Here is a 262,242-nt window from a genome sequence, read left to right as displayed (position 1 = left end):
GGCTCTAGAAGAGATTTTTTGGTTTAAAAATGAGAAGACCCCCATTCTGATGACTCTTCTTGAAGGTGAGAGGAACTGGTGAAAAATACATATACTAAACCATATGGATAATTTGGATAATTCCAGTCATTTTATTGGATAGTTAGGATAAGTATTAAATGTAGTACTATCATTCCAGATAACAGAATTCCACTGCTCATCCCCTGGCCTTAGGCATGGTAGGTTCATGATTATTGGCTCCAGAGAACCATTTTCTATTGACAATATTTCTTTACAAAGACTAGACAAGCTGTATATGTGTATTTGCACATATGTGTCAGCAATTGTGCAACTTCATAAAGAAACTAAATACATTCAAACACCAAAAGAGATTTTCACAAACATTTGAAAACATATATTGTAATTTGTTGGTCTTTTAAATGCTAATGCTAACTAGCCTGGTTGTAGTTTTTAGTCTGTAGATCAGTGGCTAGGCTGGCAGTCAGGATTGGTTGAACACCACAAGGAGTCCCATCAGTTGTTATGCTTTTGTCGGTTGTTGTGTATTTGTACAAAAATAATAATAATAAATTCAGTGAAATCGAAAAGGCTACAATAGAAGATACAATGCTACTGAAACATAGCAGATATTATATTACCTCCTGCACAAGTGCAATCCCAAATGTTAAACCTTTGTAGTCACCCAAGATTTAGCTTTAATTTCACTGATCCACTGGTCTTTCCACAACATACAGGGCATCCTGCAAATGCTGTGGAAGTTAAAGAACTCACTTAAGAAGGATTAAAAGCTAGTTTAAGTCCAGAATGTCTTTTAAACTGACAAACTTTGCAAAACTTTGATTAATGCCTGTCTAATCTATTAATAATTGTATTTTGGCTCATGAAACTGACATAAAGTCAGATTAAGGCTTATCTAGGAAAAAAGACTATATTTAACTTCCCAATGAATTTGACACACCACAGATCAATTTATTAATAGTGTTAGTTGAAAAGTTATATATTAACCTTTCTAATATTCACACCTTTGGATGATAAACAGCTTCTCAGGAAGAGCTCCAGTTAAAAATGTCTGTGGATAATGTGAGCAATCTCATATCCTGATGTTCCAACAGATTTATCATGATCTAGAGATTTCTAGGAAAAATACTTCCTGTTAAATGGTCCCAGAAAATAGGACAATGAGCATGTGGTGGAAAAGGACCTGCACTCTACATGTAGGTACAGGTTTGAAAGTAGTATTGCAAGTAATACAAGGTTTGAGTTTGCTGCAATTTTTGTTCTGAAAAGAGTTTCGAGGGGGGCTTGGGCGGGGGTTGTGTGTATGTGAACGGGTTCCTCAACAGTTCCCTCATTGTTTTAAATGCCTTTCCACACCTGCTTAGGGGGGAGAAAACATCTCGCTTGAGACAGAAACCAGAGCGCAATGTTTCACAGGCCTTCCTTTATGGCCACTTTTGAGACAAACTGCACAAACTGATATTTTGAGCACAGCTCACATGGTTCCAATCACAAATGGCTGAAGACATTAAAATAAAAAAAATGCCGCACACCAATATTTACTCCTCAAATAAGGGAGGTATTTGGACACCAAATGTGAAGAATAGGAAGTCCTGATAACAACCTCCTGCAACTACCAGCCTCTGACGTTCAGAGTTCTGTGGGTACCATCCAAACGGTCAGCTAATTACCACAATCATGGCATTCAATTAGAAGCTGCAGGCTAGTGGCACGGACACATGCTGAGATGTGAACTTGCTAACGGGGTCTTAAAGGACCGTTCCAAAGGGTAACTACCTGCAGCACTGAAAGTGGCTCTAATGTTTTCCAGAAAGGGCTGTTTACAGGATGTGGTCGGGCATCTCACAAACAGGCGTTTGTTTGCCTTTTATATTAATTGAGTATTGAGCATGTGACACATCAGGCAGCAAATTTTATACTGGTGTTTTATTGGACTTCAAATTGGTGCCAGTGTGTGCTCAATAGACAGTTATTTGTAGTGCTTAGCATGTCGTTATGAATAATTTGTGTCCCTGGGACTTTAATACAAGTGCTAAGCTAGCTAAGCTAGAGGTCTGAGTGTTTTCATGATCCAGAAATAGGTGCTACAAACTACAATAATAATCACAGCCTCAAAGTGTGAGACCACAGGCAACGTGTAAATGATAAAAAGATGAAGGTGTAAATTGCATCTTTGAAATGACAAACAAGCAGTTGTGCTAATATTCACAAGTACCAGGTTGAATTGGCAATTTCAAATAATAAAGCCTTAAACCTTCACTTTGATTGTAGTACATTGAAATACGAAGCGTTATCTTCAATTATTCACATTTGCTTTTTACTGTTTTGGGGGTTAATTTCATTCCACTGGGTTGTTTTGTTTTCCGGGATTCCTTGGCTGTTGTCCTCACTCCCAAAAAGACAAGAATAGAAAGCAACCAAATCTCATTTCCTGATCGGATAGTGAGAGTAATCTGCGTTTCATTTGAAGTCAGATGTCGTAATTTCCACATTCCAAACAGAACATTTCAACTGGAACGCCCTCACAAGTCGGATTTCCTACTCTAAAAGTCAAGAGAGGCTCACAAACCCTATTTTTCTATTTGTGTGTCATAATATCATTAATAAGTTGAACACGCAGTACTGTCCAATATCTATTTTATTGTGTTTGGATGCGCATAATATGGCGTAATGTGTTCCTATAAACTGGTATCACTAGCAATGCTAACATGGGACAATGCTAACAATAATAAATTGGGACATGAGAGGTTTAAAAAATGGCAGTAAAGGACTGTCAAATCAGTTGTGGTAACTAGAATATCCACAGTCGTAAGCCAACTGATTTTTGGAAATTTAAACACAGAATAAGACATTTAGCTTCAAACTATTAAATACAAAACTGATCCTTGATTTGATCCTGCTCAAGTTCTGGTTTTGTGTTTTTTAATATAACTTAAAGATGTTTAAGCTACTCCACCCACATGCATAGAATATTTGACAACACATTTGGCAACATATTTAAAATATTTAATAAAAAATATTTAATCATAAAATAAATATAAAACAAAGTATTCAACATCACTTATTACACTTGGTATTAGGTAAGTACTTATTCACAAACTCGCATTTGTTCAGATGTAATATATTAGCTGTAGTTACAGGGCTAAGAAAGTAAAATAAGCTTAGCTAACTTAGCCTTAGCTTTTATCTTCCAGTTAACCAAAAGACTGACTGCATTTCTTCGCAAAGTTCACTCACATGTAACTTGAGTAGCACTGCTGAGCTACATTATATTATTAAAATAGCAGTACTTTATGGCTGGAAAAGCACTGCTCAGTTAAAGTCATTATAAAAGTGGCACTGACAAGCAAAATGTAGCTATTGTATGTTTCTAGCTACTTTGTCTGCTGGTATATTACAAAGGTTATGTGTTAATACATAATTTTAAATTGTAGCTGTAGTTGCTACAATTTAATTATTTCTTTTTAAATTTAAATACATTTAGGCTCTATATTTGTAATCAATGATAAAATGCTTAATTTTGTTTAGTTTCGTTACAAGCACTGTACTGTAATGCTCAAACTGCAGTTTAATATATTTGTTTATTTGACAAGGATAATGCTTATTAATCAACAGACAACTTACAGAAAATTAGCCAACAAAGCTCTCCCTGGTCTCTGGTCAATTTAGAATTAAAAATTTCATAAGTTTTTCATAAATTACATATATTTCATAAAGATAATACAAACACACACATCACAAAGCACATCACAGACAATCCAACACAGCCAGAAATAATTCACTGCATTTTACATGATGACAACTTACAGCAACATGTTAGTGGTGGCCTTCTGTCATGGTAATGACAAATGTCTTTTCACTAATATCTGTTTAGTAACTTGAAGAGGAATTCCTATCTTTTAATAGAAGTAATTTACTTAACTCAGTTGTTAAAATGTAAACTAAGTCATTCAGAGTGGTAAAGGTGCAGTAGAGAAGCTGTGTAGAGTCAGGATTGTTCACAGTGGTGGTGATAGAAACCAGATGTCTGAGGAGTTTAATGTCTCGAAAAGCAGCACCTAACAGAAGGTCATTACAGGAAGAGGTTTGTTGACGGATGCTTTAGACGCTGGTTATTTTATGATAGTTTTGAGATAAGCTTTTGACCTGAAAGTTTTTTCCCCTCCAAAATCAGTTCAAGACGGAGAGGAAGAGACAGGAAGTTAAAATAAATAATACAGGACAAAACCTTTAATGTCCATTTATCACCACTGTTTACATGAATAAAGCATTGAATACACATTTATTTTGGATAGCAAGCAAGCTAAATGGCTATATTTATTTACGCTGACTGCTAATTGGGTTTAATAAACTTTCTGAGCTAGCTGCCACATACATGGTATCCACTCAATGTCCTTATTTTTTCTTGTATTTTATATTTTATATTATGAATGTCTAGTTTCCCTCAAACTAAGGTTGGATTGTAATATTGTAAAGAAGCTAGTTAGCTAAATGGCTATATTTAATGTGTGGATATTGGTGGTTGTTTTTACTGCCACAGCAAAGAAATTCAGGTCACTTTTTTTTAAACCAATGCAAATAACGCTGTGTACATTATACTAATTATGCAGCAATTTTAGAAATTCCCCTTCAGCTACTTGTCAATTACAGGCTATGCTAGTTATCTGACTAGCTGAACAACAACAAAGCCTCTTTTGACCTTCCACTGAACCCTAGTGATAAACTTTTGGCATAACAGGCTTCTTTTCACTGAGCATGGAAGACATGGAAGATTTTTCCTCACCTATAATAAATAATCATTAATAATAATTTATGCTTCGTCTAATGTCACACACACCGTTTACACCATGTAAATCTGAGTTTGTGTCTGAATTGTATGAGTTATGAACAGACCAATAGAAATTACATTGATCCCACTAAAAAAGGAAGAAGTTTTTTGCCTTCTCCTGTAATTTTTTTGTGTGTGACAGTGGAAATGATGATTATTAATTTAATTTCATATTAAATTGATATGTTTAATCTGTATGTTTATACTTTCTGATAGTACTCAGTAATTACTAGTGAATAGAAAAAAGTTTCAGACATCCTCAGGCGTTAAGGAGGTTTGTGGTAAAATTGTGTTTTACTGCCACCTGCTGGTTCAGATTTGTGTTGCACAGACTTGCAGAACTGAATACACACGGGCTCAAACAAATGTAGCTACCAAGTCATTTTAGAATTTTAGTTAAAAATGTCATATTATAAAATATTATAATATCACAAAATATTATAGTTTTGGCCATACGTAAAATATATAAAAGACTGATGGTATCATTGTCCAGTGAGGGGTCGACAGCATTTAAGAGATATGCCAGTTATTTTTGTACGGCCAAATTAAGTTCCTTCCAGAAATTTTGTCATTTTTCACATGACCAAAAAACATATAAAACTGTGTCAATTTCAGCCAAACTTTTAAAACACATGAATGAAGTATTAGGAAATATCCCGTAAAAGCAAACTGGGGTAAGAAACATCCTATGGAGAAGTACTTTACACTTCTGCAATCTTTAAGCAATCAATGTTTTCTTTTAAATTCATTTAAGACGGCAAATGTCCTTTCCTACATGCAAATCAAAAATGTTTAATATTTAAATTTTAGTAGCACATCATGACTAAGTAAATTATTTGACTGTCAACTATGTTGCATACATTGTTGCTCAATGTAAATCTTCTTTATAATGTGCATGAATGTAGTCAGTGCTTTAATGTGAAAGAGTCTTAGTGAATTAAACTGCAAAAAAATGGAAGATCTTTTCTTACTTTAGACAGGAAAGTGAAAAAACAATCTATTTCTGAGGAATGCCTGTTGATGATGTGTCTATTGGAAAGTTTAATTTTTTCATTAAGTCATTTTTTTCTATCGAAGTCTGTGTGTGTGAAGAGAATGCTAATATAAACCAAGTGAGAGTCAATGCAGAGAATATGAGGAGCATGTCGAATTTTAAACACACACACACACACACACTTCGCAGGCAGCTGCCGGCGTCCATTGAGATTGAGTCCACTCTCTAGCACAAGTCAATACAGCTATTGCAGCAGATATGGATTCAGGGCAGCAAATGACATCGTGGTTGACTGGCTGATCAATCTGTATTTCATATCATCTTCTACAGCAGATTTCTGTTCTATACATAATTTATTTTTGCCAGAGTAAACAGGGGAAGATTGATGTGCAGGTCAGCAGTGAAGCGAGTGGTCCTAGAGGACAGCTCATCTTTCCTTCAGATGCTATAGAGCAGTTAGCTCAAGCTGTACTCATGTAGAACTAGCTTAATGCAGGCTATAGATTCAACCCTCATCACCCTACCTGATCCCATTAATTACTGTCTAAAATAATAAGAAGTCCTTGGTTGGCTGAATAAGATGTGTTACATTTGTAGTGTCCAGATTTCCAATGGCCAGAGCATCCAGACTGCATTTACATTGGGGGAACTTGCAGACTTAAGAGAACACAACTGGCAATAAAACTCACTGAATGTTTAGTATTAAATGAAAGCTTGCTCTCTGCTCTGTTTACTTACATGGGATTGGGTGAGGTTAAATGTTGTACTGCATGCAGCCAGACACCAGAGGACAGAAGAGATGTTTTGGCTTCACTTTTCAACAGCCGGCTCTTATAAAGTGAACTATGTGGACAGCAGAGTATGTATTGAAACTGAATATTATTTACACATTATTCAAATTAATTTATGTTTCAGAAAACAAGGCACATCTTGTACTACATTACATGATATAGTCATTAACATATTGTTACATAATGTTGTTAAATAATGGATATTTAGACAATTTAGGTGCAATTTGCAAGACTACACCAGGATGCTTTATATAGTAAAAAATATTTTTAGGAATGTCTAGTACCTTTTCCATGTCTCATACACGACAACACACATACAATGGGTGTATTAAAACTAGTTTTTGACTAATGGTTACAGGATGTTCAACAGAGTACCTCTTTTCATTCAATGTTTTCTTTCTTTTAATTATTTTTTACATTTAATATTGAAGACTATATTAAAGCTATACAGGAACATCAGCAGTTTTTTCTGTAACCAAAAAGTGTTAAACAAACCAGAATTTGTTTTATACTTTAGATTCTTCTAAGTACCACATTTATCTTTGAGGACAGATCTGCACACTCTTGGTATTTTAATTTCAGTGTCTTCATGAGGTAGAGCCACCTGGAATAGTTTTCTCAGCATCTTAAAGGAATTCCTGGAGGTGCTGAACAATAGTTTCTCCTTTTTCTTTAAGCTATATTATTGAACATAAATTAATTAACAAATAATAATGCAATATAGTTACTTACATTTTTTGTTATCACACTTAGAAAAGTAAAATAAATAGATACATGGAACCAACACTATCATCAGACAAACTATACAACATCACCATTATAGAGTAAAATAAATACGAAAGAGGGTTTGGAAATTATTTATTTTCAATTTCGATAAGACAAATGCAGGTGTGGCGGCAGAACAAAGACTCAGATGTACCATTAGTCTGAATTGTTGATATTCAGCTTCACACAGTAGTTGCACTACTGAACATCTACTATATATTCTCTAATCCTCTCATTTACTGCGCTTTCACTGTGCTCACACTATGTATTTGTTGTAACAGCATATAGGTCTAAAGAGCATCACTGATTTGGGGATTTCCAAATCCAACATATTCTATCATTTCTATCCTCTAAAGTGACGAGACATACAGAACTGTGTTCAGAGGAATACTGTTAAGTGCTTTGCATCAGACACAAGCCTATCCACAGAGAAGCAAAGCAGGTCCTCACAGTGAACAAAGCTTCAGAGTATACCAACAGGCTCAACAGCATTGAACACTGCCTCGAATGCATCTATCAGTCTGTCCAGTCTGTAACACATTCTTTTGCTGCCTTTTTTGCTGCATGCAAAACAGTGGCAGTCGTCTTCGGAAACACTGGCAGTTCAAATTGTTGTCAAATAACCTGACATTCCTTAAGTGCGCTCACTGAGTTTCTCACTGGCTCATTCATTCACAGTGATGAGAAGACAATGTAGAAGTGCAAAGTAACGTTATTCTGGCTGGAGCCTCATCATTGTATTGACATAAGCAGTAAAATTCAAGCAGATTGTTTGGGTGAAGGGCTATAAGCAATATCAGAGCAGAACTATTTGTTTCAGAGCAATTCAGCCACCATTGAAAATGTTTACACACAATTTATTTTTTATCAGCACCTGAATGAGTAAGCAGGTACCATTTAAAAGTGACCTTTCCTTATCATTTGCTCTTAGCATTGAAAATTTTCAAGGCAAATTTAAAAAGCACGGTTTAGCGGTTAAGGGTGCATCTCCCCTGGCTACTACTTGTAAAGTAAAATGTAAAGGCTGACAAAGCAAACCACAGCCATTAATCCTGATCATATAAAGAGGGTCGGAGAGTGGATTATGTATTAAAACAACTGATCTAAATTCAGTTTTTTGTGCTAATGAGGCAGTATATGCTGACTTTACAAGTTCATTCTGAGATCACATTTAAAATGACTAGTGATCTAGTTTTTAGCAGACACATGTAGGACACCAAGTCGTTGTCATTTATAAGACATATTAGAATTTTACACCGGGGCTGAGAAACAAGCCAATAGTGCAGTTCACTGCTTCTATGTTAAGTTTACATTCAAATATCTAATGTCACACACAAAGACTTATTACAGACAATTAGCTTAAGGTGTGGCAAAAAACTTTATGTTTTGGCACTATTGAATAAAGGCCCTTTTAAGAAGCCATAAGCACTGCACAAATACATCGTAAGTCCTAAATCCTAATGAATCAAAGCTGCATTGATAGTAACAGTGCATACCTTAAGGCTCATCACAGTCATTAACAGAAGCATTTACTCATATATTTCTGTAGTTGTATTTATGAAGTGCTTATAAAGGGTATTGAGAAGGAATTTTCCTCTACAGATGTCTACTTGGCAGTTTACAACAGTGCAGATGGTGTAAAGAGAGTAAGGGGACAGTGATAGGGCTACCCTGTATGAGTGGGGCCATGGCACAGAGGGGCCACAGGCCAGTCCAGACTGCTTCTGGGGTCACTCAGAATCCCCGACTGCCCCATTCAAAAGGACACCCTGTGTGTAAAAGAGGCAGAGTTTGTGACTCAAGATACCGTTTTGGGTTAAACTTGTCATTGCACTAAACGTGCACCAATTTTTAGGTCATATTGAATTCAGTTTTGTGCCTGACCAAAAAGAATTGGAGTCTGCAATTTGTGTGTGTGTGTATATCCCATCCTAGAATGTTTACCTTTTGTCATAAACATATAAACTATTTCATATCTAGATCTCTTGTTTGTGTGTGGTTCATTTACCTAGCTGCATTGTATGTGTGTGTGCCCACTCTATGCCAGTGTGTAATCAAACTGGCCCTTCTCAAGGCCGTCCAGGCCATCGGCCCAGGTGGAAGTGGGCATGCTGCGGTACGGGTCCAGCAGGATGCGGAAGCAGCGCACGATCAACATGCAGAGGAAGACGAAGAGAAAGATGACGAAGGCAAAGGTGGTCTTCTGCTCTAGTGTCATGCCAGCGCCGGCCGCAGGGCCGCCCGCCTGCAGGGAGGATGTGAAGGGCTCGGCCTCCATCAGCCAGGAGAACTGCAGAGGGTAGTCCCACACCAGCCGTTCACGCATCCTCACACGCACACGCCCTGGCTCCTCCAGATGGACCTCATCTAGAGAGAGAAGAGATGAAGAGAAAGATAAAGTGTCTTACAAATCCTTATAAATGATAAAGTCTTAAAGAGGCATAGATGTTCAAGGCTTATTTTAAAGAGCAGCAAGTGAACTCCGACAAAAAAGTAATGCACCAAGAAGTTGCTAGAATGGAATAAAATTTTGTATGAATGTATAGTGTGAATGTACTACTCCAATCAGTCCTTATTTCACGACTGACTGTTGTGTGTGAGGTGGTTGGCAGAGCCCAAACAAAACCCGGATGTGTCTTTAAAGATGATACAGATCTAGTCTTGCAGTCTTGGTTTCTCATTTATGGCATTGCTGCAAACAAAGGAGACCATGACAGCAGGCAATTTGTCCAAACAATCATCCATGTTTCTCTCAGTCCAAAGATGTGCCTCTCTCATAGTCTCTCAACTGGGCAATATGTCTTTGAGTGCATAGGCATGTTTAGCAGTCCGTGATCTCTCACCAAGAGGTACACAACCCAAAAGCAGCCCCAAGAGACTTTTGTACCCTCTTGTGGCCCCTATATATCTGCCTGAGACATTATTATTTTGATTATTTTGTCAATAAGTGTATATTTGGCCAATTAAATTCCTATTCTTATTGGTTCATTAGGGTATTGTACCCATTCGAATTTTTCTATGCTGAACTGTCGCAGTTGTGACATAAACAGACCACAACTTGAAGGCATGTTTAATGCTAAGGTATACTCCTTGTGTAACAGTAGTACTGTGTGCCACACCCCACAGTCAGTTGCAGCAAACACAATGCAGAGAAGCATGTTGTCATCACTAAAAATGACAGCCATACTGACACCCCATCGGCTTAGCAGCATAAAATACACGCAGCGATACGATTCTTGCACAGCATCTAAAAATAGGATTTTTTAAGGTTCTTTACAGAGCAGTAAGCAGTGTCTGCTGTGAAAGAGCCGTGTCATTGAACACTGCTCCTGATGCTCAAGAGCACACTGGCAATCAAAGATAAACAATGCCGGATTCAAAAAGGTCAGAGATAATGAGAACAATGTGTCAGTCTGAGAGTGTTTGTGTGTGTGTGTGTGTGTGCGTGCAGGCGAACACGCAGGCCAGTGAAGTAAAACTCACATCTTCCCTACTGATTTCTTCACAGTTTTCTTTAACACAATTTCATCACCTCCTTACTCAGTGCAATATTTGTCCAGTCATTTACCATTCTCATCTACTACTTTTTATGGAAGTCATACTTTGCAGTAAGCTGTGCAATATTGATCTGGCATTGTGGTCAGTTCTTCTGCGTATATATGCACAGCAGGATCCAAAAAGATCATAGGCACAAAAGGATCAGTGTTTTTAGGGCTTTCTAATTGATGATACTGATCAAGGGCCGGGCTGGATGCCTTATTTACCCTTTGGGGCAAACTTGGTAATGCGTCATTGTGCAGGGCTGCTATGATTTGCAGCCCTGTAGGTCTTCGAAGTAGCCACATTTAAAACATATGTTGGCTGAAAATCAATACCGGTACATAGCCAATTGATCTCTCCATCTATATTGGGCCATATGGGTCTATTAAAATAGTAGCACAATATTTTAGTATTTTTGTAATAATGATATTTCTGAAAAAACATTGCTGCGTGTCACGATAGTCAATTATTTTGGAGAATATATTGTCCCAGTAATATTTGCAATAAATCATATAAACATAAAAAAACAATTAACTTTTAATAGTGTAATTTCTCCTGAAACCATTTAGTACTTGTCCTATTTGAAACACAATAGCATATGCATGCTGCACATGAAACTGTTCTTCTACACCTTTTGCCTGAGTAAATCTGGGAAAAGCCCCTGAAATGACATCAAATCTGTAAATTAGGGTTCCTGGCCTTGATCACCTTACAATAATACTTTTTGAAATGCTTTTTCCCCCAAAAGAAGCTATATGAATGGTGTCTGTTTACAGATAAAATCATATCCATTAACAAAAAGAGTTTATCAGCTTCCTAATTATTCCTTAATGTGGAGAACAAGTGTAGCAGCCATAACAAGCCTATTTCTTGGAAATTACTGAGCCAAATGCAATAAATGGTTAATTAGGTATTTATTTATTAATTATTTTTATTAGTGATGCAATATACTCTTTTGAAACTGTAATTTAACCTTCAGTTTTGAGTATGTTGGTCTCTTCTTCTTGAAAGAGGAGGCTGAGCTTGTATGACTGGAGCTCAAAGATGGCTGCAGAGTAATCAGACTTGCCTATAAGGATTTTGATGTAACTCCATTTGCTTCAGGGGCGTGAAAGAGAAAGTACAGTCCTGGAGGGCCTTAGCACTTTTGTAGCATAAATGCACCTTTTTAATTCAACTCATCAGTTTTTACCGAGCCCTCTGAGAGTTTTTTGAAGGGTGTTAAAAGCAGTCAGTACTAAACACTGCAGCGTTGTGATCCTCCAGGACCTGAAAGTGACAACTTTGATTTAGAGTTGCATAATGGTGTCTCTGCTGTATTGACTCCCTTCAAAATCAACTATACTTCACTGCATAATTAAAATACTCATGTTTAGAATAATGGTTTGTTTTTTGCACTTGCCTTTCCTACATTGGGTAGGGTGGGGTCTGCTAGGGACTGATGACTTGAGATGACAGCAGATCTGAAGGTAAACTAAGCTTTGTCATGGACAGATTCTGTCAGCTAGAGCTTTGGCAAATCCTCTGGTCCCTAGTGCTTCTGCAGAAGCTGAGATGATGCTAGCTGAGTTGGCAAGCAAAGACCTGTGAAAGGAGTGGGATGGCACAGCTGATTCACAGCTTGGGCTGAGGGATACTTTAAGCCACCATGGAATTCCACATTATACTCACACTATAATCCCAAGATTTATTGAAGGTCACTGCGATAGCTGTACAACAAAGAAAATTCAATTACTTGCAGTATATTATCCATCATCAAAGTCACCACATTTACACTTTTCCAATACATGCCAGAGGTTAAGGGAAAAAAAACAACATCATGTCACATGACTTTTGCTGAATGCTGAACTGACCTACGAGATATATATGTGGTGCTTCTTACAATAAATGTGGAATAAATGTGTTTGTCTGTACGGAAAATTCTAGCCCATGCTGCAGGTCATGATCATTACCACGCACTGTGGTGTTCACTATGAGCGGTAATAATGCCTTCTATTGTGTGTTCCTGGTACACAGATGACAGTGTTTCAAGGAATGTTAAATTCCAAGCCAATGCAACTTCGGAAATGCAATGTACTAAACATCTGACACCCACTACTAAGCCTCGCTTAAACTCTGATTATTAACTTATTCACATCTTAGACAGGTGTGGTAATTTAAGATAACACTTCACTGTCAATTTACAAACTCCTGTCCCAAGACCTTTGGTATGCCAGTGTATAATGGAGAAAACAGTACTGTTCATTGTGCATTGCTATTACAATATTACCTACTGTACAGATATCAACAGGTCAGCTCACTGTGAATACAGAATAGAGCTCTACACTAGGTTATGTTTTATACATTTAAACAAAGCCTTTCCATGCCATTGCCTGAGGAAAAAGCTGAAAACAACTTACAGCATTCTGTAATGGATTTCTACAGGCTTACTCCGCCACACAGCCCGTTCAGGTTGCCAGCTGTTAAAGGAGTACAGGGAATCACAGAGTTGGAAGCCTACTCATGCCCACCAGTAGATTAGTGCTGCTAAAACTCATCAAAGCCAGGTACAGCAGTTCTCCTCACAGCAATCAATAAATGCTGCATATTCACACTTTCAGCAAAAACTACAGGATCATCTGCAGCACTCGCAGGCAGATTTAAAACACAAAAAAAAGACAAGAGATTGAGACTGTCAGAGAGACAGACAGACTCAGAGAAATGTGCTCGTTCACAAGCTCACCAAGAGTGGCTGTAAACTCTGGGTGCCTGGCAAACGTATGAATATTAAAGAAGAAAGTTTCCGCACGAATGGCTCCCAGCGACGTTCAATGATGATGTCTGCCTCTGCCAAACATCTGCTACAAAACATTTACATATCTATAATCATACACTCCAAAATCACACCAGCCCTGAACATGCACGCTAGTGTCACTGCAAAACATGTTGATCTAACAGCTACACAAAATCACTGCTGTACTGTGTGCCATTCTGGTCCTTTGCTTTAGTGTGATACACAAAATGTTCCTTATCAAAGAACCGTATAAAGTAAAAAACAAGAAGAAAATACATTAATCATGCAAAATCCGATCTGACTGTTCATATTCATGGGACATGTGCTTGATTTTGACACAGCCCTATAAAAACATATCTGTGTCACTTTAAGGCAAACAAAATCAGAGTTGAGTCACTTTAGCCTGGCAATGTGAACACAGCTTTGGCTAAGGATTTTGTTTTTTTTTGGATCACTGTTTGCTTCATAATACAATAATGTTTTAGTAAGGTTTATAAGCTGCATTTAATGAGTTGAATTAAATTTTTAATTAAACATTATTCATTTGTTGTGTTTGTCTTCCATACAGTTTCTTTGTGTAAATCCTTAGTCATCCTTGCCCTGTACATATACTATGTAAACAAAATTATTTGGACGCCTTTCATTTATTATTCATGTATTATTTCTTCCAAAATCAAGTCTATTAAAAAATCTTTATTCTTCTTTTGTTTAAGTAACCGTCTCTACTGTACTGTGAGAACCTTCTTCTGAATTGTGAAGCACTGCTGTGACAATCTGATTGCATTAACAAGTGTGAGTTAGTGAGGTTAGGATGCTGGATTAGCACAACCCCACCTCATTACCCTCAACTAATTCCAAAATATAACTATCATTACAGAGTTACACAACTACATAGCTTAATACTGGAGGATTTATACCCCCTAGCCCACACGTGGCATTAGGCACGGTTTCATCAGTCTCATATTAATCTGCTCCAGAGAGTCCTGTTTTATTACTTTTGTACAACAGGGACTGAACAAGATGTGTTTGTGCATTTGCAAAGCTGGTGCATTTTAAAGTAAGTGAATGGATTTGGAATGGAATGAGAAGAGGTGTCCATATAATGAGACATATAACATACAGGGCTTGAATAACCACTACATCTCCTTTCAAGTCTACATTTTTTATTGTTGTTGTTTTATTGTTTTGATAACTGCAGCCGCAAACACAACTAATCAGTGGTGTAATACTGATGTCAGCTTTATCCATTAAAAACAACAACGATAAATGTCCACAACGTCCTACAGGTTCACCTCAACAGCTAGACAGGAAAGTGTGCTTTAGAGTCTCCTGACAAATTAACTTCACTCTTTCTTCCTGATGGGAGGATGGCAAGGATGCTGCTGACAATTACTTTGTCCCACTGTTAAGATAATAGATAATATACATTAATGAGAACTGACAAACTGCCAAATAAACTCTAGCAACTCATTAAAAAGGGTTTAAGTAATAATGACAACATCATTTAATTAAAATCATAAAATATATTTTATGCAAACATGTTTTTTAATGATCAAACACTGTCTTGTAATTTGTTCCATCGAAGCAGTGGGGTATTTTGACCAGGGTTTGGCTTGAATAGAATTGGTGCTTTATAATACATAATTTTTTTATTGTTATACTACATTACTTCAAAAACTGTCCTGATTGTAGCAACAGAAGAAACTCATTATATTTCAGGGCAAGGTAGAGGTCCACAGTGACCACACACACCAAACTATTTCAAGGAACTAAAAATCATTTAGGATCTTTATTTATTGATTATAGATTTCAGATTTCGTACACCCCTAGTTTAAATGTGCTCTAACCAAAGATACCCCAGATACGCCTTTCTTCTCCATATGTTGTTCTGTTAGTCCTAGTCTGCATGCCTGCTGATCTATGCTGTGGATAGCTGCCCCATGCAGATGCTACCCTTAGAAAGCAGGGCATGGGGTCAGAGCAGAGCAGATACCCGGGAAGCCTTTTTTCTAGGCACTTTTAGGTTCACCTTCAATCTTAGCATCTGCTTCAAGAAATTACATTAAATTCACATAGGACCTGCATGTTACTTGCTCTAACTATGAAGAGCTTGGGCGGAATGTGACAATATGTTACAGTATTGTTATAAATTGTGTTATCATTATAAACAATACACGTATGCTGTGGATATTGACAGTGCAGAAAGATCAGTGATCAACTGCTTTAATACAAACAGTGCTTTATTATAAACAGTGTAATTAGTGCTTTTTTACTGGATGGGATATGGGAAAGCACCAGATTATAAGAATCCGCTGCTACTTATGCATTTCTTCTGCATGTCAAAACACTGTGATAAACATGGTAAAACTGTCTTTAAATATTACAATATAATGTTTTTACTATACAAAGTTTTTTTTTTCGTCTTATATTAGTAGAAAAGGTATGTGATATGTAAAGAAAACTGGAAAAAAACTGTGAAAAACTGTGAAAGTATTCATTTGGATTTTTTTTTACTAATAGCAAAAGCTCAAGATAAATGTATTAATTAATTAAATTATGTGGTTACTAAGTAATTCATAATTCAAAAAAATATTATTAATTTAAATAAATGACGGATTATTAATTTACCAAAAGTAGTTGTTGGTTGCAATCCTAATTGCTAAGAACATTGCTCAATCAATTTGACATGATTTATTGGGGAAAATCATTTGCTTTATTACCATGTGAAAACTTTGTTTTATAAAAATATTTGATACATTAAACATTGTTCTGTATGTTGTAACATTCTGCAAGATCAATATGGCAAAACAACAATATTCTAATAACAATTAACAACTGACATTGTACGGTCATGCGCGATCAAAAACGCAAAAAAGTGTCTGCTACATGGATTCAAGCATTAAACAAGGTAATAAAGAGAGATAAAACAATCCACAACTGAGTTTCTACTGCAATGTTATATAATTCAATGAGACAAGTGTGATACACCACAAAAATAAACAAAACCAGTCTTTGTGATCCTGATCAAAATTCATGTGCCTTTTGTTTACTGCTTTTTTTCTTTTTCCAGAACGTCAGCAGTTTCCTTCCATACAGGTGGTGACAGAAATACTGTATAGATCTTTCTCAATCCTGAAACTCTTTGTGCAATATAAGTCTGTCTTTTCACATCTTTTCAGGTATAAAACATCAATGAGATTTCTCTAAAAATCACTGGCAGAGCAGAGCGTCAAAACAAAATCGGCTTAGCATTTCCAGCTCAGACTGGCATTAATATATGGTGACTTGATGTGACTCACTGTAACCGACTCAAACTGTTGTTGGGACTGGAAACCCTGCTGTTTAATGCAGACTGCAATAACATTTCACATGCACATTCACAAATTTTCTGCACTGAAAGTGTTTTTAATTTAATTAGAAAAGTGCTTTAATTTAACATTTTCAACCTAGGTATAAAATGTCAAATGAAAATGTGCAGCCCTCATTAAAGACTTGCTTTTTGAAATATTTTTAATTACAAGCCAAAATAATAAGCTGGAGGAAAACAGGAATCAATTTACTCGAATCAATATTCATTTAGTGTGTGTCGGAAACCCATGGAGAATAAGCGATAGTTAATGGATTAAAATTTCCTTCACAGAAATGGTAAGTGAATGCAGATCTTGCTGCAGTGTGTGGGTAGCTGCACATGATATAAAAGAAAGGGGGGAGAAAAATGAGTTATCTAGCAGTTTCATGCAGTGGGAGTGCAAGGACGGAGGGGCATGCCTAATTCTGATGCTTCATTATTGGATGTAATGGCAAAAAAGAACCTTATTACATGCACTCCGTCTGCCAAGAGTATGCGAATGAGCTGGAGTGAGCTTGGACATGTCAGAAATTGGCAGAGGAACATATTTACATGGGTTTCAGTTTGCTCGGCAGCAAACAGGCCTCAATTATTGTTATCAGGGGTTCCACACGCAAATACACAAATTACCTTCCTGCACTGCATCAACATCAGCCACACAAGCATCAACATCATTTCCAAACACTTTTAATTACAATTGACAGCCTACCGTGACAAATAAGAGTAAATCAATTTTCCTGCACTGCATATCATATTAGTCTTTCTGAAACTCTTGCATATCATATTAATCCATAAGAAATTCAATTTTAAGACCTTTCATTTCCCCCTTTTCGAGTATGGGAATGACACAATTCCAGATAATATCCTAATTTCAAAAGCTGTTCAGATAAGAGACGGCCATTATAACTATCAAACAATGAGCTGCCAATTTAAGCTTTCGCACTCTGATGACCGAAAGGAGCCCACGCAGTAACTCTGAAATTGGCCTGAGAAGAACCTGAACATTTTTCCACATTAAAGCTCAATAAAGAATCGGCTATTGGCCAAATGCCACAATGTCAAGACGACACTGTTTGGGGAGTGACTTAAACAGCCTTCAAGGGAAACAAATAGTCATTTGAAGTTGAAGCCCAAGGTCAAAATCAATGGTTGAAGAAAAGAAAGCATTTTCAATCTTACAGACTTCTACTTCACTGAGCTCATGATTGATCCTCTGCCATCTTATAGAGCTGGCATTTTCGATACACATTAAAGCTAAATGTAACGATTAGTTTATTTTTTTCTACTTGTCTCTACTAGGGTTGCAGCAGTATACTATTTTTAGAACACTGTCAGTGTTGAGAAAATATCCGACCAATATATTACTTCAAAGCTCTTTAGAGCTTAAAGTCTATGTATCAAATAATTGAGAAATCAGCAGATTGATTTCCCTGTCATTAATGAAAACAATCATTAGCAGGCAATAAAATGGTTTAAAAGGAAACATTTGTATACATAATTATATTCATTTGTTTTAGGTTTAAACTAACAAAATTGTATTAAACCTAAATAATACAGATTTAAAATTATTTAATGTAGTATAATAATAATAATAGTAATGATTACAATAACAATTGTGAATTTCTTTTAGATGGTTATAAAATTGTGGAAATCTCAAAGCCTTACAGCTCTATTCTACGCCAAGAATCTGCTCAATTTCCCCATCATAAATCTTTAACAGTTTATTAAACTATCCAGTTATGTACTTTTACTGGATTCACAGTAAGGGTTTAGCGCAAAATTCTCTACACACATTGAACAACTACAGTATTGTTGCACATTGTTGTAGATGTTTTAACAGTATTGATCTGACTGGTTCACACAGTTCCCACAGAAAATGTATTGTTTGCACAGACGCCTCAGAAAGAGGCACTGCCTAGCCTGTTTGTGCAGTGGCTGGGTTGCTTCTTTGGACACTGAATGAATGAGTAAGCATCTATATGGTAGATACGTGCAACAAATACTGCAAAACAACTACAGTGGTAGCGAAATATGTTCTTTCGCATGATAGGTAAGTGTGGAACCAATGAACCCTCACTCATCCAGATACTCCACATATATATGTAGTGAAGTTACATAAGTAACTCATAAGTAAGTCATAGCCCTGCTACAAAGAATCTGCTCAATACTGGCTGGTTATGCAGGTAGCATGTTTTCAGATGATCTAGGTGGGTCATAAACTGTTTAGACAGGCTAAAACATACATAGACTGTACTGGTAAGCTATCTGGTGAACTAGCTGTTTACCAATATGATGTATGTTGCAATTGATTAAGGTCATGCTTGCCCATGCCGGTTAACCAGCTGGTCATGCTAATAAACCAGCTTGGACTGGTTGTTCAAACAGCTTTATCATACCGGTCAACCAGCTTGGTTTTGCTGGTCATGCTGATCAAACACCTATTTTTGCTGGTCATGCTCGTCAACCAGCTTGGTATTGCTGGTTGAACACCTTTTTTTGCTTGGTGTATTTTGCAACTGATTTAGGTCATGCTTGCCCTTGCTGGTTGATCAGCTGGTCATGCTAGTAAACTAGCTTGGACTGGCTGTTCAAACAGCTTAATCATACTGGTCAAGCAGCTTGGTTTTGCTGGTCATGCTGGTTGAACACCGACTTTTGCTGGTCATGATGATTATACTGGTTGAACACCTATTCCTCATGGTCATGCTGGTCGGTCGAGCAATATGAAGCATGGACAGGGGAAACATGCTTGCTGGTCAAGATCTAAGCTAGTTATCCAGCTTAACCAACCCGACAAGCTTGAGCTGACCAGGCTGTTTTTTTCTTAGAAGACCTTACTGCAGGTCTTACTGCAGATAAAAAAAAAACAGTAGAAAACAGTAGAACTATTATATTCTAATGTGACAGATGCTGTAACAGGAGCATATAGCATATAACTTTAGTGAGTAAATTATGTAATGCTGTAGTAGGGAGAGCCTGCAGCAGACTTGCTGGGTGGATGGTGAACAGTAGTTGGTTAACTACAGGCTTAATGCAGTTATTAGCTAATTAAGCAACAGCGTGCAATCTGTAGTAGCTATAATAACAATAATACTTTTATTGATAGATAAATAATTGACACGGCCGTACACTGACTGCAAATAACTGCATTTAACACTTTATTTGATATATAGGACAATAGCTGGATATTATAGATAGCTAACATACACATTAAGTAGCAGGCAGCAGTGCCAATGCGGTAACGACAGCCGTGCCTCTAAAGCCCGTAGCTGCGGTTCGTGCTCGCGGCCGCTCAACAAGTGCAGTCGGAGGCAGGTGAGAAACCTGTCGTCATAACCGACTCTGGACTCGCTATAAACGCAGAACCTCCACCGAACCGACCGAACCACGACCCTGACCAAACCCAAAACCCACGGAAGGAGAGGAATAGAGAGAGTTTGAGGGTAACTACCTTTGTCTCCCCGCGGGAATGTGGGCTCCATTTCCAGAGTTAGAGTGGAAACCTGAGGGGTTCGCCCATTCCTCCCCCGCCTCCTCCTCTTCCTCCTCCTCGCTCGGCACACGGAGAGCAGCGAGCCGAGGCGGGCGGTACCGCTCAATAAAACAGAAAAAAACAATTCAAACAACCTGTGGTCCTGTTTCTTTACCAACACTTCAGCTAACGCTAGCTAACAACAGCAGTAGCGCCGCCGCCTCCTTCGCCCTCGCGGCGCCTCCAACGGTCGCCCTCAGCCCGGGCGCGCGCACTTGCGCCTCGCGCCGCCGATGTGCAGCGAGTGAGTGGAGGCGCGCGCTGCTGCTGCTCCTGCTCACTCACAGCTCAGCCTCTTTATTTTACACCCGTTTTCAGACCCACCCCCCAGTAAGTGTGGATCTCTGTACAACGATTGGCTAATAATAGGTTAAACCGAACTCTCGAGCAGTTCGTCGATTGGCTATTAGTTTCCCGCCTTCTGGGTATTTAACATTGGATAGGAGTTTTTTTTTTATTAAAAGCAGTTAGCCTAAAGCTAGGTAAGCTGAAATGGCAATAATGACTTTTTAATAATTATGTTTCTCTTTGAGACTTAAAAGGCTATCCATGGAAATATACAGCTCTAGAAAGAAATAAGAGACCACTTGATGAGTTTCTATTATACCAAATTGAAAACCTCTGGAATATAATCAAGAGGAAGATGGATGATCACAAGCCATAAAAACAAGCTGAACAAAATTTTTGCACCAGGAGTGACAAAGTTATCCAAAAGCAGTGTGTAAGACTGGTGGAGGAGAACATGCCAGGATGCATGAAAACTGTGATTAAAAACCAGGGTTATTCCACCAGATATTGATTTCTGAACTCTTAAAAGTTTATAAATATGTTTTCTTTGCATTGTTTGAGGTCTGAAAGCTCTTCGTCTATTTTGTTATTTCAACCATTTCTCATTTTCTGCAAATAAATGCTCTACATGACAATATTTTTATTTGGAATTTGGGAGAAATATTGTCCGTAGTTTATAGAATAAAAACAACAATGTTCATTTTACTCAAACATGCCTATAAATAGCAAAAGAGAAACTGATTCAGAAACTAAAGTGGTCTCTAAATTTTTTCCAGAGCTGTTTATATAGTTACAGACCAGATTACAGCGCTCTCAAATCTCAAGCAGTGGGCATAAGACACATTTTAAGCCAAAGTTAGATAAAGCTTGGTTAGCTTAAATGGCAATAATGACTTTTCAATAATTATAGTTCTCTCCGAGACTTAATAGACTATCCATGGAAATAAATGGAAATGAATATAGTTATAGACTGGATTACAGGGCTCCTGAGGATGGGTGGACACAGGACTTTTATTCTGTAATTGGAACAGCTGCATACTTGATGGTGTTACTTAAGGGGAGCAGAAAGTGTTTTTTTTTTTTTTTTTTTTCAAAAATGTAGGAGCACATTAAATTCTACCCTACACTAAATTCTTACCCAAAATTAACACAAAACTTTATTTTATCACACATCAGTACTGTTTTGAAAATGTATAACTTACTGAACTTACCTTCTCCTTCGCAGATACTGCTGTGAGGTGCATTCTAGGACATCAGACTGTAAGAATTCCACACAAGTCACCCTCCATATGAAGGAAGGAGCAAGAACACAACCAGGTATTTATAGTGAACTTGACTAACTGCGAACATCTAAATGGAACAGTACTTGCGCTGCGACTGATAACATTTCTTGACTCCACAAGAACAAGTACCGATCAAAAATACAGATTGAGAAATGGCCCTTGTTTCTCTCAGGCATGAAATCACTAGAACAATGCCCACAATTTTATCGTAGAAGCTAAAAACAGCTCATTAGGAAGACATTACAGGAATGAAGAGAAAAATCTAGAGCTAGCATTTCTCATACTGGATTCACGTCGGCTGCTCGTTTGTGCTTTACAGCACATTAAAGCTGTTGTGTGGATAATATGTCTGTGTGATCCATACCACAAATGTGCACTCACTGTTGGGGTTTCCCCTAGTAGTGTGCTCAGTATCTCCCATTGCTGGACCAGGACACGGCTGTGCCCATTAGAATACCATCAGAGGCAGGTGGTGTTGTGGTTGTGAGGGAGCAGGTGGTAGTCACCCTCGCACGCAGTCAGTGATTTTATTTCCATCTCCTGCGTGCAGTGGACTGAGGCACAGTGATGGAAAGTCAGCAGGATGTAGCTGCGAGCTAAATTGATTTTGGCGCAAACTTACTGCACTGGTAGGCAGACTACGTGCCCCGTAACAGCAGATGAATTTTGGGCCTTATGCAACAGCCCTACACAGCGTTAAAACCTTATTTGCCATCTGCTTTGCACAACTGTCTGGCAGGCACATGTGGAGGCATTGTTTTTTATTTTTTCTTTAGATAAGATAAGCCTGTTCTTTCTAGAGAAATGTAATATACTATGATAAGATATCTGCATCAATGCAGTGGCCTTACTAGGTGCCCTTGGGCCCCAGCACCCATACAAGACCAATGGACACTCCCACACATATAAAGGGCATTGAATATACCTGATATAACGTTATATGAGATGTAAAGATATTAAGTGGTGCAGCTATTGATACATGGCAAGTTATCATAGCTACTAATATGTAAAAAGAAGAGTAGGATGTGTCTTGAGTGTAGCTTTTATCAGGAGATATAATACTGGGATATAATACTCCTGCATTTGCTGTGAACTAGGTGGCTAGCCAAGCTTGTCACAAGACTTGTTGAACAATTTGTGGGAAAAACAATGCATCTTTTCTGTAATGTGAAAATGACTCTGTGCCAACGCTAATGATTTATCATGTGGGATTCACCAGCTTTTGAAAAATGAATACACACATTTATACTTCACATTAATATTTTTTCTGTTTTTTTTTGTATTGTGCAATACTGAAAACCACAGTGTTTAACCGCACCAAGAATTTTTCTCAGTCTGAACAAAACAGAATGACATTATGACAAAAATGTTGTGTATTATGTTTGATTATCTACAAAATATTGGGCTTTCTACCTCTCAGCTATAAATCAAACCAGAAAAAAGGTGTCCTTTAGCCAAATTTGTCCCAAAGTCTTGTTTAATACTGTAGAAACAGAACTTTTCCAGTGAAATGTTCCCTTGATATCATTCCTTATGAGTGTATTTTTGCATCACTGTCACCACATCTCCAAGCTTTAAAGCAAAACAGTGTCAAACTCAGACCCTCTTGCTCTCAGATGCATACGGCTTGTCTGCTTCTTGCTGAAGAAACGCTGCTATTTGTGGATAGGCTAAGTTTGCTCTAAAAGTCTGGAACATTTCCAGAGCTGTTTGGGTCTCCTGGAGAAGTTCAGCTTCTTGTTGTGTTCAGTTTGTGTTTTAGTTCAGCAACTATCATGCTAAGGGAATTCTCTGCCGATGCTTCCAATTGGATTTGCTAGTATGGTGATAGAGTTTTTTAAATATACAGCCACTGGCCTGTGAAATCTCCCTTTCATAAAGCTATGCATGAGTCAGCCAGGCGTTTCGCTCATTTATTTAAATGAATATTAGTTCAGAAGCTATAGCTTACAGCTTAGGATAAAGTCCCCTGTCAGTCAGTCAGCCAGTCAGTTAGAGATAATGGTGAAATGAGGCTTCAATCAGTCTTCATTTAACTTGACAATGATGAGCTGTCAGACTGTTTTGATTGTTTAGGGCCAGGGGGACTCATTCCAAATTAGCCTGGTCTAAAGTAGGAGTGTGCTGATCTAATGGTCAGTATAAGTATTGGCCTGATACTGGCCAAAATCATGGAATTATATATTGAAAGAAACAAAAATGTAATATGACACATTTTGTAAAACAGTGCCAACAGTGAATAGGAGCTGTAGTGTGGACTATAAAATATATATATATGTAATGTGAATATGTTTATTCAAATGTTAAGAAATTATTGGGGTTGACTTTTAGTTGCATACACTATGTACTAATTTTGGGAGACTAGCTTTCTACCACAAGCAAAAGCCACCTGAACTCCAACCCAAAGTTCTCTGACCAAATATGATCAAATATCCTATCTAATAATGACATAACGATGGCACTAGCAAATTAAAGTATAGTAACTGTTCTCAACAAGATTCAAACAAATAAAAAAACAAAAATCTTGTTTTACTCATAAACTGAACACACACTGCCTGGCCAAAAAAAGTCGTCACCTGGATTTAACTATGCAAATGATCTGGGGTTGCTGCAATTGGTCAGGTCTAGGTTCAGCAACAGTATGTGCTGAAAGAATGAGGTCAGCTGACTACCTGAATATACTAAATATAGACCAGGTTATTCCATCAATGGATTTTTTCTTCCCTGATGGCACGGGCATATTCCAAGATAACAAAGCCAGGATTCATGGGGCTGGATTTGTGAAAGAGTGATTCAGGGAGCATGAGATCATCATTTTCACACATGGATTTTTCACCACATAGTCCAGACCTTAACTCCATTGAGAATCTTTTTGTTGTTTTGTGACATTGCAGAAGTTTATGGAAACAAAGACACGGCTAATGTGTGCTGCAATCAAAGCTAAAGACGCTTTTTTTGGTGGTGACTTTTTTTGGGCCAGGCAGTGTGTGTTGACATTATTTGCTTTGTTAAGAAGTTTTATCTTACAAATCCCATCATGCAGAACAGTGTCTGGTTTGGTCGCTTGGTGAGTTTACCTTTGTAAGTGAACGCCAAAATGGTGAGATGGACACCAGCTGTGATTTTGCCTGACTGACAGACAGCGGGTAAGACAGAAATCCCATAGAAAAGCCACAATGCATTTGGCTGCTGAGTTTGTTCAACACCAGTGAAACACTCCCTCATGGGAGTCCTATGAAGCTTCAAAGGCTGTCCTGTCTTCCCTCATTCTTAGCACACCAGTGCACCTGGCTGACTCTTTGGACATGGATAGACAGCACAAGAGTCCTCTGCAGCGCCGAGCCGAACCACAAAGAATCTTCACGCAGTTCTCCTCCAGGGCATGCTATAAATCATTGATGAAGGATTACGTCATCCTCTTGAGTTGGAGAGAGGACTTTTTTGGTATGCATGGAGCCTGCAAGTCTAGCAGGTATTGATCAGAGAAAATATGATGCATTTACTAGCAGTATGATGTTTAGTTTTGGGCAGATAATTGAAATGGTGATAAATAAGTTATCGAAAAGATAAGTACATTATTTCTACATTCATTATTTAACATTTATTTAACAATGTCTTTGCTACATTCATTCTAAAATCCAAATTGTTTTTTAAATGTTTACAATAGAAAAGAAAATACAATGTAGCATGATAGACGAAATACATGAAAAATGTGCATGGTGGACTAGCTAGGTAGGAGTGTCTACTAGAGTGGACATTGAGTGCAAACAGGTCTCAAAAACTCCAGCAGCACTGCTGTGTCTGATTTCCTCATACTGGCCCAACACACTAACATACCAACTTACCACCATGTCATATGCTGAGAAAGACCCACCCTCCCAATAATTGCTTCTCTGTAGTGGTCCTTTAGGGTCCTGACCATTACAGAACAGGTTGAAATGAGGATAATACAGTATGTAGAGAAACAAATACAGGACTATAGTCTGTAATTATAGAACTATAGTGCTACTTGATGAAGAAGCTGAAACATCGATAATGGGTGTAGAAACTAGGAGATGGTCATAAGGTTTTGCTTGATTAATGTGGTGATGAAAACTGCAGCACTAACTGGGATTAGCATTGGCAGACACACCAACTTATAGAAGCAGAATAAGAGGTACAAACATTCACAACAGTGCAAGCCACTTGCACAGGCTAAGCCATAGATGATGCATTGACTGGTTTTAACCAGTTTAAGGACTGGTTCAATGACTGTCTTCCATGTCCAGTGTCTAATTCCATCAGTTAGTTTTCCCTGTTCTTAGTTTTTAACACATTTCCCAACTGGCCACCAACATCAATAGACATTCATTTCAGGTTGAATGTTGGTCATGACATCAGATGACAAAAATTCAGAATAATGTCTAATACTGTTACATACCTGCAGGATGTAGGGAAGGGAAAGTTTTTTTTCCAGTCAAAATGTCTCAGTATCAGACCTCGAAAACTCTTCCAAGCTTCTTCTCCATGTCTCTGCCGTACGTTTACACTAGGCCTTATGAAGAAGAATCTAAAGAAGCTCTCACTTCCACTCTAGATTGACAACACAAGATAAAAAGCAGCCCATCAAAGAGCTACTCCATACAATCCCCCTGCTGGACAGCTACTGTATCTTGTGTAATACATGCATATTAAAAATTAAAAATTAATTATTAAAACGCAATTATAACTCTCTGCAGCAGAGGCATCGGGCGGTACGCAGTGAATTAATAGGAGCTATACTGAGGGAAAATGATCAAGCGCTTCCTATAGTTAATATGCATAACTTGTCCGTTTTGAAGCATTTGGGACTCATTTCAGGAGTGAGGAAATGCTGGAGCACCTCTTTGCATTCCTGATCAATATTTTTTCACGCACCACACTTACTCCCAGCAGAGTGACTGAAAATGTCAAAACTCATTTTGGGTTGAAAGATCATTAATTTATGAGGAGAGCGTGGTGCTAGAATAATCTGCGGCTAGAATAAGCATGGTTTCTCAGCTAATGGGCAATAAAAAACTACTGCTCCAATGACAGAAGATGATAATTATGACCCACAATGCTGATTATGATCCATTTTTCCCACCATAAATATTTGATGCCTTCTCTCAACTGCTATAGGATGTTAGCATATTAATCACATCATCAGTTTAATACTTATTATTGGTCTCTTGATAACTTATAAGTGTTTAAATATTTCCTTTTAGCTTCAGCTTTCAGCATGAGAGTTTATTGGTGCAGTACTAAAAAGGATATCCAAGAAGACGATCATCTTTTTAGCAGTAGGCAGTTTATTTTATGAGACCATATTATATGTTAACACAGTTTTTTAAATAATAAAGGAATTTAAAAATTAATAAAGCAGTGATTCAAGCTTAAATTTACACCATCAATTTACACACTCCTTACCCAAAATTTAGGTAGTCAGCCAAGACGAAGAAGTTTGATGTCTGAATTTGTTCTTTTGAGCTTTACACCTTATTCTATTGTTTGTTTCTTCTGCTATCATTTTAGAATATCTGATCATATTAAATTAATTTTGGTTGTATCATATTTAAAGTAAACGAAGTAGCTGCTGCTGTGCACACTGATCATAAAGTAGGGCTGCGAAACAAAACACAAAAAATATAGGAGTGCTTTGCAGAGCTAGCTTGCTAACTAGCTAGCTAACTTATATCCACCGCCTTCCAGAGAAAAGGAGCTGCATCTGTGGTTAGAGGAGCTAAATTGAACTCATCAGACAAAACATCCATTCTTCTACTCTTGCCATTCTATGGAGGGAAACTTGGTTCTGAAGCTCTGGTAAAGCGGAAAATCGGGTGCTGTGTGTCTGTGGGAGAAGATGTTAGCTTTAGAGCTAATCTGTGAGTGCAGAGGCACGGGGTGTGGATAGCAGGTAAACCTTACAGCCCACCTGCTTCAAAGGCACTTCAGAACCTTCAGAGCATTTCTCTGGGTTAGGGTGTTCTGGTGTTGGTTTGTCCCCTAAAAAAGGGTAAGAGCAGTTGTACAGGCATTTGGTTGAATGGAGTGTTAAATTTAGCCTCAACACAGGTCCATGGGACTCAGTAAAATGTGGAATCCAGCAATATCATTGTGTATCAATCTTGAGAGTTATTAAGACAACATAGCTAACTAGCTTGTATAAAACAGAACCATGCATACGAATATTCATTGCCTGGCCAAAAAAAAATTGCCACCAAAAAAAAGGGTCACACACTTATTTCATTGGACCGCCTTTAGCTTTGATTGCACCACACGTTCGCTGTGGCATTGTTTCGATCAGCTTCTAGAGTATCGCAAGATTTATTTCAATTCGATGTTGCATTAATTTTTTCACCAATCTATGTGTGAAAATGATGATCTCATGCTCCCTAAACCATTCTTTCACAATTTCAGCCCCATGAATCCTGGCATTGTCATCTTGGAATATGCACATGCCATCAGGTAAGAAAAATAATCATTGATGGAATAACCTGGTCTATATTCAGTATATTCAGGTTGTCAGCTGACCTCATTCTTTCAGCACATACTGTTGCTGAACCTAGACCTGAACGACTGCAGCAAGCCCAGATCATTTGCTTAGTTGGCGATGGTGACTTCTTTTTTTAGTCTGGTAGTGTTCAGGTCAATGTCTGGCATATTGCTATCTTGGCAGCAGAGAACACAGGTGTGCCACTGTCTGATTAAAGCCCTGACATTGTACACCCCTGCTTGTTACACACACACACACACACACACACACACACACAAGGGCACACAGCAAGGTACAAATGCAACATTTACATCAACAATTAATTAACTGAGCTCATGCAGTCCAGCTTCTTTGACTTCAGTCTGCTTATTCATTAGAAGTTACCAGAAAGCTTTGACTGAACAAGAAGCTTCTAATTATCCATCACTGCATGAAGCCCCTTAATATGCAGTAAGATCAGGGAATCAGACTGAGTGTGTGAAGAATCTGTATGTACAGTCACGATCTGATTCCAAATACACATGCAGTGGGGCAGTGGGGAACAGGGACAGAGGATAGTGTGCTTTAACGGGTTTCTGGCCCAGCGGGAGATCACTGCATCAACCTATGTCACTGTATCCTCTCCCGCTGCTTATCTTATCTGCAGAGATGGGCTTTGACCTTCTGTCTCCTCAGCGATGCTGCTGCACACGAGTTCAAAGCCTTATAGACAGCCCAGAGAACAACATCCACACCATCAGCACTGAGAGAGGGAGAAAGAGAGAGAGAGAGCAAACATGCGTGAAAAGAAGGCACAGGGCTTTAACCCTTTCGCACCACACAGCATTTAACAGTAACATATGATAACTGGTATTAATTACAATTATTCTTAGTTTCCTTAACCTTAACTACTATATTATAATCTATTCATATATTCAGTAACATATATTCAACACGTATCAAGAATCTAGATTTTAGCAATTGCAAAATTCAGAAACATTAGGTATTATACTGTAGCTAGAACCAATATATCAATATATCTTCAGACTTATTAACATTAAATCTTATATTTATGATTTACCCTGCATCAAGATCCGTCATTCAACAATGACTGATATAACCACATGGATAAGGGATTACATTAGCAAACCCTTGTCTAACTCTTAAAAGCAGCAACCTTTCCTAACCTAATCATGTCCAGAAGTGACATCAATTATTCTCGTGGGCTCGAAGGTATCTCAGGTAAACCATGACAGAGTTGAAACTTGTATTGTAGTCAGGCGAGTCAATATTACTTTCATCTTTCTTGGAAGATATGGATGCGGCAAACTCTGAACCAAAGATAAAAAGAACCATCCAGACTGTTATCAGCAACAAGTCCATAAAGTATGGTCAGTCATGATATACGTTTGTATCAGTACACATTTGTATGTTCGGCATTAATGCAGAAAAAAACTTAGCTCAACATGTGCTGCTTTCAAGACAACATTTTTTCCCAAGGATGTCCATACATTTTTTAATAAGACAATGCTAAACCACATGCTGCACATATTACAAAAATATGGCTGTGGAAGAAGTGCCTAAACACATTTTAAGTGCTGTTAGGAAGACAATACATGAAATATCTTGGGTTTATATTGTCTGTAAGATGCTAAAAGTAAAAGTGAATCATTGCTGTGCAATGAAAAATCTCCAAACAACAACTTTACAGTAGATACATAAAATTGTCTTAACTTTCAGTAGAAGTCAATGTAAAAATAATTTATTTCAGGTCATATTGTATACTTTCCATTGATTCATTCATCAAGAAATTTTGCCACAGTGTGAGGGACAGTTTGTGTTTTCAAATTATCTAGTTATCAAAAATCACCAAAAATGTAGATACTTGTTTTTCATTGGACAACAATGAAATGTAAGGAACAATAATTAACATTTTACATCATGTTACAACTTTTCTTATTTGGGGTTGATTTGCTTATTTGCATTTAAGTACTGTCAGATTAGCATTAAATATTATATCTAGAACCTGTTCAGCTGGCACCAGATTCAGTAACATCACATTTTATAGCCATTCCCCTCTATACCCAGACTGAGTATTTGTTACTGTACTGTATACTGTATGCTGAAAAGGTTCATCAAGCTGTTTTTTCCTGTATTTTTAATGCCAGAAAGCATTGACTGAAATTAGATCTTTCTGTCCTCAAAAAACATGAATATAAAGATAAGTTGATGAATGGTTGATGATTTAGTAAATTAAGTTTAAGAATTTAGACAATAATTAAATTTAATCAAGTATCTGTGCCTCATCTAAAAAACAATAACACAAAGATCAATGTGGATGAAAACGAATACAGTAAACAAAAACACAAGAAATGCTTCAGGCTGTAGGAGAGAATTTATTGCATCACTCTCTTCTCAGAAGCAGCCATGCTCTCTCTCTCTCTCTCTCTCTCTCTCTCTCTCTATATATATATATATATATATATACATATACAGCATGCAGTTTCATCTGATCCACCGTTCTGATGGTTAATGGTTAATGGAAGCACACAGACTCTTACACACCCACCCACAGTGAGAGAGAGAGAGAGAGAATCTCCCCTGTACTGAAGGGTCGCCTTTACACTGCCGACAAGCTGGAGCAACATTTACTAAATGGCGGGACCTCACCCCAGGAAACGCTCTCTGGAGAGAGATTTTAAAATGCTCGCATTTAATTAGGTTTAGCCGAGCTGCAGCGTGTTGCTTTAATTACCCCCCTCAGGATGAGTCCTGTTCCACTGTGGAAATATTTACTCGACTGAATGAGCAATACATGTTGCGCATTATCAGATATTTACGCACATGCCATGTTTTCTTTATAGATCAGTGAAGGATAAAATGAACACGCTGATAGTGGATTTGAAAAAACAACAATCTGAATGAATAAGCAGGAAACATGGCCGATCTGCTCAGTGCTTTCCTATTCAGACATTAGTTTATATATTAAAGATGAATTCTTTCCAAGTAGAATACAAAATATCAAACAGTCAGAGACACCACTGCTGTACAGAATCATTCATGTCTACAAAACTGAGCCTGCTTTTTTAAGAGGCCCTCAGTCTGTCAGTCTGTCCAGTTTTGCATGCTAAAGAAGTAAATTCATTATTTTTTTTATTGTGGCACCTCAATAAAAACACAAACCACTGACTCCGTAATACAGTGACAGGCCAGTTAAATATTGCTGTTTCATTTGCATGTTTGCATGGACAATTTTAGCCAGACACCGCTGGTCAAGATCATTACCATCCTCTGAGCTGTGCACTGTGCTTGGTAATGCCTTCTATGATGTATTAACAATGTTCTTCTCCTGCTCTATCCAGCCACAGCACTCACCCAAGCTGCATTACATTTCAAAATGTTTGTGGACAGCTTGTCGAGTTCCTATAGAGAAGTACTGCTAACAGAACAGGTCTCTCTGGAGCAAATAAACATAAACCTGCTGGCACCACACTTTATTTAACAAGGAAGCAAGAAGTCAACACAGGCTAGCCAACTCACAGCATATGCACAAAGAGAGCATGGGAACAACCACTACCAATCAGGTAGGGACCTGAACCCAAGACCTCAGTGTAGAGAGGTGAACGTGCTAACTACCAAGCCGCCGTGCCACCCAGTATTGAGATGACAAATTGTGTTTGTTGAATGAGGTATATAGCTATTGACAGATGACAAATTGAGTATGTTTTAATATCTAGAACTTTGTAATCTTTGCGGTAGCGGGGCTGAGGGAGTTTTATATTCACTTTTCCAAAATATCTAGTATTCTTCTGTTGTTTGCCTGTTTTCTGAGGAGCAAAGTAAATATTTTATACTTGAAGACTTTCATTTGTTTTATTTATAGTGCAACAACCCTAGTGTAATTCCCAAAGCATTTTTAAGTGTTTTTTAACTTTTGATGCAGAACATCATGTTATTTTTTATAGCTTTTGGTATGCAACAGCCTTTAAAGTCACAGCAACAAAAACACACTATTTATACATGATTATATTAAACTGATTCTGTTTACTGCTCTCCCACTCAAATGTAAAAGAAAACGTAAAATAAGTAGGACATAGGCTCTTTAAAGATGCTGTTCCATAAAAAGAAAGTGTCGGCATGTTTCCTGACATGGTTCATAATCCATGTAATAGCCCTCTAATGTGTGAAAGAGTGGTGATCCCTCGAGGCCCATCCTGGGTCACTAGTGATGATTAGCCTGACCATTCATTCGTAATGCCGGGTCAGTAAGTCAGAAAGCACCCATTCCTCTCCGCCGCTATGTGAAGGTCAGCAGAGTCGCAGTCAGATCAGTCCAGTCTAAAAGCACTGAGCTACCAAACACTGACCTGCTATTACAATTCTCTGCCCAGTTAAAAAGCAATAAAGAGCAATATATCAGGCCATTACAGGAAAGCCAATGACCTCATTAAGATTACAATCATGGCCTATAGATTATACCCAGGCTAAGACACTGGATGTTGCATATATACAGGATATTATACGAGACGGGAGCACAGTCGTGATCATTTTTGGATCCTGCAGATGCTTTGTTTTAGTCAGTATCAGGCAAAGCGCTCCAAGCTATATGGCACTGGTCTATGTAGGCCACAGAACCTGATTCTTCCAGTCGTATAATCATCTTAGCTAATGCATATAAGACCATAATTTAATATGCTGAGCACTTTGCATATTCTGTCCCTCAGCTCTTCCTTCTGAGAATAGTTGTGCTATTAATGCCTGCTAATTCCATACCTGTAGATGCTAAAAAAGGTCTGAGCTGAACAATAATTGTTCAGACAAACTGGATTAATGGTTTATTGTGCGTTAGAATTTTCACAATGTTGATATAAATTATTTAACATTTGAATTTATTTTTGTATATATTCTGAACCTTACCAAAACCAGAGTATCTATAAAACATTGTAAAAGGTGAGCTATACCACAAAAATACTTTTTTTTTAAATCCTATAAGCTTTATTTAGAACAAGAGAGACCATCAAAAACTGCCAAAAAAGCAGTGGTTCTCCTATAACAAAATAACTCCTGGGTGGAGACCCTTATCCACCATCCAACTCAATACCAAGGGGGTGAATAATGCTCTGTCAGAGGAACCACCACAACTTAATCCCATTTACCTACAAAGACATCACACACACACACACATAATAACCCCCAAAGAAAGAATAATGGTGACTGCAGAGCATGCTGAGAGTGAAGCCGAATCAAGAGGCGGAGCCTTTTAGACAGAGTTGAATTTTAACTCTGAATTATAACACTAACTCTGTGGATTGTTTAGAACTGAACTCCCAGAAAGCTAAAACATGTTGATTCCAATACTGTGGATTTTACTGTGTAGCACATTGAGATTCAGCTGTTGCTCTCTCTTTTTCCATCTCTCTCTTTCTCTTTCCCTTGTGTTCTCTCTCTCTCTCTCTCTCTCTGCTGGAGGGAGGTGTGTTTGACAGTTTGAGACTGGTGCAGATGCCTGCAGTGGGGTCACAGCCTCAGTCTGGCAGACAGATTTGACGTGGGTTGGAATGTGTGAAGGTAGCCAGTGGCTAAATTACAGCCGCTGAGGGAGAGAACAGTGTATTGGCAGGAAAAGGTGTTCACTTCCTTCATCCCTCTGTTTGCCCGTCTGATAGGCTCGACTCACCTGACAAATAGCTTTTCTCTACAAACCTGAAGGCCTACATATCCAGAGGACAGAGAACCATATCGGGCCAGAGCTGACTGGGGATCTCGTCAATTTTGCTCTGTCTAGAAATCAATGTGAACAATATATATATATATATGTCTGCAGTGTATGAAAGAGCGAGAAGATACATGAGTTCATAAAAAATCTCAGTGTTGAGCTCCATTCAAAAAGAACATTTTAAAGAGCCCATTTATCTTACATTTTCCTTACCTCAGGTGGACATATATACCATTTGTGTGGGTCTAGGTTCCAAAAACAGTCTGCATTAAGCTCTATATACAGCTCTGGAGGAAAATAAAAGACCACTTCAGTTTCTGAATCAGAAAAATAAGAACATTCATAAAAATAAATAAAATAAAATAATAAAAATAAACATTTTATTCCGTTAATTACGGACAACATTTCTCCCAAATTCCAAATAAAAATATTGTCATTTAGAGCATTTATTTGCAGAAAATAAGAAATGTCTGAAATAACAAAAAAGATACAGAGTTTTTCTAATGCAAAAAAAACAAGTTTCAAGAGTTCAGAAATCAATATTTGGTGGAATAACCCTGGTTTTTAATCACATCTTTCATGCATGTTGGCACCTCCACCAGTCTTACACACTGCTTTTAGATAACTTTATGCCACTCCTGGTGCAAAAAATCAAGCTTGGTTTGAAGGCTTGTGATCATATATCTTCCTCTTGATTATATTCCAGAGGTTTTCAATTTGGTAAAATCAAGAAACTCATCATTTTTAAGTAGTCTCTTAATTTCCATTGAAAAGGAAATACAGAGTATGACTAGGCTTAATCCATGTCTAGTAAACTAACACTATGTTTTCCCCGTTTTTCTTTTATTACTTTAAGATAAGATTAAACCAGCTTGTTTTTTCAGTACTATATTTTTTAAAACTGACAAATGACAATGGCAGGCAAAGATGTAGGCCCCACCTTTAAAACATGAATTTTACTGTGAATAGTTAAGCATTAAGCTTCTGTAGTGCATATCTGGCTTTAGACATAGTGCCAATGTTTATCTGCTTCAGAGCTTAACACTGTGACTGTTCAAATATAACTCTCACAATGTTAATTTAACACTAAAAATGTTGATTAATCACTGGCAGGAAAATTATGGCTGTTGAAAATTTTCATCAGCCCATGAACTATTTTCAGAGTTATCTCACCAACAACTCCACAAGCAAGCAATTTCCAGTGGGCTGAGAATCATGTAGGTTTAGCAATCAGAGAGTGAGAGAGTCAGAGTGAGCAGCTTCCGAGCAGCATCTCGTGAGAAGAGAAGGATTAAAGCCGGTTTATTCCTTGCAATCAGCAGAGGCGACGTGTGCTGTTCAAACACGAAGCTCAGTACAGGAAAGCCTCAGCTGCTTCTGGATGTCTCTGTAAGCCAGACTCAAGCTGCGCCTCTGATCTGTTCTTCTGCAACATTCAGCGCTCCCGATACATCCTAATGTCAGTGTCCTTCTGGTTTCGGACTCTGAAGCTTAGACTTACGAAACTGAGCAGAAGGGAATGTGAAACTCTGCTTCGGGTGGAAATCCTCCCAGCTAGTTGGAAGTTTACAAAGCCACATAATCCATAACCTGGATAAAATTCAGACCAGCCCTCTTCTGTAGATCACTTAGGATTCTGGGAGGTTTTCCAGAAATGTTTCTTTATTTAGTTCTGCTTTACAGAAAATTGCATGGTCACTCAATGCCAAAACAAACAACGCACATTGGATTGCTGCAAAACTTGACATGCAGGTAGATATGTAAATATTTACAGGTGTGGTATGATTCGCCACAGGGTGTTAAATGAATGAATGAAGTTACACTTATATAGCGCCTTTCTAGAAACCCAAGGATGCTGTACAATTTACATACATACAATTTTACACGACAGCACTCATCCACACACCGATTAGAAACGGCAGCCAATAGCGCACAGTGTACTCTCAACAGGAAACAACCGTCCACTTGGAGGAGTGCAAATTCAAAACCAAATTTACAAAAACAAATCTAATCTAATTTAAGTATTAATATATATCACATGTGAACACCTGTGTTTTTTAACACTTTTACATATGATTTCTATTTGCAAGAATTATGAGGTCAGTTTATGCAATGTACACCCACTGCACACACTCTACTACAAATGGTATCAATCCTGTATTAAACTGCAGCAATCAGTCAGAAATCAGTCAGGAAGGGGTGCAGTGTGAACAGAATTTGCCGCATAAGTGGCGCACAGCAGTGCAGTATCCGTGGTGTCTGTTGGTGACTCAGTGCGAGGGCAGACGCAGGCTGGAGAGGCTGCAGAGCCGCTGGCTGTGAGTGGGAATGGCCCAGGCAGCTCCGCAGTCTGTTTCCATGGCAATGTTAAGCGCAGGTCCTCCATGCTGAGCCACGACTTTCTGCCAGTGATCCCCCTCAAACGTGAAATGTTAATATTTCATCCACATCTACACACTTTCACCCACAGTCTAGGATTCAATCAGTCAGAACAGACAGTTTCATTCAGAACTGTTAATACTGATATTCTCATACTGACCATGTTTTTATTGGATGCATTAATAGATCAAAACATGACATGTTTAATGATAGAAAAAAGTTAGATGTATGATTACAGGAACTCCAACTCCCATAACGCACCTCTCCGTGTCCATATACAGCCACATATATACATATATACACGCATATATACAGCCACTCAAAAATGATGAGTTTCTTTAATTTACCAAATTGAAAACCTCTGGAATATAATCAAAAGGAAGATGGATGATCACAAGCCATCAACCCAAGCTAGACTGTTGGAATTTGTGGACCAGGAGTGGCATAAAGTTATCCAAAAGCAGTGTGTAAGACTGGTGGAGGAGAACATGCCAGGTTGCAATAAAACTATGATCAAAAACAGGGTTATTTCACCAAACATTGATTTCTTATCTATTAAAACTTTGAATTAATATGAACTTGTTTTATTTGCATTATTTGAGGTCTGAAAGCTCTACATCTTTTCTGAAAGTAAATGCTCTAAATGACAATATTTTTATTTGGAATTTGCGATAAATATCTGTAGTTTATAGAATAAAACAACAATGTTCATTTTACTTAAACATGTACCTATAAATAGCAAAATCGGAGAAACTAATTCAGTAACTGAAGTGGTCTCTTATTTTTGTTTTAGAGCTGTATGTATATAGGATAAAATAGCATCAGAGAGCATGCCAAATTTCCACTGCATTTAAAATTGATGTTAAAAACATATGCTAAAAACTTCATGTTTAGATTGTTAAAGAACACAAGGTATCTTTATACTTTTAGTTGGCAGTCTTAGTAAAAAATAATGATTTTCTATGTAATTTGCTTGAACCCTTTTCCTTTTTTGGCCTTCAGGCAGCATCGCTGATCACTGAGCTGAGTGACAGAAGCTGAACGAGGTTCGTTGCTTCAGAGAAAAAGAAGTATTTTCAGTGAATCTTTTGACACATCTCTTACTTAGAGGGGTTTTGTGTCATTTAGACAGTAATATATGAGGCATTCTTATTCTCTCACTGCCACACACATGCCAGCGCCGCCCTGAAGTGATGCCTCTGAGGACTCGTTTGGTGTGCTGGTGAAGGAGCGGAGCTGTGAACGGGCTGCTAAGCCTTTAGAGATGAAGGCAAACTTAATCACCTCCACAATCCAGAAAGACAAAGCCCAGGCCTCAAACAGCCACTTGTCATCGCTGGCTTTCATACAAGCAGAAGAATAATAACTGCTTCTATTCTTAGTCTTTATTCTTTATGTGCTGCTGTGATAGCTCTGACATCTTGGTAGCAAATCTGGCTTGTTTTGATGTCCAGATGTTCAACTCTGTGCCTGCAGTATCATTCTTCAGCATTAGACTCAGAAACTCCATCATTAGCATAGAGTTATAGGAAACTGACCTTTTTGTTTCTACAGGTTTCTGGAGCAGGTGTTCTCCCGGGTGGCAGCGGCTAGCAATCTTCTCAAGCTGCTTTTTAACTATGGATTTGTGCAGATATCCAGCAGGGAGGACGTTACAGTCAATACATTTTTCTGATTTGCAGACTTAACGACATGTTGTAGTTTGCCCTTGGATCAGAAAGCCACCCAGCCTGCACTTTCACGCCCATCTTCTTCACTGCCTGATTCCTGTCTTTCTTTTTTAAAGTCTGATTTTATGTCTTCTATATTATGTGTGCTCTGTTCTTCATAAAATCCACGTTGGTTCCCATTTTAGAAGGAATACACCACTGTCTGAGTCTTTACTTTAGACTAGGGTTAGGGACAGTTTTAGTCGTCATTTATTAAGAGTTTTATAGAGCATGTATTTCTTTGCTGTCCAACTAAAAAGAAGCACCTCCATTTTTGGCGATTTTTAGTTTAGTACATAATTTAAACCAACAAACAGTTTCTACAAAGAAGAAACAATAGAAATGATCCAAAATGACACTTTCACATTGACTTACATTGAAAGTCAAGAATGTTTTATCTCTATCCTGTAAGGTTGATGTTTTGGAGATACATGTTTTTCATTGAACAGTGGCAATCTATAAACTGACATGCTCAATACTACTACCATCATATTCCATGACTTTTGCCAGGGAATGTTGAATGTCCCATTCATCTGGCATCCACTATTAAGACTCACTCCAATAACTCCAATGATTCCTATTGCCCTGCCATGAGCATGCTGAAGAGTGTTTAACTTCACTCACAAGATATCACCTCACAACTTATACAGGTATGGGCATTCCCAAGCCATTCCCTGAGGTAACATTTAATTATCAGTTTACATACTGCTGTAATATGACTTTTGGCACTGCAAATTTCAAAGAAAAAAAGAAATTTTATCTTGTAAATGAGACTGGAAATGGACCAGCATGCTCATGGTAAGATTATTTATGAATGTAAATTTAAAACTATGCAAACAAAACTGTCCATGCAAATATCTACATATAATGCATGGGGCACTGCAAAAGACATGGGATACGATACTAGTCTAATGTCCCATGACATTTGACATATCAGTGTGCACTAGTGTATGACTTGTGAAGCAGCCTTTACTCTGCCTAACCTTTTCAGTTTAAAAAAAAAAAAAGTTGTCAGGTTTCTGTTATGAGGCCTCTTTATTAATATTAATATAAAAAAAAAAACATTTAAAATACTTTATGAAGTCTGCATTACTGTTTTACTGTAAAATCTGCCATTTACTGACTGGTTTCAAACTAAAAAAAGAAAATGATTGACCTGAGTGGTCTAGCGATAATATTGCAGGTAAAATCCATCAGCAGCCAGAGTCCGAGAGAGCCCCTGTGACAGAACTGTTCCTATCACTCCCATTGTAATGCCAACTAGCACATGCATCTGTTAGCTGTTGTATTGACTCAGCAGCAGTTTAATAAAAAACAGTGGCTGACCTCACATGTGTGGAAATTCCAAATTGGGTAGAAATATTGGGTAAAATTAGAATTATTATTTTAAAAAAAGAATTGTGTGTGAAAAACATCTGAGCCATAAAACTTGGAATAAATGTCAGGCATTTTCTATAGATCTATAAAACATCCTCAAAGCAAACTTTACACATCTCTAATAATATTTCTTTACAAGGATCTTTATCTTCTTGTTCTTTTTTATCAGGAAGTGTATCCTCATTCTCTCTGAACACAATGATGTATTCCAGCCATGTTTAAACAAACAAAAAAAAAAGCACCAGCTGATCTCTGCATGACCTGCATGATCCTTCAGAACTCTTTAGGTTCTCAGTTTTATGTTGTCAGTTAAGGTTGTTCCTGAAGCTTCTGCAACTTCGAGTGTCCTTGAGCTGGTGGTTTGAAAATTAATGGTGCTGTAGCTTCTACTCACCCTGCCTTTCAGCAGCATGTACCATGTATCATCCAGCTGAACCACATCCTGAGTAAGTGAATTTAGGCCTGCATGGAGCCTCTGTAAATGGTTGTTGCTTATTGGCCTGTCCTTCAACTCTTCAACAAAACATATCAAGATAGCTTTCTCCTGGAATCCTTTTTCTGTGATATAATACTCCACATTGACATTTCTGAAAAAAAGGTCGAACAGAAAGTGGCACAGTTTCACAAAGAACAGGATCTCTTTATTTGCGTGATTTGCTGTATTTTATATAAGAGTCTAGTAAAAGAATGAAAGCTTTCAGGTTAATCATTGCGTATAGATTCAGCAGGAATAGATTCTGTGATTTAAGGGCACATAGACAAGAAAGGAGATCTATTTATTTAATTTTTAATTAAGTTCATTTTATTTCATTTTTCAGCCCCTCTTATACCTTGTCCTATCAACTGTCATGGACAGAAGGATGAGAGAACGGACGTAAATGCAGGTCATTTTTAATTAAACGAAACAAGGTAACCAAAAGCATGAACAGAAAACACAAAACTCAAGAAAAGCAAAAAACTAATAAACAAGACTAGAATAACTAAATTTCAAAGACCAGAACAAAGACTAAACAAAACCCAAAAATATAATAGTAAGAATATCACAAGGATCTAAAAAACAAATAAATCTGACACAAGAACAGACAGGTACAAAGCAAACAAAGCAAACAATAAGGAACAAGGCACACAAAAGACTTAACAAGAAACACTGAAACAAAGGGGCTTATATACACGATATGAGGGTGAGGAACACCTGGGACCGGTAACGAGGGGCCGGGGTAACAAAAGACAGGTGGGGGTGGGCTAGAGCAGAGAGGGGACAATAACATTCTAAATGGCCCTGTGCATGAGTGTAAGTATGTATGAAAGTGTGTATGACTGTCCTGAGTCAATGCAATATTGCACAATGCACTATTTGTTTCCAGTAGAGAGTATGAAATAAATGATCAAGCCCATATAATGAGGTGTCCTTTAAAATTTTTCCCCCTGCAATTCAAACAGCCTCAGTGTGTCACCTCAGAGTACCACACAGAACCATTCACCCACATACAAGACAATTTACATAGAGGAGCAATTTTGGTAGGTGGGAGGAAATTTAAGTGCCTGGACACCAGCAGATGCAGAGAATACCAAGCAGTACAAACCCTAAACTGAACATGGTTTAAGTTGACTGAGAAGATTACCTCCACCGCCTTCAGTCACATTATCTTTCCTCTTATGAAGTCAGGTAACCTGAGCTCTTGTAGTCTAGCAGTCTGCAAAACATTAAAACAGTGTTTTTGGTTTAATGGGACTGTAATTGGAAAGTTTGGCCTAAATGCAGAAAAGTAAACCTAAACCCAAAACCAGCAGCATCCTCTCTATGAAGCATGATGGTGACAGTGCAATGCTATGAGGACATTTATCATCACCAGGAAGCCGTGTACAGCAGTTAATTACAAGAGAAAAACTCTCCGGAAGATGTTTCCGTGCAATAAAGCTGGAGTGTTCTTTCAGCTTTAGCATTGCAACAAACCTGAACTACACTATAGGGAACAAAAGGCTGGATATCCTGTAGTGTCCCAGTTAGATCCCTGACCTAAATCCTACAAACATTTTGAGGTTTACCTTAAAGATCATTTTTCATTTACTGTATGTTACCCAAACTCTTGTTTAAAACACAAATCCTGACTTTCACGGTTTTAAAGGGAGAAGATGGTTCAGGTGTGATAGAGCACTTAAGCTGGGTTGTCATATTTGGAACTATTGGTATAAACTCGATTTTCTTTGCTAAATACTCAGTTCACTTGCTGTAAAAGCTTGAAGTCATGTCAGAAGTATCATATTTACTCGATAAATGCACACGAATGCCAAAACAAATTCATATATATGAGTTGGAAACTCTGACTTTGGCACATGTCAATAAAAAATGCTCATTTAATAGCAAAAGTGGCCATTTATTTTTAGATTTCAGATTTTTTTTATCCCATTTTCTTGAGCTGCATGACTGGGATTCGAACTGGCAATCTCCTGATCATAATAGCACAGCTTAGCCCACTGGACTTTGTCTTGTTTGCATTAATTGTGACTTTATTTGATCTCTATTGGAAACAGAATTTATTTTTTTCACCAAGTTGTTAGTATCGTTTCTAAGTAAAACCATTTGAACAGAAATAATGTACTTATCAGCTACAAGCCTGTAAGTATGACTCTCTAAAGTAGACTTGAAGGCATCAATAGGGCACACTAAATCTTGCTAGTGCCATCCTCTATTCATAAACCGGGGCTTTCATATCTCGCCAAATCATACAAATGACTCACTAATTTATATTTTTAGTTAAACTGCCAACCTTTTTAGTCTCAGCCCATGGCCCACAGGATCAAAAGAGAAAGAATGTCTGTGAGCTGAGGCGTAAACACATTAAAGTCTCATGGAGGAAGGCATCAGGCAGTCCATTCGGTAACACTGAATTAGTCTGGAAGAAAAGGGCTTTGAAAAGTCTCTCAGAAATAATTACTAAGTCTCTCATATGGATCTGTAGATTTAACATGTTCCTGCTCTCGCAAGAAACAATGATCTAGCAATCTAATCATTCAGCCGTGCAGGAGTCGACTCATTCTCAATCTAAAACCAATTACTGGTCCTCGGTCAGCCTGGCAGATTCTGAGCTTTAAATTTGAGATGAATTTTGAGGAAGTGTAAGGGTGGATACATGTAGTAAGTTTGAGGTATATTTGCATTGATTGACTTTTAATGTTAAATTGAGTGTTGGAGATTATTAGGTGCTACATGATAGGTGAATGAACAAATATTAAAAGGCTAACTTACTTCCGCCTCACAGCAAGACAGTCTGGGTTCGATTCCCGGCTGGGGCGACCCGGGTCTTTCTTTGTGGAGTTTGCACGTTCTCCCCGTGTCTGCTTTGGTTTCCTCCGGGTTCTCCGGTTTCCTCCCAACAGTCCAAAGACGGCACGTTCAGGCTAATTGGAACTTGACTGAAAATTGCCCCTTAGGTATAAGTGTGTGAGTAAATGTGTCTGTGTGTCTGTGTCTATCTGCCCTGCGATGGATTGGCGGCCTGTCCAGGGTGTACCCTGCCTTCCGCCCGATTCCTTCAGCCCCCCCGCGACCCTTAACGGATAAAGCGATTGACGATGAGTGAGTAATTGAGTGAGTGAATTGGGAGGCAAAATAACCTGATCAGGACATCCCTGTTCATGACCTTGTCTTTTCATGCCCCACTAAAATCCATACTGACCTAAAAGCAAAGTTTCTGCAACAACTCCTCTCATTTCTCCAGGCCATTTCTCCTTCACTCGTTAGTTCAGGTTTGAGGGAAGAAACATCCTATTACTCGACTCTTAGCTAAAGCTGAATATGTAAGCAGCTTGCGTTTTCAGCGTGTAGGTCTCCAATTACATTTAATTGGCAAAAATCCATCAGATTAAGAAACACATGGGCTGGTAGAATTCATTAGATGGGATCGACCCCTCCACCTTCTCTCTGAGTGCTGCTTGTTATCGGGGCACAGACCCTTGAGGGAGATCAACAGGAGGGACTGAATTTGTAATGGCAGACTTCACAGTTCATGACGAGGGCCATCTATCTGACATACAAAGAGTATCTCCCAGCAGAGCACTCTGGGCTAATTGTATCTCCAGAGGTCCAAACTTGTACTGTTCAGCTGCAGTGTCTCACCTCACAGACTGCAGTATTTAGAATAAGGTTTGCTGCTGAGACTGTGGTTTAAAATTCAGTCATATTGATCAGTTTTTAGGTCAAGATTTGTTAGTTTCTTTTCTTCAGCACTTCTTGCTTCTCCACACTCAATCACAACCCACAAAAAAGTTATAATTAAGCAATGATACACGACCGAAGCACAGCAGTGCCAATATTACGTTATAGCACGAACCTAGAGTGTATTATTGTGATTATACCAGTTCCATTATTGCTGTTTATTAAAAGATTTTGAGTTAAAGAGGACGAGAAAATACGATCTGTTTGGTTATAAACACCCTGAGTTAAAATAGTTCCATTGCTGCTCTGTTTGTAGCTGCACTGTAGGGCTGGTAAGCGCTGCATCGTTGCTAGGTTACCTGTATGTGGTGGAGTAATAAATACATAAAGAGCTTCGGTTACAGTCCATTACTGGCTGATAACGGCACTCATAGAAAGCCTTTCAGCCAATCACATTGCAGGGTTGGAACTGTGGTATAATAAACTGTAATTTGACTTGGTAGTTTACACAGCAGTAAAGTGTAGCCCAAATCTAATCTTTGTCATCAGTATGAATGACCAAAAAAAAAAAATTAAGGTGTAAGTGATTGCGTGTATAATATCATTGTAAACATCCTTGGGTGCCAAGAAAGACAAGAAGGTGTTATACAAGTGTTAACTGTAAGTAAGTGTTCCTATTTGGTTTATTGAAATCAGACACATATGATTCATGGCAACAGATCAGAATTAATTCTGGATTGTACCTATTACATTCATCATAAAGTGTTCATGAGGTATGTGTCTACTATTTTCTTTAATGTGGGCTGAAAATCCATATTCAGATTTAAAAAAAAAATAGCTGGGATTAAAACGTTAGAGCTCTATTTAGTGATTTGGATTTTATCATGTCAATTACAGACAATGTAGCAGACTAAGCTACTGTATTTTCTATGGTAAATGGCACAAAACATGTGGTGTGATAAAACACTTTTTGTTTATTATAATTAATACTATGCATTACTGGCTTTCATGATCCGAATTAGGATTATGCTGTATAGTGAGAACTACAAGGTCTTCTTAACTTCACAACTTCAATCTCACTCCCAAGATAACACCTAATAATTTATACAAGCCATCCTCTGAAATAACACTTCATAATCAAATTACATACTGCAATCCCATGACTTACGGCACACCAGTGTAGATGTTTGTATGTTTACGTAAACCAAACAAAAGACACAAGGCAGGTTTACCAAAAAGGTCTTTACTCTTCTGCTGGCAGAAGGCACCTTCAGGAAGTACAATTCTAAGGAGGTCCAAAGACAAAAACATCCATATCTGCTTTAAAAATGCAAACACAACATTTTAATAAAGGCAGTTGTTTTTCTTCATCTAGATGATGCTCTGAGACAATGCTACATCTTTTTCAATCTCTTCATTTACATCACACATCTTTCTTTTCATACATAACAGTGATTTTGGCATTGATAGAAAACAGTAGAGCACTACACATCTTATATCTCTACAGACACGCCGCTGTTACAGGACAATCCCCCCAGAGGTCACGCACAGATCAGCATCACTTCTGTATCACTCTGAGGTGGGGGTCAGACTGTGGGCCTACATCAGTATCATCAGAATATGGACAAGAGTCAGAAAAAAACGGATTTCAACATTAACAGAGAACCATTCAATTAGTTTTTAATTAATAAAGGTTATAACTGAGCACAGTGTTTTCACTTTTACTGTAAGGAAATTGTGTTGACCATTTTTTTGTACTGGGTAGTTTGATTCTGACAAAACTTAATTCATTTAATTTAATTTTAAATAAGATTACCACCAATTTTGTTTGTTCCAAATGCCAAGATCATTAACATTATGAATGCCAGCCAACCATTCTTTAAACCGTTTGAGTCAGTTTCACGGACAGGGACTAATCCTAGTCACAGAATACACATTCCCTTTAAGAAAAAAGTTAATTCAAAATGCTGTATCATTCAAGATTAGGCTTAGCCCTGTCTGGTAAACTGAGCACTTAATAGTAATTTTCAATGACTTTATTTACATCATTAAAAAAAATGGACCTTATCAAACCATGACTTCTCAAAGACTTCAAGAACAAGTGTCTCAGACTGCCTACATTGAGTTTTCAGCAAAGCCTGAAACCTTTGTTTGTCCAAGAAGAGTAACGTTTCAAAAGATGAACCAAAGATACTGCGGTTCAGTTTCACCCCCGAGGTGCTGAGAGAGTCAATGAACACAATAATATTAAAAACTGTGATGGAAAAAGTGCCAATATTAGCACAGAAAAACCTAAATGCTGGAATTAGATACTGGAGCTAAAAAGACAGTTTAGAGAAAAAAAAATAGATGAAAAACAGGCTGTTTTATCATTGAAATATATAGGGATGGCCATAGCTACAAATCATACTGCAACTGGCCAGCAGAGGCGCTAGACCTGTGAAGGAATCACTTTTGAGCGGTGTTGCACTGTCCATGCTTATGTACAGTCACTAAATGTAAAGACACAGTTTTTAGGCTTACAATGTGTGCAAATATTAGATTCTGCACTCTTCAAGCTAGAATAACGTAGTAACATGATGATTCTGGTGAAGTTTAGATAATGTTATGGACAACCTTAACACTTGATTCACTGAAAGCAAAAAATAAAAAAAGAAAACCCTTAATAAAATAAAAAATGCACCTCTCTTCTTTCAAAAGCACTTGCGCTGCAGCAGTATACATGTCCTTTGGTAACAGAATACCACATATTTACTCTATTTACACTGCACAATTTGTGCTTTAAAAAGGGCAAACAACAATCAAAGGTGACAGACTGAGTGACAATTCAAAAACAATACAAACATTTACAAATGTTAGAGGTCGGGAATATTTCATAGGGGTCGTCAGTCCTCTTGTCTTATCTCCCTGAGGTTTTTTTTGCCTCTGAATTGAAAATCTGTGATAAACTGGGTTCAAAAATGTTAAGACTTGATTTGGCCCAACTTTCATGCATAAATAAAAAGTAAAAGTTATTCATTTAACTAGGACTGTCACTCGCACACAAATAAGTGTGATAAACAATACTATCATTATTGTACCGATTTATGCTAGTGAAATGATTCTATAATAGCACAATAATGCACATACAACTGCTCATCATGAAGATAATTCAAACAAAGGAAATTGGAATATGAATATTTTAAAATATCCTAAAACATAAATCAAATAAAATAGCTATTTTTAGTCAACATATCAGTTCGTTAATGAATGTTAATGGGTAAGATTATGTCTCTACATTTATTATATGATAAATTAATAACAACTGTCATGACAGAGCTAAAGTTACCATATTAAATTGAACATGTGAGAAAGTTTGGGACAATGATATAAATCTGGCTCTTAATTGATGCATGAAAAATGCTGCTTTAAAGTGTTTGAAGAACCTGTCTAACAAATCACATTATTTCAAATTGACCTGAGCTCCAACATTCCCCACCGGATATTTCTGACACTTGATGTGATTAATAGTCTGTGCTAACAAAGGCGTACACAGCGGGATAGGCTATAAATAGCCGCCTGCATGACACACATCAGGGAAGGATCAAATCTGTAATCGAGGACATGAATTCACTCTTTTACTACATCTACAAAACCATCAAATTAACTCTACAACACCTTTTTTATGTATTGTTTTCCAATCTAAATCAGCCTCAATTCACAACTGCATTAAGCTCAATTGTAATAAGCGTAATTATATTGTAGTATATTTTTATACTAGTATCCTATATCTGGAATACGGATTGGGATGACTTATTTTAGAACAATATACTTCATTGTGTAATGGGCAAAGCTTGGCTCAAAGGTGTATGGTCCGTGTTCTGTTCCACTTCTGAATCTACTTATTTACTCAATATAGCCATCTAGTGGTACTTTCTTAATGCATAGGATGCCTTTCAAAGTCTAGCAAAACCTAGCAGACATTTTACACGATACTAACAGACCTGCCAACCTTAAAATTGTTTTACAAATACCCCCCCCAAATATCTTGATATCTGTAATGTTGTAGACAAAAATAATAAGCGATATTTAGCATTATTCAAAATGTTCAATGTTGTGATGATTGGCCAAATGCACTTTGTTTACACGCAGATCTCTCTGAACTGGCAGTGGATTCAAATGCGAGATCGAACGATGTGCATACTTTAAATATAGAACCTTACAAACATACTCAGAGGACAAATTGCATAAACGTTGGCAAATAGTTTGTAATAACAATCACAGATGTCATGCCAAAAAACAAACCAAAAAAAAGCTAAACCATCAGCAAATGTGAAAAGAGTAGAGCATTTCTTTTGATCAATCTATCACCATATAATTACACAAAGTAAAGTTATTTTCGCGTGACACTGCCATTATGTTAAACTATATTTATATATGTGTTTATATGAACATTGTATATAAATGCATGAAAGAAGGACCAAATCTGCTCAGACCTTTATAGCAGCACTGATCAATTTTGAACTGTGAACTTTTATGATTTGATTTGCTCTACTTCAGTCAATGAACTCCAAAACCCAGGTATATTCCCTCATGATTTAAAGCATGTGCTAGAAACGGACAGGACACATCCTCTGTACAACAGATGGGAAAAGAGTTTCTATAGGCTGCCAGGCGTGTCATTCTTACAGGCAGTGAACCTGCTTTGTGGGGAAATTTGATTTGAGGGGCGTTCAGGTAAACTCATACCGTCCTGGGGGGCAGCTGCAGTTTGTACGTTCCAGCCAGAGCTTTGGCAGCGCTGTAGATCATCTGTCTGCGGGACATGCCAGTAAAGGCCAGGTGCCAGTCTGTCCGGCTAACGTTGGGCACGTTCCTCTCCAACACCTCTCCCACGGTCACGAGCAGGCCAGACCACCGCAGGCTGTAGTCTGGAGGAGTGAGAGACTGCGCCTACAGGGTCACATTGAAAAGATGCAGAATGTCATTTTTAGATCACAAGCCCAGGACAAAGGTAATGTCAAGATCACAGCAAAACCCGGTATCTTTAAAACTACAGCTTGGCTGAAACCTTTAGGCCATATATTGTATATTTTTCCTTAATAATTTCCACTTTACAGTCTCCTACAGTCTGATATAGAGCTGGGCGATTAATCGATTTTATCGATTAATTCGAATTTACAGTTCAGGACAATGTGTTTTTATTAAAAATCGATTTTCTCTGAGTTTTAATTTTCACCACCGACGCTCCCCTGTGGGCTCCTGTACTTTAGAGTGAGCTTAGCCCCGCAACATGTCATCGCTGTAAGGCGTTTTAAACCGATTGCTTCTAAACGAAGCAGCGTGACAAATTTATCTCTACACCCTAAACAGAAGCATGTAGCGGAGTGGGAGAAGTGCTGCTCCCAATGGAATTAATTAACGCAGCAGCAGCACTAACTCAGGGTGCATTGTGTCAGTACCTAAACTATGTTGGAGAAAGCTTTCTAAAAGTTACTGGATGTTCTCACGGTTTACAAAGTTAAAGTTTTTTTTGCTTGTTTCTGGTTGCACTTTAACCACAAAGGGGACATTTAAGTAATTTCTTTATCATCTTTAATTGGATTTTTAGTAGAGGAAAAAATCAATTTAAATCGAAAATCGGATTTAAAAAAAAAAAAAAAAAAAAAAAAAAAAGATTTTTTTTTTTCGGGGGGCCATATCGCCCAGCTCTAGTCTGATGTGAATGTAGTGTGCAGCTCCATGATACATCATTTGACTGCTTACTAAGAGGATCCCAGTGCAAATCTGGATACCCCTTTTTAATCATATGAAGCATTTTTTGCATTATATAGTGTAATGAACACTACCTTTACATATGTATTTGTCATGAAGGGGGGAGTGAAGGAACAGCGCTTTCTACTCCCTCAACATTCATTGCTGAGGTGCTCCTGAACATGGCACCCAACCCTCAATTGCTCCCCATGTGCTGAGATGCTGCGTACCACTCTAGATGCACATTCACAATTAAACAAACAGGCTTCTGACTAGGGATGTCAAAATCACATTTTTTGCCGCATTTGCCTCACATTTTTAAAATCAGAGGCATTTGATTTTGGGTGTCTTACTACGTTGGCAATGCATAGAAAAATGTATTTATTAAACTAAGTGCACATAAGTGTAAACCATGTGGCGTATTAATCACAATAATTAGAACCTTGATTCATTTTTTAAATGCTTTTCCTTGTATGTTTGGGAGTCCACTAATATTGTAGTGTGATTTACACCTAGCCGACTAGATGCTTTTTGGACAGTTTGAAAGAAAATGTGTGGATGAAAGTAGTGAATGGCTCGACTGTTAGCTTGCTGTTCTCTTTCCTAGCCTACTCACAGCTCAGCTAGCGAATCAGATTGCTCTGCCTGACGGCTTGCCCACAAATATGATAAATCAATGATCTGGATCTGTTCCACCCAATTCTGATCCTTTAAAAATTACGTAATTTGCCCCGATTTCTGATCACGTGACTGGATACCAGGCATTCATTCTTGGGACTGGGATTGTGCTAGTTCGAGCTTCTGAACAGGCTGGGTTACATTCACAGGCTGAATTTTAATGTACTGCTGTGCAGTAGCTGTACGCAAATGTCAAATTCTCTCTCCCCATGCCTTTTAAATCTTTTTAAAACATGCTTCTTTTGATCAAACTTCCACAGTGCACTGACCTGCATTTGAAATGCTACAAAAATCATGTTGTTATTAATATCGGAGCTCATTTTAAAACGTGTGATCAAATTGTCATCTGTCAACACAACTTTTTAATCTTTTCAAAGTCTTACATAAATGACATTCCTCATAAAGATCACAGCAGCTGACGTCCTAAAGTAGCGACAAGCCAAACATCTTTCTTGGTGAGGATTAAAAACTAATATAAAACTAATATATATATATATATATATATATATACACACACACATATATATACACATATATATATATACACATATATATATATACACATATATATATATATATATATATATATATATATATATATATATATATATATATATATATATATATATATACAGATTTATATAAAAAAATTAAATGCAAACTGAATGCGTAAAGGTACATCCACTCTTTTTAAGAAGCTTGCTGTCAGTGTTTGCATGAAAAAACTAATAAGTTAAAAAGGTTATTTTAATTTGAGGATGCTGCTCTATCTAATCTCTTTAAATTCACTACTTCTAACGTCGAGGAAATTTGCGAGCTTGACGAGACAAATTGTCCTTTAATTGCTGAATCACTGGACAGTTTGGCAGGCAGAGTTCCAAACATGGTGCATAAAGCAAGGCTACATGGCAGTTCAAATGAAAGACTCTGAGCTACTCAGGCACAGGCTGACTGGCTGTCAGAAACACAGCTGTGGTCGACATCCCTATTCAACATGACAAGTCTGTGATATTTCTGGCCTGGCAATTTAACACTTTTATACTGGGTCAAACAGCTTTGATGTAATGTATGGTTTAATTAAAGACTTGAGACACTTGAGGCTGCAGGAGGAAAAGTCATCTTACCTGTTGTACATATTCCAGGGCCACGGGAGTAGCCTGTGTGAAAGCCTCGATGTGAATGCCATTGCCTGGGTCATCCAGAATTAGACAGCCAATATCAAACCACCTAGGAGAGAACATCACAATTATAATCAAAGCACGGGCATCAATAATAGAGCAGGGCAAACAAAGGCAGTAATACCCAAGGACAAATAAGAGAAGAATGAACAATGAATATCTGAAACAATAACTACACTCATAATAAACCCCACACTAAATGTTCAAAATAAACTAGTATTTAAAGCAACAGTCCCTATTTTTCTCTTAAATTGAAAACAGTTGCATTTCTGAGCTGGCAGGTGACAAAATGTTCTAATTAAATGGTATCAGTCTCCTGGCATGACCATCCCTGCAACATTTAATATATAATACATTCATTCTAAAACCAGAATGGTTTAATTGGTCTACATTCTGACAGTTCTTTTTCATAAATAAACAAAATGATCTAAACAATTCACACAAAAAACATAATTTTACACTGCAATAATTCATTATTTATATTAAATTAACCTGCATTAAAAGTACTCCTCAGCATGCTCAATGCAATTACACATTCTCACCAGAGGTCTCTAAATCCCCAAATCCACAAAACTTACAGAGTACAGACTGTTGTTTTAAGTGCATTAGCCTTTTCATTACACCCTTCCTTTAGGCTTGAAAGAAAAATAGCCAGACACAAACACAAACAAAAGATGATGCTGTGTTGTCTGCCAAGGCTTTAATTAAACCAGGGTCCTGGGGAAAAGCAGTACTAAATGTGTCTATTCAACATTATACAGCAGCAGTAATTGGAGTTGGAGAAACAGGAACGACCATAGTCTCTCAGGCTTTCTTCAATTCAAGAGACCCAGTCTCGATTTAATAGGCAAGTGGTCAATCTGTGTGGTGCTGTTCCAGCAAGTACTGACTTGTGCTTTGTGGAGATAACAGAGGCCAGATCGGGCCAGATCAGGGTGGTTGATCTCGGCCTTGCTTACTCCCTCTCTTTTTAACGCCATCCGCAGCCTCGGCGCTTACATTAGTATTCTCTCTACACTCTGGAACGACAGCAGCAGCACCACCACCACCACCTCAGAAAGCAGACGCTCGTGCTACAACCTTCCACAGTGTCCTCCAGCTGAACACAGAGTCATAGTCTTGGATCTGGTACAAGTTGTGTCATTTAAACTGAGATTAAAATTTAGGACGCCAAACTCTTTTTCAAGTAAAATCAAAAATATGACGCTTTTGAATTTCTAATGCCTTTGTAAGCAATACACAGGCACTGATAAATACACTTTCTGCAAGGATCAGTTTATTTGGTTGTTAAAAGTGTACACACTCTAACGACAAACAGTAGTCCAAAGATACTAGATACGATAGATGTGGAGAACAAGAGAGGAAAGAAAAATCACTAGGCTGTAATGTACACCATCTGAAAGAGAAGAGGTGAAGGACTTGAGAACGCTTCCTCCTGCTTACTTGTCTGGAAAGAGCTCAGCTATGAAGTTCTCCACGGACACCACAGGCTGTTTCTCGTGGATTATGGCAGTGCGCCGCAGACTGTCAATGCGCTCCTGGGCTCCCTGCAGTGACAGGGAAATAACCACATTTGTTGCAGGCCCCAGCTTTCCCATGAAGGTATTCCACACATAAATTAGGTTCATCTTTTCCCGAGTGACTGAATAACTTCACAACATTGACCTTATTTAGTTGAATTTGCTTTAAATAAAACAACCTGCCAGGTTTTAATAATGTATGCAATCAAATCCTCACAGCAATGCTATAAAATATAGTGACAAGCCAATCCTGGACAGTATAGACAGTTACATCATCAAAAGCAGGATTACTTTTTTTTTTTTTTTTTAACACCATTGATTTTTGAAGAAATGGCCAATAAGCAGGTGTCCTGCTACTTTTGTCAATACAGGCTTTTATAGACAAAAGCAGAAACCATTATGTGTAGTGGACCTATCATATATCACACCACACTTAACATGGCAAGGCTTTCCAATTCTGTAAGATCTAAGTAAGATATCTGAAGGAAGCACCTCACCTTCACTCCTGCTGCATAACCCACTGGCTGAGGAGCAATATTGGACTGGCCTGCCTCTCCAGTCACCATGGCCAGGCCAAACACCTCCTGGAAGGCGTCTCGTACCGCTCCAACTTTAACTTCCTTATCCGACGTCACCACAATGTCCACATCACCTCCTGATTCTGTCACACAAATATTAACACAGATTATTCAAGCATCACTTCTCTGAAAGTTCTTTAAAAAAATAAATCAAAACAACACCACAGCAGCTGTATTATGAGTATTCTAACAGTGAAGTATTCTGGAAGAAGTGTGCTCACTAATATATGGAGCCATTCCAGGGTCCAGTGTAGTGATCATGGACTCCACAGAGTGTTTGGTTCTGTCCAGAACATTCTTCACCATGGGGTTACCCGCCACACCCTGAAACAGAATTATATTAATGAGATGAAAAAACCATGCAACTGAAATTCAATGCAAAAAAAAAACAAAACAAATTCAGATATTATGTCATTCTTTTTATTTTAGATTTTCTACACAACTAAAAACGGCCCAATACCTTGATGAAGCCCCAAATTCCTCCTCCAGAAGGGTTCTCTGGAGTGATTCTGGGATCCTCATGGTCCTCTGGGAAGGTAATGGGGGACACCACCTCCAGACCACCTGACATGACTGGCTGTTGCATCATTGGGTTTGTAACCACACCTGAAAGATCAGTCACAATATACTTTACATCAGAAAGATTTGTATAGGAAGGTCTGACGGTACTTTTATTTACCTAAAAAATATTACACAATAAATAATTTAGTGTTTACAATAAACATGACACACATGTTAAAATAAAAGAAAGTAATCATCAATCTGTTAAAAGCAGATTTGACCTTGTGAGCAGCCTTAATGAAATGCTTCACAGAACTTTTGAATGTCCTTTACATGCCAGCTCTCTGTAGCTATTTATTTCAATAGTTCTCTCCCGTAGCGCACAATTAAATTGCGGGCGTTCTCAGAGAAGGGGTGGTGGCCGCCAGCTCCCTGCCCCGCTGATGAGAGTGGCTATGAGCTGACAGCTCTGCTCGGCTGAAATTGGTAGGCTTAGTTCCACTGCCCTCCACTCAGTCATTCAGATAATAGCGTCCAATTTAGCTCTCCTGACCCTGCAGTTTCCGCATCACACCACTCACCTCAGGCTATATTACAGATGACAAATATCATTCATTGCCTGTGGCTTGCTATACCCTGTTTTTACTCCACTTGTTTTAATGGAAACCCAAGTGAGAATTTATACTGCATTGTTCCATAGGACTCTGTATAAATCACTGCATCAGGATCGTTTACGCAGCTGGAAACAAAATATTTCCACAGAAACATGCCAAAAAGCATGGGAGAGTAGTATATATTTGGACTGTGATTTGTTACCTTAGAAGACAGCCTGGAAATGGCCACACCTGTTTATGCTGTGAGGTGTTAATTTTGAGTGAGGCTGATCACTGGCCAGTGTGTGCTTAAGAAAAGGTCAAATAAAATTATTAATAAGTTTGAGCGAGGCGTGATTATGGGTGCCATATGGACGGGACATATTATTTTAAGCGTTCTGTGGAATTTAAAATTTTCCTTGATCCATAATGTCACATGTGTACTAGGAATACAACACTGAAGCCATTGCTACCTGCCAGTTTCTGGCTAAAACTGTCCATGCAAACAGACAAGCAACTCTGGCAGAATCACATCCACATTCAATGCAGGAGGCCTCACAGGTATATCCCATAGGTCAGTGCTTTTTTTTTCCATGTCAGTGTATAGTGAACAAAATTAATTCAAAGTTGTAGATAACAATCATACCTGGCATGGGAGGTGCACTGGAAAAGCTAGGCATTAGTGGCGTCTGTGGCGTGCGACCAGCGTGTCCACGAGTAATATCATAGCCTGCACTCATAGCAAAGCCGGTTGTGGGTGGGCCCATAGGTGGAGCAGTAAAGGCTGGTCCTGGAGGAGGTGCAGTGGAGCTGAGAGGAGGAGCCATAGCTGGGGAGGAGAAGTGGGCCATGGGACTGCTGTACGGCACACCTCCACCCAGTGGAGGAGCAGTGGCTGGGGAAGCTGTGGACAGAGGGTTCATGGGGCTGAGAGTAAACGGAGGAGGAGCAGAGGAATGAATTGGAGGCAGGGTGGAGGTCACTGCTGCAGGGCGTACTGGAGTGGAGTAGCCTTCTGGGACAAAGCTGGAGATGCCTGTGGTGTTGGGAAGGGTCAGTGGAGCAGACAGACCTGAAAAAGGTGAAGGAAGATGTTAATGATCAGCAGGTTTATTGTTAAACTTGTCCTAAAGAAATGAAGAGACAAAAGGGGGATAGCAAATCAGTGTCTTTAAGTCAAGAATTTTGTAAAAGCTTTTAAGAGCTTGAACAATTTTAATAACGGACGGGTAACTTTTTACAACAAAAAAAAAATTAAGCTTGTTGTGTGAAATACCAATACCCTTACATGTTTTCAAATAAATTTACTGCCAAAGTAATGACTTGTGTTCAGAATCAAAAGAGTATTTGGGAGTATGCAGAGTATGCAGTAGGTAGGGCTGGACAATAATTCAATGTTGGTGATCCAATATTTCAATTAACATTATTTACAGCATGTGTCACTGACTGGCATGAATTGCAGGGCATGTTACAAGTAAAAATAAGTAAATAAATCTTTGGTTGGTGTTCTTGGACGTTTTTCTGTGGCTTTCATATTCATAAAAATATGGTACGGCCCCCTGATCACATTGCAGTTAAAGGGGTTAAACTGAATAGAGTGATGCTGCATGCTGCCGTTTTATGTCACTGTCACAACTATAGTTTATTTGCTTTGGTCCAAGCAGTTAACAAGCTGTAAAAGTTGGAGTGTTGTTTCCCCATTATTTGTTTTGTCCTAACACAGATGAAAAAATACATACATAACAAAAACAAAAAATACGGGAGCAAGAATGTAAATACAGGAAGAAGGTCCTGTCTTCTGAATTAGAGCATCTTTCTGAGCTATTTAACATGGAGTAACAGCAGAGGTTACATTTGTTCACAACTATAGTACATTTCTGAAAAATATACCAGGTTTAACTGTGTAAGGAGTGAATTAAATTGCACAATAGTTGGGTAAGATTGAGGTCAGCTCACCACAAACAAGTGGTTACCACAAACAAACCACCTCAGAGTTCAAACAAACCACACAAAGACCACCTCCTCTCAAGGGTCTTGGTGTGGTTGCTTGGGTTCAAGTCTTAGTGTGACTACTGTATTCAGATCTATTTAAACAAATGGCTCCAGTCCAATTTAACTAGGCAAAAAAGAAAGTAGGTGTATAAAAAAAAAAAAAAAACCCTAAATAATTTTCTTACTGGTTCATCAAACTCTTGCAGCAAACACCCAATGCAAGCACAAAGCATAATCCTCAATTTCCAATAGCTTCATCTATCTTAACTACACAAGACCAAACTGACCTTGCTTGAAAAAAAAAATAATAACAGTAACAACAACAATATACTACAATCACAGTAAAAAAGACAGCAGGACCCTGGTTTATCCCTGAGTGTCCACTGAAGACACAAAACCTTTACAAGCCTTATTAATAGTTAGCTCGTGGCAATAACACACATAATATGGGCATTTAGATGCCACTGTGGGTGTAAATAACTGTGCCAGAACTGTTGCATATGTCACACTAAAACATCAGCTGGGAATATTTCCCCCAAAGCCACAATTATTCTTTAGAGAAAGCACTGTTGTGAAGGTCTCCTCAAAGTTATGCAACTTATTATGGGACACATTTGCATGTACAAGCCTCAAGGCACACACTACCTGCACTATGACACGAACAGGACAGTGCTTCTGGTGAATTCCCAAGATTCACTTTCCTAAACTAAGCAAGAAAACTTTTATATATCTGAATAAAGCCAATCCACATATTTCGCTGTCCAATGAAAAAACAAGTAACTCCAAAACAGCAACTTTACAGGAGAGAGACAAAACCAGTGTATCAGTGTAAAAACTGTTTATTTAAGGTAATTTTGGAGAACTTCTATTGGTCTATTCACCAATACATTTTGACACAGTGTAAGGAACAGTTGGTTTGTTGAAATTGTGTAGTAATCTAAAATTTGACAAAAATGGATACTTGTTTTTAGATAGCAGTGATATAAACACCCATAGGTGCATTTAAAACAGATACAAATGTGATTGCTCAAACCACTTCAGGAGGTAGTCTGAGACACATTTTAACCATGTTTTAGCAGTGTAAAGGCTCCTCAGGACACTTGACACAGTACTAATTGCAGTACAACAAACAAATCAGCATATTCCACATACTAATCACATAAAGAGACCAGGTGTAAAAAAGTGTCATCATGATTTAGTGCATATGGAAGAAGTCTGACTTGTATATGATCTGAAGATGGTGATTCCACTGCACCCACAGAAGTATTAGATTCTAATGAATCACAACTTTATCCAATATTGCATGCATTCATTTTTTGCCAATGTGAATTTTTCAGAAAATGATGCACCTGCTGAATGTCACTTTCAATAAACGACTATCGAACAGACGTTTCCACTGTGGCAAAATTTTATCTTCCACACAGATGGTGCTCCATTGTAAACATTCACAGTAAACATCCCCCTAAATATCCATCACCTAACAAAAGGCACCAGCTTAGACCTTACCCACTGTGAGAGGAGGAGGACTAACAGCAGCGGCCACACTGGGGGGAGGTGGAGGAGTGGTTGGTGGGGTAGTCTCTATTCCACTCTCTTCCATCATCTTTCCTCAATCCTGGGGATTGTGAAGAAGACAAAAGCAATTCAGTCTGTGCTAATAATACTGTAGAAAGAGGCTTGGCACTGCTCCAAGCAAAGTAACAAGGTGTGTTTGCCTCCTGTCAACAGCAACAGGTTGAACTAAATTTTGCAGTTATAAGCAAACTGAAAGTTTTTATTTTGCAAAGAAAGGTTGGGTAAATTATACCAAACATTCTGTTTAATACCTAACATTGTGCATCACCGGATGGTACATTTTCCCCATTATAGAGAAGCCACAGAAGTTCACCCAACATTCAACTAAACCCACATTAAATGCAACTGAACCTAGTCCTTCAATGTAAATAGTAAATGTGGAATGTGACTCTAAACTTACGCCTACCTTAAAATTGAATCTTCCCTAAACACTAGATTAATGTTATGGCTGCTTCAACAGAGTATCATTTACTTAAGAGTTCAGTTGCATTTAACAGATCAGTGTTTGCTAACCCTGTCTCACACATCTCCCTGCACCCAACACACTTAAACACATTCAAATCAGTTAATTAACAAGTTCTTTTAGAGTGGCAGGGGGTGTACTAAAGTAGGGAACTTATAAATGAATCTAAAAAAAAAAAGTCTTTGTACATGCACATGGGTCCAGTATATTCAGGTAAATAGCCACACAAGCAGAAGCAAAAGGTTAAAAAAAATCCTTGTTAGAGTTCATGTAAAGTCTAGGCATCTACAAGGAATCCAAGCAAGTTGTTAGCTACCTAATATTGTAAGAGCTGGCTAATATAAGAAAATATATGTTACGGATGAGAAGCTGTCCTCTAGCGCAGCACTTTCCATCATTGTAGTAATTCCTCTGCTTTAACACCCCCACTTTAACTCAATAATGGGATGGAAATAAGCTGACATCCTTAAAATGTGCAGGGCCTTCAGGACCAGAGGTAATATATACTGTTCTATGTACTATGGTTGGCATAGAGCATTCCCTCAAAACTAAGGGAGCAACATATTAAGCAAGTGAAACAGACTGCTACATTAAACTAAGGGAACAGTGAAGTTTCATGGAAAAAAAATAATACAGCTATAGATAGGGCTGGGAGGTTAATTGGATTAATTTTATGTTTTGGATATCTAAGATTGTAGAACTTTACATACTGTTGCCAGAGGGGATATCAGTACACAGACATTTGTTTGTGTTAGAAACTTGTAAGGGCAGTGATCTTATTTTATATTTTTCCTTAACGGAAATACAATGCTTGTACTGTGTCTAGTATTAAAACTGCTGTAAGGTTAAAGTTGGCTGCTTACTAAAAACTATAAAAAATAAGAAATTATATACAAAATGTGTAACACTTTAAATAGTGCTGTTTGTTTAAAATAAAACACTAAAGTTATGCAATAAACAAAAATGGAATACTGTAATCGAGAAACGCTCATACATTTGAAGAATATGAAGATTCTCTCTTTTTTCTTTTTTACAATATCGCCCAGCCTTAGCTACAGATACATAAATTGTCCCCTTATTGTCATCCATTACTGAGTTTTTAAGTGAGTGTGTTAAAGCAGGGAAAGCAGCAGGTGGAAACAACTTCTTAAGCAGGTGAAACAGACTGGACTGTTAAACTGAGAGAACACATTATGTTTCAGTAGCTGCATTCTTTTTCTACCCTTACATTTTATGGGCTCTGTGGCTACTTAGCTCAAATAGCACTGAGCTCTGAACTATGAACTCTCATAGTTTGTTTCATCCCTAGCAGGAGGTCTGATTGTTCTATATTAAATAAAACACTTATTTCAGAGATATTTAGCTAATGTTTAATCAGCATGTAAGTCTGCCTTGGGTGCTGTTGCCACGTCTTCAACAGCTGAGATCAGATCAGCTCACTGGAACACAAACAGGGGAAGTCTGTGAGCTTCAGGGTCTGGGGTTTACAGATTGAGCAATCAGCCAAGAACAGGGCATGCAGATATAGATAGTTTTACTGCTGGTTTCTGCGGAATAAATGTCTAAATTATCACAGAAAAGTGTAAGTCACAACATACTTTAATGTAGCTAGTTTAACTGACACTAACTGTTAGCTAACATAGCTATCTGGGTTATGGTAACTAACCTAACCCCAGCTAATGTTAGCTAACATGAACACCACTGAGTGGAGGAGTCTGACTGCACTCAAAGTAACTTACATCACACAGGTGGGAAAGGCTCCTGGGCTGCGTCTGTTAAACAGCTCAGCGCAGAAAAATCAGACAAATGTTAATGTAGCAGTCAAACGGCTCTTAAATGGAGTTAGCCAGCTAGTTAGCCTGTTAGCTGAGAGTTCAGCTCCCCCACTGAGCTCCTGCACTCCGGGTCTTCAGCTTTCTGAGCAGATTAGCTTAACTACATTCCGCCTCATAGACACCCACAGCTAAACTACGCGGCACAGCGAGGTTTAAAAGTTCGCTAAGCGCAGCGATAAACTCTTACCTGGCGCTTTTGTCTCCTTAATCAAACCCACACAACACGAAATCACATCCACCAACTCCAGACCCCAACTCTACCGACCCTCGTCGAAAATGGCCGCGTTGAATAGACGTCACCAATTGCCACGTCTGTAGGGTAAGGTGGGCGGGGCGCCGAAGGAATGCTGCAATATGATTGGCTTGCTGACAAAAAATATATAAATATATTTAAAAAATTATCTTAAAATATAACTAGTATTGCTTTCAATTCCTAAAATAACAATAACAATAATAATCGTTACAATTTGAATTACCTCAGTAATAAGTACAATACAAAGCATTCTCTTTATAGAAAGTACATGACAACAAATGCAGTTTGTAACGTTACCATAAGTGCAAATAGTAGTATTCTCCAATAAATAAACAACAATAATTCTGGCTAATCTTACAGCAGCTGGCACGCAACCGGGCACATCCTAGAAAAGCAGCACCCACGGACTATCCAGCCAACGTTAATGCTGCCAGCACTTTATCCGGCACATTTGATGCCATCCGGCACACCACCTGGCACATCTTACAACAAACACACCATACAGCGCATCACAGTATTGTGGCGGCTCTGGGTTGTGTGTGTGGCTGCCTGCAGGCATGTTTCTGTTCTCCTGTGTACGAGGATGACAGGGGTGGGGCATCTCCCTTGGGAGGGGTTATGCAGAGAGGGTGGGCACCACTCTGGATCTGCCATCTGGGAGACACACAGCTGGGTTGGTGGCCTTTGGGCTATTTGAGCTCTGTGGGGATGGTTTTAGATCTCCTAGTCTTGTTAAAGACTGTAAGTGAGTGGCAAGCCGGTTCAATAAAGGAGCTGTTGAGCATTCAGCATGAGTCTCACGGGTCTTCCTTCCTCTTCCACGCCACAGTATATCCAAAAGCAGCTACCACACACACCAGTGCATCACACAGCACCTGGTACACCAACCAGCACATCTTTCAGCAGGCACACCTTCCGGCTGATCTTACAGGAACCGGCACACCAACCGGTACATCTTACTGCAGAAAGCACACCGAAAATGAACAGCTTATTTGAATTCACCACCAGGGATCTTTGCATTTAAGAGAGGTTTAAGGGAGGTAGAGCAAGACTTTTTACATTAACAGGCGCGCTTGCTGGTGCATTTACATGTTTATCAACATGTTACAGTACAAAGAAATGAAAAGAGCATTTATCAAGTATATTGATAAAATGCGTAAAAGTGCATGCCGTGCGTAAAAGCGCGCGCCTTGCGTAAAAGCCACTGTGCGTAAAAGCGCGTGCCGCGCGTAAAAGCCACTGTGCATAAAAGCGCGCCATGTGTAAAAGCCACTGTGCGTAAAAGCGCCCAATAGGATAAAACCGCGCGCCGTGGGTAAAAAAAAGCAATGCCCTGCATAAAAGCTCGTACCGTGCGTAAAAGTCGCTGTGCGTAAAAGCGCGTGCCGTGCGTAAAGGCGCGTGCCGTGCGTTAAAGCGCGTGCCGCGCGTAAAAGCGCGTGCCGTGCGTAAAAGCACCCAAAACGGGTTGAGCTGTATTTTAGAAGGCTAGATGGCTAAATTACTAAACTTCGATTCAGAGACACCCATAGACACGCCATAAGACTCCCAGGCTGGATAAAACTCAGTATAACGCAACAAAATAAGATAGAAACCTTTACCGAGACTTCAACTAATATTAACAGAGCTAGCCATCAACTAGCTTGCTAATCCACCAGATAACAGTGTCGGGCACGTGAGTGTACTATTACAGATCAATCGACGAGCTCTATATAACAATGTTTTATTTTTGCAAAAAAAATCCTCAACACCGATCACATCTCAAATGATCTTCATTAAATATCTGTATATACTGAAAGGGTTTTTATTCAACAAAAGAGAAAACGAGCTTTATTTTTGGCCCAAATCACCCTAGCAGTACCACTGAGACCCACTAGGGGGCCATGGCCCACCGGCTCAAAACCACTGATCTAGAAAGTGCGAAACTGAATAAAAGCATCACGAGGGTTTCAGGTCTTAGATTTTTTTTGCTGCAGAGTTTTTTTTTGTTTCGGTAAAAAAAAAAAAACACCTGAATGTGAGCATTTCGTAGCTGCTACTAGTGCATCTCAACAACAAAAAATAGAATATCATTAAAAAGTTACGTTTATTTTAGTAATTCAGTTCAAAATGTGAAACTCATATTTTATTATATAGATGTATTACACACTGGGTAATTTATTTTAAGCTTTCATTTCTTCTGTTGTTGATAATTATGGCTTACAGCCAATAAAACTCTAAAAATCTGTCTCAGACAAAAAAGTCTCAGAAAAATAGAATAAGACTAATTGGTACTTTTGGCAGTGTGGGCAGAGTGCCAAGTTCTGCTGGAAAATGAAATCTGCATTTAGATAAAAGTTGTCAGCAGAGGGAAACATGAAGTGGTGTAAGATTTTCCGGGAAAACACTGCACCGAGTTTGGAGTTTAATATAAAACAGTGGACCAACACCAGCAGATGACATGGCTCCAAACCATCACTGACTATCAGCAAATTTAGCATTTCATTTGAAAATCAAGGGACCAGTCTGGGGAAAAGTGAAGAGGCACAATAAAATGGCCGCGTTGGATTGACGTCACCAATTACCGCGCCTGTAGGGTAAGGTGGGCGGGGCGGCAAGAGAACGCTCCAATATGATTGGCTTGCTGACAAAAATATTTAAATATATAATTTTTTTTTTTAAGATGTAGTATTGCTTTTAATTCTTAAAATAACAAATAGTCTAAAATATTTAAAAACCTCAGTAACAGTACAATACATTAGCATTCTCTTAATAGGAAGTACACACAAACAAATGCAGTTTGCACTACATGTGCAAATAGTAGTTTTCTCCAATAAATATAAATTAATTAATTGGGCCAATCTTCAGCAGCTGGCACGCAACCTGGCACATCCTAAAACAGCAGCACCCACACTGGCGCTTCATAAGTAAGTCAAAATACCATCCAGCACACCCTAAAGCTGCTGAGCATATTAAAGCAGCCGCAACATCACCTGGCACATCTTATACAATCCAGCACACAACCCAGCACATCTTGCAGCAGCCAGCAACCCAACTGGCACACTATCCAGCCAACGTTTGATGCCATTCAGCACACCACCCGGCACATCTTATAACAAATACACCATAAAGCGCATCACAGTATATCCAAAAGCAGCTACCCCACACACCAGTGCATCTCACATCATCTGGTACACCAACCAGCACATCTTTCAGCAGGCACACCTTCCGGCTCATCTTACAGAAACCAGCACACCACCATTAAACTGAGGGCTCTATGCATTTAGGGGGCTTAAGAGACGTAGAGCAAGACTCTTCAAAATAACAGGCGTGCTTGCTGGTGCATTCATATGTTTATAAACATGTTACAGTACAAAAAGATGAAAAGAGCGTTTATCATGAAATATATTTTATGTTGTCTGTGTTTTGCGCGCTGTACAGACAAGTGCACAAAATGCGTAAAAGCGCGTGGCGTGCGTAAAAGCACGTGCCGCGTGTAAAAGCACACACAATGCATAAAACTCGTGTTGTGCGTAAAACGCGTAGTGTGCGTAAAATCCGCTGTGCGTAAATGGCATGCTGTGCGTAAAATCGCGTGCCGTGCGTAAAAGCCTCTGTGCGTAAAAACGCGTGCCGTGCGTAAAAGTACGTGTCGTGCGTAAAAGCTCGCGCCATGCGTATAAGGCGCTGTGCGTAAAAGCTCACGCCGTGCGTAAAAGCCGCTGTGCGTAAAAGCGCGTGCCGTGCGTAAAAGCGCATCCCGTGCGTAAAAGCTCGCGCCGTGCGTAAAAGCAGCTGTGCTTAAAAGCGCGTGCCGTGCGTAAAAGCCACTGTGCATAAAAGTGCCCAAAATGGGTAAAACCGTGCGGCATGCGTAAAAAGCGATGCTCTGCATAAAAGTGCGTGCCGCGCGTGAAAGCCCTAGAGACCGTTGACCATCTCAACGCCTGTAGAGAAATACAAACACGTGGCTATTTCTCTGGTGTCGATTTAGCTCCTGCCTTACGGACACACGTGCTGTAATGTTTATAGACTGCATTTTGTTTTCATATTCAGCTAAATTTGATCCCATAAAAAAAAGTTATAATCTAACTGCAACAGGTCATCCATAAACAGGTACTACGAAAACAAGGTAAAAAAAAATTGAATAAACTGTGTCTCAAACGCAGGAAATGCTGACTTGATGCCTTGCTTCCCACGCTGTCTCGCGGCAGTGTAGTGATGAAGGTCTTCGTATCTGAATCAGAAGGGGTTAATGTGTCCTAATGTAACCTAGCAGGGTATCGTCAGTTTAATGATAAATATGAGCGTTTAGCTGTATTTTAGAAGGCTAGCTAAATTACTAAACTTCGATTCAGACATAACACTGGACAGACTCCTGCCTCAGATCCCTCCCTGAGTAGGCAGCATTTCTTACGTTTTAGCTACACCCATAAACTCCAGAACAGGGGTTTCCAAACTTTAGAAACCCGTGGCCCTCTTGACTAATCTCCAAACGTTCCGGGATCCAAAAAATATTTGAATAGTTACAATACAGCAATGAGATCAGCGCAGTCCTTCAAACTGACTGATTAACTTGACTTACCATTATATTCTGATGTAAAAAGACTCACAGGCTGGGTAAAACTCAGTATAACACAATAAAATAAGATATAAACTTTTACTCAGACTCCCACTAAGGTTAGCAGAGCTAGCCATCAACTACCTTGCTAATCCACCAGCTAACAGTGTCGGTCATGTGACTGTACTATTCCAGACCAATCAACGACCTTCATATAACATAATGTTTTATTTTTGCAACAAAAAAAATCCACAACACCTATAACAGCTAAAATTACCTTTATTAAAACACCTGTATATACTGAAAGGGTTTTTATTCAACAATTTTTGGCCAATCACCCTAGCAGTACCACTGAGACTCACTAGGGGGGGCACAACCCACAGGTTAAAAACCACGGAAACTCATATTATATAGATGTATTACACACAGTAATTTATTTTAAGCTTTTATTTCTTTTATTGTTGATGATTATGGCTTACAGCCAATAACAACCCAAAAATCAGTGTCTCAGAAATTTAGAATAAGACTAATTGGTACTTTTGGCAGTGTGCGCAGTGTGCCAAGTCCTGCTGGAAAATAAAAATCTGCATCTTCATAAATGTTGTCAGCAGAAGGAAGCATGAAGTGCTTGGACTTAATATAACACAGTGGACCAACACCAGCAGATGTAATGACTCTCCAAACCATCACTGACCATCAGCAAATTTAGCATCTTGTTTGGAAATCAAGGGAGCAGAGTCTGGAGGAAGAGTGGAGACACACAGTCCAAACTGCTTGAGGTCTAGTGTGAAGTTTCCACATCAAGTGATGATACAGAATATGTTTATAATAAAAGAATTGCACTGAAATAATAGTTTACTCAAAACATTTTCGTAATTTTATTGTAAAGCAAAAAAAATTGAACATACAGAACATTTAAGCTACTGGAAAATAAAATACAATATAATGTGAGAAAAGTGGTAGTACGAGGCAAATCTCATTGTCAAGGGTGTTCTTTGGGGAAGAAAATGACAATTGTGCAATTTCATTTCATCGTTCTTACAAAAAAAAAAACAACAACAGTAGGGAAAATAAAGATGCTGTAGATATTTACAGAAACACTTATTATGTACCCTCCCAGTTCAGTCAACACAAATCTGCACTGGCCTTTTGGAACCGTGATTTCTTCAAGTGGTCAATACTGCTTGGAGATATGAGGAAAGAATGCATTAAAATGATCTACATGTACATGTACGCAAGTGTCATTTGTCATTTGACTTAAACAAACTGATAAGTTTCCTCTAAACAACATTTGTCGTGTTAAAGAGGTATTTACACATTTGTTATGCCATTAAAAATACAGTAACGTTAAAGTCAGGAGGTCCCATCAGGAAAGGAAGACACTCTGTAGAACAGGAGAAAGTGCTACATGCACTCCAGCACTATGGGAGAGAACGCTACCATGGGGAAGGAACTGTTCCCGTACCAAAACGTACAGTACCAGAAGCTAATCTACTGATACTACAGTAATTCCTGACTGGGACTCTTAAAATACGGAACTGTACAGTAATTCTGTGTAGCGTAAACTGTAAAATAATAATAATATTACAAACTGCAGACACAATGTTGAGTGTATTTTGCACTCAGTCCCCAAACATAATTTCCCCCATTTTTTTAAAGAAACGTACATTATATTCTATATACACAATTATACAAATGTAATATCTGGCTCAGAGGAGTAGTTTAAGACTGGAGGCTGTCCATTCTGTACCGTTCCATACAAACATATAAAAGTATTGATCTACATATCTGGAACTAAACAAAAAAACCAAGCGGGCTAATTTTGACCCTCAGCAACATTTCCAACATTTTCGTTTTAATTCCACTGCAAAAGTCCAGCTTAAGCATTATTACTCTTAATTACTGTATTTTAGATCTGTTTTTTTAAGAACCACTGTGGGTGGTTAAATTATGTTGGGTTATTTATATTACGTTGGGTTAAGATGACAGATTAAATAATGCTGAATTTTGTGCATTTAAAAATGGTCAATAAAATAAAGTTTAAAATAAGTTTACATAGAGCAAAGTGTGTAAATTATGTGTGTCTAACTATTATTATTTATCATTAGTGATGATGAGCACAAACCATGGGCTGCGTAGAACAGAACTGAAGGATGGTCGTTCTAAATAAATATATTTAACAAAAGAGCCAATATAGATAAAAAAAAACATTATTATGGCACTCTGACCTTTGGTTAAACTTAGTATAGATAAAACACTAAAAGACAACACAAATCTTAAAACAAATCCTAAAACAACAGTGATGCTGTAATGTTGTACAGACAATACAGATTCTCAACAAAGATAGTGGTAATATCAACTCACCTAAATGCAAAAAAAAAAGACAAAAATAAAAAAAATCAAAAAGCAACAAAGACATTCCAGCCTCCTGTCCAATATCTAATACTGAGTAAGTCTTAAACATTTCATCGTTACAAAAATAAATTGAGGTTTGCTCTGCATTTGCACTCTACAATATATAAAGACAGGTGATATGTCATCATCAATGAATGGAATGATTCTTTGAAGTTACTGATTAAACCTGCTACCAAATGTCACTCTAGGGGTGCAACGGTTTGTGTATTCGTACTGAAATGTCACAGTATGGACATCACAGTTGGGTGTATGCAGTTAATTGGAAATTACATGTCGCCAATGACAACAGATATTTTCTGGTTGGATGTACGTGGTGACATCAGGTGACTAAAAATCACGTCAGGACGATGTCTAACGCTAACATCAATTTGATGTGAAATGCCAACAACAGCTGATGTATATAGCTCTGGAACAAATTAAAGAGACCACGTCAGTTTCTGAATCAGTTTCTCTGATTTTGCTATTTATAGGTTGATGTTTGATTAAAATGAACATTGTTGTTTAATTTTATAAACTACAGACAACATTTCTCCCAAATTCCAAATAAAAAAATGTCATTTAGAGCATTTATTTGCAGAAAATGAGAAATGGCTGAAATAACAAAAAAGATGCAGAGCTTTCAGACCTCAAATAATGCAAATAAAACAAGTTCATATTCATAAAGTTTTAAGTTCAGAAATCAATATTTGGTGGAATAACCCTGGTTTTTAATCACCTGTTTCAGGCATCTTGGCATGTTCTCCTCCACCAGTCTTACACACTGCTTTTGCATAACTTTATGCCACTCCTGGTGCAAAAATTCAAGCAGTTCAGCTTGGTTTGACGGATTGTGATCATCCATCTTCCTCTTGATTATATTTCAGAGGTTTTCAATTTGTTAAAAAAAATATATCATCATTTTAAGTGGTCTCTTATTTTTTTCCAGAGCTGTAATTGATCCAATGTCTTTTACGCGTTATGTCAAATGCCAACATCTACTTAGCAATATATTTTTAACATACATATCTTAGTGTCAGGTAACCAAAATCCAACATTTTTGAAGGTCTCACACCAACATCATATTGCCGTATAAATGTCTCATTTCAATGTCATACTAACATACAATATAAACTTTTAGTTAGTTGTAAAGTATGGTAACCAAAAGCCATCTTCTTTAGATTGTGATTTTTTTTGTTTAATTTATGATGTCTGGTAACCACAATCAAATGTCTGTTAGACATCTCATGCCAATGTCATACTGACATATGAACATCTCACAAAATCATACAGATGTACAATATCGTTGTATGCCATGACATAGTGTTATGACAGTCAAGAGGTATAATAACCCAAACCTAAAGTCTGCTAAATGTCATAATGTTAACATCAACTGGACATGAAATTCTAGCATCATTAGATGTTGGTATATTGCTGGTTTTAAATCGAGGCTTCAGGTAATTCCAGTCCCAATCCTACTTTTTTTAAAACATCACGCTAACATCATATTGCTGTTTAATATCAACATTTAGTCATAAGATATATTAAGGTAAGATAATCAAAACGTCTACTTGATGTTATTAATCAAGTCATTGACAGGGTAAAACTGTTAAAATTGTGGTGTCAGGTAACAAAAGCTTGACGTGTTTTGATGTGTTTGAAGGATTGACATTAGGAATTAAAATGTAACATCTTTCTGACATCAAACTGATGTACAATGCCTGCTGGGCTATAAATGAAGGGTCTATGCAGTGGATGATGATTGATTGTTGTAATGTGGAACCAAATTTCACAAGTGCAAGTCCCACAGAGAAGCTGAAAAATGTAGCCATTAGCTTGAAGTAAACTTGAATCTGCACGGTATTGTGGGAATTGTAGTGGTTATACAAGTATTGCTCTGTTAACAGCTGTAAACAACTGAACTCTGGCCTTTTTTCATCTTAATCCAACTCATTAAATAAAGGTGGATCAGACATGGATGTTTGTAAACTATAACTTGCACGATTGTCCTAGTTTTATGCATTTAGTGGGTTCTGTAGCTTTTATTCAGTCTGCACCAAATCAAAGGTCCAAACTGTACCGTTACACCCCTCACCTCCATCCTTTAAATGACTCCATGTATTTCCAGTACGAATGTGGGAAAAAGGACAGCTAAGAGAACAGTATGAAAGATTCTCTTCATTTTAAAAGAAAAGAAAATGATTAAAAATACTTATTATGACAGTAAAAAAAGACCGCAATAAAACCATTAATATACTGACATGGAGATATGCAGATAACGTGTTTCAAGCCACCAGTGAGCATGAAAATCGAAGAAGGCAGGGCCGTGGCAGTGGGAATGGGGTGTTTTGTTCAAGTCTCTGAGAGCTCATTCACTTTCGAGCTCTTTGTGGGGGGATGGGGGGCTGTCTCGTGTGGGCAGCAGGTCGTAATGACAGGGGATGTGGCTGTTCTTTGGTAGGTCATACGGGTCCTGGCCAAATGGTCCATTGCAGTTGTTGTTGGCAGGTGTGTAGACAGAGCTAACAGTCGGCTCTGGAAAGCAGAGAAAAGAAAAGGAAACACAACAAGGTCATGTGGTGGAATTAGCAATTAACAAGCAGCTCTGCAGAAAGATTTAGTAGGCAGCAAAAACTTGTGTTCTGAATTAACTTTCTAATATACTTTATAATAAATGGCATTATTATTAGAATATCAAGTTTAAAAAGGTGTTCTATAGAAAAGGAGTTATTATAATCATTACAGAAATCAAGCTCTGTTTGGTGTGTATACAGTATACATATTGTAAATATATTTATCGGATATGCTATTTAACCTAAAGGCAGTTAAAGTAGGTTATTTTGGAGAGGAGGGTAGTATGGGTTTTTTGGAAAATAACAAAAAAGTTAAAAAATGATTTTCAATGCTTTCATGTTAAATACCAGTTTATCTCAATAAAAATAAATAAAATCTCCTCTAGAGAGGAGAAAACCCACTTGAAGTGAGTTAAAAAAAGAATAGATTTTTATTTGTTTATGAATGTCTGATCATTTTTATACTGTAATATGGACTTATGTCCTCAACACAGAACCACATTAAATGTACTGCAGACATCATTTTTTCACTTAACAGATGACTGTGCTGACCAGCTTCACCATTTGCCCAACCAGAGAGAACAAGACCAATTTTCCTCTCTCAGACTCTGGCTGCTAATGCGCCCTGAATCATGCTGGCAGCCCCTTAGTCCACTGGACCACTCAAAGCCCTCCAGTCTTGGAAACGTTTTAAACTGTTTTTTATAACTTATGCTAATGTGACAATGGAGTTTAAAAATAACTACATTCATGGCATTGTTTAAATCCACTTACCGACTTCATAAACGTTTTTGTTAGTGGGGCTGGAGTTGTGTATCTCTGTGTAAGGCGAGTCTCTCTGTGCTGGGGACTTCATCTCCACATATCCACACTCTGTGTTCTTGGGCACCAGGAGAGGAGGGTCTTTAATGGTGGCATAGGGATTCTCTGCGCTGTTCAGTGAGCAGGAACTTGCATGGTAGGGTATACCTTTCACCAAGTCTGAGGAAACAATGAATAAACTACAGCATCAGTATTTTTTTTTTTAGTTTTGTTAATAAAAGCAGTGTGATGAGAAATATATAAAATGATTCTAATATATCAACAAGTGCAACTGAAACAATTGTGATGCATATGTGCCTAGATCTGATCACTCATTGGCTAAATTGACTTTTTGTGAGCCAGTTTAAACAGAAGCTCCTAATGTTTTGATCACCAATTGTCTTCAAAATTAAAGAGCATTAAAATTTAACAAAGAATGATTTAACAAAAAATAAGTGTTTTATAGGTATTCACTATTGTCAAAGTGGCATCATAGTACGCTGTGCACATTGTGTCTTTTCAACAGTCTGGAATAGCACAGTAAGGGACATCTTCAGAGATGATACTTTTTTCATGTTAATTATGCATAAATAAAGCTCTGATCTTCATGGCTATGAGACCCTGCACTGAATATCATAAAGCACTGAATTTATCATTTACACTTTTACATTCTCCATATGAATATTACATCAACAACATTTTACAACCAGAACCATATACCTGCTTGGATTTTTGTATTTAAACATACCACAATAATATTCAACAGCTACATGCACAATACATGCTTTTTAATGTTCAATGGATGTAAATATTTTTCTAGATTTTTACTTTAATATTTTATTATTTATAATGTTCATTCTAGTTCTGTGTGCCTTGCTAACCCTTTGCTGCTGCAACATTGTGGGATTTTCCCAGTATGGGACAAATAAAGGATTATGTTCTATTTTATCTCTGGGTCTTTTCATGTGCACATTATAAAAGTAATTATTTATAGTAAAGTTAACAAATGTTAATGACACCTTTCAGAGTCACCACCCCTTGGCACCTGATTCATAGTTTTACTATTATTACTATTACATACAACAGGGATTGCTTATCTACCTGTCCAAGGTAAACCTAGGTCTTCCTTTTCTGGGGTGACCCTGATAAGGGCCAGTTTCATCATAATGTTTTTGATAGTCTTTGCGACTGGACTTAAGGATACTTTCAAAGTTCTTGAAAGTTTTAGGATTGACTGACCTTCATTTGTTAAAGTAGTTGCATCACCCATGCATTAGATGTTAAATGCATAATCCACTATCACAGGTAAATTGGTAATTTTCTTACCTCTGAGAGATTTTCCCATGTAGCGTCTGTCAACTCCATAAGCCCCTAATCATACAATATCACAGAGGAAAAGAGGAAAACAGAAAATCAGAATTCGCAGAAAGCACAAATTACTTCCTGCTAAAACAGTTGATGGGAAATTTGATCAATAAAATTATACAGACCCTTCAGCAATGTAAAATGAGGTGCTGATAAAAAAATTAGGGCCATACAGAATTTACTAAAGGACATGTTTTACATGTATAAAGCACCCAATGCTGGAAAGGGAAAGTACATAATTGTACAAAAAGCCTGGGTAGAAAATTTGTAATTTATATTTGATAATTTATGTTTTATTAAGAAGCACATCACAGCAGATAGCAGATGCTTGAAAAAAGCATAACTGGATAATATACATGCTTTCGTTTTATTCATGTATCTGTGCTCTGTATGAAGTGTCATGGTCACTGAATATTGGAGAAGCAATGAAGTCCATATTAAATGGCATGACTCACCTAACTCATTGAAACAGCTGCCCTGTTTCCAGTCAGCAGGCAGAGTGCCAGTGTGCTCCATCAGGGGAGGTCTCTTTCTCTGCTCCACATTCTTCAGGTTAACAAACAACTGGTTGTTCTTAGTCTATCACATGAGAAAATACAGTTAAAATCACTTAGAGGGGCAAACCAACCCACAATCCATATTTGATAGTGTAGTTTTACATCTACAGGTTCATTTGTTTAAGAAAATTCATGATTTTATATTATTTCTGTATTTCTTCTATCAATGTCTTCTGAACTACAACATCCAACATGCATCATCATGTATTACAGATCATCAGAAGGTCATGATATAGTAACTGCTTTTGCCACAGTACTGCATTAAATTCCTTTATTTTCAGTGTTCATATACATTTATACACCCTTTTATAGATTACTCATACGCAGATATGATTGCTTGTGTGCATAATTTACACATTTTTACTCAAAATGTAAACTGTTGCATTTCAAAAACAAGTGTTTTTGGTGTTATCATATATGTAACTGTAAGATCTACCTTAAATTGTTTAAAAGAAAGTGTCGAGTGCTTACCTTCCCATAGGGCAGATTATTAACATGAGGTGGGCTGGTAAACTGGGTTAGTGTGTGATAGCTGGGATTGTTGAAGTAGTTACTGTTGGGAGGAGCTTCATTTGTCTGTGGAAGTGCATCTAAAAAAAATAACAGAAACACATCAGACCTGCAGGTCACAGGACAAAGTAAGAAAGAGAATTTTACTACACATTGTCCTAATTATAACAATAATTATAGTTAGAGTCATGTAGTTAAACAAGCATCTCAGTGAAAGATTACTCTCTATGAAATTGCTTGGTATTTTAAAACTGATCAGAAACTGCTCAACCAGACAAACAGAGAATATGGACAGTAAGTCAATCCATTAGTTCCTGTGGGCAATAAAAGTGGCATGTTTGAAATTTCAAACACTTCACTTAAACATACTGACTTCTGGAGCCATATTTTTTAATCTTAGTACTGACCTGCCATGGTGTAGTCCGTGTTGACCCGCATGGCTGGGGTGTAGGTCACTGCTGGCATTGTGGGCTCTTTCCCTTTCTGCTTTTTTCTGTAAATGATAAAGAGGAGCAGGAGGAAAAGCACCAGCAGCACCAGAACAATGATGCCCGCAATGGCTCCGATCTGATAGGAATCGACTGGAACTGCTGCACTGGTCAGACTGTTGAGGTTTCCCACGATGATAACACCAGCTAAATATGGGGAAAAGAAGAGAGCAGTACATTAAATACATTAAAAGAAAAAAAAAAGAGAAACATATGTTTTATCTGTATATGCATGTTTTGGTTCTGTGTGTGCCTTTTTTATAGTAGCTATGAGAGATAATGTAGTTAGCATGGTATCCGTTTAACACTTTAAGAACAAATATGCTTCTGCATTCAGATCATAGCTGTCAGATAGTACATTAACCTACCTCTGTAACGTAGTTAAACTCAGAGACATTAGATTTGTCATAGCATCTGTTTATTTTTACATTACCACCTTTCAACAAAAAGAGCCAATCTGCTTTCTAGAGGATGGTCAGCATGTTTAAGGGGAAGGTGAGCTTAGATATGGACATCTGTGCAAGCGCAGTAGCCATACCAAGCCGGGCAAAATGCTATAAACTCTTTCAGAGATTTTTATGAGCTTTTATCAGTATTTATGTATTTCCATTCAAAGAGATGGCAGCCTGGTCTCATATGACCAGAGGTAACTGCCGACCAGTGTTGCAAGGATGGCAGTAAAGGAAAAAAACTCTATAAGGCCTATAAGGTCTTACCTTGGTCACACCGTGCACCCTTCCAGCCTGGGTTGCAGTAGCAGATCCCAGTCATGTGATCACAGGTGGAGTTATTGAGGCAATCACACATCTGCCGGCAGCCAAAGCCGTAAGTGCCAGGAGGACATTCTGAGAGCACAAACAGAGCAACAGCTTAGCTTAGCATCATTAGAGCACAGTGGCACACAATGGGCTACAAAATCAACATCATTTAGGTTAAAAAAAAAACAAAAAACATAATTTTAGCCCAAAACACTCTGGCTTTACACACTCTGATCACATGGATCACATGATTCCAGGCCCTGCTCACTCACTTTGTTCACAGTGTCGTCCCATGAAGCCTCTGCGGCAGGTACACTGCCCAGAGATGTGGTCACAGTCTGCACCATTCTGACACTGACAGGTCTGGGAACAGTCTTTACCATAGAAACCTAACGGACAGCCTGCAATGCGTACACATCCACTGATCATACGTATTGAAGAAGATACAGTTAGGTACTAACTGTTGGCATTGCACACAGGACATGTGACATATGTCATTAGAAAATTCCATTCCCATATTATTTATGCACACACATTTACACATAAACACACACAATTAAACCAAACAACTATCACAATAAACATCACACGACAAGTATATGTGTAGCAACTCAAAGTAATAACTGCTTATGATACAGTAACTGTGAAATTATGTAGTTATGATTTAATAATGCTAAAATAATAAAATATAAGTAATAAGATATTAGCTTAGGGATGCCTATTTTCAGTTTGCTCTACCCTTCTACATTTGCATGCATGTGCACATTCATTGCTGTCATGCAAAACCATACCCTGCAGTCCAGTGCTGCCTTTTCTTGTGAAAAGGAAGTATACTTATTAAGTATGTTCAAATTAGGTAATTAATAATAAAAGTGCATTTTCAATTTTAAACACTTTATGAAGATACACATTTAATATAATTTCTCTGTTTAATTAAACGTATTTTTATGCAATATCCTTTCAATTATACATTGTGTTGAGAGAAAATATATGTAGTTACATTAAATATTGCTGAAAGTGTACTTGTATACATGTGCAACAATTAGCAAAGTAGTACCTTTACAATATACTTCAAGTGTATAAAAAAGGTGTTTAAAAACAGATACTTAAAATCTGCTTAAGTTTGCAGAAAAAAAGCACTTAAAAGTACAATTTGATGCTTTCATATTGTGTTTAAATAGAGTTTAATTACAACTGAAATATACTTAAATTGCCATTAGTTATTCCAAAATAGTACATTTAGTATGTTTTTAACTACAGATTTTAATTTTAAATAGTATGTACTTTTCCATGTTAAGTATACTTTTAAAAAATACTTGATACACTTTTCTTTCACTTTTCTTTAAGGGTTCTTTTGTTTCAGTGAGAAGATACAAAAAGTAGAGTATTCAGGATTTTTTTTTTTATTTCTTTGTATAGCATATTTAATCTTAATCCTAACAAATCTTTCACAGTTATTACAGTCTAAGCAGTTATTACAGAATAAGTTGCTACACCATGCATTAAGGCATGGTCAAAAAGCTGTGAAAATAAGAGATACTCACGTTGAGTGCAGTAAAGACCCGTCCACCCCGGGGTACATTTGCACTCGCCATCATACGCACTGCAGAACGCTCCGTTATGACAGTTACACGTGTGGATGCAGTTCGGACCCCAGTAACTAGGAGGACAGGCTACAACACCAAACACACACACACACACATACATACAGTTTCACAAGTGACTTGACTCCTGGCTTTTTTAAACACTTTTTAACATGGATAGAGGTTTCAAGATACAGCCAACAGGGGGCACCAGAGGCATTCTTTGGTAATCATATCTTTTGGGGCCACTCTCAACTCCAAAGAGAGTTTGGTCATTGTATATAACTAAGTGTACACTTAGTTAACTCTGCTGACACACACAGTTCTTTAGATTGCATCATCTAAAAAAATCTTGGCTAAACACTTTTAATCCTGTATATGGACAAAGTAATTTAACATGTGATCATTCACATTTCTTCTGAAATCAAGCGAACATTTAATTAAGCAACTCTACTGTCCAGGGAAGGCTTTCTACAACATTTTGAAACATTGCTATGGGGATTTGATTGCTTTCAGTGATAAGAGTGAGCCACTGAGGTAAGGATGTTGTTTTTTATCACCACACCACCTTGTCGTCAACTACAAACTCATCCCAAATGGATTGGTGGTGCAACATCCGTCCAGAGAACACAGTTCCATTGCTCAACGCTGGGGGGATTTATACCCCCTGCATGGGGCCAATTGGTTTGTGTTTTATATATTGTTTTTTTTCTGCTCTCTTCTTAAAAGACAATAACTCTTCCTAAATAATGGCAGGAAATACAGTATAAATGACCTTCATTAACACCACAGGGGTCAAAAATGAGTGCTAAATCAATAAGGAGTATCTTAACGGATGTTGCACAACTGGTGCTGTTCGTAAATTCTGTTGAGAATGTTATGTCAGTGTACATGAACATTTTGTTTTATCGCTCTGGACTTCCATCACTGCTCCCAGACCCCCAGGCCCTCTGACCCCATTTTGGGAAGCATTGATGGGGATAAATGTGTTGTTTTTTTTTAAGAGTGAAGAGGGAAGAGTGTACGAGAGTGCTCAGCCTACTCACGCTGCGAGCAGTCGCTGCCAATCCAGCCAGGATAACATTGGCAGGAGCCGTCGATAGGATTGCATGTGCCGTTGTTGGTGCAGGTACACGTCCAGGCACAATTCTTTCCAAATTTGCCACTGGGACAGACTATAAAATAAAAAATATATATAATTTTTTTTTATTTTTTTCTTTATTATTTTATTATTAACCAAAACCACTTGAATCACCAGATTAGTATTTCTAATCATTATTTAGAGTTTGGATGAAGAGTTTCTATGCTAAAACATGTATGATCAAACTCATGTGTTCATTAGCACTGCTAGACTCCAGATGATTGGAGCATGGCATCTGTTTCTAGATAATTCTCAAAAAAAAAAAAAAAAACGATTGATCCTAGTCCAATTGGCTGGTAATATTACACAAAGTGTGATGGATGGAAAGTTCCCAACTTTCACAAGTTCATTCAGGAGTCATTCTCACCTTCATTGCAAAGAGCTCCTTTAAAGCCAGGCAGGCAGTCGCACTGGCCAGTAACATGGTGGCAGGGGCCATTGCTGTGGACACACTGTGGACATGATTGGCTGCAGCGATGACCAAAGAATCCCGGTGAGCAGACTGTAAGAGTATTTGGAGAATATGGGGACAACAGTTAGGTACAATTAATAACTAAGGTTGATGGCTTGGTGGTTGCAATGGTATCTTAGGTGGTTTACTGTGGTTCTCTAAATGGATGATTGCAATGATGTCTTAGGTTGTTGTTAAATTGTTGCAGTGGTTTTATTAGTGTATTTGTATCATTGTGACAAAAAACGTTACCAAAACTCTTGCATACCACTTATTCTTATACGAAAACAAATATGTGAAAATCTGCTGTTAGGCAGACTCCATGTATTCAATTCCCAACATTCTGGTTTTGTTGGAACAGTGTCAATATCTCAAAATGTTAGGGAACAATTACGTAGTGAATATCCAGCTGAAAGAAAATAATATTTAAACTCTATAATGAGAAAGTATTATTCTATCTGTCTGGTAATTCTTTTTTAAGTGAATATCTGCTGATTCTGTTGTGATTCAGATTGTCATGAATAAATCATAATTTGCTACATCAGCACACATTAGTACATACAATTAGACAATAAATACACGAACAATACTCACTACGTTGGCATGTGGTGCCTCTAAATCCAGGAGCACATTCGCAGGTCCCCTCATCAGGCGAGCAGGACGCTCCGTTTTTACAGTTACAAGGCAAAGAGCAGTTCGGCCCCCAGCGGCCCTCAGCACACACACTGTCACAGTGGATCCCTGTGACGGACAAAAACAAAAAAAGATACATAAGATAACAGTACAGTAAGCTCTCTCATCTCCATTGACTACAGCCCATCTAGTAGATCTATACCACATATATCAAAGGACACTGGCCAGTTTATGACAACATACAAGCGACTCTCCAAACAAGTGAGGACATAAAGATAAGACTGCTCAAGAATGAGCTGGTGGAATTTGATGGTGTCTTTGATGTCTTTGATGGTATCTCCTAAAGCGCTTTTATCCATGTTGAAGGCTCTCAAAATGAGGGGAGCTGTTTTAACTCAAGGTTATCCATCTTCTCTTCTTGTAGTTTAGCAGCCAATAAATACATTATGTTTATTGCTTTGGTTTTCCACTGGAAATATGATGCTAATTTAGCCAAAATGCATATTATGAATGTGCATCACACAGGTATATCACTCTAATTATTTTTTTCTTATAGACACTATTTTGGTTATACAGCTCTTTGTTAAGTAGCCACATTAGCATTAGCATTTTGAACAAAAGTATTGGGACACCTGTTCATTTATTGTTACGTCTTAAATCAAGGGTATTGAAAACTGATTTAGTTGTAAGTATTACTGTGAGGATTTGATTGCAGTCAGTAGCATGAGTAATAGTGAGGATGAGTCTTAGCGAAGTCAGGATGTTGAATGATAACTACCCCACCTCCTTTATCCCCAAATGGTAACTCATCCCAAAAGTATCAGATAAATCTGCACTATTGGACAGAACACAGATCCACTGCTCTACAGGATCTACACTTCTACAGGAAAAGGTAGAAGAAAAAGGTGCAACTTAACGTTTAAGCTGATTGCATCCATATAAGCAGACATTTTGTGTACATTTAATATAAGGGTTAAACTGTGTAGATTTGAATGGAGTCTGACATCATGCCTCAGAGTGTGAAGTGAAGCAGACTGGAAGAGAAAGACAATGTTCAGCCCGTGGGTTGCAGAGGCTCCCTACTGGTAAAGCTTCAGCTTCATGACCTAGCCTAATAAATCAGCTGATTAGATTGATTCATTTCTTGATTGCTTGATTATTCATTTTCTGGTGGGGTCCAGGCCTGGGAGTTGGCTTGAGAGGCTAAATCTGAAGCCAGAAGTAGCACACGCCAGCCAGCAGTACACACTGGTCTGACAGATGATTAAAACAAAGGGAAAAGGTTTACTGTATACTCTGTTGGGTTCCCAGTAAATCTTTTAAATATGTTATGGCAGGAAAACTGTTCTTTCACAGAATCTGATGTAATAAAATCTAGCAGTCTCTGGGCAGACAAGAGGGAGTATAAGGTCATAAATAAACGTAAAGGAGAGAATTTTATAGAAATCACCACATAGGAAAGGAGGAGATGATTATGTGGAAATTAAATCCTGCTGGGGGGAACTTCAAGTATCCCTCAAGTATAGTTTATTGCAGCACAGACAGTGAGTAGCAGTTTGGCTCAATCAGAGCTTATTTAAAACACGGGGACACTTCTCAGCACTGACAGCCATGCAGATCTGAACGAGCTGGGATATACAGCAAAGCAACTCAACTCAACACAAATTATCATATCTCTCTCTGCATTGTGTGTCCATGTCTCGGCCGTCCCTCCTCAGGCTGTGTGGCGATAAGCAGCATTGTGATGGAGCGCAATGCCAGGACGCGGGACAAAGGCCTCTTTGAGGGCCAGTGTGCGTTGCTAGGCAATGGAGGAATGCTGGCGATAAACTCAGGCTAAGTAGCGCTGAAGAAACGCCTGGGTATTTATAGGGGCGGCACGTCGAGGCTAAATCATCAGTATTCTCCCCTCATAGTGAACATCCCAGAGAGGAGAGGAGAACAGGGGTGATGAGAGAAGAGGAGAAGATGAGGTAAAGAGGGGAAGACCAGAAAACAGGCTCAAACTTTCCCGTTCTGAAAAACATTGAAAACTCAATGTAATTATACTTTGTTGCTTCACATTAAAGTCATGGTGCCAGAGAAAAAAAGAGAAATCTAATCCCAATCTCAATTAACATCTCAATTTTCTTACAGATATATTTTGCTAATTAGCAAATAATGGAAGTCCATTCCACAGCAGTTAACACTGTATAAACTAACTACACCACACACTTGTCTCAAACTACAACGAGCTATGAGCCATGAAAGTTTTAACAGACTTGTTTATGTAGTCTCTGACACAGTATGGCACACAGCAATCAATAAAAAAATGAACAAAAGTCAAATGCACTGCTACAAACAGTGTTGAGCATTGCTGATTGTGTTTTAATCAAAAGCTGAGGCTACAGCCCATTCCTTAATACACCAATAATTCACCAATTACACTCTCACCAGTTTATATTTCATCAGGATTAAAATGTTCGACTCCAACTAAAAAGTTCTAATTATTGCATGTTACTTTAACAAGGAAATCAATAAAACGAGAGAAAAACTAAACAGTAGTGACCCAGCGTTCACTCCACTTCAGTTTAAAATTGAGTTAAAGTTAAAATAGTGATTAAAAACGCTAAACTCAATATCAACATTAATTAATTCAGCATTTATTTACATTACTATCAGTGAGGACTGTCAGCAGAGTGTGTTAGTGAGTAATTTCACGGAAGGAAGAGCACAATGTGTGACTGAGTGGGAAACCTGACACCTTTTTTCTCCTTCAGAATGAAGCTCAGTTAGCATTAATAGCTAGGTAGTTAGCTAGCCATGCTAGCTTCAGTAAAACACTTTTTTAACATGATTTGTAGCTTATGTCTTTGAAGCAAATGCTGTACTTCCTTGGATAGAAGATAGCTAGTCGTTTTTCAGAATAAGAGCACAGTGACCACTCACCTGTCCAGCCTGCCAGGCAGCGGCAGTATCCAGTAGCAGGGTGACACCCATCAGCATGACTGCAGTCACAGCGCTCCCGACAGTCCATGCCATACGTTCCATCCTGAAGGCATCACATCATTACACAAAACAATCACTACAAACTTATTTATCACTTATATCAGTGCACAGAACTATATATGGAAACAATGTTCTCTTTCTTTTCAATGCTTATAAAAAACGTACAGAGGAATGCCTGTATTAACAAATGTAAAATATTCTACAAATGCAGTTGGTTTAAACTTGTGACTTCAGGATTTTGAGGGAACTGCCCTGATCCACAGCTAACTTTTTAGATTTTTTGTTGGGTGATTAAGAAAGAAATCCAAGATAATTCCAAGTGTTTTGCTCAGAGCATGTGATCTCTTTTGGCTAATCTCAAGACTTTCAGAACTGATGGTACACAATGCTGAACACACCATTTCAGGCAAAAGAAAACAGGCCATGCAGGTTGTTTTCACACATTTTAATGTGTACTATTGACAAATTTGATGTCAAATAAAAAAAAAGTGACTTACAATTAATAGATCACAATAGATCACTGGATCACTGAATGGATCACTTACATTTTTAATAAACATTACACACTTAAACACTCCTGTATATTTATACCATACAGTACCAGTCTAAAATATATATCATAGTTTGGATGACTATCATGTTAATCTACAATATAGAAAATGTTTAAACCACAGTCCAAACTTTTAACCTGTACCATATTTATTACATCAAATAAATGACTTAGTAATAGACAGCTAATGTTAGCTGATCAAATACTTATGTGATTTTATTAATGTCTCTCTACCAATTGTACCCCAGTTCTCTGGAAGAATTTTCACAACGCTCACCTGACAGTGGAGGTCACATCTCTCTCCTCTCCAGCCTGGAGCGCAGGTGCAGCGGCCATCCAGAGCGTTGCATGCTCCACCGTTCCCACACATGCAGGTGAGGTTACAGCCCAGTCCCCATGTACCGCTGGGGCAGTTTATAGAGCAGTGCACTCCATGCCAGCCTAAAGGGGTCAGAAGTACACAATGAAAAGCCTGGACATCCACAATATAATGGTAATGTATAGGAACTGGACGTGAGTGAAAAAGCAGCGCGTTCTTTCTAATATTCAGCTGTAATACTTTCATGATAGAATTCTTTAGAGGAAGAATCAGCTCTCACACGGTTGAATTACAAGTAAACACAGGTTTTACACTTTACTTTTTAGATCAGATATATCAAGAAAATCAGCCCAGCATGAAAAAATGAGTTCAGATGAATGTCCTTCCTTCTAAGATCCTTTGATCCCTATAAATCACTTCCATTGCATAATCCAGTCCATGTGGATACTGTACTGCCTGCCAAAAAAACATCAAAAAACTAGCATCAAACCAATCTATCATAAAATAAGATGTTTTAGTTGAACTGAATGTACTAGAACACATATTTTTGTTTCAGTCACATCATAAAACTGAAATTTGTTCTGGAGCATGTTGTCCAGAACACTCACACTGAAACAATTTAAAATGAGTTTTGATTCATGGAGCAAGATAAAATCATAAACATAGCTAAATGAAATCAGATTGAATTACCTGCTTTGCACGTACAAGACCCATCTACAGAAGAACACAGGGCTCCATTCTTACAGGTGCATGCAGAGGAGCAGTTTACTCCATATGTGCCAGCAGGACAGGGGATGGAGCAATTGGTACCCTAAAGTCACAAGCAATTAACACATTTAATTAACAACAGTTTCAGTTAACATACTCTTAGCAATCTAAAGTCTAAAGATACTGAAAACAAAAGAAATTGCACACACAAGAAAGGTAAAAAATTATAAGGAGACCAGATTGATTTAGTGAGAATTTTATAGTCAAGAAATCAGTCAGAAGTCAGTTCAGGGGAACTGTGGAGGTCATGATGAGATACAAAAGTCCAAAAAAACTTCTTATGCCGGTAAAACAAGTGTAATCAAGAGGGTGGTGCACCATTTCTGCACTGTGTACCACTACATGCACAATTATAATCTTCATAAAAGATTCATAAGAAGCAAACCTTACTTCAAAATAAGCTCTCTTGGCCACAGCAAATGTAAGTTTGGAAAAAAAAGAACAAAAATAAACATAAATGCATGAGAAGACATCTTTGCTCTTCTTGCTATCTGTGAAGCATGGCAATTGATTTATTATGCTTTGAGGTTTGAGTGTTGCTACCAGTGGAATTGGCAATATTGCATGGTGCTTCCAGTTGTGTTTACCTTGAAGCCTGGTGCACAGATACACTCTCCTGTCACACTGTGGCAGTCTGCACCGTTCTGGCACTGGCACACTTGCTGGCATTCTTCACCGAAGAATCCAGGAGCACACGTCTCGTTACAGTAAACACCTGACCAACCAGGCTGACACGAGCACTCGCCCGACACAGGGTGACAACTGAGATAAAGAGATAAAGAGAGAGAGAGAGAGAAAGAGAGAGAGAGAGATTAAGATAAAATACAAAAATACAAGTTATCCAAAAGCAGTGTGTAAGACTGGTGGAGGAGAACATGCCAAGATGCATGAAAACTGTGATTAAAAAAACAGGGTTATTCCACCAAATATTGATTTCTGACCTCTTAAAACTTTATGAATATGAACTTGTTTTATTTGCATTTTTTGAGGGTTGAAAGCTCTTCATCTTTTTTGTTATTTCAGCCATTTCTGCAAGTAAATGCTCTAAATGACAATATTTTTATTTGGAACTTGGGAGAAATGTTGTCCGTAGTTTATAGAATAAAACAACAATGTTCATTTTACTCAAACATAAACCTATAAATAGTAAAATCAGAGAAACTGATTCAGAAACTGAAGTGGGCTTCTCATTTCTTCCAGAGCTGTATATTGTCTTATCATTGTTTTAAAAGCAGAATTTGGCCTAAAATATATTTGATAAAATTATGTAAAGATTAAAAAGTACACAAAGGGCAAATATCATAAAATACACTAACCACACTGCTCTCCTTGCTGACTCAGATGTGCAAATGTGCACACAGCTTTTCTGGTACCTGTATTTACTAGAAAGTCTTCCATAAAAAGTCCAACAAAAGTAGGACAAAGGTTTTTTTCATACCCCTGTGTCCCAATACTTTTGTCTGTATAGTGTAGTTCTCCTCCAAAAAACGTATGTATTTTTTTCAGATCTGCCAGCATTTTACCAGTCTCAACACATGTAAGGCCTCTGGTAATTTCTAATGTAATAGACTTAACATTTAAATCTAAATATGACTCTTTTTAGACAGATGATTAGACTGCATAATATGTTTCTACAGCAGCCTCTTTTATTTTGACAGGCCAGTTTTGTTGTCCTGCCGCTGTTGTTCAGTTTTTGCCGTTAGGGCTGACCGTGGCCAGTACCTGTTGGTGAGGCAGCTGGCTGCACCTGAAACAGCAGCTCTATTGAGACAGAGCAGGGCAGCTGTCTGCACACACAGCACATGCAGCCAGTCAGCTGTGCCAGCCTGTCTGATCCACAGGCCAGAAACACAATGGGAAACTGTGTGTGTGGCTCTAAACACATAAACACATACGCTCACCCCCCCACCCACTGTCACCATACACCAAACGCACCCCCCCCCCCCCCCCCCAACTAACACACACTTACCCTTATTACTTACACACCATTCCAAACCTCTACTCTATACTTTCTCACTTTCACCCTCTCTCACACTCTCATTTACTCACATACAAAACACACACACACTCACAAATTTGCAGATACAGGACCGGTCAATCCTTTTTTATATGTATATATTGTTCCAAAGTCAAGGAAATGTTAAGGAAAAAAAAATTCAATGGAAGTTAATGTAAAAAAAAAATGGTCTTGGAACATGATGACAGTTTGCTGAAAATGTAAAGGAAAACCTGTCAGATTTCAATTATGTCAAAACGTAAAAATAAAATAATAAAAATTAAGATACCACAAAGAATTTGGCTAATTTAATTTTTTAAGTTTGTTAGAAGGCTGATTAAAAGCTTAGACATAAATCACTATGCATTGCTCATCTACTTTTTTATATTTGCAAATGCCTAAGCTAAAGTTCAAGCACCTTTAGTCAAATAACTTGCTTTTAATTGTTTAAATAACAAATGAACCTCAACAGAACAGTAACATCCTCTACAGAGAATGCACATCTGTGGATTATCTGAAGCATAATTCCAGCTTGTTAAATTTAGCAAAAAAAGATCCCATTAAATATAGTGTGTGCAAAGACACATTAAATATACAGTATTAATGTATACATTTGTACATTATATTTTAGTTCAGAAAATAAATATTACAAAATGTAGAAAACATACAGAATACATATAGGTTTGTTTCCTGTAGACAATTTTGAGCATTTTTTATTCTAGACTGCCTTAATACATAATCATATAGTGATTAAGCTGTAATATTACTAAATTCTAAATAACACTATTCATAGAAATGACCTGGTAGACAACATGGTGGTAAAATGGTATTAAACTACCCAAGATCCTGAGGAGAGAAAGTCTATGTCGTACCTTTTTTATTTTTATGGCCATAACATTGACCTGAACAGTGAATCTACTGTCAACTATTGTCCTTCATTACAACACATCTTACTAACATTGAGATCAAGGAAGCTGTCTAATTCAGACAGCTAGATGGTTGTTGCACAGAACAGAGAGGCTATTAACACCCTGCAAGGCCCATATCATCTGAAGATATACAGCTCTGGAAAAAATTAAGAGACCACTTTAGTTTCTAAATCTGTTTCTCTGATTTTGCTATTTATAGGTATATGTTTGAGGAAAACAAAAATTGTTGTTTTATTCTATAAACTACGGACAACATTTCTTCCAAATTCCAAATAAAAATGTTGTCATTTAGAGCATTTATTTGCAGAATATAAGAAATGGGTGAAATAACAAAAAAGATGCAGAGCTTTCAGACCTCAAATAATGCAAAGAAAACAAGTTCATATTCATAGTTTTAAGTTTTAAGAGTTCAGAAATCAATATTTGATGGAATAATCCTGGTTTGAATCCCATTTTCATGCATCTTGGCATGTTCTCCTCCACCAGTCTTACACACTGCTTTTGGATAACTTTATGCCACTCCTGGTGCAAAAATACAAGCAGTTCAGCTTGGTTTGATGGCTTGTGATCACCCATCTTTCTTTTGATTATTTTTCAGAAGTTTTTAATTTGGTAAAATCAAGGAACCTCATCATTATTAAGTCTTTTTTTCCAGAGCTGTACATTATATAGTCTATTATAAGAGTGATAAATGTCTCATTTGTGTATATTAAGAATAGAAGCAGAGATAAGACATGCCTCGTTTGAACCATCCACAGATGGACTGGTAACAGAATGTTCTGTGCACCTTCTTTACCTGCGGGTGTTTGGGCCGTGGCAGGGACACTTCTTGTCACACTTGATGCCGTATACGGCCTGTGGGCAGATGCGCGTCTCACAGCTCTCGCCCGTGTAGCCCGGTTCACACAGACACGCCCCGCTGATGTGGTAGCACTTGGCTCCATTTTCACAGCGGCAGGTTTGGCTGCAGCTCACGCCGTACTTGCCAACCGGGCACTCGTCCTGACACCTGCAGAGAAAGACACACACGCACAAATACACACACCACTTACTGTCAGTTTAAGGAGAGCTGATTGGGGGGAATGGGCTGGTGCTGCTGTAGAGCTGATGTTAACCTCATGCTGCACTTTTTTCAAAGCAAAGCAATATTAGACTTTGTACAAAATCAATATACTGCAGTATTTTACAGCACTGGGCCAATAATACGTTTCTATATAATCACAAATGTACCTCAAAGTACTGTACTTTAAACTAGGGATGCAGCAAATATTCAGCAACCAAAATTAATCAGCTGAATAACAAAAGTTTATTTATTTTTTTTTTTTAGAGTTGTCGGACAATTTGCTGTGATTAATCATTTTTTTTCCTGACAATTAAACCTATGTTCACTGGAACATTGAAATGTAAGATCAACACAATGGGATTGCATTCATATTTAAATATGTCTGTTTAATTGTATATTTTTATACATATTGTTATTTTGAAAAGTGTGTGTGTGTGCGTGTGTGAGAGAGAGAAAGAGAGTAAGAGAGTGAGTTTGTGAAAGAGTGAACTGATGTGTAAGATAGTAAGTTATGTTATTGATAGTTCGTTATGAAATTTAATCCATATTTTGCATAGATAAAATGCAATCTACCTTCTGAACTCAACGCATTTCAATCAACATCATATGTCTCTTCATTCTCTTTCTTTTCTCACCGTCTATATCTCTCTGTAATATTCTCCCCTACACACACTCTCATTCCTTTCCTCTTTTTCAGTCTTTCACATTCTCTAACCTCATTCTATCCCTTTTGCTTTTCCCTCATTCCTCCAGTCTCCAGTGTGTGTGTGCGTGTGTGTGTTTGTGTGAGAGAGAGAAAGAGAGCAACTAAATGAGTGTGTGACAGAGAGGAATGAGGTGTGAGATAGTAAGAGTTAGTTATGAGATTTAATCCATATTTCAGCATAAATAAAATGTAATCAACCTTCTGAACTCAGTAGTAATGTGCTTACATTTATCCTGTTTTCATTTCAATCAACACATAAAAAGAAACCAATTCACTAAACAAAGACAAACAAGCTGCACGGTACATGTCCAAATGTTTGTAAATGCATTTGAATGAGCTTGCCTAGTTCCTATAGAGATAAACTGAAACAGATACACATAAACCTAATGACACAAGGCCTAATGCCAGTATTGAGCTGTGGAGAAGTGTAACTGTGTTATTTGGAATGATGGCGCTCCATTCATTGCTTTTGGTATGAGTCTGGGAAGGGTAATCCTGAATGTTCTCAGTAAAGTTCTTGTTGAATGCATTTAAATCCTCACAGCTATGTTCCAGTTACTCCATGTGCTTCAAAAAAGCAGGATAAATGTTTTCTCGTTTTTAATACCCTTGTTTTCAGAAGAAACAGTAAATGAGCATGTGTCCCAATACTTTTGTTCATATATTTTATCATCAACAGGAAATGCACCATTAAGAAATATGCATTTTTAACCCACTGCCAATCACATGATCTCACCAGCGCCAGTTTGAGGGCTGGAGCTCATCACTGCTCACTTGTTGAGAGCTCTATGCTCCAGATGAGCATTCCCTCTGGAGGTAATGCAGCTTTACTGTGATAGAGAAAACTAGTTCGGCGAGGCTAGTGATAGAGGACACACTAGTTTTGATGAATGAGTGTGTCAGGGCTGAAAAATGCAGGCCGTGTCATTTGGATATGGCTATCTTCTCCATTAGCCGTGCAGATGGGATCCGGCTAAGCTGTTCCCAAAGCTATGCTCTGCGGGAAGGCCCCGCACCCCTAACACGGACACACTTGTGTGGCAACACATGGAATCTGTCCAGCACCACAGAGGTTTCCCCTGGCCTTGGGTTCCATGCTGAATCTCACATATCTCCACATCCTGTGGACATGTTCTACAGAGCTGCATTCATCAGAGAGGAGGCTGTGATTTAGACCAGTGTCTGGTAACAGCACAGCCTTTCTGTCAGGGGTTTGAGAGAGCGCAGATGTCTCTATGCAGAAAACAACCATTAAAATGGGAGATCATGTACGTTCTCAGACTTTCCATACATCCATCCATTTATCTCAGTTCTATTCAGTCCAATATTTATTGACTTGCTGCTTTAAGAGTTTAGATGGTGGGCTTGGGAACAGAAGGTTGCCAGTTTGATCCCCTGAACAGGCAGGAAATGGTTGCGGTGTGAGCAAGGGAACAACACTATCTTCTCCCTCAATATCCATGGCCGAGAAGCCCTTCAGGAAAAGGTTCGCTCTGCACAATTTTAGCCATGATTTTTAAGTAAGAAACTGTTTTGAAGGCCACCTACAAAAGATTTAGGCCAGAGAATAACAGGCGCTTTGTCAGTCGCTAGCTTACCTGCTAGCTTGGTTGCTATGTGTAATCAAAAAAAGGATTTCAAGAGCTCATTGAATGGCTGCCAATGGCTTGAAAGCCTCAGAAAAATATCTGTCTCTGTCCATAACTTTAAATATGCTTAAAAAATAATGCAAAAAAATGTGTCAAAGTAAAAATTCAGTGTTTGAAATGTTTGTATCAAATCACAGTAGCAGTTAGTTAATTGCCTATAAAACTCAATTGAACTTCTAGCTAAATTGTAGGTGGGAGAGTTACAGTATATTGTCATACATTTTAACTCAATTATAATTCAAACTTATTACAGTTTAAACTATTTCACTTAAAAAAGTTAATTCCAAAGACATTTAAAAGGTGCAACACATTTTCATAGTAAAAATGTGTTAACGTTTTTTTCTTGTGGTTTGTGGTTAAAAAGAATAGTGTTAGATATTTTAAATGTTTGATATGTCTTAAACTCTGAAAACAGTAAGGGATGCACTGTAGTATTCTGTTGGGGTATAGGTTAAAACAATATCTATACATATGTCTCTCCACTCTTTTTCTTTTCTTACATTCTTGCTCTGTCTGTAACTTTCTCCCCTACACACACTTTCTCTCGCTCTCATACTCTCACCTCCCACTCTCACTCCATTACTCTTTATAGTCTCTCACATTCTCTAATCTCATTCTATCCCATTTACTTTCCCTCATTCCTACTGTCTCTCTCTCTCCCTCCTTTTTGTCTTTCTGAGCTTATTATCTCTCCCTCCTCTCTGTTGTTTTCTCTCTATACGCTCTCTTACCACCTCTTTTTTTCTATCTGTTACTTTCCATCTCCACAAATACACACACACGCGCATCCCCGTTTGAGTCTGAGTTGATTATTCCTCAGCCCATAGGGTGTGGTGGACTGGGGCCTTCTGGATTTGGCCGGAAGCCCTGTGTGACGTCTGGCGTACCCAAAGCTCTTATTAACTCATAAAAATGCACTTGCGGCGCTATTCCTGTCGCTTCCTGGCCTGCTTAAATATATGGTTCCAGCACTCTGATACTGGTAATTATGGGCACTGGGTTGTGCTACCCAAGTCTCAGGCTCATTTCTAATGTAGTCCCCAATTTCTGCTTCCAATCAACTCAGCCTGGCACCAATAACCACTGCACCCGGAATGATATTATCTACAGTAGACAGCCTTTAAAAACACGGTTATTCAACCTTATGAAATAATAGAACCATTTAGATGGTCCTGAATTGGTGAAAAACATTGTTAATGATTCTATAGAGCACCAAAAAAATCCACTATAATTATAAGTTACACAACCCCTTTTTTGAAATTTCAGATGTCACAGACATAGGATTAGTATTGTGACATTTGACATATTCCATGGAGGTTAAAGAACTGCAATAGCCAGCCAGATATGTATCGTATTTGAGGCCACAATGAATCCACAATGAATTAAATCCAATTCAACATGTGTAACTCATTCTAATTTAAGAAGCAGGATTCTGTGGCTGATTTTACATGCGGGGTACCTCAAGGTTCCATCCTTCACCCTATTTTATTGTCTTTTTATCCTCATAAAAAAATACTTTTATTATATAGCTGTGATCATAGGTAATGTGCTGAACTGTATTTTTTATTATTTTTTGCTATAATATAAAAAGTGCTATATAAATAAAAGGTCTAAATAAATCCTGAAGGTCTACCTGAAGGTCACTACAGTGGCTATATATATCATGGCTCGGCAATAGGTGGCCCGTGGGCCCGTGAGATTGTCTAAACTATAATGAAGGATAATGAAGAAAAAATTAAATAAAAGGCTTCTCTGGCGAGCTTTTATTTACATTTTTTTACCTGTTTCTCTAAAATCGCACTTGCCGTGACTTTAGTTTCCGCCCATTTTTGAGCACTCTATCTCCTTATATAGCCGTTTTTTCCTGGCTGTGTCCCAATTCACTAGCTGGGGCAGCTGTAATGTATTGAATCGCAACCCTGAGGACACGAGTGCTGCGTTTATTTATTTATTTTTTCCTTTCTTCTTGGGTTTACCTGTTCTGCAATTGGGTTCAAAAACCCTCTGGGCTGGAGAGCTACTAGTCTGTTGCATTCCATCCCATTACACTTCATTTTACAAAACAGATTTGTTTTTTGTGGCCCGCCACATAATGGTTTGGAAAATATCTGGCCCGCGGCCAAACTCAATTGCTGACCCCTAGTATATACTATAGTATAAAAAGAAGTAATACAGTAAGACATTGGTACTGGTCTACTATTTCAAGAAACCAGCCCAACACTGTCTCAGACAGACCACTAGCTTGTCATTAACACACCAGTACTCTTCCTGCGTCTCATCTTCATCCCTAGCTCTGCTCTTCTTCTCTCTCTGTGTGCTTCCTCTCAGTCCAGCTCACTTCCTTCCTGAGCGCAGGCTTTGGCCACAGCTGTTTCTGGCACTGCGGTGTCGTCCTCTTGACCTACTACTGCTGCTGCGCTCTTTCTGAACTCCACCACATCAGCCACTGAATCAATCACACACACATAATTTAGCCACGCTATGCTTCTTTCTTTGCGCCAAGATCGTTTTAGAATATATGCAATATATTTAGAAAATGCAGCCCCAGACTAAATAAGACTTTTTGGACCAGGAGGGGGCTTTGTGGACTTGTGGAGTGTGACTGATATACTGTTAGTATTTAACAAGACTCCAAATCAGCTCACTACACAAGGCTTCTGAAGGTGTCCTGCCGTGATCAGACTTGTTGTTTCAGGATATCCCACAGTTAGCAAGCCATGCGATGGACCTTCTTTATCCAATCCAAGGGCCAGTCCTGATCATCAAGGTCAGAACAAGGCCAGACATTTGCACAGAAAATGCATGTACACAACCACAGACAGACATATGTGTGGATTCTGCTGGCTCCACACAGACCCTGTGCTGGCTGTGTTTTACAGCAGTGGAAGCCACAGTGTAAAAGTGCATCACCACAACCCAGAAGAGGAACCAGTCTCTTCTTTTCTCCTACTCTATTTAGTCTTCTTCTCTCGTCATCTCTTTTCTTATGTTCCATGTACTTCCATTTACTTTTTAAAAATATATTTGTCTCTTTTTTTCAATGTATATTAACTGCAATTCCCCATTCTTTGAATGCATTAATTTATAATTGATTTTTGGGTTTTTGTGTAGATGGAGCACCATCATTCTAGAGAACACAGTTCAACTGCTGCACAGCCAAATAATGGAGAGTTATAGTCCTCTAACCTATGCCTGATATTAGTTATGGCGCCAATAAGTTTATGTTCATCTGTTCCAGAAAGTCTATATTATTAGCAATACGTTTTTACAGAATATATACAAGCTGTATGTGTGTATTTGCATGTCTGTGTCAGCAGTGGATGCAACTTAAAGTAGATTAATGCATTTCTTAAAAGGGCTGTCCAAAAACAAAATACAGTGTATCATAAATAGCACAACATCTAACTTATAGAGCTTAATAACAGGCACAACTTTTCCCTACTTCACTGTTTATTGTATGACACTTGCTCTCTAACAGAATCCAATTCAATAAACTAAAATGACAAACAGCTGGTCAAGAGTCAACTAAACAGTCAATTGTTCTATTACTGATGGTCTTCTAAGATGAGAGATCTGTATAAAACCTATACAATTCCTATGTATTTTATTATTGGTATATTTTAGTTTCTTAATAGATTCAGCATCAATATAAATAGTCTAAAATTACAGCTTTCTGCATTTTAACAGCATAGTCACTGTTTCATGTCTAATCCAGGGTGTGAAGCTCCAAGCAGGTCATTAGAACATGACTTCACACACTAATAACACAGAGTATTGTGTTGTTCACTCTTTAACCACGCACAGCAGGAGCTGAATATGTTTGCATGATCTTACAGAGCCAATTACAATTAAGAACAGTAGACTTCACAGTTCAATTATCATGTGACCTTCATGTGGGTAAATTAACCATAGATCATCCATCGAACATACAGACCCCTAGCGAACTGTATCTGACCTAGTCTGCATGCAGCCAGCCAACTGATGCTGTCAATATGCTCAAATGATCAATTTCGTGATCAAGGCCTTGAAGCCAACAAACATTGCTTTGGACTTTGAAAAAAAGCTACAAGGGAGAACTTTCAGACCTTTTCGACCCACTAAAAACCTATATAATGTAATGTATGTGCAAGATATGCCACAGATAATGTAGTGTAAACATTACTTTACTAATGCAAAACATAATTATGGCTTGCAGGGATTTCACAGCTTAAGAATAGCAGGCCTTATGTTGTTTCTCTTTTATTAAAATGCAACATTTTGTGCTAAATCTCTCAGATTCAACAGGACACACACAAACACACACATGAAAAAACACGAGGATAACTCATATTTACCTTTCTCCAGTGTAACCTGGGCTGCAGAGACACTCTCCAGTAGATGATGAGCAGGTGCCTCCATTGTGGCACTGACAGTCCTGAGAGCAGTTCCTACCAAAGCGACCCTGAGGACAGGGCTGTCCACAAACCATGCCCTACAAACAAACACACACACACACACACACAATGTATTGACTTAAAAATATAACTAATTTAAAATATGTATAAGAGATGTATATAACATAACATTAACACAAAATTAAAACGATACGCTTTCAAAGAAGATAGAGTTTCAAAGAAGATTAAAATAATATGCCATTACAATTTTTCCGAGTAACGTCCCATATTAACTGCATAATTACCATCCAGCCTGCCGGACAGGAGCACTCTCCAGTCACATGGTGACACACTCCGCCATTCTGACAGGGACAGCGCTCCTCACACTGCTGCCCGTGCTTGCCTGGAGGGCACAGATCCTCACAACTGTAGGACACAGCAACAGAGATATAATGAGACCAAGCAAGGACATATGTCTATATGTGTCTCTAATCAATCCACTCCAAAAACACTATAAATATTGCAGAAGTAGATGATCCTTGTCTCATTGTGTCCCACCAGCCTTAAATAGCTCAGGTCATAAGTAGTCCATAAACAGTCCATATCATATGTTTTGATATGCAAAATATAAAAAATATGGATTTCCTAGGCTTTTCTAAAACAAAAGAACTTGATGTCAAATATAAACACTGCTATCGTGTGTCTTCTGTATATTCTGTTGTGTGTCTATAATGATGTAGGCAACTCACAACGCTCCAGTGTAGCCGGGGCTGCATGTGCACTCTCCTGTGATGTGATGGCAGGTTGCGTTGTTCTGGCACAGGCATTTCTGCTGGCAGCCGGTTCCGTAGGTGCCTGCCTCACAGCGCTCCTCACAGCGCCAGCCGCGGTAGCCAGTGTTGCAGATACACGCGCCCGTGATGGGGTTACACAGCGCCCCGTTCTTACACTGACACCGGTTACTGCAGTGAGGACCCCAGTGATTACTGTCACACGCTGAAAAGAGGAAAAAACACAAATGAATTCTTCATTCATTCACTCATTCATTCATTTATTAATTCATTCATAAACCATTAAAGCTGAAATCTATAAAGAGTAAACTTGTTTTTTAAATCTAAAATTAAGACAATAAACAATAAAAATATATAGAAATTAATTTTAAGAAACAGAAAAGCTGAGTAATTCATATTTCGTACGCATGATCTCCAAATAATTTATAATGCATAGTAATATTTTATAGTAGTCACTAAACCGTTCTTTGTAATTAAATAATATAAATAATTCATAGTGAATCCTGAATATTTTTAGTAATAGTGAAAAACTACATAAAACCCATATTGATGAATTTATAGTGGATTCTAAATAATACTGAAAAAAAATCATAGTAGTTACTGAATAATTCAGAATACTTACTAAATAATACACAGTAGATAACTAAATAATAACAAAATTATTTATACTATTCTTCGGACAATTCATACTGGATACTAAAAAAATCATAGTGGGTACATTGACATTGAATAAATCAGTACAGTAGATACTGTAGTATATATACTATAGTAGTTTCTAAAATATACGTTTATAGTGAATAACCAAATAATTTATGGAATTAAAAATCTAAATAAGCATAGGCTTTAGGGGGGGGCTAAACCTGACAGAAAAAAGAGTGGACACAGAATAATTGATAGTGGATCCCTGAATAAGTGAAAGTATTTATTACATAATCTATAGAGAATGCTGAATAATTTATATTAGTAACTAAACAATTTTGAAGTGAATACTGAATAGTTAATAGTTGTTACTGAGAAAATAACATTTACTAAATAAATCATAGTGGATAATTAAAACTTAAAAATAAGCCTAAGCTCTAGTGGGTTACACCCGACAGCATACAAGCTAATCAACCAATTATTTTTAACATCCATAAACATACTATTCTCAGCTTCATTACAATCTCATCTTTAAAGCACCATCTACTGAAGGAGCAATACACCACCCAAAGCCACAGCTCCACTGCGCTGATCTGATCAATCCTGATTCAGCGGTAACCTCACCCAGTGCACCAGTGACGTCTCCCCACACAGGAGAACCCCAAACACACACACACACTCCACACCACATGTTTATTCTAGTACCCCTTTCATTTCCTTGAAGGCAGTTTCTGTGACATCAGCCCAGGAACAAAATGAATTAAGCCCAACTATTCATTAGTCCTCTGAGGTTTCAGGTTTAAAGACTGTATGTTTTAGCAAACGAGTCTAAGAGAGAGTTAGTTAAAGGGGTTAAAAGGACAGTTTATGTTTATAATAAACATTTATGATGAAAGAGTGCAAAATGTCAGCTAACGTTTTGGACAGCGACATTTTGAATATACATAGTGTTCTTCATCTACATATATTTATTTTATGTCTAAATGGATTAATACATTTCAGATCATGCAAGTCTGGGGAATGAATGGGTTATGTCATGGTAATAGACAACTAAACTGGTGTCATCATTCTGTAGTCATTGTCATTCCTGTTAAAACTGTGCTCTAAGATGGATTTCTCTATGACAGAAATGAATGAGAACTGAAAAGAGTTGCTGGCAAACAAAAGTGTTTTTTTCCTATGTACAGTTTGAATTTGAATAATTTAGACTCCTCATACTAACTGTAAAATGTCATGTTTTGAGGCTTCATAGAATTCACTATGAATTCTTCACTGTATCAGAAGGTGCTGCCCAAAAACTTAAGCTGAGGCAAAAGTGGACCATGCAACATGACAGTGACCCAAAACCACAAACTTCTAGTAAATCCATATGTCTCAAAAGAAAAAGTTATTGCCAAGTCAAAGCCTGGATTGTAACCTAGCTGAGATGCAGTGGGGTAATTTTAAATATGCTGTGTATTCAAGAAACTCCTTATGTGTCACACAAATGAAAGAATTCAACGAACCAGTCTCCCTGTCAATGTCAGAGACTGGTTATAAGAGATGGTTATATGAAACTATATATAATTTCTAATTAAAGTTATTGGGCTGCTTAAAGAAGGAAAGAGTACAATGTTCTAAAATTCTCCACACAATACATGCACATTTATGTTCTTTACATTTACATTTCTTACTGTATGTTTAAAAATGATTTATTTATTTAGTTATATAAGCTCCATATCTCAATGCTGTTCAAATGAAGCTCAAATGTTCAAAAGTGTTTTAAAATAAATAAAAAAAAAACACCAACATTTTTCCCACTGATCACACCGACAACTGTCAAATTAGGTCTCTAAAAAACATTATATCATTCTATATCAACCCTCAGCAAAGTCATTTAAAATCTTTGGCAGACAGACTGTGATTGATGCATGTGGAAATGTATGCGTGCAAGTCTAATAAAGCTCATTATATAGTCCCGTCCAACCCACAACACACACACACACGCACACACACACATTAGACTGAGCAGGGCATGTTGGCATCACTGACCACACACGTTATGGTTGCCCTGATTAAAGCAGGTCCGACGATGATGAGAGGACGTGAACATTCACCACAGGCCATAAAAAATCTACCATAAATCTGACTCAAGAGGAGAACCCAGTGATTGACGTCTTCGCACGTACTAGTGCATTTAACATGTGTGGTGATGTCACAAGCCAATGAGGTTAAATGACCCCAAAAACACTGTTTCACCCCTCCCCTCCCTCTTCTCACATTTGCTGCTTTTGCTGACATGCCCTGATCCTTAGCCTCGGTTTACGAGACGAGTTAAACATGGAAGTGTTGCTGAGGGAAACTAGCAGCTGTCCTCTGCACTATTTACAGAGCAGTAAAAGTTCACTCAAAGCCTGAGAAAAAAGTGAAAAGAAAAATAAACTGACTGATCAAGTGAATTCTCAAGAAAGACAATCACTATTATGCATCAAAAGCTAAATGCAATTATATATAGATATGAACAAAACATAACTTTTCTACATTCAATATTAGGAAATGCAGTCAAAAGGCTACTTTTCTACATCAGATAATCCTCAATGCTAATCAAGAAATATTTAAGTGGCAACAGTCAACAAAATGCATTAGAAGTCCAGATTACTGGACTAATGAACTGGCTAAAAAAACGAGATTACCAGATTAGCAGCACTGTTAAAGCAAAAAAAAAAAAAAATCAAAATCAGACATGCCATATTGGTACTAATGAGTCTCAATATTGGATGGATGTGCCAGGAAGTGCTAGACTGGATATTTGAAGAAATAAAGTATTAATTAATTAGTTGACCCTGATGCTAATATGTTTTCTTGGGTTTATAGCAGAAATTTAGCTGTTTTTTACACTAGATTCATTAAGTTTTTATCAGAAAAGTAAACATCTCATTACAAAACTATCCACAATGCCAGAAAAAAGATTAACAATAAACAAATAAATGTAATCATCCAAGTAAAAAAAGACACGTGGAAGCAATCATACAATAAAATACAAAAATAGCAAACACCTTACAGACAAGGACCATGGATTCAAAAACCTCGCAACTCCAGCCAACTGGCCTCCAACCAACCCACATTCCCTCAAAACTATCTGTCCAGTCTGTTGAATGTTCTTAAAGTGCACCACTTCTGAAAAAAATTGGCCCAAGATACATTTTCATGATCAGCAAACCACAATTATAGCACAAAACACCATATTCTAACCTGTGTCCCTGTGCATCATGGGACTAAACACGCTGTAAAAACAACTAAACATAAGACTTTCTCTGAGAATGCATCACACTGTTCCATGTCCTATTAGCTGGCTTTGTGCAGAGCGTGCGCTAGTGCTTTCTGGCCGTGGTGAAAAGTCCACAGCGTTTCCGCAGGGCAACAACAGAGCGCTTCTGAAGGGCCAGCACGGACAAAAACCTTCTCTTATTCAGAGAGCTTCGTCTCTGAGACCTGACCTAGTTAAGGCAGTGGACCTAGAGGCCTCACCATGCTTTCTAACACCCCCCCACCTACCCACATACCCCCTATTGTCCCACTCAATAAGAGACTAAATGCCCCAGAGAGGAAAGGACCTCTCAGAATAAGATTCAGGATCACAGATGGGAATTAGTCTGGATCTGTACGTATTCTTAAACACAAAATGAAAATTATATATACAGTACAGCTCATAGTTTTGTCATTAATCTGCCGACTTGGCCTTTTTGCATTTGGATTTACTGATTCACTGGGATAATTTTGTAGGGCTGGCCCGAATAGCGTTTTTTGAGCTCCGGATATTCGGCACTGATTCGAAGCGAATATTCGAATATTCGTTTTTAAAAAAAGAGGTAAAAAAAATAAATAAAAAAAAGCAAATCACGGCCCCTTTAATCCACTGAAAAATGTTCAATTTGCTCTGACCGACGAGACATATTCACCCCGGATTTTTGGTGTTTTTATCCCCCATATTTTTTCTGTGTTTTTAGCTCAGATTTCTTTGTGTTTTCATCCCGGAATTTCTGCTGCCTCACACGCGGCTTATCCGCTGCATAAGCAGGCTAGGAGGCTGCTGCTGCACGGTTTCTCCGCTGCGCAAGCCAGCCCAGTAAATTGCTGTTTGCTTAAAAAAACAAACAAAAAAAAACGTTTGTTCAGGAAGTATTTTATATTCTTAAACATTGGTAATTATATTAGAGGACAGTCATTGTAAACTGTACTTGGTCTATTTCGGTTAAAGGATTGTGCAGGGCATATTACTGATTTTGTATTTTTGCACTTGGGCTATAAGCTCAATATTAAATATTTCGTTTGTTTAGAAATTATTTTATATTTTTAAACCATGTTAAATTATATTAGAGTAGAGGAAAGTCATTGTTAATGACGTTATTGTACTTGGTCTATTTCGGTTTAAGGATTGTGCAGGGCATAGCCGTATTACTGATTTTGTATTTTTGCACTTGGGCTATAAGCTCAATATTAAATATTTCGTTTGCTTAGAAATTATTTTATATTTTTAAACCATTTTAAATTATATTAGATAAGAGGAAATTCGTTCAGACATCATTTTTGTAGGCCAGGCTTTTGTAACCGATTTAGCCCCTACTGTTGCCACATTACCCCTTACGTTTTATTATATAAATCAGTTTCGAAGAGCCTGCATTTTTTTTATCATGTATAATAGAGGTCTGCGCGAGACTGATTTTTAAACCCACTCTTCCACGCTCCCGCGTTTCTGTCTCGTTACCGCTCCGCAAAAAAATTGCTTCTTTTAATCCCGCGCCCGCCCGCCACATAGTGCGGTCCCGTTCCTTACCCCAGTCCAAACACCATCGGTGTGTGCGTGTGTGTGTCGGTCCATCCTGCGCGTTGAGAGTTTTCTTTAGGTTTTTTTTTTTTTTTTACAATTATTACAGTTTTCTTAACTATTTATTAATTTGCTCCCGCATCGTCTGGATTAAACTCCCGCTCCAGCCAATAACAGTTCAGTTCTGTCCCGCGCGCAAGATATTCTGACGGGACCCGCGAGAACAGAAGTGGTTAGAGTGAGGTGGAACTCTGGAAAGGAGAAAAAAAACGAATATCCGAATACCAAAATTAAAAACCGAATACCTACTCAACGAACGAATATCCGAATACCCGAATATTCGGGTCCAGCCCTATAATTTTGATAAATTTTCATTTATATGGTTATTATTGTATTGAGTTGTCTTATTATTATTGTATTATTATTCTATGTTTTTACTTATTAATTTCTTTTTGTTAAATTAATTTTAAGCAACAATAGCAAGAAACAGGACTGTTGCCATGTTTCCCTTCTAATTCAGCAGGTCTCGCTGCTGGGGGCGCCTAAGTAAACAAAACAGTAATTCTTAAAAATATATATTTTCTTTCAAAGTCAAACAAGAGCTGAATGTTATGCTGCACAGATTTTTCTCCTAAAACTGTTTATTTGAGTGAGTAAAGTGCTTCTGTTTATTTACAGTAAGCTTAGATTGCCAGTATTTTATCGCGGTTAGCAGCAGTACTAGCCACAGTTAGCAGCAGCGCTAGCCATGGTTAGCAGTGCTTAGCGTTAGTAAATGCCGCCTGACAGCACTACACTGAGGAACCCTGAGTGTTCCGGTAAACCAGGGTGCTACAAGCTAGCGGTTCTATAGTCCGATATACTCACCTCTGAACAACAAAAAAGCTAGCACTTTGGTTAGCGTCTATTGATAATACTGCTTAATCTCGGCACTGGAGAACTAAACTGAAACTCCTGTATAATGCTGTATTCAGCAGAGTGCTTTACTGCTCCTTACAACCTGATTGGTACAATTCATACATAAGGTGCACTGATTTATAAATACAAAAAATATGGTATTTATGGTGTGTAAAAATTATCTATTATTGCTTTATTAATGTAATCCAGGGTATTAAGATAAGACAGCTCTATATAGATAGCATTAATGTATATGTCAGAACAAAAGAGCATGTAAAGGAACCAGAAACAAACAAAAACCAATTTTGTCTTTGCAGATCAACCATGTTTTGGGTTTAGAGGAAAATGTATCATTTAGATTTTTGCTGCACTGTTTTGTGCTATAAATAATGTGCAATAAATGTCCTTGTCTTGATTAATTTGCAGCATACAGATATAAAATAGCTATTATAATAAAACAGAACCGTGAAGCCAACCACAACAATCCAAATTTGGCACCATACTTCAAAACATTTCCAATTACTTTACACGGTTGAGATAGAAATCTGCAGTGTATCTGCAGAGAATTGTGAACACACGCTGTGTTTCTGCAAATGTGGTTTCACACATCTTTTACAGACTCCTTACAAACTTAACAGATCTTCAGCATCCACACTGTGGGAGATCGAGAAGACTGACACTTTTTCACAATGTGTTTGACTGTTCTGACAGTTTACCATGAAACTCAGCTAGACAACCTGATAAATTAGGCAATAAATTAATAAAATAAACAAAAGTATTCATAAAAAAGCAGGCAAACATATTCATGAAACATTAGAAAGAAAGATACAATCGGTGATAATAATAATGTATCAATTAGGTGGTTCCTTACCAAAGGCAAAAAAGGGAATTCCAAACCAAACTACTGAGCCCTAATGGGACCAATGCAAAACATATAAAATCTGTATTCAAGGTTAAAAAAAAGTATTGTTTTGAAAACTAATACTTTATATTAATTATAATTTTAATAATTTAAAGGTCAGCTCTGCATTACGCACCTAAACTTCTGGACAAAAATCAGACCATGGTTGTGTTTGTTACACTGTACACTGTTTTTTATCCAGTTAATTTTGGTTTCACAATGTAACTTAATAAACACCCTGAACAACCTATGTGGATAATGTTTCCCTACACTTTAGACTGTCAGTCTGATGACAGCATGTTTTCAATTTGGAGAGTTGACTGCTCAGGTGTTGTGTCAAATTCTGCCTCCCTGCCAGAATATTAGAATATTAGATTTATTTTATTTCTATTTATGAATAATGTTAGAAATTTTACATGAATGGAAGTAAAATGTTGGCAAACACTGTTTCTTTTTCTTCTACTATTGTTGAATAAGTTATGATAGTCTGTCCCAACTTCCTGCAATTGCTCCAAATGTCTAAACTTTACAAAACGTTTTTTTACACTAAAAACAAACCAAACCATGGTCTGAGACAGAGACCACCTGTTTAGGTTCTTTGGTCCAGACCATGGTTTGCAGCACATTTCACACCTGCTGTTTTGGTTTGGATCATGTGAAGTCATGTGAAAACACCTTAAGTCTTGATAAAAAAAAAAAAGTTTTTTCAATGGAGATTTCTTAATATCCAAAACAAGGGATAATCCATGAGCCCTTGTATGTAAACTGGTGGCTACATCTGTTGTACATAATGCCCCATACACAAGCCTCTGTTTTTACTGAGATGTTTACACTGAGAGCCAGATGTACATATGAGTGCAGGCGCACTGCAGAATGCGCCTTGATGCAGCCGCAACATGCACTCGTAATGCATCTATAATAAACATTCAGTTTACTACGGCTGCAGCTAATCACGCAAACTGTGCGCACACTCGAGAAGCACAGGGTTTGTAAAAGGTGCAGTAAAATATTATGAGGCAAAACAAAAGAAAGCAAATGAGCCCTAAGTGTTGACGATGAACTTGTAATAAATGTTGACGATGAATATGTAACAGACAAAGTCCCAACAAAACATGGGTGTAACCTAATTTGGCTAAACTAACAGAATGAACACTGTAAAACAGTGTATACTGCACTGATAACACTGATACACACATTCTACTATAATCTAAACCCCTGGTAAATTTATAAAATGTAGAAATGTTATGTATCACTGTATCATTATAGTACAGAATCTAGCCATGGTTTGGTAAACTTGAGAACAGCATATCAATCTAAATGGACAATTATTTTAAAGTGTACCAATAGTTTTCAAAGGCAGAAAGAAATCATGCAAAAATTAGCCCAAACGTTGATCAATTCAAAGGCACATAATATGTCTGCTCATTGTCAGTCTCACTCACGAGACAAAACCTCACAACTTATACAAGGGTGGGGTATCCTAAGCTGTCCCCAGAGGTAACTGTACTGTAAGTGTATTCTATACAGTATATACTATCCAGCTATCTGTACCTAATACTGTAAGAGAACAGCAGAACAGAGTTCTGTTTTAAAGAGAATATCTCCACATCATCACACTACCACCACCATGTTTAACTGTTGGCATGATTTCTCGTTTTCTGTAGCATTTCTCCAGATGTAACAAAAGCCAGGACCCCTGTCATCAGCTGTTCCACTTTCAACTCATCTGCCCACACAAAATTACTTAATTATTTAACTCTTAAAAATTTCACACAATATAAAGAACTGCTAGATTTAAATCAAGATGACATGCATGATGAAGAGAGAAGTGCATATCAATTTATTCCATTCACATGGCCCACAGACTGCACAGTGGGACGTGTGGTCTAGTCTAAAAAGCCTGAAACTGCTGCAAAAGCTTAGTGTTATGGGTCCTGAGACTCAGAAACAAAGGCAATTAGACCGAAATAGAATACGCAGCAGCTGACCAAAGAGAAACTTAACACTCAAACTATCATAATCAGGTTAAGACAATAAGGCAACAGCAAAATAAAGCTATAAGATCCCAAACTCAAAGCATAATCCATCAGTTTCAAGCTGCAGTCGTGTGCTGACCTTTCCAAATCCCAGCGAGCGGAATGACGCTTGTGGAAAAGTGTCAGTTACTGAAGGAAAAACAGTGGACGTAACTGACGCTGCCAGTTGTTGAGGCCCAGTTGGACTAAATCTCGGTACATTCCACACATTGACACTGGCAGATAGTCCCTCTTTCTCATTCTCTCATACACTCACATACTTACACACACACACAGGACTAAAGATGACCCTAATTTTAACATCAATACAGAGAATATAAAGCAGTTAAATAGAATGACAATTAGTAATTGGTCTAAACAGCATGGATGGGATTCAATGACATTTTAAAGCTGAATTATCTGAATTAGTCTTAATCTGTCATCTTGTTAGAGTCCAGCCAGATCATTTATAACAATAAACTCAATAGACTTGCATAAGAGCTTTGAAAAGAGCCAGGATTTTTAAAGGACTTTTGAGGGGAAACAACCAGTAAAACAGAACTGATGATAGATGATAAATGCTGCAATCTGAGTTGTGCTTCTTTAAAAAATCCACAAATGGTAATATTTATAGCCACTGTAGTTTCTGGTGGAGAGTCGAATACATGGTTTCAACAGTTATGATCAGTCACTGAGGGAACATAGACTCTTGCTGACTTATATATTTAGTTTCTCCTCAATTGAAATTTCTTTTGATTATGACAAAACAATTGGCAAAAAATATGCAGGGAACATATGCAGGGAAATATCCCCACAGCATAAAACTACCAACACCAAGTTTGACTGCTGGTCTGATGTTCTTATTTTGGAATTTTATCCTTTTTTCTCAACTAGATTTTCTTTATTATGACAAAAATGTGCAGGTATGTGCAAAACCTATGCAAGAAAATTATCCCTACACCACAACACTACCACCACCAGGTTTAACTGCTGTTTTTGATGTTCTTATTGTGCAATTACATATATTTTTTCTCCTCAAACTAAATTTGTTTTGATTATGCCAGAGAATTTGCAAAACAATTAAGGAAATAATTTTAAAAGGGAACTTATCCACTTAACATGACACTACCACCACCAGATTTGACTGCTCGTCTGCTATTCCTACTGTGGAATAAGGTGTTAGCATTACTCCACTTACTCCAATGTTTTTTTTCTCTCACTATTCCACTACTGGAAATCTCAGTCAGTTTCCCACAGCACATTTATGAAGGTTATCAAGTTACACCTGTTGTGTAAACATAGCCCTTTTTCATTTTTCTGAATGATCTATTTTGTGTCGCCTCAGAAATTCTATGTCTTACTACTAAAAAATGTGACAAAAAAGTGACAAAAAAAAAATTCAAGGAAAATATCTTTAAAAATGATTAATCAATTTAAGTGGCTAACTATGCCAAAGAATGTCAGGGCAAAGTGTTGTTGGGCCAGCGGAAGGTGGTTCCACTGCACCCTCTGGTTTTCTCACCCTGGTATCAAATGATCTGAGACATGCATACAGTATATAGACAACATACACAGACTAATTCTTGCCTTACAGTACAAACCCAGTTGTTGCTTCTTAGTGCATGCCCCCAAAAGTGCTTTATTCTCCACTGAGGGGAGCTTAAAATAAGCCTAATGCAGCATAAAATCACACCCAGACTGGGTGTGAAACCAATGGTCGAACAACTGTCTCATAACAAAGTGGACACTTTGAGACAGCACTTTTAGACAGATATGGAGTTTCAGCAGCCCCTTCAAGAAGGTAATAGTGTTTTTATTATAGTTTCCAGTGGACAAGCCCCAGAGCAGACAGACGCTGAAATACAAACCTCGACAACAGCTGCTGATGATTAATCTAAAGGCATTACTATAAATGAATGCAGCCATTTGCGATTGAAACTGTAGAAATGTTTTCCTAATGCTAAGGTATTGTTACGTTATTATAGCGGAAAATCAGGCTAGGAATTGGTAAACTTGAGAACAGCATGTCAATCTAAGTGGGCAATTAATTTAAAGGTGACAAACGTTCACATGTGGTTGTGTGTTTTTGTGCTGCACTGTAGAAATGGCAGTTGAGTTACAGACATAAGGAAATCTAATTACTTCACACTAACTAGCAAATCCATAACAGCCAAACAGATTTCAACATAATTGCTGTTTAATGGTCTCCACCACCTATTCATTCACCATCACTGTGTAGTCATTCCCCCATGCTTCCTTTTCTTAGGTAATCCCTCTTATGTTTTTCTATTATAAAGATCGAGTGTCTGGCTACAGCATTGTAGGTCATAAGAGCAAGTTAAACTTTCTTGTTCAGCAATAACATTTTTTTTTATCAGTCAACACGAAAACAATAATTTGTTGAACTAAAATTTTGTAGTTATCTTAATAGCCTGAACACAATCATAAGCACTGTTTGAACAAGCAAATCTAAGTTGGTTAAATAAATAAATCTTTATAGGAACGACTAACAAAGACTTAACAATGTGTTTGTTGCAATAACTAAAAAATAACTAAATCTTGTTGCTTTACAATTGAAAATTGTTAAGCCCTGAGGTCATTTCTTACATTTCCACCCCTGCTTTGTCCTTGTGTGTGTGTGTGTGTGTGTGTGTGTGTGTGTGTGTGAGAAGAAAGTGTTTTTCTCCTTCATCGTTCCTTGAACCTGATAAAATCCACTAGACACATTGTTAAACTCCTCTGACCTGAAACTGAACGGCTATACGGTATAAATCAGTCTCAGGATCTGAGCATCTTTAAAGGAAATGAATGTCATATTAGTGTGGATCTGGGGGTTCCTTCACGAGACCCCCTTCAGAGAGAGGGGATCAGAGTTTGCCCCTGAGCCACTGAGCTAAGACTGTTGCTGAGAGAACAAATGGATTCTCAGAAAGACCCGGAAACACAGCGGGGCTTTCGAGTCAATCCTAAACTACAATATACTGACAAAAGTAATGGGACACCTGCTCTTTTACTGTTTCTCCTGAAATCAAGGGTATAAAGAAGAGAGTTAGTCTGGTTTTGTAGGAGTAACTGTCTCACAGTCTATCTCAGAAATAGTAACAGGGGAATAAAAGAAACTTAATAGTCTTAATTGTCAGTTTATGACAATGTAAGAGCATTTCTGCTGGTCCATTTCTACAAATTAGAGCTGGATGAAATGGCCACCATTTAAATCACAATTTATTTCTTAATTTCAGTTAATACAATATAATTCCAATATTGATTGGAACAAACTATATAAAAGCCACAAGAAACAGCAGAGAATGCCCACAGTCAGTGACAAATTCTGTAAATAGTGTATACATGAATATCAGAAATGTGTTTAAAATCATATAACTGCTATTGAAACATTTTTTATTGAGATATATTTATATTGCATTTTTGTCCTGCCTTAATTTTAAATATGTTGAAATATTTTTGCTGTTTTTGTGAGAGCACCTGAAAATGTACATAGTGACACATATAATGCATTAAACTAAAACTGAAATAATTTGAATCAAGTCAAACTAATGCACTATTTTTTTATTTTCAGTGGTTCGTAAGGCTCATTTAGGCTTATTGAAAAATACAGTGCTTCACAATATAATATTAATAAAACACATTTCCGCTGTATCTAGCATAGAAACAGCTTACTGAATCAAGTATATTCAATATTGAAGCTGTTTTAATTGTAGACTGCCAAACATAACAGTCAGTCACGTTTAAGGCACAGCAATTGTCACACTCACCAATACAAAAAACAATAACACTGTGAACAATGTACTGCCTGAGGTGTCTTTCCAGTGGAGATTATTGATCACTGGGACTGGGTCAGTTCATGTTTATTACAGTGATTAACTGGCGTGTCCCCTCCAGACACACTGAACTGACTGGGGGGGTGGAGAAGTATGAAAACAAACACTCTAATACCAACCAATCAGGCTAGACCTTTCAAACTCTGACAATGATCAGTCTTTGGTTTCTCTTTGTCTAGGGGAATTTTTCTTGCCACTGTTGCTTTGTACTTTCTCAAAAGAGGCCTGAATTGGAATCTCTGTCCAGTTTTGTGATGACATTTCTGGTAATCTTTGACTACAGGAAGTGTTGCTCCTCCAAATCAGTGGGTGGCCTGGTTGAAGTTGTGCCTGAGAAGCCTTAAGGCCAATTCATACTTCTGCGTCGAACCTATGTCGTAGCCTACGTGACGCTGTGTACCTTACGCCGTAGAGCGCGTGCACCTTTATGGAAATTTAACTACGTGTCGCGCCATGCAGACAACCGCAGCTGTGATTGGTCTGCCAAGCCTCGCTACCCATTTCACACATTCGCGGTTTACACTGCAGAGTGACACAGAGCCAAAGATACGCAACATAGAAGTAAAAACTCTCATTGGGCTATGTTGTAGGTTTGACGCAGAAGTATAAATTGGCCTTAAAGTTTAGTTAATGCTGGATCCAAGATGGCTGCCAGAAAGAAAGGACTGTTGTCAATCATTGACAGTATATATTAACTGGACCAAGCCATCCCGCTGATTTCAACTGAGCCAGGTGAGGCCAATCGTGTCACTTCCTGATCGGCTTCTCATGGGGCGTTAACAGGGAAAGTGCGAGATTGCGCAGGCGCCAGCATGACGCGAATCGTCCGTGTGCCTTGCAAAAAAACGTACTGTTTATAGGAGCTGCACACTATTAACTCCACAGTGAGAAAAGCTCCATTCTGTCCCTTTCATTGAATGAACAGCAGATATAACCTAGAATTACTGATATCCAATATTAGTCCACGGATTTACCGAAGAATATTCATAGTTTGTCTATATAACAAGCATTTCGAAACTCTGTAATGAGAATAATACATGTGTAATATAAATTATAGTTATATCTATACATTATAATTATCATAGTCTATCTTACTTCTATTTACTACTATCCTACTATCTACAATGTATTATAACTGTTAGTAGTAGTATTATATTTGCATAATAAGAGGTTACTTTGACCCTGTTCTAATTCAGTCAGCTCTGTACTTTTATATTAAGAGGAGCAACTTCTCCAAACATTACAGCACGGTATTTTGGGTCGCGTTTTTTTACGTCATCGTTAGCATAGTTGTATAAAAACGTTATTTTCTAAAGCTATGAACAGATTATTAATTTTATGGATAAAATGACAGAAAATCTGTTCTTTGTAAAAAAGAACACTGGCCGTGTCATAATCGAAAACGGCTTGGAAATACATTTATTACTTGTTCAAAGACACCCCGAAATGAATGGAAGTGAATGGATAGCTTTGCTCAAATGGTCCTCTCATCCCTCAGCAGCACACTTCCGGGGCACGATTTGGAAGGGAAAAGCTGGGGGCCTGTTGTCAACATAGGCTGTGTTTTTAGTTTGGTTTTCAATATCTTATCTTAGGACTACTTAAATTAGTAATTTGTTTGTTTTAATGAGGTTCCTGTTTTACGGAAGGGCTTGTTAACTTTATTTTTGCCACCTGGGGTTTCAGAGACCTCACACCATGTGGGACCTGGTGGTCTGGATCCTTGTATTGATTCTTTGGGCCGAGATCTCTATTAAGCTGTTTTGTGACATTGTTGTAAAAAGAGCAAAATAAATATATTTGAATTTAACTGAATTGAATAGAACAGGTTCTCAATACCTGTGACTACACCGTGTCTTAATTACACTGCTACACAGCTAAAAGATCCTGTAAATTAAACACTGTTAACCACACCTATGACTTCTAACACCATTGTAAGATGCACACATAATCATAGGGCAATATGCTAAGCCAGTGAGCCTTTTCATGTGGGCACGTATCCCCTTACCTCTGCCTTTCTAACAAAGAATTCGAGACCTGTGCTTTCAGAGCTCGTTTAATCGCTTTGTCCAGACGGACTCGCCGAACTTGTTTAACTCCTGAGGGACAGCAGAGAGACTGCAGACATAACAATGCCCTCTTTAGAAAGACCCTGAAACACAAGACAAGCAGATGGCAGAGACCCCAGCTGATTCATCTGAGCTGCCATTAACCCTACACAGTCAACCTACACACACACACACACACACACACACCTGGCAGATGAGGGCACAGAGATCAGGCCTGGCTTCATAGGGCTTCATAAAAGTGAGCTCATAAAACTAGGTAAATAAAGGAGTTCAAATGCACAAAGAAAGACAAACAAAAGATGAATAATAACTCTACTGTCTAATGTTTACCTTACATAGCTCAACAACTTTAAGCCTTTAAACATTCAGATAATTGATGAGCAATGAAAATAATTAGTAGGAAAAGAGTAGTGTCCAAGTACTCAAGAGTAATAGAACAGTAGTACCTCTATTGGATACTGGATACTTAGCACCTCTAGGCTTAGAAACATTTAAATACAAAAGCCAGATGCTCAATAGCCAACAGCTAAATACACAAGTTATATAGTGTTTGTTATAACTGACGTTGTCACAAAAAGGTTTTAGTGGAATAAATATAATGTAACTCATTTCTAAGTAAAACTAAATGTATGCACACATTTCCGTGAATATGACATACACTTACACTGATTATACTGATACTGATTTATACTTCATATGAGGTGAGCTTTATGAATTACTTAATACAGTGTATTAAGTACATTGTGTTAGCAGTGTGTTAGCAGAGTACAATAAATAACTCAACAACTCAACTGCTATGGTTCTGCCTATCTTAAAGAACACCCTTTTTACCCAATTGTTTCCTATCTCCAGAACTCCCCCATCATTTGTAATGCTTCTGATACTAGAGACTGGTAAAGACTTTTTGAAATGCCACCAGTGCAGCCAATCATAGACAGCATGGCTATTTGCTCTTTCTCAGGCTCCAGCTGCTGATGCTGAGGTAGAATAACCCGGGTTTGAACTTTAAGCTATTAAGCCATTTAGAGCCGAAGTTCAACACTGACAATGGCAACATAAACAACTATACAGCTGTCTTTAACCAATTGTCATTTTTTTCTGTTCTGTAATAAAGACCAAAGGTGATCTGGCATCACAATGTCTCCAGGCCTTCGGAAGTTGTGACACATGACAACAAATCATCTATCTACCTATCACATTTCATGTCTTTTGTGAGGTCAAAAAGTAAATGCAGTAAGAAAAATGCTGCCTCAGCCATTGAGGAAGAGCACTGATAGTGTTTGTATCCATGTGTTGTCTATGTGGAAGAGCCAAAACCTTTGGCGTCACTCTGGTTGCCTTCCGTTGTGCGCTGGTGTTTTTGAAAGGACTGGCATAGACAGCCGGTGTGTGTGTGTGTGTCTGTGTGTGTGTTTGTTTTTTTGTGTGCTCTGGGCCAAGAGTGCGCTAAGAGACAGGACTTACCGCTGGAGCAGTCAGCTCCTCCCCAACCGGGCTCACACTGACAGGTGTTGGGGGCCACGCAGCGGCCGTGCACACATTTCTCAGCACAGTGGGCTGGAGGGGGTTGATGTGGGGGGGTCCACCGTGGGAGGAGGGTGTAGAGGAAGAGGGAGAAAAAGAAAAAACACAGGAAAGTAAGGTCAGATTTCACCCTTTCAAATGTACACAGCCACACAAGTGAAGACGAGCTTGAGGGAAAAACAAACATGAGGGGGAAAAAGCACGCTAGCCTGCTAAACAGAGTAGCGACCGCTTAAACCAGTGGCTTACAGGGTGTGGTAGCAAACAAACCCAGAATGAAAAAAGTATTTCAGGCTTTAAAAAGCTATCAAAGGACATTATCTTTGCTTTACACAATGACAGGCCCTTTGAACACATTCAAAAGCTTTGGCTTCAGCTACTGCTGTTCTACTAGCATTAGTACAAGACAGCGAGAAAGCAATTACAACTGAATGAGACGGCTAAAGGCTAACACAGTGGATAACCTACACTGGGAACAGAACCAAATCCATTAAGCCACGCAGCTTTACGACATTACAGCAGACTTTCCATGATCTGGACCCAGCTCTGCTCTTAAAGCCGACACATCATTTGCCGTGCCATGAATACAGGCCCTCTGAGGAGAAGTTGAGGCTAATTGTGAGTGACTGTTTGTAAATACGAGATGACTGGTAAATCTGATTTAGGGTTAGCCGTGAGGTTTCATTTCCCATGACAGTGTCAGGATTCCAGAATGAGAGTTCACACACAGGTCACAGTGTTAAAAGGTCTTGCTAATAACTGCAAATTATACAACCTAGCACAGAGTGTCAATTAAACCAAATACATTAAATACAGTAAAGCCCAATGCAGTTTGAAGGTGGGTGGTTCATATGAGGTTCAAATGCGAAATATATCATGAACAGTGTTAGCAAATCGCAGATTAAGGGTTGCTCATACCTATAGTTAAAGGAAAACTCCCATTAAATAAATACCTAATAAAGTCAAACTATATTATCTCAGCCATATCAAAACCCCACAACTTCACTTTTTATTTCTTTTCTTTATTTTCTTTTTCTCAGCTACATCACTTAACATAAACAGCATTGGAATTCTACATGTCTTTTTTCCCACTAATTGTCTCTCACTCCTAACATATGAGACATGTTCTTTAACAACCATATGTCTATCCATCCACCATCTAGCTACCTATCCTTTTAACCACTCAAACATCCACTCTTCAATCCAACTACCTATCCAACCATTCACCTAATCTCATATCTGCCCATCAACCCAACCATCCACCCTCCCTACATCCATTCATCTATCTATCTATCTATCTATCTATCTATCTATCTATCTATCTATCTATCTATCTATCTATCTATCTATCTATCTAATGGAAGTAAAGTAGTACAATGCTACACTTAGCAGTTTTCCAGCTTTTTAAGCTTAATAATGATCAGAAGTTTAGTTTAAATCATATGACAGACTGTAATCATAAGTTACAGATGTAGGGTCATTGATTTGACTTAGTTTTACTTTCAAAATTTAAGGAATTTGTATCTGGAACTGCAAGGAAATAAATTTGTCTTTATAAATCTGTATTTATGTACCGGTAGTTAAATCTGCGACTGTATTTTTCTGGAGCCATGAGGAAACAGAGGGCATGAGAAGGCCCCTCATGTGACTGCAGCCAACTGTACACACAACAGCTCCTTTTCAGAGCCCAAAGAAAGTCCCCTTTCAGCAACAGGGGGTCACATTTTCACATCCACTCTGATATAAAAGCTGACTCATCAGGGATAAAGACTTTAATCATCTGCTGCTCCACTGCAGACATGTTTTACTTCAATAGCCTAACTGACCCAGGCATGGCCTGTCACTAATAATCTGTTTATCAGGCATGTTAGTGTCTGACTACATTAACAAACCAGTGAAAATGAGGACTTGCACATGTTTAGCTGTGGGGAACGCTGCACTGCTGCCAACTGTGGTTTAATATCTCAATCAGATAAAGGAAGTATTGTGTTAAAATCATATCCTTCACTTATAAATATGTTTATTAAATCTTAATAATTTGATGTCTTCACATTTTGACAATTCATCATGTTCATCCCACAGTAATAATTCTCCCAAGAAGTCTCCAACAGTTAATTCACTCCTTAGTGTGAACTAAGGGCAACAAACCGGAGTTAAAGTATTGGGTTTTGGAAATCATCCATATATAATCTTTAACCTCCTCTGACTTCTCTGGCAGTCAGTGAGTTTATTCTGGAGCCTACTTATATTATTCAGTTGCACATGAGCTTGGCCAAGACCATGAGATACACCATAATCACACAGCTGTTCTAATACAATGCCACACTGCATTTGTTTTTAACGTAATAAGTATGCATTATTGATATATAGTTAGAAATGGTAATTTTTTTTATTAAAAAAAAAATGTAGAAAACTAAAATAGAGACAAAATATGCATCTAAAAACACTACAAGTAGAATATATCGTCCATATATATCCAATTAAAAACGTGTCTCCAAAAGACAACTTTACAGGAGTGATAAAACCCTTTTCACTTTAAATAAAAATCAATGTAAAAAGAGCTCGATCATGTGATGTCAGGATAAGACTTATTTTCTTGAAATGGCTGTGGATCTGGGACTGAATATATAATAATATATTAATTTGGACCTACCAAGAAACAAGCGTTGTTTGTGCTGTTAGCGCAAAAACGCAATACCAGTATCAATAAACCTAATAACATTCTAGAGTATTTAAATGACCTTAATTTAAACGGAAAGACCTTCTGAAACAGTTGGGTCAGATTCCCAGACAGGAATTGAGCCTAGTTTAGGACTAGACGTCTAATGCATTCATTAGAAGGGGCGTCCACAAACATTTGGACAAGATGTAAAAATTATATATATAATTATACATATATATTTTTTGGTTTTTAGGCAGGTGGCTTACAATTTCAGAGAACTTTTAAAGGCAACTACATTTATCATTATGTATATTAAGGGCACACAATCAACTCATTTTACTTGGATATTTAATAAAATATCTGAATAAAATGAACTGCACTTCTGTAAGCAGATGTTATCAGTTGTTATGAAAATATCTTTTAACAGCGCGCTTATGAAAATCTATAATTAAAAACTGCCTGGGGTCGCTACATCCTCATGACATACAGTTCTGCATCATACATTTTCCTGGAAATGCTGTGCTTTGAAGTATTAAACTAATTGGCTGTTGGCTGAATTGAGATGCTGATATCTTAGTTAGTAATAATAATAAAAATAACAACAATAAAAATAATAAAAGTTATATCCAGCTTAAAAACTTAATCTTGCAGTAATTTACTACTAACAATAAAGTTATTTTATTCTATTTATAACTGTTAAAAAGCTGAAGAGACAGCATTACTTACGAACACACATCTCCATGCTCTCATAGAACCCAGGGCAGCATTGAGACTTTCGGCGATACATGGTTTTCTCCCCTCTCCTGTAGGCCGTCTTGTAGCTCACCCTGAAGACAAAGAAGAGACAGTGTGAGAAATATAACCTTTATAAAAAAAGAGGCCAAGAAAGAAATTTCCTTGTCTATTTTGTCCCTATAAAGATTATTATGATATTGTGACTTAAAGAAGGAATTTTAAAAGTTTCAAAAGCATCTGGTTTTAGGTTTGTTAAAAACAAATAGGACCCTATCTTACAACCTATGCAAGTAGTGTCGCAATGCCTATTGCTATTTTCACACCTTTTGCCTGTATCGTTTAAATAGCAAGGTGCATGTGAATATGGTCACAAATTTCTGACTCATTGGTATCTTGGCAACAGGAAACATGGGTTGAAGCTAAAAAGACATCAACAGTCAGACGTTCATTGCTATCATGGCATTAAATTGTCAACACATGCGCATTCCCAATGCGGGTACACTCAGTCTGTTTAGGCACACTCGGCCACACAACAGTGCACAAACCCATAGCAGGTGTCAGTTGCCAGCTATGCAAACCTTTACATCAATAATAAACTAAATAAACAAGTGTGAACAATCAGATTAGTTTGCTGAGAAGTGTTGGACACATCCAGGTGGCTGCACCCCTCAGCAATGTGCAAAAGTCAGAGCGCACCTAACTCTTAAAGAGAATGGTAAGTGACACGCTAATTTTTTTTTTTATTGCATTTCACACCCAAAACATACCCATGATTTATTAAGTTGCACTAGGTGTACTTTTCCCGCTGTTATGATAGCAAAGACACACTGACATGCCCTAAATCAAGCTGCATGGTGCATGGTTGATGGCTCGTCTAAAGATGTATTTAAAATGATATATTTTAATGTGAATAAAACATTAACATTACATTAATACACGTTTGTCTATCAGATTACTTACTTTTATGTCTTCTAGCAACAATATACTGTATGCATGGTAACACTAAAATATTGGGTAAAATTTAACAAAACGGTTACATTAATTAACAGTACTTACGACAGAACGTCTCAAATAATTGTTAATTAAAACTAGTCAAGACATGTTTTAACTAATGTCTCAATTCATCATTATTAACAACATTTTTACGCATTAAAATTTAGTAATGATTAATATTGTGTTAATATTGTGTGTCATATAATAATTAGTTGAGACACTGCTTAACCATTTAATTGTCACGCAGCCTTGTTCTCCTTCCACACTACCGGACTCCATTTCTCAGAATTCCGCTGGTTATGACATCAATAATAACCTTTCACCTTCACCCAATCGCGTTACGCTCCGACGCTCTGATTCACCTGTATCTGAATTACTTCCGGTTCATTCTTGTCTAGCTCCTGTATTTAAGGCATCCGTTTGTAAACAAACACCGCGAGGTATTGTCGACTCATGTTGCATACTAAGCGTTTTCCTATGTTCTGTTTTTGCTTTCTTGCTACGACCCTGTTTTCGGATTATCGGTTTATGTCTTTTGTTTTGCCCTTATTGGATTTGTTGTACGGTTGGACTGTTTCTCGGTTTCGAACTCGGACTGTATTTTTGACTACGTCTTCTGGTATCGGTGAGACCGCTGTTTGCCTGGCTTTCCTGTTAGCAGTATCTGTTAGCTTGCCTGCTAATAAACCTGTTTGTACTTTTAACTCGGCTCGCGTCACTCCTCTCTACCTGGCGTCACATTAATAATGTTTATTACAGGTGTAAGTACTTTTATTTGTGACCCTTATTGTACAGTGATACCAAGTATTGTAACACTTGTAACACAGTGGTTTGGTAAAAGGCTTTTTTTCTAACAATGTGTGTAGCATAATGTGAAATGTGATATACATATAATATATGTGTTATATATATATATATATATATATATATAACAGAATAAACAGAGATCTATAACAGTGTTTTGTCCACAGTGTTGAATGGAGTCTCACCTGTGGCGTGTGCACTTGAACCACGTGAGGATATCAGTGCAGCTTGTGTAGTAGATCTGATCAAATGGGTGGGCGTACGACTCCTGCACTGTGATAGAGTAGCTGTGGAGGGAGGACACACACACACGCACACACACACAAAACACACAAAACACAAATCACACACAGTATACAGATTAGCACTTGCACTGTTTGACCTGTTTATGCACAGTTGATGTGTGGTCCCATAACCCCAGCTTAAGTGGCTAATGAGGGCAGATGCTAAAAGCTATAATAAGGAGGGGGGGGGGGGGGGTATAATAATGGTATCTGTGTATCAAAAAAGGATTACATGCCAGCTTTCACTCACTGAGTGATCATACACCATGACAGACCCCCATATGCTTACACAGAGCGTGGGTGGCCCCTGATTCAATTCAGCAATGTTATTTATACCAGGTCAAAAAACTTGACACTGCAATATTTTGTTGTTCTGTGATATACACTGACCAAGCATAACATTATGACCACTTCTATGTTTTTACACTCATTATTCATTGATGGTCAATATAGGAGCACTTTGCAAGAAATGTTGCAAGTCAAATTTGATGCTGACAAAGCCACAAATTGTGTTTTTTTATTGCATACAAAAATAAACTCTTAAACTTTAAATTTGATGCTACAGAAGAAATATTTGGACAAAAGTATTGCCAAATGTTTGTGGACACCCCTACTAATCAATGCATTCGTGTGTGGTACTTTAGGTTCCATCCATTGTCGATTACCCAGATGTGCAAATGCACACACACAGCTTGTCTAGTGCTTGTAGAGAAATACTGCCAAAAGAATAGAATCTCTGGAGCAGATGTCAGTGTGGAGAAGTGAAACTGTGTTCTTTGGAAAGATGATGCTTAATTTGTCACACATTAGTTGTCGACTGTCTTGCCTTCTTACTTTTTGGTTCTTTCTGGGGTTTTTTTTTGGTCCTTTCACAGGAACAGAAAAAAACTAAAAAGGAGAAAACAAGATAGTCAAGGGCATCATCTTTTCAGTGAACACAGTTCCACTTCTCTACAGCTTTACACTGACATCTGCTCTAGAGATTCTGCTATTCTATTGGCAATATTTGTCTACAAGTACTAGACAAGCTGTGTGTGGGCATTTGAACATCTGTGTAATCAGCACTGGGTGCAACTTGTACTTGTACTGTAGTTGAATGCATTGATTAGTAGGGGTGTCCATATTTGGACTTATATGTAGATCATATGTGTCACACATGCCACTAATGTAGTCCATGTAGAGACAGTTACTCCAGAAAACGACAGATAAATTCTTATTTAATGTATGCTTGTCTGTTTGTTTCCCTCCCATCTGCTCTTTAGCACGTGGCTCTGTTTCTTTGCTCTCTTGTCTCTGCCCTAGCCCCGCCCTGTCATTAGTTTTCACACCTGTGTCTAATTTGTTACCCAGCCCCCTGCTCCTCATATATCTCATGTTTTCCTTTATTTTCTTTGTCTTGCATTCTGCCTTTGACCCTCTGACCTCTCTGATTAAGACTTGTGTCACTGAATGCAATCACATTTTCACAGCAATGATTCAAAATCCTGCCTTAGTAAAAAAGCTTCTTCTCTGGACAGTAGAGACTGTTATTCCAACATAAGCAGGATTAACGCTTTAATGTGCTACTGTATGGTATAAGGTGCTAACGGCCAATCGTGTAAGTTTTAATACTACCCATAACACCCACAATATCCTCACAAAACACAATCAGATGTAATTTTTTAACATTACCCATATCATCACACTGTCCACCTTATCTGTGGTGCCGGATACAAGCTATCTGAAACCTTTTGGAAAGCATCCCTCAACATCTGTGCTATGTGAAAGGGGATTATATAGCAGTTGCGCTTCACCATAATTGCATGCAATCTTCCAGTTTTTCTTCTCCGAAAAGCCAAACATGGGTATTTATAACTGCCCGACAGACAAACAAATGATTAGAGGGTCCTTCAGCAAGACACTCAGTGGTGACAATTGCTCCCTTGTGATCCTAATGGAACAGTTGTGACTGCAGGCTCTTCTGGAGACATAAGTATGCATGGCCCCCACTGATGAGAATGAGCTGCGTTCGGATCTGAAGAATGTCACTTGAAAAGTTTGTGAAAGAGAATCTGTTGAATGGCTCCTTCATTCATCTGGATTGGGACGGCCAAATGTGGATGTCTTTGGTGTGGCAAGGACGGACATTTTAAAAGCGATTCTGTGCGAATGGCTATGAGGCTGAAGATGACGCATTTTACTGTTTATATATAGAGTTCATTGATTTATTGTTCCTGATAACCTTTATACTGTACATAACCCACATATAACAATCTTTATTTGCACAGTAAAAACTACAGTCGGTTTAATTCTGAGGGACAAAGAAAGGTTAAAAAAAGAAAACATAGAAACAAAAAATCCGACATGAACTTCAGGAGGTCCAATAACATAGAAGGAGAATGTGGTATAAGGCCCCCTTAAGGAGTAGCTTCATTCTTTGCATTGCCAAGGAGTGTATAATCTACACAGGACTTTTTCTCTTTGCGAGGGAATTTGAGACAAATCGACAAATCTTCACGTTGTCAATATTCCTAGCATTTGCTTATTAAGGAATTCTACAACATTCTCTGCAGGCTTGAACAGTGGTGACTAGCTGTTAGTAAGTAGGTATTAAAACATCATCCACCAAGAAATTAGCCAGGCTTGGATGTGGGGTCCATTGCAAGGCCACACTCACACGCTCTGTTCCTGCAGGGCTGTTCCATGGCCTCCCTCTTCACGGCCGCTTAGAGCGCTGCAGCTGTTCCCACACATTACTCAGTGAAAGTAAATCTAGCTGGGAAAGCAGCCTCCACCTTTGTTCTTTTCAATCTGCTTTAATGGATTCCCAAGCCATTCCTTAATTTGGATGCGGAAATCTTCTGCCTATTAAAACGGTGTGTGTCTGTTTCAGTGCAGTGTGTGAGAGCAAGGATGTTTTTTTTATTTGTTTCAGTATTACCACAACAAAGCAGAGCTAGCCTATAAGAGTTTTTTATAGGAAAACAACATGTTTCATAACTCACATTTTTATAGCTGAAAATCCGGAATAAGGTCAGATTCCATAGTTCATGTTTTTGTTGCACTTTATACAGCTTTGCATGAAGTATGTACTTTACATCCTGTTGTCATCACCTACAAAGGCTGCAGTTCCCTATAGCTGATATTAATTGGTTTCTATAGGGAGGTGAATTTTATGCTGTTATTGCTAGCAGCAAGAATCTCAAGTGAAAAACTTCTGACTTGCTCTATAGGCATCCACATGACCCACCACAGATCAGCAGCTCAACACCCAGTTTATTGCCACCTGCCTCGGTCTAGTAGCTCAGTGTTTCTCAACCAGGGTGCCGCGGCACCCTGGGGTGCCGTCTGGCTTCATCGGGGGTGCCGTCAAAATATTGCGCCTCACGTGCATATTTCCTTCCCAGAGTCAGCTCGTGTCGGGGTGTGTCCCAATTCACAGAGGCGGTGTATTACTGCGCAGCTGTGACGCAATCTGTCTTCGAATACAGCCTCTGAAGGATGCAGCCCCTAAATTGGGACACACTGTAAAGTTTTTGTCCCCCCACGCGATGCACGCGCTATTTTATTTCATATTCCGCCAGCAACACCCCTCGTTCTCACCTGAAGTACTGCGCCAGCACCCCCCACCCCACCCCCCCCCCGTCCGTAAACTGGGGTGCCTTGACATCTCGCATATATTTAAAGGGTGCCGTGATAGAAAAAAGGTTGAGAAACGCTGTAGTAGCTCACTCTCCACCACCGATTACATCAAGTTTAAGGAACTCTAACTATGAGTTTTCTAACTGCTTCCATTGCTGTTGTGGCTATTCACCTAAATATATATGACCTTGTCTAAACTTCCTGTAATTTATCCAAAAGTCAGAACCATCCAAAAAAGTGTTTTCACACGGCAAATGATCTGTTTGGCCATATTTTGGTCCATTGCTCCAGCCCATGGTATGTGGTACCTTTCACTACTGCTATTTTGGCTCAGACCAAACATAAATTCACTGAAACATTTGGTCTGACCTAAAGAGGTCAATCAAGATTCAGTTCGTTTGCAGTGCAAAAACACGTGTTTGGATGTTTTCTGAACATTTCAGGAAGTTGCATGGATTCATATTCTGGAAGGAAGGCAGAATTTAGCACAACACCTGGAAAGACAACTTGCCGAACTGACAACGAACATGTCATTGCTAGACACATGCCCCCTATCTAACCAATCAATGTCAAGGGAAATATAGGGAGCCCAGTTAGGTGACGACCAGAGAGCGTAGCAAAGTTCTTTAGTGTTCTTAAACTAAACTACAGTGTGAAACCAAACGTAGTCAGGTCATATTTAAACAATGTAACATAAACATCCAGATTTTCAGGACATAAAAAACACCCTTAGATGAGATAATAAGATACTTATTTCAGGACATGTCATGTATTATGCTTTACCTTTCCCAGTGACTGCAGACATTGGGGTCATCCAGGTTCAGTGATAATGTCACTCCCAGTAGGCAGCACAATAGTGCCAGCAGGACAGAGCCACAGTGCCATGGCAGTGAGAGCATCATTGTAGGCAACACCTTTTGGACACAGGAAACAAAGATGACAATGTAGATTTATTTCATTACACTTGTTCTTAATTTCTATTTTAATTTTCTCACACACAATGCTTCATCTATTCATTTTTTTATTTGTATTCCCAAAATGTGTTCATAATGCATTTTAAATACACGATTCATAGAAAGTACCTCCTGGTAACACGTTCTCTTACATAATACATTGATTGTGAATGAATCTTATAAGCTTGTATAATAACTCACTATAACTCAATATTATGTCTTTATAGAGACACATACTTGTACAAGTGTTTTGAATGTCAAATAAGTACCTAAGTTATTATACATACTTATGACATTATGACTTATGTCATTCTAATATATTATGTATTATATATTATGGAAAATTATACATTATGAATACAGGTTTTATAGGAAGTGCTTCAGCTGGAGTGGCCAGTTTTAGCACTAGAGTCTAACTTTACTCTCATCTAGGACACTAAAGATGCAGCGCTCAGCACTGAACTCTAGCCCCACTCTTATCTAACCCACTCCATTCACTTTGAAGTGTCACTTCAGGCAAGCAGCCATCAGCCTCCCCCCCTACAAAAACGCAGCTTCACATCAAACAGACTAGATAAAGCTTGTTATTTTCCCTACAGTACAAACTGCATTCAGCTACAGCTTCCTAACTGGGAAAAAACAGACATATATTAATTAATTTGTTACAAAATGTACTAAAGACTGTTTTGAAACATTTTGAAATCAGGACAGCTTAAAATGATAAAGTAGTTGATTACACACATACAGGTTTTTGGTGTTAACTTAGTTATCTTAGTTTGCTCAAGGCCTAACTCTATTTATATTTTACTTCTGCATCTCAGTTTGGTCAACAATATATTCTGTAGATACTGTAAATATAAAAGTTGAGGCAATTCAAAACATTAGTAAATGATCTGCAGCTCAAATATTATATGCTTAAATATACAATAATATGTTCACTCTGTGTTCTCCCCCCCTCAATTCGTTTACTGTTTATTCTTATGTGCTAAACTTGATATGTTAAAACTTCCTTATCACATGACATTTACAAGTCTAAAGGCTTTTAACTGCACACATGCTGAACAGCAGTTAGACTGTAGGGCCACTTTAGAGCTATGAAATTACACTACATAAAACACAGATTTGAGGAAATTTAACTTTTCTGGACACACAAATGTACAGCTTGCACACTTTAAAAAATGTAAATATCCATATTATTTTTTTACGTTTTTGGTAACATTAGTTCAAACTGCTTTTTATCTAATTGATGTGATTAAATATCACAATATCAGTGTTTGATTTGCATGATATAATTATCTCAGTTCATTCAAACACCCAAGATCATCTGTAATGTATCAGGATGTAACATTCAGTGACTGATTAGAGTCACTGATTTTAGACTCCAGTGTTATGAAAGCTGAAATCAAAGTAATGATTAGGAAATGCTCTAAAATGCTGCACCATAGATTGCCTAATGAGTTTCATCAAATGCACATGTTCAGACACACTATTTGCCCAAACGGACCTTCTCATCAGTCTAAACTGATGAAGAGCAAATCTAGCTTTATTTTACAAAAGAACACTCATGGAGGTCAATTTAATTGAGCACTCATAGCGGCTAATTTAAGCCAGATCAGCCAACCTTAAAAACAAAGCAGCTGTGGAATATTTGCAGATTTTTTTTTCATCTAGCATGAGAGAATAAGCCTTTCAGCGATAACTTTATACTTTAATAAATATACCCCCAACAATCAAATTCCACTCAAATTCCGCATGTCACAGTTGCTTAGTACTATTTAACGAGATTTGATTTTGCCACTATGGGGCAAAAACCTTCCATCTGTTTTTCATCCACTTTAATTGAAACTGCGTGTATTTGTTTTTATTATATGTTTTATGAGTTGTTGAACATTAAACTCTTGGAAGATCATAGTGGTACAAATATATTAAGATAATAAGGAAATAAATCCAGAAAAACAACCTTGGATGAACCTGAGCTAAAAAAACTCAGTGTTCAGTGTATTCTAAGTGTATCCTGTGTTTGAGGATACAGTACATGTTTAATATGGTATAACAACTATAAACTGACCCTACCGATGAGCTAGTGTTCTGGAAGAGAGAGGTAATAATATACAGATCTGATTTTGTTGCTTTATAATATTTGTTAATATTATTTCTGGAGTCTGGAGCAAGTAATGTACCCAAAATAGATTTGACAGAAATGCAAAAAGATGATTTACACAATTCAGTCACAGTATGACCAACTCCTTGTTATTAGATTAACTAACCATATGCAAGGACTTTTTTGTGCTATAATTGCAAACTTTTCTTTGGAGGACCAAAATTGAAATAAGTCTGTTTTACTCCTCAATAATTTGAAGTACCTGTTGTTTCTGTAGGTACTTATTAAACAAATTTAATCAATCAATTAATCAATCAATTCTGTTTCTGTGCATATGTTTTAACCTCCTTTCTGCGCTAAGAGTCTGAGTCAAGACCAAGACTTTTTAGTAGTCAAGTCTGAGTCATGTCTGAGACCAGATTAAGATTTACAAATAAAAACTTTAAAGTATCTTGCCTATTTGTCAAAGTTATGCTTAATCGATGTCTAAAACTTAATCAGAAGTCACCACATGAAGTCAACTGAATCAAATTCTATACCTTTCTATTATAAAATCGCAATTTGCCCTCAAACAGCTTGTCAATTAGGTTAGCTAGCTGGCAGCTAAGGTTAGTCAGCTCGTTGCTAGCTTTAGTTCTCTTCCGGTAACATTAGTATTTTAGCTAGTTTATCATTAAGGTTAGCTAGCTCATCTCTAAGGTTAGCTAGCTCGTCGATAGCTTTAGTTCTCTGCCCGGTAACATTAGTATTTTAGCTAGTTTTTCATTAAGGTTAGCTAGCTCATCGGTAACATTAGTGTGTCAGCTAGCTCGTCGCTAAGGTTAACTAGCTCGTCACTAGCTTAAGTATTCTCCCTGGTATCTAATATTTTAGCTAGCTTGTCTCTCAGGTCAGCTAGCTCGTCGCTAGCTTTAGTTCTCTCTCCCTAGCTAGCTTGTTGCTAAGGTTGGCTAGCAAGTTTGCCGCTAACATTAGTTAGTAGCTTGTACTTATCTCTCTTTTTTTCTAAATGTCTGGAAAAATGTGTAGTGGTTCCTGAGGTCTGCTGAATGTTTCTTCTTTTTAGAAAAAAGCTGTAATATAATTAAGCAATAGAACACGAGAGGGAGTGTGTTATCGCGAAATAACATCACGGCTGTGATTTGGTCGCAGGCACGAGCCAAAGGCGAGTAGTTATTCGCGAGTAGTTATTCGCGATAACACACGACCTCGAGTGTTCTATTGCTTTTATACAACAGTTTCTTTTTTTACTAAATATATAAAGAAAATAAATCAAAGAACTTTAAGAAATTCAGTTTGAATATGCTTTAATATGGACTGAGCCTTCCGCCAAAAAGTAGTTCCACCACAACTTAACTACATACAGTGTATGGTTCAGGCAGACAAACACCACGAAAGTTAGCTTGAAAGGAAAATTGGGAATAGTGAAGATGGTAACGTTAGGAGCGTGAAATAACGCTATTACTCTCCTCTCCTGCTCCGCGGAGTCGTCTTCAGGTGAAAACCGCGAATTTTAGCATTTCTGCTTATTTTCCTGGGTGGTGTTGGTTTTAGGTAGCTGGCTGGACTGTGGTTAGGTTAGCGTAGCTTGCTTTAGCTCAGCATTAACTTAGCTTAGCCTAGCCTGGCTGGTTAGCGTTCTGGCTGTAAGACGGTATTAACCGAGCGATTTTCGTTCCCTTTTTTCCGCGAAAGACGAGCCAGCACTGCGGGCGAGTGTGCCGCGGCTGAGCGCTAGTCTGTGCTAAGCTAACGCTGCTGCGGGTGTCCTGTGTATATACGCCGTTACTCGGCAACGCATCGGCGGAGATATACAAGTTTAGTGTGAGAAGGCCGTGATGTTATCACGAAATATCATCACGGCTAGATCACTTCTCAACCAATCAGATTGTGAGGTCGGAACTAACTGTTGTATAATAGTGAATAACAGCAAACTAAAATTGCATTACCCATCAGCAGCAACAGAGGGCGCTCTTTACTCTGAGGCCTGTGCTCATATGATATAATTAGATTGTAGGCAGAGTGAAGTACAGAGTACCTCAAGGTAGAATGAGTTAATGGTCTACACTTCAGTGAATGAACACAACAAAATACTTCATAGACTGACTCTTAATGCTGGATGAATCATTTGTCACATTGATATCGGGATATTCAACTACATTATCATAAATCAATTTTTTCACATCCACATCACCCCTATTTCCCACTGAAGTTGTAATAAATTATGATCACTTCTATAAAAATAACAAGCAAACATCTGTTAGTTGCAGATGTATCCATATTCAAAAATGTACATTTAAAGAAATCTGTTGCTTAATAAAGGAAGCAATAAATACATAAAGACAAGACCGTCACTACAGTCAGTCAGTGATCTCTCATAGGACAGTCCTATTTGCTGTGTCTTTCCCATGCCTCCTTGGTGGTGCATCAGTGTGCCATTCCCCAAAATTGTCTCTTCCATCAACAGACACCATGTAATTATGGAATTCCTAAAAATGCGATAGACAAAGCTTTGTTACATTTACAGCACACTTAACCCTCTATTCAAGATTATGCTTCTAAATATGCTTGAAGAGATTGCTCACTGAGTAGTTATACTTTACCACAGGCATAAACTGAGGCTGGCAGCACTTAAATAACTCAGTCTGGTCTTGGGCACCAGCTTGACTGAGTCACTGAACAGAAACACAGCTGTATACGTGACTAAAGCCTTTCTACACATATATGGATGTTTTTGAAAAAGCAGGGAATTTTTACCCTAGAAAACTTACTTCAGCGTACTTTGAAATGTTTCAGAATAATGATTTGATATGATAAAACTTTCTGTGTATCCAAATAAGAATTTAGTGACTCCATAGTCCTTATAGTCAGATCAACCTGTGACCATCTTCACAATGTGACCGCGCTCCTATTTCCAGTCATGCCAAGGCCGCCTTCTATTTGTTTAAATCGGGAAAGACCAAAATACTAAAAATATTCTGAACAATATACAGTGTTTGACTCAATAATGCACAAAAAAATAGATTTTCTGCTTGTTATGGCTAATGCACCTGCGCACATCTCCACAGCGAGAAGGGTTTCTCCAATAGCACAATTACCCTCCTCTACACTCTGTACAACCAGCAAGCTGATTGTCTGTTTTATTATACATTTTTCAAGAACACCCTCCAAACCCTGGTGGTGTTTACTGTTATCATACACAAACGTTTACATCTATTATATAGTCTATAATTGGTCTATATGTTTATTTTTTAGTATTTCATTAAGATAATAATAACATCAACCTTCTCCACCCATAGCCACAACTGTAAATGAGTTGTGTACAGTTATGTCTGTCTTGCTGTATCCATATACTGCATCTACAGCTTTCTGCTCCTGTGATTGACAGGACAGAGTGTGGCAGTAGACACAGAGCACACAATGGGAGCCTTGCTGCCAGCCGAGCCACATGTCGTTAACACACTGGCGATGTTTTGTCTCAGACCAATCAGAGCCCTCTTGCTGCAATGTTGAAACAAGCTCACTTCTCTCCTACTGAGCAGATTCCTCCTGTCTGTCTGACAGAGCTGAGACAAAGCACCTCCACCATCAACAGGCACATCACATCTCAGCCAGGCTATGCTAGGCTAAAAAACACACTCAGCAAGAATGGAAGTGGAGGACTGAGGAGGAGTCCAACAGTAGGGCTGATTTAAAACTTCCTTCTTTTTAATGAAAGAAAAATAGCCACTGTTAAACTCTTAAACTGCAGCTTTAATATTCTGTCGTAAATGAGACTTATTGGTCAGTAACTCAGTATCTACTCATTTCAATTAAAAAACTTTTCATTCAAAATGTTGTGCAGTTCAAGAGTAGGCTTAATCCCTGTCTGCGGCATAGTGTATAACCACTCAATACAAATCAATCCACAATCAATAAAGTAAATTACTTTAATTAAATTAATTCAATAAATGTGCAGATGCTAAGTCCACCCTGTGCATTAATCCATCATTATCCTTGATGACCTTAGCCACCCCAGACTGTACAATATAACAGGACATTAAAAATAGCTAGACATGCTAAACAGAACAGGCACGTATTTATTTTTTTGTGGGATCCTTCCACAGTGGTTAACCATTTCAAACAGTGCAGGGCAGGGCTGCTGCGTTGTATTTGCTCTGTGGCTAAGCTAAGCTGAGATGCTTTTTAAGAAAAGAAACAGAAGCCTGAGTTAACTAAGGTTATATCTATAGTACTAATCATTGAATGATTGTACAATAGTACAATTTTTTTTTTTAGAAAACCTAATGTGGAACAAATGTAAGTTATCTCATGTTAAATGTTTTAATATTTACTGACATGGCAAAAGCTAGGGGATAGCAGTATGTGCTGTACATTAATTAATTGTTACTTCAATGGATGGCTTGAGAACTCCCATACCTGTGTAAGTTGTGAGACGTTATCTTGTGCTCATGGCAAGGTGACATGAATTACCTTGCCAGAAACTGGATGCCAGATAGATTGGACATACCATTTCTTAAGTTGTGCAGACATTTAACATTCCTTGATCCACAGTGTAATAAAAACATTGGGAAGAAGTCATAGAAGGTAAAGCCAACCCCAGTGAACAGCTCAATATGTGGTGATGATCATGACCTGCAGTGTCTGGCTAGAAAAGTCCTTGCATCTAGACAGGCAACTTTGGCAGAAATCACAGCCATATTCATGTAATGAAAAAAAGTTACAAATTGTCTACATATTATTCAAAATCTGACTCACAACTCAGAAACTTACCTCACATTTTGACCTGATTATTGATAGATTCTAGATAGAGATTTGATCCCAGAAATTTAGACTTTTACCCCAAAGATTTAGTATCTGACTTCGACTTACACCCCATAGGCATGAAACCCAGACTCAAGACTCAACTCGGACTTGCCATTTGTAAATATCTATACCAAGTCATTGAAAACAAATTGCAATATTATTACAGTAATAAGTCATGGTATCTGCCAAGCATGGACAACTGCACCAGTTAAGTTTCTTCTGATCTAGGGTTTATTGTTACTACAATAGCAGTGAAGCTCAGACAGCAGGAAGTAAGTAGTAAGATTTTTACAGTGCAGCTAAATGAAGCTCTAACTAGGTCTTGAGGCAGAGTCTGCACAACCTCTTGAAAGACGACTCTTTGGGGGGAAGCACACGAGACCCGTCTCCTCTGGACAGCGCACAGGCGGTTGACGGCAGCAGCAGCACTGGCCCACTCCGGTTTCAAAAAGCTGACTGGACACAGCTGCACCCACAAAGCCCTCAACAACTGGGGGGGTCACGCAAACAAGAGTGCTGCTGTGGTGTCTGAAAGAGCTCATACACAGCGGGCGCCTGGGGGGGATTTGGGGCCGACCAAAGAACTTTGATACGTAGAGCCCAAATTCACTAAAGAAGCCTGGAGTCCATTCACGAGCGGGGGACATACTCTGTGAAGTGTGTCCAAGCTCAAGACACTGGACAGACGGAACATCCCCAAATATTTGCTCTCTAACACACGAGGCCTGAACTCCTGGTGACTATCAGTGCTGACTATTCAGAATGATCTGGATTCGAGGACCCAAAAGGTCAATTAGATGGTATCTCATGTGAAGCGAATAGCCCTATTCTTGGGTCTACTGAGCGCACAAATGATATGAACAATTATAGTGTTGTTCTGAGTTTTGTATATTAAGATCTGACTCTTTGTAAGAAGTATTTTTATTGGAAAACTTCTGGCATGGAGTAAAGAGCTAGTCACAGTTGATTATTAGAGTGAATACTGTCCATTTTCTATTTAAAACTTTTAGTGGTGAAAACAATCACAAAGTTGAGTTGCTAACAGTGTGACTTGTTTTAACATTTTGGTAAAAGTTAAAACACTTAACAATCAAGCAACACACATAGCGAAGGGAAGTGAATTGCAAACAGCTTACTCTCACCCAAAAACAACCACACTGACCCAGGACTGAGTGGCAAACTCTGAAGCAGTTTGTGTTTGTTGTGAAAATGTGATCAGACCTCGATCCAACTTAACTATCAGGTCTACTCTGTAAATTTAAGATAAGCTGTACTTTAGTCTGTTATACTCCACAGATAATGACTAAAACAATGACTTAATGCCAAATCTGCTGCAGGACCTTCTTCGTGTATTTTCGTTTCTGCTCCCACCCCACACAGGTCTGGCCAATAAAAGGACAGAATGTTTTGGTGCACTTACTTCACCCTGAATTTGTACCCAAGAGGAAAGTGCTCCAAGTTTACAAACTTATTAACTGGTTCAGACCAGAGCAAACTATAGATGTGAAAATGTCTTTAAATCTACAGTAATATGCAGAGTCCATAACGACCAACTGACATGACCTAAATAAACATTAATAAAAGCTTATTTAAACAAATATCAGTTCTCATAAAACTTGCTGAAGTAACATGATATGAGTATTGTTGGCGCAAACTATAATAAATGTTTTTTTAAGGTTTATGTAGATATCTTGTAGCCTTCAGGAAAGACGAAAATGTCTCAAATGTACTTAACATGAAATTAAACATAATATACCACATTGTTGCAGGAACTACCAAGATAATAATACAATGTCACATCTGCTATAAAAATCCAGATGCATTACAAAATTCCTCTATAAGCGGTGATTTGAGGCCCACTGTCAAATTCTCTCCAATCCAAACAATTCCACCTCCCACTACAGTATTAGTCCAGAAATCTGAAACAAGCTAAAGACAGGGAGGAAGAATGGAAATGGGAAGCAGGAACATCTAATTACCTTCTGTTCTGGCAGTGAAAGTGGAAGTCCTAGTTAACAATTCTTTAGAAAACACTTGAGTAAACACAAGTGGTAGAAGTAATCTACTACTGTTCACCTGCTGCACTCAATTTCACTCCATATGGACCATTCCCTCCATATATTCCAGTACAATCATGATTAAATATGACACAATACCATTGTTACTGATACCAGTTGAGTGATATTGACTCGATGATTGTCTGTTGAGGCTGAAAATGACCATTGTTTGTTCTTTTTAAACTATCAAGCTAAACCTTCACAAACACTCTGTAATCCCACAGGAAGAAACCCACAGCTAACATCACATCACACAGTGGGAGAGTGTGCAACTTCAGGCTTATCCATTGTATTTGTTCCAGAAAATTCTGATGACATAAGGTCAGTGTCAGAATTAGATCTGGATAAGGCCAAACCATAAAAATGTGTAAAAACACCCAAGATTTGAAACAGATACAAATCCATCACTCAAGGCATTCAGGAGGTGGTCTGATTTTTGGACTAGTTTATGCCTAGTCAATTTATGTGTCTTGAGTGTCAGGATTATGTGTGGATAAGGCCAAGCCATAAAATCTCACAAGGAGGGTGAAGACTAGCACATGCCTCCTCTGACACATGTGAAGTCAACCACCACCTCTTTTCAATGTGCTGCTGATGCAGCAGGTTTGGAGGAAAGCGCAGTGACTCGCTTGCGATACATCAGCTTACAGACGCCTTGTGCTGATCGGCATCACCCTAAGTGATATGGAGAGAGAGCGCCATCTAATCACCCAGAGAGAGCAAGAGCAATTGTGCTCTCTCAGGGCTCCGGCAGCTGATGGCAAGCTACATGAGCGGAATTCTAGTGCAGGTGCTTTAGACCGCTGGAAGCCCACTCGAAGCCCACTCACACATCTCTATTATGAACAGCGTTTTCACTGAACCAAAAGTGTTTCTTCTAAGACCCATTTGAAGCATCTTTACTTTAACAATGCTCTTCATGGCAAGATCTGAAACAGTGTTGCTGTCAAAGTCAGTTGAGTCACCATGTGCTTGACTAAAGACTCTAGGACTACATCTATGTCACATGTCAGTGGAAACCTGTCCAAACAGCTATAAGCTATGGTAGAACGACAATGTGAACAGTTCTTTTAAACATTTGTTCAGCCTGGAGATAACAGTAGCAGGTGTAACCCCAAGCTACAATCCTGCTCCCACAATCTCCCAGAATAATTAGTTTTCAAGTCACAGGCTGGTTGCTGCCCAAGCTTTTCAGAGCATGCAGGCAGTGAGGGAGGGGCACTCCACGGGCAAAGCAACTCAGGGGGCTAATTAAAAACTCAACAGAATGCTGCATTAAACTGCTCTTTCTCCAAACTGTCTCCAGCTCTCCGTTTATGGGGACAGGTGGTGCCTTGGGCATGTGTCATGAGATGGGTTTCTTACCCTCAAGTGACAGCAGACGCTGCTCTGTGTGCCTGCCCCAATCCTCTAAAACTTTGTCTGTTAATTCTGGGTTTACAAGCAACACACCACAGTACAAACAATAGCGTATCCGAAAGATGTAATTCAATTACAGAACACACAGATGATTTCTGTGCTGTGAGGTCAATCTCAGATTTTATGACCCTGAGGATATGGCTTTAACAAATGTGCCGGCCCACAATGGAGGAATCCGGGGCCCCTGGACTAGTGTAAGCTGCAGACAGCATTGAGAGGGATGCAAATGGGTCTGGAGGCAGGAAATGACCGTTGTGTCTACTAGGCTCATATACACCATGTCTCTAACCCTTAAGAGCTCTAATAGGCCTGGGAATGAAATATAGTATTACCCACTTCACTTCAAGTGGCTTTCGGCTCTAACACATGGACAGCAGCGAGAGGTCACTTCCTCAAACCACCAAAAGTTCTTGGCAAGAAGGCCCATCACAATAACTGTTTATGTGTGTACAATTTTTGTCTAAGAAATAATTGCGATAAACGATACTAATGATTGATTTCATTGTGATTTTTTGCTGATTAATTCTTAACTGTAAGTTAACATTTCCAGTTAAAACAGAGATTGTTTAACCTTAATTTCCCCATGCATGTATCCTATTGTGTGTAGTGAGAAGGACTGTGGTGGTGACAGTGACTAATAAACCGAGAACAATGACATCCAGGCCATTATTCCACCTGATTTTTGGAGCCTCTACTCCTCCAACGGTTTGTCAAAACCATTCTATCTCTGACACATCCATCCCTATCTGTAATACTGGGCTTGTGTACAGATTTTGGAGAAGTACAGTAGTATTCAGACAGTAAATGTTCAAACAAATGTTTTGTGGCCAAAATACTCTTATAGGAATGCACTGCAGGTGTCTGTATAGGCTTAACCCAAATTTTCTAACTGCTCTACAGGTCATATTTCCCAAGCTACAGCCACCAACTTTGAAAAACTCATAGAACTCATAACATAGCTTTGAATTTTATGCTTTCAGAAATGACCAGACTTGTGTTTTTGTACAATTATTATACTTTTTCCTCCAAAGGAATGCATGGAATGGCTTTTGGATCAATCATCTATTGTGCTAGATTTTGGTACGCCATTCCACCATTTAGCCAAATGTTTGTATACTTAGCACCATAACAACAACCTAGCAACACCTTACCAGCCACTTACCAACCAATAGCAATACCCAAGCGACCATTTAGCAACACCATTGCATTAGTTTAGCAACCAGCATCTGTACCATATAAACACCTCTGCAACTGCTTAGCCACACGTAAAACCAACTGACAACACCACAGCAATCACCTTATATACAATAGCAACACCTTAGCAATTGCCTGACAACATCTTATCAACCTCCTAGCAACAACATTGAAAACAATACTTATAGTAGAGAAACACCTTAGCAACTGCTTAGGAACACATTGCCACAGCATCCACCTTCTTTACCATAGGAACACCCATATTCAGGGCTGTAGCAGCAAATTCAGGGCCCTGTACACTCTCAATGTCAGTGGGCTCCTATCCATGCCAGTACACAAGGAACGTGAGCGGAAAAAATGTATGGGCCCCTTTCCCTACTTGGGCCCTGGGTGGTCAGATCCACCTTTCCCCCCACTACCATATCAGTAGCAAAACCTTAGCAACCACTTAGCAGCACCATAGCACCCACCCTTTACCACAATAACACTTGTATCACAGCAGTGCTGCAACCACACTCGCCGTTTCTGCAAGAATTACTTTGATCTGCAATGGCTTCAGAGGCCAGGGAAGTGCCGTGGTTCCTTGAGGAGATGGATGGGCATCATCAACATAAATTATCACAACAAAGTGATCTGCACTGCCTATAACCCTAACAATAAACACACTACATCATTATCGGAAAACACAATAACTATCTTGGAAGAGCTTCACTGTTGCCATATGTTCAGGTGTTCTACTTTAGGCTTATGAACACCTGCTTTAAATCCAAATCCATTTACCGCTTCCATTTTACTGCTAGTCATAAACGCAAGACGCTCTTCAGAACAGACAAAGCTCTATTAACAGGCTGACTCTGCTCCTCAGAAGGTTCTGCTATACACAGATGTGTTTCTGGAGGTGCCTGAGGTCTGTGGGAGGAATCAGGTTGTGGTTTTTGACACAAGGAACTGGGATCAAGGACAGGGAAGCCATCCTACTCACTACAAATTACTCTGGAAAAAAACATGTAGGCTGTGGAAGGGAATCATTCACATTCTCTCTGTAAATAATACTGGAGAAACATTTCCACTCAAGACTGGCAAAGCAATAAACTTCTAAAGCTGAGGAACCCAAGCTTTCATTCAGCTCAAGAATAAACCAGGCCAAAGCACTGGGTTGCTGGCAGCTTTTGTAGGTCGCTGACTTCCCGCCCTCTTCGCCGAGCTAGCCAATAAATGCAGACATGTGTGCCTGTCAGTCAGCCACATCTCCATTTGTCCGTTCCATTAGGGCACTCCCAAACAACATCTGGCTTTTTATGGAAAAAAAGACCAACAAAATTGGAAAAAGACATTTTTCAGATCTAAACTGCATGTGAATGAAAGGAAAACACTAAGAGTGGGTATCTACTACCTTTCCCAAAGGACTTCCAGCTGCTGGTAGGTCAGCTGATAGATCCATGACTGCTGTGAGGGTTTTTTATTTGTTTTTTTTTTTGTTTTTTTAAGTTTGTCTGGTACAAACTGGTTTGGCCAACAGTTGTTTCAGGTCATCTTGCTGTCTAAAATACTCATTACTGGTTGATAAACAGATACTGTAAGGCGTTCCTACGAGAGCTGTAACTAATGATAATTTTTCTAGTCAAACAATCTGTTAAATAGTCAATGATTATTTCTGCCATGCCCTTCATTTCCGTTTCCTTTGGATACGGCTCCTGTTCCAATCTTTCTCTTTCACTTCAGAATGATAGAAAAAAATGTCATTTAAATGCCTAGAGAACTGTTCTGTCTGTCACTTTTGATCACTAAGTGTGAGTTTGAACTGAACCCATAAACCTCTTTCATAAACCCCAGTATTTTGTGTAGTGCAGTTAACAATTAGATGAAATGGAAATTTGGTGTCGACTCATTTTTATAATCCAAATTATTATATGCAGATTATCCCGACTATTCCCTACTACAGCTGTGTTTTGGCAAGAACTTGCCGATATGATGTGTATCACAATAACCACTGTCTTCCACCAATCTCTTGATGCTGGGACTTAAAAAAAATCGTAATATTGCAATACTTTAATACATCAATATTTTTTTACACCCCTTTTTCCCCTATTCACCCTGTCAGACTAAGTAGGCCTCGCTTAATGTACAGTAGACTCAAATGGTGATTCCTGCTGTAATCCTCCAAACTCAGTACATTTCTAATTAGCTGAGATATACATGCTCTAAAAACCTACAGTTCACAGTTTTCACTAGAAACTGACTGAGTAGGCCTCAGTTAGTGCTTTTTGCTGTAGACCACCAAACTCAGTCACTTTTCACTTATTTTATTTCATCAAGTTTCATATAATGGGAATAGCACTTTGTGTAAAAAATGCCACAGTTTGAAAAACAAACGAAAACCATCTGCAATGGTTTGGCATATTTTTATCTTCCAAAAAACTGAGAACTAGCTCCATCATGACAAGACCTTTAATTATGACAGGGCATAATGCTGCTTTTATTGCAAGCAGCTGGAGTACAGTCTGCCACTCCCAACAAACTGCACAGCACAATGTAAATATGGTCAGGGTCCTTGTTTTTGCTAAACAATTCTTGCTACTGTCATTTTTTTACTGTTGTTTTTCAGTTAAAACATTCAGTTAATTAAGTAAAAAACATTGTTTTTAAAACACTGTAACACATTCATCTGTTTGTGATCATTGCATACGAAGTTACATTCAAAACACATATTGTATTATTTTCTATGGCTTCCTTTTGCCTGTGGTGACAACGTGATGCACTCTGCACAGATTTATGTTATGTTTCATTTGAACTCAGTTGTCATAATTTCCAAGTTCCAACTAAGACATTTCCACTGGAATGCCCTCACAAGTTGGATTTCCTACTCGGAAAGTCAGTAGAGCTTTACCAACTCTGAGTTCAGAATCCAAAATGGCTCCACTACCCTTCAACAGTAGTAAAAGAAGTAGAGTTTATACAGTTCATTACCAGGTATATACAGTAATGTCCAACTGGTACATTTGGACATGTTTTAATGCTGTTTAAAAGTGCAAAATAAACATATATTGCTTTATTATTAAGTGGTATTGCTAACAATGCTAACCAGGATCAGTGCTAACAATATTTTTTAAAATATTTTGACTAGGTTTGCCATAAAACAGCAGTGAAGGATTGTAAAAACACTTGTGGTAAACTTTAAAGTTTTACGTTACCTGTGTTGGGAAATGTTTTGAAATAATGATAAATTAGAACTGTCAACTCAGATGTTGGGAGGTTTTCAGCTCTGACATCCAATTCTAAAGTAAATAGAATGTAGCACTCCTTCCATTCCATATGATATAATATGATTTCCATTTCCATATGATTTCAAAAAGCCCTAAGATTGATTGTATATAAAGAATGATGTATGTGAATTTCCTTTTTTAAATACTGTTTTACCCATTTTTTTATCACAATTAATCCATCCAGTCAACAGTCACTGAGTCTTCTTCTATCACCTACTGTGCTCCCAACACTGGATACACAGTACATGTAAAGCCAACCTGTTACCAATGAGGCTTTACCACACGGAGGAGAGCACTGGATCGCCAGCTCTACTACATCAGCCAATAAATGCCTGTGCCTACAAATATCACAGTTGAACTGATTGGGGAGAGCACATCATCTACCTACCGAGAGAGAGCATAGCCTTCTGAGCTCTCTCAGCATCTGGCCACTGATGTCTCTTAATCCTCTGTCCATCATGTCAGCAGCCTAATCTACTGAGCAAGTTTTCTCTCTTCTGATTGGTTTCTCTACAGTATATTGTATCTTGTTCAAACAGTGGCCCGTGCATATAACTTTAGTGTAAAGGTGCTGCATAAACAGCTGCCAGCCAAACAGAACACACTATACACTATATGAACAAATGCATTGAGAGACCTACTCCAAAATCAAGTTAATTAAACAAGAGTTTACCATGATTTTGTGGAGTAACTGCCTCTAATGTCCAGTCAAGGCTTTTTTTAGAAGATTTTGAAGCGAGCATTGCTGTAAGGAATTTACTGCATTCAACAACAAGAGCATTTAGTGAAGTCAGGTGTTAGATGATCAACATACCACCTTATTTCCAACTTAACTCCTCAACTCATCCCAAACGTATTTGATAAAGTGCAATCATAGCATAGAACAGCTCTGTAACAGCATTTCAACAGTTCAAAGCCTGTAGGCGAGGTATCCTATTCTAATCTGCTTCTCAACAGCGACTAGACTAGTATGTGTGCATTTGCACATTAATGTCAGCACATAGAGCATCTCAAAGTAGATAAATGCTTTAATTAGGTGGGGTGTCCAAAATGTTTGGGCATAGAGTTTCTATTGATCTATTGATTAAACCAGTTGGTAGAAAAGTCAAGCGGTAGAGAAAATAGTAAATGAACCAAATTGATGAAAGCTATCACACACTTTGCAAGTAATCTCTTTTTAAAAACAGCAACTCGTACAACCAGTAGTCCACACATCTATCTGCTAGCTGGATTTTCTCATGATAATCCTCTGTCCAGGGCTCTAGTGAGCAAAGTAAAGTGGTGAAGCATGAAACAACACTCTACTATACATGATGAGCACAGCATGTTCATTTGGATTTGGTCAGGGATTGTACATCTCACACTCACAAGTGCACGCTGTGAGTAATCAAACAGCTCAAGCTTTCGCCCATAGCCAAAGAGTCCGCTCCTCCATTCAAAGCCAGTCACATGACTGCGAAGCCCACAGAGGGACAAAAGCTGGACACAGCGGGGGCCCTTCTCCTGCACCACCATGCCCCGAGGACACTGCCGAGATTTCCTCCATCAAAATAGCTCAGTCCTGCAGAATTGACTGGCACGGCTTAATTCAATCATGTGTTACACATTCTTCTTGTTAACTCATCACTAAAGCTCCATTCTTCATCTGCCCTCTTTTATCTGAGCCAGGACAGGTTGCTGAAGCACAGTGCATGTAAACAAGCAGCTCTACTACAGGACAATCAGAGGCACATAATTCAATAAACTAAAACTGATTCAATGATTTAGATAAATTCAGTGTTTTCTTTTCTCTGATTAAATCTCATGGTCCAGATATAGATAAGAGCAGTGATCATTTCATTAGCCTTGACCAGCAAAAAAAGCACTTTCTATCTTTGTATGTGAATGCTTATTTAGGCATTGTTATGTTTATCAAATATGCAGATTTTAAATCAAATTTTAGAGTATGTACAAAACACACCATCATATGCACAAAATCTGATTAACCAATCAGAGCAGTGGGATCTGAAGAAGCACAACACTGCTATAAACCAGTCTTTAAACAACAACAACTTAATGAACCATTGTCTGAAACAAATCCAATTAAAATTGAAACGATGAGTCGATGCAGTATTGCAAAACATACTATTTTGTGATACTTCAATGTATGTTTATGTGTTCTGACACCCCTACTGGATAACAATTGTTTGTTCTTTTTTTGTTTGTTTTTACATGATACAGAATAGTTAAATAACATTATAAACTAGTTTACATTACAGCTGAAAAGTGACTATGGGTACCTATACCTATAATATATAACTGTATTATACAAAATAAATAAATTAATTAATTAATTAATTTTTTTCCCCACATTTTTATGATAAATGGATTAACACAATCCTCTAAATTAACTTGGAATTTTTTTTTACATACTTTGACAGCCCTTTAAAAATGTAAAGTTTTTTTTTCCAAAATCAATACTTTTTACACTCCTACTGTTGTCTCTTGCAAAATGTATGTTTTTTTCATTTGACATAGAATAGCTCAAAAATAGTATGAACAAGCTCGATTTACACCAGAATAGTCACTATAATTATCTATACTGTTATAATAAATACATTTTTGGGTCACTGTCATACTGGGTCATACTATTTGTGTATTTTTGAGAATTGATACAGTGTTTTAAAACAGAATTTCATGATATTTTTTCTTTCACCCTTAGTGTGATACTGTTGACAAAGACTGTTGTCTGTTGTCAAATTTACATTTTTACAATTTTACATTAGGTGGAACAGATTAAAGGTTTTAAATAAGATTAATTTACACTTGAAAAGAGACTAAAGGTACACATCCATATTGTAAAAATAAAAAAATAAATTAAAAAAAGTTTTTTTTTTTTTTTACCTCGTTTATATATGTGGGTTGTCCTGTTTCACGATGAACCGACCAAACTAAATGCTTTAAAATAACTTTTAAACTGACTTTTATTGAAAGTTTATACGATTTTTTTCTTTTTGTTCTGTGACGTTCTTTAATAAAGTGGTAATTAAAAAGGTACTTAAAACATTTCTCTGTTTCTAACAATATCCACTGTTAAATAAACAAGCAACAAGTAAAAAAGACAGAGAGAGAGAAATAAAGAGTCCAGCCTCACCAGTTCTACTCTAAAGTCCTCGTCCTCTCCAAACTCATGGATCCGCTGTGAGAAGAAGCTGATCTGCACTTGACTGAAAAAGTTCCTCTAAGAGCAGCTTCTTCACAGCAGCTTCTCTGATCATCAAACTGCAGCAATATTCCCTCTCACTGCGGAGAACTTCAGTGAAAGTGCGGGTTTAGTGAGCTGGATCAGTGTGAATGAGTGTGTTTACAGAGTGAGGGAAACAGCTGAGGGGTCTCCCCGATAGCATCTCCTCCTCCTCCTGAGCGCTGTTTAGGACCCTCAGCCCAGAGAGAGAGAAAACACCGTGCAGCGCCGCTGAGATGATCTCACTGCTGATGCGGCCAATTAGAGGCAGAGCTGCGGCTCCTGCACACAGTACACTCAACTGGAAATAATTCAGTACAGGCTGTAGTCGTGTTTAAGGTCTAAACGAGAGAAATAAAGTGTATTCTCTATCACTTAAACATTAAACATAACTTTTTGCGCACGTGAAAGTTCGTCCTGGACGTTTACAAACGTCAAAATCACTAAATGTTTAAAAAACTGTAAATAAAGGGAAATGTCGCCCCCTAGAGTTAAGCACTGTTAACAGTATAATTCATTGAGGCACTTTGGTAAGTGTAACGTTTATCAGTTTCATTTCTAAACGTTTCAAACTAAATTCGAAAATAGAAAATTGGGTGTAAAACTTAAATATTCCATTTTTATATTTGGTATAGTGAAAAGGAATTGTGGTTTTATCCAAATTTTAATTTAGTTTTTCATTTTAGCATTTTGCTAACAGAATTACAAGAAAAAATTAAAAAGTGAATTAAAAAAAGTTAATCTTCTCTCGATTTTCTGTGATATTTTGCCATGGATCCTATTGCTTCCCACTGTCTTATTGCATGACCAGACTACATTTTCTGTAAGATATCCCAATATTGTTCATAAGTTGTTGTTATTTGACATAAACAAATCTGTTTCACTGAAAATACGTAGGGTATAATGCATTTGGTTATATTCCGAATCAACACAATTAAAAAAACAACAAAACTTGCAGCACTGGCATTCAGAGCCTTAATAACCACCGCTCTCTATTGGACGTTTCAAGAACAACATCCCTTGTTACCCAACTACAAACACTCTTCTTGTAAAAATCATCCTGTCATAGGTAAAATGTTTAAAACATATAAACTCAATTCCATTAATATATGTATAACACACAAACACACTATTTGCTGAGCATCAACAAATCATAGTAAAATATGAAAATAGATCAAAAATAGATTAATTTAGCCGTATGATCTTTGTACTTTTTCAGAAATCAAGGTCAGAGCATTGAGTGCTGTAAGGAGAATGTTATGTTCTTGTCCTGTTCTGTGTCTCTCTTGTCTGTCTCTGTGCTTTCCCTGCCCTCCTGTTTGTTTGTTTATTTACCTTCCTTAGCACATGGACCTCTCTGTTCTCCTTTTCTCCACCCATGTCATCAGTGCTCCCACCTGTGTTCATTTGTAGCTCCGCCCCCCCATTACCAATTCCCAGGTGTTTCCTGTTTCCTGATCCTTCCATGTGTATTTAAGCCCCTGTGTCAGGTTGCTGTTTCTTCGTTTCTTCAGTCTTAGGGGTTCTTTATTGTTTAAGTTTTGTTTTTAACGGTCTGTTTGGTTTTGTTGTTGATAGATAACTCGCCATTGCGTCCGCCTCCACATCTCCCTTTCTGCACATTCTGCGCAACCTGTCCGAGAAGGAGCTCCTGAGTGGCAGAGAGACTTTGCTGCTGTTCTGGAACCAATGCATATGGACTAGGAGACGAGATATCAAAGTAAAATTCTGGGAGCATCTTCTCAGACGCAGTACATGCGGGTTCTATATGACGTAAAGTCGTACACGGGCAAGAAGAGCGGTTTCCTTCCACTTGTTTTCCCCCCTTTTTCACCTTCTCAGGACACAAAGATTGGTTTGTGTACAGGGGCTGGTTTCTAAGTTCACAAAGGAAAAAGAGCTTAAACTTTTGCTTATCCTCCTGCTAGTCAAGCTGATAGCTGGAAACCGCTGACGTAGTCATATTGATATTCTGTCCATTTGAATTTGAAGTTTCGTTGTACTTTCAGGCACTGAATGGGGGAAAAAAACTTTAATAAACAAAACTTTAAGCCAATGTCTGAAACTAGGTTCTGTTTAATTTGCCTCACAATTTAGTGCCATATCGTCTATACTGAGGTATTGGTTTATAGCTTAATGATCCTTTTTATTATAAAATGTATTACATGCGCACTGTTCTACACCTATGGCAAACAATGATTTCAATTTTTGATTCTTTTAAATTTATTTTCAATAAAGCATAAGGGTCTGCTTAAATTTCATAATGTCTGAGGTGGGAAAGAACAGCTTTGCACTCTGTTTCTCTGCAACAAAGAAATACTAGAATAAAGTTGGAGAAAACAAGGTTCATTGATTACCAATTTGTTAAAACTGACAGTGTAAAGGACGACTGCCAGATGTCAAAGCTATGTCAAAAAGTAAAAATGGGTAAAATGGACAACACAATGTTTGAATTTAAGAGGTTCGTCTTTTTCTATAGTTTATGGGATTTTAGTTTGAGTACTCTCTATACAACATGATATTTTTACGCACGGCGCGCGCTTTAAAGGTGATTACACACTGCATGCGGTAGGCGCTGCGCGGTTTACGCTGACCCCCATAGGGTTCAATTGTGCGGAAAGTGGCGCGTCTCCCCGCCCATAACCACACCTCTACCACGCCGCCGCTCACCGCGGTCAAAGTTCAACGTGGTTCAACTACCACGCCGCCGCTCACCGCGGTCAAAGTTCAACGTGGTTCAACTTTGACCGAGATACCCCTCGCTGCAGAACCACAAGTCCAGGGGGTGGGGCTGGATCTGATCCAAGGGGTGGAGCCTGACCTCCTGACCACCCATATCTTCTTTTCATTGGTTTTAAGTCATCGCATTTCAATTCGTCGTTAAACTTAACACGTGTCGCTTACGTTTCCCGACCAGGACTTATTTTATCTTATCAAATAAATCCTGGAACCCAACCTTAAGACTTTTACCGTTTATAGATCAAAATGTTATTTGCTACGTAGCACATTTAAATCACACAATACAGATTTAAAAGAAGGAACATGTCTGTGATTACAAACATAATAAAATGCTGTACATTTCCTATATAAATATTAACTATTTCATTTTTTATCTTTAATAAAAAGGGCCTAAAGACAAAATAAAAAATAAATAATTAAAATAAAGGATGCCAATGAGTGTCTTATCTACCAGCTACCATGTTCATTTATTATTACAGATATTAATACACAATCAAAACGGCGAACAAACAGAAGCAATCAGATTTTCAATTAAGTAAAATCACCCAACGAAACTAATTAATAGTATTAGCAAAATGAAAATGTGTCTATTATGAACTTACTTTCACGTTCGTGATTGTTTACTTGACTCCGAAAGGCGAGTGAGTAAAACCGGATGGGGAAGAGTCCGATCTGCTTCAGACCAATGAAAACACGACGTAGGAAGAGTTGGATCAGATCCAGCCCCACCCCCTGGACTTGTGGTTCTGCAGCGAGGGGTACTTGGCTTTGACCTCGCGGCATAACGTAAACTCACGCGACCAGAGAACTGTAGTCTAACCATCTATAAACACAAGCGAGTGACTAAAATTAATTAAATAATAATTATAAGCAGTGTTGGGCACGTTACTTTGAACAAGTAGTTAGTTATAGTTACTTTTTAAAAAAAGTAACTGAGTTACTGACTTACTCCATAAAAGTATAGTTACCAGTAAAAGTAACTATTGCGTTATCAACCTCACTGTGATCTATAGTTCTATAAATTCGTTTTCAGCTTCTCCTCCGCTGTTCTGTGTGTGTGTGAGGCTCGTATCACACACAGCGGAACTTTTTGCCGGAAGGCGGGGCTGCGCTCATGCAGCGGCTCTCTCTATTTAAATGAATAGGATGCGCTGTGCTGGTGGACGGGGACAGGATGCGTCTTTCTTGCGTGTGCGCCGCACTAACACTAACATTTTATTTTAAGTCGCGGCCACAAAATATCGTTCTGCGGGCCGCGAGTTTGAGATCCCGGATTTAAAGTGCTCACTACTGTCTTTCTCTGAGGATGAGCCTGCGGACCCCTAGTTAGTAACGCCGTTACTCCCATTACTGATTATAAGTGAGAACCCTCAGCTGTACATCACTTCCCTACGCTCATAAATAACAGGAAGAACAGCAGAATCCGAGCTTTCAGCGTTCAGCAGAGCGGCATACCGCATTTAGTGTGTAAGCACCTTTATGCACGGTGTGCGTTTTTTATAACCAGCATGCGCTGTTTTGCTTCCCTCCGGGTCTTCTCTCCCACTGAAGTCTATATGACCCAGTACAGTTTTGTTCCATTTAAGCACTTTCACTAGTACAAAAAAAACCCTGGGTACAACTTTGAAAGGTATGGTCATATAAGGCACAGCCCCAGCGACAAGCGTTGTACTCAAATACAAATTAGTACTTTATTTATAGTCTTTGTGTAAATCTCTACATGTGACAGTTTTTTTGGGGAGGGGGGGGGGGTTCTTTTCTCCTGTTTGTATTAGTAAGTGCAGGAGGATTTTGTGTATTTTTAGTGTTAGTCGTTTTTATTTTACCTGTCCCTAACGTTAATACTACTTTTATCCAATCTAAAATCAATTTGGCTTGTATTTCTGTGCTCGGTACTGTTTTTGTTCTGGGTGTGAAATGAGTGGGTGTCCTCCTAGTTTATGTTACTGATCTGTTTTTATTTTATTGTAGAGTTGTGCTGTGAGGTTATGTAAATGGTATGTAGACTTAAAATTTAGACTGCAGATTGACCAATTCGTACACATTGTTAAGCTCATCACTTTCACACTTTTTTTACCTCATGTTTGTCGCTGCCTAGTTTAAAATGGGCCAAAAATCACAATTTACAATTAAAAACACACATTATGGGTCAGCAGAGTCAACAGTAATGCACAGGAGAGGATAAAAGTCTCACAATCATTTATTGAACAATTAAAAGAAATATCCATTTAAAATATAAAGAAAAACTTCAGTTCTGCAGAATTTAGTCCAAACCCTTGGTATCTGTTCAAGGAGGGAAATAAAAAACAGTCAACATAAAAGTTCTTGGTCAGCTCCACCACGGACAAACAAAAGAAGAAAGGAAAAAACACATTTACAAATTTAGTTGAAAATTAAACCTGCAAAACAGCACAAGCGCCCCAAAGTTCAATTACAAAAAAATAATATAAATCAAGCCAAATAAAACCAAACACTATTCACAAAATTTTGCACTTAACTAGCGGATAGGTGAGCGGTTTCGCCATTCCTTCTCCTCAACACGCCTCTCAAGAGCAGACAACGCCACAATAGAGTCTCTCACGTTCTCACACCCGCCTGCAGGTCCACGTGGTTTCCCAGCACTCTGCGACAGATACAGGGCATACGCTCGCAAAAGCAGAAGGCAGCTCCGCTTCCCACAGACAGAAACTTGCATCCTCACCCTTCCCCCAGTCAGTACAGCCTCACCGATCCACCTTCCCGGTCAGTGATTCAACCAGCAGCCACTTGATTCACTCGACTTCCAGTTCAGTGAGCGCGAGCCGTTCCTCGGCCAACGCCTCGCTATCACTACCCTGCCCTGTATTTGTGAGAGCCCCGAACAGCGTCGGCGTGCAGCGTCCCTCGTCCAACACTTCCGCTCTCCAGGTGGCCTCTTTCGATCCTATTAAATAGTTCCGTTCAAAGTCACAGCTGTAGCTCATTTGCAGCCAAAATAAAAGTCCCCCTTAAATAGAAGTCACCTTTATAATCAATATTCATTACTTAGTTTGTCACCTGTGATATTTGTGTCCCTTGTTTAGGTTTCTTCAGTGGACAGGTTTGGTTGGGAGCCTTTTTCGTATAGGAAAAATGTCTCTCTAGCGACACTAGGCTGGGGGCGGGTGCTACTTTTGTGTTTTTGTTAGTTTAGTTGCGGGTTAAGTAGTTTTAAGATTGCTTTTACTGTTTTTCTTTCATTTGCACCGTCCTTTGTCCACCCACAAGTATTACTTTAGTTTATCATCTTGTGTTTAAGGTATAGTATTTCCTTTATATTCATTGGATTTGGTTTATATGCATAGTTTCAATTTCTTTGCTGTTTCAGTAATAAATTTGTCTGTTTTGCATTAGTGTTTGTTATTCTGCTTCCTCCTTTATCTCGTTCTTCTGTTTTCCTCCTCGCCCCTAGATGAGCGTTTAAAAGTGGTTTTATGCAGCACATGCTCTTTTATAACAATAGTTATTATCAGACAAGCTCTAGGGGTTGGATTCGTTTTTATTACACTGGGAAATCAGCTCAAAATGTGTCAGAAAATTACAGTGCTGTAAGATTTTCACTGCACTGACTTTAGACTTGATATAACACAGTGGATCAACATAGCAGATGACAAGCAGATCTCCAAACCATCCCTGACCATCAGTAAATTGTGCATTTCATTTGGAAATCAAGGGACCAGAGTCTTGAGGCATACAATCAATACTCACGGAATGCGTTTTTACACGCGGTAAGATAATTTACGCACGGCGTGCGCTTTTACTTACGATATGCGCTTTACGCACGGGGCGGGCTTTTACGCACGGCGGGCGCTTTTAAGCACGGAACGCGCTTTTACGCACGGTATTCGCTTTTACGCACGGCGCGCGCTTTTACGCACAGAAAGCGCATTTACGCATGGTATTTGCTTGTACGCACGGAATGCGCTTTTACGCACGGTATTCGCTTTTACGCACGGAATGCGGTTTTACGCAAGGCGCGAGCTTTTACGCACGGCGCGAGCTTTTACGCACGGAATGCGCTTTTACGCATGATATTCGCTTTTACGCACGATATTCGCTTTTACGCACGGATTGCGTTTTTACGCATGGCGCGCGCTTTTACGCATGGCATTCGCTTTTACGCACGGTATTCGCTTTTACGCACGGTATTCGCTTTTACGCACGGTATTCGCTTTTACGCACGGAATGCGTTTTTACGCACGGAATGCGTTTTTACGCACGGCGCGCGCTTTTACGCACGGAATGCGCTTTTACGCACGGAATGCGCTTTTACGCACGGCATTCGCTTTTACGCACGGTATTCGCTTTTACGCACGGTATTCGCTTTTACGCACGGAATGCGTTTTTACGCACGGCGCGAGCTTTTACGCACGGTATTCGCTTTTACGCACGGTATTCGCTTTTACTCCCGAAATGCGTTTTTATAAACGCTGTTTTGCTTCTCTCCCACATTCTTTCCTCTCATTCAGGTGTCGCGACGGACCATTTTGAACCAGGCTGATTGGGTGATTAATAAATGTTCTCTGTGCTGAGACAGGAAGAGGCAGGTCTTACAGTGTAAGAGACGCCGGAGAGGCCCCGCAGTGAAGGCGCAGCAGCTCGGAGCAGAGCGCGCGGGTCAGAGCGTAAAATGTAAAATCCAGTCATTCAGATTTGGAGCGATTGTGTGTACACACAGCATGCTAAATGAACGATCTTACCATATATTTTATTTTGGTCTTCCTTTGTTGTATATCCTGTTTGAGCTATCTATCTTTCTATCTATCTCTGTATTGAAACCTGTGTGTACGTGACCTGTGTGAGGGAGGAGGAGCCAGCTGATTGATCCTGCATTATTGTATTACTATACATTACTTCTAAGGGCTGGCAGCTGTGGAGCTCAGCGCAATCGACCGTTTCTACCACAGTGCTGCCCAGATCAGACCACCTGGCCACCAATGTTATTTGTGCTGTTGTGGGTATTTTATATAGATGTATTACACACAGAATGCTCTATTTTAAACATTATTTATTTTATTGTTGATGATTATGGCTTACAGCCAATGAAAACCCAAAAATAAGTGTCTCAAAAAATAGAATATTATATAAGACCAACTGGTATTTTTGGCAGTGTGCCAAATCCTGCTGGAAAATGAAATCCGCATCTTCATAAAAGTTGGCAGCAGAGGAAGCATGAAGTGCTGAAAGATTTTCCGGGAAAAAAATACATTGACTTTTTTTTAACACAGTGGTTCAACATCAGCAGATGACATGACTCTCCAAACCATCACTGACCATCAGAAACATTTGCATTTCATTTGGAAATCAAGGGACCAGAGTCTGCAGGAAGAGTGGAGAGACATGCAGCTGCTTGATGTCTAGTGTGACGTTTCCACAATCAGTGATGGTTTGGAAAGCCATGTCATCTGCTGGTGTTGGTCTACTTATAGATGCTTTTGGTCATTGTCCATCTGTACTATGAAGCACTGTCCACTGAGAAGGCTTTGTGGAAAAATGGTTGCAATTCCTGCACCCTTCATAGGATGATTTTGTTTAACTCCTTTAATTCAACCTGAAAGTCTACACTTTAATGATGGTGGCATGCAGAGCCAAATCAGATATTTTTAAGCAGAATAAATCATGGTTTTATATTTACAGTTTAAGTTGCTGTTTCTAACACTTATTTACATTTACATTTCTAGCACTACATTTACAAAAACATCTAAAATACAACATACATTTTACTGTCAGAAAGAATGTTTATATTGTGAGCATCCATAGTGATCACAAATCAGTGTTGAGTTTGAGTGTGTGAGAAAATGTCTTGTAATCCCAGCCTTCTCTCTGCTGAAAAATACAACAAATCAAGAACATTAAGAGAAGCCCAGTATTCCTTCAGTTCTCCTCTGATTTAGGAGACTGATAAATTGTTAGGGCTCAGAGAGATACATGATCTTGGGTTTTATGTTTCAGGATGGTCTTCATCTTTTGTGGACTTCTGAGGCTTGACTACATTTCCCATAGTGCAACCTGTTTTAAGGTAAACAAAACATTATTGGATCATTTAACTTGGGAACACACATGTCTGTATAAGTTGTGAGTGAGGTTGAATACTGGCCAGCATGCTCATGACGATATGACAACAAGGCCTGATTGTGGGTGCAAGATAAATTTTTCATATTGGGCAATCATTTAACATTTCTCAATCCACAGTGTCACGTTTGTACCAGGAATATATCCTAGAAGGCATTACCACCCACAGTGGATAAAGCAGTGGGTGGTAATATCATGACAGGCGGCATTGAGATCCCACCTTTAATGAAAGAGACCCCACACACAGATCCTGTAGGTAAGTGCAGTAATTTTAGCATCCATGGGACATGGTACTAGATGTTGGTGTATAATTAGTGGAAATTGCTTGCTTGATTTTAACTCATTTTATTCAATTACTGTAGTTTGTATTGTAGTTTTTTATATTAAAAATCAACATTGAAAAAAAGTGTGCTGTACACTTATTATTATTAGTGTTACTGACTACTTACACTTGTCTTCACAGCCACCAGACCCAGACATGGCACACGGCGTCACAATGCCCCGACGTAAACTCTGGACACATGTCTGGTTGTAAGGTTTCATGTAAAGACAAAGAAATGAGAAAGAGTTGCACTGCATATGAAAGCACTGGTGAAATAAAATTCAGTAGGACAGAATATGTAACATCCTGACACACACTCACACAGGTTTTGATAGTAAGAAAAAAACAGTACCTGTATGGATGGATGGTCACTTACATCTTCCAGCTGATTGATGAAGGTTTCAAACGGTTCTTCTGGATACAGCTGCTGACCCCACTGTTCAATTTCACTCATCAGAATCTGTAGATCTTCTTCCTGGGGGGTAATAAAAAATAGGTTTTGAATGAATGAGTGAATGAATTAATTATGTTACACTTATGAAAAAGCCTTTTTATAAACCTGAGGATGCTTTAATTCACACAGTAGAATAATGCAAATTCTACTGTATGGACAAGAGTGCTGGGACACGTGTTTATTCGTGGTTTCTTCTTAAATCAAGAGTATTAAATGAGTGTTCATCCTGCTTTTGTTTGAGTGCATGTCCCTACTGCTCAGAGAAGGCTTTCTACTAGATTTTGGAGCATTGTTGTGAGAAATTGATTACAGTAACTGGCAATTAGTGTATTAGTGAAACTTATCCCAAATTTATTAAATAGAGCACAAACTTTGCATTTCTTTATTCCATCTCCTCACAGCTCAATCTGTGGACTTTGTAGACTTGAAGCCCATGTCTGGCATGTTTATCAGCTCTAGAAATTCATATTCTGGTGCCAATACTTGGGTGTCTGCAGACATGTGGCCATATAGTATAACTTTTACATTTCCTGTATAGCAATTACTTTTCTTAGTTAGTTCCTGAATCACACAGTATAATATGTATTGTCATTAATACTATACAATTAGCTCACAGGTGGTTAAGTGATTAAACACATGATGACTCCCACCAATTAGGTTCTAAGCCCTATAGCGGCACATGGAGCACGGAGAAAGTGATTGACACATAAATTGGTTCTATTTAAAAGTGGACTAGGGCCTGAATCTAATCCTCCTCATGTAAATGTTTGGGCTCAGTTTAATTTCAGTGCGCTTTCAATTCACTGGCTGTAAGTGACAGCTGTGAGGACAGAGTGGGATTAGGACAGACACTTACCCGGGCCAGCAGAGTGGACCACACACAGAGACTTAGCACTGTACAACTCACCTGGCCCTGCTGCTTACGTAACGGAGGAATTAGAGTAAAGTTAAAACTGATACAGACAGCTAGAATGTAACACACAGACCTAATCCACTGAACTCTACCTGTAATGACACCTTTACACACATACACGCATACTGGGCCAGAGGCTCCATTGCTTCTATAGCACTGCTATAACTGCTGATTAAATTGAGGTGACTTGAAGGAAAAATGTCTCAAAATGCACCAATAAAACCAATGTTGAGTGATGTATATGAGGAAGATTGGACAAAATGAGATTTATTTTTTCCAAGTGTAATACAACATGTACTGCCCAAAAGTGTTTCTTTTAATGTGAGATGTGTTTATTAATATGTATTTATATTAAGGCTGCATAATATTGGGAAATTATGATATTAACTAATATAATATTTTTCACCAGATGTCACCAAAAGTTATGCAATATATAAATACATCCACAATATAAATACTGAAATCTGTGTATGCTCTAATGGACAAAATGAAATGATATTGGCACCTAAAATTAGCCTGTTGTAGCATGATGTATTTGATATAACATGCATCAATGGCAATAGAAATGCTAAAAGAATATATTGTGCAGTTCTTTTTTATATTTACTGTCGTTAAAATGATGCATATTTAAAATAAAGCACACATTTAATTTAATAAACAATGAACAATAATTTATCAGCAAGGCACGTCTCTCCTCTAATACCCTAGCAGCACAAGCTGCATCCTGTATTATAGGCAACCCAATTGTAAACACTGGCATATGGGCTGCTTCCGGCAAACACATGGACTGCATACATTCAAGAACTTAATACTTGCAGATTAGACATTACAGCCTGGAAAGGTTTAACACACATCCATTCATAAAACAAATACATCTTAATACAATAACCCCTTAAGCTCTGGATGAACCTGGATGTATTAGGCTATTAATTCCAATGCATGTTATTCAGTAGCTCAATTAAAAAGTATTCAGAAACCTGTTTATTAATATTCTTTTCCAAAAACAGTGGTATTAAAAAGTTTATTCTGTGTTGGAGTAACTGTCTCTTCTGTCCAGATGTGGTTTTCTACTAGATTTTTGGAGCATTGTTCTGATGATCTGATTGCATAAAGCTACATCATTCCAGAGAACACAGTTCTTTCACAGTCCGTAGCTTAAAGCTGAGGGTTTATACCCCTCCATCCCTTTAATTAAATCTAACCACTTTATGTAATTAATTAATTTCTAGTGTCAATACTTCTACTCTGCAGGGACTAGACAAGCTGTGGATTTGTTTAATTCAATCATCAGATTATTTCATATTAGTTACAACCTTAAACACTGATTTACGTGTGTGTTGGATGATAACTATGAATAATATTAGACTCTCACAAGCAGAGCCTTGGAAATGATTTAAGGAAAACAGTACTGCACATTAATAGCATTTAATCTACTATCAGTAATTTTCTAATTACTACCCAAATAACTATTTTCCTTTATCATTTTCAAAGGTGGCTACAACTCTTGCACAAAATGTTGTTTGTTTTTAGAGACTGCACATAATTTCAGACTCTATGCATATATAGACTTACTTCATGTCCCTGTCCTTTGAAAGACGTGTTGTTGAGAACATTCCATAGTGCAGGTATTCCTTTTTCAGACACAAGTCTATACATGAAACAAAAAACGTTATTTGAAAACAATTCGTCGTAATCACACAAACGGCCTGTAGGGGGCAGCATTGCGCAAACAATAGTTTGCCAAATTCGTCGTTTTTAATATTTCTATAATAAAAGTCCTTAAACTTTGAATAAATCTCACATTAGACATTTAAATAATGCTAAAATAATCTAAAAACACATAACTTTTCAATAAATTGTTGATTGGTGATGAATGCATTCATTTATAATGCTCACAAACCGACTGTTTGTTTTTGTTAATTATTTAGTAAATAAATATATATATATATATTTTTTAAAGATTTTACATTATGCATTGTTTCACTGGCCTGTCCACATTCAGAGCGGTATGAGGCATGTCCATCTGCATCACCGGCTCCTCTTCCATCTGAGACAAGAGTAAGCCACCAATCTTCTGCTCTGGATGTGTGAGAGAAGTGAAAGAAAAAAATGTATAGCAAAAAACATGTTATTTTCTCTATCTATGTTTAAAGAATAATATAATGCCAGAATAAATATTTATTTTTTTCATTACAGACTGTCCTATTCAAACTACTATGTTTACTATTAGAATACTTTATGACTACATCATTAACTATTGCACAATATATCATACATAAAGTATAGCATGAATGTATAGCAAAATACATTTTTGTATATTGTGTTCAAATTGTAATATAAATTCTGAACAAAACCACAGGCAACTGTATACTTACTGAGTGCATTACTAAAAGAAATAAATATTTTTAGACTGTCCTATAAATGCTACTATAATTACTATTAGGATATTTTATGAGTACACCATAACTGTAACACTATAAGTAATACATAAAATATAGCATAAATGCATGGCAAATTTTATATGTTCTTTAACTGTGTTCAAATAGTATTATAAATGCTGAACAAAAACAAAGACGTCTATATACTGAGTGCATTCCTGAAAAAAATGCATTATAAACATAACATCATACATCATCATAAATATAAGACGGTAAAGTAGCCTATATATAAACCTACCCTGTTCCCCAGATTTGTTGGATGTCTCTGAGAGATGTGCACATGTTGGAGACAGTGGTGCAGGAAACGGCTGGTATATCTCATCGTCCAGGTTCTCATATGAAGGCGGAACAGTGATGTGATAATCATCCGGAGAGCTGCACATCTCTGCAGCCTGAAGACATCCCCCAGCAGTGCAGCCTATATGTCCAAATACAAATTTATTAACTTAAAAAAAAATGATGCAGAAAAATGAAACATCAAAATCAAGTAATCAGTCTAGCTAATAGTATTAATATGAAATATAAAAAATAATAAAACGAAGGCATATTAGTAATAATACCAGAGCAGTGGTCTGAGGATGCACACTGTGAGCGTGCTCCTCTGCTCTATCTCTGCAGGGTCTGTCGACACTGCTGCTGCTCCATGTGGCGCTCAGAACCCAAACAAACCCTCGCGAATCACGCATGTGCGTCACATCGCTGTTATTAAGCTCTGCTTGCGCTGTAGTAGCGAGCACTCTTCTCGCTCAGTCTCCTGTGTACACGACCAAAATAGACCAGCCCCTACTGCCACAGATGTTACGTAACAGTGGTCTGAATTGACAATGTCGTAATAGGCCCTAGACCCACTGAATTCACATCAAAAACACAGCAGCTGGAATAGCCTGTTCACTCTATGGCTTCTGAGCAGAAAGGATGATGTGCAGAAAAATAATGTACATACCCTGTTTTGAAAATATCACATAAATTTCATGGGCTAATACATTATTTTATCCAAACTGAATAAAAAATAATTTAGGGTCTTGTCCTATCCAGGTTATTGTACATTTGTTCATTATTATCTCTTTAACGATACACTTTATTCATCTCTATAGTTGCTTATGGCAAAGCACTATAGCAATGATGATGATGATGATGATTGTTCTGATGTCTTTATTATTAATCTACAATGTAGGAACTAAATTAAATAAAGAAATAAACAAAAACATTAAATGAAAAGGTGACTTAATTAAACGTTTGACTGGTATTGTATTTACAATTTATTTTCAATATGCTAGTTCAGTTAGTCCTACTTACGGACTATCCTCTGCATAAACGTAGTTGTATAGTGGTATTATCAACTCATAATTAAACAAATATTAAAAAAAAAAATTTAACCTGCATTTGGCAAACAGTGTGCAATTGTATATATTCTGAATATTTAGCTTATTATAAAAATAGAGATTCATGTAAGGCACTGATAAAATTATTAACTTGGCTATACTGCCCTACAAAGCAAAAAGGCAGTAACTGCATTTTTTGGCGAAAATGAGTTATTGTGTTTTTTGTAACATTCAAAGCATTATTTGTCATGTAACAAAATATCTCATCTCAAATGTGTGTCGTTTTGGAGAAAATTGGTGGGTGTTTGTACAGTAACTACAAAAACTACTAGTAAAGCAAAGCAAAAAGGCAGTAAGCGCCATTACTGTATTCTTGCCTTGTAGCGTGACAGTTACTGTCATTCTTTGTTGTATCACTTCACGTAATAATTACGCTGTTGCCATAGCGATGTTACTGTTGCCATAGAGAACACCGCGCGGGACTCTTTTGACGCTGCAATTTTACTCTGTGAAACTGCACTTTCTTGTTACGATGGCCCAATCCAGAGGGAAAAAGATGGTGGAACTGGCATTAAAAAGAAAATATCCGGAGTATGGCAAGTAACAACAGCGAATGATTATGACTGATTAGAAACGTATCACAAAAGTTCCTGTCAGCGCTATCAGCTGTTTTCTGTCCGGAGACGTTCCGTGCCCCCTCCCACTCTCCACCCCACCCCTACAAACTAGTTTATCCTCCCTAACTTTATATTATATGTTCTGTATCTAAGAAAACGTCTTACTTTACAATACACGCAAATTCACTCTAGGATCAGGTTCACGGCGAGCGCGGAGATCCGGTAAGTCGGTGTTAGTGACAGTGAGGCTCCGTGCTGGACCCGTGCTGAAGCTAGCTGGCTAACAAGCCTTCTGCGCCCGCAGCACGGTGTGCACAGCGGCACTGTCCCTCCGAGTGGCCGGGTCTCTGTGCTGTGCTCGGCTGGGCTCCTCACATATCACGGCTGAACTTTATATTTATATCTGAGTTTTCTCCCTCACCAGAAAGATCTGTGCTGGGAGGGGTTAAGAAGGGGGGGTTCTGTACACAGTTCTGTAACACTGACTGTAACCCCAATCTAACTTCTGCAACTCCAAGTCATGCACATTTTCTTCCATCCCATTTCAGACATGAAAAAAGAAAAAAATAGCCTCTTACCTTAAGTTATAATGGACCAAATCAAAATGATTACTGTATGTATTTCATCGTTTGCCCTTTAGTGTGCTCTTTCGCCCTCTTGTGACATAAAAAACAACATTTTTTAGACATATAATTTACACCTGATCACATATATCAGTCTACATATTCACAATGATTTGTGTATTACTTATATTATGTTTGGTTTCATCTAATTTAAAACGCATGTTTAAAGGATGCAAATGTATTTATTATTTATTACAGGTATTTATTTATTATTGTGTTGGCCTAATGAAAGCAATATTTTAGTCATAGGCCAAATTAATGTACAGAAGGTTCTTTTTAATAAAATGTTGTTCATTCATTATCCCCTGTTTTTTGACAGTTTTATATGTAACTATTTATTAAATTAATATCAAATAACCTCATTTACTCGTTTCTATCTATTTTAAAAAAAAAATATCCTGAGTATTCACTTCATTAATCACTTTTGTGTATTAGGTTCTGAAGGTCCGGAGTCTGAGGTGACAGGGGGTTCCGTGAAAAAGTATGTTTGTGTAGGCTATGACATTTTAAATCAACTTGAAAAACAACTTTGACGATGAACTTGTATTTCAGTGCATCCAGGTTAAAACTAGTGTATATTATGTATTGCAGATAATTCAGATGTGTTTGAGATTAATGAACATAAATTAACTAAGAATACACACTAAGTACACTCCCATAATAGGGCCATATAAAAATATGAACGCTGCTCATTTGGCCCTTGATGTCATGTCTTAGCCCTGTCTCATGTCTCTGTGTGTGTCCCACGTGACCTGTGCCCCTGTGTCTCAGTACTTTTCCATGTGTTTCTCATTTGTAGCTCCGCCCCTGCCCCAGGTGTTTCTAATTATAGTGTTTCCTGTTTCCTTATATAGCCCTGGTCTACCACTTTGTCTTTGTCGGTCTTTGCACCTTCCCCTGTTGTTTTGTCTCTCCGTGTTCTTCCGTGTTCCATAGCCCTAGTCTTTGCCCGTGTTTTCCTCAGTTAATCTCTTGTATATGTTTTCTAGTTTCTTGTTTATTTCCTCGTTTCCCAGTCCTCTGCTTAGTGTTTTGTTTCTAGTATATCCCTTGTATAATATATCCCTGCCCTGTTTAGTTTTGTTTATTTCTTGTTTGGTTTTTCTAGTCTCTTGTTTAGCTCCGTGTTCCTTAGTTCCTTGTAGATACCCCTGCTTAGTGTTTATTTTTCTAGTTTATTTCCATTGTATATATTCCCTGTTTATTTATTGTCTTTTTCTCTAGTTGGTTAAGTTTATGTTCTCTGATTTATTTTGGTTTATGGTTATTTGTGTATCTTTGTTTCGTGTTCCTCATTCAGTGTTTCTTTGTTATTTATTTATTAAATTATTTATATATCGCCCTACCTGCACTTGTGTCCGCCTCCTCGTCTCCCTGCCTGGGTCATTCGTGACACTTGATGCAGCTTGGAAATATTATATTTTTTAGATGTGATAAACACCAGAAAAAAATCTGAGTGAACTATTAACACCTTAAATGGTTTAATTACATTAGCTGTGGCAACACTGTCTTGCAGGATACAAATGGTTCCAATCAGTACAACTCAAATACAACAAAACCCTAGCTATGACAAAAAAGGTTTTTGAAGAATATTAAGTTACTGCCTTCTTACTTGGTATGGAACTTTCGAAAGTAGGAGTAATACAAAGCAAAAATACAGTAACTGTAAAAAAGGGGTAAAATAAAAAATATATTAAAATTACTGATATCTGCAAAGAATAAGGTTATATGGAGTAACAATACTGCCTCATGTCCAATAATCTACCTACAACTACTTGGGCTGGACAACAAGATAACTTTAAGGTCATTTTTCTCAGTTTGGTGCTCTGTGCAGTTACTGCCTTTTTGCTTTGTAGGGCAGTATAGGTGTGTGTTCTGAATTTGGTCAGGGGATTTTAGTTGGTTTTGGTTGATTTTAACTGATTTTAGTTGATTTTTGTTAGTTTTACTTGGTATTAGTTGAATTTATAATATATTAATTTATTTTAGATGGTTTTGGTTAGGTTTAGCTGATTCTGGCGGGTTTCATTTGGACTTTAGTTTATTTTGGCTGGTTTTAGATGATTGTAGCTGGTTTTATTTGGATTTAGGTCGTAAAAAGGCGGGTCCGCGAATGTTGGAATAATGCAGTAATATATTAATTTATACTAATTTATCGGGACATATCTTCATTTCTATTAAAGTGCTCTAATAAGTGGGCTTATTATTTGAAAACACGCTAATAAACGGCAGCAGATCTCAGAAGTAATTGATTTTAGCGCAGAAACCTGGAGGCCAGCTGACAGCTCTGTTCTCCAATAGGAATATTCTCTCAGAGAGGAAGTGGAGCTCCTCTCCTCCAATAGAAATAAGCCTGTAGATCAGCAGTCCCGCCCCCGCGGATCCGGCTGCGCTCTGTAGGTGAGTTCAGTTACAGGACTCAGAACAGCTCGTTTTCGGGCTGCTGGTGGTTCTGGTTGCTCAGTGTATCAGAACGGTGTGTAGTTTAGTCTGTAGAGGTTCGGGGAGTAGATTGTGGATATATGGTATATTTATCGTAGCTAAGACGTAATGCAGCGCTATAAATACCCCACAGCCCAGTATTGCGTATGTGGACTCCAGCCTACGCAAACGCTGCTGCTATTAATAAACTTGATCTAATTCCTCCTGGATTAACCCAGTGCGTTAGATTTTATATCCAGCGCGGAGGGAATTACGGCCGGTACTCGTAGTTTTTTGGCTAAACGTTGTCTGTTGACGTCACGCTGTATTCAGCTAGCTCTGCGGACCCACGTGGACGAGCACGCGCTCCCCCAGGTTAAGCCAGGTGCTCACCTGGTAGCGTGGACAGGATGATATAGCCACAATTTACAGAACACGTCCCTTCACACTTAATGTTTCTTTATTTTGTATTATTATAAAGGTATTTCTACCTTATATATTAATATTGAAGATATCAAAATTATGAAGGGGAAGTATAAGTCAGTATCAGTTTGGACACACCTCCTCATTCAATGTCAATTTTTTTTAATCTACATTGTAAAGTCACCCAGACAATGAAGAGAAACATAAGAAATCACGTAGGAACTTAAAAGTGTTAAACAAACTAGGCCTGGACAATAATTCGATATCGGTATTTATCGCGATAAGAAATGTTTCAATAACGGTGATATCACTTTTGTGGTATATCGATATGTATTATGTACAGAATCTGTCACGGACAGGCGTTTTTTACTGGCGTCAGCTCGCCGCAGAGCCAAACACATTCAGCCCCCATAGCTGTGCTACCTCAGTGCGTGATGACGCAATCACACAGGCACGTAGCCAGATAGGCTAGGCTAGGCTAGGTTAAAATGGCTAGGCTAGGCTAGGTTAGGTTCAGGTCCGCTCCGCTACGCATCTAAAATGTCTCGAAACGGAGCCGGGACGAGCGGATCCAAGGCTAGGGTAGACTCGGTTCGGTCAGCCGCTGTTTCGCTCGCCCATTCGCGCGTCTGCTCGCTCATCCGCGGCTCCGCTCGCTCGTCCGCTGGCCCAGCCGCGGGTCCGCTCGCTCATCCGCGCCTCCGCTCGCTCATCCGCGGGTCCGCTCGCTCATCCGCGCCTCCGCTCGCTCATCCGCGGGTCCGCTCGCCCAGCCGCGGGTCCGCTCGCTTGCCGGTGAGTGGAGCCGACAAGCAGCGTAACGTTAATACATCTAATCTGTTCCACCAAGTCAAGCATCTTCACTACATACAATATTTTCCTTATACTGACTGAAGCACTTTAATAGATTATGTTGAAACTAAGTTATTTAAAGTTTATGAATCCTTTAGGTTTGTTTATTTGCCGTTGATATCATGTTGAATACCTCTTGTATTCTGGCTGAAGCACTTTAATAGATTATGTTGTCACTAAGTTATTTATAGTTGAAAAATCCTATAGGTTTGTTTATTTGACGGGAAAATCTTGTTGCTTTTATGTATATAAAGGCTTCTTGTATTATATATCCTAGTTAAAACACTTTTGTTTTAATCTGTTAAATTTGTTTACAATGAATAAGAAGCTCTGCCTCTGTTGTCATTTAAAGTTATTTTTATTTGTAATAGTTATATAGGCTTATGTTTGACAGGGATGTCATGTTATTATTTTGCTATATGCAAATAAAATTGAGCATTGATTTATTTTGACTACTTTTATTTCTAAAGTATTAAAGTTTTTGTGAAAGGAGGTTTCAAAGACTTAAAAAACATTTTCATACAGTAGTAGGTACAGATTTCCATTAGATAGATTGATACAAAAAGTGCAAATACACAGTTAAATAATAATTTAAATTTGCAGTGCAAGCTGCAGAGATTGCAGGGATTCTTTTTCTGAGGCCTTCAAAGTATTTATCGATATCGAAATTATATCGTATCGACCGAAATTTAAGGAATATATCGTGATATAAATTTTGGCCATATCGTCCAGCACTAAAACAAACCAACATTTAGGTTTGGGCTGCTGTTAACTTGCCGTTTCCGAGGCTCTTATCTAATTCTAATGAACTTATCCTGTGCAACAGATCATAACGTTTTTGATAGTCTTTGTGACTGCTAATTTAAATTACATTACATTACATTTGGCAAATGCTTTTATCCAAATCTGCATTTAGCAATAGAGGACATAGAAGTTCAAGGCAAAAAAGCATTTTTAGACAGGGCCTAAAGGAGGCCAAAGAAAAATAGTGGGATAGAGGAGGAAGAGGGTTAGAGTAAATTGGAATAAGTGCTTTTTGTTGAGTTCTGTCTTTAGGAGTTTCTTAAAGATAGAAACTAATTTAAACCTGAATTATATTTGAGTTTGAAAAGACAAACTTGAGTGAATTGCACTCTGCAACTGTAGGGGGAGCTCAGTAGCAATTCACAGGCAATGATGCATCAGTTTTTTCAGAAAAGGGAAAAATACTAACAAAAAACAAACAAACGAACAAAACAAGCTGCACTGAGAAATAACTCCACAAACTGCTAACATATAACCTTTATTTTCTATTATGTGATTGTTAATTCTCTATGAATACATGGGAGTTAGAATTACTATATCAATTCTTCAGTTCAAGATGAGAAATGACTCATAGTTTCCCTGTATTGAAATCTAGCTAATTAGCCATACAGTGAAATATGTACATTGCAGACCTGGCTTGTCTGCACACTTAAACCGCAAAGTATGTTAGCTGCATGAAATACAATGAAATACATTGAATGTGTATCATGCATAGCCTGAGGCAATAACTCCAAATGTTTGGGTGATTAACATTAGAGTCAGCACATATTTCATGTTTATGATTTTCTGCACCTCCAGACATGCTTAAACTGCTCCCACGGCTTCTGCATCAGGCGAGGATTCATCAGTTCATCAGGAGCTGCAGCTCACTGAGGCCTCTACCTGTACTAACTCTGTTTACTAAGGTAAACTTTTGTTGATTGTTGTCTAAGGAGGTCTCATGTACTGTGTGGCACAAATGCTGAAACTTTTCAGTATTTTTCCCTCTTTTCCTGCAGGATCCATGTCCTTTATGTGATGAAGCAAAAGAGGAGCTTGAACCATATAAACACAGGGTGAGCACTCCTGTACAGCACACAAATTGTTAGATTGTTTTACCAACATAGTTTTTACTGGTTTTATCAAATTGTAATGCTTACAAAAACACTATTTATAATATTTCATCAAAAAACTCACTAACAAATTAAAAGGGAAAGGGGAACTTGAATTACTATTGTGCTTTGGCTAGGGAAAAATAATTTAAACTTTGTAGAGGGAGATTGGACTCCAAATATTGTAAAAGGGTGAATGTTTACCTTTGATGGCATAAGTCATTTTTAGACAATTTATGGGCATTACATTTTTAGCAGATTTAACTTAACTATCTTTACCTGGTGCATTTGTTATTTCCCCAGATAGAGCAATAACTATTTTAGCTATTAAAAAAAATTGTCTAATTTTGTAATTTGTTAAATATAAACCCAGTATAAGGAGCTTTGGGTTTAATGGGTAATTTACATTACATTTAACCTGTATTGCATTCAGTTAGCAAATTAACTAGATGATATATATATATATATATATATATATATATATATATATATATATATATATATATATATATATATATATATATATATATATCTCCCCAGCACTTTCATATTGTTGTCTACCTTGTTTAGTTTGTGTTACAGGAGGTCGACATCACCCTCCCTGAAAACAGTGTGTGGTACGACAGATACAAATACGACATCCCAGTGTTTCATCTGAATGGACAGTTTTTAATGATGCACCGAGTAAATATGAAGGTCTTGGAAAAACGCTTGAAAAATACAGAGAATGAAGCTGTTCAGCAATTTCTTAATGTAACATAGATCTGGAAAAATACAACTGTGTATAACTGTTTTACCAGAGGTGAGGTAGATTACCACAAATATAAACTCAAGTTAACATACACTCTGTGGACAAAGGTATTGGGACACCTGCTCATTCATTGTTTTTGTGAAATAAAGGGCATTTAAAAGAGGTGTGCTACCAACAGGTTCATGTTTATCTCTTGCAGAGAGTCATAGTCAAGTTGTTAGAGAAGCAACTTGGTCTATGTTCAGACTACTAGCCAACATCTGAATTTTGCCATACCTAGATTGTATCCAGATTCATAGACTAAAAAGCAATAAACACATGAAATCTGATTTTCTGGAATAAGTGTTTAACGTAACTGTAATGTGTTTATATGTCATCCCCGAGAGATATAGTACTCAGCTGGATAAGCTAAGCTTTTAGTATCTAGTTTAATATCTACATCTGCACAGATGTTTAAGCTCCACTAGCATTTAGTCTAATGTCTATTTACTGTATATTTGGGCAGCTGTTAATATGTGTATAACACTGTTAAAAGTGTCTGAAACTTTTTTTCTATGCATATTGAATTGGCAAAGGAAATGGTAGATACCACTTCCTTTTTACACATGTTCCAGTCTTGATCTGTGTGTGCTGATTTTTAATGACACATGCCACTAAAGAAAGACACTATACATCAAAGACATATACACAAATGTTTTCTTTCTTTCTTTCTTTTTTTCTTTTTTTCTTAATTTATTTTCTGCATTGTAGATTAATATTAAAGACATGAAAACAAATAAGATGGGTGATTTGCAACTATTGTTCTGCACCTCCAGGAACTACTTCAAGATAAAGATTGACATTGAAATGCCAAGGGTGTGCAGCTCTGTCCTCCAAGATAAATGGGTACTCAGAAAAAATCAAAAGTATAAAACATATTCTGGTTTGTTTAACACTTTCTGTTTATAGAATAATTCCACATATGTTCCTGTATAGCTTTAATGTCTTCAGTATTAAATTTAACAATGTAAAAATGTATTAAAAAAAAAAACCAAATAAAAAATCACTTCGAATTATGAGTTGGGTGTCTGGACTGCTACTTTTGACGCATACTCTACATAAATAATGCATTAAATTAAATAATTGTTGTATTGTATTAAATAATGTGTTAAATTTTTAAAACAAACTAATTAAATAAACACTACAGTTTTACATTATTATAATGTTGTGGTTAGTATTTAATGGTCATACTTAATGTGCTGGCTCTGTGTGAAATCATTATTATACTTATTATACAGTTTATTTATTATACGGCCAGCAGGCTGCGCGCTCGTCACTGTTGCTGTGCCTCGGCCTCCCATTGGTCGCCGGTTCTTTGTGGGCAGAGTGTGAAGCTGCTGATTGGCTGAGCGCATCCATCGCTGTAAATGCCCGTCTGTAGGACAGAGAGGGGCAGCAGCGGGCGCGCGGTGAACAGCTGAGTTAAAGAGCGCAGAGCCGGACAGCGCGTGCACTGCTGTACCCTGACTGACTATAACCTCCCCCGGGACTCAACTGCAGAACCGGCAGCTTCACACCAGCTCATTCATCCAGGTGCTGAGGTAAGAGACGCAGGATTTATTACGCTTTTTATTCAAACGCTGTTTTAGTTTCGTTTTTGTCCAAAAATACCTGTAAAAGGGGATTTTGGGGGATTTTTTTGTATTTGCAGGGTAAGAGAAAGTTTACCACACTGAGAGTGTCCCAATGATGAACAACAGTACATGATGTTTCCACGTGAATTAAGTGCGATTGATGATTGAACCATTTTTCGTTTTGACATTAATATATCAAAATAGCCTAAGAAGTGACTCATATCTGTTGGACTGAATATTGAATATTGGTAATGTGATTTTACAACTCTGAATTTGACCCTTCAATCAAGAAAATAATCCTTGTTTAGCTTAACTGTATCATTTCATCTTATGTCTCGATCAACCTTACACCTTTACATGTTTTTCACCTTATATATACACCTCTTTATACACCCTTAAATCACCTTGTGTATTTATAAACACACACCAGTACTAATATAGTATTGTATTGTTGCTGTATTGCACAAATCATGTCTTTCCATTTTTGTGTCAAAATTTCAAGATGAATGAACCAATAAAAATGTACGGAGCCCCTAAGGTGACATCATGTAAAAAGAAATAATAATGCTTGACTTGTTAAAGTGTGGAAATGAGATCATTAAGGTGTGGGAATGACTTATTAAAGCATAAGGAGATAATTAAGTTCTGGCCATATAAGTTATTTTTGCACAACTTAATTATCTTGTTCACACACCTTAATACATTGTGTCCACAGGTTAAGATCTATTTCCTACCCACAACTTAATAATCTTGTTCCCACATCTTAATGAACTGTGGTCAGCACTTAATTATCTTGTTCCTCTGCCTTAATGAGTTAGTTCTCGTTCCTGTGCTTTAATAAGTTGTGACCATGCATTACTATTTTTTTTACATGATAGCACCTTAGAAATGATCCAAAATGATACAAAAAAAAATATTTTTGTAAGGTTTTCATTTTGTAGATACAAAGTTTGCATGGTATAGACAAAAAAATAAACAAAATTGGCCTGAATTTTGTAAATAAACGTTACAGTGTAATATGTTAACTTGTGGTTAATTGAAACATAAGGTGGGGGCAAATGGGATAGTTAGCCATACAAGGTTTATATCCTTACCTGAAGGGAAACATAAACTATATATAACTGTAAAACCACAATATGTGTGTTTTTTTTTTTTTTTTTTTTTTTTTTTAGAAATTTATCATTTTTTGTCTATTTTTTCATCAAGAAACAAACAGTGTCCCAATCACCCTTAATTCACCCATCCTTCTCTTTTGAGTATTGGATTAATAACAAATCAGTATTTGTGCCCCCCACATTTGTTGAGATGCAAACCTGGTGTACTACATTCCTCCTGTTCTCTCAGCTGCTCCTGCATTTCCTCAGTCAGCTGAGGGACCACCGAGGCAGCCTGCTGCTGACACTCACTCTCACATTCTCCTATACACCAAACCACCAGCAGCCCACACACAAACACTACAGGCCGAGTAAAACAACTCACGGAGGGGAGGCTTCACTGCACAGTTTTGCATTTAGAGGCAGTCTCACTTTATAAGAACTGAGTTGTTCATTGTTAAGTAAAACTATGAGCATATTCTGGACTGCAGTGCATTAGACTCTCCACGTGTTCTCCTCAGTCAGTGTTTTATATAAAACACAATGTGTGAGAGATCTGAGCAGACAGGTCTACAGCAGAGCTTCCTGTTCACTGGTTACAGTGGTAAAGTAGGTGATTACTTCTCTTGCCACTTGTCATCCGCCACTTTCTTGCACAAGCCTGAGAAAAGCTTTGTGGTTCCTGCTTTTTGTTGCACAATTGCTTGTGCAGCGTTATGCCAAGGTTATCTAGGATTTGACCAGAAGCATTTTCAATATTGACAAATAAAAACACTTACCCAACTGGACATTTCATTATATAAAGTGTTCTATGCATTTAAATAAATAAATGGTAGATGTTAAGAATAAACCACTGATAATGCATTCTTTCTGCATGTATACATTTAAATGTCTTTAAATATCGTGAACATTTTCTTATATTGTCCAGGTCAGCATAAGATTACTTTGATTCTGACAGCAGAGCCTATACAATAAGAAGAACACAGAGAAAGGATATGTATCTGTTGTTCTCAGAGAAGAGAAGTCCAGTGTTAATGTGTATTCATACAGCCAAAATAATACTATAAAAAAAGTAATAAACACACCAAAATAACAGCCATGTTACTGGAATAGACTCTCAAAGGCAGCTATGACCACTGAGCAATATTCCTGTCTAAAAGAAGACAGTTGAAACGGCAATAACTGTTGCATTTCCCCCATGTGGTCTAAGAGATGTCTACTTTTGACAATAAATCTGGCTATTTAGGTCACAGCAATATCAGAATACTGTTAAACAGAGAGTGATGCAATACAGTAGACACATTTGGTGCCCTAAAAAAATCATGTTTAAAATGGAGATGTGGGTGAGAATCTTCTTATAAGTTTAAAGAATGATAAAAAAAAAATCACAGTTTTTTGGGTTGGTTTTTAGAACCATAGAACTGTTTGTTAAGAACATAAACATTAAAAAGTGTCGCATTGCCATATGTGTTTTTTTTCTAGTTATGATGAGACAGACAAAGGCTTTGTAAATTGACTAAATATTAGGACATTCAGTTAGACTATTCACAAACAATAAATAAGTTTTCAATGTAGTATTAATTAGCAGGATCATAAATTATGTGATACCTGAATATTATTGGATCAGGTCTACAATTGGATTTGTCCATCCCTAGTTGGAACGGTTACACTAAAAGCATTTTTTTTACTGTTCTTGTAAAAATGAATCATATCCCACACTTCCTCTATGATTAAAGTGTCTGAAAGTGTAAAGAGTGTCTTCTTGGAACTGTTTCTGCTTCTGTTATTGAGAATGATATTTGAAAACCTGTTGTGCAAGAAGAAATTGCATGTTTCATATATGCACTCATCCTGTACAACATCTCTTCCTTTTTTCTTTCTTTGTGTCTCTTTCTTTCTCTCTGTTTCTCTTTGGTTCTGCACATGTTTCTTTTACTTTTATGAAATGAATCAAGTTCACAAGCACATCCCAATGTCAGACTCAGACACTGCTCTACGCTTAGGCTGGATTTTCTTATTGTAGGTTGTTTTGTTCTGAGGGGGCGTTTTGAGAATGGTTAGGCCGAAGCCTCTTGGCAAACAGCTATTCATACATAATCATAGACTTGCTGTGAAATTGATGTGTTGGTAAGAGTTGTGTCAAGGCTGGTTGAGCACAGAGCCGGCCGAGGGCTGAACACAACAGCAACAAGTACAGCACGCACCACCGTACCATTCAGAGTCTGACGCAAAAGGAAAGATGTGAAACTTCCCTGTTAGGGTGATAATGGCTCAAGGATTTAAACTGTATTCATGTGTCATCACTTTCATGCACAACCTTGTATCTTCATTTTTTAACATTTTTCACTTTTTGACTTCATTTGAATATGGTCGTGAATGGACCAATGGAAATTATGCAAAATTACTTGGTTTAAATTACTTTTTCCATTGAAAGATAAAACTTTTTTTCCTTCTTATGTTGTCCTGCTCATTATGGCGATACAAGTTTTTTTGTGACAGTAGTTTTAGTAACAACATATTGACTGGACAAAGCACTGTTCAAAAAATCTAAAACAAATACACTATACTATATATACATATATATATATTTTTCAATGTAAGCATATTGTTGTGCCAAAGCCTACCCTTGTATAAGTTGTGTGGTTGTATCTTGTGACTTGAGGTCAGATATTCCATTTTTGTGGCTGTACAGGTATTTAATAATCCTCGATCCACTGTGTCACTTGTGTATCAGGAATACATCACATATGGCATGAATTACCGCCCACAGTGAACAGATAGCACAGTGAGTGGGTGGTATTGATCGTGACTGACAGCATCTGGCTAGAACTGACCGTGCAAACAGAAAAGGGCCTACACTAGTACCCTGAAACATAGTGTTTGTCCCTTCAAAATAAAAAATACATATGTTTTTAATTCTTTTAAGGTGGAAGGGTACATACACAGAACTTTCTAAAGAAAAAAAATCTATGTATAAATTTACTATTTACCATCATCAGCATTAAGTATAAAAAAACTTATGAGACACATGCAGGTCATTTTGGACAAATAAAGCAGTCAATAAAGCATCTATATGTATGTTTTAGATATATAGTGATTTCTTGTTTCTAAAAAAATCTGAATTGGCAGGATTTCTACAGTTTACTATTTTAAACTAGTTTTGAAACTGCTCAGTTTGACATTGTTTACATCTCAATTAAGTTGAATTATGCATAAATTGGGAGACATATGTGGAATTCCCCTTTAATACCTTCAAGCACAAGGCACTCACCTAACAAGTCTTAGCAGGCTTGTTCCAATTATCTTCAGGTTAGCACACTTTGAAAAAGGGTGAAAGTGCTACGTTCTACAATTGATGACCTTCTATCTAGGGATGACCCACCTGCTCTCCACCGATAAGCAAAACTTTTATTGTGAATGGAGACTCTCCCTAAAGGCTTGGTAAGATCTGCTGACCATAAAGTCTGTGCAACGCCTCTGGACAATCTAGTTATCTGCATGACAGTTAGAAAACATTGTCCAGCGATAAGCTTGTATCGACAAGGTATGGTGGACGGGCTGTAGGTCGCAGGTTGTGGTGATCTGGTTGTGGGTGGTGCACATCTTGAATGGTTGAGGCGATTAGACAGAGAAGCCCAAAGCTTGCCTCAGTCTTGGGCAATATAACCCACATGTATCATCTAGACTTTTAACAAATAAGGATTAAAATAAAGAGGCAGAGCATGCAGCTTTCCTATTGAGTTATTTTGTCTAGTCTTTGATGACCTGAAATATTTACTGCCATGTTTGCCAACTTTGTAGGTAGATAGGTTAATCCTGGGAGCATAAAATAGAGCAGCAACGCCAATTGGGTTCTCTCAGACTCTGGCTGCTGATGGCCAGCAGCATGATCCAGGATTCGAACTGGCGATGTTGCATCATAGTGGCAGCACTCTGGGTCCTATGTAGTTTTTATGTATTGGCTTGGGTGCTGCTAGGTGGTTGCTAGGGTTGCCAGGTCCGGCAAAAATATTTTGCCCAAAATATGGTGAAAGCTATCCTTTAGAACAGGGGGGGCCAGAAGGAGAAATATATAAGTAACGGGCCACAGACTGTATAATAAAACAAATAATGAAATATACCACTTTAAATAATACATTTTCCTTATTACTTTCATTTACACATCATTTTACTTGACTTACTATCTTTATCTATCTTTGACAGTGTTCTGTATACTAAGATTTTTCAAATTGATGTTTCATTACATAATTGCATAATTAATTACAGCAACTTTTAGACTCTCTAGGCCTGTTTTTCTGCGCTACAACTGCACATCCTCTCCGCTTTTATACTCTTTGGCCCGTTTTTCTGCGCTAAAACTGCACAGCCTCTCCGCTTTTAGACTCTTTGGCCTGTTTTTCTGCGCTAAAACTGTGCACCCTCTCCACTTTTAGACTCTTTGGTCCTTTCTTCTCTGCGCTAAAACTGCGCACCCTCTCCGCTTTAATACTTGTTTGCCCGTTTTTCTTACAGTTTATTTTGAGGTTATTTTAATGCATACCATTTCTAAAGAATTTTGTAAATTATGGTATTATTATTGCGTTTGTATTTTTTTATTTTTTATTTTAAGTATTCAAAACATGCACCCGGCAAATTTTTACCAAGCCTAATTTTGCAGGAAAACTCTTGCTCAGGTATCAGTTCCTGGTATACAGTAACTAGGTGGTTGCTGTGGTATTTCAGGTGGCAACTCTGGCGTTGCTAAAATCCTAGTTTGGCTATTATGGAGTCTCTAGATAGTTGCCATTTAGGTTGTTGCTGTGTTGGTTGTAGCTCAGTGGTTTCAATGCTATTCCAAGTGGCTGCAAGTGTTTATAGCATTCAAGTGGCTACTTTTAGTGTTTCTAGACAACGTAATCAGTCAATTTCGTGTTACAAGTTCTTGTTCTAGAAGGCACATGCCCTGACATGTCTTAGTGATGTTATAATATCTTAGATAGGCAAACATGATGTTTTTTTATGGCCTGACTAATCCCTGCTTATGTGCTCTTAATGGTGCGAACATATTGTCGGACAATTAATCTCTATAATCTGTAATCTCCTGCTGGTTTCACATAATGGAGCGTTAGAGCAGTGAATCGGGTCATACATCTTTTAATGATCAGACCATAATGTTAACTTCTTCTTACTTATGTTAATCTGACCCTGGAGAGAAGCTTGAGGGTTGCCTGCACTTTATCTCTGTGATGTGTTATTTTCTCACTCTAGTGGAAATGTGCGAGCGCAGTTTTGTTTATGTTCTCAGAGTCACGCATTGAAAAGCTTAATGAATGATGTTATCACAGGCAAACAACTGGGTGTGTATCGTACGTATGTCATAATATGATAGCTGTTAATGTTCTCATAGATTATCAGATTAGTGTTATTTACAGTGATTTACTATGTATATAGTGTATCTTAACAATAACAACAAAAATAATAATGGTTTACACTTATTTACACTATTCATGAGCATTAAAAGCAGAATGTGTTCAGTATAAACAGTATCATGCACCAGTTCAAGTCATTGTGGTATATACTAAGTCAGTTGTTTGACCATTGCAGTGATTTGCCAGAGTTAAAGGGATCATAGAAATCCTTTAGGGTTATTAAATAATAAGAGCATACACAAGTCATATACTGTACCATGCACCTGAAACACTGTGTCTTAAAAAAATATGTCAGGACGAAAAGAAGGCTATGAACAGTTTCTAAACCCTAAAACAGCTGTTACTCATTACATTTACAGAATAGTTCACATATACTCATATACTCAGAATAGTTCATATATACTCATATACTATGGCCAATTCTCTGACACACTTGTCTAGTTATGGTATATAAAACAAGCATCAAGATGGTGTTTTTCTGTGCCAATGTCTGCAGAAAATGCAGGAGACCTTGAACTTTTTAGCTATGTGAAAAGTGAACAGTATAAAGTTAAAAACTAAGGCTAGGCTACAAGCTAATGCTTACTTTTACCACCTCTTTTCTTCCTCATTCCCTTGTTCCCTTGAAAAATCAACAACAAACTAGACAACCTCAGCTGACTAAACTTCAGAACACATATCAGAAAGCAAAATTCTGGGTAATTTGTAGGCAGAATTTGGAGAAATAAAAAATCCAGTGAAGTGAATAGACCACTGAAGTCGAGCGTCATTCTGTAGTGCTCGTACGGCTTCCGTGTCTAAGCGGTTTTTCCCTATGAGAAAAATGAATAAGCTTTTCAAAAACCTGCCTCTGTCAAATTCTGTGGTAAATAAATCTGTCCAGACCTCTGTACGTTTTATTCTGTGTACATTTTACTCCTGAACATCAGTGGATCCTCTGAATTTCGAGATCGTTTAAGGGTCGTAATGAGAAAAATGCTAACTTTAAGCTAATGCTACAGCGCAGTGAACTGAACTCCCGGGCGCTGCTGCCGAGATTAGCAGGGGACTCTTTTCGGCGTAACACCAGCGAACTCCGGCCGTAAGTTAGGAGCTTTTTACACACAAGCTGATCAAACTAATGAACTCACTGCGCTTACTGAGGAGAGCTGAGAGTGTCACAGCGTTAAATCACTAAAACAGGTCAGTGATACTCCAGAACCAGCTGTAACACGTTTTAACATTTACCCTCTTTATTATGCAGTGAAATAAATGGGTGTTTCTGGTTGGTTGTCGCCTCGGTGAGGGCAGGTAGTTTGATTAGTTGATTAGTTAGTTGTTAGTTGATTATTTGGGTCAGGTGTTGTAATTAGTATAAACTAATGACCGCAATTAAATACTAAACCCTTCGGGGAAGCGCTGCTGAACTGAGAGCCACTTTCTCTTATTATTTGCCTTTTAAAGCTCTAACACAGGGAGTTCACTGGTGTTGTGCAGAATCAAGCCATTGAGTCATTTTCCAGCCGCTGTGCTGTGACGTCAGTTAAGCATTAGCTTAAAGTTAGCATTTTTCTGATTACTCCCCTTAAACGATTTCGAAATTCAGAGGATCCAGTGATATTTAGGAGGTAAATTTACACAGAATAAAACGTACAGGGTTCTGAGCATATTTATTTACCACAGAATGTGACAGAGGCCAGTTTTTGAAAAGCCCATTCAAATCCCGTATTGACTTGGACGGCTTAGACACGGAACCCCAAAGAAGCCCCAAATATGGGCATAAACAACATGGCGCCGACTACAAAATGACAACAGGACTTCAGTGGTCTATGGGAGCAAAGCTAAAAGCTAAAAAAAAGAAAACAAGAAAGTCTCCCTTACACTCCTAAAATTGCTTATTCAGTTTGCGTTGTAGATTTTGTTGTTTTGTGAGAAGACATTTGAGTATTATTCATGTGAGTTAATGGTGAAAACAGTAATTATCCAAAGCGCCATCCAGGGATTAAAACATTCTGAGAGGATTAGAGCAGTTTGCTGCTGTTAGAAAGAGAGACAAGCTCCAAAAACAAAAGAGAGAATCCTCCATTCTGACCTGATTAGTACTCATCACCCAGCAGGAAACAGGGCAGTGCTGTAACACTGGCACCATACACATCACCCACCAGCCACGCCCACATTCACCCATAACCCCCTCTGCTCACTGCCTCCCTTCAGGACATATTTATATCCTCATAATTGCTTTTTTTTTTTTTTTTTTTTTTTGATGAACCATACCAGAACAGCTGGCACGACTTACTGTAGCTCATATTAACAATGCCTTAGCAGCAGGCACATGACCATAAAGGGCCAATGTTTACCAAAAAGGCGGATAGATCACAGTTATTATAGGGTAGCTGTGCTGGGGTACTTGTGGGAAAGCGCTGAAGGCGTGTCTTGCCATTTTTTAAATGCTAAGCTTGTTAGGGTTGCATTTATTTGAGGCTTTGCTGTTGTCACAAGCAGGAAGTAAAGTCCTATTGGCATGATTTAAATTAACCTGTGCTTTAACATGTTTCTATGTAGAGTTGATGTAGTTTAGGGGTGAAAGAAAAAATGAAAAATGTAAGAAAAGTGTAAGAACAATTGTGTATTAAAGTATTGCAGTATTTTGTTTAGCAAGACTGTATTGATTTTCTAAAATACAGTATTGATTTTTAATTGTTACTGTACATCTAAAGATTGTGAATCATTTTGTGTTGTGTTTAAACTAACTTCATTAGATATACGTATTGTACGCAGCTGTTATATTCCACTGTTCTGATTGCATAAAATGTAGACTTTCTTCATATAAATAGAAGATTTTGTGTTTTTATACTATGATATTTTTTCTAAAATTTGATTTTAACACTAGTATATTGCCTTGCTTACACTATTGAAATCTATTGCTAAATTTTCAATTGTAACCTTTGTATTCGGTCTGTATCATGTCACCAAGTTCTTGCTAATACATGTTCCTAGTACAGTATAGTATAGTACACAACACAAATAATAAAAATAAATAGAAACTTAATAAAAAAAACTTGTCAGGTGACAAAACTTTTTGAAGAATAGACTAATGGAAATAATACAATTATTACAGTAAATCTTTTGGCATTTATTTCCATTGAAAGTTAAGAAAATTTGTACCTTTTCCAGTAAATGTGCCAATTTGCATATTTGTTTTTTTTTTTTACAGTGACTATACTCTTCTTTTCCTCTCATAATTTATAAACATGGGGGTGGATGTGCTACACTAACTTCATTGCACAGCTGCCTTTGAAACAAAGTTTAATTAACTTTTTATTGACTATTCTAATCTATTATTCAATAACATGCCAAATTCATGTCTTTTGACTTTTACCATGTCTCTTAAAGCTAAAGAATGCTGCACTGACATACACTGGTACATATATATTCATGTTTAGCTGTCTGCAATATGTATGTGATTTCCACTAGCCAGATGCTATCAGTCACGATCATTACCACACACTGCATTGTCCAGAGTCAGTCGTAATAATAATGCCTTCTACAACATATGCCAGGTATATATGTAACACTTTGGATTATGGAATGTTAAACACCTGCCCAACTTCAGAAACGGAATGTCCCCTCCATCTGGCCCACTATCAGGCCTCACTCAAACTATAGAAATTCATGTCATCTTGCCATGAGCATGCTGGTCAATGCAGTGTTCAATCTCACTCAGAAGATAATGCCTCACAAACCATCCCATGACTTTTGGCATGTCCATGTAATGGAATTGAATTAAGTATGGGCTCATAATTTTGCCAAAACACATATGCTGGTGACTTTCAAATGTGAAAACTACAGCATAAGTGGTCCATATGTTAAATAAACCATAAATAAAAGTTTTAAACTATTTTAAAAATAATTCTCAACCATACACAAAAGAATCCAGTTTAATTTAATAAGTGAAATTTGTCATCTCCTTTTGAGTTTTTTGCAAAGAATTGTAATCAGTTTGACTCACAATGAACTCAGAGATTTACACTCCTACTGCCTGGCATATCATGATTCATCACACTGCCCGCACACACACAAACACACACACACAGTGTCACTCTGCACAATGACTGAGCATGCTCTGGTGCTCTAATCCAGGCCTACAGATACTGTATAACAAGATCATACATAGATAGAGACCGGACTCTGGAAGTAGACAGACACTGCTGGGCTGTGGTCCTCTGTAGTGTGTCTGCTGTTAAACAGACAGCAGTGAGAGCAGACATTAGTGATTATTTGATGGAAGAGGGTTCTGAGAGCAGCCGGGTGAGCTGGGCCGGGGTTATTGGATGTGGTCAGTGGGGTTGTGGAAACAGTCTGTGTCAGGATGGGGGTGCTGCTATTTTTAAGCCCCTCTGGACTTTTCCCACACTGCTGAAGAGTCAGGAATGTAAAAAGCACAACTCAGACTGAAGTAACCAGGATATTACATGATGATCACTATAGATCCACAGTTATCCATTCATACATGTGATGAAAGCAGGACTGAACGATACGATATATGATATAATCATTGTTGAAGAACATCATGGTTATTGTCACACCTTAACCTGTATCTGTTTTCTTCTTCTGTTCTCTGTTTTCGTGTTTTGTTAACTCCCCCATGTGCTACTGCCCCATTGTTGTGTTAGTGTTCTGTCTCCGCCCTAGCCACTAGTGTTGTCACCTTGTGTCTTGTTTGTTACCCCGCCCCCTCGTTTACCGGTCCTAGGTGTTCCTCACCCTCTCTGTGTGTATATATAGCCCATAGTTTGAGTGTTTTGTGGTCAAATCTTTTGTATCCTTGTGTTCTGCATGTGTGTGTATTGGTTTTGTATGTTGTGTTCCTTAGAATCTCTGTGCTTCATCTATCCAGGTCTGTTTTGTGTTGTCTAGTTTTTCTATGTTTAAGAGTCATGTTTTAAAGTTTGTTGTGTCCTTAGTTTTTCTTAGTCTTAGTTTTTGTCTTAGTTAATGATATATCCTAGTCTTGTTTTTTTTTTTTTCTGTTACCAGTGTTTGTATATATAGTTATAACTGATACCTCCAGAACCAGAAATTGTTTTTGGATTATATTTTGACCTAATAGATGAGCCCTATTTGGTGATATATTATAGAACCTTTTTTAAATAATTTTTTTAAAGGGCTACTCTTTTCCTTGTGGAAAATAACCATTTACCATTTGAAAGGTGAGGCAGTTTTTGTAGTTTCCAATATAAATATGTGTGATTTTGTCCACCTCTATAAATAGAGACCGATATCATCAGATATAGACTGAGCTTAAGTCACTGCTTTGAGGAAATCCAGTCTTGCCCTGTCGCTTTTATCTTGAAAGCTTCAGCGTATAGGGGATAAAAACCAGCAATCTCAGCTCTGATTGTGCGATTACTTGCACTAATTGGTCAATTAGGAGTAGGCAGAAGGCAGTAAAGGCTTTTACAGAGGGCATTCTCTTATCAGAGCATCAAAATAGCAGTCTAAAGACAAAATAGAGCTTTATCAGTGAATGCTTTCTTCTTAACTTGCTGTTATGCATTAGTTGTGTCGTCAGTACCTGAGAATGTGAGCTGGCTATTAATGGAATGCAGTTCCTGCTGGGTTTAATACTTGTGTTCCTTTCCTCGTAAGCCAGTGTAAATAAGCAGATAAGCTGGAGGTGAGTGATATGGCAAAAATATATTGTTATAATAGTTGAAGATGCTTTCTTCTATGCGTGATACAGTATTTGGATAGTCTTTCCATTACGTGTTGAGGAATTGCAACCTTTTTTATAGTACAATTTACATAGTTTCTCCATGTTTACAGACTCAGTAATAATTGAAAAAAACTGAATAATTGCAAGTATACTTAGATGCAAATCCATAGCAGTCAGTGATTGCCTGAAGCCACCTTCAGATATTGTTTGTTTGTCTGTCTTTATGATTTTGTTTTTTAACAATCATTAACAAATCATTAGTTAGTGATGTCAGGTCTCATTTACAGAACTATGCATTGGAGATTTTGTTGGAAAAACTTTTTTATATTAGTTCTTCAGGTTTTTAGGACCATTTTGTTTAAAGGTGATATACAAGATTTTAATGCAAAACACATTTTGTAAGATCCAGTAAATGTTTCTCCACAGTTTTCTAGCTCTCTGGTCTGTTTGTGCTCTAGAAAAATCTAGTGGTTGCACTCGTGGTTCAAATTGAAAAATGCAAAATTATTTCACCCAAACAAAAATTGTGGGGTATTGGTGCTCTTGCAAAGGACTGTAGAGAAGACCGGGCCTTGGGACAGTAGAGATACTTACAAATGTTGAAAGGCATGAAAAGGGATAAAAATGTCTGTCTATTCCTGCTAAATTAGGGGGCAATATTTCACTTGTTTTTGAAGGAAGGAGCATATTTCTTTTTTTGTTGGGTTTAAACATCATCCGTTATTCTCTAGAATTGTATATAGCACCTTTAAAATTGCAGACATTATCTAGAGATTATTATTAATTAAAATCTTCTTTCGTCAGATATCAAATATCTTTCAAGTGTGTGTTAGAAAGCTGGGAGTATTAATCCTTTGCTCCTCAGATTTTATGAGCTGTGCCCTACTGCCCACAGACCAGCACTCTGTGAATAGATGAAAAGAGAAGGCTGAGTTAGAGGAGCGTCGGCAGGCCAGCTGGCCCTCTGGAGTTCACAGCTGTGATAAGCATGCGGCCCTGGCATCCCAACAGCTTTACACCCCCGACAGGGGATACACAATGGCAGGACTCCTCACACGCACACACAGTGTCACACAAATGAGTTTTTCCACCACTAATTTTGTGATTATTAGCAATTAATCACTACATACAATAGTTTATGTTTGTAAAGGTCTGCTGGGTGAATTTCAATCTCTAAACATATTGATATTACATTAAAAGCCATGTCCTACACTTTTTATATAGGTTTTTTTATACAGTCTGTAAAGTAAAACTTTAAATGTGTTGTAAAATTATACAGCAAAATTAGTGGTTATTCCCTTTTTTACAATTTGTCTCTATGATTTATAATTAAACAGTTTTATTGTATGCTATAGTGCTCCGTTCAAAACAGATGTCTACACAGAAACACAGAAACACTCCACAAAATAGCTGCATATAGTAAATATATCATTTTTATGACTTCAAAATGCAAATTAATTTCTATTGGCTGTCATTGCCAAATATACATATTACCAAATGTGAAACAACACAGCTGAGTTTCCCTCGGTTTTATTGAGTAAAATTAATGGGAAAGAAATTATTAAACCTGGTATATTGCATAATAAGCTAAAGTTCACTCAGAAATTAGGTTTCTGTTTATTTTTTTGTCTCTTAACCAAGTGGACATGATGCATTGCAAATTAAGTTGCATTGCAAGTTAAGTACTGTTAAAACTATGCACCCCGCACCAACTACCTTTCTGCTGGCTGCCTATTGGACACACTACACACACTGCACACTAATGAGTGGCAGAAACACACACACACGCACGCACACACACACAGACAATTAGCACAGTCTGGATTCTGCATTAATGGATTTGATTGGAGAGGGTCAGATCTCTCCACAGTGCTGGAGGACCTCGTTTTGCAGTGTCAGCTTTTACGTGTGTGGGCGTGAAAGTAGAGTGCTGTGTGTGCACATGTGTGTGTGTGGGTGTGTGAGATGGGGTGTGTGTGTGTGCGCGCGCGTGTGACGGAATAAGTCAAGGGCATGAGGCTTCAGCAGAACTCCCTCCCTGTTTATCGTGGCAGCCTAAGCATCTTATCTGAGGCAGACAGTCTTCCACTCCGTCACTCTTCTTCTCTTGATCTTTTCTTCCTCTCCCTCTCCCTCGCTCTTTTTTTTAGCTCTTCCTCCAGTCAGAAACAGAAACTCATTCTGTCACTCATCTCCCAGTGCATTTGCACCAAATCTCTAGCTTTACAGAAATGTGGCTGCTGTCCATGTGATTATGTCTACATGAGACTAAGTAAACACAGCTGACAGAGATGACACTGCTATCACAGTTAGCTTCTCATCACGCTGTCACTTCAGTTCTTAATGCTAACCGCTAAACTCTGCTGTTGTTTTGCGCTTTTCCTCACAGCTAAATCGTTTTTACTGATGGAATTGTCAGTAATGACAGAATTACAAGTTTATAAAAAGTACAGTGGAAAACTATGACTAGAATACTGTGTTCTGTTTTAACTTCTGAAAAGTAGCAAATAGAAAATTTTAACTGGAACGCCCCCAATAGTCGGGTTTCCTATTCAGAATGTTGGGAGAGTCTCACCGACCCCAAGTTCAGAGTCCAAGATGGCTGCACCACATATCAACATTAGTAAAATTTGGTAGTAAGATTTTTTTTATTGCAAAACAGTAGCACTGTACAGTTTGTTATGACTTTTATTATCTATCTGTATGTCATTATATCAGTCATACACCTGGTACTGTCCAACTTCTGTCTGTGGACTATGGAGTCTGTCGTGTTTCTGTGGTGTTTGAATTTGCAAAATAACATATAATTCTTAATAATTATTATTAACTGGATTAAAGCTAACTAGGGGTGGACGATATGGCTCTAAAATAATATCATAATATTTCATGGTATTTCTGTGATAACCTTACTATTGACGATATGACAAAACACTGAATTATAAAAAAAATTAAGAATACACTACTGCAAAAAAATGAAAATAAAAATTTATTTTTGCTTATGATATGATATGGCACATCCCTAACTAAGATTGTAACATAATTAAATTATCCAGAATGTCATGACACTAATACTGCACTCCATGTATCTCCATATATCCAGGACTGAGGTAAAATTAATGATACCGGACAGATATAATATGTCTCTAGTAGATATATAATGAAAAATAAGGAGTACCCACCAATCAGAGAGCTTGCATAGTTTTATTTACATAAACACCAGTGAGAAAATTTTAGTATTGGGCAGTAGAGGTGTGCCATATATTTTTTTACACAATATACTGTTTTTGAATAATTGATCTATGTTTGCATGGACTATATTATATTTTACACTATATGCTACACTATATGTGCAGTATTTTTGTTTTTGCCACATTACGTTTATATTACATTATTTATTATGTTACACTTTTGAAGAACTTTATTTTACACAAAATCAGAATTGTGTTATACTTTCATGAAATACAGTAATTTTAGTAGTAAATTCTTGAAATTATTTTTTATTACATTTTTATACGGCATATAGAAGAGTGTTATCGCAAATATAGCCTGAAATACCACAATATTATTAATATAAAGGGTCATAATATGGTTATATCACCAATCACTATTGTACAGTTTACAGTAAAGTAACAATATTGTTGTCAACAAAAAGTTAATGACAAAATTAAAGAGGTGTGGATTAATTCAAAAGTTTAGAGTTTGAAAACTCTAAATGGTTTAAATGATTGCATCCCACACACCTCTTATGGTGAGTGCATTTCCCAACACAGTCCCACAAGTTTGCAAAAATGCTAAAATATGCTGATTGTGTCACCTGAACTTTCTCACTTCTCAACCCACACCGTCAGTTGATGAGTGCTGTGGTATGTTGCATTGTCTTGTTGGCATCTCAAGTCATTTTTTTGTGGTTTTCTCAACCTCAACACATGTAAAACAGCTGATTATCACCAGTGCATGCCTTTTTTAAAACTCAGAAATCCTGTTTAACTGACAATATTAATTTGTGGGGAATTAATCAAATTAGTTGTGTTTAAGGCATTAGCATTAATCTGAAATGACGAAAGTCATGGGATAGCAGTATGTAAATTGATCACAAAGTGTTAACTCAGGGGACAGCTCGAAGCACCCACACCTGTAAGGTGTTATCTTGTGAGATCTTGCGAGGTTAATCACAGGCAAGTATGCTCATGGCAAGGCAATGTGCGTTCTTTAGGTTCTGTTATCAAGTTCCATGACTTTTGTCATCATTTGACATGTCAGTGTATTTATAAATATATATTTTTTCACATTCTAAAGTAAAACTGAAGTCGTTCAGACTATGAAGGAACATAAAGGAGAAAAAAAATTGCATTTATGTTGGATCTTAACTAGGATGCTGTTAACTGAGATGTTTCTGCAGCAGAGATAACTCTTGGTCTTCCTTTCCTGGGGCACACCTGATGAGAGCCAGTTCCATTATAACATTTTTGATGGTCTTTGTGACTGCACTTGAGGATACTTTTTAAAGGTCTTGAAATGTTTCCCATTGACTGATCTTCATTTCTTAAAGTATTTTTTTTAGTTTTTACCTTTTCACAACTTTACAACTGATGCTCTCAAACACATTAAGAGACAAGAAATTTAAGTCATTAACTCTTAACAGGTTCAGTACAGCTGTTATCTGAAAATAAATCTGACTGAGAAAATACAGCCAAGATGTGCGAAGCTGTCATCTCAACAAAGGTGCATCTTTTGAAAAATCTAAAATTCTGTAAATCCTATTCTGTTTTTTTTGTTTTTTGTTTTTGTTTACTGGTATGGTATATGACCCATTCCAAAGTCTACAGTCTAAGACTATTGATTGTGTTAGACATATGCAGGAGTTTTAAGGACTGGAGATATAAGATGTAAAGATACGATTATAACTATCATAACTATGCACAGTTTTAACACACAGGCCAGGTCTTTTAATCGTATTATTGAGACAGTGTGCCAAGTGGACCCTATCAGCTGTAGTGCAGCGTGGGCTAGAGGAAGCTGGTTTGCCTGGGCCTGACAGCTGCAGCTCATAGATAAACACCGCCTTCTATTCTCATTCATTACTCCGCGAGATCTTGTATTGAAACTAGACAGCTGGACACCTTCGCTGCGTACGAGCTGCTGTGCAACACGTTTCATTGTACAGCGGCCTGTCAGGAAGGCCCCACCTGCTGTGTGTACAGTCATGCGCTGCTGAGTGACAGCTCTTTCCTGTCCTTGTGACACTCCTGCTTCCCCCCAGCACTGGCTCTGTTATTTTTACCCACACCCAGCTGGCCTTGGATGTTGTGAAATAGGCATTGTAAATTACTGAAAGAGACCTTGTCTTGGCATGCTTGTGTTCTGTCATCACAAAGGAATTGACACTGGATGGTAGGGGTGTAAGAAAATAATGATATATTGAAGTTTCACAATATTTTGTTGTACAATACTTTATTGATTCTGAGTATTAGTTTATATGTAAAGATTAGTGTTGTGCATAAAATCTGACCACTAGATTGTGCATTGGTGGTTTGAGTGGAAATGGTTTGGTTTCTGAAGGGATGACACTCAACAGAATACTCATGCAAATTATTTCATAGAAATATTGTAATTAAATGAGCAGTATATTGACTGTAGTGAGGGACATCTGTCATTTTCAAAATTCTGTGTTTTTCCATCATTTTATCTATAATGTTCTGCATTATAGATTAATACTAAAGTCATCCCAACTTTGAAGAAAACGTTTGTCATTATTTATTTAAAAAAGGTGTTAAAAAGAAAAAGAATATGTTTTATATTTTAGATTATACAAAGTAGCACTTCTTGTGTAGATGACAGCTTTGCATATCTTGGCTGGATTTTCTCAGTCAGCTTTATGACGTAGAGTCACATGGAATTCAGGCTTTCAGCTAACAGCTGTGCTGAACTTGTCAAGAGTTCATTACTTGAATTTCTTGCCCTTTTTAATGTGTTTGAGAGCATCAGTTGTATTGTGAAGAAGGAGGTGGTATACAGTAACTGCGTAATGTTCTAATACATATTATGGCAAGAACTACTCAAGTAAGTAAAACTTCCATCAAAAATGCTATGATGAAACTGGCTCTCACCAGGACCACCCCAGAATGAAAGAGGGCGAGAGTTTCCTCTGTTGCAGAGAATACGTTTTTTTAAAGTTACCAGCCTCTGAAACCCCAAGTTAACAGCACTAAATGCTAAATAACCTAAATGCTTCATAGAGCATTTTGGTTTGTTTAACATTTTGAAGTTTACTACATGATTTCCTATGTGTTTCTTCATAGTCTGAATGACTTCCGTATTAATTTACAATGTAGAAAAAAATCTATACAAATATTGAAGGAGAATTAATATAATTTATACATAGAGTTTGATATATTTACTTTTTGTAATTTAAATATGCAACATGCAGTGTTTTGTTACAGACAAATAATGATTAATGATATTTTAACATTGTGTTTTGTACATTAAAGTGTTCATTGTATCATATTGTATATCGCCATTTCTATACAATACATAAGCCTAAACCTTTAAATATATTTTGTCTCAAACATGCACATTAACTACAAACTACAACTACATTTTTAAAATAGACTCAGTACTCAGTAGTATCAGAACTGGTATCAGTAGGCTATTAGTCTATGTATTACTTACTACTCAGTACAGAAAAAAAGAAAATCAGTGGTGCCCGCGCCACTATTATTCAGACTGAAAGCTGGCTCTGTGTTGTATCATCTGGATGCATGAAGGGGTAAACTGGTGCAAAGCACTGGGTTAGCTTTGAGCTTCTGTAGCGCACTGTAAGCTCACAACAATGCAGCTCACTGGCTGACTACTGACCTCATTCTCTCTCACTGCCATGGGAAGTTAAAGGAGACGTCTTTTGCTGTCTATGAACTAGACTGGGCACAAAAGAGACACTGTCAGTGCACTGACCACAATGGAAACATTGTGATCCCTGATTCATTTGTGGTATACTCAAGAGATTTATCTACAGGCGGATGCTGGACTTGGTGTAAATTAATGCACTTAGTCTTCCTGACTAAGTGCAATTCTTGTTTGAATTAAACTGTTGGATTTTTAAAAAATTGGGAAAAATATTTTGATGGTAATTTAGCTGTGATGTCATTGGTAGCTATATCTCCTTCCATGCATTTCTGCATGCTGTTCAGTTCTGTTCTGCCGAAGCTTCATCCAGTTCTTTTCATGTACAAACAGTATATCGACAAAAGTACGAAAGAGACACATACTCATTTATATTCTCTTCTAAAATTAAGGGTATAAAAATGAAAATCTACTAGGTTTTGTAGCACTGGTGTGACGATTTGACTGCATTCAGTGACAAAAAATGTTAGTGAGTTTGTTATTCAGTTAGTGAGTTTGATACTAGAAGACCCTTACCCCCAACTCCCCAACTCATCCCAAAAGAGAGTTCTAGAGAGTTCTAGCCACACTTGTCAATGTACATGCTGCTCAAATAGGTTCATGTTTATCTGATCCAGGTCAAAGTCCTATTCAATTGACAATACTTCTCTATAGGGACTATACAAAATATTTTTTGTGCATTTGCACATTTGCATGCAACTCTAAGAAGCTGAATGACTTCAGTAGAAAGAAGGGTGTCCACAAACATTAAAACATATAGAGCGGGCTCCAAGGGGTCCAGCGGACTAAGGCACTACCACTATGCTCACAAGATCAACGGTTAGAATCCTGTTTATGTAGCTTGCCATCGACTATCAGAGCCCTGAGAGAGCACAATTGGCTTTGCTCTCTTTGGGTGTGTAGGTGTTGCTTTCTCCCCTTATCACTCCAAAGGCTGATGTCTCTCAGCACAAGGCATCTGTAAGCTGAAGTATTGGAACCTAGTTGCGTTGCTTTTCTCCAAACACGCTGGCTAATCGGCAATGCTGCATCAACAGCAGCTCAAAAAGAGGTGGTGACTGGATTCACATGTGTCGAAGGATGCATGTGTTAGTCTTCACCCTCCTGGTGTGTTGGGGCATCACTGGTGATAGGGGGAGTCCGAATGAGTGGGTTGGGTAATTGGCCATGTAAATTGGGAGAAAATGGGATGAAAATTAGAAATAAAATTAAAGAAAAAAGATAGAGCTCATGTATACACAACAGTATATCGCAGTTTTATATTAAAAACAGCCTCACATTCATCTTAGTTAGAATGGCCCTTCTGTTTTTGCCACTTTGGCTTTGAATGCTGCTACTGCACTGTGTAACTCTTGTATAATGTTTCGTAACTCAAGTCATATTTGTGTAAAACCTTGTAATATAGCTCAGCCTGTACTTCATGGATCGCTCACTTCTGTATTCTTCTTCAGCCTGTCAATAATTGCTTTCCACAACTGTTGGGGAAGCCTACAAGCAGAAAAACATTTAATGCAAAAAAATATCACCATATTTTTTCTCATAGTAATAGATGTATATCTATTTGATCATAATACATATTACATAAATAGGCATTGAAAAATATGTTGGTTAACTTGTGGTTCAAATAGTAAAGAACATGGCTGTAGTTGTGTTGAACACAAGTTCCTTTCCAAACAGTGTAGAGAAATAAGGCACTGTTGGTTTCTCTACAATGAACTATTTAACACCAAGCCACTCTGAATGACTACAAGTCAACCAATGCATTATAGAGAACATGTAAACAATCTGTGGAATTCCTCTTAAATAACCTTGTTAACACTGTCAGGGGATAAGCAGGGTCACAAGCACATATATGCAGAACTTCGTACCACACATAGGGCTGGACAATATGATTGTAATTTATGTCACAATATATTTCTTAATTTTGCTCAATACAATTGCAATATCAATATAACGACTATAAAAGACAGAAAAACTATAAAATAAAATTTAATGTAATTGAAATTTGTATTGTGGACAGAAGAATCAGAATACCTTTAAAGATTGGGCCTTTTTTAAACATCATTTACCTTCAGTAAATAATGTCACCCTAACCTGTAAATATTACATGTGTACAACACTACAAAGTACCGATTCAAAGCTGTGCTCCTCCTGTGAGTGACCCCTATCATGTCCTGTGTCTCTCCTTTGATTCAGATGGGAAATGCCTTATAAGCACATCAGGCACCACGTCCGTCTGCTGCCATGACAACCAGCTGCAATAGCCAGTTACCTGAGGTGTTGACGGACCACGCGGACACTGCGCTTTTGAGATCTGATGGAGAGGTATCTGTTCCAATGGGGAACCTGGACTGCTGTGACCCCGCCCTCCCTGGAAAAACTATGGGTCCTGACAGCGGGCCAACAAACGAGGAGCCGCAGTACTGCAAGCAAAAGGACGTGCCGTTTTTAAACAACGTAACATTCACCAAACAGAGGTACGGAGCAAAACGTGAACATAATAGAACAAGCAAAGTTTATATATAGATGTTAACTTTACTGTATAGAAGTGTTGTACATAATGCTAAAAGAAAATGCTATTTTAGATGGCATGATATGTTTTTTTAGACTTTAGGCTATGTTCACATAGCAGGAAAAGTGTCCCAAATCTGATTTTCTCACCAAATCCAGTAATTATTTTAGGCTGTTCAGACTTACATCCAAACTTTTGTCTGAACAAAAGATGCACAAAATAGTTATGCTTCACATGAAGTTTCGGTTTCACCTTCACCAGCATCAAAGTAGCTGTCAAGGAGTTTTAGTGGCTGACAGCTGGACTTACCAATATGAATGTGTTCAAGTTTACCGTAAAGGGGCACATTATTTATTGGTTTGTTACATTGAGATCCCACCCCTAAAAAAACTTCAGCTGTCATCTATTTTTCCTATCCTGTTGTTCAGTCAAAGCCCTTATATGTAAGAGAGAGACCAAAACACTGGAAACTGAAGGTCTGATTAAAGATTTTTTTCTAGTAATAAAATCTGAAAACATTCTCATGATTTGGTTCTTTAGCATTTGGTTCAATAATACACAAAAAACATGATTTTTCAAATTGCTGTGGCTACTGCTCTTGCGCAGATCACCTCATCAAGGGGCCAGCATGTCAATCATTCTTGGCACAACCAGCAAATTGATTGGCTCTTATTGTTTAAGGATTCCAATCTAACAGAAAGTTGAATTGAAACCCTCCATCCTCAACACCACAAAGACAAATTGCTAAAGGGTCTTTCTATAGCTTTTTACTATTTTCTTAATTGTTTTGCCAGATCTTAATAGGTAGGTCTCCCCAATCAGATCTTATCATTGGTCAGAGGAGATTTTCTGCTAACAGACACACCTACTTTGTGTTTCTCAGTGAAGGCAAGGTCAAAGATGCTATATAGATTTTTTTAAGAGCAAAAGAAAGGATATTCTACAACATTTTGTATGAATGGACAGATAGATGTCCTTTCATGGTCCTTGAGGGGAATTTAGAGACAGTCTTCTGATATGAAAAGTTGTTTGTTTTAGAAGATAGAAATTCTAATGAACAACTCATTTCATCCCCAAACCAAAAGACATTATTTTATAGCTTTGTTCCAGGAACCACTTCAAGAATTAATTTGCAAAAACAGATTGCTATTTTTTAAAGTTCAAATTTTAGTATTTTACTTTCATTTATAAGAATGTAGTGTTGCATATACATATAGAGGCAGTCACACTAATGTTTTCTGGTTCATAAGAGCTAATTGTGTTCACCCATTTCTTCTTTTTTTAAAGCCTTCTTTAATTTAGTTTTTGAGTAGAATAGACAGTTTGAGTGTAGATCTGGCCCCAGGCAGTTCATACCATGACGACCGAGAGATGTGTGACCATGGAAGCCCAACAAGTGAGCTCTCAGGGACCCTCAAGCAAGCTCTAAATTTAGAGCTTTGATTAGCGTGTGTGTGACAGCTTTGAGGCTGCTCTGTGTGTCAAAGACCAGACCCGGACGCCCCACCTCCCCTGGCCTCCTCCAGGCTCCACCTCACAAAAGAGTGCTGTAGCCAGGCGACAGCTGCCACAGCTGCGCTCACGCAGAGACAGAACCAGCGGCGGCGGCTCTTTATCCACTACAGCCCGGCCACTCTTCAGCACTGAGAGTCTCGGTGCTCGGTGTCTGAGACACACCCTCCCGTCTGTCCGCAACTGCGGGCAGGGCTGAGATGTTTGTCATTCTGCAAAGTTTGCAATTATAAGATTGCTGGATGAGCTGTAAATACGGCAGCAGCCAGATTGATTTATAGGCCTCATTTATTTTAATTGGCAAAAATAATGCCATAAAGTTTAAATTGCAGTTCGTTTGTGGTGCAACAGAGCAGAAAAGGAAGCAAAGATAAGTAAAGCTACTGCGCTTCTCTAGAGAACTGACTTTCAACAGGATGTGGTCCAAAATCCTCCCTGAGGAGAAAAACCCATGCTATTTTTTTGTTCAGATGTTTTGCTAACAAGTAATTTATTTGCATATTAAACATGAAACAGTTTTTTTTTACTTGTACAATTTCCCTTCAGGTTAAATGGTAGCACTTTATTTGAAGCCCGTTTATAGAGGGATTTATTAAACATGCATAAGCGATAAATTACATGCATAAAAAGCAATGGAAACAAAACTTTAAAGGCCTCTTTAATTATACCATTAATCATTTGAATAAATTTAATCCACCCTATTAAATTGGATATGCTTCATAGCAGTATTATAAATACACAGACCTGTCAACAGTCATGGGATAGCAGTGTTTATTAATCCTTTTGTTTGGGTCAAACGGGTCAAAAAAGCTTGAAGATCTAGGAAAATTAGGTAAAAGTATTTTTTTCAGTATAAATATTCTTCTGCTTGCTTTAATTAGTGTAGTTAGCATATAATATGAGAATGATTCATCTCACATATTTGCACCCAGCCCTTTGCAAAAACAGAAACTAAAACTAAATTGCAATATTATGTTTCAATGTAAAACTATAGTGTTTATATTTTGGAAAAGTCATAAAGTAGTGAAACATTAAAAAAAGTTCAACATGTATTTTTTCATAAAAAACGAGTAAATTATGCTATTTGAACCTTTACATGTTAGAGGTAAGAAACACCATTGACCTAAATGTTGATAGAATAATTAGCCATGGAGTTAGTAATGAAACATTCACACTGCTTGTTAGGATTCTTCTGGTTTCAGACATTTTTGGATAATTAAACCAATGCACCAGGTCAAATTAACCCGGGAACACCATTGCTGTTCCTGACAAATGAACATAACATACTACACCTGTATATGTTGTGAGATATTATCTTGTGTGTGGGACTGAATATTGAATTATCAGAATATGGAATTCTTTACTACAAAACTTTTAAGGAGTGCATAAATATGCTAAATTTAAAATCTAAAAGAATGTAAAATATTTATATTTATATAAAGCAATGTGTGCAGAAGCAGTCTGCATGCCTACTATTGGCATAAAAATCTCTTTCTGAAGCTGTGTGGGCATTAAACACTCCACTCAATCCACAGTGTCATGTGTGTACTGGGAATATGTCATAGAAGGCATTTTCACCCACAGTGGACAGACAGCACAGTGGGTGATAGTGATTGTGACCGGCTGTGTCTGGCTATAATTGACTATTTCTGCAGCCCTAACCCTAACACATCCATATTCAAAGCAGCGGGCTCCACACACACATCCCACAGATCAGTGCAGCATTCTTCAGCTTCCAGAGGACATCCAGATGACGAAAGTCACGGGAAACCCATTTTTGTTTCACTATGAAATATAAAAAGAAAAGCTGTAGGATCAGCCCAGATCATGCTGTAAAATAAATGCTTTCTATGAACTTGCTATTTAACCTTAATTTACTTCCATTTTTTGCTTATAAAGAACCAGTTCCTTGTACTTGTACAGAATAGAAACTGAAGAAAATCTGATGCCATTTTATTTTAAATATTCAACTCATATAACAGTAATTTCAGATGCATCCTGGGGTATTAGCCTAAGTATACTTTATGTTGTTGATTGTTTTCAGTGTAATGTTTTGTTAAATCTGCCCATAAAAAAATATAATCTAAATCACTCAACAAATATTTTGCTATATAAATGTGTGTCCGCATTGTTGAGCATAACACTCTTCTGTTTGATTTTATATGTCTATGTTCTGTTCATATGTAATGCTAAAGGATTTATGATTCACGTATTTATCATTTCTGGGCAGAGAAGGATTATCTTGTTTTGCCCTGCAGTATCTAATGCAGAGTTGTTTTTCCATTTCAGTTTCGTCCATAGACGTTGTTTTGTTACAGAACAGCAGTCTCTGTTGTCATCTTCAAACAGCCCTGTTGTTGATGACATTTCAGATACATTTCTGAAATGCTGACTGTTTATCAAAACACTGAGCGTGACGACGACAGCTAAGAAGATTAAACGTCATATAGGGAATTGATTAATCAGAGATGAACATGCATATCGTAAATGAAAACACAAATCTGCTTTATACTGACTACATCAAAATACAAATACAAATACAGACACATTATTAATTCCATCTCTTTAAAAAATACAAGAACAAAGACATTACTCATTTTGTCAAATCTGCATTAACAGAGGTAAGAATGTATAAAATATGTAAAAAATAATTTTTAAGACCTTTGTTGAACCTTTATTTCCATAAATACACTTTAAGCTTTAAAGCTACTTAAAATTTTAATAATTAAAAAAATATATAATATAATAAAATCTACAGTATTCCCTATTACACCCAGTGTTATTTGTGTTACTTGTTGCTCTAGTGTATGAAACAACTGCTCTGCACACTTTTTCTGAGAACTGTGTAGGTGTTCAGAGCAGTTACTCACTAAAACAGCTGAACTAACATCAAATAAAGTAGGAGTTTATGAAACCAGAACTGCTCTGCATTTCTAAAAAAATCCATGGTGAAACTGCAACCTGTTTGACTAAAATGCAATGAAGAAATACGAAAGATTATCATACAGTGTAAAGTGTGGAAGCACATACCTCACTTTGTGTAAAATGCACTCAAACTGTCTAAACCTATTTCACCAAACACCTACACCCATCCTAAAGGCCTAATGGCTTATGTGGTAAATGACTTTGTATGGCACAGTTCAGACTACAAGAATTCTGGAGCTCAAAAGCTGACATATTTATTTGTATGGCGAAGTTAATTATTTAGAATTTTAACTTTAACATTGTTTTTTTTGTTATGAACTTGTAAGTTGGTGCAATTTGCTGTTAAAAATATCTACTGTATGTTTCTACTGTTTCACCTCTGACCTAAATTTTTAATAGATCTGAACATGTACGTATGCATCTGAAGTTTAAAATGTTAAGTAATTTTGAAATGTATTTTTTAACTGCAAATCACACCACTTCACACATTTAAACCACAAAAAGCATGGTTAAAAATCTAATTTAAAAATTAGGCCATTCAGTGTTTAAGGTGTATCAAAAGTTAAATGTATATTCAATTGAAACATACAAAATGCAAATTTTAATACTGTCAAATATTGAACTTTATATCAAAAATAGCCAAAATAATGTGCATAGAGAAAAACAGTTGTATCAGCCATATTAATATTATATGTTGTGAAAAACCCATAAAGCTATTACTTATTACAATATACAATATACATGAGGATTGCATTATAATTGGGGTTTAAATTTTTGCTCATGTATTGTTTTTCTAAAATCAAGGGTAAAAAATATAATAATTTATCCTTCTTTTGTTGGAATAACTGTATCTGCTGTCCAGTGGAGGCTTTATATTAGATGTTAGAGCCCATCTATAAGGATTTTATTGCATTTATTGAAAAAAATGATTTCACAAGTTGATGACAACTTAACCCATCATCATTCCACAGATTTCCACCCTTCTAGATGAGCTGTGTCTGAGCATTTGCACAGAGAGTAGCCAAATTTAAACTGTTTCAATTAGATTTTAGGAATTTTAGTTTAAATTGTCATACTATGAAACGTTTACAGCTTCTGACTCCTCTCTCTTTCCTCCAGTCCTCTCGTGGATCGACCCATGTGCAGGATCTGTCACGACGGCGGTGGGCAGGAGGAGCTGCTCTCACCGTGTGAGTGTGCGGGGACTCTGGGCACCATCCATCGCAGCTGCCTCGAGCACTGGCTCTCAGCTTCCAGCACCAGCTTCTGCGAGCTCTGCCACTACCAGTTCAGTGTGCAGCGTAAAGCACGGCCTCTGCTGGAGGTACGCTTTCCATACTCTCTACACTCTCCATACTCAGGAGGATGTGACCTTGTGTGGCTTGTGGTTAAGGGTGGTAGATTACATCTGGCTGTGAAAGTACTGTACTTTCGATAACATACTGCATAATAATTATATTGTCAGAAAGTCACAAAAAGCATGTAAATAATAAATTAGAGTATGATACATATATATTTTTTACATTTACGGCATTTAGCTGATGCTCTTATTAAGAGCGACTTACAAGGTTATTCCTATTACAGAGGTGGGCTAATTGGTGTAGCACAGCATTGTCACCCAGATGTGGAATTGAACCCCTGGAATTGTAGCCTTCCACATGGTAGCTCACTGGCAGGCTGTGGTGTTATCCACTGCTCCACACCAACAGACACACTAACAGACTAAATTAACTGGTCAGATATTCATACACCATCATGCTGTTGTCAACTGATGTTTAGAAAATGCTTTAGAATTATTTTAATAGGAATACGTTACTTTTGTATTAGCAGAGAACCAAATAAATTTCAAGAGCTGCCTAACCAGCTAGCTTAGCAGTAGAGTGTTTTTTGCCTGGATGACCAGCTTCTCAACCACCTTCATCATCAAAGACCAGCTTAAACCATCTGGAACCACCAAAATCTGGTCTTGAGCTGTATTTTCAGTAGAAATATATGGTTTATTCTAGAACATTAATACATATTTTGTCTCAGATATTTGCTAGAAAAGTATTGATATTGTAGCAGAATTTATTAGCACTCACACTGGGCGCTTAAAATAGTCTAAAGAGTTTCTATGTATTTTTTTACAATTACTAAAAAAGATACATATTTGTTTTTTAGGGGGAACATCTGTTGCTTATATTAAAGAAGCAACCTGATGTTGAGCATACTGTTTACTTTCACTAAATATTAATTATCAGCTGTTTGATAATAACAAAATATATAATGTTATGTTGTTTGCAAAAATATTCTTGCCTAATTAAAGATTTTATGAGAAAGCCAGCAAACTCCCCTTTTGAGGATCAGTGTGCAAAGTACAACAAAGATAGAGGAGTGAGAGACAGTGTTTGAATTTGTTTGTGTGTGTGTGTGTGTGTGTGTGCACGCACACAGTGACTTGAGACTGTTGTGCACAGATGGAATGTGATGGCTATGTGAGCAGAGAGAATCTGAGGACCCAAAAAAAAAACACACACTAATGAAAACCACCAACAGCAGCTCCTGAATTTTTTCAGTGAAAAAGATATGAACTATAAATAACCACTAATATTAATAAAGGGCCATGATAACATCTCTGTAGCAGCAGTGCAGAAATCCCTGATGATAAATGTCCTTGCTGAGATCTGTAAATGACTGAGCCTGGCAGGCACAAACACATTTCCTGGATAATGAGTAGCCTAAACATCCTGATTAGAATCCCGACGTTAGAGCTTTAAACACTAAGATAAAGACTTTTACCCCCTTAATTTGAGCATATAATGCGGCCATTAAGTTCCCCTTTTCCTTTATACAGGGTGGGAAGATATGTATGGTGGCAAGAACCAAAAAAGAGAGAGTTACAGTGCTAATAGCTCAGGCTAGCTAGCGTCCCCCTGCTGTGCGCATGTGTGTGTGTCAGGTTACTGGAGTGCATAATTGCAGTGCAGCAGGGTTCAGTTCAGCCCATTTATGCAGAATCCACTTACTCATCCCTGCATACGGATGCAGTGCTAATTACAGCACAGTGACAGGGGATGACCCACCACAGTGTTTAGCACAAATTTTTAGCATTGGAAATTTCAGCATTGGGATTTACACAGTGTGAATTAGAAATGATGTGTGGGTAAAGGGTTTAGTAAGGGTGAGACAATTTCAGGACAATAACGGCCTCAGCTTACTTCCTTACAAGCAAAGAGGATTCCAAAGAGATCATTTACTTTTTGAGATTTAATTTTACATACTAGGATTTAGATTTTAAAATACTTCTGAAGAAGGTAAAGTATTAATTCAAGCTTTTTACTCAAGTAAAAGTTTCAAAACAACTTAAAGTATAAAAGTAAATTAAAGAGAAGTAGATTCTATTAAGGAAAAAACACATTTTACTAAAAGCCATCATGAGTATAATATTTTAATAAAATAATAATGTTGAAAAACTTGGGATGCACTAAGCTGCCTGTTTCAGCTACATTAATGGCTATTAAAAATAAATTAAATTTAGTACAATGTACAGCTCTGGAAAACATTAAGAGAACAGTTTCTGAATCAGTGTGTCTGATTTTGCTATTTATAGATATATGTTAGGGTAAAATGAACATTGTTGTTTTATTCTATAAACTACGAACAACATTTCTCCCAAATTACAAATAAAACTATTGTCACTTAAAGCATTTATATGCAGAAAATGAGAAATGGCTAAAATGACAAAAAATATGCAGAGCTTTTAGACCTCAAATAATGCAGAAAAAACAAGTTCATATTCATAAAGTTTTAAGAGTTCAGAAATCAATATTTTCATCACAGTTCTCATGCGTCTTGGCATGTTCTCCACAATATTTTTCCTTGATTTTACCAAATTTTGCCTAGTCCAATGGTGGTTCTAGGCTTGTCAGTAAGCTGATAGGCTGGGTCAGGTGTGTTGGGAACAGGGTAAACACTAAAAGTAATGAGTGAAAGGCAGGTGGGAACTATAGGCTCAGGGTTTAAGTAAGGTGAGCCAGTCTCCAGAATGGAGCATTTCCTGATCTCAGCAGTAACCGGGTACTCCATCTACATTGCGCAGTTTGTCAACAAATGAATGTTTTGAGCTTTTCCTGGGTTTTGATACAAAGTTTGATGGCTATACAGCAAAAATGGTATGAGCATTTATTTAAACATGTATGGCTTCAAGACAACCTTGTTATAATAGTGACAAACTATGATTGTGGTTAGTACTGAACTTTTTAAAAGCTCAATGCACAATTTGTATTTACAACAGTGGGGTAAAAGTCACTCAGCAACTGTAGGGGGAGCCATGGAGCAAAAACATAAATTCTTGTCAAATGCTGAATTTTAGCCAGGCTAGGAATGTGTTCTGTAGCAGATTATAAAGGAAAAAGCCTCAGGTTCTATCAGGTTGATAACAGCCTTGTTTAGTAAGTGTTTTTAAATGGTCTAATTACAGACTCTTAATTTAAGAACCTGATTGAGTTGATTACATATTTAGAAGCTTTCAAATAAAGGAAATCAAGTGGATTAATCTGAGCTTCATTTAAACAATGCACACAATTGTACAATGTAATTATATTTATACACTTGTACACTTCATATACATCCCAGGCTTAGAGGTCTGGGGTCAGCCATGCCCTGTTGACCCTGGAGCCGTGGGGATAAGAAAAGCCATGATCAAGGGCTCAACAGTGGCAGCTTAGTAGACTTAAGTATTGAACTGACAACAGACCAGTTACTGCAACACTGTGCCGGTTAGTTGAGTTCTGCTGCTGGTGCACACATTACATTGATCCATTATCTCCTGAAAACTAATCATGAAAAACTATTATAAATATTTTTTTGTATAAAGTTATTGTTATATCTAAACTTTCTGACGTAGAGTCTCAGGGTTAATGAGTATTCAAAAGCTGTTTGTCTTAGAGTGGTGTGGGACTAGCTGGTGAAGAAAGAAATATGCTAATTTTACAATAATGTGATTCAGGCCAAGACCAGACCGGCTCCATCTTGAAGTAAGCAGTGCCCAATAACTGAATTACACCCTGCATCTGCATACATCATTTTCAAATAGTGTTGACAGCATAATGTTTCCTGCTTCCTCTCAGTGCACATCTTAAAAAACAATGATCAAAAGTTCTAACCACTTTAACCTTCTAACATTCAGTTATACCAGTATTACTTCAGACATGAAGAAATATTGACTATTATATAAGTGAAATGACTTTGGCCTGCTTTTTCTGATTTGTGGCTGTATCACCTTGGAAAAAAGGACTTTTTAGAAAAAAAGTGTTGGGGTGTAGTTAAAATGGTGGGTTTAATAAGAGCTGGAAAGACAGAATTTAAATTATTCTATATGCTCTTGATGTATTTGAGTGCTTGCCCCTGTGTGAGAAATCCATGAATACACTTTGAGCAAAGTCGATTCTAACACCCAACTTCAATCAAACTTGCAATGCTAACAGTTGCTACTGATCTACTGGCAGCTGCCACTAACAGCAGCCACCAGCTTAGTGGCTGATTTAACTTGCTGAGAAGTAATTGTCACTATCAGCTATCATTGGCTGAATAACTGATTCCCATTAATAATATAATTTTGACAGTGACCAATAGTAGTGACCTAATTCTAATGTCCAGTTACAGCTCTGGAAAAAAAATAAGATACAACTTAATGATGATGTTTTTGCTTGATTTTACCTAATTAAAAACCTCTGGAATATATTTAAGAGGAAGATGGATGATCACGAGCCATCAAACCAAGCTGAACTGCTTGAATTTTTGCACCAGGAGTGGCATAAAGTTATCCAAAAGCAGTGTGTAAGACTGGTGGAGGAGAACATGCCAAAATGCATGAAAACTGACAAAATGTTGATTTCAAATTTTTTTATTTTTTTATTTTTTTTGCATAATTTGTGGTCTGAAACCTATTTTTTGTTATTTCAGCCATTTCTTTCTTATTTCTTATTAAGTGACAATATTTTTATTTAAAATCTGGGAGAAATGTTCATAGTTTATAGACATTGTTTAATTTACTCAAACATACCTATACATTTTTTCAAAGCTGTATATCTGTATTGCTTTGGGCATGAAGAAATATTCTTTCATTTGATGATGATCATTAAAGTATAATGCCTTTCACCTGCTTTCTTCTGAGCAACTTGCATGATTATTTGTTTTAGGAAATAGTTTCTGCTAGATTTTAGATCATTGCTGTGAGAATCTGAATATATTTAGCAATAAGAACATCCAGGATATTGGAGGTTCCCCACCCTTCCTCATCTCAAAAGAATTGGGTGAAGCACCATCCACTTCCATCCATCAGAGAACACAGTTCTACTGCTCACCAGCTCAGTGTTGGGGGACTACGATGTGTGAGTGCAACTTAACGTAGCTAAATATTACAAATAAACTACATTAAAAGTGGTGTCCACAAACTTTTGGACAGTATTATATTAACCAATAATTACCCATATCTCTTTATAGAAAGTTAAGTTAAGATTCAATAACAGATTATGCTATTATTACATATTTCATATGTATGTAGGTTGAGAAATGCAAAAGTATACATTTAATTTCCGTAGCACCATCTGCAAGACCTCAGTGTTTAGCAAAAAATGCACAACCCCACATGAGACAAGACAATATACAGACTGATTAAATCACCAGTCCAGTAAATCAAACCAATATACAGATTATTGAATCAACTTTTAAAAATAATTTAAAAAGAGATCTGCTTTTTCTCTCTTCTCTTCCTCTAGTGGCTGCGTAACCCCGGGCTGCATCAAGAGAAGCGCACACTGTTCGGAGACATGGTGTGTTTCCTGCTCATCACGCCGCTAGCCACCATCTCAGGCTGGCTGTGTCTGCGGGGGGCTGTGGACCACCTTCACTTCTCCAGCAGACTGGAGGCTGTGGGCCTGATCGCTCTCACTGTAGCACTATTCACTATTTACCTCTTCTGGACCCTGGTTAGTACATCTGTCATGTCACACAGCTCACCTTGTGTTTTGTTTTACAGATTATTATTATGTTAGATTGATTGTGTTTCTGTTAAAGTGCTCAAAAACTGTGGATTTTAAAATGTAATCTAGTAAATGTTCTAGTAATTTAGTTAATTGGGCAATGCTAAAGGAGAACTCCGGTGTAAAATTGACTTTTGGTGTAGTAAAACATGATAAAATGTACTTAACTTTGATGAATAGCACATCTCTGTTCTCCCACAGCGTTCGCGAGATCCAGAAATTTTAACAGTTTGTCCAAACACCTCTCAGACTGGGTAACACGGGGCATAATTTGCCCCGTTAAATCGCTTTTTCTACCGTTATCCAGCTCAAAGTAGCTCCACACCTCCTTGCTAGAATCTAGAGAGCCCTGACATATAAAACGAGGCATTAATAACTTAAAAAGTGCACAAGAAGCTTATTAAAAACCACTGTTTACATCCTATAACGCTAGATAATGTCATAGACATATATATAAATAGATTCCGCATAGCTTAGCAGCCTGCACCTGAAGGCAGGCAATGCAGAGTCTATGTATATATATATATATATATATATATATATATATAGATATGTCTATGACATTATCAATACAAATATGGCAGCGCTTGGAGCTAAAGCTAGCATTACGGGATGTAAGCAGAGCTTTTTAATAAGGTTATTTTGACCAACGAGAGCTAGTTAATAAATCTAAGCAGGGTGTAAAAGAGAAGAGTCAACTTGGCAGGTTTAGTTGGAGTAAGGGATAAAGAATTTAGTTTTTTCTCTATGTTCTTGATTTATTTGAACACTCACTGCATTGGGACAAGGCCATGGATGCATACTAAGAAAACGCGGTTCTGATAACCAATTCCAAACAAAGCGAGCCAAGGCAACTTACTCCCTTCACATACTGTCTTTTCAGCTGCATCAAACTGATAGCCAGTTTGGTTAGTGGCAACTACCAGTCAGTTAGTGGAAGCTATTAGGGGCAGCTGCTAGTCAGCAAGTGGCAGCTGTTAGTACCTGTAATTTGGGGGAGGTGTTGACACTTCAGGAGCAGTACAACAGTGCAACAGCCCCTTACAGTGTACCAAACCAGCTCACTGTGGTGGTGTACCAATGGGTTTACTTACAAACCAGAAACATTATAACACATTGCGCCTGTAGGGTTTGGTTTTATTTAATACTAAATAACTTTTAGTAGTAGTTTTGTTAATGTTTTTTTATTTGTGCTTGTGTTCTAAGAGAGGTTTTGGTGTGGTTGGTTTGGTGCCTTACATAACTTCCGTCTCGCATTGCTGGTAGGGCATCTAAAGGCACTAGTGGCATAATAAACAAGAAAATGGACTCAGCTTCAAGAAAAAAATCTAACGTAGAATTCTGTCATATAAAGCAATAGATTGTTCCACAGAGTTCCCTTCTAAAAACTTCTCCAAAAGTTAAAGCTCTGCTCTGACTGCAGTCAGATTTTGAAGCATATGTTTCTGAAGAGCCCTTGAGAGAAGTTCCCACATGTGAAGCTGCCAGCAGCTCGCCTGTCCTGGAAATTAGATGTTGTTTACTCGCGCTTAGTGATGTGCAAATAAACAAGCTTCAGTACAGCTGTTTACTGATGTTTACTGATTGCTGGGTTGTAGCTGTCTAAGCGATGTGGTCCTTAAAATATTATGAATAGACAGAAACAGACCGCTAGACCGTTTGCTCACTTCCCTCCTTGCAGACAGTGCTGACAGCTTTTTTACATGTCCCGTTTTAGATTGTCCTGAGTGGGTGGCAGTGTGTTTAGTGTAATAGCTTTTAAATCTAGAACTGTGGCGCTCAAAGTCTCTGTGATCTCCCAAACATCAGAAGCAGCTCCAACCCTGCCAGGTCCAGCTGTTAGCAACATGACTAACTCGCTCCAAACCTGCCAAATCTGTCTTTTAGCATTGTCTGCTATTCTAGGCTTCATAACTCAGGTTAAAAGTTACCCACAGGCATAAGACACAAATGATAGCAAACAGCAAGACTTACCTTGCATAAACAGCAGTATTACATTGATCTGTCACCAGCTGTCATCAGATAATCCAGCTCAGAACAACTAAACAGCTAAAATCCACTTTTCAGAAATCATTTCTCAGTTTAAATTCCACATCAGCCAGTATGTCTGTCATCCACTCTCTGCCTGATTGTAGTTTGTGGACATAAACAGATTTTTATGTTTTAATGTTAAATGCTGTGTGAAGGTTCTGCACAATTGATTAATTAATATTTCATTGACAAACAGAAATAAAAATTCAGATGGTTTATATCAGTGTGTTTATTTGTTATGTATTTTGTTACTCAAAGTAAGAAAAATTGGGGCGCTGAGTGGTCCAGCTGTCTAAAGCGCTGCCACTATGAGCGGGAGGTCGCAGGTTCGAACCCCAGCTCATGCAGCTTTGCCATCAAGCTGCCGGTTCTCAGAGGGAGCAAAATTGGCCCTGCTCCCTCCGGGTGGGTAGATGGCGCTCTCTTCCCACATCACTCCTAGGGTGATGTCCGCAGCACAGGGCGTCTGTGAGCTGATGTATTGGAACCGAGTCACTGGGCTTTCCTCCAAGCATGCTGGCTCCTCGGCAATACTTCATCAGCAGCAGCTCGAAAAGAAGCGGTGGCTGACTTCACATGTATCGGAGGAAGCATGTATTAGTCTTCGCCCTCCTGGTGTGTTGGGGCATCACTAGTGATAGGGGGAGTCCTAATGAGTGGGTTGGGTAATTGGTCGTGTAAATTGGGGAGAAAAAGGGAAAAATTTGAAATAAAATTATTAAAAAGAAAGAAAATGTTATGTTTCGATCAAACTGGATGCCTGAAGACAGTTTATTGATTCAACTGTGGTGTAAGATATGAATCAAGTATCTACCAATGTGTAAAGTTCATGTTCCCTATTGATATTAGAACGCTTTCTCTAAGCATCTCTAACCTCTACATCTGTTTTTCTATCTGGTTTTCTGCAGGTGTCTCTCAGGTATCACTGCCGTCTGTATAACGAATGGCGTCAGACTAATCAGCGGGTCGTTCTTCTGCTGCCCAAATCACAGCGAGAATCGCCGGGTAACCCATCACTGCCAGGACTGCCACGGACCAAACGACCGTCCAAAGAAACTATAGTCTGACAGGACTTTGGACTCTAAAGGAGAGGACACAGAGGAGCATGGCCTCAACTTGAGAACTGTGGAGACTGATCTGAGTCTTAGCAGGAGATTCCAGAGTGGATTTACTGAGACACACTGATGAATTTGGTCATCTTGTTTAACTCTGAGACTAACTGAGACTACTGAAGGATGTGGATTGCTGTTTCAGAGCATTGGAGACAGAAAAAACAGCTGTTTGTTGACTGTAAAGTTGCTGTTTTCAATAGCAACTCGTTAGCATGATGCTAACATTAGTTGTGGACATAACATGCTCTTCAGTATATCTCATTCGCTGCGTTGACTTGGGAACATTGAGCAACATTAAGGATCAATGACTGTTTTTGTTAAACCTGGACATTGGCAACACATTGACAGTTCAGAGTCAGCATGGTTCATTTGTTTTCTGCTGGACTCCATGCATACCCCATGTGTACTAAAATAAGGTATAATATTTAACATATATATCCAGTTCAAACTGAATGTCTTTCCAAACTTACCTTAATTTGTGGAAGGTTCAAACTCAGTAGATGCCTTTCATATCATATGTTCATACATATATGACCATAAGTATCCAGACTACCCTTCTATTGCTGACACTGGTGTCCATTTTCACCCAAATTGGACAATAGATAATTAAGTAGTAGTAAAGATGTGTTACCCTTATAAAAAAAGCACTGTCAATAGTAAAATGGGCTGCTGATATGGCTGCACATGAGCCTAAAGCACTGGAGCTGCGTCTGTAGAGAGATTTGTATAATGAAGCACCAGCCAGTATTCTGGGATGAGTAGAACATGTCGCATTTCTGATTTAGCACTAGCATCAATCATCCAACTTCAATGCCTGGCTTGACTTATTATTCTCTTATGACTGAATACAATCAATACAAATCCCCCAGCTATAAATACGGTGGCAAAAAAGAGACAAAATGCTCATTTATTCTTCGTAATGTCAGTAGAAACATCAGAAAAGGTGTCTCACAAAACACTGGACATACACTTTGGACATTGGCCAAAAGTCATGGGATAGCAAAGTCATAGCATAGCAAAACAATGTGTCCTATGACTGTTACCATCCCATCCCATAGAAGGTAAAGAACACTGCACTGACATTCAGGATATGCATGTGGGCATATCCCATGAACAGTAAGTTTTAGCCAAATGCTGCTGCTGCACTGTGTGTGGTAATGCCTTCTAAGATTCATTCATATTCATGGTATACTGAGACAAAGGTGTCAAAAGTATTCAAATGCATTACTCAGGTAGAAGTGTAGATACTGGGGTTTAAAGGATAAAAGTATAAAGTAATGTAAGGGGGAAAAATGAAATGCCATTAATGACAAAAGCTAAGGCCATGCCATAGAGTCCTATAGTGCACTAGTACCTTCCCTCCCCTAAACACATTTTACTAAAAGTTATAAATTATATTATAAAAGCTATAATGTTATATTAAAATTCTAATGTTAAGAAAAAAAATCTGTGCAAATATATTTAAGAAGCTTAGTTGGACATTTTACTCAAGTTCTCCTGAGTCTCTCTTGAGTTCATACTAGGCTACATACGTCTGCTATGTTCAAGCTGGAGTGTGGGCGTGATGTGTTTAGGTGTGATGGATACACGCATATAAACCAATAGGGTGTCAGAATGGTATATGTTTATACTTCTCTACATCCAACCACAATCAGATTCACTTTATTTGGATAGGGTTTTTTTTTTTTGAACAATGAGAAACCAGAATTAAATGAAATAGGACAAACAAGGCTATTTTTAAAATGTAAGTTCAGATAATTGTGTGAAATGATAATAAATAGAAGTAAAAATTGGCTGTAGAATAATTACCAAAAATTCTACTTAAGTATGGTAATAAAGTATTTGATTTTCCTTACTTGACACCTCTGTACTGAGATGCCAAATTTTGTAAGACACGAAACCACGAACCATTAGCACACAATGCACTGCACTGTCCACTGTAGTTGTGTAGCAATGTGTTTTATGATGTATTCCCACTACACGTGACACTGTGGATTGAGGAACTTTAAATGTTATCTGTACAACTTTGAATTCTGAACATTCTATCCATCTAGCACCCACTTTAGATCCCCGCTTGATAATTCACGTCATCTTGCCATGAGCACACTGGATAGTGTTGAACCTTACTTACACAGTAGCACCTCACAACGTATATATGTCTGGGTGTTCCCAAGCCATGTCATGTGTGGGGTAACACTCTTCCCGATCGGTTTACATACTTTTGTCATGTCAGCTGTCCCATAACTTTTGGCATGGGTTAGATAAATAGCAGCAGGACTAAACAATAAACAGTCTTGAGGGAAAGAGTGGCTGAAAACTGAGAGACGCACAAGAAAACACAAAGCCTGGTCTGGTAAATTCCACATCATTCTCCAAGTAGACCATGAATTCTTGTTCTTCCCCCTCAACAAGGCTTGGGAGACTGTGGTGGATCGTTCCTAACTGCAGCGCGATGTGAAATATGCTTTTAATAAGGATTGCTGTGCATGGAAGTGTTAAAAGCCTTTCATGCTTTTTGTTTTGTTAACGTTTTACAGTACAAGTAATTAATTTTGAATTATTATTATTGTCGTCATATGCATTGATGGATTTTTTGTTGTGGGTGAATACGAGCGCTGCAGGCACTGAGACAAACAACCACTCCAAGCTTTTGGCCTTAAGATAATGACTCTTCTGTGGTGTGGACTGGACTCATTTCCCCCCGACTTTAAGCCATGAAGAGGAACTCAAACGTATAATCAAATAAGATGAAGATAAAATCCTTCAGATCAGATTTGTGAAGTGTTTGGTTGAAAACCACATAAAAACCATCAGCTCTCTTCTCCACACTGTGAAACATAGCCTTTTAGCATTTGCTTTTTTTATTTTGGTGAAAGAAAGGGCTTGCAGATTAGGCAGACACAACAATATTTGCTCAAAACTTGTTTTAACGTCACAGCTAATTCTCAACCAGTTGTCTCAACATGTTTACTATTAAATTGTGTTCAATGACTATGTTGTTTACTTTTTAATTTGTTAATTAAAAAGACATTTTTCAACTCTTTTTCCATGTGTTGGCTTCATGACTTTACCAGCAAAGTGTTTCAGCAACGATGACATGAACACTACAGCAATATTATGTAGCAATTTTAACTAAAATATATAGCCAATAATAAAAAGAATGACACCTCAGTCATTGCTACTGCTACTTTTAAATGCCTCAGTATCACTACTGGACTGAGAATAGTTTAACCAGAAATAACTAGTCGACAGCTTCCTGTGAAAACATACAAAGACCACTGACTAGAGAATGACAAACACAAACTGCAGCAACAGATTCAGAGCTTCTGTCTCTGACTTTGCATCTGCAAGATGAAGCAGCACAGCAGGTGTGTTTGATAGAGTGAACAGTGAGTGAATACAGTGTTTAAAAACCCCAGCAGCACTGCTGTGTCTGATCCACTCATATTAGCATCACACACACAAAGACCAGGGGGCTCATGTACTAAGACTTGTGTGGACTTCCAACTAAAATGTTCCATATGCTCAGAGCTGGAAAGTTCCGTATGCACAAAAAAATTGGGAAGTATCAAACCGTGCGTAGGCCCAATCCCACGTAATTTCTCTTAGTACATGGCAATCAATTTAAAATTAAGCGCAATTGCACGAACACATCACACCTGCCATGTCTCCTCCCTCAATTACGCAGAGTATAATGTTATAATATTATTAATAATAATAATAACAATATGCTAGAGTATAATATGTTCGTCAAGAAAGTGTCGCAATGCACGTAGCGTAGCCGCTATGTTTTAAAGGAATTATTCTAAGATGGATAATAAATGCTTCATTTAAATGCTTTAAATGAGACGAGTTGCTTACCAAGAAGCCACCCGTCACGCACTCAGCTTGTAATCTTATCCAAACCATGCTCTTGGAAATCTGAAACGGTTTATAAGCCATTCATCAGCATGGGTCAAAGAACCATAAGGGTCACGGAAAATGCGCTCTCGACCAATTCAGCCATTAGCAAGATTTTCCAACGTGTGCGTAAAGGATATCTTAATAGTTGTAATTTAAATGCATCGCCTCTAAGTGTCACCAAATGACACTCAATACATACGGAAAAAAAAACGACCATACGTACGCCCGAAATGAAAGTTCTGTGGGGAAACGCACTCTTACGTTCAAGTCACATTTAGTACATCTAACCGTGAGTGTGAAATATGGCGTACGCTAATTTATTTTTGGCCCCAGGTTCACATTACACTATTTTAAGCCTGATTGTCCACTAACTGACCGTCACTGAAACCTTGGAAACAGATTGCCATTCGTTCAACGTTGATTGGTCTTGTCACAATTTTTAAACTGCTAAAAAATGGAGAAGGGTAATGCTGCAGGCCGGAGCCCCAGTGGGCAGAGCATGTGTCAATCATTTTCGACTGCAGTCAATCAGATACTACACTTTCGTTGTCAATCAGTTTTTTAAGCCAATCATTAGACAGACTTAGCTGTCCATCATTTTTTACTGCAGCCAATCACCTTAACAGATCTGTCAAAAGAAGGCGCAAACTGCGGCGCTATCGGTTAAACATAGCGCGATTTAAACTTCTAAACAGCGGTGAAGCTGAATCTGTATGTGTTTTACAAAATACTATATTAAAAGCTTAAAAACATTTTGTAGTTAGTCCTGACTATATGCCGCTTTTAAACAGAAGTAACTTAATGAAAACGTTAGAAAAGCCCTGACTTTAGATATTTTTAAATCAAAGATTAAAATACTCGTTTTTCTGGAATGGCACTTTCGTGGAACGGCACTAAAATGTGTTTAAACTGTTAATATAGTATTTTGTAAAATACTTATACACATTCAGCTTCACCGCTGTTCAGAAGTTTAAATCGCGCTACGTTTAACCGGTAGCACCACAGTTTGTGCCTTCTCTTGACAGATTTGTTAAGGTGATTGACTGCAGTAAAAAATGGACAGCTTGGTCTGTCTGATGATTGGCTTAATAAAAAGTGATTGACAACAAAAGTGTAGTATCTGATTGGCTGCAGTCGAAAATGATTGACACATGCTCCGCCCTTTAGCCACGCCCACTGGGGGCTCCGGTCTGCAGCATTACATAGATGAAAAAAATGCGAACAAAGATCTGCACAAGTGATGCTGATGCCTCCCAAACCCTCAACAAATACCTAGTATGTTTAATATCGGAGTATTAGTGACGCTTGAAGAGTATTTCTAAGGCCTCGTGTACTAAAGCTGCGTATGTACAAAGCACTGCGTAGCTCATTTCACGCTCAGGGTCAGATGTACTAATGTGTTTGTCAGTTGCACTGGAATTGCAACTAATACGTTTTTTTTTTCATGCACCCATCATAGTAAGCCATTATCTGATAAAATCTATTACTCAGACAATTTCATTGGCTTAGTGAAATAATCCTTAATCAACGTGTATACACATAGTCTATCTTAGATAAAACATGTATAAAATCTTGCAATGATCGATCTATATGCTGGAGATGGCAGCATTTCCATTACTAGAAGATACTGCAAATGGCCAAATCATTTATTTTCTAGTCAGGTTGCAAACCACATAAAATGATCACGACAGACGAGATAGAAAATAACACAAAATTTATTAACCTTTTAAACTGTAAAGGTTACAGCAAAATAAGCATGCAAGTGACATGACAAACCACAATTCTAATAATGGTTAAAATGAAATCAAAATGTAGGTATAAGACTACTGTCAGTTAGATAAAACAGACAAAAAGGGCATAACATTTAAGCAATTCCAACCTCAGGCATTTTCTTATGAGGTAATGGTTCATATATAAATGTTGCTGCACTCAGCAGAATAAGTAAATGCAAGTGTCTAAGAAAAAAGTAGTAGATACTGTGTAGCCAATGAAAAGAGTGCTTACATATCTGCTGGTACAGTAGCTCAAGAAGAGCATGACGCTAGCTTTTATAAGTGTAATGGCTCAACATTTGTCAAAAGACCATATTTGCAGGGACTTGCTCTCAGTGTATACTGGCATGTTCAGTGACAAACTGCAACTGGTAAGAATTTTATATATATAGTGAATCCTGATAATTTAACAAAAAAAAAAAAAAATACAAATAAAAATAAAAGCTGTTTTAAAGTGTTACTCTTGAGACCAATCTTTCCTTAATAGCATACAATCAATTTTAAATCACAACAGCCTGAAAGGTTCTTCAGTTTTTACTGCCGTTTGTCTGACTGCCTTCAGAGACTCTAGACTGACACCATGTGGTGAACTGCAGACTTATGCATGAGGAAGTCCTCATCATTAAACACTGTTTACTACATGAATGCACACACCTGTCTGCCTGCTTTTCAAGTGTTCTCTGAATGGGCAATCCATTTCGACATTTTCCCATGTCTTGAGCTAGTCTACATTCCATTATATGCAACAAACCCCTCCAGCTAAAAACTAGAAAGCTAGTATAAAATTATAACTTCTATAAAGAGGCCTTTAAAATGCTATCTTTAAAAAAAATTGAGATACACAAAGGTAAGATCACAGCACCTGGAGGACTGGGTGATTTTGCAAAAGCTGCCTAAACTGTCACAGAGCTCTCTGTCTCACTAAGGAGTCCCCAACTGATCACAAAAGTTTGGTTTATACAAAAGCAAGTTGCGATGCAAAAACTTCTGCATTCACATAAAAAATAAAAATAGAAATGTACCAAAAATGGTTTACAATCATTTAAAACTAAAAATCAAATCACTCAGTTATACTAGTGATACAAAAATAGTTCTGAGGTGGTTATAGTATTGGCAGCTGAGACTGGTTGTAGTGGAAGGGTAGTGTTGCTGCGCTCACATGATTGAGCAGCCCCTCTTGGCAGCGCGTGGATCTCCCTGAGAAAAAGAATAAGGGGGGAATTAATATTGTGGCATCTGTGCACACACATACTGGGTTTAGTGCAAACTTCAATATGAAAAGTGCCATATATCAGTGCTTCTAACCTGCTGATGGAAGAGATGTTCCTCAACAACCTCCACACCCTCATCATCCTCTTCCTCCTCTTCTACGGTGGCAGTCTTGAACACTGTACTTCTTACAGCCACTTCCTGTAAAAGACAATGTGTTCTTTAGTTTCTCAACTGACATCCAAAAACATATCAGGCCTGACCCTTGCTGGACCCTGAGGGAATAACATTTGCCTTTAAAAGACGCTTTCAAATAGAAAATAAATGGTTTGACCTCAAGACATTTTAATAAACAGCATTAGGTCTTACCTCTCCATCGCCATTGGTCAGGACCACCTTCACATTTTCTCCAGTACCCCAAGAGCTCTGACTCTTCCAGATTAGGTCAGTTGGAGGGCTCGAGCTCACGCCTGCATTAGATGCCCAGATCTAAACAAAATTAAAATAATAATCAATTTTAGACTTTTTTTAAACTTTGCGCGTGTTCCTAATACTTAGCATTGTGGCTGTATTGTGTAGCAAATATTGTGTAATATCGTTGGAAAAGCACATTAGGGTAGAGATATATTTTCTGTTAACTATGCGTTTTCAGTGTTTGTTGCTCAAATTCTTTAGACCTTAATGCAATGCATGCCCAAGAAGCAGTACACATAAAACTGATAGGGGTAGTAAAGCCCTTAGTAGCTACTGAATAGAGAAGCTGTAGGATATGTTCTTTGCACTACATAGCAAAATAAATATGCTCACAGCTGGCGAGAGATCAGCACTGTTTTAACAGTCCATGTTGAAAAAATTATCGATGAACACAGCGGGGCGGCTGCCCACAGGGTACTTTATCCGGTAGTGATCAAGCATCTAAGGTGCCCTCTACTGGAAACCTCCAGTAACACGCATAGCACACGGGCAAGTATATGAACAGTTATGGTCACAACACAGTTGGTCCTCTATGAGAATGCAAGGCCAAACAAGTATATTTCTCTCCTTAGGCAAACCCATATATCTGAAATAATAAATAATTTATAATGATGTGTAAATAATTCCAAATACTACAAAGTAGTCATGTTCTGCAAATTTCTCCATTGTGGGATTAATAAAGGATTATCTTGTCTTTTATTTTAAATCAGATTTGATCAGTTAACAGAAACCTTTTTTTAAACAGTTATTTGTTTTTAGTTTTACTACAAAAGACGATTTAAGGACTTACAGTGACTTTCTGTCCAGCTTTCAGAACATATTTGGGAGTAAACTTGTAGGTAGCAGAAGAATCTCCAATAGTTCTGGTCATTTCAAACCCCACCATTGGCTGGTCCTGCAAAAAGCCACAGAGCATCACAAAGCTTTAGTATGGAACAACTTAGAACTTACAAATTACAAAACTGAAATGTAGAAATGAGACTTCGCCAGCGGTTCTCACCTGATCGGAGGTGTTGTGGAGCCGGATAAATTTCCCGTCCACGTCAAGCTCATCGATGCAGACGTTGCCAGTGGCAGAGGCAGAGTGGGCGATGCTGACGCTGCTGCTGGCCTCAGACTCCTCCACGTCCACACGCTTTCTCTTCCCACGCGTGGTTCTAACGCTGCGGCTGGACGAAGCTCGGGACACGGTTACACGGGACGAGGGGCTGGGAGACAGCTTCAGTCTAAACAGCAGCGAGACAGGGAGAGAACAAGAGAGCACAAGTAAAGAGAGAAAGAGAGAGAGAGAGAGAGAGAGAGCAGTAAATATGAGTGGGGAAGATATTAAGCTGAGGTGCATTTCTGAGTTAACAAGCTGGTGTATATGATTGCAGTGTGAAACCACTTTAAGAGAAGAAATTTAAAAAAGGATCATTTCTGCAAGGTCAAATTTGCTAACTTCGTAAAACTCGACGTGTTCAACACACATCCCCTTCATGGTGAAACAAAAAATTTCAACAGCTCTGAAATGTTTAAAATTGTTTAATTGTCGATATTCTATTCTGCAGGAATATAGCAGAGCAATTTATCGAAAGGATGAAAATTATTTTTTTCTCAAGCCAACTTGTAATCAGTCATACTAAGAACATTACACATGTTATTTAAAGTATTTAGCAGTCAATCATTTTTTTTTTTTTTTACATTCACTGGTTTCACAAACTATTCTTAAAGTGCTCTGTCTGCGACATCCTGTATGTGGCCATTATGATTAATGACATCAAATCACTTTCCATGCTTGACATTGACATAGGGCTGGGCGATTAAGAGAAATGAAGATATACTATGCGATAAAATCGTATATAAAACAGTATATATACATAAAAAGTACAAAATAGTATATATAAATAAAAAGTAGTTTAAAAAGTACCTGAATTTATTATACGTACCAAAAAACTAACTTATAGTAAGTATCCAAGTATGTGCACATATAATTTGTTTAATTGCATTCCTGGGGGTATCTGAATGACTCAATTGCACTAGATAAGATTTTATTTCCAAAAGTTTAAAACAATATAGATGGTAACCTGTGGTCATTTCTTATATCTGGTACAAAACATATTTCGAACATACCAATATTTTATGATACATAGGGAAGCACTACTTGACATGATTGGTATAAAGGTGTGCACAAATCTGACCTCTCCTCTTCTCCTTCTAGCAGTTTCCTGTAGGCATTAATCTCCATGTCCAGGGCCAGTTTGACATCCAGCAGTTGCTCGTACTCCTCCAGCTGCAGCTGCATCTTGGCTCGGATCTCAGAGATCTCACGCTCTTTATCTGCGAGCATCCTGCGGCTCAGGTCCTTCTCCTGAGCCAGAGCAGACTCCAGCTCATTGATACGGTCCTGCCAGCCTCGAGCCTACTCACGGAAAGGTGGAGAGGGAAGAGGATCAGGAGGATCGGAAGAAAAGAACGACTGAGCAAAGACTAAAAGTTTAATGAATATCTGTCAGCACCAACTACATTAACAGTAACAGTATGTACTGTTTTGGTTTTTGCCTATTTTAGTGCCTGACTGTCTCCCTTTTGCCTCCATTTGTACAGTTTATTTTTGTCCACTTTTCCAATTCTCCTGTCATTTACCTGATCCTGACACTCCCCTCCTCCTCTACTGCTGCCTCTGTTCAAAGTCTCCTCTTCCTGTCAAACACAGTAAACCCTACACTACCAAAACCACACTGGAGCAATCATTTTGACACTGTCGCTTACATAGTAGGCCTGCAAAAAAGGTATAAATAATAAAGCATCAATAAACTGTTAAACAGCTTTCTGTATACGGTTTACCACATATGGGATATGTGGCAAATCACTACATCCTGTCACACCCAGATGAAGATCAAACAAGAGGATATGAGGCCAAAATGCTGGCTTTTCTTAATGAAAATGGCAATATAGTTCTTACTAAGCACTTTGCTTGGATGGAGCACCTAAAAGTAACCATCAATGCAGGAATTACAGACTTTAATGCACAATCTTTACTGAACTGACTAAATATCTGAACTTTAAAATGGAACAAATATACAGGGAATAAGTATACAGTATTTAGAACTTACAAAATCATACCTAAATGTGTAATCATCATGCATGCAAGAGAGAAAAGGGAAATACTGTCAGTCTCTGCTGTCAAACTAAGGCCATTACTTAGAAATACAACCGGTCAAGACATGCACAGAAAACAGGAAGCTCTAATTTAGTGAGCGTAGTGAAGTGTCAGCCACAGTTACGCACTTAAGAAATTATTAGAGTTTAGAATTTTAGAAGTCGTCTTTCCAACAATATGAATTTTACTCTAGTCTCCTGCATTTTTTTTAAACATTACTACCTACAAAAAAAAACTACAAATCCAATAGCACAGAAAAAGAAACAAGCAAGAATACCTAAGAAAACACCAAGTGTATATCTAACTTCTTAGCACCAATTAGATACAATTAGTATCTAATTTCTGGCACCAACATTGTGTGAAGTGACAGCAGAAGATCAAAAACAATCAGAAGAATCAGCACAAGGGTGTGACAGCAGTGATACATACCTCCTTCTGCAGACCAGACAGCTGAGCGGTCAGGCTCTCGACCCTCAGAGAAGCTTCCTTCAGCTCCTCACGAGCCATGCTAGCAGAACTGCTGTTCATCTCGGAGGAAAGGCGCACGTTCTCCAGCTGGAACACACCACAAAGAAGAAGTCAATATGACAGCGTCTTGTGAAATAAACAAGTTTACCAAGCAGTTCAGAGAGAGGAACTGAAGAGCAGTGTCTGCTCAGAGGCTGGAAGGAAGTGCAACACAACTCTGCAGATGGTGAGAAAGCGAGAGGAGGTGGTGTTAAGATGATCAGAAATCACCAGGAAATAATCTGACGGATATAAAAACAAACAAAACACACTCATGATTTTATCCACATATAAACCTTTTGAATACAATATATACACATACTGCAAAAAGCTTATTTTTGTAAGTTAAAACGGAAACATTTAACAATGGATGAATTCTTCTATGTTGCACTTAAAAGTCAAGCTCCACTTTAGAGTTTCTGACAACCATATAAATAAAACCTGTTCACAGACACTCATTTAATTATTTATTTAAATCTACTATGCTTACCCAAACTATTAATAATTAAAAAGTTAGGTGTTCTTTAAATTACATTTTCTATTACAATAATTATCTAACATTAGATTTATATTGCTATTATATATGAACATGAGCAGTATCATCTGGTTTTAAAATGCTAAGAATATATTTTAGGGCAATCATTTCTGGGAACTATATTGTCCACTAAATAAGTAAATAAATAGTTCTTGTGGCATGCATTGTCAGTCTTCTGTTTGGTTATTAATGTGTCTGTGTTTCTTAGGATTAAAGGATTACATTAAAGGGTAAATTGTTGGATACTATTTAATGAGTTGCATTTAAACCTCTAAATCATTCTGGTTTCAATAACCAGAAACAATATGAATTTACTCATTTATATTATTTGACACAGATTAAATCAATAACTATATTTACACATATAACCTTAACTAGTTCTGGTGTTCCAACGTTGGGAAGAAAATCTAGCATACTTTATTTCATTCATTATTAGACAAGAACTTGGGAATGACATGAATCATGACACAGGGTTTATGATGTAATAAAACATGATACATTGTGATACTGTAAGCAAAGAGACCATGTGATTGAATCAAATATCAGTCAAAAAAAAATCTAAGGAAAAGAATTATTAAGAATTTGCATAAGAAATAAAACAAATCTGATATAAGCAGGAAATGAGCTTTACCTTAGCCATGTACGTCTGCTCCATCTCCTCCTTGTAAACTTTGACTTGGTCATCGTGCTGCTGTCTCATGTCAGTCAGAGCCTGGGCCAGCTTAAATTCGTACTCGACTTGACGGCCAGAGTCCACCTCCACCAGTCTAGTCTCATGTCTGCGCCGAGTGTCCTTGATCTCCTGTGAGTTGTGAGAATAGAGAGATGAGTGGTCAATATAGAGCGCAATATGTTTTATATCAAATTACAATGCAGGATCAGGGACTGAGTCGTCTGCATGGGAAGGAGCACACCCACACACATGCACACAAAAGCAGGAGTGGGAACGCTGAGTCAACACAGGCAGGGTTACAGAAAGGTGAGAAACAATGGAGCGATAGCAGACTAGCTTTATGAAAATAAGTAAACATTGTAGAGCAATAATCATGTCTAAACATGGCCTCCAAAGGCTACCAGGTGGTGTGTAACTAAGGGGGTGAATCTCAGTTTAAAAGGGCCAGTGTATCTGAATGCATTTCTTTGTTTTCATTTTCATTAAAAAAAAAAAACATGTGCATCCACCTTGCATGAGTCACCAGCTAACAGTGAAGGAGCGTAAGCTGGATTTCCTAAACTGATAGTGGCTTATGTTGCTGCCAACCAATATTTAATGCGTTGCTCAGCAACAATCATGTCTAAACCTGAAATCTGCATTACAAATAGCTGAAACTGAAATTATTGGATTACAAGGAATCTCAAGAAACCCCGCCTTAAAAACAAGGAAATATATCAAATGGAATGCAAACTTGAACACTGATTGTTAGCAATGGTCTGGGAGCCATGTGATTTGCTGGTGTTGATCCATTTTGTTATATCGTCTCCAAAGTCAGCCCAGCATCTACGAGGAAATTTTACAGCTCTGCTATAGAGCTTTATGGAAATGACATTTAATTTGCCAGCAACACTTGGTCCTCTGCCTCACTGCCAAAATGACCAAATCAGTCTTACATAATCTTTTTCTAGACTTTTAAATTTGCATTAGCTGTAAGCCATAATCAATAACATTAAAATATTATCACTGTGAGTAATGACTCTATATAATAAACAAGTGTCACTTTTTGAATTTAATTACAGGAAAAACAACTTTTAAAATGTTTAAAAATGATATAATTTTTTTTTTTTACAGCTCTACTATTACAACTAACAGCAGCATGGTAACTTCCAGGTCAGTAAGTGCACGATAACTCAAATCAGCCTGTCTGTAGCAAAGCCCATTTCAGGGGCTGTGTACAAAATATGTGAACAAGAAATGGTAAATGTTGTGATCAGCAATACACAACAGTAATTTCATGTGAGACTGAACTAGTGTCTGGCTGCTAATACTAGAGATTTAGTACCTGTAGTGGGTTTTTCCAAAAAAAAAAAAAAAAAAAACACGTGACTGACACATTATGTGGTATCTATTAACTAATTTTCCCAGTTAAGGCAATATATTAACATAAATCTATTACTGTAGATATTCAAACCAAAGCATTTAAATAAAATTATAATGTCTGGCCTTGCCTAAAGGCATTTGGCTCCTACAGCAATCATGTCTGCAGACTGTATCTGTGAACTTCATGTATGAAGTAGTTGATACAGTGTTGCATAGTTATACAAAATAGCAATGAATTAAGAATAGGGGTTGCAATATGTAATATTTTTACCATTTCAACCATCTCACAAAAAAAAACACAGATGAGGCTGCGCTTACCTCCTCAAACATGTTCTTGCGAAACTCAAGCTCCTCCACCAAGCTCTGGCATCGGTTCTCCAGGTCCACTCTCAGCAGTGTCTCATCCCCCAGCTGCTTCCTTGCTGATGCCAAACTCGCCTCAAGCTGAGGATCACAACATTAGAGTAGTTACATATTTAAAGTGTTTGATCGTTATCAAAGAATACAAATAAAAATAAAAAAGGGAAGGGAAATAAATTAAAAGTATTCATACCTCATGGATCTGGGCCTGCAGGTCAGCCAGTGATCCCTCAAGAGCTTTCCTCTCAGACAGTGCAGTGGCCAGACTTGCCTCTTTAGAGTTGAGCAGAGCTTCCACATCTTTAAGCCGGGCCTGACAACCAGCCAGGTCTGAGTCTTTCTTTGCATAGCTGCAAGGACAAACACAGGGCTCATCATCAGTCTCCATAGACATGAAGACACAAGCAGCTTTCTCTACAGGAAAGGTTTGATAAAAAGAAAAGCTGGAGCATGCTGCATGTTTCGTTTTTAAAGGCGAGTGTGTAGGCTAGAGCCGGGTCAGAGGTGACAAAAGAATGAGGCGTTAAATGCTGATGGGTCGTTAGGGGGATATGAGTAGTATATGGGTGGCGACCATTGCCATGGGCTATGCCATTTGATCAATGGTAACTGCTGGGATTGTGACCCACTGAAAAGAATGATTACATCAGACCAGTCTGCCATGTTAATGTTATCAGCTCAGTTCCTCATTACAGAGCACTAAGGGTGGAGCTCTACTATCTCACCCATAATCAGCTGAGGGATCGCTGATTGTACAACTGACCTTTTTACAGGTTTATCTGGCCCTGTGCGACTAGAGGAAAGGCAATTTATTCTTTGCAAGAATTTACTCCTTTAAAAACTTTTGATAAAAGATAAATGGCAACATTGTGTGAATCCACTAATCAGAAACAGTACAGGATATGCACAATTTAACTTTCTCTATATTCTTTTGCTATTCATTATATACAAGAGTTCCTCCACAACTTAAGGGGGTGGTGTGAATGAGACTATCAAAACCAACTGTTCCCGCCTCTGAGCATTTCACATAAACACACTGAGGCCGTTCTCTACAGAACAGCTGTGTCCAATATAACCACGTGAGAAGAATATAGGGGGAGGGCAAATCCTTCTAAAAGCCCTTCAACCATCAGCTCGCCAAGAAACATATACAAATAGAGGAACTGCAAAAAGAGTTAATGCCTTAATGTACGGTAATGCCTTATCTGTATTTTTATTTGCAAATTAGTTACTTATTTGCAAACCAGTGCAGTTCACTTTGAAGCTAGGTTCCTACAGATGGCTTTGTAAATGGCTTTACAATTAATTACAGAAGTTTCCATTCCAGAACATCTTCATTCAGATCTAGACATCTGAGGCAAGCTATAACTTCTGCACAATGTCAAAGCACAGCTACATTAGTCCAGTTACATCTGGTGACCTTGTACCTAGATTTTATTGTGATAAATGATTTTAACCAGATATATTTACACTATTGCTGTGTAGGACAATATATATGCAAATGTGCTTGCTGAGTGGAAATTTCCAGAGTAGTTTTGGATGTAGAATTCATCCAGGACGGATGAACACCAAAAAAGTTCTCAAAAAAGTTAAGCCACATTCTAAAGTGGTTAAAGCGGTTTAAAAAAATGCAAGTGTAAAAATTCCCAAGATGTACTTAAGATGTTAATTAAGAAGTTATCAGGAGTAAACAAGATCATTGAGATAATCCTTGTGGGCCTGTTCTGATGTGTCGCTTTAGTCCACATCAGTGTCAATAAACATACAAAATCTTTTACGCAACGTCAATACAGTATCCAGATGTGGTTAATGATTTAGGGGTAAACTCTGAAATTCTGATTATGTTTGGCTCTAATTCTCTGCATCACAAAAGTGAAGGTAAAGTCAACAAGAACTAGAACGACTACAAAGGGAATCAGGTGGGGAGAAAAACTAAACCACCAGAAACACCAAACTAATACAAGACTGAGCCTTTCAAACAAGTGGTTCTTACCATAAGGAACTACCAACCTGCAAACAGAACTGCACAGGGGCCACAAATACTTAATCACCATCACCACTGCTTTATATAAAAAAAGCTTACATCCGAAAGAACAAAAGTTAAACATAACTGGTGGTAAATCCATACATACACCATTGTATTAATAGCTTTTTTTTTAAACAAGCACGTGGTTTAAACTCTGAAGGAGGGCCCCTCTTCACATGTGTGCAACTAAGCGAGAGAGGAGGGGCACCAAGGTATTAAGTACAGACGAGTAAGGGCTCAGTCTAGGTAGAGTAAAAATGACAGGAATGTTGGAGGAATGTGAATCATTCTACACTCAACTGAAAGAAAATAGTAGGATAACGATTTGCTAACCACAGTCTCATGCATGTGAGTGGATCACATGATGTACAACAGTGTGCTTGACATAATGCAAAAATATATATATATTCTGTAAGCTTTTACGCAAGTAAGCAACATGCCATGCTAAGCTTAGCTCAAGCTGATTGGTGTCTGACTATGGCAAATGTAAATGATACTTGACTTAAAAGACTTGCTTGCTTCTACCATTTAAGCATATTTATCTCAGCACAAAGTATACAATTCAGGGTGGAACAAACTCAATGTTAAATGAAAAGAGTTGTACTCTTATGCGTGGCACAAGTGTCCAAATATGGTAGCTCCCTTCAGCAAACACATGACAAAAAGTTGATAACATGTGTCTTCACTGCAAACGACCTGGACAAAGGAACACTACTCAGAAGCAAAATGAGCAGCTGCCCAAGTGAGAAGACCTATAGCACCATCTTCCAGCTGTCACTCAAACCTAAAGATTAAGAAGCAGCTTCCTTCAAGGCTGAATGGGCTAGATATCTTATAATAAATCAATCAGATCAACCAAGAAAGAAAAGAAAAGAAAAGAAAAGAAAAGAAAACTCTGATCCAACACAGTAAAAGTTACTGATTTATTTGATATACTGTAGGGCTGGCCCGAATAGCGTTTTTTGAGCTCCGGATATTCGGCACTGATTCGAAGCGAATATTCGAATATTCGTTTTTAAAAAAAGAGGTAAAAAAAAATAAAATAAAAAAAAGCAAATCACGGCCCCTTTAATCCACTGAAAAATGTTCAATTTGCTCTGACCGACGAGACATATTCACCCCGGATTTTTGGTGTTTTTATCCCAGATTTCTTTGTGTTTTCATCCCGGAATTTCTGCTGCCCCACACCGCGGCTTATCCGCTGCGTAAGCAGGCTAGGAGGCTGCTGCTGCACGGTTTCTCCGCTGCGCAAGCCAGCCCAGTAAATTGCTGTTTGTGTTTTCACACTTAGGCTATTTGCTTAAAAAAACGTTTGTTCAGGAAGTATTTTATATTCTTAAACATTGTTAATTATATTAGAGGACAGTCATTGTAAACTGTACTTGGTCTATTTCGGTTAAAGGATTGTGCAGGGCATATTACTGATTTTGTATTTTTGCACTTGGGCTATAAGCTCAATATTAAATATTTCGTTTGTTTAGAAATTATTTTATATTTTTAAACCATGTTAAATTATATTAGAGTAGAGGAAAGTCATTGTTAATGACGTTATTGTACTTGGTCTATTTCGGTTTAAGGATTGTGCAGGGCATAGCCGTATTACTGATTTTGTATTTTTGCACTTGGGCTATAAGCTCAATATTAAATATTTCGTTTGCTTAGAAATTATTTTATATTTTTAAACCATTTTAAATTATATTAGATAAGAGGAAATTCGTTCAGACATCATTTTTGTAGGCCAGGCTTTTGTAACCGATTTAGCCCCTACTGTTGCCACATTACCCTTACGTTTTATTATATAAATCAGTTTCGAAGAGCCTGCATTTTTTTTAATCATGTATAATAGAGGTCTGCGCGAGACTGATTTTTAAACCCACTCTTCCACGCTCCCGCGTTTCTGTCTCGTTACCGCTCCGCAAAAAAATTGCTTCTTTTAATCCCGCGCCCGCCCGCCACATACACATTTCTGCCGCTCCCGCCCCACGTTCCTAATATAAATTAAATAAACTACATTTAATGCTTCAAATTTACTTATATATTTATTAAAACAGCAGCGCTGAATAGTGCGGTCCCGTTCCTTACCCCAGTCCAAACACCATCGGTGTGTGCGTGTGTGTGTCGGTCCATCCTGCGCATTGAGAGTTTTCTTTAGGTTTTTTTTTTTTTTTACAATTATTACAGTTTTCTTAACTATTTATTAATTTGCTCCCGCATCGTCTGGATTAAACTCCCGCTCCAGCCAATAACAGTTCAGTTCTGTCCCGCGCGCAAGATATTCTGACGGGACCCGTGAGAACAGAAGTGGTTAGAGTGAGGTGGAACTCTGGAAAGGAGAAAAAAAACGAATATCCGAATACCAAAATTAAAAACCGAATACCTACTCAACGAACGAATATCCGAATACCCGAATATTCGGGTCCAGCCCTAATATACTGGATATACCACACATTGATTTCAGTAGTAAGAAGAGCAGTACATCACAAAGTTCAAAATATCAATACCAAACAATACTACAGGAAAAAAATATATATAGAATGACAATTAAAAAGAACACCATATTCATATCAGCATGCATTTAACCTCGTCAGTTTAATGTAAAACTTGATAAAAGTTCATCCTGGTGCAAAGATACTAACATACTTAAAACTATGTTGCACTGAAAAAAAAAACATACTGAACTGACATTTACTTTGTACAATTCACAGTACAGAACCATAACATTTTAAATACAAACAGATGTTCACAGACCACCAACACATCCACACAAACACACCTCTGTTAAAGAGTTCGCAGCACAGCTAGAGAGACAGGTGCTACAAAATAAAGGGAGTCTATTCAACTTTCCTTGGAACAGGTGGCAGGAGTCTGCTCTCTGCTTCAGTCAATCAAATGACCTGCACAGTCACTGGTTAATGTTAAACAGCTTTTACTGTAAGGCACACCCAAAAAGAAGAATTTACATAAAACTACTTTTTAAAGAAAAAGTAAATCATTGTGACTTCTGGCATACACAGCCTTTCATATTCAAAATTCTTTCAAATGAATGTTTTGAAAGTTTTTTTTGCTGGAATTTCCTGTACTAAATCAAACCGTATTAGCTTGAGGATGCATGTGTGCATAACTGCTGCTCAGAGACATTCTATTTCACCCAGGGCTATAGTCTTTATTTCTTTATTAAAGACATATGGAACAAAGCTACAAATATTGGGGCCATAATACAATAAGCCTTAACACTGACTTTACTATCTACTACTCTTTCTAATATAACTACTACTAAAAAATTTAATTATAATTAAAAACTAAAAACTAAAACAGCCAATGTATTGTGGTTTAACCCAAGGTGATCCAATAAAAAGTGCAGGAAATCTGTAGGAAGCTACAACACAAATGTCTTCCAGCCAAGGACTACAGATGGCAGCCAAGTGATTAAAAAGCATGGGTCTCCAATTAAGGCTTTAACAGGGTCAGTCAGGAGACCATCAGACAGAAAAAAACGCATAGAACAAGTCATCTACATCTCATTCAGGTTCATTTACAGATGGCTATAACACTGAATCCTTTGGGAAATGGCCTCATGAATGGGAGTGTGATAATGGGTGGAGCTGCCTGCATGCAGCCTCATGACACTGACACTTCAAGCCCCTCCCCCAAATTCTTTCTCTATGACCCAAGAGCCATTCACTACAGGGCTGGGCCTGATCGGTTTTGTTAAATATTTCTAGTTAGGTGATGCAAGAGAGACGGTACGGAGTCTGGTGAACTTTCTGCACATTGTGGTGCACACGTCCAAAAAAAATAATAATAATAATAAATACAATTAAATGATCACCCTGGTTCACCTTGGCTTGTGTCTATAGTCTGTCTGGTCAGTATTTCAACAAGATAAAACCAGGCACCAGATAAGTAAAGCACAAAGTGGGGCACTTTAAAAGTGTCTTATGTGCACATGCATTTTCTCTAGGTCTCCCTTTTTCCCCCTGATCATTAGGTTTATTGCATTTTAGCCTACACTGCTCAATGCCAAAGGAACTCATCAAACAAGAAGGAAGACAAATTATGTGGCAACTAAAATATGGTGTGTAACCCACATTACCACTTGTCTACTCACACATAGAAAATGCATACAAACGCAAGACATTAGCCTATACATTTAGATGGTGAGAAGTGTAACACTCAACAATAAGCATAGAAGTACTTAAAGACTTAAAGTGAGGCATTTTCAAGGGTCACTAATCACTAAAGATAGTGGTGGGATAATCCTTAAATCCTTTTCCAAAAGTGGGAATATAGAAACACTTATGTAAAAGGCTTTGCTTGGAAAAGTTAAAATCAGTTACAATAAGTACGCAACACCATTAAATCAACAATACGAAAAAGCCACATCACTGAGTAATTAAATTACTTAAAAGTGGCCAATCCACTTAAGGCAACCAGACATTCAGAAAACATCCTGTTAACATCAAGTGACTTGCTCCCCTGTAATTTGCTGCAGGCCCTAAAAGTAAAGTATGTGTGCAAGAGCCAGTTTACAACGTAACTTGCATACAAGCGAACGTTTGCGCTACTACAGTCACGTCTATTTGGTGTGCTCAAGCATTTCATTGGAATCGGTTTTGTACTCTCTCAACATATATAACTGAATACAAAACCAATGCCAATTTTATGTAATGCACAAACATTAATAAAGAAAAACCAGACTATGCAGAAAATGTTGAAATTGTACCTAAAAAAATCTAATTACTTTTACTAGAGAGTACAGCATATATTTCCCTGTGTTCTAGCCCAGATCACGGTTACTCAAAGTAATTTTGGTGGAGCTGCACAAAACCGCGCATTAAAACTTGTAACTTTGTGAAACTATCCACTATACGGTATATTACGATGACAAAAAAAAAAGATTTACTAGTGACATTTTATGGTAAAATGTCTGAACTGGAAATGAATCACAGCCAGAAACTGTGATCCTAACAATGTACCTGCACAGGAAGCTGTGGTAAGGAAACGTAAAGTGACCAAACCCCAAGCAACAACATTCACAAAACACTTAATAGGAAACAAGTTTCAATGCAGTCCACCTTAAACAACCATCTTAAGTTAAGAAAGTGTGTGTACACTTTGTACAGGGAAGTAAAGGCTCTGGCAGGCCCAAGGACAAAATCATACAATTTTCAAACCAAAGCATTATGATAAGTAGGTGAAAAGCTCCTGATTAGAAGTGCCACTGATAAAACAGCTAAAAGCCTTAAGGTCATAAATGCAAATGCGTGTAATTAAATCTAAAAGTATACATAACATTAGTTCCTAAACGAAAAAGATTGTAAAATATTAAAACTAAAAGAATAAAAGAAAGCTATAAAAATAGTTTTAACCTAAAATTAAAGTGGTGCAAGCCTTAACTCAGTTTACTTAAAATTTTGAAAAACTAAAAAAATTGAAGATTTCAGTAATGCATATTTAAATGCAGATTTGACCAGTATGAAAAAAAATTCAATTAGAGATTCCATGTAAATCAGGGGTAAAACATGACCAGTCAACCACATATTAAGGAGGTAAAATGACTTGTCAAGAGTGCCTTAACAGATCCGTATATAACTTGTAGTAAATCATAGCTGATCTCTGAAATGAGGGTTCCTATAAGCAAAAACTCTACTCCAGAGCTGTAATTTTAGTTTTCATTAGTAAAAACAGTAAGAGTTGGTGAGAGTTTAGGCCAAAGCAGCTTCCTATAGGCCTGGTTCCTACGTGCTTCCATTCAAATGTCCGAGGATGGAGGTAGCTAGCTGCCCCTCCCCCCGAGCCACAATAGGTGTGGCACTTGGAAAAGGCAGAACTTCAACCACGAACGTAGTAGAACTGCTTGCCAAGTTATTTCCAACACAGGAGCGTTTCTGCACCAAACTCCAGGCATAAACACACACACCAGCTATCAGTTTACTGATAGGGTAAACTTTTCAGCCCCAAACTGAAAATAAGCCTAGGACAGTTATAGGCAAGCCTGCTTCTGCTTTTAATTCTAGATAGGGTACATTTGGCGGGGCATTTTAAAAAGGACAGAGTAAATCAATTAAAAAGGAAAAAATATATGTTTTTACCCAGGTTTAACACAACCTTACTTCACCCAAGTCCTCCAACTTCTAACTTGGCTATTTCTCCCTCTGAGGCTTGTCAGCTCTAGCTGCAGATTTAAGTTTTCACAGCTAGGGTTAGCTTCATATGTTCTTGTGTTTGAAACCCCTTTAAAAGTATTTTTAAAATTTATTATTCCCAGGAATGCTAGCTAGGTCACCCAAGATATTCAATCAGAAATGTGAGCATACACTTGGCTAACTATGTTCTTAATTAAGTTATTCTCCCTGCTTTTCTGGAACTACTAACATGAAAATGTGTCAAATGCTCTCCATCTCCCTTTGGTTAGCTAATTAACCTAAGCTATATTTCTCTCTTGAGTCACACAAGAAGCACACCAACTTTATTTATCTAGCAAACGTTAGCTTATTTAACAGGCAAAGGACCCCAAGCAGCCCTCTCTGATGGGACGGACCATGACTGAATGGAGTACTTACGTCCACTACTTTCAGTGAATATCAATTTTCTCTGAATATACATTTTTGATACTTAAAACGCACAGTCACATTTATTTACATTTACTTTAGATAGCTACAATGTATTATTGTGAATAATAATGCTTATAATAATTGTGCACAGTGCGACTGATGTACAGTGCTACAACTGACTAGTTATATACATTATGCTTTAAAAGAAAAACAATATAAGCTATTATATAGCAGTTTTGTAACTTAAAGCAACAGCACGTGGTCTCACCTCTGCAGCAGCTGCTCGTGCTCGGTCCGGATCTTCCCCAGCTCAATCTGCAGCCTGGCGCGCTCCTTGGCCGTGTCGTCCAGAGACCTGCGGGCGTCCGCCAGCTCCGTCTCATACAGAGCCTTCAAGCCTGTGAGCTCGCGGCTCCTCACCTCCTCCTTCTCGGAGATCTGCAGGTGCAGGACGCTGTTCTCGGACTCCAGGCTCCGCACCTTGTCGATGTAAATGGCGAGGCGGTCATTGAGATTACTGAGCTCTTCCTTTTCCTGCAGCCGCGTTATCCGCGTGGGGCTCAGCGGCGTGCTGCTCATTCTCCGACCGGCCGGCGTGGAGGGTGCAGTCGCCATTGTAGCTAACAGAACAAGCCTAAATCCACAAAATGCTTCTATTCAAGTAAACCGAATGTCCTCAGCGCTCCGTTGTAGCGTGTGAACCAGTCCAAAGGTCCAATAAAAAAAGCCGCGTGAAAGATCCTGCAGTGTGTAACTAATATCCCCTCATAAACACAATTACGAAAAAACGGTTAAATATAGTAGCGTTAGCCCAGCGACTACAAAATAAGGGCCTTCAGCGGAGAATTATTTTTAGTTTAAATAGTAATATAAAAGTAAGCAATTAATTTCCAACTCATCCCACAATAAAATTATGGCTATAAGAATTCAGGAAAACCCACAAAAGAGGGAAAAAAGGGATTCAAAAGCCACAAAGCCCCTACTTTGTCTCCCAACCGAATGAAAGAAATGGGTTTGACTAATATGGCCGCTCCTCACCGCGCAAAGGCCACGTGACTCCAGCCGGCCAATAGCAGGCGGCGATGAAACGAGACGTTTTCAACCGAAGCCTCTGAGACAAAATTCAAAATATATGGAATCCAGCCAAGAGACGAGCATCAGAGCAGGATCACAACAACAACAGCAGGACAGAACAGAAAACAGAGCATGGCATTCATTAACTTTGTTTATATCCTAAATACTGACTTATGTAGAAATTCAGAAAAAAAAACATTTGGTTGAAATTCCTCTCACCATAAGGCAATATATACAGCTCTGGAAAAATAAGAGATCACTTAAACATTATGAGTTTCTTCTGATTTCACCAAATTGAAAGGCTCTGAAATATAATCAAGAGGAGGATGGATGATCACAAGCCATCCAACCAAGCGAAACTGCTTGATTTTTTGCACCACGTGTGGTTTTTTTAAAAGCAGTGTCTAAGACTGGTGGAGGAAAACATGCCAAAAATGCATGAAACATGTGATTAAATACTAAGGTCATTCCACCAAATATTTATTTTGAACTCCTAAAACTTTATAATATGAACTTATTTTCTTATTTTCTGCAAAAAAATGCTCTAAATGACTATTTTTATTTGAAATTTGCGAGAAATGTTGTCTGTGGTTTATAGAATAAATCAAAAATGTTAATTTCACTCAAACATATACCTACAAATAGCAAATTAATATATTTAGAAACTGAAGTGTTCTATTAATTTTTCCCAGAGCTGTATAAATTAGTCATACCATGATTTACATTCTTAGTGGTAAACAGTTTAATAGTAAACCATGCTAAGGATTTCTTTGAATGAAATAAGGAGTGTTTATACAATACTTACATTTGTGTATATTTAGCTAAATATAATATAATACATTCACGTTAATGTTTTCTCCTCTCTTGAGGGTAGACTAAGTAAACTGTTTTCTGAGTGAGTATTTTTTCTTCTAATGGAATTTGGAAGTTGCAAACCACATAACTACTTAACTCAGTAGAGCCTATTGTGATGTTTTTGTCACAAACCCTTAATAAAATATGTGGAAAGTTCATTACAGCACTCTCTTCTTTACTTTAACTCATGAAGTCCCAAGCTAAGCGAAACATTATGTACATCACAGGAGTGCATGACAGGACAGTGACCATAAATGTTTAATCAACTTACCTTAGTTACAAAATGTACAACAAATGTTTTTTTAGCCTTTAAAGGTCTAATAAAATGTTATATATACTTGTTTATACATATATTATCACTTCTGACCCCATTCCTAGAAGACAATAATGAAATATAAGTTTAGATATAAAATTACTTGTTGTTATAAAAGATACAGTGCTACAGTCATGTGAACATATTATCACACTAATAACTTAAATTAATTTAACTGATATATTTATTTTTAACAAATATTCAGAATTGGGTCCATACAGAGCCCATAATAAAGCATTGTTTCAAAGCATTTGCTATGGAAAAATGAATGAGGACTCAACATCCTTTTGCTATTTGGACAGTAATCTAGTAAGACACCCACTAAAGTAATAATACAAAAGTACTTGCCTTCAAATGTACAAATGTAAGTATGTTTTTGTGAACAAGTAAGTTTTTTAGGAATTATTTCCAACTTAATTGCAAGTTTAAGTTTACAAAATTGTACACTGTTACACTCATGTTAAACATATGTTTGCACTATGCAGCTACAGTGTGTCCAACAGGTCAAAACAAGTTCAAAACAAAGAGTGCACTGTAACCTGTTTTGTGTGCCTGATTTGGGCTTCTTTTGTATTCACATGTTTTTATGTACACAAGCCAGAAACAAATTTACAATGTTTTAAAGTAAATATTTACAAAGTCACCCAAATACTTTTGTAAAGTTACATGAAAAAGCTATGTAAGTACTGTTAATTACATTTCTTTTTTTATAGTCTGCTACTAGTGATTAATGTTAAATTGTTCTGTAGGTCTGCTGAAAATGTGCTGAATACCAGTCACCTACCAGTACAGACTTATAAACAGCCGACTGTACATTTGAATAAATAGGCTGTTAGGCTTAAACAACCCTAAAATCTTTCAAACTGGAGTCTTTGTGGCTTGCAACACCAGCCGTGACAAAACTGACAGGACTGGTTTTCCACACTCAGTTGAAGCCTTTAGACTTTCACACTTCATGCTGACTTGCTGAAAAACGTCTTTTTGTCAAGTAAAACGGTCTTTTATGGAAAGCAAGAGTCTGACTGTTCTTTTTATGTAGTTAAAATGAGATTTAACAGGCAGTGTTATTCAAGTCATATTGCTGCATGGTTGTTGGACATACAATTTTTAGGCTTAGGAGTATTCTTTTTGACTACATAAAAACTGAAAAATAACTGTAGGTTAGTACAATAAAGTAGCTGTAAATCTTATGGTCCACTTTGTATGAATGTGTAACTTGCAAATAAATAGTTCTGCTTCGATTAATGTACAAAGACTATGTTAGATTTTGCCTCAGGTCACACTGTCTAGAGCATTTCAGACATTCCTATGTTGAAGTTTCTATATCTAAAAACAAATACAGCATCTGTTATTGGAAGAAGCAGGCTAGTGTAGGCCAATTGTATTAACAAATTAACTCGTTTTTTTACATTACAACATGCAGTATCTTGTGAATGTCACCTGATGTGTGATATGCATAGTAGTATTTGCACTGCATCTTGATGAGTATGACAGGTCAATTCAAAATCACTGGTAATGCATGATCAGTATGTGATCTACAGTAATGCTTTGAGAAGAATTCTAACAAAATTGCTTAATTCCTGTTTTGAGGTTTATACAGGCATTTGATTTGAGTTGTTTGATGCAAAATATGTATAGAGACACTTACAATTCAGATTGCTTTACAGCGGTAGTGACAGGAACAAGACATCACATTGTGTACAATGCAAATATTGCACCATGTAGTTTATTTACTATTCAAACTAACCTGAGGATATCATTTTGATTAGTGGTGGCACCAAAATATCAATACTACAACCTGGATTATAGATTGTTTCATTTCGATATTCGATCCAGTGAGTTTGGCCATGTTACCAAAGCCAGTATTATACATTGATTTAATTTTGATATTAGTGAAATAACAGTAAATCTGAAAAATAAGCTTACTTTGGGTGTTCATGTATTTTTTTATGTATTGTGGTCTAAAATCACATCTTTAGACGATTAGAAGATAGTAAACACTTTTAGAAGTAATAAACACTGATAATAAAGACAGCTGTTTCTATTCCACAGGCCCGTAGCCAGGGGGGATCGAAGGGTTCGTTGAAGTCCACTTTTGGGGGAAAAAGATCCCCCCCATCACAATGCTGGCTACGGGCCTGTTCCACTGCTGTGAACTTAGTTTCTTCAGAATGGTTTATTTGAGGTTTATCTTCTCTAGATGTTTTTGTTGATATCCTAAAAACTGAATTATGTAGAAATTCTGAGAAAAAAATAAAAATGTTTGGTTGAAATTCATCTCATCATAAGGCAATATATATTAGACAAACCATAATTTACAGTCTTAAAGTCCAGCACAAATGCTAATTTGCCTGCTACAACACACCTACCGAACCTGGTAATTAATTTACAAAAGCAGTTAAAACAGATGTGTTTGAGCTGAAGACTAGTCCTTTAGGACTGCAACTGCTGATGTCTGTTTTTGTGATAGTAAGTGGAAATTTGATCTTTCCCATTGGCTCCTGTCAATATTTATTTGCATAGTGGGTGTGTTTCCCTTTTCCCTTTACTCACCATCAGTTTGTAGTTCTGCCCCCAGGCTACCTTCTCTTGTTTATTTTATCTGTTATGTTTTGTGGAAATGTTGACTTTCCAGCGTAAGTTAAATGGCTGTAAGAGCAAATTGCCATTTGCTGCATGGAGGAGTTTCACTTTTATGTAAAAACTCATTATAATACTCAAAATTTCACTCCCCAAACTGAGCAGAAATCTGTTCCTCCAGAACTGGAATTGTGTAGCCCTACTCTGCCTCTATCTCAACTTGTAGAGAGAAGTCCATAGTCAAATCATACATAAAGTCATGAGTCAAAATTTTGAGTTGAAGCTGCTAAAATCTTTACAGTGTAGTATGTGTTTTCCTGGCTAAGTTGTGCTGAGTTAGTAGGACATGCTTGAGGCATCCCTATCTCCAACCCAGCATACCAGTCAATCCTGAGTAATGACTATGTACTACGTTACCCTGTATTTACACTTGGTTTCAGGAAGTGTCTGGTATCTGTTATTTGATTAAGATTGGTCTTGAGTTTGGCTGATAGTCTACAGTACACACTCAGATAAGCCAATGAAGATTTGCATTACAACAAAGCTGAGCACTGACGAGAGCTGAACTGGTAATATGGAATGTGACGTGCTCGCATTGCAGAGAGGTAATAAAACGGCCCACGCCAGAGCAAACCTCGTAACTGCCACTTACCAAACCAAAAACATTCCTTATTCTTTCTCTCGCCTGAAGCAAAATGTCCTTAGCACATGCATACGGGTCACTACATGTGTGAGTGTTTTTGTTTTTATGATGTAACTCACGATTTAAGAGAGCCAATTAACATCACTGAACAAGAATGGATTACACAATATGGCTGCACAATATATCACTTTAGCATCAACACTGAAATATGCATCATTTTAAAATAAATTTAAAATTTAAAATAAATAACGTGTAATAATTGTCTTAAAATCTATCTATTTTGTATGTTTTTCTAGTTTGGCATTGTGGGTTGTATTGGGGTAAATTTTTGATACATTAAGTTTTTTGTATTTATTTTGTTGTTTTATAAAGTAAGTTACTGTTGTTTGCAAAATAGACAAACGTTTACAAAAAAAGTTTCTTTTAAAACTGTTAAAAAAATTCTCAAAATTAATAAAATAAATATTTAAATTAATAATGTTTTTTTTATTTCACCAGGAATATAATCATCATAAGAAAAAAACATGAAATATTGTGATATCATATGGCTCATGCATAATGTGCTCATGCATTGGAGATGACATGTAAAAGTAGCATTTAAAAATGTTTATACATCTTCTTGTTCTGTTTTTGTTCTGTGATTTTATTATTAATAATTAGTAAGAACATCAACAATATAAAGGAATATGGAATAATGTAGTTATGATGTCTTTAATATTATTGCACAGTGTAGAAAAAAATATACTAAAAAAACATGTAATGAGAAGGGGTGTCCAAACTTTTGACTGTTGCTGTACGAACCAGGGGCACATTATTTTTTGCCCAATATAATTTATTTTACTCCAATCATGGGTACACAGAGTCCATGATTAATATCACAATGTGATGGCAGTATATATACTGTATAGTGTTGAATAGAAAATATTACAAATATCACAATGTCAGTATATCATGCAGCTCTAAGTTGAAACCTGCAGATCTTTTAACAAAAGCTTTAAGTATCTCAAAATAAAGTATTTTAATAAAAAGTACTAAGGACAACAGTAAAAAAAGAAATCAGCTTTAAAACGTTAAACGTTCTGGCTAATCAATTGTGCTTGGGGAAAGCTGAAAATGTTGTATGTCCTAACCAAAATTGAACAATGCAGCTTTTTTGTGGCTGCAGTTCAACAATTAACATTCTGTACATTTTTTTTACATTTTTAGGCTGCTGAATTGTTCAAACTGAAGCATGCATTTCCAAAAAATATGTAGGGCAAAGTTTGAGATCCTCTCACTCTCACGTTTAAAAATACTAAAGCAGTTCTTAAACGTCTAATACACTGCACCTGTGGAATGTTACATGTGCTGAAACAAGCAGTTTTACACAGGGCTGTGAACTAAGGCAAGGTCTTGGGTTGCTACACTGGCTGTGTCAAACCTGCCACTTACTTACTACTTCAGTGTCAAGACCAGCCATGTGATTTGCTGAGAAAATAATACAAGTACAGGAGTAGGCAAACTGGCATCCATTTAGTAGACTATTATCTCATTTCTGTATTATCTGTATTAATCTGATGTTTATGATTATTTAACTAGTCATGTAAACAGTGTACTTTATTGGGTTATTGAATCTGATGATGAGAGATAGCTCAATAATCATATTTCTTAATGCATGTGTATCATTCTGAGATTTCTCAGTCTGTGCATGAGTGAAAACAGACCCTGGTACTAGAAATAAGCAAGCAGCATTTAAAACACCACTTGCTAGATTTTTTCTTTGTTATGCTAAAACTAAAAGATTTTGATAGCACGCTATCCAGCACATCTTACAGCAATAAGCACACCAACTGGCTCTTCGTAAAGTAGCCGACACACAATCCAGCACATCCTATAGTTGCCAGTACACCAACTGGCACATCCTAAAGCTACGGGAACATTCTATTCTATTTGCATGGATATGGCCAATTGTTGCCTTTTTTTAGTCAGCACTCCAACTGGCACATCTTACATCAGCTTGGACTTCAATTAGCTTAACCAGTATCCAATTGCGTGTATTTCCTCTGAAGTAGATTGATAAAACCTAATTAGGAGTTTCAAACTGATCAAAAAAATGTTTTAGGGCATTTCTTAGGAGCTGTTTCGAGGTTTTCTGTTTAAACACTGCACTGTGTTTTTGGCCTTGTTTGGCCTTTGCTTTCTTTCCTTCTCACTCTCACTTTGAAGCACTGGCTTCTGCTTCTGCTTCAACTCTTCCATCACTCACTCCTACTCCACTGCTGTGGCACGAAAAGCTGAAACAATTTATATTCTCTTTCCAGCAGTTCTCTCAGAGTCTTCTGTTCCAGACACTCCACCTTCCCCTTCATCTTCTCCTTGTACTTGATATTTAATTCCAAGTTTTTAGAACTATACTTGTCTGATATCTCTCTGACCTCATTCACGGTTTTGTTGCTCTTGTTCCGCATTGGTAACACATTTTTTTAGATAATGGTACATTTAAAAAAAAAAAACATTAACAGGACATATTCAGCTCCATTTTTTGATTTGGAAACATGTAAAACTTTAAATCAGGGTTTGTCCTCTTTTTTACTCAACAAAACAGATTATTGGCATAGTTATTGGCATAACAGTTTTAGGATGTGCCAGTTGGTGTGCTGGTTGCTGTAGGATGTGTTGGTTAGGATGCATTCGGCTTTGGGATGTGGCAGTTTGTGTGCCAGTACCTGTCTCATCCATTTAAAATGTAGTGATTGGTGTGCCGGATGCTGTAAGGTGTGTCAGTTGGTGTGCCAGCTGCTTTAGGATGTGATCTAGATGGCCATTGTCTTGAAATAGAGCAGAAGTGGTCTGGGAATAGAGCAGCAATTACAATACAGAGCTGAAGTGGGCATCAATTAGGTCAATAAATACAGCTAGAGGGGTCTTGAAATATTCAAGAAGTGGTCTAGAAACAGAGCAGGAGTGGTCTAATAATACTGCTGGATGAGTCTTGAAATATTCCAGAAGTGGCCAATCAATTTAGTATAATTCTGCTAGGAACAGAGCTCAAGTGGTCTTTAAATATTTCAGAAGTGGTGTACAAAAAAAGACAGAAGTGGTCTAGGAATAGCGAAAAATGTTCTAGAAATAGAGCTGGAGTGAACCTTCAAATGTTCAAGAACAGGTTTAGAAATAGAGCAGAATTTGTCTAGAAATAGAGCTCAGCAACTATTTTTGTCATGGGCTAAATAAGTAAGTTCTGGGGCTTTTGTGATGTCAGTGAGTAGAAATATCCTGAAATGGAAATGCCCTCTTCCAGCATTGTTCTCATAGGCGCTATCGATTGGCTGGAGGCTGCATGACAGTTTCAGTGGTGTGGGTGTATCCACTTATAACACTGAAGGAGGGCATTGAAGGCAGCTGGGCAGAGTAGAAGCAACTCAGAACAGCAGGATTAGAATTCAGCATTTAAAATTGACAGTTAAACACACGGAGAGAGAGAGACAGATCGAAAACCAGAGAACAAAAGCTTGTCTTAATCATAAGACAGCATGGACAGCATCAACAATATTAAGTAAGCTATACTGTACTGTTATTTGTTGTGATACATTATGTATTAAATACTTTAAAAAATTGTCATCACAATATAACAAGCTGTTTTTTTATCTCCTCAGATTTTTCCCATTTTCCAACGAGAATGATGAAGACATAGATCCTGATGACTGGGTGCCTCCGAATGCTGCTCTTATTAAAAAAATGGTCTCACAGATTGAACACTACCTCTCTGATGAAAACTTGGCTAAAGACGCTTTTCTTTTAAAACATGTGAGAAGGAATAAGATGGGTTACGTCAACATCAAGCTGCTGACATCTTTTAAAAAGGTAAGATGATGCATCCTAAAAACTGATAGGTTTGCTGTCTTGTGCCAGCATTTTAAGTTTAAGTTTATAATGCAGTCAGTACTAGAATGATAGTTTGTAATGTAATGATATTATTATAATATTAGATGATATTAGTATATAATATAATAATTGTTATTATATTATAATATTATATTAATATAAGATATATGTTTTTAAACATTAAAAACAGAGACCACTTAGTTCTTCATTCAGAAAACTGAAATTAAACAGAAAGTTACACATTAGCTTTAAATTTAAATGGACTCTTAAAGTAATCTGCAGTGGAATTGTTTACACATCAAGTTTATTCTGCGATTTAATTTGGAGAATTTTCTTTTTATCTCTGTCAAAGTAAACCTAAACACATTCAGTAATGTTGAGGTCTGTTCTCTGAAGTGAGAAAACCAGCAGTCTTGGACAGAAACATCTAAGGATTTGTGATAATCGGCTTTAAGAGCTGTCCATGGGAACAGTAACAAAATATGTGTTACTTTGATCATGTATTGCCTATAGACACTGCAAGATGAGTTCTGAAGTGTATAGCTCATTACTTTCTGCTCACATTCAGTCAAGTGCTGCAAAAAGGATAGGACTGCATTTAACAGTACAAAAAGTGGTAATGACCCAAAGTATGTTATGAATGTTCTCAAATTGCCCAGTTACCTGATCTCAGATTAACTGAAAATTTCGTATCATGATACAGGGGTTACAATTCATTATATTGTGATATAATGTGATACAGTAAGCAAAGCAATATATACATTTTTTCTCAATTAAATTTTTGAAAAAACATATTACCATATTTATAGGTTTACTTTTTAACCAATCAGCGCAGTAGGATCTAATGTCGTCACCTAGTTGACAGGGTTTAAACACAACACTAAATGAATCACTGTCCACATCTGTACATGTAAACTAATAATTAAAAATTAATGCCGTGTTGTTTAAATATGGTACAGTATAGCAAAACAAAATATGGCAATATGATACAATTAATTATGAAAACCCTAAAATGAACAGAGCTGGCTGCACATGAAAAGTGCTAGAAAAAATGCATATGTATACATGTATTATGTAAAGAATAATGATTTTTTTATCTTTTTCCAGATGAAGCATTTGACGAAAGACTGGCGGGTCACGGCTTATGCCCTACATCACTCTTCAAAACTGGAGGTAAATGAGGAAGGAAACAAGGTGCGTAGAAAAGATCCTGTACCAGACTCTGTTCTTGCACAGGTGCCAAGTAAGCTTCTGCTGGTCTGGAACATCACAGATTCTCCAGCAGCCGAGGACACATCAGTTCCTCACAGAAGCACAATGGAGATGGCTATAGCAATGCTAGAACCGTTCGGAAGCATCACTACAGTACGAGTCAACCGGCCAGGTAGAGAGCTTCCACCAGAGATTCAGAAGTATGGGGACAAGTACCCCGAGCTCCTCAAAGAGGAGAGTGTACTGGTGGAGTTTGAGGATTTGGAAGGGGCTGGTAGTGCTTACCACCATCTCTCACAATCTGATATCAGCTTTAGGGTTCTTTTAGTGGGGAGAGCATCCAAGAAGAAGGTCATGGAGGCAGACAGAAGGAATGGTAAGCGTGTCTCCGTCTTGAACAGGCGCATGGAGCAGTTGCAGTCCCGTGGTGAAGATTCATCAGCCTGTAGCTCTTCAGAATCAGAGTTTGCCTCTTCCTCACCTCTGCACATCCCTCGCTTTGCATCTGGACAGCTGTGCAGCAGCCCGCACTCCAGCCCAAGATCAGCCTACATGACTCAGCCTGGCCATCGGGTCTCGTCGCTCTTGGCCTCTGAGGTCTGGGGAAGTCCAGACACCAGTCCTGAAATGGGACGTCGCCACAACTTCCAGGACCATTCACCAGACTGCGGCAATTCCCCTTCCAGAAGCCCCTGGGTCCAAAAGCGCAAACTGGCTGCCATCCAAATCCCATCTTCGGAGGGAAACTCCAAACACAGCCAGACGAATGGAAGACGAGTCCTAAACGGGGACACGGTGCCACCTGGGGTGCTTCGCTTGCCTTACGGTCCAGATGGAAGCAAAGGCTTTCATATCATCATAGCTAGAAGAAGACTTCAGCAGTCTATGAAAATATAAAAAGGGACAGTTATAGAAATGATCCAGCTGTGAAGTTTTCAGCAGTGATTAAATGGGTCCGTATCAGAATACTGTGCCTTTTGGCATCTCATATCTTTCAAAAAATATTTTGATTGTCATATTTATAATCTTTAGACTGCACATAAATCATATTTTGCCAGCTTAATAGTTTGAGTTGTTTTACAGACACAGAGCTATAGGGAATTATGTTTACAGAACAGTTTGCAGCTGTTAATAACAATACAAAACCTAGTTAAACTGGTAGCTAGATAGCTAGCTAACTAGGAAATACACAATACATGTGGCTGAATTTATCAAGCAACTGGTTAGCTGAAACTGTAGGAGTTCACAAGGTCAAATGGCTCGTTGGTCAAAGCTAGCTTGCTGGCTAGTTGCCTGCCTTTTGGGTTGTGTGGGCGGGCTGGCACTTTAGCCCCTAAGCCTGGTCGCCGGCATCGCTAACGGTGCTAGCCCGATGTTTCAAGCAAGTTCGCCACTGTCAGTATTAATGCTAGTACGATGCTAGATAGCATAGATAGATAGTTGATAGATAGTTGATTTGAAATGATTTAAGACACTTATTTGTGTGTTAACAAATGTTTATAAATGTATATGATGAACTACAACCTGCTGAAGAAGTTTTATGTCAGTAGTAACATTATTCAGATGTGGTAGTATCGTAAATTTTTATTCTTATTCATTTTACAGTAAAAACAGCTTAATTTTACTTACTGGAGAAACATATTTCAAAGGCATGTAGTGAAGCTCAGACTCAGACTGGTGTTTTTTACTTTAAAATAAGGTTGCAAAAATATTTCCCTTTATTTTTAAGTAAAACTAGCAACTTTTTTTTCTGAATTGCACTTTTTATTTTATTTATAATTACCTGTCATTCATGTGTCCACCCTGTCATGGCAAGTTGCACAACATGGTTGACAATTGTACGGAAAATTGGCATCTGATGAAACATTGTGGACAGAGTGGCAGATTTTCAAAAAAAAATTATATTTGCTATGATATTTTATCATGATAGTGTGGATAGCTTCAGCTTTACCTCAGCACTGCCATGTCTGCAGCTGAAGCTGTGCACCCTAGGAAAACTGTTTAAAATGTCTAAATAGTTCCTTAAAGTGAAGATTAACGTTCCTTTATTCTTGTAATCTGTTCATTCAGAGTAACTCTTAAAATATTTTGTATTGTTACACAGTGATTGTATGAAATTTAAACAGCTACACTGCAGACACAACAGGCATGTTATATTGATCATGACTCAAAAATACCACAGATCCAGACACCTTGATGTATGATGGTGAGTAGTTTACAGAAATTCATTTTGTACTGTAGATCATTTTAAGCTGCTTTTCAAGTGTTATCCAATTCTACAGTTCTCTATTGTTATTCTACAGTGTTATTAAAGGAAGAGTCACCATGTTTAAATCTCAATCCACTGCAACACTAAAATGTATTCAGCTTTCTCCTGCTGGGGGTGGAATAAGTTCAAACACAAACTGCGCTCCTCTCAGTAATGACTCAGACACATCACTTCTCCAAGTGCACTTTTCTGAAGTATAAGCAACCTTGCATGGCCTGTGTATGGTACTCTAAAGCTACACCCACATACATCAATATTCATGCTCTGTTACTTATTCTTAAACGGTACAGTAGACTAACAATTCTTCCATCCTGACTTACAAAAAGACAATGGCCCTCATTCACAAACAATTCTAAGATTTTTTCTTTTTAGAAAATAAATATGACCATTTTTAAATAAACTTGTCAATGTCAACATACATCCATACAGCCCTTTTATTGGAATTTATTTTCAGAAGTACATCCACTTGAGGGAAGCCAAAAGTGTCTGACAACAACAGACATGGCGACCAATAAGGAGACTGGGATCATGTACTTCTGCTGCCTTGATGTGCTGTTATGGTAAATATTGTACACCCCCCTTAAGTCATAATTTCTTGTGGGGAAACTCACCCAAGTTTACCCAAGTTTATTATGATTACCCAAATGATTATATATTTTTTTTTTATTACGCACCACCAACAAAGCACCTAAACTTGACATCATGCTTGTAAGTTTAACTTCACATGTTGAAAAAAAGGATCTTACCAATGGCATGAATGCAGCCTAATTACAAAAAAAGACAAAAAAAAAAGCAGTGGTGCAAACTATAAAAGCCCATTTTGGGGCAGTTTTTCAGACAGGGATTTGGCCTAGTCTTTGACTCCAGGAAACTACCAAACTACCAAAAAAGTAGAGCAAACCACTAAAGGGTTAAAATGGTTGATGATCACAGCCATTATCATACATTCTGTATTTTCCAAATAAAAAACATAAAAAAAACTAAAATTAGTACAAAAGTACCTAAAGCAACAGGCAGAAAGTTCACCATGTAACAAACATTACTGGCTCATCCTGCAGTCTGAGAAGCATTAGGAAGTAATGGGACACCATTGTAAGACACCTTTTATTCATCAGCCATATCACGACTGTCTCTGCCCTTCTGGCCTCAGGATTCTGTTAACTGTGAGAGATTCAATGCCACTGCCACAATAACGCATCCTAATTTGGACGTGTTAGACCGCATGTCTCCATGACAACTTTTCAGAGTTGTGCATGTGGTGCCCTTTGGAGTTGGCGCGTCCCTGAATCACCGGAGAAGAGGTTCAGACTCATCCAGCAGACTGAGGAGCTACAAGAGGCACTCAGTGAATCACTTTTGTGGTGTACAAAAAAAAGGATAAAAAATTATGCTCTTTTTATAGCAACACCAACTCGTTCAAATAAAATTGTATAATTAAGCTGTTGTACTCACTGTAAATGGAGGAAATGTCTCTTTTTGATGGGAGGAGAAAAAATGAAATGCTGAGCTGCGCTTAACTTGACTCATTTTCTATGCTGTGAGTTATAAATGGTCCCTTTAACAATTCAGCTTAAGAAACTGTCAGATCTTTCCACAATAGACAGGAAATCATCAACTGAATCACTGTTGGGTGGACAAAGGGAGACTGACCACAAAATTGAAACGATAATGGGATGATAACAAGCACTTATGACAAAAGATAATGTGTCAAATCAGAAACCAAGGAAAAGAGCTTGTGAGGAATACACTAATTGGTCACTTTATTAAAAACACCTCCTTGGTTCTATACTAATTGGCCATTATATTAGCTTCACTTACTATATAAGGGCACCTTGTGTCATGATAAAAAACATAGGGCAGGAAGAAGTATAACTTCTCATGACTTTTGACATGTCCAATGGATACTAAACTACACTGTATTGACCCTACAGTGTACTCTGGCCCCATAATTTCTGTCACATTCCTTATTCTCATGGATGATTCTGTTGTGCTGTCCACGTTGGGTGGTAATGACTTCTATGACACATTCCCAAACTGGTACACAAACATAATATCTGGACCAAGAAATATTAAACGGATGGGATGTTCAGAAATGGAACATCCCTTTTATCTGGCACCCACTATCAAGCATAATCATTCACATCACCTTTCCATTAGCATGCTGGCCAGTTTTTAATCTTCTTCACAACAGAGCACTTCACAATTTATTGTGTTATTGATTTAGGGTGTGTGTGTTCGCAAGCCATCACCAAATGTAACACTTCATGATCAACTGACATACATACTGCATAATCCTATGATTTATAATACACTATATGTCAGTGTACAATTACAATTTGTAGTCCAAAGCCGGTATTACACCAAAGCAGATATTGTTTGGGTGGTGGGTCATTCATTCTCAGCACTGCAGTAAGAGTGACATGGTGATGTGTTTATAAAGTGTGTTGTGCAGAAATGTGAGTGGATGAGAAACAGCAGTGCTGCTGGAGTTTTTAAACACTGTGTCTGCTCACTGTTCACTCTATTATCTGAGGTATAGTTTAGAACTAATTATTTGTTTGTGTTTTGGCCTCCCATGTTTTTGTTACCAAAAAAATATATCTTTCGAAAAACACAATTGAAAGTGAAAACTCTGTTTTCAGAGTTGTCATGTGGACAGGCAAAAAAGAGCTTTATGAAAATGCTGAAGTCACAACATGTGAATTTTACATCTCAAATATCTCCTTACTCGTTATATATTGAACTACATAAGTCAAAGAATTACAGCAGCTTTTAGATTGCAACATCTAAATAAATGCAAATACTGTTCTATTAAAGTATATAATGCTTTGTTTAGATGTAGAATCCGTAATTGTGAACTTTCATAGTACACTACACAGGAAGCAGTGTTTATTTTAATATTTTAATTTGGTATTATACCTATTTTTTTTGTCATACTTTGAGGTGTGATGATCTCGCTCTTTATGAGGTAAGATGGCTTTTTATTAGGGCTAGCACACTCAGTGCAAGTGTTTTCATTTCTGTGTGGATGGTAAAAATTTTGTAAAATAGAGAGGGATTTTGCTTTTTTGTTTTTACATCCGGATATGAAAGGATGTAGCCTAAGCTGTGTGTGTTCAATTAATTAGAATAGTTTCCTCTTTAATGAACATGAATTGCAGAAACATCTCCAAGACTGAACAGGTTTAGTGAGATTTTCCTAACAGCTGGGTTTCCAGATATTTTCCACCATTTACCTAGGGAATGATTCCAATTTAGTGCACTACTATGCTTAATTTATGTTAGAAAATTTAACAAACAGCCATTTAATACTAGTAGAGAATCAGAGCAAGTGCAGTTTTAATAAGCCTCACTAAAAAATATATAAAGTATAAGGCTATCATTAAACAAATATGTTTAAACTGAACAAAAGAAAATGACTCCAAAAACTCATGTTAACAAGACATCAGTTTCATGTCCTTCTAGTGCAGTCCAGTTGTGTCCATTTTCTCCAACAGAAGAGGAAGGTTTTTAAATTAGTGTCCCCAAAACGCATCAGCGGCCGAAACCAGGGAGCAAGTCAAAGATACATATCTGAAAGTAACTGAAAGCTGTTTAACCCATCCTGAATATTCTGACTGTGGGATTTAATCATAACAGAAGGTTTACTGTCCTAATGTATCATTGATGTCCGTCTTTGTCGGTCTGTCAGTTAGCCAGTCAGTTGTGTAAGCAGCAGAACGCATGCATCAGAAGACTTCAAGATCATTCGAGTTATAAACTACTGGACTGTCCTCTGTGCCGTGTGCGGGCTCTGGCTGGTCCTCAGGAACCTCCTCCAAGGATTCAAGTGCTTCGTTGGTGTCGCTGGCGAAGGTTTCTCGAGAGACATCGTCATGCTCTTGCAGGTTCAAAGTGTTGAGAGCTTGTTTCATCTTCTTGGCAACAACGTGTCTCCGCCGCTTCTTGGCCGCTTTTTTGCTGGTACACTCTTTCTGGTTCTCGTCATGAAATATTTCCTAAATAAAACAAAAGGAGATCACTTTAGGAGCAAAGTATGCTAGAGCTTATCTTTGTTAAACAAATTACTAGGACTGCTTTGAAATGTTATTAAAACACAACAGACCTCATTCCATTGGCCTTGGAAAAATGCACTAGTATCTTTCAGCATCCTCAAACACTGTACTCCCTATACCCTTCGCTCAACTGTCTGTGATAAGTGAACCTACCTTGACTTCATCATGAGTAATACTGGGAGTGTTCTTCAGTAGGTTTAAATACACCCCTCCAGGGGTCCGCCTTCTACTGCCATCCTACAGGGAACACAAAAAAGATTGTTTAGTTCTTTTTTTGCATGTTAAAGCTACTTTATATGTCCAAAGGTTTGTGGACAAAAATAAATTAATTTAGCTGTTTAAGTTGCATGCACTGCTGTTACATATATGAAAATACAAACACACAGCTTGGTTAGTCCCTGTAGAGGAGTACTACCCATAAAATAGGACCTCAAGTGCAAATAAACCTGAAACCATTGGCACCATGCTTAATACCAGACATGGACTAAAGCCATTTAAACCCCCCCAGACTTGAGATGTGGTTGTAGTGGTGATCATCCAACATCCTGACCTCACCAACACTCATGTCATCATGGAATGCAAATACAGACAGGTGCTCCAACAAAGCAGGACACATCTTTTCCCCCCTCTGAAATCTGGTATATAAAAAAGAATAAGTATGTGTCTCAATCCTTTTCCCATATAAGGACTAAATATCCAGGACATTTTTTAGAGTAAAGTACAGTGGTGCCCCTTAGTGGCAGCTGGTAGGAAAACCTGCACAAAAATAGTGCAATACAAAATAGTGGCCTAAAAGATATACATATGATTTTATAACATTAATAAGAACCACTTTTTATGATCCCAAACTAATTTAGTCACACTGATAATGTGAGTGAAAATAAAAACATACACCAAATGCCTTTTCCTAGCAAAATGATGTACTAACCCTGCTGCCACATTAGGGGTGGGAATCGTTTACTATCTCACGATTCGATTCGATTCCGATTTTGGGGGCCACGATTCGATTCAAAATCGATTTTTGATTCAAAACGATTTGAATTATAAAAATTTCTGCTTCTGGCTTATGAATCTTATTGAAAAAAAACCCTCCATAATATACACTGGTCCTGGAGCAAGTAATGTGTTACAAAAACAATAAAATGTGCAGGAATGTGGGTCCTCAGTGACAGAGAAATCACTGGGATATCACAATGACGTTAATGAACAATAAATAAATAATAAATAACACTGCTTTATTACCAGGCTACTAGCGGTGGTGTGTAGGTGACGCTGCTGGGCTGATGTGATGATAGCACTGGAGCGCTAAAGTTCAGGAGCAGCTGCTGATTAACTAGTTAACTTTAAGGTCGTTGTATTTCTTCAGAAAGGGGGCAGGAGGTGGAGAAATTAATTCATATTGTCCATTCCTTAATTCCTCTGTGATGAGGAGCTGAAATTAGCTCTGATTAGCTTATTGTTATTTTTCCGTTCCGCCTTAAATGCTGCAGCCCGCTGCCACCTGTAGCGTTATTTAAGGTGGAACTGGAAAGTTAGCTAGTTAGCTAGCTAACAGTTACTGAAACTAACTACTAGCGATCTTTTTTATGCTTGTTATGAAGCATTCTGCCATAAAACATTGAAACTACACGTTAATCTAAGGTAATATAGTGCTTGTTCTGCCATCTTACCGGTGATTCTCAAACACCTACGCTCTGTGTGTGTCTGGAAGATCTCCGTTTGAAAGGACAAGCCCTATCCCCAGGGTTGCCAGGTCCAACAAAAATACCCAGCCCAAAATCAGTCTAAAACCCGCCCCTCAGAATCGATTTTGGGACATTTTAAATCGATTCTGAATCGTAGTAAATGAGAATCAAGATTCTTATGTGAATCGATTTTTTGGCACACCTCTATGCCACATACATATTCTACATATTCACATACTGACTGTTTTGATTCCTCAGTGAGTCACAATACACTATGCAGTATTTTGACAATACTACTTGCTAATGTTACTATACTAGCCCTGTATAGCTTATATTGCAAAAATAACATAAGGGAAACACTGTTAAACTTTAGAAAAATGAGAAACATGTAATTTAACTCTTACCACAGTGTAAAGACCTCCGTTTTGTTCAATTGTTGCAGTCTCTGAAAGCAGCTCTATTGCTTTCTTCGCCCCGATCACCTTCACAACACGTTCTATTAACTCCTTCTTTGGCTCCATTAACCTTTTAAAATGAATAAAGAAAATAAAGAAAGACAGTTAAGTACTACAGTAGGATACGATGAACTAAGTGAAATGCTGTGGTAATTATTTAACAAAAACATTAGATTGTGGACAAAAGCTGATACATCTACTTAAAAATTTACCACATACTGGTAGAATCATGTGGTGGCTGAGGCTGAACTGGTTGTAGCAACCAGTGTTACTCACCTATGAGCTATTTCATCAATTACTTTCTCTTCAGGGTCCTCTGGAGTAATCTCATAACGTCCCTTTAAGTCCATCTCGGCTCTAGCCCCCAGCCTATCTTTGGCTGACCGCTTCCTCTTAAGGTGGCAGTCACTCTGCTCTTCTGGTGTTTCATGCTGCATATACTGCTCTAGCTGGTTGTCCAGCATAGCCTCCATGCCCTGTGCCTGCTCCTGCTTCTCCTTTTCAATCAGCTTGCGTGCCAGGATGTAGTTGTATGTCTCGCTCTGACGATTGTCCATACTTATGCCTCCCTCCACCCCAAAGATGCCAAGCTCTGCCGCAACAGCGTCCTGGTTCTGCTCCTGCACCACAGAGCCCCAAATGTTGTTCACCTTACGGCCTGGGGGCCCTGTAGCAGCCCTGGGAGCTCCAAACGGTGCAGGAGGCAAAGGAGCCGGGACACTGGAACATTTCTGCCGCTTTCGCCTCCAAAGAACAGCCTCTTCCTCTGAGTCAGAGTTGCTGTCGCTGGAGTCGGCTTGCATGGAACTGCGGTAACTGTTGGTGGGTGGAACCGCTGGCAGTGCATCTCTTCTTTGGAAGAACTGACTTGAAAAGGCTCCTGCTGAGGGCATCTGTAGAAAAGCAGTCAAATAGATCAGACAGATCAGTAACAGAAAAAAAACTCAATTTTCCAGCTGTATGTGTTAGTTATTTTAATATTACATTTACATTTTTTGCTGGAGATTTATTTTAAGGGTTTTAAGACTAGGTATGCACTAAACACATTTTTGCAGATTTTCATTCATTCTGCCACCTTTTTCCACCCCTGCATAAATTAATAATGTCTAAATGTATTTATATATATATAAAAAAAAATGGTTAACATTTAAAGTGTATGTTTCCCAATTTTTGGCTAAATAACTTTGATTTCTGTATATTCAGTGCCTATCCCTATTTAATATGGAAAAGGACATCAATAAATCATACAACAAAAAGATGTACGCTTAGCTTGGTCATGACTTGACCAGCTAACCCAATTAGCCTTACCCAACTTTGCTAAAGCTAGCTAGCTTCTGACAAAACGGGACTGCAGCTTCACCCTGAAGAGCTTTGCAAAACAGCATTGAAAAATCACACACACAAATGCACTGAGCTAACTATACGACCCGCTGTATATAAACTAGTCACATGCTGCAGATCTAGTTAACTGCTAGGTTAATGTTTTTTAATGTTATTGACTCCACTGAGGTAAACGTTAAGCTAGTTTGCAGTGAGAAACGCCAGCATTAGCCCAATCATTGCGCTGCCTGAAGTCAGTCCTGCACATTAGTAGGTTCTGACCTGGGGCCGGTCATCTGAAGCCGCCTGCATTTCGGGCTCTGAGCCGCTGAGCTCTCCATCCTCCAGATCCTCCATTGTGTCTCTGTTGCGATCACCCGCCATTTCTCCCGCACGGAAGTTTGGCGTAGTTACACGCGCACGACGTCATTCGGCGCGTCTGTTCATTGGATAACTTATTTTTTAACGTATTTTATTTCTTTTAAAACAAGTAAAAAATTAATGAACACTAATTGCGGTTAGTTTTATTGATATTTGCGGTGTGTAAATGACTTTGAATATTTTTAAAGTTTATTTCATTTGTTTTCGTTTTATTATTATTATTGTTGTTATTATTATTATTATTATTATTATTATTATTATTATTATTATTATTATTGCCCTAATAATCCTGTATTATTTATTATATTTATTTGTATTATTTTATGCTATTATAGTAGTTTTCGTTTTTTTAACTGATCTAACCTATTGTTTTAATTTGATCATTTTTGCTTATTTCTTGTACTTATTATTTCACTTATTTTTATATTTCCTTCTTATTTAACTTATTTTCCTTCTCTTATTAACTCGATCTTATTTTGATAATATTAGGTTACTAATATTTAGTACGTTTTTACCTTGTTTATTTTTCTCCTAAGGTGAGTATTTTTTTTTTCATTTTCTCTTTCAACCTTTTCATACTGAAAATGGTGGTTAACCCTTAATGTTTCTCAGAGTGAAAATGGTAGTGTATTATTGGAATTTACTAGTATTCGTACAAGAGAAACGGCTTAATGTATATTTTTAAGTAATAAACGTGAAGAGCTAAACTCTACAGACCTACACTACAAACTGAAGAAGGAAAAACGGTTAGCAGAGGATGGTTTCGATCCATCGACCTCTGGGTTATGGGCCCAGCACGCTTCCGCTGCGCCACTCTGCTTGTGCTCGGCATGGGTCTTGTAACCACATGATAAGCTATTGAGACCGAAGTTAAAAGTGATAGCTGTAGTCATGTAGGGCAGCCATGTTGGGAAGATCAATATCACTTTGCTAGTCTGCATTTTGTAGCTACAGATACAGCAAGAATATATAAGAAGCTTACAGTCCAACATGATTGTCCAACATTGATACGACGGCGTTTTAGTGCCACAATTTAAGGATTAAATCATTAGAAAATATATTCAGTTTTAAATGGAGTTTGTTTTTAAATATACTTAACACTTTAACACAGATTGTTCATGCAGAAGAAGTGTAAGACTTGGTTTTACAGTAACCTCTTTGCCTGGCAACATGTCAGCTCTTTATAGCTACAGCATGAACAATTACAATTAATACAATTTTACATAAATATATTTAAAATAGACCTGGAATACTAATTTGTCTAACCACAATAAACAAGAAATTGTCCATCCTAAACCTGGTCCATTTGTATAATTCAGGAACAACTCTGCCAGTTTGCATTTTTTTGCCTGTAACTGCAGACCAGTTAAGTGCCATTGTGACTGTAACCCTGTATTGTAGTGCGTGACAAAGAAGTGCCTCTGTGGTCCTCTGTGATTTTATTGCTGTAAGAATCGACCATGTATGTGTTTTTCTCAGACTTCTGTAATTTTAGTCCCGTCGGATGCAAGTTTCACCTCAGGTTTACTAATATAGCTATTTGTCCACTGCAATGCACTGTAATTACACTTTGGGCGCACGTTTCCATGGAGATCCACATAAACACAACAGGGAGTGGAAGTGGAGGAGCTACTGAACACGATGTCATGTGACTGAAAAAGCCAAAAAACTCACTGGTCCTCCAGTTTTTTTTTAATTGCATTCCAGATGCAAGGGTTTTATCACTGAGTAGAAATGTGAAATATTTTCCACAGACGTCCCCCTGAGAAACTAATCCCGAACAGATAGGGCTTTAGGAGATGTATAATCTCTGGTAAAGTTTGGTGGAGGGGGGGTTATGGTTTTTCAGAAGTTGTGCTTGGCCCCTTAGTTCCAGCTAAATGAACTCTTAATACTTTTGGAAAATGTTATGCTTCTAACTTTGTGGGATTAGTTTGGGAATGTCCTCTTCCTTTTCCAACATCAGTATCCAAAATACCCATAAACACACTCCTAGACCTAGTGGAAACCTTTCACAGAAGAGTTATAGCAGTTATAGCTAGCTGCAAGGTATAGTATTAAATTTAATCCTATGGATTAAGAACGGGATGTCACTTAATTTCATAAGTACATTTGGCAAAAAACTGTGTAAAACATTTAATGTAGTACTGAAGTGTAAGCATGTTCAAGGGGAGTGTGGCAGGATCAACCAATCAGGATCGTCCCTGTGCCGTGGCCTCGTCCCTCCTCCAGCCACGCGCGCACACGCAGCCCTGCACTTGGCTTCAGCATGCAGCGCGTTCTGCTCCTCACCGCGCTACGGCACTCTGCTCTCACTGCTAAAGTCTGCTCCGTCCGCTTCCAGCCGTCTGCAGCCATGTCTACACTCCTCATCAACCAGCCCAAATACGCCTGGCTTAAAGAGCTGGGTCTGAGCGAGGACAACGACGGGGTTTACAACGGCACCTGGGGAGGCAAGGGCGAGGTAAGCCTAGAAGATTAAGAGCGTGGCAGCGGCAGCCGGAGGAGCAGCATTTCTAAATATACATATAACAGGGCTGAAAACCGCACATTGCTAACGTTACTGTCAGAGATGGGTAATCCAGGTCCTGACAGTGAAAATCCAGCCCAGGATTTGGTTTCAGCTGCCTGGACGGCTCTGTTGCAGCTCAGCCACCCGCACAGCTGGAACGAAATACTGGAGTGGATTTTCACTGTCTGGACCTGGATTACTCGTCTCTAGTGGCTAGCTTTCAAACATCATGATGTTATTAACGAAATGATCCAGTATATGGATCATATCATGTTTATTCTTTTCGTTACACTTTATGCACACTTTGTCTTTAATAAAATCAATTAAAGTGTTAAAAGACAGCTAAGAATTTGTCTAGTTAGCAGGTGAGCCAAGCTAACTAGCTAATAGTTACTTCTTGTCCAGCATTATTTAATCAAGTCCAATTTATTGTGTCGAATAAGATAACCTAGCTAGTTTATTTCTGACTAAAATGTATTATTATTATTATTATTATTATTATTATTATTATTATTATTATTATTATCATATAATATTCCAAATTGATCCCACAAAGTTGAAAGCCTGAAATTGTCCAAAAGCATGAAGAGTTCCTTTAGTTGAACTAAGGGGCCAAGCCCACACCATAATCCCCCCTCCACCAAACTTTACCAGAGATAATCAGAGGAATGTTATACATATCACGTATTATTATGTCTTGCTATCTAGTTAAAGGAGACGTTCAGTATGAAATAGGCTGTTGATGTAGTGAAACATGATAAAAACTAACTACAAACTTTTTTCAAATATTCCATCTCCATTCACCCCCATCTTTCTGAAATACAGTGCTTTGGGCCAATGCTCCAATCAGGCTTACAATGCTAGCGATATGGGCATAGCATTGCTCATACAAAGACATCACTATTTATACACCATTAACATGTCAGGGCCCTGACATTTAAAATGAATAAGTAGGATAGGGGAACAGATTGCAAAATTTATTATGTGGAAATCCTTCAATCCAATCTGTTGCTGAAATGATCTCTATAATATTCATGTATTTATTATTTTAAATTAATTTTGCAATCTGTTCCATTATCCTATCCAATCAGTCGATTTATTGTCTTTTCAAAGTTATCTAAAAGTTCTCAGTGTCTCGTTTTAAATGTCAGGGCACTGACATTTACCAATGAAGTGTGGAGCTACTTTGAGCTTGTTAATGGTGTAAAAATATTGGTTTATTTGCATGGGCAACGCTATGCCACTATCACTAGAAATGTGACCTGTTGGGAACATCGACTAAAAGCGCTGTACTTCAGAATGCTGGGTGAGAACGGAGGTGGGCTATTTGACAAAAGTTTGTACTCATTATCATGTTTCACTACACCACAAGTCCATTTCACACTGGATGTCTCCTTTAACTAGTTAGCAAGACTTAATAATAGTAATAGAATTTTTTAAACAGAGATGGTCTGGTTTGAACCTCCAGTTCTGTCTAAATAAGACTGAAACTATGTCCCTCCAGGGGAGATTTGATTGTTATATAATATGAAATAAGCAGTTTAGTAGTCTGCTTTTATATAGCAAAGTTAATCCAGTGCATTGGACTTCTTTCCCTTCTGAGGTTTAAGCAGCAGCGGCCCCTGCTGGATGTTTGGATGAACTATGTGGTGAACCAGAAAGGGCCACCTGCTGAAACAAAATCCATAGCTAGGAGAAAACATGTTGGCATGCAAAAACTCCATGTGCTCCACGTGCTCCATGCAAAACAAGGCCTTATTTTCAGTTGTCATTAAGGATGTACTGTACTTATTCAACTAATCTATAACCAATACAAAAAGATCCTCATATAAAGATTTTCTTCACATAAACAAAACAACTTTTCCAAGTTGTCACTGTGTGAATTTTGTTGTAAAACAAAGTACTATATAAAGTACTATACTCATCGTCCTTTTTTCACAAATTCTATGGGGCAATTTGTTACACTGATATCACAGGATAAACACATTTAACCAGTTCCAAATCCCCTTTATGTATCACAGCTGGAGTGGATTTAATTTTATAGTCTGATTGAGAACTAATGAACAGAGGTAGTGTAGATTAGGTAATACAGATCACAATGCCGATCACAATACAGATGTGTGAACAAACAGTGGAGAGGCATATACACTGTATATGACAGGGATTAAGCCTAATTTTGGATAACAGAGGTTCAAGTGAAATGAAAATATAATGTAACCAGTTTCAAATTCCCTTTATATATCACAGCTGGAGTAGATTTAATGTACAAAAATGCTTATAAATTATCTTGAAATCTGTGCATTATCATATCACTCAATAATTTTAGTCATTTAGTCTTTATCATCTTTACACCAAGAGCATAGAAGAATCTTTTGACCAGAACTAAGTGATGTACCCTTATGTGTTACAGGTGGAGAGGATTTAAGGTACAATAATAACGCTGATAAACTGTATCTGTAATGCAATTGAACACAGTGGTAGTTTTGTTACAGTAAAAATTTAATATTAAAACAAACAGTGTTTGTCCTATTCAGTATTAAATTATGCATATAATGCATTTATGGTAGTAAGTTAAACCAGCTTATGTTAAACTACCTTCAAATAATTTCTATTATTTTGTCCTTTTCTTTTCCTAGGTTGTCACATCTTACTGTCCTGCTAATAATGAGCCCATTGCCAGAGTGCGACAGGTAATGTTAAACCAAGCACATCATGTTCCATGTGTATTTCTTTTATTGTTATTTTTTTAATGTGTTTAGGAGGATATGCTGGGTTCCTCCCAAGGTTTCTTCCTCCAGCTGTGAAAGATTCCTACTTGATTTGACCTTTTGTCTTGTTACAGATATGTAAAGGTGCTTTAGGACAACTTGAGTTGTAAAAAGCAATATTTAAATATTTTATTTGATTAATGTGCCTTCTAGAGTGCGATTACAGTCACAAAACAGCTTACAAAGCTTACTTTAAGTTCACAAAATAATGCCTTTATTGTGTCTTGTTGATCATGAATCAGTGATCTTTTAGTATCCAGAAACAAGTATGTTTAAAGGAATTTTGGCTGCCTTTCTGTTTCTTATTCTAAATCATCTACAGATTGTTATAATTGGTTACCATTAAGAGGAAGGTGGAAATGAGAAATGTTGTGTTTTATGCCAGTGTCTTATAAACAGAATGAATGCCATGCTTGATTTCAGAACTTTGTTTGAATAATAAGTAAGCAAATAAGTAAATATATAAAGAAACCTCCAGCTTACCACACTGTTGATGTCTGATATGTTTAAAATATTAATTCTAGGCCACCTTGGCGGAATATGAGGAGACGGTACAGAAAGCCAGAGAAGCATGGAAAGTGTGGGCAGATGTAAGTATTGTATAAACATAGAAGAAAAAAGAAAAGAGTGACCACAAGCAAAGAGATCTTTAGCGTTGTTTCTATACTATTGAATGCTTCTCTTTTCTGTACTGTTTTAGATCCCTGCTCCCAAAAGAGGTGAAATTGTGAGACAGATCGGTGATGCTCTACGAAAGAAGATCAAAGTTCTTGGCAGCTTGGTACAATCAGCTTTTTATTGTGCATTGAGATTACACTTTTGAAGAAGGAAAAAAAAAAAAAAAAAAACGGAACGGCTTTGTGTGAAAGATCTCTGCAATTCATTGGCAGGTGTCTCTGGAGATGGGGAAGATCTATGTGGAGGGGGTTGGCGAAGTGCAGGAGTATGTTGATGTGTGTGACTATGCTGTCGGGCTCTCGCGTATGATTGGCGGCCCTGTTCTGCCCTCTGAAAGTAAGTCATTATCTCTGTCAAATCATTCACTTTTATAGTCAGATGTTTACTGGTTAGAAGTAATGAATGGAGGTAGTGTAGACGAGGTAATACAGATAATACAGATGAGTGAGCAAACAGCGGAAAGGAATATACACTTTGGGGCAGTTTCCTCAGACAGAATTTAGGCCTAATTTTGGATTGCAGATATTTTTCAATTAAATAAAAATCAAATGTACAACTAGACTTAATCCCAGTTTGGGAAACTGGCCTAGGCCCCCAAGTGTTGAGCTGTGAAGCAGTGGAACTGTGTTCTCTGGAACGATTGTGCTCCATCCATTACCACAAGGGAAGGAGAGGGGTGTTTGGGATGAGGTGGGGAGGTGATGATTCAACATCCTAACCTCACTAATGCTCTTGCCACCAAGTGCAATCTGATTTTCACAGCAGTTCTGTAAATTCTACAGGGTTTGTACAGTCATGAAAAACCTTGAAAAATCATGGAATTTTAAAATATCAATTTCCAGGCCTGGATAAAATTGGGAAAAATAAAAATACCCAGAAGGTTTTGGAAAAGTTATGGAAATTTGGTCTGTGTTTCAGTTTATCGAAGGAGAAAATCTATTTTGAGCTAACAAATACATCAGCTCAGAGTTAATTCAGTAATGTAGCCCCACACAATGGAGCTCTCAGGACCTGACACACATTTTATTATTACAGATTGTGTCAACATTTTATCTGATTCATTTTAGAACTACTATAATCAATTTTAATTAGGGTTCAAGCACCGAAGGTGCGTAGAACCCTATTGTTTTTGCTAAGATTTTTCTTCTTCTTCTTCTTATTATTATTATTATTCTTTTTCTCCTGAAAAAACAGTTGTGCAGCCTAAACCGTAAGTCATAGAGAAATGAAACTTGGTAGGTAGATGTAGGATCAGTGCATCTCGGTGGACAACAAAAATGGCACCGATTGGTCAAGTGGTGGCGCTATAAACAAGGAAATTCATTTTTCACAATTTTCTCAATAACTCAAAAACCATAAGACCTACATTCAAAATTCTTTTTTTGATGGATTCCTTGGGTCAATACCAACAACTTTCCAATTTGGACCATGCACTTCCGTCTATATAGATTTTTTGCTAATTTGCATAATATGCAAAACCTACTTTTGCAAACTAGTCCTAGGAATTTTGACCAATCCTGGCATGTTTGGTATCAAAACACTCGTGAGAGCATGCGCTTCAATATTCATTAAGAAAAAGTTGAAATATGTAAACAATATGCCCGCCATATGCAAATTAGTCCTTCCGGATATATGCCCCATTCACTTCAAGAGGTAAATTTGGAGCACTGTTTCTCAGCAACCGTGCAACCTAGCAAGTTGAAACTTTGCATGCAGAATCTATCATACAGCCTCTAAAGGATGTTCAAAGGGCAACTTAATCAATCAACATGGCTGAACACCATCAGCCAATCAGCATTCAGCAGACATTTTGGCAGGCTGAATGTTGCCCAATCTGGATGATTTTTGGCAGTTATGTTCAGGTGGAGACACTGTAGTGACCTGCAAAGTGCTGAAACAATCCGCCCACTGGGGGGCGCTGTTCCAAAAAAACGAGTATATGTCAATCATGCTGTACTATTTTGACATCTAATTGTTTTTGCCATATTTAGTACAGTGGCTCTGACAAATTTCTCAATACAACTATGTTTAAAAAGTGCTTTGTTCATTCATAATTGCTAATTGTTTGAAAATAGCTATATTGAAACTACTCTCTGGATATTTGGCCTATCACCTCCATTTCAGTCTTGCTGCACACTGTAGAGTCTCTAGGTAAATGTTCATTAAAAACATTTGTGAAAATTTCACATACAATACTCTCCAGGCATCAAGCAATCTGTGCGTCCTTGGAATTTCTAACCTAAATTGCTGTAACTCTGCAGTATTTGCTGTAATCTCACAATGTTAAAGACCTCTGTACAATATCACTCTGATGAAGCGCCATTTAATACAGAACTAGATTAAGAATAACTTGACATTACATGTCATATCAGAACATTCACTCCTTTGTGCCTCTTCTCAACATTAATAACAGGTGAAAGACTTTTGATCATTTCTAAATGTGACAGAATGTCTCCAATTGTGTTAGACCTTCTTACACATCACCATCCTATGCTCTAGTAGGCACCATTGTGCTAGTTGGTGCTTGATGAAGCGCCATTTAATTCAGAACTAGATTTATAATAACTTCGTAATTACATGTCATATCAGAACATTCACTCCTTTGTGTTAAGTTAAACTTGTTTGGTCAAACATTTCAGCTTGTTCTGCAAAGGTTCAAAGGTCAATCTGAATACCACTTTGTGAACATTCTGGTTGAAGCCACCTGATCAATACCAATAACACCTTTTGACTAGTTCTAACTCACTTAATGAATATCCTACAAAGTTCACTAGATTTACATGTGAATTTAAGCACTGATCAGGTTGAAAGGCCTCTGCTCAACATTAATAACAGGTGAAAAACTTGATAATTTCTAAATGTGACAGGGCATCTCCAATCATATTAGACCTTCTTACACATCACCATTCAATGCTCCAGTAGGCACCATTGTGCAAGTTGGTGCTTGAACCCGATGATTGCCGCTTGCGGCTATATTTATAGTTTTAGTTGATTTTTGGTATTATTTTTTTAATGTCTGCACCAATGTTTTAAAAATCGGTTGGTCATGAAAATTTGCCTTGAAGGCATGTAGACAGCCTTTCGATGACAGCAGAGACAGGTCCTCCAACCTTCCTTCTTAAGAAGAAAAAAATTAAGAACTAAAAATTATTTGGTGACCCAATACTTTTGTCTGTATACTGGATTGATTAATCAGTAATTTGATTTAATAAAGTCTTAACAGCATTATTTTTGAATTTTATATTTGAATTGATCACAGTTGTAACGGTAATAACTTACAGCCTTCACTTGTGTAACAAATATTGTTTAATGCTAATAGATAGCTCTGTAAAGAAGTGACTAATCCTTCTTTTGCTGTAATTGCAGGACCAGGTCATGCCCTTATTGAGCAGTGGAACCCTGTGGGTTTGGTGGGCATTATAACTGCCTTTAACTTCCCTGTGGCAGTGTATGGCTGGAATAATGCTATTGCCCTCATCTGTGGCAATGTGTGCCTTTGGTGAGACTGCCAGATCTTGTATATTGTATCTTAATTTTCATATTAAGAAGCTTTTAATTTCTGGGTAAAGCAGAAATTTACATATGCATGTACAAATTAATATAAAAGCTACAGTATTTTAAATGAGGTTTGTTTTTTTCTTTGTAGGAAAGGAGCTCCAACCACACCTCTCACCAGTGTAGCCGTTACAAAGTAGGTGTGCCTTATTAACTGATACCTGTTCCTGTTTAGTCAGTTTAGTATTGAGTTAGAACAGGTAAAATATTGTATTGCTCTGTAAAATACTTGGCTGTACAAGTCTGATCATTGTTCTGTGTCTGTACTCATGCATGCAGGATTGTAGCTGAGGTGCTGGAGCAGAATAACTTGCCAGGTGCTATCTGCTCTATGACATGCGGTGGAGCTGACATTGGGTAAGACCTCAAAGCTGCAGTTTCTACACAGTTTATACAGTGAGTTAATTTCTCTTTCAGAAAGAGAAGCTTGTGTCATTTAGTATCCCAGACCTTTGACCTTGATAAAAGAAGTGACCCAATAGCTGTTCAAGGTTGTGCTGTGAGGTCTTCTAATTTACAAATAATCTACTCTATATACACAGTTTCTTTTGAAATCAAGATTATTGAAAAAGAGTTTAACCTGCTTTTGTTGGAGTAACTCTCTCCGCTGTGCAGGGAAGTAAATCTTTCTACAAAGTTTTAGAACATAGCTGTGAGGATTTGATTGCATTCAGAGACTAAAACTTTAGTGAGGTCTGAATGTTAGATCATCACCACCCTATCTCATCAGCGACTCTGCAACTTATTCAAAAATATTGAATGGAGCACCATCATTCTAGAGCACATAGAGTACCACTGCTTTACAGCTCAAGGGATGTTTTACCCTTCTAGGCATGGTGCCAGTAGGCTCACAGAGACTGGACAAGATCTGTTTCAGCAATGGGTGCAGTGTATAAGCAGTAAGCAGTTTTCCTGATGGGGACTAAGTCTTGGACTACACAGCATTTTGAGTATAGTTATTTCATTGATGCAAAAATCTAGTCTATGGCTAGGCTGACCCATAGATTATGAAATTATTCCAGCATATTAAATTTTGCACTTTAAATGCCCATATGTGTTTTGTATGTTTAAAGTGTATATATTACTAGGCACTGGCTTTTTTTGTCAGGTTTTGAGAATGTTTTATATATATAATTTTCAGAGTCAAGGCATTGGTTTAATTATTTGTGTTCTGTCTGCAGCACAGCATTATCTAAAGATGAACGGGTCGACCTGGTGTCCTTTACTGGCAGCACTCAAGTGGGCAAACAGGTGGCTCTGATGGTGCAGGAGAGGTTTGGTAAGCATCACTTTATTGTATTCCTCATTTTACATGGTATTATAAGTGCTTGGTATGCAGTACTATAAGTCACCTATAGAGTTATTAGGTTATATTAAAGCATTTTTTCTGTTTCATTTTATATTGCATAAGTATTGTAATAATTGTATCTATATTGAGATGTATTAAGTCTAGTTTTTTGAATAGGTCGCCAGTTGCTAGAGCTGGGTGGAAACAACGCCATCATTGGTAAGTTGAAATGGCCAAAATTCACCAGCAAATGTGCTATAATTTTAAAAATTTGTTAATTTAAAGCATAATTTATAGCTATAATTATGTATATACAATGCACATAGTTCTGCAGTGTTCTAGAAATACTTAAAACTGATAAATACAATGTACCATCACAAATAATGTTTGTCTCTTCTCTTTAGTTTTTGAAGATGCTGATCTGAACCTGGTGGTGCCTTCGGCTCTCTTTGCCTCTGTGGGAACTGCAGGCCAGCGCTGCACCACAACCAGGAGACTGGTGAGTCATGCTTAATTAACAGAACCATTGACTTAAGCATCATAGTAATTCTATAATGAGACTGTAGATATGTGAATTTAATATTGCAAATATATGAACTATTTCTGTTTAAACGTGCTAAGACAGACTTTATCTGTGTAGCTCTTGTTTTAGTACTTACATTTATACATTTAGTACTTACATACTATACATTTTCCGTTAATATATGTATAGATATAATAAGGAAATTCACTGGTAGACAGAAGATCATAAAAAGCATGGCTTAAAAATAGAGTTTAAAAATGATGGCTATATAAACTCTTTATCTGATTTGTGTTCTCTAGATGCTGCACGAGAGTGTTCATGATGAGGTTGTAGAAAGGTTATCCAAAGCTTACAAGCAAGTTCGAATTGGTGACCCCTGGGATCGTAAGTCATGATGTTATTTTTATTTGTATTTAATTTTTGGCACAAGGGCCCCCACAGACTCCAAGATGATAAATTCATCATAATCTATAGTTATTTTGGCCAACTTGCCAAGAAAAAAGGGAGGGAAATCATTTATTTTTAGTTTCCAAAGCCAAATATTTTAAAGGGAATAAGAGAGTCTATTCAATCTAAAAGGAGAAAAACAAACCGTGATTTTTCTGGAGCCAGGTTTTGCTGATGTATTGTTTTTGACAGTGAAGATAAAAAAAATTATTTTGTGTTTTTTTTTTCTACAGCTAGTACACTGTATGGACCACTTCACACCAAGCACGCTGTTCAGCAGTACCTGGCTGCCATAGAGCAGGCGAAGCAGCAGGGCGGCACTCTTGTGTGTGGTGGAAAGGTACAGTGCCCCCACAGAGTTCCATACAGTACTTCTTGTAAAATCATTTATGTCTAAGTTTTTACTTCAGTATGGCAGGTAATCTGCAGTCTTTGTCTTGGAGATCTGTTCTTTTTTGGAGATAAATTCTAACCCTTGATCTTTAATATTCAGGTCTTTTAAAAGACTTAAACAGCTGAAAATCTAGTAGAAACTGGTTTTCTGTTTGATTTTAGAGCATTGCTGTGCAAAAGTAATTGCATTCAGGGACAAGGAACAAAAAAAAACATTCCAAGCCTTCTCCAGTTTATCCCAAATTTACTGGGTCAACAATCCTCATTCTTGAGAACAGTCGTGCTTTGCAGTTCCATGGTGAGGGTGCTTTATTACCCATAGTCTATACTCTGCAAAGAATAAAAAAAGATGTGTGTGCATTTGCACATCTGTGTCAGCAAATGGAGGCAAGTTACAAAAGCATTGGTTTCAATAAAAGGTTTTCCATATATTTATAACTCTTAGTTTGCATTGTCTTCCTTGTAATTACTGTATAAGAAGCTGTAGCATGTAATACCTAATAAATCGAAAAACTCTTGATTTGAATGTGGAAAAAATGTGGAGGGAAAGAAATATATTTTAAACTGTTAAATTGTTATCTTTTGAATCACATTACTGCCTTTTTTGATAGGAAACACACAAAGCAAAACTAAAAAAATACAACAACAAAAACATATATATATATATATTTTTTTTTTAATTAGGTAATGGATCGGCCTGGTAACTATGTGGAGCCTACCATCTTCACTGGACTGGCACATGATGCCCCTATTGTTCACACAGAGACCTTTGTGCCCATTCTCTATGTGATCAAGTTCAAGGTATAGTTTTTTCACAGTTTTTCTATACAAAAGTGAGAAGAGTTTTCAGGTTTCATTTATTAACTTATTAAATCTCCTGTTTTCTCCTCTCAGACAGAGGAGGAGGCCTTTGCCTGGAATAATGAAGTCAAGCAAGGCCTTTCCAGCAGCATCTTCACAAAGGACATGGGCCGAGTGTTCCGCTGGCTAGGGTAAGACACTGGTGCAGCTGGTGAAGCAGCACAGTGCAGACGAGAGAAAGAAAGAGACTCATTTACTTATGATCAAAGAAATAATATGGAGAGCATATTCAAGTGGTTAATTATTCTCATGTAAAAATAGTTTCTGAAGATTGAGATGGAGATTTGTTTGTTCACAGACCCAAAGGCTCAGACTGTGGCATCGTCAACGTCAACATTCCAACCAGCGGAGCTGAGATTGGTGGAGCTTTTGGTGGGTGTTTTTGTCTTAAAGCATTTGTGTTCCTTTAAAAGGCAATGTTGTATTTGGCAATCAAAAAAGTATTTGAGCTAATGTTAAGATTTGTTAGTGTAAAATTCAAGTTTTCAGTATTTAGCAGCTCCCTATTGTTGGGTATTGGTTTTGCTTTAGTTTTTACATCTGTGTGTGTGTATATGTGTGTAGGAGGGGAGAAGCACACCGGAGGTGGACGTGAGTCAGGCAGCGACTCATGGAAGCAGTATATGAGGAGGTCCACATGGTAAGTACAAACGTTGCGACTAATATACGTTTTTTTTTTTTTATTATTATTTTTTTTTTTTACGGGATAACCAGCTTCTAAAGTGCTTTACTTACCCAAATAAACTGTTTTCATATAAGATAAAAGTGTACATTAATCCGGGGCTCGTCAGTACAACAAAACATTTGCAGCTACTCGACATCAGTGTAGATCGTGCATTTAAAGTAGCATCTTGAGCATCAATAAGCAGCAGGTTCTAAATGTAGATAACGGATGGTAATCACAGCAGCCCTGTAACAGATCATGAGCAGGGAATGCTCCTTTCCCTCTGAGCTTCTTAAATTGGCAGCCCAAGTAATGAATCTACTTTTGCCTTTTAATATTACGACTTCTGACTCCTCTGATATTTCCTGGTAGGCCACTGTATTTTTTAAACCAACCATGTCACAGCACTGGTCACACTATGTAACGTTATTTGTGTACATAGCCTATTTAATAAAAAATGCAGCTTGAAGTCAGGTGTGGCCTGCATATGTACATGTTTTTATTAGTGCATGCGGCTTACATTTAGGTGCGCTCAGTAACCCGGAAATTATGCTATATAAGACCAATAAAAAAAAACTTAACAAAAACTACTGACACAGATTTCACTCCAACTTGGTGCATTGGTTGTGTTAAAAGTATGTAATATATGATTTATTTTTCCCACACAGCACCATCAACTACAGCAAGGACCTCCCACTGGCACAAGGAATCAAGTTTGAGTAGCTTGTAGCAAGTCAACGACTGTTACCTGAACAGAATTTTTGGCAAAGGAACAAAAAACACTAATTCTTTTAGCTCTGCGCTACATTATACTACTCAAGATTTTAATTCTCAACTGTAAACCACCTTCAGCAGTAATTTTCTGGTCAGTTTGTAATACTCAGTATGATGTGTTTGTTTTGAGCTCATTGATGAACCGTTAAAGGTTTAATTATTATATAAAAAAAGTCTGATGTCATACAAAAGGTTAAAAAATCTTGCCGGTCTAGTATTGTGAGCTGTTTTTTCTAAGCACTTATCTGTCAGTGTTACCTTGAAATAGCAGGTGCTTTGTACAAATAAATCATGCCTTTATTTTTGAAGGAAATTTCTGAAATGATATTTGTGTGGTTATTTCAGTCTTAATTATGGAATTTCTGTCTTGTAAACTACTGGGGAAACTGCTTAGCAACTAGCAACACCAAGGCAACCACCTGGGAAACCATAGTACCTGCTAGCGACTGTCTAGCAACACAGTTACATTATCTATCAACATTTTAGCAGCTGTTTTACCAGGGGCCACCTAGCAACAGCCTAACTCCCTGGAAGTTGGAAAATGTTGTTCACTGTTTTTCAGAAAAATGCGTTAGTTACGTGTTGTCAGTTTTATTTTTCAAGTTACAAATGCATGACTGTTTACATGCACTCTTTAAAGCAATAGCTGCAAAAAATCTGATTTGTAACCAGATAATGGTTCTATTTTTTCTTAACCACTAGCCAATAATTACACAAAAGCATGTGGCAAACTTTAAAACGTTTCTATTTCTTGAAATGCGTATGTGTCCTGTTCTGTAACGTTTGCACATAAGTGTGTACATGTGCTGAAAAAACTGATTACTGAGATAAAACAAATTCTTTATATCCAAGCCAGTTCAGTTTGTGGCCATCTCGGCAGTGTGGCCGAGCACCTATATTCCCTCATGCAGGCAAAAACCTCATGAACAGTTTGTAAAGTATTGCTGAAACAATTTTTCAGCTTATTATGGCTGCTGCGCCTGCGCATATCTCCACAGCATGGGGGGGGGGCTCCCCTACTAGCATGCTGACCCTCCTCCACACATGCAGCAAGCTGATTGGTTCTTTTTGTTGTAGGGTGAGATTTTTAAATCAGATTTATTGGCCTAAATTGGATCTAAGAAATCGGAGTACCTTTTTTACATTAATTGGATGATTATCAGATAACTGTAGATATTTTAATTAAATTAATAGGTTATTGAGTGCACATGAATACTCTTTTTGTTTTTCTAGATTATATACCATTTGTTTTGACTCTCAGGAACCATGAATGGATTTCAGTGTCCATAAATCCTTAAAAAGTCCTAAAAAATGTATTTGTCTTAAGACCTCTTAAATTATTCTTCAAATATTTACTATTTTCAGATATGTTCATTACTTGCTTTTACCAGAGGTCTTCTAGAGAGGAGAATTACTACTTGAGAACGTTCTCTAGGTTTTCAGACACTAGAGGGCGCTCATAAGGAAGTCCAAGATTAATGGGTTCGTATGGAGCATTTTGGCAAAGTTTATAAATGTTCAATAGTTTTTATAGTGAAATATTTTTTTAAGCAAAATCTGGTCTCCTTTCCAAAAGTAAAGGAATGTCGTGGAGAATATTTAATTATTAGTTTTAATTTGAGTTTTTAGCCGTTTGGCTCCTTTCACCTCTGTTTATTAAGCACTCACTGGCGAGGTGAGGAAAGTGGGCAGTCTCTCTGTAAACCAGCTCTGACAAGAGAGAGGAGAATACCCACTTTAGAATATATTTTTGGATCTTTTTTAACGCTTTTTAACACAAAGAAATATCAAATGTTTCAGTACTAATAATTAAAAGCCTTTTAATCTTCATAAAATCGTAATTTAAATTTGAGTTTTTAGCTGTTTAGCTCCATTCACCCCCCAAGGACTCACTCGCGGGCTCCCTCTAGTGTTTTGAGGGGAGATGGGTGTGGAAAGTGGGCAGTCTCTCTATAAACCAGCACTGACAGAGAATCTGTAACAGGGAGAATACCCACTTCAAAATCGCTTTCGGATTTGTTGGACCACCAGAGGGCGCTCCTGAGGAAGTCCAAAATGAATGTGTTTATATGGCAAAATCATAGTTTATAAATGTTTAATCCTTTTTATACTGAAACATGTTTCATTTTATTTTAACACAGAGTAATAGCAAATATTTAAATACTAAAAGAAATATTTTTAAAGCGTTTAAACTCCATTTATAAGGATTTTAATTTCTAGTGCTCTGGCTATAACTCCTGCACCAGCTCACCAACCAGTCAGTACGCAGTAGCAGTAATGCTAGTAAATCTGTTGTCCAAAAATAGTTTGCTTTAGAATAAAAAGAAATAAATAAAGAGAGTCTCTTTACTTTTTTTTTAGCCAAATATGTTATACTTTTCAAAAGTAAGGGAATGTCGTGGAGAATATGTAATTATTAGCTTTAATTTGAGTTTTTAGCCGTTTAGCTCTATTTACCCCTGTTTATTAAGGACTTACTCGCGGGCTTCCTCTAGCGGTCGAAGGTCATTTTCTGATATAACGGGGGAGAAAGGAAGTGGGCAGTCTCCCCATAAACCAGCTCTGATAAAGAATCTCTAACAGGGAGAATACCCACTTTAGAATATCTTGCGGACATTGACCACCAGAGGGCGCTTCCGAGTGAGTACAAAATTAAAGGGGTTTATAAGGAGCATTTGAGCAAAATCAGAGTTTGTAAATGTTTAATACGTTTATACTAAAAAATACTAATTTTTTTAAAGACAGAACAACCGTTTTAGCACTGGAGACATGTTTTAAAACTTTTAAACTTCAGTTATAAGGATTTTAATCTCTAGTGCTCTAGCTGTAACTCCAGCATCGGCTCACCAACCGGTCAGTTCACAGTAGCAGTAATGCTAGTGAATCTGTTCTACAGGTAAGTCTCTTTACTTTTTAGCAAAATTTGTTATACTTTTCAAAAGTTAATGAATATCGTGGACATGTAGTTAGACATAATTTAAATTGGATTTTTTTTATCTGTGTAGCTCCTTCACCCCTGTTTATTAAGGACTCACTCGCGGGCTCTCTCTAGCGGTTTGAGGTCATTTTCTAGTATAAGAAAAGTGAGAAAAACTCTGACAGAAAATCTGTAATATGGAGAATACCCACTTTAGAATATCTCTCGGATTTGTTCGACCACCAGAGGGCGATACAGAGAGTCCAACATTTCTATGTCAAAATCACAGTTTATTAATGTTTAATCATTTTCATACTGAAAAATATTGTAATTTTATTTTTAACACAGAGAAATAGCGAATGTATTAAATACTGAAGGAATCATTTTTAAAGCTTTTAAACTCCACTTAAACTCCACAATCTGTTGTCCAACAATGGAAACATACAGGTACGTCTCTTTACTTTACTTTTTATATTTTTTTTAGCAAAATATGTTATACTTTCCAAAAGTAGAGGAATATCGTGCACAAGTCATCCTGGGTTCATAGTTTTTTAATGTTAAATATATTTATACTGAAACACATGTTGTTTAACACAGCAATATTAAGGGTTTCATTACTGAAAAAAAAATACATTTTAAAGCTTTTAAACTCCACTTATAAGCATTTTAATCTCAGTGTTCTAAACTCCAGCATCAGTTCACCAGTCAGTCGGCTCACGGTAGCAGTAATGCTAGTGAATCTGTTGACCAAAAATGTTTGCTTTAGAATAAAAAGAAAATATATAGATACGTCTCTTTACTTTTTTGAGTTCTTATCTGGTCACCCCGGTTAATAAGGACTCACTCGCGGGCTCCCTGTAGCGGTTTTAAGGTTATTTTCTGATATAACGGGGGGAACAGATAGGGGGCAGTTTCTCCATAAACCGGCTCTGATAGAGAATCTGTAGTAGAGGAGAATACCCGCTTTAGAACATCACATATTACAGAAGTACATTACCTGCCTCACCTTATCTGAGATCCATTATTTGCAGTTTTACACGTATCCATAGTAACTTATACAAAGTACTTTTACATAGTGAATAAGTTTTCAGCTGCCTATAGATCGGTTTTTGCAACCAAAGGAACAAATTCAGTAAATGTTGGTCAAGAATAAAGAAAATAACCCTTTTACTGATAAAGGATGACTAAAATCTACATCAAGTTGGGCTTCTGGTCAGTTTTTTTTATTTCCATTTTTTGTGGCTTATCAAATTAAAACCAGAAAATACAAGGCGTTATTTGTTTTTGATATTATATTTAAAAAAAAAAAAAAATATATATATATATATATATATATATATATATATATATATATATATATATATATATATATATATATATATATATATATATATTTTTTTTTTTTTTTTTTTTCATTTTGCGACTTCTCGAATGATACACAGCTTTTTAAACCGGTGTAGAGGAAGGAAATTTTGAACTGATACATTTGAGGAATTCAGTCTTATTAAAGAAGAGCTACTCAATGTTTATTAATGAAGTTATCTAGAAAGCAGTGCCTGCTCTTTAATGTAAATCAGTAGCCTTTTCTGCTTTAAAACACGTTTCAGATGATGCTCTGATATAATATAAAGATGTCGGTTAGCAAGCACTGAAAACATCTTTGTGTTTAAGTTCAGAATAATGTGAGATATTACAGTAGCATATTACAGTATTACAGTCCAGCACCTCTAGACAACCAGTGGGTTTGGGGAGATAACGTATAGCACATTGGTTCCATTTGTGGGGTAATTCCCCTCACGTTCATTATCTCGAGATAATTATTGTGGTAAAGGTGACTCTCCCATTCCCTCAAAAAATCTTAAGGCGAGTCATTTTAAATGTCCTTTTGGAGGCTTCGTAGAAAACAAGTGCAAACAATCCCCGAACATTAAAACAAATATGATAGAAAAGTGTTCTAAATCATAACATGATTAAAAATATGCCCTCGTCTTATTTTGCCACACTGCAAAGCCCTAATGCCTAAGTTGCTGTTTTGTTTTCAGTGCAGTGTGAGGGGCTAAGCTACTGTCGTCTATCCCGATGCAAAACAGGTATCAATTAGTAGTTTGAGTAAAAATCATAAAGAAAATGCATGATGTCCATTGCAATGGACGCAGGGTCTGAAAGGGTTAAATTCTGCTCTTTCTTTTCTACCTGTCTTTACCTCCAGCAGGGGGAGCTGCTGCTGCAGCAGGACAGGGCCTTTGTTTGTACTCATGATGTTGTTGCTGGCCACTCTATAAACATTTATTTTACCCCAACATCACCAGATATTACAGCTTCAGGTTTCTGTAAAGTCTGAGGAGCAGCTGTAGAAAATGAGT

At 37.7% G+C, this 262,242-nt stretch overlaps 10 protein-coding genes, 2 long non-coding RNA genes and 1 other non-coding gene across 19 annotated transcripts; 5 read left to right on the top strand and 8 right to left on the bottom strand.

Moving 5' to 3' along the window:
* Positions 1-7,472: 7,472 nt before the first annotated feature.
* Positions 7,473-20,866, bottom strand: LOC103036173 (cortexin-3). Of its 2 annotated transcripts, XM_022681304.2 has the most exons (3): positions 20,510-20,866; positions 9,405-9,763; positions 7,473-9,165 (listed from the first exon to the last, which is right to left on the bottom strand). In XM_022681304.2, exons 1-2 carry the CDS (start codon positions 20,538-20,540, stop codon positions 9,435-9,437), a joined length of 360 nt encoding a protein of 119 aa, XP_022537025.1. In that variant the 5' UTR covers positions 20,541-20,866; the 3' UTR covers positions 7,473-9,165; positions 9,405-9,434. The 2 variants fall into 2 exon arrangements, with proteins under 2 accessions (XP_022537025.1, XP_007252501.1); XM_007252439.4 differs by having other exon boundaries at positions 7,473-9,763; positions 20,510-20,865.
* Positions 20,867-45,197: 24,331 nt separating this feature from the next.
* On the bottom strand, positions 45,198-60,913 carry prrc1 (proline-rich coiled-coil 1). The gene is made up of 9 exons (XM_007252438.4): positions 60,804-60,913; positions 58,250-58,358; positions 55,398-55,823; positions 54,118-54,263; positions 53,879-53,981; positions 53,577-53,740; positions 53,003-53,106; positions 51,506-51,608; positions 45,198-48,902 (listed from the first exon to the last, which is right to left on the bottom strand). Exons 2-9 carry the CDS (start codon positions 58,344-58,346, stop codon positions 48,693-48,695), a joined length of 1,353 nt encoding a protein of 450 aa, XP_007252500.3. The 5' UTR covers positions 58,347-58,358; positions 60,804-60,913; the 3' UTR covers positions 45,198-48,692.
* Positions 60,914-66,263: 5,350 nt separating this feature from the next.
* On the bottom strand, positions 66,264-139,797 carry megf10 (multiple EGF-like-domains 10). Of its 3 annotated transcripts, XM_022681300.2 has the most exons (26): positions 139,503-139,796; positions 121,360-121,490; positions 116,857-116,958; positions 114,866-114,966; positions 111,418-111,510; positions 94,751-94,997; positions 94,307-94,427; positions 93,963-94,099; positions 87,007-87,219; positions 83,873-84,047; positions 83,676-83,690; positions 83,208-83,328; positions 82,476-82,639; positions 81,589-81,691; positions 78,622-78,768; positions 77,944-78,078; positions 77,482-77,610; positions 76,397-76,525; positions 75,125-75,253; positions 74,811-74,939; positions 74,014-74,241; positions 73,568-73,686; positions 72,995-73,118; positions 72,501-72,545; positions 71,148-71,354; positions 66,264-70,335 (listed from the first exon to the last, which is right to left on the bottom strand). In XM_022681300.2, the coding sequence occupies exons 2-26, from the start codon at positions 121,476-121,478 to the stop codon at positions 70,169-70,171; spliced, it is 3,399 nt and encodes a 1,132-aa protein (XP_022537021.2). In that variant the 5' UTR covers positions 121,479-121,490; positions 139,503-139,796; the 3' UTR covers positions 66,264-70,168. The 3 variants fall into 3 exon arrangements, with proteins under 3 accessions (XP_022537021.2, XP_022537024.2, XP_022537023.2); XM_022681303.2 differs by lacking the exon at positions 75,125-75,253 and having other exon boundaries at positions 139,503-139,797; XM_022681302.2 differs by lacking the exon at positions 83,676-83,690 and having other exon boundaries at positions 139,503-139,795.
* Positions 139,798-141,096: 1,299 nt separating this feature from the next.
* On the top strand, positions 141,097-149,426 carry LOC111195076 (uncharacterized). The gene is made up of 4 exons (XR_002651473.2): positions 141,097-141,465; positions 148,302-148,368; positions 148,542-148,677; positions 148,885-149,426. It is a non-coding gene; the product is annotated as an uncharacterized LOC111195076 (long non-coding RNA).
* Positions 144,516-146,183, bottom strand: LOC111195077 (uncharacterized). Its single transcript, XR_002651474.2, has 2 exons — positions 145,059-146,183; positions 144,516-144,954 (listed from the first exon to the last, which is right to left on the bottom strand). It is a non-coding gene; the product is annotated as an uncharacterized LOC111195077 (long non-coding RNA).
* Positions 147,345-153,287, bottom strand: LOC103034699 (TIMELESS-interacting protein). Of its 3 annotated transcripts, none has more exons than XM_022681298.2 (7): positions 153,109-153,287; positions 152,787-152,966; positions 152,078-152,189; positions 151,683-151,758; positions 149,120-149,218; positions 148,871-148,946; positions 147,345-148,358 (listed from the first exon to the last, which is right to left on the bottom strand). In XM_022681298.2, the coding sequence occupies exons 2-7, from the start codon at positions 152,929-152,931 to the stop codon at positions 148,291-148,293; spliced, it is 576 nt and encodes a 191-aa protein (XP_022537019.2). In that variant the 5' UTR covers positions 152,932-152,966; positions 153,109-153,287; the 3' UTR covers positions 147,345-148,290. The 3 variants fall into 3 exon arrangements, with proteins under 3 accessions (XP_022537019.2, XP_022537016.2, XP_022537018.2); XM_022681295.2 differs by having other exon boundaries at positions 149,096-149,218; positions 153,109-153,285; XM_022681297.2 differs by having other exon boundaries at positions 149,096-149,218; positions 152,099-152,189; positions 153,109-153,285.
* Positions 153,288-157,408: 4,121 nt separating this feature from the next.
* c20h5orf63 (chromosome 20 C5orf63 homolog) lies at positions 157,409-161,615 on the top strand. The gene is made up of 4 exons (XM_049468777.1): positions 157,409-157,510; positions 160,409-160,515; positions 160,609-160,665; positions 161,272-161,615. Exons 2-4 carry the CDS (start codon positions 160,411-160,413, stop codon positions 161,461-161,463), a joined length of 354 nt encoding a protein of 117 aa, XP_049324734.1. The 5' UTR covers positions 157,409-157,510; positions 160,409-160,410; the 3' UTR covers positions 161,464-161,615.
* A 1,071-nt stretch (positions 161,616-162,686) lies between these two features.
* marchf3 (E3 ubiquitin-protein ligase MARCHF3) lies at positions 162,687-201,765 on the top strand. Of its 2 annotated transcripts, none has more exons than XM_007252436.4 (5): positions 162,687-163,032; positions 184,359-184,639; positions 190,231-190,435; positions 195,870-196,079; positions 199,073-201,765. In XM_007252436.4, exons 2-5 carry the CDS (start codon positions 184,407-184,409, stop codon positions 199,229-199,231), a joined length of 807 nt encoding a protein of 268 aa, XP_007252498.1. In that variant the 5' UTR covers positions 162,687-163,032; positions 184,359-184,406; the 3' UTR covers positions 199,232-201,765. The 2 variants fall into 2 exon arrangements, with proteins under 2 accessions (XP_007252498.1, XP_022537015.1); XM_022681294.2 differs by lacking the exon at positions 162,687-163,032 and adding an exon at positions 170,643-170,749.
* Positions 201,766-204,876: 3,111 nt separating this feature from the next.
* Positions 204,877-222,809, bottom strand: lmnb1 (lamin B1). Its single transcript, XM_007252433.4, has 11 exons — positions 222,062-222,809; positions 213,407-213,563; positions 213,172-213,297; positions 211,450-211,620; positions 210,206-210,331; positions 208,815-209,035; positions 207,635-207,860; positions 207,425-207,529; positions 206,530-206,649; positions 206,257-206,361; positions 204,877-206,148 (listed from the first exon to the last, which is right to left on the bottom strand). Exons 1-11 carry the CDS (start codon positions 222,406-222,408, stop codon positions 206,107-206,109), a joined length of 1,746 nt encoding a protein of 581 aa, XP_007252495.2. The 5' UTR covers positions 222,409-222,809; the 3' UTR covers positions 204,877-206,106.
* Positions 222,810-230,582: 7,773 nt separating this feature from the next.
* On the top strand, positions 230,583-233,997 carry LOC103023834 (la-related protein 6-like). The gene is made up of 3 exons (XM_007252485.3): positions 230,583-230,793; positions 230,894-231,101; positions 232,230-233,997. Exons 1-3 carry the CDS (start codon positions 230,771-230,773, stop codon positions 233,229-233,231), a joined length of 1,233 nt encoding a protein of 410 aa, XP_007252547.3. The 5' UTR covers positions 230,583-230,770; the 3' UTR covers positions 233,232-233,997.
* A 3,928-nt stretch (positions 233,998-237,925) lies between these two features.
* Positions 237,926-242,557, bottom strand: phax (phosphorylated adaptor for RNA export). The gene is made up of 5 exons (XM_007252431.4): positions 242,401-242,557; positions 241,075-241,691; positions 240,748-240,868; positions 238,812-238,895; positions 237,926-238,601 (listed from the first exon to the last, which is right to left on the bottom strand). The coding sequence occupies exons 1-5, from the start codon at positions 242,500-242,502 to the stop codon at positions 238,332-238,334; spliced, it is 1,194 nt and encodes a 397-aa protein (XP_007252493.3). The 5' UTR covers positions 242,503-242,557; the 3' UTR covers positions 237,926-238,331.
* A 690-nt stretch (positions 242,558-243,247) lies between these two features.
* trnam-cau (transfer RNA methionine (anticodon CAU)) lies at positions 243,248-243,319 on the bottom strand. Its single transcript has one exon. It is a non-coding gene; the product is annotated as a tRNA-Met (tRNA).
* A 1,416-nt stretch (positions 243,320-244,735) lies between these two features.
* Positions 244,736-257,287, top strand: aldh7a1 (aldehyde dehydrogenase 7 family, member A1). The gene is made up of 18 exons (XM_007252432.4): positions 244,736-244,963; positions 247,648-247,701; positions 248,304-248,369; positions 248,480-248,560; positions 248,670-248,793; positions 251,824-251,956; positions 252,104-252,148; positions 252,292-252,369; positions 253,194-253,291; positions 253,478-253,519; positions 253,705-253,799; positions 254,123-254,207; positions 254,504-254,610; positions 255,348-255,464; positions 255,558-255,655; positions 255,823-255,896; positions 256,089-256,164; positions 256,857-257,287. The coding sequence occupies exons 1-18, from the start codon at positions 244,769-244,771 to the stop codon at positions 256,909-256,911; spliced, it is 1,623 nt and encodes a 540-aa protein (XP_007252494.1). The 5' UTR covers positions 244,736-244,768; the 3' UTR covers positions 256,912-257,287.
* Positions 257,288-262,242: the final 4,955 nt, after the last annotated feature.

This window comes from Astyanax mexicanus, chromosome 20 (assembly GCF_023375975.1).
Source record: "Astyanax mexicanus isolate ESR-SI-001 chromosome 20, AstMex3_surface, whole genome shotgun sequence".
In the NCBI taxonomy this organism is placed as follows: domain Eukaryota; kingdom Metazoa; phylum Chordata; class Actinopteri; order Characiformes; family Acestrorhamphidae; genus Astyanax; species Astyanax mexicanus.
The sequence above is the reverse complement of the archived record's forward strand: the minus strand, read 5'-3'. Positions and strand labels throughout refer to the sequence as shown.

Excerpts from the sequence above, each read along its gene's own strand:
- LOC103034699 (XM_022681295.2), bottom strand. The coding sequence starts at position 152,931 with ATGTGCAGCTCTCCGGATGATTATCACATCACTGTTCCGCCTTCATAT. Across the intron at positions 152,190-152,786 it reads CAACAAATCTGGGGAACAGG|AGCAGAAGATTGGTGGCTTA; the intron begins GTAGGTTTATAT and ends TCACACATCCAG. Across the intron at positions 148,359-148,870 it reads TGGTGGCTGTGAAGACAAGT|GTTGCACTATGGGAAATGTA; the intron begins GTAAGTAGTCAG and ends ACCTTAAAACAG.
- LOC103023834 (XM_007252485.3), top strand. The coding sequence starts at position 230,771 with ATGGACAGCATCAACAATATTAA. Across the intron at positions 230,794-230,893 it reads GACAGCATCAACAATATTAA|ATTTTTCCCATTTTCCAACG; the intron begins GTAAGCTATACT and ends TTATCTCCTCAG. Across the intron at positions 231,102-232,229 it reads TGCTGACATCTTTTAAAAAG|ATGAAGCATTTGACGAAAGA; the intron begins GTAAGATGATGC and ends ATCTTTTTCCAG.
- phax (XM_007252431.4), bottom strand. The coding sequence starts at position 242,502 with ATGGCGGGTGATCGCAACAGAGACACAATGGAGGATCTGGAGGATGGA. Across the intron at positions 241,692-242,400 it reads CTTCAGATGACCGGCCCCAG|ATGCCCTCAGCAGGAGCCTT; the intron begins GTCAGAACCTAC and ends GCTTTTCTACAG. Across the intron at positions 238,602-238,811 it reads TTACTCATGATGAAGTCAAG|GAAATATTTCATGACGAGAA; the intron begins GTAGGTTCACTT and ends TGTTTTATTTAG.
- marchf3 (XM_007252436.4), top strand. The coding sequence starts at position 184,407 with ATGACAACCAGCTGCAATAGCCAGTTACCTGAGGTGTTGACGGACCAC. Across the intron at positions 184,640-190,230 it reads GTAACATTCACCAAACAGAG|TCCTCTCGTGGATCGACCCA; the intron begins GTACGGAGCAAA and ends TCTTTCCTCCAG. Across the intron at positions 196,080-199,072 it reads TTTACCTCTTCTGGACCCTG|GTGTCTCTCAGGTATCACTG; the intron begins GTTAGTACATCT and ends GGTTTTCTGCAG.
- megf10 (XM_022681300.2), bottom strand. The coding sequence starts at position 121,478 with ATGATGCTCTCACTGCCATGGCACTGTGGCTCTGTCCTGCTGGCACTA. Across the intron at positions 76,526-77,481 it reads TGGCAGCGACTGCTCGCAGC|CCTGTCCTCCTAGTTACTGG; the intron begins GTGAGTAGGCTG and ends TTGGTGTTGTAG. Across the intron at positions 75,254-76,396 it reads GGGTCTTTACTGCACTCAAC|GCTGTCCGTTAGGTTTCTAT; the intron begins GTGAGTATCTCT and ends TACGCATTGCAG.
- lmnb1 (XM_007252433.4), bottom strand. The coding sequence starts at position 222,408 with ATGGCGACTGCACCCTCCACGCCGGCCGGTCGGAGAATGAGCAGCACG. Across the intron at positions 207,530-207,634 it reads TCCACAACACCTCCGATCAG|GACCAGCCAATGGTGGGGTT; the intron begins GTGAGAACCGCT and ends GGCTTTTTGCAG. Across the intron at positions 206,362-206,529 it reads TGACCAATGGCGATGGAGAG|GAAGTGGCTGTAAGAAGTAC; the intron begins GTAAGACCTAAT and ends TGTCTTTTACAG.
- c20h5orf63 (XM_049468777.1), top strand. The coding sequence starts at position 160,411 with ATGCTTAAACTGCTCCCACGGCTTCTGCATCAGGCGAGGATTCATCAG. Across the intron at positions 160,516-160,608 it reads TACTAACTCTGTTTACTAAG|GATCCATGTCCTTTATGTGA; the intron begins GTAAACTTTTGT and ends CTTTTCCTGCAG. Across the intron at positions 160,666-161,271 it reads TTGAACCATATAAACACAGG|TTTGTGTTACAGGAGGTCGA; the intron begins GTGAGCACTCCT and ends TACCTTGTTTAG.
- aldh7a1 (XM_007252432.4), top strand. The coding sequence starts at position 244,769 with ATGCAGCGCGTTCTGCTCCTCACCGCGCTACGGCACTCTGCTCTCACT. Across the intron at positions 252,370-253,193 it reads TGCGGTGGAGCTGACATTGG|CACAGCATTATCTAAAGATG; the intron begins GTAAGACCTCAA and ends TTCTGTCTGCAG. Across the intron at positions 256,165-256,856 it reads TATATGAGGAGGTCCACATG|CACCATCAACTACAGCAAGG; the intron begins GTAAGTACAAAC and ends TTTCCCACACAG.
- prrc1 (XM_007252438.4), bottom strand. The coding sequence starts at position 58,346 with ATGATGGAAGAGAGTGGAATAGAGACTACCCCACCAACCACTCCTCCA. Across the intron at positions 55,824-58,249 it reads TCCTCCTCCTCTCACAGTGG|GTCTGTCTGCTCCACTGACC; the intron begins GTAAGGTCTAAG and ends CACCTTTTTCAG. Across the intron at positions 53,107-53,576 it reads GTTATGCAGCAGGAGTGAAG|GGAGCCCAGGAGCGCATTGA; the intron begins GTGAGGTGCTTC and ends CTGTCACTGCAG.
- LOC103036173 (XM_022681304.2), bottom strand. The coding sequence starts at position 20,540 with ATGGAGCCCACATTCCCGCGGGGAGACAAAG. Across the intron at positions 9,764-20,509 it reads ATTCCCGCGGGGAGACAAAG|ATGAGGTCCATCTGGAGGAG; the intron begins GTAGTTACCCTC and ends TTCTCTCTCTAG.